The sequence below is a fragment of the Calonectris borealis genome, chromosome 2, assembly GCF_964195595.1.
Source record: "Calonectris borealis chromosome 2, bCalBor7.hap1.2, whole genome shotgun sequence".
NCBI classification, from domain to species: Eukaryota; Metazoa; Chordata; class Aves; order Procellariiformes; family Procellariidae; genus Calonectris; species Calonectris borealis.
The window spans coordinates 123985322-124237529 of record NC_134313.1 but is presented as its reverse complement, the minus strand read 5'-3'; the positions used below and the strand labels follow the sequence as shown (position 1 = coordinate 124237529).

General features: G+C 43.2%; 5 protein-coding genes across 24 annotated transcripts; 2 read left to right on the top strand and 3 right to left on the bottom strand.

Moving 5' to 3' along the window:
* Window positions 1–58120: 58120 nt before the first annotated feature.
* Window positions 58121–73809, bottom strand: MTURN (maturin, neural progenitor differentiation regulator homolog). Its single transcript, XM_075140747.1, has 3 exons — window positions 73595–73809; window positions 67563–67685; window positions 58121–61281 (listed from the first exon to the last, which is right to left on the bottom strand). Exons 1-3 carry the CDS (start codon window positions 73754–73756, stop codon window positions 61171–61173), a joined length of 396 nt encoding a protein of 131 aa, XP_074996848.1. The 5' UTR covers window positions 73757–73809; the 3' UTR covers window positions 58121–61170.
* An 11675-nt stretch (window positions 73810–85484) lies between these two features.
* On the bottom strand, window positions 85485–108426 carry EAF1 (ELL associated factor 1). The gene is made up of 6 exons (XM_075143323.1): window positions 108233–108426; window positions 104505–104599; window positions 101141–101277; window positions 98394–98560; window positions 91508–91738; window positions 85485–89471 (listed from the first exon to the last, which is right to left on the bottom strand). Exons 1-6 carry the CDS (start codon window positions 108333–108335, stop codon window positions 89425–89427), a joined length of 780 nt encoding a protein of 259 aa, XP_074999424.1. The 5' UTR covers window positions 108336–108426; the 3' UTR covers window positions 85485–89424.
* METTL6 (methyltransferase 6, tRNA N3-cytidine) lies at window positions 107850–149662 on the top strand. Of its 13 annotated transcripts, none has more exons than XM_075143321.1 (7): window positions 108446–108578; window positions 110076–110460; window positions 111120–111254; window positions 112481–112651; window positions 148135–148230; window positions 149044–149311; window positions 149443–149662. In XM_075143321.1, the coding sequence occupies exons 2-5, from the start codon at window positions 110179–110181 to the stop codon at window positions 148198–148200; spliced, it is 654 nt and encodes a 217-aa protein (XP_074999422.1). In that variant the 5' UTR covers window positions 108446–108578; window positions 110076–110178; the 3' UTR covers window positions 148201–148230; window positions 149044–149311; window positions 149443–149662. The 13 variants fall into 13 exon arrangements, with proteins under 13 accessions (XP_074999412.1, XP_074999414.1, XP_074999409.1 ...); XM_075143317.1 differs by having other exon boundaries at window positions 148135–148264; XM_075143315.1 differs by lacking the exons at window positions 149044–149311; window positions 149443–149662 and adding exons at window positions 128150–128325; window positions 129219–130670 and having other exon boundaries at window positions 148135–148210.
* A 193-nt stretch (window positions 149663–149855) lies between these two features.
* SH3BP5 (SH3 domain binding protein 5) lies at window positions 149856–203009 on the top strand. 4 transcript variants are annotated; one of them, XM_075143305.1, is made up of 10 exons: window positions 149875–150032; window positions 152170–152232; window positions 162490–162618; window positions 182748–182912; window positions 190979–191109; window positions 195160–195202; window positions 197101–197320; window positions 200639–200896; window positions 201105–201166; window positions 201561–203009. In XM_075143305.1, exons 1-9 carry the CDS (start codon window positions 149952–149954, stop codon window positions 201143–201145), a joined length of 1131 nt encoding a protein of 376 aa, XP_074999406.1. In that variant the 5' UTR covers window positions 149875–149951; the 3' UTR covers window positions 201146–201166; window positions 201561–203009. The 4 variants fall into 4 exon arrangements, with proteins under 4 accessions (XP_074999405.1, XP_074999406.1, XP_074999407.1 ...); XM_075143304.1 differs by lacking the exon at window positions 201105–201166 and having other exon boundaries at window positions 149856–150032; XM_075143306.1 differs by lacking the exons at window positions 149875–150032; window positions 152170–152232; window positions 162490–162618; window positions 201105–201166 and adding an exon at window positions 182321–182459.
* Window positions 203010–206363: 3354 nt separating this feature from the next.
* On the bottom strand, window positions 206364–240676 carry CAPN7 (calpain 7). 5 transcript variants are annotated; one of them, XR_012672605.1, is made up of 22 exons: window positions 240459–240673; window positions 236165–236273; window positions 234288–234445; window positions 231992–232059; window positions 230678–230878; window positions 229032–229118; window positions 227979–228105; window positions 227147–227232; window positions 226114–226207; window positions 224358–224504; window positions 222568–222674; window positions 220897–221017; window positions 220510–220654; window positions 218574–218673; window positions 216504–216639; window positions 215962–216037; window positions 213262–213407; window positions 212506–212568; window positions 209723–209853; window positions 208410–208502; window positions 207297–208328; window positions 206364–207266 (listed from the first exon to the last, which is right to left on the bottom strand). XR_012672605.1 is itself a non-coding variant. In XM_075143299.1 (21 exons), the coding sequence occupies exons 1-21, from the start codon at window positions 240558–240560 to the stop codon at window positions 208184–208186; spliced, it is 2442 nt and encodes an 813-aa protein (XP_074999400.1). In that variant the 5' UTR covers window positions 240561–240673; the 3' UTR covers window positions 206364–208183. The 5 variants fall into 5 exon arrangements, 4 of the variants coding, with proteins under 4 accessions (XP_074999400.1, XP_074999403.1, XP_074999402.1 ...); XM_075143299.1 differs by having other exon boundaries at window positions 206364–208328; XM_075143302.1 differs by having other exon boundaries at window positions 206364–208328; window positions 234247–234445; window positions 240459–240668.
* Between the last annotated feature and the right edge of the window lie 11532 nt (window positions 240677–252208).

The following is a 252208-nucleotide window of genomic DNA, read 5'->3' as shown; positions in this document are numbered from 1 at the left end:
TCCGCCGCCGCCGCCGCTGAGCCCTGTGGGGGGCAACGGCGGCAGTAGCGCCGCCGAGGCCGCTCGCTTGCCCGCGGCGCGCCGTGCCTGTGCCGAGAGAAGGCGGGAGGGGGCGGTCACCCCGGCGCAGCCGCTCCTCTACCGTGTCGCCATACTGGGGGCGGCACCAGCGGGCGGGATGGGGAGCGGTTACGGCGGCAGGGGCCGCCGTCTCTCTTTCCCCCGCCCGGCGGGGGCCAGCCCCCGGCGGCGCGACGGGCCGGGCCCGCCGCCTCGCCCCGCCTCTTGCCCCTCTCCTCACGCAAGGTGCGGGGCAGCGCCAGGTGGGCGGGCGCTGGGCGAGGCCGCCCCTGGGGCTGCCAGCCTCGCCCCTCTCGGAAGGGAGAGTGCCCGAGAGGGGGCCACTCGGAGCGCGGGGCTGAGGCGAGAACCTGCCGGGGGGGGGACGCACACGGGGCGGCCGCCCCGGCGAGGAAGGAGTTAACAGCCCAACTGCCGCCGGCAGAAGGCGAGCTGTACTGTTTGCGGGCCGGGCGCGCGCGGCGGCCGTTGAGGGCGGTCGTTGGCGGTGCCCGCGGGCCCCGGGCGGGAGGCGGCGGCCCCCGGGGCCGCGCTCAGTGTCGAGTCCCGCCAGGTGAAGGAGAGGAGCGGCCGCAGCGGGAGGCGGCTCGGTGGAGCGGGCAGGACCGGGGTGACTGAGCGCGGAGCGCTGCCCGCTGGCGGCGTGCCCGCCAAGGAACGGGTGCCCTCCTGCCGCGCCGCTTCTCGGTTTGCCGTGGCAGCTTCAGCGAGGCGCCCGGATGCCCGGCCTCCGCGCCCCGGGCTCCGCCGGGTGAGCGCGGCTCCCAGCTGCTTGGCTGGGCCGCGCACCGGCTGAGGGGCGAAAGGCCCAGCCCGCCGCTCCCCGCGCCTGGGTTTGGCGGGATGGTTGGCGTAAGGGCCGCTTACCCCCGTCGGGAGCTTTCCCGGGTAGGGGACTTCCAAGCCGGGCGGTTTGCTGTGAGTCTCGGTTCTCGTGGTATGTGCGGGGGAGAAGCTGGACAAGAAGGACGAAAATCTCTTATATCTTGGGTTCACAGACAATATAGGAAAATCCTGGAGACCTCAGTTTCCCACTCAGAGAAAACCTCCCATTATTATTGTTGAGAGCTTTACACAAGGATTGACCAGCAGCCGAAAATTTTGTCCCTGTGAATTATACCGATGTGGGTAACAGGCTCAGTTTGCTCATGACAAAACGATCAGAGACATAAAATTATCTTGTTCTTTAAAGCTATGTGATATTGAATGTCATGTACATTGAATTTATATAAACATGATTCCTCCAATCGGTCATCCAAGGTAAACTGCTTGTTTTTATGGATTATTGTCTGCTCTAAAATAAGGTATGTCACCATGAAGCAGTGCTATACACCATCTCGGGACTCTCTGTCAAACCGTCTCTGGGTTTCCAACTACATTCGTGCCTGTGTCACAATGTCATAGTACCCAAGCTATTTTACAATTAATACAATAAAGCAGATCAAAACCTTAATTAATATACAAAGTATTATGTAACATTTGTACTATACTTATTACATGTACATTATTATATGTATTACATATATGTAATGTACAAATGTAACGTATATTACACATACATCTATGGTATCTTTGATGTTCATCCTCAGGTGGGAACAAGGTGCAAAGGCCTCCCTTTCCCCCTCCTTTCGCCATCTCCATTACAACTGCATGCGGTTGCTTTCCGGCATCAGTGCAACCCACAGTTCAATTTGCAAGAAGAAGTACCATAGCTGGGGATGGCAGAGGAGGTTACCAGCCCTAACTTTTCCTTACGATGCAGCTTTTCTAGATCGCTGAGACACTCTGTGAATAATCTGAACCCCATTTAGAGGATGCTGCTGTAAACCATTGCCGGTTTCAGTAAGAGGCAGTGATTCCACAGCTGTCTCATGAACAGCTTGGTCTTTTGTGTACTGGGTGCCGGGCAGACAGCTGGGGTCGATAATCTGCCGTCCCAAGCTATGCCATCCCCACTTGTGAATTATAAGCTGCAGTCTCTGCTACCAGTGGTAGATACCCCAAGGTAGATCAAGCATGAGCACTTTCTAGTTCAGTTTGCTACAGAAAGAAAATCACTGTGAATGTGCTGTCTGCTCTACCAGCGGTTACTTTTGAAACCCTTGGCCAGCTTCAGCTAAATCTCTCAGAGACAACACAGGTTATGTGGAAGATAGAGATCCTATTAATGTTCCCACAGAAGGGAAAGCTACCTTAGGAATTCCTAGCTTGCTAGAGTCCAAGAATCCACATGGGCAAAGGATGTTGCAAACATGACTCATAATTTCTGCTGCTCACAGAATGCCTGTGGCATGTTCAGCCCTATCGGAGCAGGTTTAGAGGACAGCATGCTCAGAGTTTTATGGAGTTTTTAAAATTTCCACTATCGAGTACTAGTGGAGGTGGTCAGCTGCTAGAATAAAAAGCATTTTGAAAATAGTACATTGGTACACAGTACCACAGTACTTTCTGTAATTTCTTTACAGTGGATCTAAGAGTTGGGCAGGTATTAAATACAGGTTATATTTGGCTGTGAATAACCTTTTATTCAATTTAGGATTAAATGATAAAGTCTATGGGGGAAAAAAAGCCCTCAAGACATCCAAACAGTTACTCAGCCTTACAATCAGAAAATTACCTTTAACAGCATAGAATATTTCATAGAAAAGAAGTCACAACAACAGGACAGCCTGGGTTCCCTTCGCAGAGAACGTGGCTGTTCCCAGTGCGATGTGATTTTCTTTTTTTGTGGGGCTTCAGTTTTTGCTTTGCATCTAGGGCATATATTTGCAGCTCTCTCACTATCAAGTGTGAGTCTAAACAGGACACATACCTCAAAGAACACCTACATCTTCAGAAAAGCAATGTGACATGCTTCTGAGCCAGCTTTCTCCCCTCCATCTTTCCCGGTCCCTCTAAAAATGGTTGAATAGAAATTTTTCTACACATGGAAATTTGCTTTATATAGCCAACAGTACAGTTAGGTTTTCAAGTTAACATTTTTTCTAACAAATGGCTGTCTACTAGCCGTTAAGTCTTGTAGAGGCAAGTACCTGGCACTGTAACCTCCACCCATTTGTTCATTAATACACTCCAGAAGTAGTTTGCATAAAAATTTGAATTTCCTACCCAGCATAGAAAATAACCAGTGACAAGAGGAAACAGTGCAGAGAGAAAGTAGAACATCTTGCTGCTGACCATATTTCCACAGATCTCAAGGACTCAGTGGAAAGCAGGTAGTTACATAAAAATTGACTTCTGGAGGCCTATATGGGTGAATGCTGCTGTTATTCCTGTAGAAACATATCTAGGGAATCTTATTCATACTTAAATAAGCACGAAATAGGAGCTCACCTTCTTGTTCCTTGTCCAGGATAGTGGAAAAAAAACTGGTTTAGACAGGCAAATATACTCGCTGTTCTTTGTTATAAGCTGCATACCTCAGCTTCAGTTCTGGTTACATACCTTGTCTATCAGCAAGTGAAAATAATTAACTTGTTTCTCGACCAGTTTCCTTGAAAATACCGGGTGGCAGGTGTGCCCTAAGTATACGAAGTTAGTTGCAAATTCATAATATTGCACATTTTGGAAAATGTGTGCTGATAAATGGAACAGGGGTCTGAATTTTGCTCAACAGTGAGCATGCAGAGAGATCATCCTCCCTCTCCCCTCCTGCCTCCCTCTTTAGTGGCTTTTACAGGGACGCTGAAACAAGGTTTCAAGCAAGGTTTCTGACAAAAGCATCTGACCCTGAACTAATAAAGCCAGCCAGAGGTTTACATTCTGTTCAGAACCGATCAGGGACTCCTTCCTAAAGGAGAAAGGTTTAGAAAGTAACGGCACACGCTCGTAGCATATAGCTTAATTTTATAATAGCTAGTGTGGGCTCCTAAACAGGGTTTGGGCAACTAGATTTTCCGAGCAGATACTAAAGGTGCACGTTGTGTTTGGAAGAGATCAATGCAGTTTTTACGTTACTGTATATTTCAGCTGTTTAAAATAAATAGCGCTGCACACCACTTCTTCATAGATACTGCAAATAGAGACTTCTGAAGTGTTCAGTTGCTCATAGAGAAAGCAAACCAGAACAGTTTTATCCCTCTAAAATAAGATGTGTAAAGTACACATGCCTTACGTCTGCAGCTAGAGTAGGCCATCCAGCAGATGAGACTGTTTTATGTTCGCATCTGTAAGCTAAGGGAAATAAGTCCCATATTATCCCTGTCCATGTGACTACGAATTATACAGAAACCTATTCTAGGCGTCTTTTTAGATATATTTTGGTATCAGTGTATCTCCATCAAGAGATGTAGGAGACCCTATTATCCAGTATCTTAGATTTTTATTTGCATTGAATAACTCTTGGTACATATTGACTTTAATCCTGTGAAGATTTATGCATATGCTTACACTGATGTATGTAAAACAGTCCTGCAACACGTTGTGATCAGTCTTCATGGAATAAAAAAAATAAGCAGCTTGTAAAGCTTGAGGTTTGGGTCCTAAAATTATTCTGGAAATGTGTGGTGATGCTTACAAGGAAGTTTATCCTTGCTTTATAAAAATTCTGTGTAAAACCATCTATCTTTTGTTTGAAGCTTATGCTTTTCTGAAGTTTCTATCTCACTGTAAACAGTATGCTGTAGTTTGTACACTGGAGTCACCCATAGAGAAAACTGATGTTCACAGAACAGATAACATAGTCTTAAAAACAAACTGACATTTTGACTGGACTTATTGATTGACCATTTTGTATAGGAAGAAATGCTTGGAAATAACTTACTTGAAGAAATGGCAATTTGTGCTGTGCATTCCATTATTACCACATGCTATGAAGTAGTACTATAAGAAATATACTTTAATCTAACAATTTTAATAGGAAAGGGTATTCACCATAATAATGTCTAAGCTGTTCTACATTCACAGTTACATTATTGTACCACCTTTGTAGGTAACCAGATGCAATACCAAGTGCCATTCATATGAATTTGCCATTTTAGTGCATAATCAGGCCAGTGTTGTTACTGGTTCTCCAATAAACTGTGTTAGTTTTACTTGTTCATGGTTTTTTTTTGTTATCAGCTTTGCATGAATTATCCCATTGTGTAGCTTCCTGACCTTTCATGCAGCTACAGCTCGCCCAACGCTATCTTTCTTCAGAAGCTACTGTGCAGACCATTTTTATTATATGCTCAAGGACTAACAAGACAAATAGTTGCTGAGACTATGCCCATATCTACGCTAAAGGCATTTGCACCAATTCATAAATGAAGGGGCATCAATACGTGTTTATCTGGGCAAGGTGCGATACACAGATCTGTCGGTATGGGAGTCCGGGGTAGATGAGTTGACGTATAAAGTTCTCATCCTGCTAATCTTTCTGTTTCTGTGATTTCTAAGAAGAGGGGGTGGAGGACAAACTAACAGATGGGAAGTATGTTTTGTTTTCAGATTTCATGTATCAGCACCCAGCAATGCCAGCTGAATGTGGATTCAGGAGTTGGGGGGGGACTGTTGATCGCCTCAGCTCCCTTTACTGCTGCAGTGGGAAATAATGATAGTCTTTCAAAGTATATTCCTGAATTACAGGTTGCCTTGCAATGTAGGCTGCGAGACCACAAAACCCTTCTGCACCTAGAGAGGCAGCTGGCTTTATAGGGAGCCTTATCTGAACAATTCATGATAGTTAATAAAGAAGGCACTTCAAGTCTTGACACAGCGAATATTACGCAGGTAAATCAGTCTTCAGAAGCTGATTGCAGACAAGCTCTTTTACAGGATACATCTTTCGTTAGCAGTACTAATTGCTTGAATGCTAGACATCTATAGAAAGAGGTGAGTAAATGGAAAACAGTGTTACAGAAACAATAACAAAGTGAAATATGTAGGAATGACAGCAGGTGGTAGAGCCATGTGACGTTAGATTTGCCAAGGACAATTTGTATTCTCTCAGGTTCTGTATTATCTGCCAAATATTACCTTAACTTCTCAGAATCTAGGAGAAAAAATACCTTTGTCCTTATTTTTGCACAGTATTTGCTAATATTTTCAATTGGTAGTTTTAAGCACTATTCTTTTAATATTCTGTAGCCTCCTACTTACAGTCCGCTACTGATAAGCCTAATAATGAGAAACAAAAACACATAAGGCAGTTACTCATAGGGCTTTTAAGCACAGCTGCTTGGGCAGTCACGCATGTGTTGCCGTGACTTCGTGCGACAGAAGTCAAAGGGACAGTAACAACCTTAAAGTATAATAAAAGCAAGGCGTACTAGTGTATGTATCAGGGTAATACTTTATTAACTACTGCATAGTGAAGAATACAAAAGCACGTAACTGGATTTTTCTGAAGGCCTAGATCACAGCCGCATCTATACCGAGTCGGGAGGAATGTCAGAGCGCTCCCCTTTGCGTTCTCTGCCAGAAGCATTTTCTGCCTCGGCTTCTGTGCATCACGCCTGGTGTAAACCAAGCACGAGGGTGGTGCAAAAGGCTCCATCTGTCGTGTTGGCTCAGATCCACTCAACAGAAGCCGGAACCCATGAAAGTAAGAGATGAGAAATCAGAATCGTGAACCCGCTTCCTCCTCTCCCCACTCTGCCCTTCCCCAGTTTGTACTTCTCCAGGAGCAAGAGGAGCTGTGTCTTGTTCTAGATTGCTGCTTGCAAAATGAGGGGAGTCGGGGTGCTCGTGCATCTTCCTCAGCCCCCCCGTAACAGCACAGGGACCACTCACGATTTAGACTGAGGGACTTAAATTTCTTAAAAAAACGAAAGGTTTTTCAAAGAATGATAGAAACCGGTCACTTCACTTCTTCAGAAAGCCAGCGTACACTTCCTGGTTGGTTCCTCTGCCCCAAGCTGGTTTCAGTTCAGTATTCAGAAAATGCCAGACAAATAATAAACCAGGTTCAAGTTAGAACAGTCCTTGTAACAACCTGGTGTAGCAAAACATTTCTAGATGATGCAATGTCTTTCCAGACAATAGGAATGCAAAGACTCAGACTCGTCAGTAGGTTCTCATTGAGATGAGTACTGTTAGTTACAGGATTAACCATCCCTGTGGAGCACCTGCATGCTGCCTTAGCAGGGTCACAATTTATCAAGATAATTCAGAACCTTTTCTTTTTCTTTATTATTTTCTAAACAAAGCTTTTCCTCCAGAGTCATGGTAGCTCCTCTTTAACTCAGATGTGATATAATCACAAAATAAATAGGGCCCTTTTGCAGCTGTATTAATCCCAATCAAGGACAGAATGCGGTTCTACACCTTCCATGTGGAGTTTGAACAGTAAAGAAAAGACCTGTTTTCTAGGAACCACATCATGAGGCTGGAGAGACTTGGTTTCATTCTGGATGGCAATTCTTCTTTTTGTGTTAAAGGAAAAATACAGAGCAATCTGGTATCGCAAGTCCACACTGACATCTAGTGCTGAAAAAATTGCACTAGCCAGTGAGGAAACAAAGAAGGAAAAAGGTGTTGGACAGGAATGAAAATCTAAAAATATAGCAGAGCATCCCTCCTGCTTTATGAAAGTGACTGGTGGTTTGTGGATCTCTCCAGTGGGCAGGAGGTGCTCTGGCTCCATGAACTTGGGTGCTGTGGGGGCATCCCTTGGAGAACTGCACGGGGCACCAGGTCTGATGGCCAGATGCTCAGCGTAGCAACCCCTGGCTGCCCTGAAAACTGCTCTTCAGGACACGAGGGATCTTGAGTTGTGACTTATTTTAAGTTTGGTTTGTAGCCACTGTTACTGTAGGACTTGGTCCAGAGCAGCCTAACTAGAAGGGCACTGCTGCCAATGGTCCAGTAATCTTGATTTTGCAAACGAAGACTTCACAAGGATGAAATGTTCTCACCTTCCAATCCGAGAAGAGAATTCCCTGGTACATCGGGAAGATTCCCTCTCTAAGCTTTTCCTAGGGAAAGGGATCATTTATTTAGCAGTGGCTTTTAGTTATTAATGTTCTCTTACCTCCTGTTTTGCTACAAAACATTCTCATCATTTTTCCACACACACACAAAAATTTGCACTTTGTAATATTTTACTGTGCCTTTAAGGGCAGGCAAAGACTGTAAAACAAAATATTTGTGAATTTTCATTGTAATTTCTACCTACCATTGGGGAAGTAAAAAGTAATAATAATGTACAGAATAATGAGTGTTTTTCAGTGTCTTAGCTGCCAGCACACTTCCTTCCCTCTCACCAGGGAAATGGTGAGATTAAAACCATGTGCTCTGTGTGCTTCAGAAGTGAGATATGCATGTCAGTGTTGTATAAATCGTCAAAGCAGACGAGCAAAAGGACAGATCCAAAGCCACCGAGATCAATGGACTTTTTTTTTCCCCATTGAATCCTAGGAGCTTTGGATCAGGTCCCAGCGGATGTCAGAGCTCTGCCAGCCCCACTGAGAAACTGTAGTCCAAATGCTGGCGTGCTGTTTGGCAAGTCACAACCGTAAGGTTAAGCAGAACTTGGCAGATGTATCCTCCGCGGAGGGAATCCTGGTGTCGGCGAGCAGGATTTCACAGCGGGACCCAGCACGGGGGACTTCTCGTTTCTCTGCGTGAAGGCAAAGCAGGTCCTAATCCACCAACCATTGCTATGTGTGAGGAGATCCTCTTCCTCCAGAAACCCTACGCTGTGCATCGGGGCACATTGGCAAGCTGTATCTCCTACCATTTGGTACTACCTGGGAATAGCTCTTACCTCCTCCTCTTTCCCAGCATGGCAGGCAAGAAACAGCAGGATTTAGCCCTTACTGCCTTGCGAGTGTGAAAGCCTTAGAAGAAAATGTGGCTTTCATCCTGTCCATAGTACCCTTCCTCCCCTTGTAGTCAGAAAGCCCAAGTACTTGGATATAATTTCTTCTTTTCATTTTTGCAATTCTTTATTTTTCTGAACAATAATCATATAGAAGTAAGCAGGTTGTCACATCTAGGCTGTATTTTTTTTCCCCCATCTCTTGTAATCAACAACCATATGCAGATTTTAAAAACGTTTCAGACTCTTGTGTCTGGGCTGGACAGATTGGGACGTACAGGGAGGATTGGCAGGCCCAATTAGACAATAAGTAGCATAAGTAGCTGTCAAAAAATAAGGCTAGAACAGGAGAAAGCATGTGGCATCTCTCACTAGATAAGCTAGAATGATTGGCATACTCAGTCAGAAACACTCGTTTTCGGATTTAATGCGGGCTTAAGACAAATTGTCTCACAGCTGAGACCATGCAAATCAATCATTAAAATGTAGGGTTAGAGTCTAATATCAGTTTAAATTCCATTAATATCAGTGGAATTACTCCAAATTTATTCAGCCAAATTTATAGGGTGCAAAAATTGACCCATAATTATTATTAGGAGCAAAAGCATGCTGTATCACATGTCTAGAATTTTCTTGAAATAAAAGGTAATGGAATAGTAAAACCAAAAATGTAGAATAGACTAGAGTAGAATAGAAAAACAAGGAGAAGGAAAAGAAGGGGAAAAGAAAAGAGGAAAAGGAGAGGAAGGGGGCAAAGGAAAGAGGAAAGGAAAAGGGAAAGAAAATGAAAGACTGAAAGAAAGGCCAAGAAAAGAATGCAGGAATTTAGGAAAATTCCCTGATGAAATTTTAAAACATGGGGGAAAAAATTCCAAATGAATAGTAATAACATTGAATTAAATCACTTCAACACTGGTGTCATCATATCATGTTCCTGTCCATCCTTTCCTTTTCAGCTTTCAAGAGGACCCAAAGGACATGCTATCTGGTGGTAGCGAATTATTCAAGAAGGTGCCACTAACATTTTAAAGGTGACTAGTTTGCAGAGCATATCTGGTCCAATGATTGAACATCGAGTATGAATATATTCAGCTGACGTTAGTTCCTAAGCCTTTAGGAACATTGCAGAGTGTATTAAAATCAATGTTTTTTCAGTACGGTACTAGGCAATAACGAATATAATCCCAACTAAGAGCACTGACTTGCTTTGTGCATGATCTATTTTAATGACATTTCAAATATATTTTGGGGAGCAGTGAGTTAGGTTGAACGGTAATAATTTAGTGTTCTGCGCTTCATATTATATGTCCCACCTGATCCTTTGCCTTGTGTTTAGGAGTGAAGGGAGCGCTCCTGTTGATACAAACAGCGTGAGCCAGGGCTACTTGCCAGCACGGGTTGCGGGACCACAACCCGAGTCAGAGAGCCTCGAAGGGGCCTTTTAGTGACTCAGGACTTTGACAAATCCCCAAGCTGGGGTGAAGGAGTAACTTCGGTAAAGCAGTAGGCTGGTTTTACAGACAATTGCTGCCCGTGAGACAGGAATGACAGAGTTTTGGCAGCGTACAGAGCCGCGCAGCAGTAGGTTAAGCTGGGGTGGCTGACACAACTACCAACCTTGCCTGGTCGTGCTGCCCTTATCTTAGAGGCTGGCATCCCTGCCTGGAGCTGACAGAGGGATACGGACAGCTTGACGTGTCAGAGTAAAGCAAAAAAATATGTCAGTCGGGAACAGTGGCAGTTCAGGAGCTGCTGCGTGGCCCTTCAACTCCTTGTGAGGCTGGGAGAAGGGTGGAGCAGCCCTGCTTTAATCCATTGCCGCATCCGAGTTAATATCGGATACTTCAGAATTTGGCTAATTCAAGCTGGCTGTCCTCAGCGACAAAGAAAAATGTAAATGCACGACAACAGTTGCGGAATGCAATGTTTTAGGCAATGACAGTGGAGGAAAATAATGCTTTAGAAAATTCACAAATACATAAAACCCCTTGAACTGAAGAAACAGAAGAACCTCTTTTTTGCAGCTCCTTCCTTATATTTTGAGTAATTCTCCTTGCCTTTATCTGAAAATGGTTCTTTCCAGAACCCTTTCAGACTTCATACTTCATTTAAAATCGTATTTGATGATCTGATAGTTTGCTCTGACAAAATTACAGTGCAGTTTTCATCAGCTGTAATTCACCTGATCTGATGTGCCTCTACTAATAGCGCTCAAACCAGGTCTTTGATTCAGGTCCCTATTTGCAATGGAGACTGAAGGAGAAATCTTAATGCACTTCCATTTTTATGAAGGGCATTTTGCAAAGGGGAGAGAAAAAGTAAAACTGAATAAGGATGCTTAAAACTATTAAAAATGTGTCATTAAATCCAAAATTATTTACATGAAGAATTCTTTCCCGATGAAAGAAACTGGAAAGAGGGTGCAATGCTGGGAGAGCAGCAGTGTAGGTCAGAAGGAAAGTTCTCCTTGTTTTTCAGCTATAATCTGGCTTGATTATTTGGGCAACTTATAAGTCCCTTTGTCTCTTGTTGATTCAGTTCCTCCCTTTCTACTCTCTACCTCTTTATCATTTTGTCAGGATAAAACACATTACAAATTGCAAGAAGCTCAAACAGTAAGTAAAAGGACATTAATAAGCACAGAAGGTCAATACATTTTATACTAGATCTCTATGATAAGAAGAGCTTTGGAAATACAGAATTTTTACAGAAGTCACGGTGTCCGAGTTATGCAAATGCCAGTCACAAAAAAAAATTCCCACTAATTCTAGCCTGCTAAGCAAAGCCGTGAAGCACAGAACATGCAATAAATATTTCTGAAAAAATACCCTGTAAATTCACAAAGAGCAGGATATATTTAAAAAATGAGTCACAGGAATACTTTATCATGTAGAGATTGTGGTAGCTAGAGAAGCCACTTTTGAATTCACCTGGGGATTTATAGATATGACCTATACTGGAAGAAAATAGATAAATATTTTGTCAATCAGCAGCTGACATAAAACAAATGTATTTACTGTTAGTGCTGCAGTCACAATTAATCACAAAATCCCAGGAATCAGATGCTACAGCACCTACTGTTTTTCATTAACATCACTGTGCGGTACATACCATGGCTTTCTCAGGTAGGAAATTAATTCTTATTAAAATGTCTTGTGGGCATCAAAATTGAAGTAATGAGACAAGAACGAGCTGGGAACCCAGAGGCAAATGGGGTGGGGGGTTTATATAAAACAGCTCATTAATAATCAGTAGGGGAAACTCATGAGAAAGGAGGAGTATGCCAGATGGAAACAGCTTTGCCTGTTGCCAGAATAGAGCCTTTCCCCCCTTTTTAGAGAGGTGGGGTGAAACATTGTCAAGGCTGATCAGTCCCACAGACAGACAGTAGAGAATTTGGACTGTCTCCCTCTATTACTGTTTGCTAACTGAGCTGACTGCCAACTAAGACCATTGGTAGAAGTTTAATTATCAGCCCTGTTGTTTTCATCATAAACTGCTGTTCCTTGGGGTTTTATCATTTCCATTCCTAAGGCCTTTCTGTGCGTGGTTTGGTCACGGACGTAGCAGAACTAGATTGCTTTAGAAACAGCTTTAGCCAGACTGGTGCTGAAATTGTGCTTAAACTAGCCTGACATACCTCTTCACCTCTTTCTGTAACATCATGCTAAAAAAATCCTGCCATTATATTTACCAGAGTCCAAAATAACTGGGACCATGTCAATAGTCTTTGCAGAAAAAGCTCACTGAGATGCCTTTCTAAGAGGCGTATGATTAATCTGGAATCTCTTAATGAGGCTACAGCGTGGCACATGTCCAATGGGCAGGTCAATTGGTCAACATTTGCAAGAAATCCTGAATTATATTCCAAATTTTGCTTCTCACAGAGCTCCTAAGATCTTTTCCCTGTCCTCCTCTTCCAGATCTGGGATATGCCAATCTCCCAGTTCTACTGGTTAATAAAGGTCTGATAGTATAGTTGTTATTCGGAGGCTTACATCTCTTTTACATACCAGCAAACAGATATGTCTGAAAAGTGAGAACCTGAAAGGACAGAAAGCAGATTTCTATAGACTTTATTGCTGATTTTCAAAAAAATGTGGAGGTTTTTTTTTTCCCCACAAATCAAAGAGGATCTAGAAAGGGTGATTACTTCCTCTTCTTCTCCACAGCAGGCAGTGCTTTTGAAGTCCTTCCAGAGTAGTTGTCATCAAAGTATTTGTTACCTCCCTGTTCAGGGGTTTAGAGGGCTACAATGTATTATTTTGGAAGGTGTAATTATGTGGTTGTGAATCCAGCGCGTTGTGTAGGTAGACATTACATAATGCTTCCAGAAAACATTTCCATGGTGGCAAGAAAAGTTGGCATTGATTAACCAAGTTTTATTAGGCCAAATTGTTCAGGTTTAGCCCCTCAGGATCTGTCTCTGCTGTAGTGAGCAGCAGACCCAGCGAGAGCACGCGCAGCCGTACCGCGGGGCTGCATTCAGGTGCCATCACCCATCCCCATCCTGGTCCCCCTTCCTGTGAGAGAGGAGGGCGAACGGAGGTGGAGGAACTGTACCAGCACTTTGGTTGTCATTTGTGTTTGGAATTGGAGCTGTGTGTTCCCACAACCCCCAGCATTATACTAATGCAAGCTGCTCTGTCACTTGTTTCCAATGGACCACGGGCCATAACTAGAACTAGAGCTGTCAAAATGGTTTTCCTGCAAAATGACTGTCCCGTCCCCCCCCAGGTTGCCAGCATGACTGTCGACAGCACAAAGATTTAGGATTATAACCCAGCCTAGTGCAGTGCAAAAGAAACACTGAGATGAGCCGGTCCGTATTTGTGGACACATCAGGGATTTGGGCATAGAACCCAGTTAGGACCCCAAGTGAATCCTCAGGGACGTCTGGCCTTTGAGCCACACAGACACAGACAAATGGGGGATCATCTCGAGTTGCCTGTCCTAATCTGTCTTCTTGTCACGCTTGCTGATACGTCACTGCACAGATATGTCCACCACCCCCAGGCAATGCCCCTATCTCAGGAGACATCTATAAACCATTTGCAGATCCTAAGCGAATCCATTTTAGCTTGTATGGATATTGTTATCCAGCCTGTCCAGGATGAATTTTAACCGGTGCATAAGCGCTGTGTAATCATTGTTTTGTGTGGTATTTATGCATGCTTTATAAAGATACAGCCCTCTGCATAGCTAGGGTGTTCCTCCATTTGTATGGTAATGAATCACTATTCAGGGGGCCTTTGCTGCTCTGCTTCTTACCCGGCCCTGTTCCCTCTGATATCTGAGCAAGGCCCCCAACAGCAGAGCCGCTAATGAAGGTAGGGGAAGATGAGGACAAAGAGCCCCACCACACCTATTGAGGGAGAAATCTGCATCTGAAAGTGCCTGCTGGAAATGGGCAAGGTGCCAAACCGCAGGGAGAAGGGTGATGCTCTGGAATATAAAGGAGGGCATACCATTATCTTTTTCTGTCTTTAAGTCACTGGTTATTTGTAAAAAAAAAAAAGGAAACAAACAAGGGGAACCGTTTGATTTGGCAGCAGCACGATTTATATTCATATCCCAGCAAATGCAACCTCCCTTCTCTCCCACAGACCTGCCTGCTGCTGCGACTCTTCTCCTAACGCCACAACCATTCTCCTCTTCCACCTCCCCGTAACAGAGCCTCTACCAACAGCTGATGAATGTGCTGGATCTGCAATTGCCCCAGGACGCAGCAGTCGAGGCAGTGCTATCTGAGCACGTAGGTGACGTAAGCGCTTGTTTTCAGGGATCACTGCCTTTTTGGGGGCGTAGGTTACGCAGTTGAGCACATGATGCCTACACCTCAGGTCACAGTAGCCACCATTGCTCAGCAGCCATCGCTATTCCAGTTGAATGGGTTTTGTTTTACTGTTTCTGAGCAGACATGCTGCCATGCTGCTTTTGCTGTTCTGCTTCCACCCATTCTTACTCCTCTCTTGTGGGGAAGGCACCTAGGTCTTTCCCACTACAGTCCCTCTGCACGCCCTGCTGCCTCCAAGAAACGAAAGCTTCCTCCAGGAGACCCTGGCAGCCTTCAGGTCCCAATGTTCAGTGCTATCTCCCGCTGAACATGGGTCAAAACTCACAGCTTGCTTCAAAAGAGAAAGCGAGAAGCATCTCAGCAGCAGGCTACAACAGCGGAAGGTTCTTCAGTACTCACACAGACGGGGGACAAACTGCAGCAGGAGCCTGGATGACATGTAGAAACGGCATGCCCAGCCAGCATCAGTGGGTGCTATAATGCTGGAGAAGCAGCCTGTGGTCTCCCTCCCTTACTCCTTTTTCAGTAGCTAGGCTGGTTAATAGACAACAGCCCTTCTTCTGGGAAAAAAAAGGGGATTATATGTAGGCCCAGAGCGAAAGAGTTCAACTGGGAAAGACAATCTTCCCCCAGCAACCCATAAGTCATGCTTAGCTCTAAGCCAGATTTTCAGCACGGTGGGAGGAGAGCTTCGGGCCCCTCAGTGCAAGTTTGATAACAGTGTGTGAATCACTTGCCAGTGGACCTGGGCTGAGAATTTGCTATCTAAATCTCAGTTTCCCCAGTGCCAGAAGCATCCCAGTTGAGGCTCATCCAGGATTAATCTGCAAAGACTAAGAAAGAAAGAAGCAATGATTGACATGGTAATACAGCATCTCCCATGCAAAAACGCCCTCACCCCCTCCAGCATTTTCATAACCAAATACACACCTTGTTTTGCACTATAAAGAGCATGGGAATGAAATGTGATAATGAGACATAATGAGATGCATGTATAAGACAAGCTGTGGACAGGCAGTGAACATAAAAAGAGACGTGTACATGTGCACATAAGGAAGAAGTGGCAGATAGGCTCTTTCTTATAATCTAGCAACAATATTCATGACACTAATTAAGTTCTGTTTTCATTTTCCATCCTCCATGCACCTTTGTGTACCTGGAGAAAAGAAGCAAATAACCAGGCTCTCTATTCAGATTCTTGTAACTAGACTCCAGTGAGCACTGTCAAAAATGTCCACTAATATCCACTTACATCATTGGGCAAGTTTACTTCAATTGTCTTCCTGCTCCTTGTATTCTGTGTTTTTTTCTTTATTAACAAGGAGAATGCTGCATGGAAAGCCTATAAGAATTTTACATTTTACAGAGAATATTGGAAAATACCAGTTTGGAATTCATTTTCCACGATCCATGGCACACCCAGTGCTAAAAACTGCTTTCACCTTATCAGGAATCAGAAGCAATGCCAACCTGCCTCTGTTTCTTACACTTGCAAAATTAATACCAGTAAGCTTCAGCTCAGAAAGGACTTGGAGACATTGTCTGGCAAATATTTTCAAATGATAAATCATAGGGGGGGAAAAAAACTGTCTGGACAGTGCACCAGCAGAAAAAGAGGCAATATTTGTTCACTAAACTCTCTTCTAATTATTGACATATTGCAACTAATCACCATTAGAGGCAAAAAGAAGCTGTAATCTGTCCATGTCCTCCTCTTTTTGGACTGTTCCCAGTACTAATTGCAACAGAGGAGCGTTCCGGACTGGAATCCTCTGGCTTTTCCATTCATTGCTTAGAGGAACTCCAAGCCTGCACAAAACATTACAGGCTTTCTGATTTTTTTGCAGTAACATTTTTGTCCTTTTGCCTTTTTGCGAGGCCACGGATCCACAGCAACAACCTTTTAGCTGAAAGCCTGTGGTAAGCTGAACCAACAGTAGCAGATGCAGAAACAGATTTCCCTTGGGAAAGAACGTCAAGTCAGTCTGACAGCTGTAGTGGCAAGTACTAGCAATGTTCATTGCCCTTGTAAATTGTGGGGATAAACATCCCTAAAATGTCAATGACTGATGGTGGAGATTGAGTAGAGTGTAAGTGTTGTAGTACACAGTACACATTCCTGTGCTCTCGCTGCATAAAAATGGCAATGAATGATCATTTATATTGGGCAGGGTGTAATTGCCTGCGCTGTGGCATGGAGCTCGTGGGCAGGCAGTGCCGGCATGGGTGAAGACGCTTCTACATGAACATGTCATGATGATCAGTGTTCAATGATTCTTTTAGTCCCTTACATTTGTTAATGTCCAGGTGGATGCTTCCTCTTACTGAAGCAGAAATTGTTTATGCATAGCGCAGTGGCAAGAGCTGTGCAAACATTAAAATATGGATATGATTCATTCCTGCTGATGGAAGCAAACCCCTGGCATAACAGAAGCAAATTATTCCATCTCTCTCCTCTATGGCATGGAGGTCTCTATAACAGGCTTGGGGGATTTCTAGTCCAATTTTGCTCCCTATTCAAAAGAAACATTTACTTTGCTCCCCATGCCGCAAGAGAAGTTGTGCTGGCTGCACACCCTCTTCTGGACTGGGAAATGTGCCTGCCTTATGACACTGAAGCCACCCTCTGGGCAAATTTTTCGTCTCAGCCATCCTTCCAAATACCGTCTTTTTGCCCTTTTCACCCTAGGGGCCAAGGAAATTGCTGGTGGGACACCAACAACGAGGGGAATTTCACTGATGAAACCAGCAGCCTGCTTATCGTTGTTACTTTTTACTCATGCCTGTATCATCTTGCAGTGGTTTCTATGACAACAGAAAAATTATTTCTTAACATAAATCAAGTTTGTCAGACTTACGCTTGTGCATAGCACTTGCTGAAGGCTAGATAAGCAATTCTGAGACCGAAAGCACACAAACTGATCCGCTTTATGAAAATGGAGCTACCAAGGATCTGAAATAGAAAAGTTCCCTTGTTTTCCTAGGGAAATTTGCTTTGAGTTTTGAATTGTGGTTGTTCTTTTATATTTTGAGAAAGAAAAGCAGGAGAATAGTAAATATCATGAATTAATACACTTATCTTTTAAATGCAGAGACTTTGGGACAAATCAACTGTGTTTCTAAGAAAAGAAGTGTGAATATTCAGCACATAAACAACATAGAAGAGGAAGAAAGGAGAAGATTCATAGAAGCTCCTCTTTAGAAAATGTGAAGGGATTTCTGAAAATAGCATTTTGTGCCTGTTTGATGGGTAATGATAGTAGTTCTTGGTAACCTGGTCCCCAGAGTGCAAAATCTTAAGTTTACCTTTTGCTTGCACATTTTTTCTCATCTTGACCTCTGGCATCTTTTTATTAGACCCTAAAAATATAGTTAATATTGGCAGATTGGAAGGACTATTTTGCAGACAGTTCATCCCTGTTGCATGTGTTTCTGCTGCATAGTGTTGAGCTTTTTAAAAAAGTATAAATTTCTTTACAGCCTGAGTAATGGATGGTAGCATCCCATATCTGTTTAATCCAGAATGATCATAATTTTTAGTTATGACAAAACCCTTTCAGAAGTTTAGTGCAATTTGTAGCATTGATATAGCTATTGGTTTTAGGCAGTGGTTTTAGGCAGTTTAGATTAACTCTTGTTAATCTAAAATAGGTGGTTAATGGGCTGTTTTAGTTAAGCTGTCTCTGACCGAGGGGGTATCCTGTTCATCCCGTGGAGGAGAACAAACTTCATGCCTGGGCGTGGAGGATGGGCTACGGTACAAACATAGGTGAGCATATTGCCTTCTGTCCACAGCACAACTCCTGCTTCTCTCAAAGGGAGCTTCATAGAACGAGCAAAGGCAAAGCCTCATCTGTTGCTGCAGAAGGTAATGCACTGTTTATTATTCTTTCACTCTGTTAGGGCTTGATTCAGCGGAACTCAGTAGGAGTGATTTCTCTTCCCTTCCTTCCCATCTTCCTTTCTCTGTTTCTGCTCTACTTCCTTCTTGGCATCTCTCCTTTCTTCATCCTCCTTCTTCCAGCAATTCCAAACCCAGCCTCAACTGCATCTTGGCTTCATTTCCATCCTTCTCCATCTGCTAAAATGTATTAATGTATTATGTGTCAAATGTTGACATTTATAATGGCGTCAATAAGGTTTTGAGTCAAAGCCAGAATGGAAACAAGCAGTTTGGGCAGCGTTTACCTCTCTCGTCAGTATTGTTTCAGACTATTTTCAGACTCAAGAAAGGAAACACTGCACAGTTGGGTCCTACTAGGAAGATTCCCTGAACAAACATGATGGATAGGAGCATTTTTTGTTCTTTAATGGAAGCTTAAATGCCAAAGAGTATGGTGGTTCCATGTGGCTAACTCATGAAGCAAGTAGACCCAATGTTACAAGAATCCTATATCAAAGTAAACATATGCAACTGCAGTAAAGTGAATGTGTAGGTCTTTTGAAACATCCACACATATGCATGACTGGGAGTGGGGTTGTGTGCTTAAAGCTGCACAGTTTAGTATGATCTAAGGTGGGGCCGTCCTCTACCTTTCCTTAAATGCACTCTTCATTCTTCTCTTCACTGGTATTTGTCTGATCGTACAGTGAGCCAGTTAAGGGAGAGAAACTACCAACTCATTTCATGGGGGGGAAAAAAAAGAAGCAGCATTTTCTTCCAATTTAGCTCTCCTAACCAACTCACTGCAGGATTAGGTATGTTTTTGCCAGTGTGAGGGAGAGCCAGAAAATCCAGCCAGCAGTGTTGTGGGGCAGAGGGGCAGGTAGTCAAGAAGTAGCAGCAACCTAGGTCAGCTTAGACTCTGACAGAATCTGCAACTTCAGCGGGGATTTTGAAAATCTCAGGCATGACTTTGCTGTATCCATAAAAGCACCAGAAGTCTGTCAAACTTGCTTCAGAAGTATTGTGGCATTAGGGATGCTTAAATTTACAGCCCTATTTTCCATTTCTTGCCTTCGATGTATTGATTGCTACCCTTTCTCCAAGCTGTTTCTATGCATCAATACTTCCATTTTAGTAGAGGTCTCAGACATATTTTGTCAGCTCTGGATATCTGGGTAAGACAAATTTCTCCTGCTGTACAGATTTATTTGATTTATGTTTATGGGATGCTCATATCTGGCTATTTGGATCTGAACTGCATATATACTAGAATAATTTGATTGCTGGTTCCATACGTCTTCCAATTACAAGACACTATATTCAGATGGAGGCAAAATATGAAATAGGATCAGGCACAGGACCAGTCAATCCTTATTTTTCCCAAAAGGAGATTTTTTTTCTATTTCACCCAATACAAGGTTCAGCACTTGGAAGGAAGGGAACAAAAAATAATAGAAATCCTTAGGCTTGATTTGACAAACAATTGAAATAAGCTGAAATTCTGTTCCTTGATTAATATGATGAAGGAAGTAAGAACTAGACAAGATAGACTAACAAGTACATGGCTGAGCCTAGAAGGAAACAGAGATGAAAAGAAGTTAGAGATGAGAAGAGGAAAAACAGTGGTTTTCTGAAGGCTTCAGGTAGTCAAAGCCCTACATGACTGCGCAGCTAGGTGAACTATGTCCTCTTTACTCTATGATCTTGGTCTGTAAATAATTCATGGCATTTAGTGATCCGCTACGCCAGCTTGTCAGTCAGTTATTAGGCAGTCATAGAAATCAGTCACAGCTCCTCTTTTTGCATCCCACCCCTGTTTTTACTTCATTCAATTAATCTCCCAGCAGTGTATTTACAAGTGGGAAAGAAGCACCAGCAAAATGAAGAGCTCTCCCTCTGTATGGCCCCTCTGCCACCCCTCCCTTTGTGTTTAAATGTTTTCTCTTGTGTTTGGTTCTTGCTGCTCCTGATCTTTTGCAATATATCTCATTTTCTCTGATCATTTTACAAACACAGACTGAATCAAAGGACACCCTCCAGTGGAGAAACAACTTGTCTTAAGATCAAAAGTTCTGCTTTGTTTGCTGTTAGAGGTCACCTACCCTGCACATTGCATTCACAATTTATTTTTGTGTTGCTGTTTACTCACTCTAAGTGGTTCAACCTATAACATCTTAAAAAAAGCCCTGGTCTTGAAACACGCTGAGGACCACCCAAGAGCTGCTGAACATTTCCCACTCCCATGAGAACTGAAGGTTCAAAGTAACTCCCTGTGCTGTGCCTTAACTCTTCTGGTCAGAGCAGCACTGAAAAGCTTCACCTGAGGCATCTGCTTCCCACCTTTCCTGTTTGCTAACCATCAGCTGATAGGTACCAACCAGAGCGATGCATTTCTTCAGGTATGTCTCAAAGAGAGAAGAGCTCAGCAACGCTTTTTGATACGTAGAACTCTAGTATATTTTCTATCCACTTAGCGGTATCTATAGGGAAAAGTAAATCTGTTACTGCAGTTGTAAGGGATGTGGGAGCCATTAAGAATTGCCTATTCATTCACTGCTCCATACCATGACCCTCTGGAGAGGGAGCTGTGGTTGTTGCCCGTCTCTTCCCAGGGGTCAAGAGTTAGCCAAAAAGCAGACAAGATCACACAGGGAGCAACAAGCAGCACTGACTGAAATTACCAGAAAATGACCTCTTTCTGAAGAGCTGCCATACCTGAGGTGGACATGGTGTAGCCACGCCAAAAAAATTGTCTTCTTTCAGATGGGATAATTACCTTGTTCATAAGTCCTTCATGATGGCAGGAAATAATGTCTGATCCAGGAACGATAAATGGTCTTTGACAGAAGAGATCAGTTTTCAGAGATCTGTCTTGGATCACCTTTCTCTCACTCTTGAAATCATTAGCTGACAAGTTCTTCCTAGGCAAATATTTTATCTCTGATGAAAGCAAAGCTTCCTCTAACCTCAGTGCTTGAAGGCTTCAGGACCAGGTCCTGGCTGCGTCTTTCCTTCCGTCCTAACTGTCCTTCCAGACTTGTGTGCAGGATCCTGGGAGCCATGAGAACAAAGCCATGAAGGCCGACTGGTGCAGTCCTGTGAAAAGTCCTGTTGTAGTTTCAGTGGGATGAGTACTCTACACTTCAGTGCTTGAGATGGTGTTTATATGTAGTTAAAAAAGCTTTTTCTTTTTCCTTAGTCCACACAGCCCTAATGAGAAGGAGGGAGCTAGTTATTATGTTTCAAAATGGAAAAAGTTAAATCTGATGTAATTTTTCATCAGAATCTGGTGCCCTTGATCACTGCAAAGGGGCTGTTAGTTCTTAGGTACTCCCGCTGACATCAGTGGGGCCTCTTCTGGAGCAGGTTACCATTCACTCCAAGGGAGGAAGCCTATAATGTAGCATATTTATCAGCCTGAAAGCCCAAAGCTTGAAAGTCCAAAGTCCAAAGCCACTGACTCTTGAGAGGGGTGGACAACCATAAGTGTCCCTGTAGTCAGAGAGAACTGAGGGTGGAGAGCAAGCCCAGGAGGTTTCCTGGAGTTCTGCATCTAGATCTTCAGGAACAACCTCCTGTAGCTATCCAGTCAAAGGAAATTAAATGTGGGAATCTTTGCAGGAGAATTCCTAATCCCTCGCCTCGGTAGATGAGCACAGGCCTTTGTGGGAGACTGTGCTTTGTATCAATCATCACAAGAGTTTTCAGTTTAAACGTCTCATTCCAGTACGTGTGATATCCATGACTTTTCATCAGCTAGAGTCTGACCCTGCGGTGCCATCACAGGATGATATGTGTCTGTCTTATAATGGAGGCAAAGCTTCTTCTCTCAGGAGGTGAATTCAGAAATGTAGCCAACCTACATGTGACTCACAGGAAGGACTGTATTACTTTTAGTTTCCCTTTATTATTTATAGTCACCGGGATCCATTAAAGCTGTGAAGCTGCACAAATGTTTGCAAAACTGGAGCTGTACTCTTTTAACCCATACTGCACCTGGAAACAGAGTACAACATTGCATAATAGACACCTGAGGGTGTTGTCAGGGGGGAAAAAGTAACGTGATTTCAAAAGGAATCAGAAGAAGTGTTCAGTCATTAAGCTAATATTTGGCAAGGGAAAAGTGACATGTCTGTAGACAGCACAAAAGATGTTTTCAGAGGGTAGTGAACGGAGAAGGATATAAGAAGGCTGTGCCAGATGGCAGAACCAACAAATGAGAAAATAAACCATACCGCTCACAAGGATTTTACACGGCAATGCATAGTCTAGTGGGCTGGTGTAGGCTGGAATAACTCCATTAAAGTTGATTAAGCCAGCAAGTCCAGCTGAGGACATGGAGAAAGATATATCTTTATTAAGCCTTTTTGCGTAAGCCGCACTTTGGTGCTTTCCATGCTGTTTGTTTTCCCCTTGTAACATACTAAGGACCAAATTTGGCTTACAAGGTTGTCAAGCAACTTCAGCGTCATTGCTGCCACTTTCAGAACCAACACATGGAGAAGTGCTGCAACGCGCAGCAAACAACACTCTGTGGACCGAAGCAAGATGCCCGTGCTGGGCAAGAGTAACAAATGGTACACAGACAGGAATAGACTACAGCCTCGAAAACAGCCATGTGAGCTTGCCTGCTCTCACCAGCCTGCAGCCCAGGATTGGCAGGACCAGAAGTGCTTGGGCAGTCGGCACTCCTAGAGAGATGTTATGCTTCATCTCCTCTGCATACCAGCTGCTTCTGCTCCTCCATTGGTTCTAGAGGAGGCAGGAATGAGCAATTGCAAATCTGCGCACATACTAGCCAATCTGTTGTCCCATTATATCCCTAGATCTGCCCTCACTATGTCTAAGGCAGTAGTGAAGTCAGACACAGGGCATTCTGTGCATTCAAAGCCTGTGAGCAATTTTAAAGGAAAAGCAAAGCCTTTGACAAGAGGCAATTTTGTATTCTATAGCATGTAGAATACATGCTTGTGATAAAATGACCAAGTCATCTACAAAAGATGACTTGCACACCACCACCAGTGCTAAGCACAAAGCTATTTGTAGGAAACCAGAGGGCTGCTGTGAGGTTTTGCATGTTTCGCTCCTATTTCCCTTTGGCAGCATGAATGCAAGAAAAGAATACACCACCTGACTTGGTTTTCCCCCCAACTAATTTCCCTGGACCTCTGCAAGTCAGAATGCTCCATAGGTAAAGTTTTGTAGCAATGATCAGCTACATCAGACCTCCAGGTAAATGGATAGAGTCTTGTAGTGGCTCGGAAAGCCCACTGTTCTCAAAGTGAGTCACTCTGTTATTTCCTCCCTCAGATTGCAAATAGCGTTTATTGAGTTTTTCTCTCTATTTTTTATCCATCATCAAATGCCCTTTAGCCTTGTGGACAGCACCAAATAAATATGACCCTGGCATATGATGGGTTTAGAGGAAGAGCCTAGAAGAAAAGTAGTGGTTGACATAAGTACAGCACCAACCAGCTCATGTATTCATCAACTAATCTCAGGCAAGCCTCCTGAGATGTTTATCGAGTTAAATGATCAGGACTTTTCTTTTTTTTTCCCCATTTTTTCCTGTTGTCTTTGGATTTGTTACCTATTCAGAATAGTCATTAATTCTTGCCTCGGTAAATAGGAGTACTTTGGAACCACGTACTGGCTTTTCTGGGTGACTTTTCCTGAAGAGTTGCATTCCTGAGCACTGCAGTTCAGTAGCCAAGCATTATGAATTGAAGCTTCATGAGTCCATTATGCAACTCCTCTCTAGATACAAGATGTCCTAATTTCTGAAAAATGTGGACAGTTGCTGAGTTTTTTGGCATGGTGAGGATCTCTCTCAGGTCCTCCTCACTACGGTTATAACCATAAGAGCACAAATATAAGGACCTGTTTCCCAATGTTTTCCTGCAACCCCATCAGAGCTCACCAGAGCACCTATTTTCCAATCAAAAGTCACTTGCTGCTGTCAGTGAATTATTTTTCTGACTTGGCAGTGAAAAGAGACACAGAGATAACATATAAAGCGAATTTAGGTATTTTTTCAGTGCTCTTTAGTGCAGCATAGATGTATATCCTGTATGTCCTCTCCAGGTTGGCTATACCAGTTTGTGTTCATGCTGGAATGGCTAAAGCAGTACAGCTTATGCATGCAAGCCATTATTTAACTGTTGAGAGAATACAGAAGAGCCTCTGCTGGCAAATTGTAGCCTGAGCCTCCAGCCACCTGCCTGTGACTGCTCCACCAGCAGTAACCTCAGGAGCAGGATGGAAGGCAAGTGGGTTTCAAGAAACCACTTTCCTGTCAGTGTGGAAGTCCATTTTCAGAGCCTGTAGAGAAGAATAGGGTTGAGCAGGCTGCTCGGCTCTCCTTCCTCGCTCCAGAGGTACCTCATCTCATCAAAGTTTGAGCAGAAACTGAAGTGGGTCAGGTAATTTTGAAAGGCTCTGGGCAAGGAGGCTTCTTTTGCAATGTACTTTCTCTTCTCAACATGTGCAGTCATCCATATGGTACGTGGCTGGAATTATAAAACTTAGTCAGAAGAGTAGTCTTGTGAATGAGGATCAGTCCTGGGACTAAGGAGGAAAAGGTTGGCATCCTCCACTTAACCTTATCTGATGTAGTTAGTTAGACTCTGTTTATAGACAGTGGTCAATGATAGGTATCTTCCAAAAGCCGTTCAGCCCACCAAGCTTACACTGCTTTTTTAGGATGTGATAATTGCCCCCAGCGGTGGCCAATCTCCACTGACTATAGAGATAGGCTCTGTACCAAGGTTAGCTTAGATGCTTGATATCTAGAAGTCTAAATTTGGGTAAAATGAATCCCTCCTACATGACGAGATTTTGTTAGTACTTTAGGCATGATCACCGCAGACTACACTCAGCTTGACCGCTGTAACCCCTCATTTGGTATTGCAACCTCCGTTGAGCGCTGCCTTTCCCTGCTGACACTATAAGAAGCCAAAGGTTGGCCGTTCTGGATCACAGCAGTCAAAACCTGTCTTTCCTTTCTTCCCTTCAAATACCAGGGCTGTCAAACCTTATGCCTGAGATAGCATTTAAACTGCAAAGTAGCTTTCATTTCTTATTTATACATACATTTCTTTGCCTGTGCTCAAGCTGCCTGAATGTCACGTTTTGGCAACCAAGGCGCAAAAGAACTGGGTGGGACTGGGACTGGAAGAGGCTGCTGTCTCACAGGAGAAGTCAGGAGTGTCTTGGGGACAAGTCAAGCTCCTTGGAAGTAATGAGGAGATTTATGAACCAGGGTCGCTAATTCTGCATGGTAAGGCAGGGACGGGTATTACCAGCACTCGGAGCCAGCTTTGCAACGTATATTTAGTTGCAAGACACCCAGGCTTCATTTGCCATTGAAAGGGACCCTGCATAGTGGGGAGGACTCTCAACAGGTGATTTTTGTCCATCTTAAAGACCATATCAGCCTGTATTATTTGTGGGTTTGATCTTCATGGCCTAATTTTCAGAGACAGCTCTCACCTTCAGCCCCAGTGACTCTAACTATACTTTGGGGGATTAACTTCCTGTGAATATTTAACTAACATAAATTGCCCTATTGGTTCCACAGGGGGGAAATATCACTGCTGTATATAAGAGCTGCGGGATTGGACTCTTGAGGGTTAAGATTCTCCTGGCTATGATCAGCTTCCCCATTTGGTCAGCCTCCAACAAATCGAAGACAAGCAGAGCATCAGCGTACAAGATACAATTACATTTCTGACACATCGCATCTTGTTGTGCCATCTCTTCTTAAATCAGAACCTGTTTTCACTCTTATAATTTAATAGAGCATGACATGAAGCCTTGAATAGAAAACATTTCTTTTAAATTTGACTAAAAATAGCTTTCCTTCCACAGTGAGCTCATGGCTTTTTACTTTATCTTATGGTCAGTTGGCTTCCCCTTCACACATACACGTATTTTATGAAGTGGATTCATACAAATGATCTCTAAATTATTCATTTACTTTGTGTTTTATTTTAATAGTTTCCTGTTATAAGAGTTCTCAGAAAAGGAGTTGGCTGTTACGCAAATGCACATTTTGCAGACATAGCACCTATTCTTGTACATACTCAAACATAGTCAAGTATATACTCTTATGCTTTTCATTTGAAAAGCAGTAGCTTTAATGGCTGCTGAGGAAGAGTTTAATTTGCATACTTTTGTCACCTCTGGGTTTTGTTAATCTCTGTGACTGTAAATTTGCAAAATAAGTTGTATAAATTTGTTGATCAGACATAACATAAGGCTCCATTCTAAGTAAAAACGGGGCCCTGTTCTTACCGAGTCAGGTACATGGAGCGAGGTTGTGGGAAAAGCTCAGGTTTTGGTTGTTCCAGCCCTCTAAGGCGAGACAGAGTAGCTTCAAGGCTGTGCTGTGTTGTCTTCTGCTTTCCAAGGTTTTCTGTTAACTCTGGGAAATGGACATCTGCTGGGAACGCTCTGTACAACTCTTGGCTTGCCACTTCAGGCTCCGCTTATGTCTTAAGTCCCTTTACCCCCATTGCTGGTGTGATTGTCGGGTATGATAACAGTGTTTTCAGCCACTCACTGCAGGAGAACTTTGCGTTGATGAAAAAAGGGAAGAAAAACTGGAGGCTGCGTTTTGGTGCTGTAGAGTTGTAGTTAATTAGCCCTGTGGAAGTTTTAGGAAGTTGAGTGAAATTGTCTTCTTTGATCCACCATTAACAAAAAACTTCTGCACAATACAGTCCTAATTATTCAGCCTAGAGGCATCTTTCATACAGGTGCAGTTTACAACTTCTCTTCATTTTCTTTTGAGCATTTCTAGCAACAGCAACATTAGGCATAAGTAATCCATCAATCACATCTCATGGTAGCTCGGTAACTTTTCTTTATACTGTATAGGTTGGGTCCGAATGAGGTAGCCAGAAGTATTTATTATTTGTGGTAACTTTTGTTCATTTTCCAAAGGGTGCAGGAAATAAAATTGCCCTTTATAAAATACATGTTAACAGGAAGAGCACACTAAGCTGCAGATGGTTTACGTCTATTCCGATCTGGAACATGAGTTAGGATGGTCTTACCTCTTGGCAACTTCACCCATACTTAAAAGTGTGCTTGAGTGCCTTTCTGTGTACAGTACAGTCGGGTTTCTTGTCCCAGCACGGATTGTCCATTTTCAGTTGGACACCTGCTTACACCTTACAGTAGAAAACCTGGGCGTTCTTGTAGGCAAATGTTCATGATAAAGTACAGGTAATATTTTAAAGAGAGCTGTATCTCTGGACCAGAGGTTCTCTGCTATATCTGTCAAAAACCAAATTGCTTAAGGATGGCGAGAAGGGAATTCACATTCCCAAAGTTCAATCAAATAAGAAAGCCCTGCTTATAATGCCTCATTAGCCTGGCATCGGTTTGTGGGACCATGTGCCACCACGGCCCGTGTTTGTTCAGGAGAGCTGTGACTGATTACCAACAATGATGTGACTGATTACTCTGAGGGCCTGAAAAGACTTGCAAGGGGATTAACACTGGAGAACAGAAAATGCTCTTGGCACATATGACCTCATTAGAATAGATTTATTTATGGAAAGAAGACAAATTTGAAAGTGTCATTTATATTCCAAGGAAAACCTCTTTGTGATAGGTTGCTTCAAGAGCACAACACATTTAACATATTTATTCTGTTAAGATATTCAGGACCAATGCATTAAATGTGGTGATGAAAATGAATAAGGAGATTTGGAAAAAAAAAAAAGACAAGAGCCAAGGTTAGACTGCATGTATGTTAGAAGCTGTGTCTGTTGACTCAAAAAGCTGTAACATTGGTTAAAGGGATTCTCAGCTTGTTTGCAGGAGGATAAAATTTCAACAGACTTGCAGAAGTCTGAAATATTAGGGTGACATTAAGACAACTTGATTACACCTCACCAGGTCAATGTGACTTTTCACAAAGCATTTGTTACGATGTTCAGAAACCTGCTGAAAAACCAGATTCAAGTATTTCCTCCCACTACTAGCCCACTATGACTGGAAAAAAGGCAGAAAATCTAAGTGCAGTGTCCTGTGCAATTTAGCAGGGTAGCCAAAAAAACATCTGGTAAGTGGCAGAAATTCAGCCATGGATTCCTTTGTCTCTTAGTCAAAGGGAGAATAATGGGAGGAGATGTCCTGTTGCACTTCTGCACAGTAGCTTGTTTTTGTACTTTGCACTTAAAACAAGAGACCTGATCTTGATCTTCAGGGTAAACCTGATCTCCAAAGAGACCAACACAGAGGGGATAAGCACTGAGCACTTCAAAAATCTAAACCCTGCAAGACAATTAAGATCATGTCTAATTTCATAACATTGTGATAGAGCTAGTCTGTCAGCACCACAATTAGCAATATGTAAGTGCAAAAACAAGAGTGTCTTTCAACTCTGCTAAGCAATCCCTCACCATAGCCATAGTCAGAAATATCTCAGGAGCGTTACAGCTGACTCAACAGCTTGAAGCTCCCTTAATATCAGCAGGGACTTCAGAAGGTATTGAAGTACTGGGTCCATTGAACTGCTGTTAAGATTAAAAGCATGGGTCTCCTTTCGAGGAAGACCCTATTGAAACTTTACAGAACAGCTGTGTTTCATAGAAACATCCCACCTAACATTAAGAAAACGGTACAGGGTATCGTGACTGAGAACCATAAATGTCAGCGTTATAACCTTAACTCTGCCCCTTGGTCCATCACAGTACCAGTCTGGCAGGGCACATTTTAGGATAAGCGGCTGGCTGAAAGGAAACCCTGGAAAGCCTATAGCTTCCATCAACATGTATCTTCAGATATTTCTCTCTGCATCTCTCAAGTCCCTCCCAAGCCAGTGGCCCCCCGGCCTACAGCAGCGGTCTTTCTCTTCTGATACCTCTTTCCGTGGAGTTCGAGGGAGGGGAAATTCTGCTACTGCTCTGTGAATCCCCTGGGTATTCTGAGAAAGACTTTTATCAAATTTACTGTCAGCCAAGCATTACCTGGTTCAGGTAATTCCTGGAGACTATGGGAGGTGACAGTTTAGAGAACAGCCATGCCTCTACTACCATAAGACTATATCTTTTTCCTGCTCCAACAGGCAGCAGGAATGTGGCACAAATGTTCTCCTTTCGCTGCTGTTAAACTGTGACCAAGAATGCTACAGCTGTAAATTCATCAGTTTAATCAATATTAACCGTAATTGCAAGAATAATTTCCGCAGGTTAAATAAGAAATGTTTTCACTTCAGATGAAGGCCAGCTCTTCAACCATAAAGTTGATGTCTGTTGGTTGTTCATCATTTTGTCATATTTTAATTCTCTGTTATAACCAGGTTATATTTTTTGAAAAGAAAAAACCAAACTAGAAAGTTGCCCTGTTCTTCGCGGTGAGTATTTTGCTGTATGGCTCATGACATTTGAATGTACGTATAGCCTACCTGAACAATAAGAGCCTTAACAGAAGAACTATGCCCAGTTCCTCATCAACCATTAATAATGTTATGGTTAACCAATACCTGAGCACTGTATCATAAAACATGTGCTGATTTTGACCCTTTGTAGATTGTAGATCCCCATTATTTGGAAAAAAAAGGTTTTGTGTAGGTGACTAGCTCTATTAATTAAGCTATTCAAATCCAGTTAGCTTTTTCCAGAGGGTACTTTATCTCATTACAGTTCTCTCAACTTAAACAATAAAACAAACAAGCAAGAACTACAAACCCAATCTCACTGTTCCCAGTGTCACGATAAGTTAATGTCCTGCTCACCAGAAAGTGAGCAGTGATGCTAACGCTTCTAGTCAGGCTTGCTCTTTGCCTTCATCTAATGGGGGGCGCAACTCTGACGTTCATTAGAGACGCTCATCACTGTCACAAGAGAATGGCAAGTCTTCACACCTCTCTGCCTACACCACAACAGCAATAGCCCACCATGGTCCTTTTTCGAGCAGCAAGAAGCTGTTGAATGTAACTTGCCTTTGTAGGCAATCACAAGCCTGCCTACTGCATTTGAAGGAGGGGCCAAAGTTGTGCACTTGACTCAAAGAGCACTGCCCATCTGCTTATAGTATAGCACATGTGTGAGCATTTCCAGGACTCAGGCCCAACGTAGTTGTTTCTCACACAGGATTTCACCCAGTCATGTGGAAGTGAGATGCTACCACACACCAACTTGTTTTGCCATCTGGACACTGCTGGAAGCATTTTGCTTCTCGTAAACAGGCTGAGATCATCTTTCCTCATTAGCTAGGTCATTGAATGGCTAGCCAAGTTATCGTGCCATGTTATGACATGCACACTTCAATGCTTAATCACTTCTGACCAATAGCCTTCAAATTACAAAAATAAGGACAGATCCCTAATTTTTAGGTTTCTTTGCTGAAACAGGCCCCAAACTCATGTTCAATGCTACTTGGCAGTGTGAACGAGCACCAGGTCATTTACTCAACACTGATACTGATTGGCAGCTCTAAGAGAAACGCCCAGATGTTCGTATTCATTTCTTGCCACCTTGCAGGACTCATTTCTTGCCACTCTTGCGGACGACTGTAATCCAAGAGAGGTCTCGGAAAACTAGAAAGAGGGAGAAATAAAGGCCAGATATGCTGGGGAGCCCATGAGACCAGAGAACAAGCTGTTCTGCCAGTGACTCAGAAGCAACCTCCTCCCTTAGGAGGCATTATATGTTTTTTTTGTTAGAGGGCAGGATTTGGATTAATGAGAGACTTGAGGGATATAAATAATAATATTGCTATTTGGGAACTTGCGTAGGACTTGGCGAGTTAGATCTCTAATCTTTTGTCTGTAGCAGGTGTGGGTGCTGGCACGCAGGTACTCAGTAGTTGCCAGGGATGGAGCAAACTGAGAATAGGGTTCAACACTGAACATCACCAACAAGCCTGAGAGAGAGAAAACAAATATGCCAAAGTGGTTTTAAATGAGAGGATTTCAAAACACTTGTTAGTGATATAAAAAAAATAATTTGACACACAACTCCTCCTCTGGTCTCTGAGGCAAAGCCTTTGTGTCTGCAGTGTTATATTTTACCATATCGGCTTCGGCAGTAGTGCCAAATAGCATGCCATGACCCTTCCCTTTGTCCTGCCCTTCTTCCACAACTGGTGAAATTTCAACCTATATGGATAATCAGTGATTTAGAGATCAGATCTGCGTACTCCTAGTTTCCCTCAGTGCATGAACTCAGAAGGAACAGCATCATAGATGTTGTTACTTTATCAGATGACCTAGGTGGAAGCTGGGAGTGCTGTGGAGGGCATAGCTGGAGGCAGATGAGGGGAAATAGGATACAAATCTGTAGGAATTCAATAGCCATTTGTTCTGCTGCTCATAGAGCAATGTGCTTACCTGAGACAACACTTGCAGCGAGCTTCAGCACCAGGTTCTGCTTTGTAATGATGGTGAGACCTAACAGCAGAATGTCCCTGTGACACGTGAATGGTTAAACAGGTTTTGTTTCCGAAACTAATAATACTATTACAAGTATTATTACGATTAATGGGTGTTGTTATACTGCCCGTTTCCTAGATGTGTTGTAGCTAATTTTAGCCGATGCTCCAACTCTTTGTGCAGTCACATGAAAACACACCAGTCTATGAGGAACGTGCACAGCTACAAGCTGGGCTCGTGAATTTTAGAAGTCTGCAAAAGTGGCTAACTGATTCTCTTTAAGCACCCTCTCCTCTCTTCTCCCCTCCAGGGTGGCCTCAAAAGCTGTGGTCGCAGATTTGTCTCTAGACGCCTGGTCCAAAGTTTTGCCCTTCCAGTTACTAATTTTGACTGGCTGTGCGGGAAGAAGTCAGGGTATCCTGAAAGCGCTATCTTGGCCACTAGCTGTCCTTTGCCCCAAGCTAACTAGCTGTGCAAGTACTGCGCAGGAAGGCAGAGCCACCCGTCCTCAGCATGTCCCAGTGCTGTTGAGATCTTAATAATCCGGCTGTAACATTGAGGAAGCTGTCGCAAGGCAGAGTCTCAGTGTTAATGACATCTCCATGCAGCACATACCCAGAATCCAGTACGGGCAGCATTTGCAGAAGCTGGGTTAGGCAACTCTACAGAGCCCAAGATTACCATCCAGGGAGGAAAGCAGAAATAACAAGCGTCAGAGACGCAGTCATTTTGGCTGAGCCCTGAATCCTTCATTCATTCCAAAGACAAACTTTGTAGATGACTGAATGACAGGTTTGCTTTTGAAATGCAGCAATTACTGCTGATTTGAAGGAATGGTACCAAGATTGATAAGCTTGCCAACCGCTATTTAGTTGGCCTCTCAGGGAAGTTGTAACACAGCCCTGGGGGAAAACCTGCTTTTTTGATACTACTGATTAGACTGAGCTCCTGGGTGATGCTACAAAGGTTGCCTCCTAAGCATGCGATGGTGCTACAGTCACCGACAAATAGGAGTTACCGGATGATCTCTTCAATGACCCTTGCAGTTGGATCTCACCAGCTGTGGATGAACCAGTGGCCAGTGTCACCATTTGACACAGTCTGAGAAGGACAAGGCAAGATGACTGAAAACAAGGGGTTTGAAAAAGGGGGTGACTGCCTGGTTCTGTCTTAACACTGAAAACCTGCTGCTTTGCTGACATTCGTCTTCTTACACCATGTATTGCTGTGTCTGTTGGCATGGTTCTCACAGGTGCTCAGACTAAAATTGACCACTACAGCCACCCAGAATGAACAACCGCATAACCTGGACCACAGGGTTTAACCCACAACCTTGCCTCTGCTAAGCTGATCCGGGCTGTCATTCCTTTGGGGTGTTGTCCGAAAAGCGGATTCGTGCCCGGCACGCAAGTAACCAATTCCACACGCTCAGGAGAGATATTGTTTTATTCAGGCCTGGGTGCTCGGTGCTTGCAAATCAAGCACACCTGGTCTAGTCACCTTTCTGTTTCTGTATCCATGCTTCTCATACACATTTTAAATTTCTCTTTTACATATTCATTACATTTCCGAGAACTAATTATAATATTACATCATCTTAAACACATGCGCACTAAAGCCTTTAGGGTCTCCTTGGGCGTCTCGGGTGGTCTCTGGTGGTCGTCAGGGTAGTGAACTCTTCATGAACTTATTTCCTCTTTACCTTATAGGGTCGCAATTTGTCCCTGAGCCATGCTTGGACCACGTTTGTTTATAGTTTCCAAGATTATTCTTCACTAGAGTCTAACAATGCTTCCAGGATACACAATTCAGACTAGTTACAATTCTACACGCCTGCAAACATAACACCTGCTGGTTACCTAACTTCTAAGCAACAAGTCTTCATTGTTTAGAATTACAGAAGCGAACAGCAGAATTACAGAAGCAAGCAGTATGGCATAGTAGATACGGTACCTACTACATCAGGGGTGGGAGCATACCAGGACAGTCCTGAATGAATGGTGACTTTCTTCTCTAGCTGGTGTATATCGATGTGAGAAAGCAATCAGACACAAGATTTCTCATCAAGTCACCGATTAGGGTAACATATCATACAGGTGCTAAGCAGTTTGCATGTGTTGTTCTTTGCCGAACTTCATATTTTGCATCTTACAGTAGTCTGGCCGGTCAAGGTGGGAGTCATCTCACCTGACATCAGATGTCTCCATCTGAGCTGGCCATCAGCGAAGAGAAGTAGGTGCTTGTAAGGCATGAGTCATCTGCCCTTTTTTAGATGTCTGTGAGATGACTCACACTCTTCCCAATGACTACAAAGGAAGTTCAAACCGCAAGCTCAGATAAAGACGTTTATATTAGTTAGATGAGTCGAGCACTATTCTTAATATCTTGAGGTGTGTCAGTGGCCCAGTCTCACTCCTGATCTGTCATTTCTAAATAAAACAATACACTTGCCCTGAGAATGATGTGTCTAATTCCCACCTACTTAAGTGGGCACTCTCAAACTAGAAATAGCCCAGTTTCAAATAAAGTGTGTAAAATATCTTATGGAAATGCCTCCTGTCCCTGGCTTCTATCTAGCCAGCTTCTATCTTTTGCTTCTGTTTTACAGTCATGTCTTCCTATTATTTTTTAAATTATACTTCTCCAGCCACCTTCTACTCCCGATGAACCACTGGGACACCAAACAAAGCATGCAAGAAGTGGACACAGCAAAGAGAGAAGCTAAGATATACCACTAATTCTGCCAGATGTATGAAATAAAGTGATGACCCAAAGGATTTTTTTTGTCTAGTCTCTTTTATTTTTCAAAAAAATTAGTACTTACTTATGACAGCAATACAGACTTCTCCAACAGAGTGATCTTAGTGGGCAGTGTCCCTTTAAATTAGATTTTTCTAATCGAATAACTAACTTCATTAAGCAGCCAAAATCAATGCTTTGTATTGGACATGGACCCAAACCCATTAAGGCCTTATTATTCAAGCATGCACCTTCCTTCAGCTTTTATCTCCCCTCAAGGGTTTTCATAGTAAAGCAGGCTTTTTTTTTTTTTTTTTTTTTAATTAGCCTTTCTGCCCTGGAGCCTTCTATTTGATTTTCCAGTATCCAGGGAAGTATTTTTTTTTTAACTACTCAATCCTTGAAAAGAAAATTTTGCCTCTTAGTTCTTCATTACCAGTGTCATAAAGCTTTGTGGAAGACATTCTGATAATGCAGAGATAGAAGTGCACAAAGGCAAAGTGACACTTCAAAAGGGCATTAGCTGTGATATTGGAATCTCATTCGTCTGACTTGTTCCTAAAGGACAAGTTAGCAATTCACGGGAGCGCAGTTCACACGTATACATGAAGTGGCATGAAAGGCCCTTCGGTTCAGCAGAGCTGCCTGATCCCAGTGCCCTTGCGTGTGTGGAGCTTTATGAGCGGTGGTGGTGTATTTTTATTTTTCCTTGACTTCATTCGGTTTCATATGGAGAACCGACCACTTGCTTAGCTGTCTCTGTATGTGTCATGGGGGACTCAGAAATGATTGTACGAGGAGTACAGTTATTGTACGAGGAGCAATTTGCATGTTTGCTGCCTTCCCATGTATGCTGAGCAACCTGTGACCACACACCAGCCAGCAACGTGCAGTACCGTGACTACCCAGGTGGACGCCTCCGTGTCACGGATGCTGTGCCTTTGCTACTTAATCATGGTGTATCTCATCAATAGTATAACCAATGTACACATAATCAATGTGTAGTTAATCAATGTACATGTATTCAATGGCCATAGGTATATGTATCGTGCATTATCTTATCCACTGGAAATATTACATGCACCTATTAATTTTATGAATGAGATAAGGGCATTGGAGCGTATTGTCCAAGGGACTCCTCAAGGCTAAGTCCACATGATGGACCCAATTGCTATCAGTGACTGGTGAATCTGGATCGTGAGCACCACCCTGTAAGAGCACTAGTGAACCCAGAGCTGCTCAGCGGGGCTCATCCCAGCATGCCGGCATCGAGGCGGAGGAGCTCATCCCGTGCTGCAGCAGCCGGGGCTCCCAGCAGCAGAAGGGGTGCAAGATTGCTATCGCCTTTTCTATTATTTCCATCCTTTACACAATAAACCTGTCAACCAGCCTGGAGTGCCGGTGCAGACGTTGCACCTCTGTGGTGCAAACCAGCGTGGTGCTGAGCTGGGTCAAACAGACACACCCTCAGTAATTTTCCGTTCTGGCAGGTAACTAACGCATGTCTCCTTTCCTTTATTACACTCACCTTGTTTCTGCACTTGGCTGGCAATTGCCAAAGTCTCTGTACCTTGCTGAAAAACTGCGATGTGGAAACTGAGACCGAGAAGCTAAAGCTTTCAGCAAAAGAGAAGCTCAGGAGCCAGTGTAAGTGAGTGGGAACAAAGCATTTGGTGAAGTTTTACCTCTGTTTTTTTCAAACTAGACATCATCGCGTGAAGAAAACTCAATGGGAATTGCCAGCAAGTTGTTTTTCAGAGCGCGAGGCAGTTTCAAGCAGTAACTTCAAAAGGAAACTGTTCTCCTCCTTTTAGTGAAAGAACTCCGCAACCTAAAAGTAGCCATTTAAATGTCTACGCAAATTATTTCATTTAGTGATTATTTTGCTCCTGCTAATGAGTTCATCCATATCCTCCCGAAATCCCCAAAGCCTGGGAACTTCAAGCTTGTGCACTGTTTTGGGGAAAACCACAATAATAGCAGATGAAAAATGGAATATATTGAAATAGTGTAAAAGAACTGAAATTGCCCGAAATGGCTGTCAGACAGAAAATCTTGCCTTGCTTTCTTGGTCCAATAGGGTCATTTTCAAAGTTACTTTTTTCTTAATGTAAGCTTGTCAGAAGCCCCAGACCAGTACGGAGGGCTCTGAATTGTGTATTAATTTTCATACTTACTTTGTACGTTTTCATATTTACATTGGGTTGCCACAGAATCCCTGATCCATCCCACCAGGGCACTTCCAACAAAAGGAGACTCCGGGCAGAGCTTAGCACCATCCTACTCACCATGGGTGAGTTTGGAGATACGGTTTTCTTCATTCTGTGTCACCAGCGTGGGAGATAATTTCCCCTACAGTTGTGTGTGCTTCTCTGCCTCGCGTTCCTGCAGGGTCCACACGCGTGGGGGGAGCGGGCTGGCCCCGCAAGCAGATGGCTGGCTTTGCGATGCCCCGCATGTACTTACTTCTCTTGCAGCTCTCTGATGGGACTTCAGGAGCTGGGAAGAGGAGGATCATAGACCAGCTGTGTTATGCTTCAGCCTGCTAGAGGGATGTCCGTGACTGATGCTCAGGAGAAGGCCTGGCCATCGCTTCCTTGAATCTCAGTAGCCTGTCTGGCTTAGGTACACTGAGCCTACAGGTCCACCCTTGAAATCCTTTCACAAGAAGTAGTAATCTGCAGCAAACCACCTGCTTTTTGGCCTTCTCCTGCACTTTTCGGCCTTCTCCTGTGCTTTTCTTCACAAGAGTGACTTGAATAAGCACCTTAGCCTTCAGCTGGCAGCAGGCAGAGCAGGCAGAGTAGCATACAAGGAATATGTCCTGAAGCACTGGTCTTTGTGGCCAGGTCCACCTTGCCTCACGGCCACCCTCCAGACCTGGCTCCCCTGTAAGGGCGGGACTTAGCTGTCCACAGCTGGTGGAAGACCCTGGCGTACCTGATGCGCTGAGGCACGTGGACAGCACGGGCTGTTCACAAGCGGTCAGGAGCTAGGCAGGACTGTGCTTAGAGCTGGTTTTTAGCAAAGCAGACAAAACGATGGTCAAAATGGGAGTTTTACCCGTGCCCCATGTAGAGCCTGCTGGCTCTGCCCCTTGGCCTGCGCTGTGACCCTGGGCGGCGTTGCCCCAGCTTCCTACCTTCCTCTCCACGTCTTGGAGATGATGCTGGAGTTGAAACAGTCTGGGGAAGCAATGTGAAGTTGGCATTATTAAGATCTGTGAAGGATGTGTGTTACAGGAGAGGGTGGGGAAGAATCTATGTAGTGACAAGGTTTTCGTAGCGGGTTTTCCTCTGCAGAGACCCCAAGTCCAGCACCACAGGGGTTAATGGAAATCTGTTTTTTTTGCAGATTGCATCAAGAATTAGTTGACAGCTGCTGCAAAACCCCTCTGTATGGAGGCTCTCCTGTCACCCACAGCATCGGGGCACACCGTCTCAGCTTGTGGTATGCTCCATCCTCAGAAAGCAGGTATCTCTTTGTTCTCCATTTTTCCACGTCAGGTTAGCGGTGAATTTAGCATGTTGCCTCATCTGGACCTGTGTGTTTCTGGTGAGTACAGTAGGCCAAGCCAGGCTAGCTCACGCTGTACTGGAAAGTAACTGGAAATCCCCAGAGCGAAGTGTCCCTGGTGCTTGTTCCAGCCTGTGCTGGGGGTTCCCAGCCCCTCTGACCTGACACCTTACCTGCTGATGTGAGCGCTCCCAACCCTGGTCAAGTCCAATCAAGGCTGTTTATTGTCATAAATCACAGATCTTTGCTAACTTAAGGAGGACATGGGGACACAGGTTTCATAAATGTGTGAGCCAGGGATTTCGTGTGCTCCGTGTCCTGAAGCTGGCTGGTTGGCAACCTGATGAATATATTGCTCTTAAAAATATGTGCCACAAATGGCATTTTTAATACAGATGATTTTCTTGGGACATTGCTAACTGGCTGAAAGAGACGTTTCCCTTTGTAGCCAGACCACGGTTAAGAGCATGCCAAACATGCCAGGTATGCTAGGTATTAAAAACAAATACCTAGCTCTTATGAACTGTTTAGATCATTAGCACATCTAAAAGCACCTCAGGAAATAGGACTGCCTCTGGCCTTTGGTAGCCATCTAGTCTATCCTTTTGCTCCAAGGCAGAATCAATTAAATGTAAACCATTTTTGACAGATGTTTTCCTAGTCTGCTCTTAGAGACCTTCAGCAACAGAGATTCAATAAGCACCCCAGGCAATCTCCTCCAGTGTCTCACAATGCCTAGAGTTAGGAAACTTAACTTTCTGGTCTAAGTCTCCCTTGCTGCAGTTTAAGTTCACTTCTCCTTGTCCTGCCTGTGGTGGAACGACTATTCCCTGCACATCAGCCGCAGCATGTTTGAGGGCTGCGGTCCTCGTTCTTCTCAATCTTCTGTTTGCCTTTCTCATCTCACTGAGCGCTGTCCATTTGTACAGTCTGTTCTCACCGGTGGTGGTATCTAGACACCCCTCCCCTCTGGGTCATTGCTTTCCCCTGAACTACTGAAATACATCAACTGGGTTTTTTTGGTGTGCTGTTAGATGCCAAATACAGGACTCCAGCAGCTCTGTGGTGCTCACAGTGTCTAATGTATGACACTCACTTATCTGTGTGAATCAAGTGTTTCCCTTTTTTCACCACAGCACAGTATTGTCCATGCAGGTTAAATCGGGAACCGTCACCCTTAGGTCTTTCTTCTGGTGGGTGGGAAGACCAAGAGCTACAGAAGTAAAATGGCTTGTGCAGTCCTCTGCCGGATCAGAGGCAGGGGTGGGAACAGGCAAGAGGAGGTTGCTTGTAGAGAACTGTGTGAAAAGCAGGGAAAGGACATGGGAATGCAAGTGGCAGGGGTTCAGAGGAAAGCCCACAGGAGTTCTCGTTGTCAGAATTGCAGCCAGTTCCCAAACCACCCTCCTGTATCCAGCCCAACCTGGAGGTTTCCCTGTTTGCTCCAGACAAAACCAAAGCAGCTATTTCAGCATTTGCCGCCTTAAGAAGTCCACGAGGTGATGAAGGCCGTACAATGTCACACTAAATCGGGACCTTGGCCCACTCAGATACACACCTGGAGTCCTCCATGGGTGGTTTTCTGCTGTGCTGGAGGGGGGTTCAGAAGTGAAACCAGCCGGCAAAAGCAAACGCTGCCATGCCATAGGGGCATGTCAGCCCTGACTCGCATGTCCCCGCTGCGCTGTCGCAAGATGCATGGCTGAGCGCAGCCCCCTCCACCTCTCACTGACAGAGCGCTAGGCCGGGAGGCTGAACTCGGAGAGGTCACGGCAACGTGGTGTCAGCGCCAGCGCAGGGTCAGCGCGCAGGAAGGATGCTGACGCAGGCAGGGGTGGCAGGATGGGGATGAGAAAGCAGGACCTGGAAAGCTCTGAGTTTATTGCTCCCTTGTTACCAATTCCCATTTGCATTGAGAAGGCAGCTTTTTTTTCTGATCGTTGCCAACACAGGGTATATTTCCTGACTATTTACTTGCTCCTTACGCAGCAAGGAGTGGTCCAGTCAGGTAAGCTGCTCTCATTGAAAGCCAGATCCCTTGGAAATGAGAAAGTCTGGGTTTGAAGAAAGCCACCTTTTATTTTCCCTTAATGCCCCATTGTTTGGCAGGCTCTGACAATGCTCGATGCCATGTGCACAGCATCCACGTCTGGAAGGAAGGCGTAGCCCAGTGAAAAGACGCGCAGGGTTGTCATCTTGGCTACAGAGAAACAAAAGCTCCAGGAGGCACTGCTGTCGGCAGCAGAGGGGACGTGGAGCCTCACAGCTGTCACGCTCCGAGTGAAGCTCCCTATTCATTCACCTCCTGCCATCCACGCTCATCAGGGCTCCAAATATTTCCCCCTCCCTCTGCTTGTCACTGATGAGCCCCCCTGGGATGCTAATGCCATACCCTCTCCTCTGCAGCATGAACAAGAAGCTCTGTTTGGAGCTCAGTTTAGTAGGAAGCTTCACACCGCTAATTAGAAAAGATTCGGGGTTTGGTTGGGGTTTTGTTGTCTGTTTTGTTGCGGGTCGAGCTGGCTCCCACACCCCCAGCAGGGTTAATTATTTATGAATGTCCCACAGAGACCTGTCGAAAAATGATTAAGCCAAATGCTCACCGGCTGCACCGCTCGGCTGTTGTGGCAATCGTTCTCGCTGATCGCTGGCAGGGCAGGATACAGCCCTTATTAAAATAGGTAGACTACCTAATTGCCTCCTCTGGGAAAAAAAGGCCCTTTCCAAATCCTCATCTCCTTGGAAAACAGCAGACCCAAAATAGCTATTTGTATCTATATAAAAATACATATATAGGTATTTACATGACTGTAGTTAATGCATACGCACTAGCGTGTGCACACAGGCATTAGAGAAAGGTGATAATGATACCTTGAGTATCTTCTGCATGGTGCGAGACAGTGGGCAGGCCGGTGCTATGGTGGTAGGTGGATCTCACCAGGCATCATGGAGAAGACAGCTCAGGGCAGATGTGCGAGGGGAGAGAGCCAAGTAGCTGGTTCCCTTCGCACTGGGCCCTGATGGATAGTCCCTGCCTTGCTGCCCCTTTGCTACACCACAGTGCCATAGACTTTCTCCCAGTCTGTGGTCCCACAGGCCAGCACCTTACCTTCAGGCTGGGGTAAGAGAGAGGCTGGTCACTCTGTATTTGCAATATTTTGCAGTATTTGCACTCTAAAAAAGCAGGAACCCAGTTTACCATGTGTCTTGGAGTACTGTTACCAGTACTTTGCTCACTGATCCATATTTCTGGGGAGGGCTGAGGCTGGTGAGTGGTGTGTCCAACTCAAACCTTTATCTCCTATCAAACACTCATATATCCTCGACACCTGATGTGGTGCGATCTGGAGATATGGGACAGGGTGAGGACGGATGAGGAGGGGACATTGACCCAGTAACTATCTTCTGTTGTGCAGTAAGTGCTGACAACAGAGGCTTCAATAGGTGATGGAGATGTATGTTGTGAGTCCATCACTGTTCTGTTATATGAACAGTGAATTTTGCTTCCCTGGATGACAGGTCTCTCCAGTTCAGGACTTGTTGCAGCTCCTGTTCTGACAGCTAAATGCAGCTTCTCCTCTGCCACTAAAAAGAGAATGGGCTAAAAAGAGAATGGGGGGGCACTACAGCCATTTCTGGTCCCCCCCATAAGTCTCTTCTTCTACAAATTTGCCTAGTTGAACTAAACTTTGGGCACCCACATCCTCCTGTGTTAAGTAACATATTCCACCACTTGAGTACGTTTTGGGTGAAGAAACACCCTTCACTTATTTTAACCTGCCTCCTGCTAGTTTTCTTTAACAGCCCTTACCTCCTGTATCAGAGGAGAAAGTGAAAACCTTTTTCCCATTCTCCACCTCCACACCACTCTTGATTTTACAGACCTTTCATATCCCCCTCTGCACTTTCGTTTTTGCAGGAAAGAGAGTCCCAGAAATGTTTATTAATGTTAAGTTTTATCTGCCATTTTATTGCCCGTTCCCATTGCAACTCTTTGCATTCGGCTTTCATTTTACTACACCTATTAACTTCAACTTTCAGAGCCGAAGAATCGGTATATCCTGGCTCCCTAGCTCATGTACACCACAAGTGAGGGTCCTTCTGCCGTGTTGGAAAGCTGCTTCAAAGCAGGCAGCCTTGGACCTGATTTACGATGTCCCCAAGGAGAGCTTAATTTATAACTCTCCTGAACAGAAATTCCTAAAGATTTCGGAAGCAGCTAGCCCCAGTCTGCTGGCTGAGCCTTGTGCCTTAAAAGAGAGATGGTAGCTGATGCCTTTGGGAGAGGTGCAGGGCACTGATCGATGTAACTGGATGCATGTTCTGCTCTGCTGAGGTGTGGGGATGGAGCTACCAGAGAAAAGAGTCCGCTTTCTGCACTGCTACCAGTCCGCGGTATTTAAAAGCCTTAAAACACTAGTAGCAAAGGGCAGCTGCCCATGGGTTAGGTACAAAAATAATTTGTTTTGACCTGGAATGCAGTTCCTCTGTTCCTAGGTTTACAGCATCATGTGCCACCAGAGCAAAAGAAAGATGCATTTGTGAAAGTCTATAAATAAAATGTTTCCAAAAAAATGGGGCAGCTACACTTATGTGAGCCTTTGCTTCTCTCTGCCGTAGACCTATCCCTTACATGCCCAAAAGATGGGTGAGGTGAACGAGGTAAATGCTGAGCTGTGAATTCCTGAGCCACCCAGCCTGTTACTAATTATCGTGATTAAATATTGACACAGTGACTGCACACAGGGCTCCCAGGCAGAGATCAGTACCCCACCATGGCAGCAGCAGAGAAATCCAGACAAAGAAATAGTTCCCTGCGCACTTACACTGCAAGACCTCAATCCAGCCTACAATTAACATCCCCAGGGGACTGCCAGCATGTCTGAGAGCTTGCAGAGCTCTAGCAAGAGGCTGGTGGGGGTCAGGAGGTTTCTGATCCAAAATCGTTGCCTTTGGGATTCCCCTTGCTGCAGTCTCCAGCAGCTGGTAGGGCGAGCGGGATGAGGCAACACGGTGGGATCCGCTCCCCCGTGGCAAAGAAAGGTTGTTACTCAGAAGGAGAGTAGATTCCTGCTGCTCTGGCTGCCAAACCCAGGGCATCCTCAGGGAAGCTCCCAGACTGACCTCCCAGCCCCACTTGGCTACCTCCCTGCACGCCTGCCCAGGCTGGCAAGCCTGTAACTGCATCCCTCCACATGCTCCCTCGAGCATCTTACACCCGGCTCTTTTGCAGGTCCCAAGGAAGAGATCAGGACAAAAGCCTATAAATACATGCTTGAGATTGCCCCTATTCAGGAAACTATTTAATCGTACGTCTTGAGTTAAGAGTGTGCTGCACAGGGATGCACACACTCACCCAACATGGGAAGATTTTGCCCAAGAAAGACTCGCCGCCAGAACGGGGAAGCCTCTGGAGGCTGTAGCTCTTTCTCCCCTCCCCTCCTCTTCCCCAACACTGCTGGTTAACGCACTGGGCTGTGTGTCAGGGGAGCAGATGTACTGCTGCATGGTTTTTCCTCCCCATGTCGTGGCTGTGTCCAGCACTGATTTTGCCCGTGGTCATTTTTTAATACAGCAGCTGGCTTGGCCACAAGCAAAAAATAAAATATGATCCCTTGCAATTGCAAACTGCCCAAAGCCACCCGCAGCCCTGAGCTCCTTCTCCTCTGGGAACAAGAAGCAGTATCTGTAAAGCTCTCCTGTATCCAGTGCATCCACCAGCCAAAACCCCATTCCTTCTTCATTGGATCTTCCCTCTTTATCCCTTCAAATCGTATTGGGCAGAAGCCAGGATGAGTCTGCGCCAGGCTAGTATTCTTTAAGAAGCAGAATATTAACGTTCTCAGCTCGACCCTGCTCCCATGCTAAGGTTTTTTATGAATTCTGCCTGTACCTTGTGTTAAGAACAGCCACTACTCATAATTTGAAGCTCTCAAGAGCCTCTGCTTTGTGGGTGAGCTTTCTTGTCCTGATGTCGGGCAGAACAGTGCTTTCCAGGAGAAATATTTGATTTCAAAAGTGATGATAGAAGCAGTAGCGTTTGGGATTGCTTTTTCTGGAAAACACCAAAGAAACCAGCTTGTATATTAATACAAATTGTTGCAAGACACCAATTTCTCCGTTCCCCTGGCTTCGCACTGCAGTGTCCAGCAGCTTTGCCCCTGCATGGTTAAGGGCTGCGGCTGCGGCAGCCGAGGGGGGGCCAGATGGGACCACCCTGGCTCCGGCTTCCCTCCTTGCTCCCACAGGAGCGGCCAGGATGGGGGGAAAGAGGGAAGAAGTTATGCTGCAGCTCCTTTCCCCATGGGAGGTCAGAAGCTGCAAAGACAGATGGAGGCAAGGGGCCAGAGAGAGGACTCAGGTACTCGCTCATCGTGGGTTTTTTATCCCCTTTCGGTGTAACCTGTGCTGGGGATAGCCCATGTTAGGAGCTAGTGGCAGCCCTGAAAGGCACTCACAGTACCTCCTTATTTGGGATGGGGAGAGGAGAAGACAGCACACAATGTATTTATTATCCACCCCAGGCTTAATCAACAAGCTGTTAATTATCGGGCTGTAGCATAGACAGCTGTAGCATACATGGCTTATATGGGAAACCGTTGTTTAAACAAAATATCAAAGGATGATATTCCTTTGGCTTGTGGTTTGCCTGCACTTTAGTGTGAGCCTGGTACATTTCCAGTTAACCAGAGCGGAGCTGCTCCTCTTGGGGAGAAGCCTGAGCCCCCCCCAGGTTTGCGGTGGGTTAGGAGGGGGGTCAGGGAACCTGGGTCTTGTTCCCCTCCACCTCAGACTTGTCCCCTGGCTCCAGGGGAGCTGCTGGGGCTGAGGGGGTTATTCTAACGCAGACGTAGGTCCCATACATCTGGCCTGATTTATTGTTTTTTAGCAGCTGAGAGCTGCTTGGTGGCCAGCAGTGGGAGGAGAGCTTATCCAGTGGGAATGATGGGGATGGCGATGTTGGAATTAGTAGGGAGGGAAACACACTTTGTCTTGATTTCTCCAGGTCCTTCTGTGACCTTGAGACAACCGAAAGGAGCTTCAATTCAGTTCTTGCACTTTCAATGATACCTTAATATTCGTTAATTAACACAGTTGTGAATTCAAGTACTTAAACATTCGTTGTTGTTCATGTGTAACCTTCACCTGCAGTTCAGGGTTAGCCACAACTCAGGACGAACATCCCTGTCCATAAACAAAGAGCAGTGAAGCACATACAGGAGGACTGACAGACCATCATCTTAGGCAGTCATTTGACTCCCACTTCTTTCAGCAGTGGCTTCTTCCCTTGCTATTCATTGCCCCTTAGAAATATCCCCTTGTTCCATCAGCTCCTAATTTGGGGCCAAAAGGTGAACCAGCCTGGGTTAGAAGTAACCTCGTCTGTATCGGAGGTTGTTTTCAACACAAATCAAGTCTCCAGACCTGTTCGTTGTGGGTCCTGACAAACAGTCTCACTGGCACCACTGAGAGTGCCGGGCTGGAGAGAAATGAATGGCCAAATGCAGAATGAAGTCCTGCTTGAGCTTGACTGCCTTCAAAAATGTGCATGCCATTCAGGTGCTATCATCTGCTAATGCTGCTGCCGCTGTGCACGCAGGGACTGCCTATTGCACACACTCTTCAAAATCTGTTTTGGCAGTGCAGTGGTATACGCCGTTTAAATACTGAAAAACAGCAACTGCTGTACATCTACTGAAGAGCTGAATGTGTAACGGAGAAGGCAGCAGTACAAATGATAGGCCCAAGCCCCGCTGCTGTTGGATCCCCAGTGGTTCTTTTCCCTAGTTCTCATTTTCTCTAGCTGTATTTCCATTTCATTTATTAAAATGTGTAACAAAGAACTTCCACCCTTATTTATGCAAATTTGTAGCCAGAACTTTTATTATTGAAAGAATAGCATGGGCTTAAGTACAACTGATCTGAATTTTCTGATGACATGCACCCAGATTTTACTCTCTTCTTAAGAATAGCTAAACACTTGGTGGTAACTTATACCTCTACAAATCAAGTACCTATCATCCACCGGCATTTTTTCACTCTTCTTTCAAATCACCTTGCTCTCCTGCTTTCCAGCAGAGAAACTTTGAACGCTTAGGTTCAGCCTGTAGAAGCTGTTCATGGGTTGGCACAGGGTGTGAGCTGAGACAAATGTTGTCCCAGGCTATCTGTCACTTCAGAAGCCATCAGTCCAACAAAGCCAGAAGCTGGTGTTACATTAAGGCATCTATGGCACGTCCACTCCTAGAAATACATCACTTATAGCGGAGACCTCTATGCGTTGTCAAGGGGCAGGTTTGTATTTATGGCACTCATTGAATAAAAAGAGGGAAAATTAATTCCCTGTTTTGAAATGAGTCTCAATTTTATCAAAGGGAAAACTACATCACGAAGCTGACTAGCTGCCTGCAATTTAACGCACACAGCTTTCCTATTTAGCCATTAAGCAGATTATTCTCTGCTGGATGGATGTGTCATTCCTGTTAATGTTAATGATAGTCCCACATATGCCGTGACAGAATAAATGCCAAACTATGTGAACCATTTACTCCCTAAAGGGAAATGCAACTCCTTTGAGCAATGTAGGAAGCTGCCAGCAAAGTGCTGGGAGCCCAGGAAGAGTAGAGAAAGCTTCTAGCGAGGCTGAGATGTAGGGATGTTGCTTTGCCAGCTTTGGCAGCAAAGCCAACCGAAGACGTTCCCACCCATCCTGTCTCCATCGCTGTCCCCTCGTGCTGTCATCCCCTGCTCCCCAGAGTTGAAGCAACTGTAAATGAGCTGCTAACATGACTGAGGTTTAAAACAGCCCTTCAGAAGAAACCGGAAACCTGGTTGCCCTTGTTAGTTTTTAACCCAGCTCATTTCACAGTGCAGTTCTGCAGATGCTTGTACCAGAGGCTCCGGGAGCAGCAAACCGTGGCCGGAGGCCAGGAATGAGCGATCAGGGCAGGGCTGGGCAGAAAACTTCCTATGCTGGTGTAGGAGGGAGCAGGCGAGCCGGAGGACGTGGAGTCAAGCCGGGGTACCTGCCTTGGCACACAGTGCATGTCTGTGCCACCTCCGCACAGCGACAGCGGCTCACAGAGCTGTGGGTCAGCTCTGCCTCCGCAGCAGCTTGCCCAGCTGCTGGCTCCAGCAGGGTTTGGTCAGCACGTGGCTTCTCACCCGAGCCTTTGCCCAGGCTCTGAGGCAGGCTGTCCAGTCCTTCTGGAAGCCAGGTCATTCAAGGTGCATCCCTGTCGTCTGCCCTCCGAGGCACTTCTGGCAGTCACGGACACATGGCAGGGCAGCATGACAGGGGACTCCATGACCCAGCAAATCCTGAAGACAGAAGGAAAAGGCTTCGCCAGAACACCTTTAGGAGTTCTCTATGCAGCCGTAAAGCAGTTGGTTAGATGGACAAAAAGAGCAGGAGCTGGATGAAAAACAGCTCTCGGATTCGCTGATTAAGCTGGAGATTGGGATTTTGCTCTTTTACGAGACTCTTGCAACCGCTGAGCTGTGTCAGTAAAATCAGCTTTAACCATGTGCTGTCTTTTCACACAGATTTCACACCTTAGCAAGTTTATCAGTAAACAAACCCAGTGGCACTACTTAATACCCTGAGTCCTAACTTGCCGGGGGTCAGAGCCCCTGCAGAGGAACTAAGCTTGTCCTGCCCCGCGTATTCCCAGGGGATGCAAATCCAGTGGGTGCCCCCAGTAACAGCCCACCTGCAGACCTGGGATACGTCCACTCCCTGCACTTTGCCATCAAATGTATTTCTTTACTTTAAGAAATAAAGAAGGTACTTGCATTTCTGAGGTAACCCTCATGGCATGAATGCAAGAATACGGCACGTGGCGTTGAAGGAATGCAAGCAGTCACAGCAGAGGAGGGAAATTAAACCAGGCTTTTGCTGCTTCCACATAGAAGAACCAGTCACTGGATCAAATTATTTCCTCCCCACATAGGGTTTTCTTCCATGGGTGAGTCAGGCCTAATTCACGTCTCTCATATGGTGCCAATAGGATATGAAAGAAAACAGCCAGGAAGGTCCACACTGCACATCTGGCAGGTCAAACTCTGCAAGCCCTGTTTGGCTTCCCATGTTCTCCTGCTTCTCAGGTACTGCAGGGGACTTTGCAAAGTCCTGCTGTGTTGCTGTGGCCAAGACAGCTCTACGTGCAACTGCTGCTTGCTGGTTGCAGGCAGTGGCTCCTGCCGATGTGTTTGACCCGCTCTTCTGGCTGGCTGTGGCTTGGTGAGCCACATGCCTGCTCTGCCAGCCTGTGCTGGCTACAGCTTGCTGTAGCAGTAGCAGCAACTGCAGCTGAGAGAGGGGAAGAGGACATAGGACCTTTCAAAGGAGAATTCTTGGAGAAATGCCCACCTTAGCTAGGAGGGGCTGTCGCGTTCATCAGGGAGGCTGTGAACTGTGACCAGTTCTTGGGGTCGACAGTGTAGGTGACAGCAGAGCACATAACTCTGAGAGCGTGGTTGTCCATTCAGAAGCATGTGGCCACCACTGCCATGAAACCCACAGGTCCAGCTACAAACGGCCAGTGGTGGCCAACGTCATCTGTGCAGGCTGGCTGCTGGACAGGTGAGTAACGGTTGTGTACTCTGCTGCTACCACGTGTTGTAAGACTCACCGGTCATCAGCAGTAGCGGTTACTGGTGGTTAGGATGGCATGGGAACACCACAGGGCATCCCCGTTCCTCTTAGCTGCACTCCACGCTGTCCCTCAGTGGTTCACCTAGAGAAACAGCGATTTTTCCATTGTGCTCTAGTGTAAGTTTAACAAGGCAAAATGAGCTCAATCTGGAGACATTCAGGCTGCTTGAAATTTTTCAGGAATTCTCATCTGTTTTCTTTAATGTAAAAAGCTCGTTTGCCAGGATGGCTAATACAGACATTGGTGATGTCAGCAGTCTTCCCCTTCTCCTTGGAAGCTCTTCTCCTCTGTTATCATGGCTAACAAATCATTTTATGAGATATTGGGATTGCAGATTGACACTATTTAAGTTCCGCTGCCGGATAAGAGTGGTGCATGCATTTTGAGAAATGACGGGTAGGTGACGGGCACTGACTGGAAGCTTTACTCTGCCGAGCAGCAGCTGCAAAGGCGAAGGAGAGCAGAGGTTCAGGGACCTGCAAGACCATGTGAGCTGCCCATCGGACATGCTGGCTTCAGTGGTACTAGTCAGAAACATGTTATTCACGCCTTCTGTGTAATTTGTTTGCGTGTCTAAATGTCCGATACAACAGCACGTGTCAGGCCACTGCAGGAGACTGAATGGCAGCATTTGGTCACTTTGCTTTGGTTGTATCAACTCTCAGCATCATTGTCCCATTAATTCTCAGGCCTCGGCCTGGGTGAGCACAAGGACCTGCAGGCCTGGGCAGGTCCCTTGTTTATGAGCAAGGCTCGCCATACATCGTACAGACAACCCTGCCGCGGGGCAGGTGGGAGGAAAAAACTTTATTAGGAAGGAAACACGATTTTTATTGTTCTGAAAGAACAGTTGGTGGTAAAAGCACCAACAGTGTGATAACACGTACAAGTTTGTGAACCGTGCAAACAGAGTGGTGACAAGCTGTGCCACGGGTACGGGGGACGTTAGCCGCAGAGCTGCAGAAGTGCCTCACGCAGCAGCAAAGAGCCCTTGCTCAGTGTGCTGGCCGGCTGGGCGTGGAGCACCGCGGCAGCAGGCTGGTGCTTAGTCACAAGGATTCTGGGTCCTGCCAATGCGCTTTTTGCAAAGGCAGAAGCAGCTGAGTGACAGGGCAGGGGGCCAGGGGTGGGCTGCAGCTGCCGGAGCCCACGATGGCTGGTGCAGGACCAGGCGCAGAGCACCTCGCTGGGGGGTGGTGAGGAGGAAGAAGAAGTGCAGTGACTGCTGGCCACAGGCACTTGCTATAGCCATGTTTCCCTGCGTGTTTTTCCATCAGATGCTGCTACGTCTCCACGTCCGTTTCTGTTGCCTGCTCTGGCCAAGCTGCACTCAGCTGTCACAAGGCCTTCTCCAGTCCCATCGCAGGTCAAACCGATCCTCTTCTCCACCAGTCCCTTGCTATGATGCCCTCTTCCTGGTCTCAGTCCTCTCGTATCTCCTCTTTGCCATTCCCTTTCCGTGTCTCGAGTATGCCGCCAGCTCCTGAACCACAGTCCACTTTGAGGTGGGGTCTGTGACCTCCCAGATGCCTCCTCCTGGGCTCTTTCCCTTTGCCTCGAGCTGCAGCCTGCTGCCCCGAGGTCGATGCCGCTGTTCCTCTGGGGCTGACTGTGTCAGCATCCCCCCTGTGAAGCAAGAGAAGTAACAAGCTGCTGTTCATTGCTTGGTTTCCACAGTAACAAAGATGGCTTTTTTTTTCCCCAAAAAAACATCCCCCCTGCCCCAGTTTTGAGCTATCTCCACCACCTCTTACGTGTTTCTGAAGACCCCAGAGATGGTAAGTCTATCCCTAATTTTCCTCTTGACCTCTTCCATGCACTGATGCATGAAAGCATGTTCCTGGGGCTGGTGGTGCACGCCTTTGCCGATCTGCTGCTGCGCTGCAATCTATCTTTTACAAGGGACGCTGCATGGGACCAGTTGTCGAATTAACTGCTCATGTGTGCTTGGGAGGGTTCTGGGAGCGCTGATGCAGCCCGGCTAGCGATCGCATTACCGGTTCTGCAGGTAGTGCCCTCCCTCCCTTTTTTGGACGACACGACAAAGAAGCTGCACATTGACAAAGCCTAAAGGAATTTAGCAAGAGCCTTGCTGTGGTGGTTCCCAGCAAGGTGCCTCCTGCTATCCCACAGAGCTGGAAAAACTCGCACCCATGCGATGGGACTAGGGGGAAGGAAGTCCTGCCGCACAGTTTGAGGGGCTTCAGCAAGCACTTCATCATCCCACTTTAGGTCGCCATCCATAAAGCTGTTGCATCCATAAAGCTGTCTTGCCCTCAAGCTCAGACATTTCACGGAGGTGAGAATGGGTCCACGGGTCTGTGCTTCATAATTTAGGCTTTGCATAAATAATTTTGTTGTGGTCTGCTACACTGACTTCAGAAGGCTCAAGAAGGCTCAAAACCAGAGCCGGACCCATCAAGATTAAGGCATCCACTTTCTGTAGCCAGCCATGGAGGAGAGACGTGACCGGCATCGTGGCTGGCCACCCTAGGCACTGCAGCCTGGAAGTCCATCGATAGCTGCGTGACCCACCAGCAGCCTTTCTCATGAGACGTAAGCAGGCACAAACTCGCATGCTCGGCTCCCACAGCTCTGCGCTGCCACTCCCCATTGCTGCTACGTGACTCACAGGCAGTTCAAAACCTTCCCTGATAAAGGTTTTGCAGAAACAAAAAGAAATACAGCAAACGAGAAGCAAGAGAATAACAAAAAAAAAACCCTTCAAGGAAAGCCAATATAAAAATTTCCTAACTTTTAATAACCGAAAGGGTGATGGGATAAAAACTGGCACTGTTTTTCTGTGTGAATTGCTGTGTTTCCAGTACAACGTGTCCTCCTGAACGAAGCCTGCAAGTCTCAGTTCTCATCAAATGCCTTTGCTGGAGCTGAGCGTATGGTCCTTAAGAGCACAGAGAAAAATGGAGAGCCGTGCTTGGAGGGTGGCCAGCTAAACAACGGGCGAAAAGGCAGCCACAGTCCTGGGCACACTGATACGAGAAAAACTGGGGAGAAAGAGGTCTATTTTGCCAACTGCACTCCCAGTTATTTAGCCTGCAGCTGCAGCTGGGGAGAGGGCGAGCGGTACGTAGGGCGAATGCAAGCTCACATCCACTCAAGGTAACTCATTTTCTCATTACTGAGAAATGTAATGCATGAGCTGACAGTGCCCCGCCGGCAAATGCAGCACTGGTTTCAGGTCTCCTGCTTGCTGCAAGGCCGAGTGTTTCCAGGGGCTGGCAGCAGGAATTAGGGTCTTGGTTTGGGGTCTGGCCCAACTCCTGGATTGCTGGCACATGCAGGGTAGAACTCACTACTCGTCATCTCCTCAGCACCCGTTAGCTTACGTCTGTGCTGGTGCCTTGTGCCAAAACCCTTGTCCCTCTCCTGATACTGTGGAAAGCTGACTGGACATGGAGTGGCTGTCTGCGACCGGCTTGTCAGCCTCAAGTCATCTGAATGTGGCACAGCTTGGCTCCCTTACACGGCTACTCCAACCCTAGAAGCTGAGAAGGTCCAGGGAAAACCAGCTCCACCTCCAGTCCTGGGCAGGGGTGACAGGTAAAACGAGTGCCTGTGCAAGGTCGGTTGGGATTGCAAGGACCTGGGCATGCAGAGAGGTGACATCTGGTCAGCGGCTGCAGCGTGGCTGAGGCCAGCGCGGCATCGAGGAGGCAGCTCCGGGCTGGGAGCAGACCAGTGTGACTAGCAGCTCCGCCACTGCAACACTGGAGCATGGATGCACGCACGCAGAGCATGGCTGCAGCGGAGCTTACTCTGACGTGGCATTGCTCCTGATGCAGTGCAGCCCACCCGCGGTTCCAGGAGGGATGGCTACCACCAGGGCCAAGAGGTGTAGACACCAGCACCCACTGCCCTACGCAGCTTTGACAATGCTGGCACCCATCGTCAGGCTGCTTCTGCCCCCTCCTCCCCATGGTCCTTCTCCATGGCAAGCTCTCAGCCCATCCGTCTCCAAAGCAGGACTTTTTGTCCCATGCGCTGATTCCTTTTTTCCCAGCCTGACCCCTTCTCCAGCAACAGCTGAAGTTGCAAGAGAGCAAAAGCAGGGTCTTGCAGGCCAGCAACAAACTCGCTTTTATCATCCCTGCAACGCTACCATCGGCTCGAGTTGCTTCAAAATTTAGGCTGTGCTGACCTCTAGGGGACTGCTGCAAACCCAAAAGCACAAAGGCTTCAAAGCTCGTGGCATGCTGCAGCCCTTCAGACACTCCCAAGGAGCCCTGTGGTGGGTGTAACACAGCTGACACCCACTTCTGGGCCCTTTAGCACTACTAGAGGCTGTAAATAAAAACCTGGCTCCAACACTGCCTCTTCCATCGCACCATTAGAGCAGCAATACCTTAAGAAAAGTGTACAAGCAAGGTAAGGTTGTTGTGGAGAGATATTACCTGCCATCAGACTGCTCCATAAAATCGCTGCTTTTGTTTCAGCGTGGAAAAGCACTTGGGAGCTTGAGAGCTTGTGGCTTTCACTCCCTTCTCTATCAGTTTGTCTAATAAAAGGTATAAAAAGCTTGCCTTGGTGTCACAACTACAGCACTACTGGGTGAAAAGCATGGATGCATACACCTAGGCCTTGGAAATAAAGTTAAATGTGCTTTTTTATGACATTTTATCACTCACTAAACAAGAACCTTGTCACCGAGAAGAAGGAACACGAAGACTTGTAGAAAGAAAGCGTAAAATCTGATGTGCTCCTTAAAGAAGCACCTGGAGCTGCTGGGGGGGTGACTCTGCATTTCCCAGCTGACTCTGCTTGAGGACAGCTGTGGTGGGAGACAAAGCATTAGGCAGGAGCCTAGAGAGGCAACACAAACTGCACACCTCTAATGGATCTGTTCTCCTCGATACAAAGCCAAAAGCTATCATAGCCCTGGAATACCCTGATTTCTTCACTTGGGGAAGGCGTGACGTAAATTTGGAGAGCTGGATTGTGGACAGACCCAGACTGGGGCAAAAGCTATACGGCAAAGTGCCCCCAGCTGCAGCCACCATCTTGTGTGGGAGCTCCCCACCACAGCAGGGCAGCTGCTTGTCCCTGGGCTGAGGTCTATATTAGCAGAGAGCTGCTATCTAAACTGTTTTAAATTCACTCGACCTTCTGACGCAGGAAGAAGTCCATCCGGCAGACCTGAGCAGGCAGCGGGCTCCAAGTAGCTAAACACACGCTGGGACCGTCACCTTTTCACAAGAGCGGCTCTATCTGTAGCCAGAGCCTAATTGTCGCCGTGGCTTCCACCATATGCAAAGGTCTCTCAAGAGGTTTTGGGGCTTGTGTTGCCGGGACCGTGCGCCAACACGAGGGAGTCAGTCCTGGCAGGCACTCCACCAGCTGCAGGAACAGCTTTATAGACAATGCTGAGGGCTCTGGACACACCACAGGGCACGAAATTGGCACACTCCCTCTCAGCGCTCGTGCCCTGGGAAGTGCTAAAAATACAAGGCAAGTACTAAGTTAAAACACTCGGTCTTCCACGGGTTGGAAGATGTTCTTCAACCCACAGACAGAGGCTTATGACAAAAGGTAACGACTGACAGTGTTCCTTCAACTAAATCAGGGTGAGAAGATGTAAAAGTGGCAATTAAAAGTGCAGTGTTTAAAAAAAAGAGACAAATGAGTTGAACAGAACCATCAATTTTCATTTCAGCATCATTACATGTCTCTTAATTAGAACAGATGTCTCCCTAATCTGTGCAAAACAGAAGAGGACCTGGGAGGTCTGAAATACTGGCTCATCCACAAATACTACCACCAATTCCCACCTTGTGACAGGAAATCCACCGCCTCAGACTGCGCCGAACCAAACCACCCGATGGTTCTGGGTCCCGTCCTGCAAAGCAGGGCTTACTCTGCAGTACCCAAAGCTCAGATGAAATCATTTTCTCCTCCTTACTCCTGCAAACACCGTGTTTATCCCACCACGCACCAACAGTGCCCAGGCAATGCAAGCCTCTCATTCCCTTTGCCGCACGCATTGGAGCTACGCTTTAGCCCCTCAAAATCCCCGTTTAGTTGATTTTGCTCACAGAGAAAAGACTCCATCAGTCATCAGAGTTTGGTAAGCTCTTTAATGGCAAACTCATGGTGTAACGACACTGCTGGATTTGATGCTTCCGTGGTGGGAGAGGAAGGAGGATCAGAAGAAAGGCAGGGCTCCACTGAAGGCTTACACCTTTTAACCCATTCCACAGCTTTGTAGTCCCAAAGACAGAGATATCTTCCAGCCAGAAAAATGGTGGGAAGCACACCAAAGACAGCCTTTGCATGGCATGGCGCAACAGGATTTCTGCTTGACGTGTTGAGGTCTGACTGGTCCCTGCATTAGTAAAGGAAAGCTTGACAACAAAAAAAACCCTGTATTGACTGAAATCCAGAGCTGACGTTTCCACCACCACCCCCGAAGATGAAAGCAAACATCCTTTACATGCAGTGTTACTGCAGATCTTTGCCTACATGAGCAACAGCATGTCAGTACAGAAAGGGAATTTCAAAGTTCAATGTATTTTACATGAAACCAGTGAGCTTTACTGTAGTCAGCAGTAACTAGTTCAAAGAAGTTTTTTTCTGCAGACAAATGAACACCCTTTTTGTTAATCTGTATATTTGTTTATGACCAAACTCACACTGAGAGTGCAGTGCCACGTGGCTCTGTAGAAACTGGGGTTTGCAATAATGCAGATGCGCCCCTAGGGCCGGTCTTTCTTTAAAAAAAAAAAACAGTAATGAGAAATGTAATGAGAAAAAAGTCAAACATAGAGCACGTAAGTGATAATTTGGCTCACTGAATGGGTGATTGTGGGTAAGTGAAGAGGTTTCCTTCGTACACCTGCCACAGACACCAGATACCAATTATGCAACTAAGCCTCAGAAGTCCGATAAAAACCCGAGGTGATAGGGTCTGCCCTCAGAGTCTTTTCTATCAGAGGTAAGGACCAAATTTAAGGAATCTCTTTATTTTAGTATCTGCCTTGGAAGCGACGTCCCTGAGCCTTCAGCTCCGTGGTGGCTCTGCAGGGGCCACCTCAAGCCCAGCCTGTTACGGGGTCTGCGAGCCGCTGCCCTGAGTCACTCCTGCCTGGCTCTCACGCGAAGGCTTCCCAGCTGCAGCTGGCTGCAGGGACAGGCTGCCGGGGAGGAGAGGAGGTCCTGCCAGAATTAAACAGATAAAACAAAGCATTTTTGCTCAGCGATTTACAGGAAGGGGCATCCAGCTAGAGCCCCTGAAGGGATCCTTCCCAATTTCCCATGTCCTGTGGCCAAACTGAAACCAGCCAGCGCTAAGAAAGAGACCTGCAGGCTGGGCCAGGCTCTCCAGCAACCGGTAGCCAGAGAGGTCTCATTTTCTGGATGCCCAGCCTGGAAAGCCTCAATGGGTCGTGATTTTCAGAGACGATTATTTAGCTAGGCATCGCTCCCTGTGAAAAGATCTTGGGTTTGGCACCTAAAATGACTGCTCTCTTCTATATAACCCCTGTCCCGGCATGGACCACTCATGGGTCCTCAATGGATAACACATCTCCCATGCCACCTCATCCCCCTGTGAGAAGGTGCTGCCTGTGCAGAAAACACCGTGTGGGTCAGTAACACACACTGCGCTGAACTGCGGCTCTCACTGATGCACCCGGCTGCAAGCTGTGGGAGGTAAGAAGTGTTTCTCTCCCCCTTCCTCTGCTTCTGGGAGTGGGAATTTCTGAGAAGAACTCAGTGGTAAGGATGGACATGAGGGAAGGATGGACACGGGATAAGGATGGACATGGGGTAAGGATGGACACAAGGTAAGGATGGATGAAGTGGTAACCTTTTACTGTCACAGTCTCATGTCCCACCTTGCAGAGGGGGAAAGAGCAGTTACCTGCTAAGCAATGTTGCAGCAGAAACTCCTCCCTGCTGCCCCCAGCCACCACCTCACACAGCTCACCTTACATGGGACACAGCACCAAGATGCAGCAGCTAGCGTGCAGGTCACTGATGCAGGAAAACTAACTCTGGCTATTCCCATCAAAAGTGGCATCCCTACAAGCACGTGAGTTTCAAAGGCACAGCACTATGCACAGAAGGAAACTGCCTGGAAAACAGCCCAGAGCAGCGCAGGAGGTGGAGCTAAAGTCTGGTAGCGTTCAGGTCATCATGTTCAGGGGTGTGCTATTCCCCACATTTCTGCAGTCCTTTTAAGAGATGTTACTGTGCAGCCAATAAAGCAGCTTCCTGCTCCCTGACTGCTGCTCCTACCTACTCACACAACATCATAAATAATAATGTTGGGGAAGAGAGGAGGCGAAGGCTTTTTAGTTTGCCTTTTCTCCATCCCTTCCTCTCTCAACCATCACAAGGCATTCATCAGGCAGGACACTAACACAACCGAGCTCAAGGCCCCAGTAACGTCCAGAGCAGTTTTTTTATAAACTGCATAGCTTCAATAAGCAGATACTTGGCAGGATGGTTTGGGCTGTCTCAGAAATCCCAGCACCTCTCTGAAAGGGGCCTTTCTCACTCTTGCCCCTGCTACCCAAAACAGTTGTTACGCTTCTGAAATCTGTTCTTCCCTTTGGCATCCCATGTATTTCTCATCCCCCAAATCTGCTCTTCCCTTTGGCATCCCATGTATTTCTCATCCCCCAAGCAGCGCTCTGCTCATTGCATTCATGCAACTCATATTCAGAAGCGCCAGTTCTGCAAGAGGCTCTGCTCTGGCATATTTATATTTAGCTAGAGCATGAAACGCCTAGGAAAGAAGGGCGAGGGAAAAGGGAGACTCCTCTGTGTCCTTTCACTAATGGTTTGCTTTGAGGATAGGCAATGATAATGCATACCTCTTTTCACCTACAGATCTAAAAGCACTTTATACACTGGTGGGCAAATAATACTAATGGCCCCTTTTACAAAAGGCTTAAGGTGGGACTTTCAAACGAGTTACCCTGCTCCCACTGAATTTCATGGAGGCCTGGATGCATAACTGGAGGCCTGCCTTGAATTCCCAGCTGCTGAGATCCACCCGAGGCTCAGGGCAAGGCAATGGCAGAGCTCTGAACCGACATCTCACCGAGTCCCCAGGCTTGCAAGCATTTATGCATGCGTTTGCAAATCTTATGTCTTAGTCTGACAGCCTAGCCACTGGGTCATGCTACCCCTGGTTAATTATTCAATGGCTACTAACCTTAATACTTGGTGGGAGTGAGGGAAAAATAAAATACAAATAAAATATAAAAATACTTTGTAATACAACTAAACCAGTTCCGCATCTCTTGCATCGTTTGGTAAGTATGGAACAAATAACACAGTAATACAGAAATGTATTTTGGTCAAAGTAAGCAATCAATATTTTTCGATAAAATACATTCTATACACATGTAAATTAAATTTTCTATGTATAAAATTCCAGTTTATTCTCAGTGCTGCCTGGTCATGCTTCAGTTCAGCAGCAGGGCTCAACACATTTGGCTCCCAGCAAAGTGAGAGTGGAGAAGAGCGCTCAGCTCTCTGCAGGACCAAGCCTCACGCATCCCCTGGAGCACCCGGTCCTGCAGGTCCCATTTGAACAAAATCTCGCTGGCTTCAGTGGGAATTTTGCAGGGGTGAGCGCTGCAGAAGGGCCCCCCGGCTGTCCAGCACTTGCAGTCTGGTGTGGCAGTCACCCAAATGGCGTATGGCATTCCAAAAAAAAAGTGAGTTAGTGAATACAGAAAATAATGTATCTACATAATTTACAGCGTGATGTTTGCTTGCAACCGTATTAATGCTCAACCGCTCATTAACAATTCAATCAATATGCAGGAAAAGGTAGCAGATTGCAGTACATATTACAACCTCTTGTATGCAATTACAAGCACTGGATCGTACAGAATTCCTGCCTATCCTGCTGCCACCCAGAGCCCAGTTCTCCATTGAGCCTTGTGGAGTCAATCCTTCACAGCACCCAGGCCAGTTCAGACTGCATCCACACCTCCGCCACCGGCCCCTAACGCCGTGCAAGGGGTGCAAGGCGCCTTCGGCTGCGGGTCCTCAGCTACCACCCATGTCCACCCCTGCACCCTCCCCTCTGTTGTGCCGGCACTCGTCTGTGCAGCCACACGCTGAACCAGATGGTGGGAATGATCCAGCTGGAAAACTGCCTGTCTGTAAAAAGGCAGAGGGTTATTTCCCAGCCAGACCGACCCCGCAGCCCAGCTCGCGATGCAGCCGCGCCCGGGGCTTGCGCAGGTGTGCGTGTGGGTGCGTGCACGTGCGTGTCGGTGCCAGCCACCTGCACCTAAGCCAAACGGGTGCGAGTGGCTAGCAAACCTGAACGGCAGGACTTTGCCTCCAGCTTGCGCTACTGTAAATTATGTACTGCATTACGTTACAGCAGAGGAAAGTCAGCCCCGAAAGATCTACTTGTATGAGCCGCAACCAAAGGATTGGAAGCTACGAAGAAAAAGGTTCTCCCGAAGCAAGGCTCTGTTTAAGGTTATGGCATCTGTTTTACCTGGAGAGGAAAGAAAAACTTAGGGACTTAAAGCAGGGATGGAAACCACTGTTCTTACACTTTATTTTAGTAAGCAAAAAGCCTATTGCTGCTGTACAGTGTTATACAATGAACTGCCACGGTTTTCACGTCACTAGTCCATAGAAAATGTGCTGCGACTACCATGTTTATGCCTGCATGCTGAAAGAATGTACAAAGTTGCATTAAGCTCTTTCTCTTTCACTTTTTTTTGATATTCTTGAACTCTGACTTTTACAGTGTTGCAGACACTTCTGTGCATACTCAGGTACCACACACCGTCCCAGTTATGGAAGGTCTTTGCCCCAGACTGGAAAAATCAAGTGCTATGCATCTCTCAAGCCATCATCAGAAATGTAAACCACCAAGAAAACTTGCTCTCTTAAGTAACCTTGAAAAAAAGGTCTTTAAAAAATCTATTGAAAAGGAGACATCACTAACAACAGGGTTTTCAAAATGGTACGAGTTGTTTCTAGGAGTTGTCCAAGCATTTTCTCTTCACTCACTTTTTGTTTTTATAAAGCTAATTCTGTATAAAAGGGCTTTTGAAGCGTGTGACCTTCATTTCACGATTTTTAAAAAATTGGAAAAAAGGAGTAAATTTAGAAACATTTTGCTCGATTGTGGAAAACAGCTATATTAAAACAGAATCCCCTGTGCTTCTTTTATTTTCAGTACAAAAGGCAAGTAAATAAAGAGACCCTGCATCTTCACAGTCTGGCACTCATCCGAGTCACTTAAATCTATGCAAAATAGGTATAAAATATGAGGGATCGTCTTCTCCTCTACACCAAGACCCCTCCAAACCCCTCTGGGGAGCAAGTCCCCAGCTAAGTAAAACCTCACTAGTTTTTCTATCAGCCAAAGTAGTAGTATTTTAGCTCCCCTCCAACGAGGTGTAAATGCCCAGACTAGCTCAAAGGCTCAGGGAGAGAAACAGGTCCAGCATAATTTTAAGAGCCAGGTGCTGGTTTATACCCTTATGGCTTCAAAGTTAAGTTGCACTTCAATTCAATGATGCCGTGAGGTTTGAGCAGTAATTTAGCAGTGTATTAAAAACAGCAAAGCTTAAAGTTGGTTGTCATGCAGAAGTGGGATAGGTGATGGCTATTTTTTAATTGAATTGTACGAAAGCAACATTTGGCTTTGGATCAAATGGTGTCAAAGTACCAGGGTTGGTTATAACGTGTACTGCTGATACTAATTACTCCCAGTTATTAATGCAGCACTTGTAAACTCAACTGTCACTAAAACAACATTAATATGTCTGACACCAGTACTCCCCTGGATTTCCCGCTTCCCATTATTTTTGTTAAGCCTTCATGTGCACTTCTGCAGTACTGACCACTATTAAACTAGTGTTTTTCAGGAGAAATCTCTCCAAGTTTGGTACTTTGTCAAAAACCAAAAACTACAGCTTGGGGAGCTGTAGAACTAAAAAGAAAAGCGCAGGTCGCGTTTGCTCTCTGCGCTGGTTTCCTCGGAAAGGTCCAGTGAGGACTCGGCACTCTCACCACACGCTTCCTACAGTCACGGTACTCTACATTTATGTCAGCGAACGCTACTCTCGAACACAAATCAAAGAGACAAGTCAGCAACAAAACTACTGCTAGACTGGTAACGGCAGAATGCTACCAAGACAACTCCTTAGAAAACCCATTGAAGCAGGAGCAAAATTCAGGTCACTTCTTAGCAAAGCTCATCACAGAATTTTTTTTTTTTTTTTAAACTGTTTTGTAGAACTTTCATCCTGGGAGCCAGATATCCCCATGTGATGCACTAATTCGAACAGGCTAACGTGGGACCACCTGACCCCACCTGGTACCAAAGGCTTCCGAATTTTTTAGCTTCTCAGAAAATCACTGCTGACTGACACCCATCTGTTGGTGATCGGCTTCTGGTTCCTCTTCTTCCACATCTGCGTTATATTCTTCAAATGCATCATCATCAACATCTGGAAGCCCAAGTAACTACAAAGAAGAGAAAATACCGTGTAATAGCGAATTACCCGCTTGTGCAGCCTCACTGCAAATCTTCACACGACACCTCGGTGCCGCTTCTTGAAAACCTCAAACCCTGGAATAACAGTATTGCATAACGATCTCGACTCTCTTTCTCTCCCTCCTGTGATAGAGAAAGATTTGAAAATGCATCCTCACACCAAATTAAGTGCTCAGAGACCAGAAGACAAATAAAACCAAAGCAAAGCACTTGCAAAAACCTTCGTGTTCTTCCCTGAGGTCATATCACGAATTGTTGAGTGTTTAGACTTGGCAGTGGTTTAACTTCAGAAAGAAATGTGATAATACTGTAGCAGTAGTTATCTCGGTTTAAGATTGTGTTCGGCAACCCTACAAAAGCCAAAGAAGAAAGCATCCTCGTGCAGAACTGGCTAGTACGGAGTAGGCAAGGAGTCCCTAAAAACCTAAAGATCCCACCATGTTAAGTGCTTCTCTTTTACCCTTCACTCCATCACACCAGACGAAGCCTTGCATGCTGGGTGAAGCCCTCGCAGGGAGAAATACTGTGTATTCAACTCAAAATTGCCCAAGTCCCTTTAAATTTCTGCAAATTAGATTTGGGCTTGTGAAGAACGGCCAGCCCGTCTTCCTTGTACGACGTCTGGATGCCTCCACCTGATGGCTCCAATCACTGCAACGGCACTTGTTCGCTACAGGAAACGGAGCAAACAGCGACATTTGAACTTTTCCCCTCTCCTCCAAAAGGTTGCCAAGCCAACAGAAGTCAGGAAGACAGATAAACCAAGTAATAGGCAAAATAACGCATCTGTTGTGGAAATCTCATATTAGAATCCTACACTAGCAGCTATTAATATCCACAAAGCAAAATCACACGCCAGGCATTATTGGGAATACCACGTATTTAGCTTGCCAGGGCTGGAAGCGCAGTACAGATGCATGCAACACTCTGTTTGGAGAGTGACGCAGCTGTTAGCTCTCACAAGAGGCAAAACCCAGAAAAATCAGCAGGAGAGTGACACTTGCTAGGTGGTAGCATGCAAATGAGAAGGCTGTGACGAGGCAGATTTTTAGGGACCTAAACTAATTTAGTCTGTGATCAATGTTCAAAATTATTCAGTGGGTACAAAGACAATGCACAGAATTAGCCTCTGGGTCCAATAAAGCTTGTATTCCTCACTGCCACTGGGAGAAAAAACAGCTTTTTAGTTACAGGGTTTCTTCGGCAGGGAAATGGAAGGAGAATTTGCTGACTAAACCCCCTCCTTCGCATTTTAAAAATACTTACAGAGAGACCCCAAGCTGAAAATGTTCTTGTTTCCTGAGCGGAACAAAGAGTAAATATTCCTATGCATACATATTTTTCAAATCAAATGCTTAACTGAACGTGAAACTACTTGGTTCATTTTCAGGATGCGGGGGTTTTGTTTCATGTTGAAGCTAAAATTAAAATACTCAGTTTTTAAAATGCAAAAGCAAGGCCTCTAGACTTCCTTATTCACCAGTATTATTTTCGCTAAACTGATTTGGTGTATTCAAATTAAATGTGAGTGTTGTACTGCTCCGTTTATATCACCCAGCAGAAGAGCTTTGATCACATTCTTTTTGCCCAGCTCTGGTTATAATTCCTCCGTGACTTGCAGGGAAATGAGCCACGTGAGTCTTCATTTCATGGGATACTGTAAGCCTTTCCCGTGCAAAATCAGCATGGAAAACACAACAGACACCACGAGAACCGCAAAGCCGTGCACGATCCCAAAGGATGGGGAGCACATCCTGCTTTTCACACATCCCCTCTCCCTTCGCCCTCGGGAAACCCATCTCTCCTCTCCCTGGCGCAGCGTAAATCAAAGAGTGATGCCACTGATGTTAGCAGTTTTACAGAGCATAGCAAGGATGGGGATGGGATGGGATGGGATGGGATGGGATGGGATGGGATGGGATGGGATGGGATGGGATGTTCCTCTAAGAGAGGACACTTTAGGATCTTCCAAGGCACCGAGGACCTCAACCATGCAGGTCCTGCTTTTAGGGGTTGCATCTTGTCGCTTCCCACAGGACTACGGTCCCTCACCGCTGTTAACCCTTACTGCTCTCTGGACTGCAGTGACAGATCAGCCCACACCTTGACCCCAAGGAAGGAGGATCAGGGTCCAAAGTGCAGGGAGCTCCACAAACATTGGGTCAAAGCAGAAGGAAGGTGTATAAAAGATGAGGACAAAATAAGATGATGAAGGTGGGCTGAGTTGACCCTAGATCGACTCCCACCTTCTCTTCTTTCAAACACACTAATTTCTGCTTCTAGTCTGTATCTACCTCATATATTAAAGTACCAGCTACGTGGCAGACCTGAAAGGACTTTAATGGACAGCGAAAACAAGGAGGAAAGAGGTAAGACAGGAAAGGGGTTTAGAAAGAGAGAGCTGATCCATCAGCCAAACAGCCAAGGGGAACAAAACTGCCAGATGGGGACGCGTGGGGGACGGGAGGGTGGTGAGGAGGGAGGGAGGGCAACAACCAGCGGCAGCACCGCCTGAGATGCATCTATTTATTCCTGCTGGCCAAACTACCCATCTGGAGGTAAAGGAGCGGTCACTGGGATGTGTATGAATTCAATGAATATGGGATAAATGGCTTTTACACTGCAGACTGCCCAGTTCAGATGTAGGCTTTTCAGGCTGAAGGTGAGCTCAATGCAGGAGCCCTGGAATTTGCTGCCGAATTGTACGACTTGTGTGTTGGTTCTCTACAAACTGCCAGTTGGTGTGATGTCCCTCAGGCATTTTTATTTTTTATTTGCCTTTCTTTCCTAACTCTTTCAAAGTGCCCTGATTTTACACAAATAACCTAGTAGGTTTTAAGTCACAAAAGCAGAATGACATTGCCTCCTACCAAAAGCTGACATACAAGCATACTGAAAAATAAACCAAGTACAAGACCGAGCTTTAGTGGTCCACACGATGCTACACTAGAGATAACGTGGATCCGTCGAATCCCGGTGTGAAGGGCTTCGTCTCCAGGCAGATGTGCTTTCAAGCACCAGCATGGACACTTTTGGCACCAGAGAGACAAGGGTGTCAGAGGAGCTGGGATGCTTTGAAGCAAATAGTGGTATCTGAGCCCAGTGCTATTGATACCACTTCATGTACCTGCGTGGTGTCTGGCATTTTTGGATGCTCCCTGAACAAGTGGATAAGGTGAATCACACAGTTTTGTGGAAACCAACCCAGGAAGGCAGTAACGGGCAGAGACAACATGCCCCCCACCACCTTCAGCGAAGAAACAGCTTGACCTTGTCCACAGCAGGATTTAGAGGTGTGGTTTAGCTGTCGCAGGTTAACCAACACTTTTTAAAAGTCTCGTCTAAATAAATATCCTGCCCTGGTGCTGTGTTTATGCCCATAAAACATAAGGGAGAGATGCCTGAGAGCAGCAAGAGCTGATGAGCAGACCCCAGACCGCCCTCGTTGCCTCCTGCGCCCAGGGAAGAGCAGCGAGCAGAAGGAAATCTCTGTCTCTCACTGAGAGGGATGCTAACCGCTGGGCATCCCCGCTCTCACCGCCTCCGAAACACGGGGCCCGTAGCGTGAGCAGCCAGTCCCTTCCCACGCCGCAGCCCCAGGGTAAGCCTGCGGAGACACAGCTGGGCTGTTATCACGAATGTGTGGAGCAGGGCTGAGGTGAGTTACTGGGCGAAAATCGGTCTGGAAGCCTTCAGTTAAAGGAGGGCAGGTGCTTGTACTGTGCACGAGGGCATGGAGAGCTGCTGATGCACCACCAATGTCTCCTCCTAAACATTTCCCTCCAAAGGACCCCGACAAAGACTTTCAAAACTGTCTAATAATCTTGGATGTCTGGCTGGAAATACCAAAATGGAAAAGACTTTCAGAAGGTGCTTACCAAGCACATGCTAAAAACCTGGCCCCTCCTCAGTGTCTCAGACTGAGTAGCCAGGACCATCAGATGCTTCAGAAGAGCCTGATCTGACCTTCAGCACCAGTTTTTCTAAACTGCCATTTTTCAATCTGAAATTTGCCAGACCGGTCTCCGACAGCAGACTTGGTTGGGATAGTGGAGAAACGCCCCGCAAATGCACTGCTACCTCCACGCTCACAGCAAGGTGGTTTCATTAGCAAAACAGGTCCAGCAGAGAAAGGACGGGGAACAGCGAAAAATAATGCCAAGGAAATAACTTCCCCATATTGATGAAAAGTGGTTTTGTTCTGGCAAAGGCCTGAGGGTGTAAAATAACTGTTTCCATACACCTATTGTAACACCCTTCACTTTTTAAAACCTATCCTACCACGCATGTGCTATTTTTAGTAATTACAACAAGGGGAAAATGTCAATACATTCCTTATTAGACTTGTCTACACACAACCATACCTTGAATGATAAAACCGGTTTTGTTACGCTGATGCAAATCACTGAATACTAGGTCAAAGGAGAATCTGAGAAACTTAATCTTTGTGATACATCCAAGAGAAAATGAAGAGGTACTTGACTACAGTCTGCAAGAGGTCTCTGACAACTCAGGACACTGTTCTTGAGCAGACAAAAGCATAATGAAATTCAACAGGAAACAAAACTAGAAAAATGCAGATTGTAAAGAAAAGCTTTTCACAGGATCGTAACTAATGATGAGAAGAAAAAGTGCCCAGTAGCGTTGTATCCTCTAAGTCACCTGAAGACCTTACATCACGACTGGGTGTCTTTGGAAAAGGTACGCTACAGCTCAACCACAATTTATGTGCTTGGTGGTAGGAATCATGGGGTGAAATGTGATGCATTAACGAAGAGCCCAGGCTAAATGAGCATAATGGTTCCCCTTGCTTTGAACCTTTTTATTCTGAAGAGTAGCTTAACTTGGTTTGACTGAAGCCAATTTCTCAGCAACTTAAGCTATGCTGAAATAAATGTGGTTTAAATGAAGTAAGTGATCTGTACCAATTTAATTAAGTCTTTTTGAAGTCCTCTTTAGTTAAACCAATGGAAGTTTCTCCTCAAAGACACAGCTTTTCTGAGCCGGAGAAAACAGCTATGAAGATCCAAGAGCCAAATACTGTTCTGGGAAACATATTTATATTTTTGTATGTTTTCACAATTACAAGCAGCTGTACTGATGGATCAGATTTCCAGTCCTTTCTAAGAAAAGTGTGCATCTGTTCTGTTTATTTCCAGTCTCTCAAAGGATTCTTTAGAACGATGCTCTCGTATGTCGACCAGCTGCGGTGGTCCGTGGCAAGGCAATGCAAGGGTGTAACACAGGGAGGGCCGGTGTTTTCATATTGGCGCTCCAGGCCCTCCCTTTTGCTCTAAATACTTGGGATACATTTTCAGTCTTCTTGATTAGTCAGCCAGAAAAAGAGAGGAGGGAAAAAGGTCCACATTTTCAGTTGAGTTTAAAAACGTCCATCGGTCAGCTTTCCCATGGACATCATGGGAGCACGGCTCTGGCAACGAACCTCTGCTCTGCTGTGCACCAGCCCCTTACCCAGCCCAAGGCTCTCAAAAGGAGAGGCTGTGCCACAGGAGGATTTGGCAAAAATGAAGGACAACAGCCAGCCTAAGCCACCTCACCCTAATGCAACCCAGGCTTTGACGAAAATCTTAGTGTTAAACAAGGACAGAGAAAGCTGAGTAGCAGCGAAACAGAAAAATACACGCCCCCTCCCCACAAAACCCAGCTTCTGCTCCAACTTCTTCTCAAGCAGTGACCAAACTGGCGTTTGCAAATACCAAGTGGCAACCATCCTAACAGCAAAATCTGGACCGCTTGGGAGAAACAAAAGCCAACCCTAAACTAAAACACTCTGAGGAGAAACCATATTTCCAGCTTCCCAGAGATTCACTCTCGCTACTCAGATCCTTGCAAAACTCCCCAATTCCAGTGCCAGGAAATAACTCTGCCACAAAGTCCGGCGGCGCTGCCTCTCATCCCGTTCCTCGGAGTCAGGACTGCATCAGCAGGACGGGAGCCCCTGCGCAGCTGGGGAGCCGGTGCCACCGGCTGCCGCACCAGTTGGCCTCCCACCCCGCATGGGAATCTCTCCTCTCAAACGCAGAGATGGAAATAATAAAAAGGCAGCTGGCTTCCAAGAAACAACTTCCAATTGCCTGATAGTAGCTTACGCGCTAACACCCCTGCGCCCAGGCAGCTGACTGGAGATGTAAGTCCCTGCGGAAGAAAAGCCACCGTGCTCCATCCAGTGCTATCCTATTAAAAGTCACAGGTAATTGTCAATGTTTAGAAGTAGAAAAGAGGCACTTACGGGTCTGAAGGATTTGAAGACTTTTTCCAATATTTCATGGAGTGTCTTTTTCCCACAGGAGGAGATGTAATCCTGCGCGAGCTGCAGAAAAGGTAAGCAGTCCTCACTTTCGCTCCACACGTGCTGAAAGCCAACAGCAACACATGAAAGAAAAGGCATTAACAGGAATTCACGCCAGCCTTTCCACGTGATTTTATACAGTGACATGTTGTAAACATCTGCCAAAGTACACTGCAGGTCTCCTGCAGTTCAGACCCGCACTGGGGACGGGCACCGCAAGCTGTTTCAGAAGCCATGCTTCTGAGGAGGAACCCTGATTTTATTAACATGATGCATCAGAAAGCAGGGAAATCAATCCAGAAGAGAGAACACCTTATGACGGCACCAGCAATGAAGGGCATGCCTTGCGCACGCGCATTTTACAAGTAAAGGTGTTTTCATTTGACATCAGCCCTGCTCAGACCTGGAAGTCACGCTGGGTTTTCTCTTCTTCTGCATCACCCACTGCAATGAAGCCCTCAGGAAGAGCTAAAGCATCTCTTTTTGTCTTCCTGGCGCTAGTGCAAGTGTGATGCGACCCTGGAGGTGGAACTTGATGTATAATTCTCTTGACGATGCAGAAGAAAAGATGCAAAATATCCCCACAGGTTAGACACAGAGCCAAAGAGAGACATTTGGGCACTTACAGCATCCTGACACTTCATGCCTCCCTCCCTGTTTTGAGGTTTACTCAAATCTTCTCTTCTGGGCCAGCACATTTAAACCCATTTGGGATATTCCTCTCGTCTTGCTCTTGCTTTGGACATGCTGGTTCCCCAGCCTGGCTCTGTGAAGCCTCTCCCAGAACTGACGCTTATTCTGCTGCTACGAGGTTGTTTGAAAGAGCTGGTGAGCGATGGTGGAAGCACTCAGACAACAATGCTTCTTGCACACAAGGGCAGCACGCAGCACAAGCTAATGCATGCTTTTAAAGACCTTCTTTTTGAAGACTTTGTGCATGGGACTGGCGTAGGCAGTCTGCCACACAGAGAAGCGTAATACTGCAAAATTGGTTTGAGACTCTTGTACCTCTATTTTTGCATGGCAGCTCTTTTCCCCAAAGTGCCGTGCAGCTTTTTATTGTGCTATAAACAGTAGGTTACACTTAAACAAGGAAAGAGGAGGGTCTCTCTGAAGCTTAACTAACATTCAGGGAAAGTCAGAACGGCAGATGTTTCAATCCCTAACATAAGGCTTGCACGTCGCCTTCCTGTTCAGTGGAGAATACCTGCCAGGGATGCAGTTTCACACTTATTGAAAGAAAACACTACTTAACATCACCTAAGCTACAGCTTTAAGATGGAAACTGTACCTGCCTTACTATGAACCTCACTTGACCTACATTTTCTTTGCTTCTTGTTGCATTTTACAAGCATAAACATAGTGAAATGTTTTGTTATGAAAAGAGCCCTGCCTTACTGAGTGGGTTCTGCTCTTTCATATAACCAGAGTCATCTCTTAACCAGTCTGGCAATAAAAATAAGTTCTTTACCGACTTGCAAACTCTCAAAGGCACATACCACAAGTCTCATGATACTTCATGCCATCTCAGAGTCATGGGCCTTGTAGTCCTATAAATATACAACCAAATCTCAGCTTCTGTTTACAAAAAATAATAAATAAATGTCTGCACTTTGTGATTTCTATGGCCTAAAAAGGCAGAAGGTACATGAAGTGAACTCAAATGAACCCTCTTTAAAATATGAAATGAACACTTTCAAATCACAACATTTTAAGAACAGCCTCGAGATTTTGGAGGTCTGGCCCATGATTTCTTAATACTTGGGGTTAGCAATAACCGTTCGGTTACTTCTAATCTTTGCGTCAAACTTAAGAGCTGGATGTTGCAGCTTGGCAATTCATGGCTCGTGCTGAACCTGTTGTAATTGTTTATATGTATAAAACGATTATGACTGCTAACATCCTGATTCTTGTTTAAATTGTGGCTTCTTTTGACTACCAGCGCTATACACAGGAGCTTCCACATAAATGAAAATCAGGCCCTGCCCTTTTATAAATAATAGCTAGTTTATTCCCCAGGGAAAGTTAACCCCATGTTGTTCTATCATGTTTTTACAGCCCCTTTTCAAGCTGCACCACGTTTTAGACTCCAGTGTGAATTTGTCAGCAGTAGCACAGAATAAGATGATCTAGCACGAGGGGAAAACCTAAGTGAGTAACTTGATCCTTGAGCCTTTGAAGAGACTTTTTTGCATAGCATCGTCAGGCCATAAGCAAGTAAGGCTTTCAACAATTTCCACGTCTGCAGAAGATTTAAAAACTTTGGCTGTAGCAACCAACACACTATGAAAGGTCTCACGTGCCATTAGTGCACGCATCTCATTTGGAAATGGCTTGATTTCATCTCTCCCCCCGAGAAAAATCCTTAACCGTAATAAAGACCAGGGTTATAACACCTATATGCTCAGCTGCATCTGCCGTTCTCTGTAGACATTCAGCTCTGCACCGTGGCAGCTGAGGAACTGAGTCTCACTACTGACTCACGCATCTCCAGAGGAACCTGCACCAGGAATTTTGGCCTCTCAGAATAAAAACAAACGTAATTTGAGGATTGAGCTCTTGCTTAGAAAGTTAGAGCAGTCAGTGAGGCTGCACATACGGAGATGCTTTTCCTGGAAAAACCCTGATGCCTGAGAACCTCTTTGCAGTGGGAGAAGCAGGCTGCTGGCAAACCAGTGGACCACAGTGCTCGGCCGTGGCTGCGCAGTTAAAAAAATATTAACCTCATCATCTGGGTATGTGTTTTCCAAGCTTGCCCAGTTTTGCTCACGGTTGCTTTGTGTCACTACAAAAGCACACAGCCGCTAATTTCCACCTCAGCTGACCTAGGATCATGGTTGAATTATTTAGTTCAGCATCTACACACAGCACATAGCTGAGGCAATTCATAGGGTTGCATCTGGAGGGGTTCGCTTTTCCTCACGCCTTTAGATGATTCAATGTTGCTAGATGACAGAGCCACTTGCTGGACCACCGTTTTCTAACCAGCCCACCTGTTGAGCATGGCAGCAAAACTTTTTCTTTTTAGGGATAATTCAACTTGCAGAAAACATTCAGAAACCTGACTCTGTTCTAAAATATTTTAGAGGAAATCTTGCATCAAGGTGGCATCATATTTTTATTTGCTTTATTGGTTACTTTGAATACCAGCAATAACATGGTGACAAAACAAATGACAGGCTATAAGGAATAGCATCGCAACCCTCTCCCTCATTGGTTATGGCTATACAAGTCCAATTAATTTTTTGAGAACACCATGAGCCTCAGGAGCTAAATTATATGTAGTTCAGCTACCTAAAATGCTGATTCAGAGAGTTTTAGTGTCCAGGTGGTACTGAAAATGCCAACAGGCATCTAGATGGGTCTCCTGCATCCCTAGCATGTTAAAAACCTAGCCCAAAGATACCTTTACAGGAAATTAAAATTATATGATTGTTGTGATCTGGAATCTCTGATTTTATATAAAATTCAGAGTTATTCTCCCCCAGATTGCATTTTGGCAATCTTTCCACGTTTTTCTCCTCCTCCCTTTTAAGTTCATCATGCTCATCATTTTCTCCTTACAAGCGGGTTATCATGAACTTCTCTGGCACCTCCTACATAGCTTTTAAGTCACATTATTATGAAATGAAGATGTAAAGGAAGAAAACCAGGCACGAGATGCTTATTAAATGTGAGGCTCCCTTATAAGAGTCACAGGGTGCAAAAAGGCTGTAAAGTGTGCCACTGTGAATTCTGTTTATATTTACTCACTTTCACGCTCCATTGTGTTACTGGAGCCATGCAACAAGGCTCAAGTGCAAATGAGAATCAGTCCCCTGGCTTGTATTAAGTCTCCTTAAAATAAACTTTAGCCTGTAATTGCACGTAGAAAGGAAACTCATCTTCTGGAACATAAAAAAGAAAATGACTGCAAAAAACAAGATAGCCAAGCTGGGAGCAAGAATGAAGTCCCACAGTGCACTAGGAGCAGAAAACACGATGCTGGTGAATCAGCTCATTAGTGGTTCTTAATCGCATTAAAGATACACCATCAACAGAAAAAGAATTAAGAATGACACCTATCGGCCTGTCTTAAAAGTATTATCACTACAAAAAGTGCCTCAAGTAATAATGCCAAAAAAAGACAGAAGAAAACACTGCTTCTAGTTTTCCACTGTTTACATTCTGCATTTGACAGGAGTTGGCCCTTCTGCTCAGTTTTACTACTGGCGGCTCTGGGCGGAGAGTCCTTCCCACAGCAACCCTGGAATGATAATATTTGCCAAAAAAAAAAAAGGGAAAATGTGGTTGCAAACCCACAAAAATTGGCCAGTGTTGGAAGCATGGGAATAAGGTCTGAAACTGCTGAAGATTTTTTTTAAAGTTGACTAGATTTTGTTTTGAAAGATTTTGCTCAATTATTGAGCACCATATAAAGAAACATACACGTCTAAGAAAAATAATGACCTTTCTTTGCAATTTCCAGTATCATTAGCATCCAATCACAGCTTTAGCCTAGTCCTGCATTGGATTCATATGTATCCCTGCTTAAGAGCCCAGCAGGCATGGCCCTTTCTGGGCACAGGCATCTCTAGAAGGGAACGACTGCTGGGGTTTGACAGGCTCAGAGGTGCTGGGAAGTTGGGTGTGCAGGGCTAGTCGCCCCGTGGACGGGGAGAATTCACACCCAGAGATGCTCCACTGCCACGGCTGGGACTGCGGCTGAAGGTCTTGTGTATCCCTGGACAGATGCATAACTAAACTCCAGATAACTTCTTTCATAATTCAACATGACCATCTGCCTGACACAATAAATAAATGTCCTGCTCGCTGAGATTCATGGTCTGGGAGAGGTCACTTCACTGCTCTTTGTTTCCATGAACCCATCTGTCAAATGGGTTCATACTGCACTTACCTGTTGGAAAGGGAATTAATGAACATTTGTCAAGCAGGTCGAGGGATGAAAGTTGCTCCGGGAAGGGAAGGACCTACAACATTCCTACAATAATGGTCTGTGATAGGAGCTATTTTTCAAAAAATAAAATAAAATCCTTTCACTGCAGTTAACTGGAGCTTTGCAGGTTACAAACCCCGTGGCGAGGTGCCGCTTTTCGGTAACTCTTCTTGCACTTCTGCTCACCACCGGGAGGGCTGGGGGGGAGGGGTACAACCCACCCCCCCCATCCCAAAGCCACGGGTTGTTTTGCCGGTGCCATTTCTGCACAAACTTGTCGCTGAACTCCGCGAGGGGCGGGGAGGGGACGCGGCGGCGCCAGGCCGGCACCTGCCCAGGTCCCCCAGCCCCGGCGGGCCCGGGGGAGCGGCGGGGGGGGCGGGGGGGGCGCGGCCCTCCTGTCATCCTGACTCCATTTTATTCCTGCCCATTCTCCATTTGCCGTGACAGCCCTGCCAGTCCGCCCGTCCCTGCGCCGTGCCCCGGCCCCGGCACCCCGGGAGGATGGAGGGGGCCGCGGGGGCAGCAGCAGCTGCAGCCCCCGCGGGGGACAGGAGGAGCGGGGGGGGGCTCGCACCCCTCCTCCCTCCCCCGGGCCCACAGTCTCCCCGGGCCGGGGTGATGGGGAAGGCGGGGGGGGGGGTCCTTGCCCGCAGCCCTGCCCGCGGGGCCGCCCCCCACCGGCAGCGGACTCCATTTTGCAGATTGTGGTGCGCGCTGGGGAGGATCCCCCCAGTCCTCCGCCCTGTCCCCGCCACCCCTGGCCCACGCGCCGGGCGCCCCCGCAGCCCCCGGCACCACCGCCCTCCATCCCCGCATCCCTCCGCCCCTCCGGGCACGGCCCCGTCCTCCGCCCCCCCGGCGCTCCCCCTCGGGTGCTCCCCCAAGCACCGGGGACCTGCACGGACGGAGAGGGGGGGATGTCCCAAAGCGGTGCAGGGGCTGCCCGCGCGTGCATGCACACGCACGGATACCCACGCACGCCCGTGACCGCCCTCCACCCCACCCCCCGCCGGTCCCCTCGCGGGGCACTCACGAAATTGTCGCCGCAGGCGGCCTCCGGGCAGAGCACGTAGAAGGAGACGCCGGGCTCGGCGTAGAAGTCCATGCGCCGCTCCGTCTCCTCGGCGGCGATGAGCTGGAAGGGCGTGCGGGCGCACCACCGCTCCGCCGCCTCCGCCAGCGCCTCGAAAGCCATCGCCGCCGCCGCCGCCGCCGCGATCCGCGCCCGCCCGCGCACCCCGCGCGCACCGCCCCGCGCTCCGCCCCCCCTCCCTCCCTCCCCCGCCCCGCGCCGCGCGCACCGCCCCGCGCCTCGCGCCCCGCGCCGCGCTGGCGGCCGCTCCGTCCTCCGCCGCCGCCGGTGCAGCCGGGGAGGGAATGGGGCGTCGGGGCTCGGGCAGCGGCCGCCCGGGAAGGGGATTCGCTTGACTCGACGCCTTCTGGCAACTTGGGGAAGCAAGCCCACCTAGGAAGGCGCTGTCAGGGAGAGCGCACTCTGCTTGGCTTCCCTCTTCCCGGAACCGATCCAGAATTTTGTCTTTTACTAAAAAGAAAGTCCGCCTGGCAGTGCCCTTTTACGCTAAATAAATTGCTAGCCCTTGCGCTGAGTTTCTCAGAAGCCACCCAAATGCGAGACATTGGGCTGTCTAGACGCAGATTCACCCCGTGAGGTTGGAAAGCTCTACGGTTTGTATCAATGACAGTGGGGACCGATGGATTTGCAATTAGGTTCATATTACTCTTCCTAGCGTATCCCAAGTGATTATCTATATGTCTAGCAAGGCATATGAGATAGGAGAGCTGATCTGTATTTATAAAGGGCCTTAGATTTGCATTGGTGTCTACTGTGCCACAAAGGAAAACAAATCCCCACAGACCTGGAAGGGTTTTTGGCTGGAAGCTCGGGATCTCATAGAGGTTGCCAGGTAGCACAGAGCCCATATGTGGCAGCGGGTAGAAGAGTTTGCATTGACGAAGGCAACACTGGCCTCTAAATAATGTCCAGCGGCTGCTGCTTGTCTCCAGAGCAGTGTTGAACTGCATTTCCACCGCAGGTACCAAATGCCCAGCTGATGGGGTCTGTCTCACACATCGTACACTCCCATCGTACGTTATTAGTTGGTGCATAAATCATTTGACCGTTGCCAAAGTAACTGGTGAGGTCGCAAGCTGCGGCGGGAATCAGGCCGAGCGGGGCAGCGCCAGCAAGACTGCGGCAAGGAGGCACCCACCCTGCCTCTGGCTGGCCCGGGGCACGCTCCGAGCACCCACGCTGCTGTGCTCAGCCCCACGGTCATCGTCTCCTGCCCCCTGGCTTCGCCCAGCTGCAGGCACGGGTGCTGTGGCGCTCGGTACTAACGATACCACAGAGAAAAACCTCCACCAGTGTTGCAGCCGAGCACTGAGATATCAAGAAATATCAGTGACATGAGTGCTCCCACAATCGTAACTCAGCCCCTTTGTGCACGTGGGATGCAATTCCCTGCTGGTTTTTCCACCAAAGGACGTTTCATTTATTCCATGCAGATATTCTGGATATTGCCCTCGTTCCTGGGGTGCTATTAGAGTGGCAACTGCTGAGCACTTGGAGTTGTGCTCTGACTGTGCAAAGCGTGGTAAAAATGACAAATGTTCCAAAACTCTTGGCCTAGGAGCCTCAAATCCCAGAACCTGGGAGTGCTCTTGTAGGTACTTACCCTGGTCCCACCGCAACTCCTTTTGCCAGGGGAAGATGAGACTGGTAACATCAATCTCCTACCTACCGCACAGGTCACGGGGAGGTGGGTGCAGTACTACCTGCAAAGCAATCAGTGATTGTAGGGGAGCTCCACGGGGGCACCCGTGGAAGATCTGTGGTTTTGCAGGCAGCATGGGGCAGGAATGGTGAGTCCTGAACAGCTAGAAAGGAAATCCTAAACCGCTTGCCATTTCCCGAAGGAGACAGGGGTCCTGCAGAAACCCAGACGTGACCCCAGGCTGTTGGGGCTGCGGGGGCTGGCAAGGCTGTGAGTCCTGTGCAAGGCTCTGCAACTTCAACACTCTTTCAGTGTTGGGTGTTTGGTGTTTGTTTTTTTCCAAATGTGTTTACATAATTAGCATGACAATAGGACGTGGAAAAATACAGCCCTTTCTCCTAAAACATGACATTGTCGGCTTGCCTGCAACCGGTGGGCTGGGTGCCACCACCCAGGCAGACACTTCCCCCGCCACAGTGCTCAGCCGCCAAGGTCAACCCCAATCCCGCCATCTCTTTGTGCTTTCCCGTGATCCGGCCTTGTTTTCCATCCTCCCCAAAGACGATGTTGGCGTTGGGTAAGGACGCGGTGGTGGGAGCAAAGCCTTGGCCTTCCCTCTCGCTGGCAGGGCCGTGCACAGGATTTGGCACCCGGGTTAGGGGCCGCCCGAGGTGGGCAGCCAGGCAGCCGTGTCCTCCCGGCTGGCAGCGCCCTGGCCCGTAGCAGCAAGGGGAGGTCAAGGCTGCATTGCAAGCAGCCACAATTTCAAATACACAAGGTCTCGGTGTTAACGCCTATGATTTATGTGCATTTTCAAAGCCCCACGTGAACGTCTTTTTAGTCCTTAAAATGTCGCTTTGAAGTATGTCCTGTTCGTTATCTCCCTTCTGTGTGGTAGGGAAGCTGACAGGTTTTGAATGAGATTTTAAATATCTTATTGCAGCACGCGCTGCAAAATCCTTTGTCACGTCTGACAGCGGAGCCATTCAAACCAGACAGCCGTGCTTATTTGTTTATTTACATACGATGAGCCTCTTTGCCCTACATCTGTACCCCAAAAGCAGATTATAAAAACAACCTGGTAAAGGATGGTGATTTTGGCAATGCTAGAAAGCAACCTGCAGAAGTGCTGCTTGCAGAGCAAGCTGGGCTCGGCGGCCCTGGCCATCACACCGATGCCAGGGGCCGAGGGATGGCAAGACGGACGTGAGGCGGATGCAGTGCCTGTGACACCCTTCTGCCTCTCTGCAAGTCAAAAGCAGAAGCACTCACTGCTCATTTGAGTAGATGGGTAGATGGCCAGCAGTGCCGTACTATGCCTCAGCTTTTCCAAAATACTGTATAAATCACGTGCAAGGTTTTGCTTCCGACTTGCTCCAAATACCCATGAGCATCCATGCCCCGAAGGATGGCCACATAGGGGGAGCAGCTGTCTTCTTGGGAGGGGAGAAGAGGGGAGGTCAAGAAGCTGTCTGCTGTGGCAAGGACGGCTTGCAGAAGTGTCCTGGTTTCGGCTGGGGTAGAGTTAATGTTCTTCCTATTAGTTGGTGTAGTGCTGTGTTTTGGATTTAGTACCAGAATAATGTTGGTAACACACTGATGTTTTAGTTGTTGCTAAGTAATGTTTACCCTAGTCAAGGACTTTTCAGCTTCCCATGCTCTGCCAGGTGCACAAGAAGCTGGGAGGGAGCACAGCCGGGACAGTTGACCCAACTGACCAATGGGATATTCCACACCATATGACGTCATGCTCAGCATATAAAGCTGGGAGAAGAAGAAGGAAGAGGGGGATGTTCAGCGCGATGGTGTTTTCTCTTCCCAAGTAACCGTTACGCGTGATGGAGCCCTGCTTTCCTGGTGATGGGTGAACACCTGCCTGCCCATGGGAAGTAGTGAATGAATTCCTTGTTTTGCTTTGCTTGCGTGCACGGCTTTTGCTTTACCTATTGAACTGTCTTTATCTCAACCCAGGAGTTTTCTCACTTTTACCCTTCCAATTCTCTCCCCCATCCCACCAAGGGGGAGTGAGCGAGCGGCTGTGTGGTGCTTAGTTGCCGGCTGGGGTTAAACCATGACAAGAAGGGAAACTGCACCAGAGGGAAGGTATTTCCCTCTACCCTGCAGGGATGCACTTCCATTTCCATCTCCCTCCGGGACACAGGAGCTCCGGTGCTTTCCATTGCCTCAATCCGGGCCATCGCGAGGCCAGGGAAATGTTGCTAGATCATTTCAGAGGAATGCCACTAGCCAGTAACTATCGCCTACTGGAAACGGCATTTCACTTTGAAGAGCGTATGGAGAGTATTAGCACGTGCACTGCCATAGCCCTGCTAATTGAATCAGAAATATAAATATTGGCATTTTACGGGTGACTTCTGGTTTTATGCAGGTTCTCCACCTTCCCAGAAATGAAATTGTCAGGTCAAAGGTAAATTACAGCATGAGTGTTGAGTGGATAAACCAATTTTCTGCCATTTGCATGGGTTGGAGGAGGTATAGAAGGGAAAGTTTTTAAAGTATCAGGTATCTGGCTCCCAGAAGTTACCTTTACAAAAGCCCTTGCCTCCAAGACGCCTGATGATGAGCGTGGTCTAGAAGGCTGGAAACTCAACAGCCCTGTGCTCAAGGGGGGAAGGGAAGAGCACTAGTGTTTACTAGGGGGTAGTGTTTACTATTCCCCTTCTCCCCCAGGACACAGTGACATTAAATGATGTGGGGAAAAGGGACGCAGGGGAGGGGGAACGAGAAGCTGCGGAAGGTGGAGGAGCAGGAGGGTTTCTGAAATGTGTCAGACAAAGACAACTTGCCCGCGGCTGTGGTGTCTCTCTGAAATGCTGAACCACCGTTCTCCTCTGCAGCAGGTTTGAAATCTGACAAATCCAGCCCCTGGACTGGCCACCTTCAAGATTTTTTTTTCCCTTTTTTTCTTATGAAGAGCCCTCATTGGTCTGCTTTTGGTGAGCTGCCAAGCAATTCGCATTAATTCGCCTGACCAGCTGTAAGAACCCGATTGCCCTCCTGCGGTCCTCATTACGCACCCTTCCTGCTGATCTAAATACAGAAAGGTCAGGAGAGTGAGCTCCAGTAAATTATTAGAGATACACCCTTAATTGCTGTGCTGCGTCAGCTTGTTCTCTTGCATCTCTACGCTGTCTCTGCAGTTTGGTCTCCTAAGGAAAGACTGGTTCGCTTGCTCCAGAAAAGGATCAAGAAATCCTAGGGGGAAAAAATGGGCGAGGGGGGCTGCTCCCCTCATGGCCAACCCCTCATAGACCTTCTTTACATGATGGACCTTGAAAAAGAAAATATTTTTTACTGCTATCAGTACCGGCTGATTCGCAACATGCATTTCACATGTCCAGAGCCTTGACTATTGCACTTGCCTAAGAGAGGTGCTGAAACAGCTGTCGCGGCAAAAGCCTGGTCTGTGCAGTGCTTTCAACGGTGCTTGCACCATCACAGCTCTACACACGTTTTCACCTGTAACAGCATTAAACGTCCTACTGCAGCACAGCAGTGGTGGGTTCTTCCAGGGACTCAAGCTGAGTGACTGTTGCCCAGCAGATCAGTTTTTAACTGCTGAGCATCTACATTGAGGTTACTAAAAAGTGAAAAATTCCTGGCTGCTACGATATTTCCAACGCACCCATCGGGTGCTGCATCCTCCCTGAGCACACAACCCCAACCACATCATTCCCCAAGGCTGGAGTCCAGGAGCCAGCACGCTGGTATCTTGCAAATTGTTCCCCACCTGACTTCCCCACTCCTGAGGATACTCAGCTTTCCAGAGTGTCTAGACAGCAATTTGTGTTTTTCTTGTCTTTAATGAGGAATGCAGCTGTGGCTGTGGTCTTTGCTTTGGGTTGTTTTTTTTTAACCCATTGCCATGGTAAATGGAGTTGAGGAAAGCGCAAGAAAACTGTGAAGAATGATCCAAGCCAAGAAGATGTTGTAGAGGGAAGGTAAATTAGAAATGCGCGGTTTCTCAATTAAGTTTTAAAGTACCAGAAAATGTTGGTTAAAAAATCTATACAGAATGAAGATCCCACTGCTCCCACAAATCCTGACATCCTCCTTTTGAAGTCAATAGTTGAATAACTTGTTCCTTTGGCAGTAAGAAATCAAGCACATAGTGATGAAGATCTGGGCTATGCAAAATGCACTTGCTAATTAGCAGCTTTCCCTGGTGGCATTGCCTGCTCCAAAATATGAACTTAAGTTTTAAAAAGTCATCAGACAACCCCCAAATCTGTCCTCCTCCAAGTCCCAACTTTTTAGGAATAGGAAGAACATGTGCGGGAGGGAGAATATACTGATGATCTTAGAGGTCTTTTCCAACCTTAATGATTCTATGATTCTATGGTTGGACTCGATGATCTTAGAGGTCTTTTCCAACCTTAATGATTCTATGATTCTATGATCTTCCTGGTCCTGCAGGCAGGCAGTTTTGAAGTCTCTATGGCTCTTGACACCCAGACCAGCAGTATCACACCATGTTGCTGGGTGCTGTGCAGTAACAGCAGAGCATCTCTGGGCTCGATAGTGCTATGCATTTATTAAAGCAATGGCAGGTTACATTTGTGAGCAGTGTACTGAAATACAGTGGAAATATTTGATGACTCAGCAAACTGAGGGTGATACAAGAAGCTGGATTCACCGTGGATTGCTTCACCTGAAGCTCTGTGGATATTTTCATCCATTCTTCTTTTATTCTGACCCTCAAAGCCCAGCACGAAGTCTTCATCCTACTGCATGCAGGTAAAAACAGCACCAGCTGATTTTGAAAGAAGTTGATTTTCCTTGAAACTTTCAGCAGCACAGGCTGCGTACACATTTAATATTCAGTGCCCTTTTGAAAACGGTATGACTCATCTCAAATATAGACACGATGGTAGGAATGAAGAGTTGTGAACTTTGTTTTGGGCCGGCCAGCTGAGGGTCAGCAAGCAGCCAGCCAGATGTGGCCAGAGATGAGGCTTAGCAAGCCCAGGCTGGATACGTGGATGGGAGAAATTGGGAAGAGAGCACTGGACAGCTTCTGCCCTTGCAACTTTTTTGGACAGAGAGGTTGGTACACCACAGTTCCTGCCTTTTTCACCAGGAAGTATCTGCCAACACTCTTGTATATCATTGGATCTGTGTAGCCATGAGCAGACCGTGTGGCCAGGCAAGCCGAGTAGGGGGTATATTATGAACTGGCTTATTAAGAGCTGAAAGGTGATTTCGCAAAGACCTGAATATCATAAGGCACCGTAATCTCTTCAGGCAAACAAACAGGATTTTTTTGTCAATTTGTGATCCTTTATGATATTGAAAGGGCACAGAGCTGCAGACTGTCCCTGATTTTCAGATGAATTGCTCCACTAGTATAAAAGATATTCTCATAATAGTCCCGAATTAGTTGATTGCTTGAAGTGCCAGAATCCTTAATGCTTTGCTATTTTAAACATATGGAAATTGATTCAACACTTACCATCTATTTAGAGATGTAAATTTATTGAAAAAGATGCCACTTCTTCCTAAGCTTCAGGCAAGCTCTGATACTTAGCTTTCTGGGCACAAGCAGGTTTTTACAAGGACTTGTGATTTTAACTACAGTGATTTATTTTCCTTCGAAAGGCTGGGAGAAGCAGAGGAAAATTGACTGTATTGTCTGCAGAGAAAAAAAAAGATACTGGTACAAGCACTGGTGTGAACTGACACAGATACGGCAGTATCTGGCACATCGTACCCTGAGGGTCTTCTCCCAAGCACGGACACTGGCCCAGACCTTGCCCTAACTTCTGTTGCAATTGCTCTGTCAGTAGGTCCACAGTGATGTTAGAAGCATCACTTATTTCTGTTACAGTCACTTGCTTTAGGGGAAGAGCGATGAAAAACCGAGCGCAGGCAGTGAGGGCAATGACGGCAATGACATTGGTCGGGTCAACACCCTATAGCAAAGAATGCTCCCCCCCTTCCCCAATTCAGCCTAGGCTTCTAAAAGCAAAAAGCATTGATCGTTCATCTGCAATTAAAAGCTCTTCTCTGAAAGTCAGACTGGTTCCCAACTTCAGTCTGTTGGGACATCTTCCTGCATGGGCAAGCCCTGCATTGATGCTGAGGGCATGAGGCTGCTCTTAAGATTAGATGAGAAAATCTGCAGCCTGGTCCTAGCTCTGCTGCTGACAGATTTGGCATAGTCACTTAGCACCTTATAAATGGGAGATTTGTATGTATTACATAGGAATGCTGTGCTGTTTGTGCCTTAAAGCTTGCGAAAATATGAGTTTCTCCTGTGGAAAAAGATTTTAAAAAAATGATTAAGTCTCAGCTATTTGATCATGCGTTATTATTCAGCATGATTCATATATTAGTACCATACTGAGAATGTCTCTATAAAGCCTAATATTATGCTTCTGGGATTAAGCAATATTTCTTAATGTGTTTCTTATCCCAGTATTTTTGCAGAGAAGCTGGAACGGGGCCAGTTCACGCAAGGTGCCTACACGTTAGTGGTTAGCTCAGGTCAGGAGAGCACTTACAAAGTGAATGCCCCAATCATCCCCACTTACCCTGCTTTGGTTTGCATCACGGAGAGGGCACACGGGGTGGATTCCTCTCAGATGAAAGGTGGATGGTGCGCACATTGCAATCTCAGCACTCTTCTGCATCATGGATCTGCTCCCAGGCTGTACTACTTGCTAGCGTAGGCACAGCTACAGCATATTTACTGCACCTTAAAATCTGTTGATGGCATTTGGGAAGCAAGTTCACTGGCTGGATTAACTAACCACCAAACCTGGTATCTTGACTGGCTAATGTTTAATCAGGGGCTTTATGCTCTCGTTTACACCAGTTTGTTTATGATGCTGAGTCCAGTCTCAACAGCATGGAAGAAAAATGTGGCTCGTTCCTGAGGCAAATCACCTTAAGTCTTTTGCATAAGCCTGAAAGAATTAATTTGGAGTAAGACAGGGTTACCACAGAGCTGGTTTTTGGAAGTGCCCATTCACTTCTGAGGGTCAGGTTCAATCAGTATCTTTCCTCTCACTGGGAACTGGTGATCTCCCTTGTCCTAAGACCCACTAGCTCCCCTTTGAAAAGAGCAGGGAACCACCAGAGCCTGCTGCTGCTGAGTGGTCCCCATCCCCACCCTTCCCTTCCGCCTTCGCTCTCCACCATCCAGAGCCAAGTGACCAGCTCTCTTCCCTAATTACGCAATGACTGTGTACCTAAATGTACTTCTTACGTCATGAGGGAGAGGGTGACAACCACCAGCATCTCTCAGGGCATTCAAAGCCTCTCCCCCATGCCAGTGACCTCTCATGTTGGTTGTGCTGGGCTGCTACAGGGCTACGGTGTGACCCGGCTGACGGGACCCTGTGGCTGGCATCACTGGATGGACCCTCACCTCCGTGTCCCCTCCACTTCAGTCCCATCAACGGCCCTGCTGTCATCTCCTCCGTGCAAACCACTCCCAAATCTCTCCTCCCATTCAGCTTCCCAACACACACGGGGCACAGCCTGTGGCTCTGGCATAATTGAAAATTTTGGTACGCGTCCCATACGCTTATAAAATTTTGGCCACCCTTGTTACATGGGATGAGCATCCAGGTCTCGTATCGCAGGCTCTGTGTTCCTAGAAGACTACCGCAATTCTGAGACTTATTTGAAGCATTGGAGTAAAACCCATGCTGCTTACTTAAGTATTTGATCACTGTTTTCCTGAGCAGATGCTTGTTTATTTTTGTTAGCAGTTATAATGTCTGGCAGTAGGAAAATGTTAAGGAGGTATCAGAGCGACAGAGGAAAAAGCCAACTCCCAAGTTGCGAAGGGGTGATGGCAGAATTTACGGGCTGGCTGGGGTTGCGAAGTAGTAGACAATTATATCTTACTTGCAACATGCAGGGAACATTTTCCTTCAGACCAGGCCCTGTACAAGCGTGCCTCAAAGATTTTTGCACAGGGTCCTACAACAAAGCGAGCTGGTCTGGGAAGAAACGGTCAAAATTTTCATGCAAAACCTTCAACCCCAGGCAACGCTACAGGCTTGGGGAAGAGTGGCTGGAAAGCTGCCCAGAGGAAAAGGACCTGGGGGTACTGGTTGACAGCCGACTGAACATGAGCCGGCAGTGTGCCCAGGTGGCCAAGAAGGCCAACAGCATCCTGGCCTGTATCAGAAATAGTGTGGCCAGCAGGAATAGGGAGGTGATCGTGCCCCTGTACTTGGCACTGGTGAGGCCGCACCTCGAATACTGTGTTCAGTTTTGGGCCCCTCACTACAAGAAGGACATGGAGGTGCTGGAGCGCGTCCAGAGGAGGGCAACGAAGCTGGTGAAGGGCCTGGAGCACAAGTCTTATGAGGAGCGGCTGAGGGAACTGGGGTTGTTTAGTCTGGAGAAGAGGAGGCTGAGGGGAGACCTCATCACGCTCAACAACTACCTGGAAGGAGGTTGTAGCGAGGTGGATGTTGGTCTCTTCTCCCAAGTAACTAGCGATAGGACAAGAGGAAATGGCCTCAAGTTGCGCCAAGGGAGGTTTAGATTGAACATTAGGAAAAATTTCTTTACTGAAAGAGCGGTCAGGCCTTGGAACAGGCTGCCCAGGGAAGTGGTGGAGTCACCATCCCTGGAAGTATTTAAAAGACGTGTAGATGAGGCCCTTAGGGACATGGTGTAGTGGGCATGGTGGTGTTGGGTTGACGGTTGGACACGATGATCTTAGAGGTCTTTTCCAACCTGTATGATTCTATGATTCTATGATTCTTTCTGAACATGGTATTTAGTGCATTTTTGCACTCTGCCGTTCAGAAAGCCCTGTTTTTACAAAAGTTCATGAGAATTAAAATCACTGGCAGATGTACCAGAACCTACGGATTCTGTGGGATTTCAAGTCAAATTCATGCGATTCCTTCCAAGATATCCCCTCAGTTGTCTCATTTAGCTTGTCAGTGCCATTTTTAAAACACACGGTTTGACGAAACCCAACAGCACATAGAAAAGAAACACGTCAGCCTCACTCCAGCCCCTGCTTCCACCAGCATCTGCCCAAAAAGTCAAGGAGACGGGGATTCCCCCACTACGCACAGCACACAAAAACTCACTGGCAGAGCTAAATGAAACTTAGCAGGGGCCAAACATCTCACCAAAGCTCTTGCGCAAATCCCTTTAGCAAGATATTTTTAACGCATTTTTTCTCCAAACTCCACTTCTCCCCTCCCAGCCACAGGGCACTGGTAGCAATGAATTTTGTGTTTTATTTACAACGATGCTGCGAGAGCAAGTCAGGCTAGCTCAGGCCATGGCTTCGCGGGAGAGCATCCTCAATGTACGCAGCAGCAGCTGGAGGTATTTCATCCTCTCACATCTCACCACTTGTTTGTTTGCTGTCCAAAGGAACAGTGTTTAGTCCCCGTAAAGGCAAAGCCAAGGAGGGGGAGGAAGATGGGCCCATTCACGAGGTCTTTGTCATTTACAATAAATTTAGAGCAAGGGTGAATACAGCTAATCCGTTTGTAACATTTCAACACCCACCCCCTTTCCTGTAAACTCCTGCAGGACTTTGGCAGCAGAAAGCATTGGTGTGCTAGAAATAATGGAATTACAAAAGAAAGAAAGGAAGGGAGTGTAAGCAGTGGGAATAGGAAGAAATAGTTAACCAGATACCTTTCAATTTATGTACACACCCTTTTCACATAAACCAGAGGTAGTTATCAGCTAACTAACTATTAGTTCATTAATCAGCTTATCTTTTGAGAACAGGCTTTGGGTATACGATATACATAACAATCAACTACTTTAAATTCACGTCTGTCCCAAGGATTCCCCAGCATCGCAGCTTTTGTTTTTAAAGCCAGCATCAGCAATGCTTTTTTTCCTTTGATATTACATGTGTTGTGTGTGTGTATAAAAAAACCTGTAAATAACCAGGTAGATTCAACATTCATCGTTAGGAGCTGAACCTGAGACCCTGGAGTTATCAGCAGAAGCCTTCATCCCATCAAGGTGCCCACTGCTGGGCAGCTGTGTTTTCCATAGGATCTCTCTGACTCAGCGACTAGCAGGAAACGCATAGCACGCTGAACAATGAAGCACGGGCAATTACTGAAAATAAGTGTTCTCCATTACAAGTAATTCCAGGCTACATTTCTCTTAGTTTCCAAATTAAAAAAAAAAAAAAAAAGTAGTAAAAAAGACATGCATGGATTGTTGAACTTCATTTTTTTATTCAAATAAATGGACTTTGAAGGAGGAAAAAAAGCTTTGTGCAGCGAACTGTTTCTATACATATCTATGAACAGGCATATAGCTAGTCTATAATAAAGCAAATCATGCAAATCAATTTAGGCATAGATCCTTCAAAATAGATGTACCACCCACAGTTAAGCTCTGAGCTATTCCAAGCAATGCTGAAGAAAACAAACATTTTCCTATCAGTCTGCCTTCTCAACAAAATCGGTTCAGCAAGACTTAGGACAGGAGGGGGATGCTTTGGTGGAACAAGAGAGGGTCGTGCTGCGCGCTCTTGCAAATGTGTGACTCTCATCAGGGGACTGGGACACACGGAGGTGACCGTGCCTGCGGTTTAGCTGGAGTGACTCAAGCCGTGCCTGCTCGTAGGGCTGGTCAGCCCTTGCGGGTGGAACAAGGGCAGAGGTGGGTGGAAGCTTTTCTGCACATGACTGAAATTTGAAACACCAGCTTGGGCATTGCTGCAATCTTATTTTAAGGTGTCCAATATGGACAAGCAGGTGACTGAATCTGTCCTTTTTCATACAACAGCTTTTTATTTAAAAAAATTAGTAACAGTAGTCGAAATTATGACAATCTAATTGAATCAATTTCAATCGTTATTGACTATTACTCCTAGAGCAATTCTAATTATAGGAAGAGTCATAAGCAGGCCATGTTTGCTGCTGAAGTTTTAAGCAAAGTCCAACCACTGAAATGGATGAAGTCACTGAACAGAAGAAACCATCAGAAACCAAAGCTGTCTTGAACTGCTAACTTCACCACAGCGAGGCAGCTTTCCCATGAATGCAAAGAAATATTTACTTCGTTTCAATTCATTCCGATAATTGCATTCCATATGCACTGTTAATTCACATCTAAACTAATTGGCATATAAAAGATGTTCCTACTTTATGTGGAAAAAGTAGCATAAGGTGGTAAGATCCACTAGTGCTAAAATCCTGCAGGATTAGAACCTACTAGGAATAATCAGGAATACTTTGTTTCATTACCAGGATTAATCAAAACATATTTTAGTCAACTTATTTCTCCAGCATGTTAAAGATATTGCCAACTAATTAAAATAATTCTAAATAACTGCTTTTCTGCAAGTAATTTGAATTCCATCCGAATAAAATTTGCTGCAAATCATGAACAAATGAACAACCATCTAATAGGAACAGATAGACAACTTTTACTATTTAATATATGAAACATAAAATTTTAAGAGCCCCAATCAAAATGTCAGGCTGGCAATGGCTTTAAAACACACTCACGTGTATTTAGAAAAAGGAAAAAAAGTGGCAGCCACACTTTCTGATCTTATGAGTTGCCTCCTGAAGTCTCCACATGGTTCACCTTCACGAAACACGTGCCAGGTACCTGTGAGAGCTGTGGGAAAGGTGGAGATCCCAGAGAGCTGCTCTGGCAGGAGATGCCGGGAGTCGCTCGGGACACAGTGGCAGGGAGGGGACGGGCTGGTCACTCACGCGTAGGGAACTGTCCTGCTTATGCCCACGAGCAGGCTGCGGGCCACCGCGTTACTCACCAGCCCCATGGACAGACAGATGCTGTAGTCTGGATGTGGGACGTGCAGCTAAACAGCTCAGGAACAACAAGTTGGCCACCCTTGATACGACACATCTCCAGGGGGCATAAAGGATGGCCAAATGAAGTTTAAAAGCTGTATGTAATTGTGTGAAAAAAATGTTGATTTCGTTACCAGCAGAGAGGGGAAGAAATCTTTTAGGGAGGGTAGCAGGGAAACGTGACCTAGAGTACAAATACAAAACAAGGCAGAAATTGATTATCTGAATGAAGCTTTCCCACTTGCTGATCTAAACCATAATTAAATTGGCGATTCAAATCAATGTAGCCTGGTGTTGTCTTACCCTCTTAAGTTTCATATATTTTATTTACACATAATTAGTAAACTTCCTATGACATGTCCTGGACTTTAGAATGCATAAGCAGCCAGTGAATGATAAGCAATGAAAATGCTGCACTGCTGCTTTTCCATTTAAGAGCAAATAATGTCATCAGAACACAGGAATAAGCTCCAGTAATGGGGAAATGGCATCACAGAAATGTCTCCCTGCTTATTCAAATCTTAAGCTGAGGAAAAGTCAGGAGCAGTATTATCATTAATTAGACTGCCAACTACCATGGAGATCTCCTGCACCAAGGTGTAAAATCCCAAATTGGTACAAGCTTATTAGAACAGAGCACTTTCACTGTCGGAGGAGGAACGGGGGGGGGGAAAAAAAGAGGAAAAAAAAGGAGAGCAATTATGGCTTTACATCAAGTATATTTCTTAATTGTCTGTTAAAATATATACCCACATCATAAAACACTTTAAAAAAAACCAAGTATTTTTAAATGTATGTACAATAATGCAAAAATATGCCTAAATATGTATCTAATGCAAAAAAAAAAACCCATTTAATAAAATCTCCCTTCAAATGTCCCCTTGCTCTTCAACACCTTAAAAAAAAAGGAAAGAGTTCAGTAAACAAACAGGAGTTAAAACGCAAACTAACAGACAGACAAAAGCAGTGCAAAGCAGACACTTAAGAATGGAGAGGCATCCAATTCAGCTTCCCATTCCCCTGGATTACACCACAACTACAGCGCCACTTGTCCTATGCCAGTTGAATTTTGGTTTTAAAAAGTCAGCCTGGTGTTCAAGCTATAAGAGATTGCCTGTGGCACTCATTTTCCATGCAAGCAAAAAAAGTTAATGATAATCCAACTAAGTACCCTTTAAACCCCCTTAAACAGGGGTGAATTGCACCCTAGGCAAAGATTTCATGTTCTGTATAATCCTGCCAAGCACAGAGATCCCATCCAACAAACAATATGAACTAAAGTCTACCTGGACAACTGTGATGGGAGAGAGACTTCTGCTGTTTCACAATTGTTTAGTCATCTCTCCTTTCTGCATTCTCTAGGAAACTGCAAACAGGGGTCTGGTCTTAAAATTTCAGTAAATCCGTATCTTGTATTTGTGATGTTGCAGTTACACTAGTAATCGGGCTCCTAAATATTTCTGAAGATTAGGTCTGAAAGATTGAGTTAAATGAGACACTTCACTTGCACAAGAAAATGCTGATCTGGTTCTTACTTGGATGTGTTCAGGTGACTGATGTATATCCTCTATCTTGCTAGCGGAACTGTCCTCAGAGTACAGTTGGCTGTACGTGAAATAAAGCTCTTGTTTGCAAAAGCAATCTGAAGAGGTTTCAGTATTGCTCCCTATAGGAAAGGTGGCAGGAATTGAAGCTCTGTTTAAAAAACCTACTTATAAGGCACTGGTGCAACAAGGTTTGTGACAAACATGGTTTTATGATTTCTCTTTTCCAACTGTTTAAAAATAAGTCCATTAAATTGATCATAAATAGCAATAAAAAGACATTAGAAAAGTCCCAAACCAAAGAAATCAACTTAGCATTGAAACTTAATTTATGACAGTCCCACTTCAGTGCACACACTAGCTCCTGCATGTTTTTTTTAAACTCATTGTTGGCTCATACTCACCCTATATACTAATGTCCCGCCCCCCCAAAGTCATGATGGGCTGAATATCTTCTACAAACAAGAACTTTTTAGATGACATCATAAAATTACACATTAAACTTACAGATGATGGACAGGAACATAGGAACATGTATTGGCTTATCCACTGTACATATCTATTTAAAGCTTTAAAAGAATAACAATATACACAAAATATACACTTAATTCACAAAGTAAAACAGCCCTCAACATCTGCTATTTTGTAGGGCTATGGATTTCTTCTATTAAAATTCACACACGGAACTATCTCTGTGCCAGCTCCTCTTTGTAAGCAATAGGATCACTTCAAGGTAAATTAGTTCTTCATGTATATGTAACAGAAACAGCAAAAGCTCAGCCTCTAGTCATCACTGTCGCTCCCAGACTCACTCAACTGCAAGTCATTTCCTATGGAAAACAGAAAACAACAAAACACAACAAGTGGGTAGGTGTTAATTCACATTTCATGGCAATCAAACCAAAGAACAGTCACATTTACACTGGAAGACTTAAATAAGAGTAACACAAGAAATGAATGCAAACGTCATCTGTCATTTAATGGAACGGCTCCCCATGCTCAAGAACATTAAGAGCCGTGTGGGGCTAATACACAGTCGGATCCAGGCCAAACCAAGCGTCCTTAGCTCCACAGCCACCAAAGCTGCTCCCTGGTGGGAGAACAGCACTCCCCACGCTAGCAGCTGTGGAAGGCATTCCACAGCCTCCAGCCAGCCAAGCTCCCGTATATGGCTCTGGGACAAGGCATTGGGGAATTCCCTGGCTTTCTCGGCCTTTTTAAAATAGATTTTTTTTGTTTTAAGGTCTTTTGGGTAGCCAAAGCAAGGCCTCCACATGTCAATAAACCAAAAGGAATGTTAAAGCCAGTGAAACTCAAGGCTATCAGCTGAATTAAGCTGACACATGCTGTGATGGTGAAAGCCCCCTCCAAAGTGCAAAGAGAGATCAGACAAAAGAAGGCCAGGATATGGATCAAACGTACAGTCTCAGACCCTGTTTTGCAGAGCACTTGTGATTTGGAGAGGTAGAGGGGATAAAAGGGGGCAAGAACCATGCTTGTGTTCTGGTAACTGAACCTAGCTCTTCCAGCATTCTCCCATGGCCCTGCACCAAATAGCTGCAGAGCAGCTATCAACAGCTATGCCCTGGATTTCTTCATCTCCTCTCCCCTTTTATGAAACAAGAACTTGGGTTAGGGGCGATTCTCCCGATGAGATGGTCACCAGTGACTTGAATGCTCAAGGACATATTAACCCTTGGCAAAAAGATTTTAAATCCAAAGGCAAAAATCGTTGCCTACCAGTTCCCAAATTCTCCTGGAGTCAGAGGCTTCCTGACATTCAGTGGCCTATGCAGTATTGTTGTTGTGGCCCAGAAGCAGGGAAGAGGCAGCTCACAACCAGAAATAGGGAAATGGTGAGTCCTACTGACTTTGTTGAACTTTGGATTTCACTTAGACATTCATTACTGACAGCAAGACTGACAGGCCTCTCCAGTTTTCCAGCAGGCCTTTTCAGTATTTGTATATTATACTTGTCTTCTCGAAGCTGGAAACCCTACATTTATCTGTATTTAAACTCCACCAGTTCGCTATGCGTGGGTGCCAAGAGATGTACACAAACATGCCTCAGGCGGAATTAAGAACAATTTATGATAACTAAGTTCTAGTTTCTTGTAAATGCAGTATTTTAACTCCACTGAGTTAGAATATACCTCATTTAGCATAAGAGCAACACACATGTACACCATCTCCGCAGCGAGAGTCTCATGGGACAAAACTATGCTTTAAAAACATTTTTTACACTTTTTAAAGGGTGGAGTGAGTTTGTACTGATTCAATGCTTGCAAACACCATAGCTGTAATATTTTAATCAAATACACGGCACTTTAAACTTCCCTTCAAAATGTGATATTTGTGAAAATGCAGCTGAGACCAACACAGTATAGAGTAAATACTCTGACAAAGCAATACAGCTAATAACGAAGACCACAGAGACTGCATTTATGACCACAGGACAGCCTTATGCCATTCACAATTCATTACAGACCTTTAACTGACACATGTGACAACCTCACTATTTATGTCTAATCTGTGTTTTCACATTAAAATAATTCCCATCCTCTGGTGCACCAGATCCTCCCATGCTGATGCTTTTCTACCCACTCATTCCACCTGGAGGCCCGAATCGAGGCTCAGCACAGTCAATGGGGGCCATTGCACTGATGCCCACAGGCTCCAGACCAAACTGAAGCAACCTCCACGCCTTCAGACAGGTCTCGGCCCTCTGTTCAAAAAACCTGCCCACGTACAACTGCCTGCGATTACTATTTGGCAAACTGCACTTCATGGAGTTAGCCTAACAAGCTAAGAAAATGAGTGGTCTCAAGCAGCTTCCCACAGCGATAAGACACAAGCCTTTACTTACGAAGTGTGTTCATCAGCTGATTGCTTCCTTGTGGCCTGCTGGTGCCGTTAGCAACAGCATTCCTGTTGTTATACTGCTGGTGCGGTGGCTGGGAAGGGGAAACATGTGCTGGCTCTTCCCCCTCACTGCTGGAGCTTTCATCTTCACTCCCAGATGAGCTTTCTGAATCCGATGAGCTGCTTCCACTGCTGCTGCTCATCTGCTCAATAATTTCAACCTCTGCTCTCAGCTCTGAAATAAAAGGACATTCATCTGGTTGAAACCATAAACAGGGCCCCATGGAATTTTGGAAGAGAATGTGAAAATGCAATAGTTTTGTCAAGTGTAATTTATCACATCAAAATATCTCACATGAAAGAGAGAGACAGGAAGGAAAAACAAAAAATTCTGAAAACTTTTTTTACTTAGTTGTGGTAGCTAAATTTAAAGAAGCAACAGCATAGGTTAGTATCATAAAACCTTCACTTCCACTAGTATTATTTATGTACTTTATACTCCTGAAAGCACTTCCTGCTTCATTATTTTCAAGAGGTTATATGCTCTACATACAAAGTAAGTACATTTCCTGATTGAGTTTTACAGGCCAACAGCCAGCCCATTTTTTAAAAGTATTTTAACGTGAAGGAATCTAAATTGTTAGATGTCAGTGACATTTAGGCTGTTGGAAAACTCAAAAAGGGGGGGGTCGGGGGACAGGCATAGGCACATGATCACAACAGAAACTGCCTTGACTTCAGATAACGTATGAAACTGCTCCAGCGCAAAGTCACACAACTCATTTTAAACAAACGTCAGAAGCCGATGGATGACATCAGATAATTTTGCAGTGGGACAGATGAGAATAGATAAGAACATTCACATGCTGGGGAGTGGTAATAATACCTTAATCTGCTATAGAGCTTACAAGTAGCCAGGAAAATACAGAGACTACTCTGAAACTGGGAAGTTATTCAAGTCAGACACACCCCACTTCAGGGTTTCCAGTGTAAAGAAAAACTGGAATACCATGACAGCACCACGACAGCCGCATCAGCAACAGCTAGTGCTGGCTGAACCACTGGTTACTAAACAGCTATTAAGGCAAGTCACCCCAAATGACCATATTGTTAAATCTGTCATAATTATAGAGTGGCCTAAACACTATTAGAGGACAGTTCTTTTGTATCACCCACAAAGTCGAGTATCTAATGACTCAGTTCACCTAGGCAGGTTTCTGTGAGACAACAATATTCACATATATTTGTTAAGCATAGGATGTGAAACTCCCGAAATTTAGGCTTCTGTTGTGTTAGCAGTTCTATACCCACAGGGTTCGAATTCAGTGCTTGCCCTGGAGATGTCACAGGCTAAAGGGACAAGAATGAAAGAAGGGAGAAATGAGGTATTATCATCTCTACCTGACAAATGGAGAACTGATGCCAGGAGTAGTTCACCTTCAGTCAGATGCATGTCAGAGTGAGATGAACCCCAGCCTCTCAGCTGGGGACATCCTTCTCATCTATGGCATAGCCAGATCATGTAAAATGAGTCCTTCCTTTATGTAAAAATGGCACAATTTTAATGCTTCTTGTATTCAGCCCCTGCAGGAGTAAGTCTGAGCAACTGGAACTCTTCCCTTTTTTACTAAGACCCACTTTCCTTGGGCTGCTTAACACTATAGAGTAACAGCTAAGTTTTCAGCCTTCACACTATTTACTGGAGAGAGTTCCTCTAGCTCAGCATGTATTGATTTGAGAAATTAAGTTTTCTTTTTCTGGTTTTAAAACTGCTATTTTTCATTTTCAAAGTTCAGAGCTCAATTTCAAATGCTACAGTAGCATATAGCAAATAGCTATATCGAATCGGAGGCAAGGAAGGCGTATTGAAAGGGAACAACCAAATGACTAACTCCAGCTGGGCATTTAAGGATAGTGGGGTTGTTCCTCCAACTGACTTCCTAAATCTAGATCCCTGAGTAGACAGTCTGTTTTCTCTGTACTGTATTAGTATGCCAGGTAAAACTTACTCTTTCATCTTGAAGACATAGCATAAGAGACCATTGGAAGAGGGAGGAAGAATATATGATTAGGCCAACATAAGATATTACTTTTACTTGTAATGTCTTTCTCCCTTATTCCCTCCCAACACAGTCTTGCAGGCTTTAAAAATCCATTTCATGCCTGGAGTCTGATACACAGACAAATGAGCACTTGTAAGTCACTGTTCTCAGCCTACCCATATCAAGGATTTCAAATTGTAAATGTTCCCTGTGTTCAAGGCTAAGAAATTCATAGGGGAAAGCTAAAGGAAAGGTAAACAGGAATAAGAGTTCTTTCCCTTTAAAAAGCCCAGATTTAAATTTTTTTTCCCCTAGCTTAATGATGTAAAATTTCCACATACTTCTAGTTGTTAGTTGTAAGTTATAATGATGATAATAATACATGATTAGAGTATCCTGGATTGTAGCAAGCACAATCACCTATAGACCACAGTCCATATTGCAAAAAGATTCAATAAACAAGTCAGGTAAAGGACAAATGTCTGAGAATTACATACGTACGCTTACAGAGCTAGAGAGTCTATGGCTGAAATGGAGGAGTGTTGGCACACAGGCTGAGAAGAACATAGCAGCCCAGAAAGCAGCATATCAAATAGTGTGAAGAAGGTGAAGCAATCTAAGAGGCATTGGCAGTGAAAGAAATGCATTCCAGAGAACTAGGGATAAAAAAAACCTAAACAAGAAGTTTGAACTTGATACAGTAGGCGAAGAGATAACTGAAGAAAGTGATGCAGTCTGACGAATAGGAAAGGAAGATTAGCCTGACTAATTTTAAACAAAATTAGGTATCAGTGTCAGATTGAAAATTGAGGGTTTTCTGCTGGGGAAGCAGAAAACTAAGAGCCCGTAAAACAGATTTGGTTATGAGGAGGGAAAGGAAGAATGCCTCGGAAGAAGTGGTGAGGCCCACTATGCTGAATATAGGCAGGAAAAGCGAAACAGCGCCAGTATCACAAGCTTCAAGGACTGGGAAGTTAAGGGTGTTAACAATGACAGTGGTCACTGGTGGAAACTTTGGTCTGAGCCCATCTTCTAGTCATCTTTTGCCTCACAGGCTGTCAGCTCCCCCTCAGGTCTCTCTTGTCTCTTAATTCCTTGAGCCCAGAATTCTAAACATCTCATCTGTGCAGCTGAGAAAAAAGTAATTGTTTTCACTAATGTTATGGTGGCTGCTGCATCGCTAGAAGTCTGTCAGGCAGAACTCCAGCAGGACCACTAAGGAAGTCTGTTCAAAACCCTCTTGTGTCACACTGTCAAAGATGGTGGCTAAGCCAATGATGACACCAAAGCCTTGTAGGAAAAACACATTTGCTTTAAATGCATTTACCTATTTGCCCATTATGCTTAGTGCAGTTATAGGTACTGAAGCCTTGGTTAAATATTTCCTTGCGGTGCCTCCAATTAAAATAGTTGTTGTGTATATGTGTACATATATGCCAAGCTGAACAACAAAAGAGTCAGACCTTTCCTAGATCTTTTTGCGCCATAAGATCAAACGCCTCATGCTGATGCACCTTTAAGGTTTAAAAGATGACAAGAGGTAGGATGTGCAGCAGTTACTTTTAAAAAAGTTTTCTATATAGTATAGTTTTGAACACTTACCTTAATTGAGTCTACCTCATCTGAAAAGGCTGACATTGCTAGGGGAACCTTATCTTTTGCACATTTCATGTTACAACTGTGGGCTTTCTTTCAAGAAAACAAAATGGCTTACTGTTTTATACTGGCAGTCAATGCAGTTTTTAGAGTAAAAAGAATTCAAGGTCAGAAATCATTATACAAACAAAACAGCCTTTCTCAACAGGGCTGTCTTCTGAATATATTCAGCATCAAATGCTCTAATTTCTTTCCATAATAATAATGATTCTTACTTCCTCTCTCAATTCCAATAGGCTATGCAGAATTTTTAACTAAAGCCCCAACCTTGGGCTGCAAGAATACCAAGGACTTTTGGAAATAAAGTAATTCAGCTTTAGGGACAATAAGGTTGTATGTCCATAGCAGAATGCTCACTGTTAATAATGGTATGCAAGGTGGAGAGAAATCAACTTGATACTGGCACTCTGAGTATGCGGAGATTGCAGCTAGAAGAGGCAGTATTTTATACTGAAGTGCAAAAATTTGATTGAGATGTTCTTGAGAGACAAACACAGTGCTATGGCATAATCCTTACAGACTACAGCTGCATTTTAGGTAAACAAGATCTGCTCAGATTTTTAAGCACTGAATTTACAGTCTCCAAACCAGAAATAGTTTCTGTGGTTTTTTTCTCAAGTACGGCATGCTGCAATTATGTCAATGTTATAAAAACATTTCTGTTGTGGTCAAATATATCTGATAAATGCCGATTATTTCACGCATGTAAATGGCTGTATTGTGGTATATGCGTGCAAATGTTCACCACTTAATGAAATGTTACTAGACGTAGCCAAGTATTCAAAAGAACAAGCTGTTACTCTCTCTTTTGATCCCTTCAGGCAGGAGGACAATATAAAAGCTTGCAGAGGAAAAGATTCCTTCGGTGCAGAACCCTAGATAGCCTCCCAAAGGCCTCTCTGCATGAAGGAAAGGACTGGTTCAATTCCCACATGCCCTGACTCTGTCCTCAGGCACTGTTGTTTGGACAGCTGTGTAATGGGAGAGAGAACTGACCTACCTGAAAGTTCGTTTCCCAGCTCATCTGTAAGGGGAGCGATGGGAATGCACAGCTGAGGGTACCAGGGCAAAGCAGAAACCCATACTGAGGTTACCTTAAAACTATTGTTAAACATCATGAGGGCTGTGTGTCTTACTCATCCTTAAGTAGGGCATACTGGGAGCAAGAGAGTGTCATAGCACCAGAGATGCTTTCAGCCAGCACCTTTGGGGATTATAAGTTCTGTGCTGTGTCCATTAAAGAAAAACCACTGAATTTCAGCTTTATGTTTGTCTTTCTTCGTACAAAGTGGGTACTTCACCCAAAAGGAAAGCTACTGCTTGAACGGAAAGAACACAGTCTCTTCAGAACCTACAAGTCTTTGTTCATAAAAAGACACATTAAGGGAAGATAACAGGACTGAAGACTCTCTCACAGCTTTTACAGTTAAGTTTTATTAATTATTTTCATTGTATGATGGTGCCATTTTAGTTCTACCTTTCCCAAATAGGTTCTTATGATATAAGTGGTTTAGTAATGCCGATGCTGTAGATAATCAATGCTGGAAAAAAGTGATAAAGAGCATATACTGTAAGCAAAAAAATCCCTGCCCAGGTATTTGCCCTCTCTCTTTTTGGGCCCTGAATGACTCCCTCCATAAAACACCAACTTGAAGTCCTATTTTTAGTACAGGTCAGGCGTTCTTTTGCTTGATTTTGGAAACAAAACTCTACAGGTTATTTATTTCGAGGTACTTTCGAATAAAAGACGATCAGGTGGCAAAAAAATTACTAAGACAGTTCCGAACAATGTGAATTGTATTTTAGACCACTAGAAAATGGTCTTTGTAGAATAGATGTCACACTAGATAAATGTAATTATTTTACTATAACATGACCTTTACAAATTGCTGTACGTATATAAAAGAGTGCCCCAGTGGTTAAGTAACTTATTACACACCACAAGAAAAGACATTTAAGATTCACAACTGATTAAATTTTTAAATTAATGTATCACCTGTTATCTTTCTCCTTACCTAGTACACAGAAAATAAAAATGGCAATGCAGCTAAGGGAACTGTAGCTAACACACTCTCAGACGTTGATTCTGTCTGCTGACCAGCATCCGAGTATTGAAAATACTACTGCTGCGAAAGAGTGAGACCAGTCAGCACCTATGCAAACACACAGATAGCTTAGCAGTAAAAATGTCACCTAGTGATTACCATGAACTGAAAAAATACCCTGCTAAGTAATTAACATAGTCTGGGCAATTAACATAGGCTAAGTCTACAGGCAAAAATAGCTATATGGGACAGAGGAAAAAAAAGAGAAAGAAAAAGAGACCCAGAAAAAAAAAAACTAGACAGAAAGAACAATCTTAAAATAAAATTGCGTCTGGTGCCAGACAAGAAACACAAGAGAACCAAATAAAAATTTAAATTTAAAGTCCTCCTCATTCTGACTGTGTTATCCACAGCAAAACCAGATATCACACCAGTATGAAAGGAAGGACATGGGCAAAGAAAGTGCACCCCGCCCACAGCGAAACACTGAGCCAAAGCGTTGCTTGAGCAGGAGACTGAGTTGAGCCAGTCATCCCTTCAAGGTACTTTAATAGTAAGTATAGCAACTATATGGCAGATGTGATCAAAGCTGCAGAGTGCTTGTCGTAAAGGGGAAGCTGCAGGGTTGTTCACTCTCATCCCTCCCCTACTAGCACCGCTTGGCAGGGCACAAGCTCCACGTCTTGTGAAGGGGACACGGCCACCCAGCCCTTCCAAACCACTGGCAGAAGGCTCCAACCTTACTCAGTGCAAGAATAACTTTCGTCCAAGTTACTTGATTGCATAACTAGATCTTGGACCATTGGCTTTTGTTGTTGTTATTGTCGTTGCCTAAGACACCCATTCAACTCATCTAGCACTCAGCTGCAGGTTTCTGAATTCATGCTTATTTTGTCTTCTTTTCAGAACGGAGAAATAGTTTGGAAGAGAGAAAATTATCCACAAAGAGGAAATTCTCTCATGCCAGAGAAATATCTATGCTGGCAGAAGAGAATAAATAATTCACTAAGATGCCTTAAAATGAGATATAAAGATGACAAACCAGCTGTCAAGTACCATCTTTTAATCCCTGATCACTCTAACATGTTATTATAAAGAAGAAAGACAAAACCAACCAAAACTCAGGAAACTACAAACCCTTCTTTACCTCTCTTAATGTCATCCAGCTGTGGCTCAGGTGAAGGATTGTCTTTCAAAGGAGAAGTTTTAGGTCCAACTGCTGGCTTGGTTGGGGCTCTGAACTGTGAAGGAGGCTGAGATGCTCGGGCAGACTGTTGTTCTATTCGGGCTTGGATCTTACTGCTGCCCTCTGCTCTGAAAAAAAACAACCAGAGATATTCAGCAGTACTGTGCAACTGTGTTCCGCTTTTTCAATATCCTTGTACTAATGCATCATCTGTGACTTCCTTTTGTACAGATCTCTACTTTGTTTTATAAAGATAAACAGTGAATTACAGCTTTCTGAATGCAACACTTGCTTTCAATAGCAAATATGCATATACAACTACACTGCAACACCCTTACAAAATGTGTTTTCAAATCCAGATGTGGTTCAGTGGTGCCAAATTCTCTACTTGAAGAACAATGAAGGCTTTAATTTAGCAATTAGTATTTGTATTTTTAAAAAACAATAAGCAATCATAGTAATTTAAAGTAACTACATGATAAAACAAATCTACTCATAACAAAATCCTGCTTAAAACAATCACAGCAAAAGAAACAATTTTCTCACTTGCAATTAAATCATCCCAAACTGAACTCTCTTAGAGGTCAACCTGACTAGAGCAATCATTCTTACTGCCAAATACAGCATGGAAGCACTTAATTCCTGTTTTTCATTCATTTGCTATTATCCCTTAAAAATAGTTTAAGCTGTTTCCTTAGTGGGAAATAGTCTCCAGAACAATGCTATGTCTAGCTGTTCAATTCAAAACAGGTATTTCTTCCTTTTACTGAATCAATGATGTGATTCAGATTGTAGGACAGTCAATATCCTTGGCCGAAAAGAACCCCCAAACAAAATACTTACTCAGGTCCCTCTATGGTACACCATAATGAGGTTAAAATGTGTGGTGTATTTATCGCATAACACCAGAGCCCTTGGGGGTATGGCTTTATGTAGTGTAGCACAGCTTGTGTGGGTATTAGAGCTAAGTTTCGGTTCTAGGAGGGTCCCAGCTCAGCAATGTTACACTTTGTGTCTCTGGACTAATCCCACTGAGGAACAAGTTAAACTAGCCCACGTGGAACCTCCTGGGACTTCACCTAAACCTAAACTTCTGGTATCTGAGCTAGTACATTTAGCACAAACTTAGGTATCTCTGTGCCCCATTGAATTGTAGGTGCAACGTCAAAAATTAAGCACAGAACCACCTCTTCATTCATCACTGAAATGCAGCTATTAGATACCACATTAATACAGCTTACACAGTAATTCACAATAGAAGTGAGGACTTGGGAATACACTCACTTTATCACATGAAAGGTAAAAGCAAAATATTGTTTCCAGTATTAATTATGCTCTTGGAACTACAGAAGGTTTTATGTAGAATAAGTGCAATTACTCCCCCGCGAATGTCATCAGAATGTTAACACTAAAAACTCTGCTCCCACAGAGTGTCAAGGTTGTTAAAGATCAAAGTAGCCACGGGGAAAAAAAAAAAAAAAGACACTTCTGATCTAGAAAACTGAATAACTTTGCAAAGCACTATTCCTCAAAACAGGGATCCCCAATTTTTTACTACCTCTGCTTGAGAAAAGTTGAAATACTTTTCACCTCACCAGAGCCAAAACTCAGTGGATCCAAACACCTCACTGAATCCAAGCCCTCCTGCACTCCTTTGCTCTTTTCTGACTTAAGCTTCACCTGAACAAAGTCTAGCAGAACTTAAATTGGGAATTCAAATCTCATCTATGATGTGCTCATATCCACTGGACAAGATGAATGCCGCATGGATGAGTTTTCACATCACTGATTCAGAGGAGTGTTACAGTCCATTTACCTTGAACTCCAAGTGTTCTTGGCAAACTTCCAGCCAACTGCTGATAAGCTGCAACGCAGATTTCTAGTAGTTTTAGCAGCTAAAAGTTCTACACTGCAATAAAGTGGCTTTTCTTTTCTTTTTTTAAATTTAAAACTTGTAAAATTATTCAAGAGCTTCTTCATGAGACATTTGAATGACTGCTTTCTCTTTAGATCTCAATAACCTGTAGTCCAGTGATGCTGAAAGAACATGATCCAGAGACTTCAGGTACTTGTAGAGCAGCAAGACGACTAAAAATGTTCCAGCTGCACACTCTGTAGCATTTGTGCAGCGAAGTAAGAATATTGGGTGAGAGATGATTTCTGGCCTCAGCAATTCTTCTAGGCAGAGCCTCACAACCGTTATTTCTACAGTTTTCTCTCTCCCTGTCCCAGCTGGAGGCTTTGGACTTGAGTTCCACTTTACGTATCACTGACCCAATACAGGGATGTTTCTTGTTCCTTAAGAGTGTATTATTAAAGCATCATGACTCCCACAGGAAGTGGGACTAGAAAGTCCAACAATCCTTTTGACAGCCTAATATTTCCATGGTCTTTTTCAGCTAAGTAGAGATTCCTGAAACACATCTCATTCTTCAGCCAGCTTCCACAGCTTCAAATCATCAGAAGTGTTTCACTGCAAACTATAATTATGTCCTTTCAGCAGTGGAGAATTTACAAATTCCTTACTCTTGGATTCACACTCCTATTTGCATTTTTAGGCAAGACAATTGGCCATGTAAAGCCCATAAGGCTTAGTAATTAAACATCACTACAAAATAAAAGAAAACTGAGTTCTGGTTCAAAAGACAGTCTGAAGAAGAAACTTCAGCAAGAATTAATCCTATCAACAGCCCTGTCCCCAGCTTTACCTTGTTTTCTTGACTTGAATGCTGCTACTAAGTTTTTCCAGCACATATTCCCCTGTGTCATGATTGATAATAAGCACACAGTCCTTCTGATATGGCCTTTTATTTCCTTTAAACACAGTCATTGGTGGAGTTGAACCCTGGTATCAAAGAAAGAGCACACATTTTTTTGGTTATATTTCCCTACCCAAAAGTTTACAATCACTAAGAGAAATGAATACATGTATTGTTCTGACCAAGAGACTAAGCAGTCAATGTTTAGTTCCTACAGAAAATCTTCATTCATGAAAAGGAAAAAATACAGTTATATGCAGTAGATCAGACATTTCCTCATAGCAATATTATGCCTTTCATCATTTTAAGTTTCTCTGCAGTGACAAAACATCTTCTCCATGGTTGCCATTATTTACAGTTCTCATTCCCAAAATGGTAACATAACTGAATTTGCATAGCTGGCTCTGACAACTGTCAGAAATCTTCTTGACATTTCTGCTCTGGAAAACTTGGGTTTAGATAAGAAATAAAGTTCTAATTATTCATGTAGCAGAACTGTCGCCTAGAGAAATATGTGGTCAATTGAAAAATAAACTGCTTTGTATTTAATCTATCAAAAAAAAAAAAGGCAGTATTTTCATAGTGGATTACAAGCAACTGTCACAAACTATGTAAGAACAGCTGCCTCCTTCAAAGTCAGATTAACATGTAGATGCCATGCAATCATACCGAAATGACTTCTCAAAAGCAAATGGGGTATTTTGACGCCTTCCAGAAAGTCCCCAAATCCACACAATGCTGCATAGAGCTATAAAAGTCTAATGGCTTAGACTGAGAAGCAGTAAAGACAAACTCATGTGGTGGTGCATGCTGGCTAACTGATACTGCTGAGCTTATGCTCAGCTGTACTGCATCCATGCGCAGGCTGGCTCATACACCTGGGTTTGGGGTTACAGGAGGCAGAATCTATGGTCTATCTGCACATACCAGCATGGACACACACCTGGCCAAAAAAGGACATGTTACTCAAAGGGGATATACAGAAATATGTTCTCAGCTATGAAACCTTCTCAGACTTCTCTGTAATGTATAGCTACTGTACAAAAGAAATAAAAAAAAAAATGTTTATTCATGTGCACCTTTGCACATGCTGTAGAAAAGCAACCAAAACCAGGGAGAAAAGGAAAAAAAGCATCCTTCTACATTTCATTCTGAGTAGCAAAAAATGAACAATCATATTGTAACCACTCAGAATGCAATTCCTATTCTCCATATTGCTAAGAAACAGAATATGTTTTAATTTAAAATGGCTTTGGAACAGTAAGGGTGAAAAATCTGAATTCCCAACAAAGATACAGTAAGAGATATAGATAGGATTCAGAAAAGATGTCTCGAGAAAGTCTAGTCTTCAAAGGCATGTTACATTTTTATCATTCCTACACTTAAGAGAAGAAAGCAACATTTAAGAGAATAAAAAGCAAGCTGAAAGTCAAATCCTGCTCGCTGTTGACAACTAAGTTAGGAAATGTGTAAAGCACAAATTTAATGAAAATTGATCAAAGTTTGTTGGCTATCATTCCGCTACCCAGAAGCCTCCTAACTTAGAAAAGACTGCAATTTTGGCTAAAAAAAATAAGCAGAAATGGAACCCTGCTTAAGCAAATTAACAGTCCCACCCTTCTACTTAAAATTAAATGTTTAGGTTTTATGTTAGTGCCTAAATAACACTGGCTTACAGATTCTGCTGATTACAGGATAGAACAAGAAGGTAGGTGAAACAGGTGACATTTAATCAATTTGTTTTCATGCATGAGGGCTTTTTAACAAACAGAAATTCTTCACTTCCCCAACCAAGACTGTTTATCAAATATTAAAACCACTAAATCCACATGTAGAAATAGTACTTCAATTTATCCAAGCAGCAAGGGACACCAACATACCTCCTGAACAAATTACTAGAGATATCCTCAGGGACCAGGCAATTTCAAAAAACAACTTAGAAATCTGAATCCTATCCAGTTGTTGGGCAACTGAGAACCAAAGCAGGATCCAAGAAATTCAGTAAATCTTGTCAGGATGGAACAATCTCAAAACTTATCACTCTTTTCCAGTATGCTCAGTTTTCTCCAGCTCTCTGCCTGGAACACAGGCAGCACGGCCTTCGAACAACATACACCCAGTGGCTGCATTTAGTGCAGTTAGCTGCCTAAGCCCCCGAAGAATACTATAAGCTTAAAGCTGTTCATATTCGTGGGAAGACAATCAAATTAAACTCATCAGTAGAGAGATTCGGAAAGGGACATTACAAGTGATGTTGTTCACAAAAGATGAATGAACAACACTGTTCCCAGTCAATCCAAGATGAATGCCGCTGCTATTAATCATATTGCTAACTGCTCTGAAATAGCACTACTGTGTTCATCATTTTTACAGACAAAAACTAGTATGTGACCTCCTGCAGCACTAAAGGTGATCAAAGCCATATAAAAACAGGAGCGGGGGAAGCAGGCTAAAGCTTCATTCAGTGAGAATTATCACAGCACCATCACCTACCAATTCAGAATGCCAACACGCTAGAATAAACAATACCAGAAGGATCTGACACACAGCTTCCAAACTGACTGGTAGCCCCCTGCAACCACCAAACCCATCGATGTCTGTGAATTCTGGTTTATTGGCTTGACACATAGCATTAGCTTCAGCTAATAAACAAATCCAGTTCCAGCATGCAAGCACTTTCTTTTGTTTTGGTAAGGAAACTACTGAACCTTCAATTACAGAACAGCTGCACCTATAAACAGTTTGATCACTTCTTTTATTGCTGTTTGACCATCACCCTCACACAGTAGATCTTTATGGCATAATTTGAGGAGGAAGTGGATGGGAAACCACTTCATTGCCACTCACTAGAACCACCCCCCTTGCTTCCACTGATAAAGGCAGGGAACCCTCTATGCTATCTGCACGTTTCAGTAATGGGAAGAACATGCTTACAGGCCTACCTGTGGCTTCTGAACATCAAACCTTGACTAAAGCCAAATTACTCTGCCTTCCTTCATTAAGCCATAGCACTAAAAATGGATGGAAACCAGGTATAGAGCTTCAGCTAACAGTAAAAGTCTTGTCATTCAAGGAAGAGTAGGAAGGAAGGAATAAAAAATAAAGAACAGACTGGAACCTTACAAATATAACCCTTTACAACGATTCAGTTGTACAGTCCTTTCCTAAGGTAACACACTACAAGTCTGGCTGCTCAAATATTGAATCCACTTGTATTAACAAAGATGAAAGTGAAAATAACATTTACATTAGACTCTAACTACATTGCAAATTTGCTGGAGAGTAAACAAGGACACATACATAACAAACTTACTGGAATATGTGGCAAAGTAATTGTTACGTCATCTCCTTTACCAACTTGGAGGTCCCCCTCACAAGATGTATCAATTGATGCTGGCTTAAAATCATCTAAAGAGGAAAATAATTGCAATTACATTTCTTAGAGTCTTCAGAAGTGTCATCCTGCCCTGCAAAGAGTCACTGCACATTACTGTGATTACATGCTAGCGTTTACAGCAGGAGTGGAATAACGCACCAGCACAATGTGTCTATGCTCAGCGCCCCAGTCATATAATGGTAGCAGGTTCTGAACTTTCTTTCTAAATTGGAAAGAAGGTTCTAGACCTTGTGTTTGAAGACCAAAAGCAGACTTCTCCAAACCCCAGGCTTTGAGTAACACTTAATTTTGCAGGCAAGTGTAAAACAGTACCATGCATCCCCAAAGAGTATCAACTTTGGGACTCAGGGCTCTGCGTGGCTCCTGCCAATTCCAAACCTGAGGACTCCCTCTGTGACAAAGACAAATTTAGTGACACCAACTCATTCAGCCTCACTGATATTTCTGGCTATTTAACAGCCATCTTGCCTCCACAATACCTCCTCAAGGGTAGAGGAGACCTCAGATCTCACTTATGAGGAAAAAAGAGGTGCTGATCGTACTTCAGCAGGCTCCATGCCAGACCAAAGCCACTGCGGATAGAAAGCATGACTAAGGTGAGACACTGTAATGGCTTTAAACTAACCCTAGTTTTAAGCATTTTTGCTGCATTATATAGAATGCTTTGTCTCCCAAACAAGGCACTTCTCCTTAGTGTATTTATTTGAACTAAGAACATTTTAACTTAAAAGTATTTTCACCTCATTATTCTGTTGTGCTGATGAGCTATAAAAACCAGAAAAAACTATCAGAACCTGTAATATTTTGGCAGACGATTTAGACAAAGTGAAATAAGATCAGACAGATATAGGTTGTTTTGTTTTGTTTGTTTTTAAAATAAGCCTCCATTCAATTCTAGCATCTCTGGATATGAAGAGGTGCAATCATTCACAATCAAGGCTTTTAATTACTGCATTAGTTCAGAAATTAATATCTCAGAACAAATTTAAAATACAATTCCACTATGAAAAGCACATTTAGAGAAAAAAAACCAAACCCCCAGCTTGTAATAAATTCTCATTAAGAGGACGTTAATGTCTAACTGAGTTTTAGTTTGACAGCACAACACGCAGAATCAGGCACACTTGACTTAATCCTCATGCCTTAACTGCCAGACCAAATCATACCCTTCATTTTCATCTGAACAATCTATTTCTAGCTATTGTTTCCCACCTGCTTTATGTGCAAGCTTGCTAAATAAAACAAACCAGCTGTACAAGAGCTAGCGTCTTTGTCAAAAAGGGATCAAGAGTTTCAGCAGCACAGTCACTAAATTAAAAGGATATCACTATCACACTTCTTCCTTAGGTATCAGCAAAATATAGTTACTCTAAACAAACATTCAAGAAATTGTTTTCATTTGGTTAGCTTACTAGGTGTACGTGCTTGGCTAATCTTGCTGTAGATGGAGTGTACCTATGTCCCTCCAATTGTAACCACAGTCCTTTTTCCAAAAGTCGAACGTTTTTAAGATGTGTTTTCCAGGGATAATCCAGTATTTCAGTACAGTATTTCAAAAATATTATGGAAAGGAATGAAGTATTTTAAGAAGGCCGAAACAAATTTAGCCTACAAAATCCTCTTATTGTAGTTTGTGTGAAGAGGATTACAGGAACAATATAATGCTCAGATAAATCATTCCAGATCAACAGTTAGAAAAAAAAATTATAACCAGGAAATGAAGAGATCTCACTTGAAAGTCACGGATGGAAAACACAGCACACAGAAAGCTCTTTTGAAATAAAACTGCATTCTTCCAGTTGTAGTCTGAAGAGCTTTGGCTTTGCAATCCCTTAAGAAATTGATTATTGAAGCACTTTCAATTCTAGAAATCCAGTCTATTTCTATCTGGATATGTCTTGGCTTTAGTTCATACACTATCAGACAACAATCTCATTCATTTGATAGTTGGGCTATTTTAAAATTTTGATTTATAAATGGAGATTTGCTAATACATTAGTGCTGGATAAAACTGTTGAGTGTTATGTATAGACAGTTAAATGTAGCAAACATATGGTATGGTATTTTTTAGCATGGTGGAATTACGGATAACCAGAGGGGTGAAACACAGAAAATTTAAGTGTTAATCCACTAGACAGAGTTTACTATTGAGCAAAATAGCTTTGCCTCAATCATTGACCATCTGCTTGAGTAACAGCTCAATCTAGAAAGCTGTTCTTTCAAGTCGCACTCGGGTGACTAATATCATCAAAATTACTTACTTGTAATGCATGAATAAGGGCCATGAGACTGGGCCTAGGATTATGCATCATAAACCAAAAAATCCTATTGTTAACCGTATAAATTCCCCACCTTAATACAAAGCTACTGAAATATAAGTTTAGTACTACTTTCATTTACTGTTTGTGATTTACTACTCATTTTAAAGCCCAGACTTATTTAGGGGTTGAAAAAGCAATTTCTTGCCCACAGAATTCAAATACAGAGATACAGTGAGCTCCTCTTCAAAACAATCTTCTAATATGAAATTAAATGTACCCAATGCTAGAATAGAGCAGTTGGAATAATATCTGGCGTCTTTAAAAAAAACACCTATTCTTCCAATTATTCAAAAAACTTCGTAACTGCTCGAGACCCTACCTCAGGTTTTACCTTACGCTTATTAGGCAGCACTGTATGCGTTTGAGTCATTTCTGCTCGCTTTCCTGGGAAGTGACTTATTACCGCTGGCTGGAGCCGGCACAGCCAGGGAGGGGGCTGCCGGGTTACGCGTTGCCTCATGGCGAAAATAACCAGTTAAAAACCAAACTGCGGGCGCTTGGGCTACTGATCAGCCCCGCTCCTCTCCAGGCACTCCCGCCAGGCTGGGGCCTGCGGTGACCTGTCCTGCAGCTGCCATAATAAAATAAAATAAAATAAAATAAAATAAAATAAAATAAAATAAAATAAAATAAAATAAAATAAAATAGCAAGCCACCCCCCCTCACAGAGGGGATCGCTTTTTGCTCCTAAGCGATTCACGCACGTTTCATGAAAAACTTCATAAGCCGTTCGTCCGTTCGTTGAGCCGGCCTGCCTCGCTCAAACCTCCTCCCTACCAGCGCTCCCGGCCGGCATCCACCCTCCCCGTCTCCCCTCATGCTGCCCGCCGGGATGGTCATCTCTGTGGGGAAAACACTCGTGGGAGGGAAAACGGGCGCTGAGGCGGAGGCGGGACGGGGGAAGACGGGCGCTGAAGCGGGCGGGAGACGGGCGGCGAGGGGGGACGAAGCCCTGGGGTGGCGGCACGAAGGAGGCGGCGAGGGGCAGGGGCGGCCAAGGCGGCTTCGTCGTGGCGGGCCGGAGGCCCCCGCAGGCCGGCGGGAAGGGGACGGCCCTTAACGAGTAAGAAGCCGTGGCGGGACCCAGGGAGGGAACCTTGGTGAGGATGGCGGGGCGCCGGGCAGGGACTGCCCCCCGCCCCGGCCCGCCCGGCGGGAAGGGGTCCGAGGACAGGGGGCTCGCCAGCAGGAGGGGTGGGTGCGGCAGGAGAAGCACCGCCGGGGTAGGCGGCAGGGGGACGGGTCCCGGGGAGCGGGAGGAGAGGAGGGAATAAGGGACGGCCGCGGCGGAGCCCGCCGGGAGGGAGAGGGGATGGCGCTCACAGCGGATGGTGTGGAAGGAGGCCTTGGGCCGCCGCTCGAAGCTCTCGCCCAGCTGCAGCGGGTGCTCCTCCTTGTCCAGCAGCGAGTTCGCCGAGCCGTTCATGGCTCCGGTCCCGTCCCGTCCCGTTCCGTCCCCCTCCCCTCCCGTCCCGGCCGGTCCCTTCCTCTCCTCCGTGCGCTGCCACCCGGCGCCCTTCCGGGGGCCGAGTGCAGCCGGGAAACTGCTCCGGGGCTGGCGGCGGCGGGTACTGCGGGGCGAGGCGAGGCGAGGGCGCTGGGCCGAGCAGGCGCTGCTGTCCCCGCGGAGAGGGCGCAGGTTCCCGGAGGGGCGTCCCTCAGAGGAGAGGTGGGGGCCCGGCGCTCCCCGCCCTGGGGAGGGCAGGGCAGGGCAGGAGGGGCCTTCCCTGCCGGGATACTCAGCGCGGCGGTGGCGGCCCCGGCCCTTCTAAGGGAGCGGCTGTCGGCGGGAAGCCGGTTTCCCTGTGGGGGGATCGGGGGCTTGCACACAGGTATCTGTTTGCGGTCTTAGGGCTGGATTAAACACCTTTTAAAAGGCTCTTTAGCCTACACATCGGCTGATGAAACTGTGTTTATTGTCGTGCTAACTTCCCACCACAGCGTTTTCTGAGTGCAAATGGGTCAGTGAAAGGACTAGCTTGGTTTTTTTTTTTTCCTTGTGCTATGAAGAAATATAAGCGTTGATCTTTTTATAGCATGCCAGGCACGTAGTAGAAATGTTGCTGATTAAGCATTTTTGTTGAGGATATACTCTTCTTGAGGAGACTTTCTTTCAAGGGAGCCTCTTCTCTGTAACCTTTTCTGCTGTTTTTGAAGGAAGAAGGGTGTCATCTGTCTCCCATGAAGCTGGACAAAATTTTGACAGTTCTTTATTTCATTTGCACACGTTTGTATTTTACATTCGTGTTTGTATCATGTAAGATAAAATATGTAAGTGAAGTACTACTCTTTTTTTGCTTTAGAGTGGATATTGTTGGGTTTTTGTCATTTCCATTTTGGTGAAATGCCCGGTTCTGGACACAGGCGTACAGGCATGTTTTGGCTGCCTGGGCTTCCCTGGGAGTTGCTGAGCCATGCAGGGTTTAATTCATATGTGCCACCTTCCAGGATCTGGATGTTTGTTGCAAGGAAGAGGTCAGAACTAGCTTAACATCAGGGAAAAGATTTGGATCCCTTCCCAGCCTATGCAGGACTCTCCTCATTGCTCCATTTTTGTTAACTTCTGAAAGTAAAACCACCTGTGACTGTTAAAACCGGTGTGGATCCTCAGGAGGAGGCAGTGGAAAGAGTGCTGACACAGGCCGGCTATGGGTATTTTGGCCACAGTACTGGTTTTGCTCTCTTGTTCAAGTGATGTGGTGTTACAAATGCTGATGTTTTCACCAGTGTTTTCTCACAGAGGTGAGAGCAGGAAGGAGAAATGCTAACACGAATGCAGTTTGTTTCATCAACTTCAATGGGACTTTTAAATGTCACCTATTTTTCAGTTATGATTTTTCTGAGGTGTTCTAACTGGGGTTAACAAGAAACACAGCCCTTGCTTTCCTTTTAAAGTCAGTTTTAGTGAAAATAAGCTTAGAGCTGCACCATCTTTCTCTTGCTAGGTAGCCTTCTAGGATGCAGAGGGAAGACCAGCAGACTCGGTTAAGTGTCGTCTTTAACTTTGACGTCAGTGTGATGTCATATGCAGCTGTTAGTTTGGATGGAGGATTTCTGAAATTAAGAGAAATCTGGTGGCATTGCAGTCCATCAGGTAGGACAGATTACCGTAAAATGGTAATAAATGCATGCTGTAACTCTTTCTTATTTTTTCTTCTGCTTCTAGATCCTCAGTTATTTTACCTAAGTTAAGTGATGGAAACATACACTAAAGAAAAAAAAATCACCTTTGGGTGTTTGGCATTCATATTTGTGTGAAAGAATCTAGGATGTTCCAAGAAAACACATCAGCCAATTGCTTAAATATAATAACAACATCTACTGAAGATGGTGCTTTCCAAAAAAAAGGCCATAGTGCAAGAATCCTTAGCCCAGAAGAAGCTGAGAGACTGGCAAAAGATCAGGTTTTGGTGTCTGAGTTCAAACAACTAAAACTGGAGAAGGAGGCACAGAAGAACTGGGATCTATTTTACAAAAGAAACAGCACCAACTTCTTCAAAGACAGACATTGGACAACCAGAGAGTTTCAAGAGTTAAAAGCATGTCGGGAGGTGAGATCTATACACTTCCTCTGTAAAAGATGGGATTGATTTTCCAAATTATTTAGTAATACTTATAACAAAGCCATTAGGGTAAGAGCTGTCACATGTTAAGTTTGCAGTGCCCTGTGTAGTTTCTCTTAGTATCAAAGAAACCTCCTCAGAATCAGATGCATCAGTTCGGTTTCAGACCCAAACTGGACACTAAGAACGAAATATGGAATATTTGTTTTGTGTCCTAAATAGGCAACTTGTCTCTCTATGATGTGATGTTTTCAGATGCAGGTTGGTGCACTTCAGAACACTACTTTAAAGAAAAGCATCCAGAATTACAGGCTAATTGCAAAACATCGTTAAGGAGAATAGCCAGATGCATCTGTTGTTCATTATAACTGAATGAAAGACAAGACAGAAATGGTACAACAATCTGTTGATTACTTAAGGGGTAGATGACTAAAGAAATGCTTACATATTCTAAAAAGATCTGTAATTTTGCAGAAATCAAGATTTCTGTTTTGTAGCATCAGATTATCCAATGGATGCATACTTTGGTTTTTGAATCAATTAAAATTGATTATAGCTTTTAAAATGCTGTTTGAACAGTGTTTCTGCTCATATCATGAGGAAAACAAAAATAATGTGCTTTGTCGTTTGGATTTCTTCCTCCCCAGTTTGCAGATCAGAAACTGACCATTCTGGAAGCAGGCTGTGGGGTTGGGAACTGCTTGTTTCCACTCTTCGAAGAAGATCTGAATATTTTTGCATATGCCTGTGATTTCTCTCCTAGAGCTGTTGAGTATGTGAAGGTTGGTGTGATATTTGGAACTCCTTTTAGAGTGTCTTTAGAAGCTTCTGAAATTACAAATGACTGGAACGGCAGACTTCTCTTGCCTTTCTTTTTGTAAGGAGAGTAGAATAGCTTTTGCCAAAAAATGGAGACTGATCCATTTCAGTGGAGCTCCTGTGCAAGAAGCCGAATCATTGCTCAAGACCTATTTTTTTCAACATCAAATTGTAACATTATGGTAATATATGTATATTACTTGAATGATTTGTGAAGGCACTGTTTTTTGGGAGCGCTACTATGTCTCTGCTGACTGTGCAGTACAAGCAAAATTTGTTTGGAATGGAAGCTTGCCCTTGATATTTGTGGGCAGAGGGAGTCCCAAGGAGAATCTTGAAAACAGGGCTATGAAAATTATTGTTAAGGAACTTTGTAGCCTGATTAGAAATAGGTATGTTTATGCTTATTCATAGGTAGGTGGTACTGCAGTCCAAAGTTAAGTCTTCCAGCAAGGCTGGTGGGGGCTTTGGGCTTTAAAAGTCTCCCGATTTATTAAGTTTGTAATCACAGGTAAATTTCTATGTATCTCTTACTTGAGAGCATTCTCTTGTGGGACATTTGTAACTGAGAACCACAAGACACGTATTGCATGTCTCATGGGAAAGATGGGAAGACATATGTGTGGCAAACAGGAGAGGACGGCAGCTCCCTGGGATGTCACAGCTGCACTGCAAGATGAGGTTGGGCTGAGTGTGCACCCTGGGTTTTGGATGGCTTAGTGGTGTCTGCCTCCACAGCTCTTGCTGAACTTTAATGCCAAGACCAGGTTTCCTTTTACCCTGCAAAACTGTGGGCTAGAACAGCCCAGCTCCAGGTTATGTGACATGAACCCGAACTGTTTACAGTCTACTTGTAGCTCAAGAGCTGTACTTTGATCACCTTGTAATATAGAATCTCTTCTAATAATATTTCTGTATTTTTAAAGAGTAGAAGCAGCGGTAAAACAGAAATGGTGTGTTTTTTGAACTTCTCAAATTCCTGAGAACAGACTATTCCAGTAGTTGTAGTTTCACTATTGTAGTATGCAGCAAAGAATTTCTGATTGCATTAGTCACCTGTTGGAAGTTAATGTTCTTTTGCCACCATGTTTTGTGTCACTCTACTGATTAGTTTCACAAGATTTTTACTTTTTTGCAATAACAAATGCTGCTAATTTTCAGTAAAAGCATACTCTCTTCATTTCCCTAGAAAAATGCCTTATACAGTACTGAAAGATGTAAAGTGTTCCAGTGTGATCTTACCAAAGATGATCTTCTAGAAAATATACCAGCAAATTCTGTGGATGTTGTCACACTTATATTTGTGCTATCTGCCATTCATCCTGACAAAATGCATCTTGTCTTGAAGAACATTTACAAGGTAAAACCAGCTGATTTTACAGCCTTTAAAGCACTTTCCTTCTTTTTAGCTTGAAAGTACAATTTTTTTCTGAGAAAATAACCTCTGTTGTAATGATGATCTTTAATGCTATATTCCGAGGATGTATTTCGTTAGCTCACCTAATATACAGGACTAAAATATGTTTTACAATGTTTTTGGTCTCTCTTGGTATTCTGAGGTTGTTTGGATTCTGGCCTAATGCATGCCATCAACATAACAAAAAGGTATTTTGAACCTGTAACTTGGGCTTCGAGGTTGTATGCTACAAATAATGTTTATGGATTGCAGAAATGTCTGTGTTGATAAGGTGTGAATGACAGCGAACCAGAATTGACTTCCAGAAGATACAGTGACTTGCAGTTAGGATGTTATTGTTATTATGAAACACACTTGATCTGTGCTGATTTAGAAGTGCGGTGTTCAGAGATCAACATTAATCTAGAGAGACTCATCTCCCTGGGCTGCCTTTGTTAGTTGATAGACTAGGACAGGCCCATGCAGAGGGTGGTTTAAACAATCTGAATTGTGATTGTTCTGAATTTCACTGAGATGTCATATATTGACTGCAGAGGGAAATAGTCAACGTATTTTTTATTTATGCATATGTGTGTATGTGGGTTTTTATATTATCAGACATGCTGTTTGTTTTATCCTCAGTAGTTTGAAAAGGGAATGTTAGATTTTTTGGTATATCTCCAGCTGTTTTCCAAAGTCAGGATTGGTTCTTAGCTCGTGCACATGAAAAGGCTAATTATTGTTTTCTCTGTGGAGATGCCTGGCTCATTTAACTCGCTTGTAGGTTTCTGCACAAACTTGCAACTGGCAAGTACTCCTTTTCTCCTCTAACAAATAGAGCTGGTATTTGATGAGGTAGGAAAGTTGCATGCATCAGATGTCTGAAGTCAGCATGGCCAATGACCATGTATTTCTAAATTTTAAACTCTTTATGGCTTGATTTCTTTACCAAAGAGCAATTAAAAAAAACCCCAAACCCACAACCCATTTTCTTGAAATTGTTCCTTTTTTATTTCTTATTATATTGTGACATTTTTCTTTCTTACATGAAAAAAGAAATGTCATGGTATTCTAAATTTTATTGTTAATCATTAAGCAAAATCAGGTGCTAGATTCCATACTACCCAACAAAGAAAATGCCCTGTTAGGACTTAATTTTTATTGTTAAACTGTGTATTTTCTTCTTTCCTCTGTATTTGAAGAGTGTTGCAAAAAGCTTATTTAGCTGATCATCACCCAAACAGGTATCCTGAAACTATTTGTAATCTACTGTTTATGAGGAAGCATTTTTAAGAGCAGACAATCCAGTTTATAAACAACTTTTTTGTTGCACAGGGAATGAATTCAATATATATATCACTTCTGTATTGAATGTGTTAGGATACCTTGTCTTAGTTATATGTGTATGTGTCTGTATGTGTATACAAATAAATATATATATGGCTAAATCCTTATTGAAGCATATATGTATTATGTGACAGGTATTAAAACCAGGCAAGTGTGTCTTGTTCAGAGACTATGGACTGTATGATCATGCAATGCTCAGGTTTAAATCTGGCAGCAAACTTGGAGAAAACTTTTATGTTAGACAGGATGGGACAAGATCGTATTTTTTTACTGAAGGTAAGACATACTGTAGAGTGCTTTCTTTTCTGTGAATCTTCTGTTTAAATTTGCTTCAGGGAATTGCCAACATGCCCATGAAAGTTTTGTTTTACACAGATGAACCGTTAAATCGTGGTGTATTTCATTTGCCGTCCTTTTTGGGAAGAGGAAGGTATTTAGACTGGCAGGACTTTATGGAGGACTTTGTTTACAAGCTTCTTGTATGTGCTATAATGTGCCAAGAGCAGCAGTTTCTGGATTTGCTGAATTTCATTCAGATTTGTTATCTAAGCGAAAAAGACCATGTTCAGTAACAGAATTGATCATCTTCATAACAACTAAGCAGTTATCTTGGCATCGTTCCTTTTGCAAGGCTATTCCTGGTGACATCTGAAGTAGAACCATGACTACAGCACTGAGAAGCTTGTGCACAAATTCTGTGCACTGACTAGCTGTCGTCACTCTGTATTCTGTTTTTTTTGTAAAGATGATGCAAAAAACATTTCCATGTGATACAGTATTTAAACAGTTTTTTGTTCAGTGCTCATAATGCTTTAGGAAGGAAGATAATTACTGCAGTTTAACTGCAATTACTGCAGTTTATTTACAGTTTATAGCTCGTCTTCTAACTCCCAATTCCTCGTGCTAAACTTTAGTGAACCATTACTTGCCCCTATCAATTTTAGGGCATTGTGTAATAAGAGCTGTGTGTTTATTTCTGTGAGGCTCTTTGTTCTTAGTCTAAAGAAAAATACAGCCACTGAAGAGACCGATCTGAAGCCAAGTAAATGTTATTCATATTTTATGGCATAATGTATTACCTAATTGCTTCTGATACATAAAAACCATTAATCTTGTCTGAGCTCTCCCCATTCTTTATAGGATAATAATGAAATCTAAGATAATGCAGGCTGTGCTACAGCTTCATTGAAGCATTTCTAGAACTGTTATTTATTGAGTGATTTTTAGTTCTGTTTAAACAATTAGCTCTTACAAAGAGAATGGATGCTAAAGAGAACAAATAAGAGACTGACCTAGCTGTGGAATTTTAAATCCCATTTTTATTGTGTGTTAGAATTGTTTCTGAATGAGAAATTCCTTGCTAGTATGCATGTTTGCTTTGGGGGAAGAGTTGAGGTAGGGAGAAGGAAGAGGAAGGAAGGAGGGAGAAAAGACAGAATTTATCTTATATTGCTCATGTTAGCAATTGCTTTGCCTTGGGCTGGTCTGTGACTGTCTCATGGACCACCTCTGCTCCTGTTTTTAATCATTATGATCTCATTCATCTCACTAATTTTCATATAAATATTGCTTAATGCTTGAGAATTCTTTTGTTACTAGAAACGTGACTCCCATCATTTCCACAGAGTTTGCAACCTGTGCTATTTTTCATTTGTTTAGCACTACGCTGGTACACCAAGTAGTTGCTGCATTGGATGATTTGGATGATGCTTATCTGGCCTCAGATAACAACACTGAGCTTCTTCCGTGGAAAAAAAAAATTCCATTCTTCCACTGTTTGAAATAATATTAAACTTGTGGAGGAATGCATGATTGTAATTTTGTGTTATGAAATATGTGCAGCTTCCTCACAATGAGATTTCAATAGGTCCACGATTACGTGCTGTTTATTTATATTTCATTGATGCGAGTCCCCCATTTTACAAGAACACACTACATTTACAACCAGCACATGTGGCTTCACAATGGGCTTAGGTTGATGTAAGCCTGTACTACCACCAAAGTGGGTGGTCTCATCTTCCTTCCACAACACACCACCTCTTCTAGTGCTGGGGTTCCTGTACGCAGATGATCAGCCGTTTCATCAGGATGATTCCCCTTAGCAGTGAAAAAATGGCATGTCTTTGTTTTCTATTGTCGTGGTTTAACCCCAGCCAGCGAATAAACCCCACGCAGCTGCTCGCTCACCCCCCACCCCCCCCCCGGTGGGATGGGGGAGAGAATCGGGAGGGCACAAGTAGGAAAGCTCCCGGGTTGAGATAAAAACAGTTTAATAATTGAAATAAAACTAAGTAGAACAGTAATAGTGAGAACAACAACAATAACAGAATACACAAAGCAGGCGATGCACAATGCAACTGCTCACCGACCGTCGACTGCGTGTTACGAACGGGGGGCGAGCCCCCCCCCCCCCACCACCTGGTTTTTATACTGAGCATGATGTCACATGGTATAGAATACCCCATTGGCCAGCTGGGTCCACCACCCCGGCTGTGCTCCCCCTCCCCGGTGCAAGCATCACCCAGCAACAGCCAAAGCATCAATGGGCCATCAACGCTCCTTTCACACTGAACCCAAAACACAGCACACCCCCCAAGTTACTGGGAAGAAAGTTAACTATGTCCCAGCTGGAACCAGGACATCTATCAAGTAGCACAAGTTTAGAATGGCTTAAATTTATTGTGAAATTACCGCCTGAGTAAATCAAACAAGGTGCAGGAAAGGAAAAGGGATGATTTTTAATTAACGTGACAAGTCAATAGCATGAGCAGCCCTCTCTGCTGCATAGGTCACCGTGTTTGTGAGGTACTTCTGCCTTCCCTAAGGGAGATATGCTTTGAGTAAGATTCTTTATGGAAAATGCTTTCAGTTTGACTTAGTGGAGGTTTGGTACCACCATATCCACTTTGCCATTTTGTCCATTTTTCTGTTGAGCAATGGCATGTGAATGTCTGGTAACGTCGGGTGGTATTCTTCCTCAAGTAGACATGCGTCTACAAGGCTGGATTACCTTTGAAATATTTGAAATAAGCGGTGTACTCAGCTAGCGAAGGTCAGCTGCGCAAAGTGAAAATGCAGTGGCGTCAGTCACAAGGAGAATGACAAGGCTCAAAAAAAATAAGTGATGTGGCAAGTATTGGAAACTAAACTGAGTAACTAGCTTAAGCCCCAGTTTTGAAAGCTGTTTTGCTTAGGTTGATGTTTCTGAAGGAGATCTGTATTGATTTTTATTCAGCAGTCTGCCTGCATAGAACAGCTTGAAATCTGAAGTGAATCTGTGTGATTTTCATGCTGTAACACATAAAAACATATGCTTATATAAATGCTGACTAGTGTTTTAAAAATAGCTTAAACATAATATTTCATCTTATTTTTTTTAAATTCTCTTCCAGAGTTCTTGTCTCAGCTTTTCAAGGCTGAGGGATATGAGCAAGTGGTCAATGAATATGTGCAGCGAGAAACTGTGAATAGGAAAGAAGACTTGCGTGTTCCAAGAGTTTTTCTTCAAAGCAAATTTCAAAAGCCTTTCAGTAAGACATAAGTTCTTGCTGAGTAGCAACAGCATTGCTTGTTTGAAATGGAAGCTAGCACGTAGTTTTTCCTTGTGTGTGCTCGTCTTTCTGGTAAACCAGAAATGACTGCATCCAGTACCTCTTGTTGGTTTTTATCCTCGGATACGAAATATGAATGCTATTTCTAATTCAAATTTAAGATAGTTTAGTGATGCAGGCAACCTGTTGAGTATCTGTATTCCTGCTTCTAAAGTAAATCCTGTGCAGCGTTGTTGGAGGATCAGGTAAAGCATACTAAATATGGTTCATTTTAAGCAATAGTTTTCATTAGTTATTATCATAATTGTTATTTCCATTTTTATTAAAAACTATTTTTAAATAAGTATCCTGTGTTTCCTATCACTTACAGTTTTTGTGGCCTGTTGAAGTTACAGTATTTCATCTGCTTTCAGTGCTTGTAGGACTTCTGAGTATAATTTCTCAGATACAGGAATGAAGCAGACTCAGTGAGTAGTATAATGTAAGCTGCTTTGGTATTTTAATAATGGTATCTTTTTAATGTGCTCAGCATTTAGATATGTAAACAAGTTTTTATATTCTAAATAAGATCCTAATTTAATCTGATTTCGTGCTTGAAGAAAGTAGTTAGAGAATCATAGAATCATAGAATCATTAAGGTTGGAAAAGACCTCTAAGATCATTGAGTCCAACCGTCAACCCAACACCACCATGCCCACTACACCATGTCCCTAAGGGCCTCATCTACACATCTTGTAAATACTTCCAGGGATGGTGACTCAACCACTTCCCTGGGCAGCCTGTTCCAAGGCCTGACCGCTCTTTCAGTAAAGAAATTTTTCCTAATGTCCAATCTAAACCTCCCTTGGTGCAACTTGAGGCCATTTCCTCTCGTCCTGTTGCTACTTACTTGGGAGAAGAGACCAACGCCCAACCTCCTTTCAGGTAGCTGTAGAGCGCAATGAGATCTCCCCTCAGCCTCCTCCAGACTAAACAACCCCAGTTCCCTCAGCCGCTCCTCATAAGACTTGTGCTCCAGACCCTTCACCAGCTTCGTTGCCCTTCTCTGGACACGCTCCAGCACCTCAATGTCCTTCTTGTAGTGAGAATCAGGTTATCTTTATCCCTAATTAATTTCAGATGTTCTTCTTTTGATGAGCAGAAATAGTTAAGGTTTTGCAAGTCAGTTTCCCATTTGGAACTGAAATCAATGAATCAGAAGTACTTTCTTTTATATCAAGTGTAGTCAGCTGCTTCTTTCCTGAGCAGAGCTCTTAATTCTTTTCTGTCACTCTCAGGAAAGGTGTTGGTCTTTGCTGTTCTTATCACCAAAAGCCACTGTATCAATGCTCATAGCTGGCTCATAGCCAGCCACAGACTTGACTGCTTGAAGGAACTTCATCCTTTCCCTTCAACAGCTCTGGTGCTTTGCATTGCAGAACCTCTTCTTTGTTCTTGGATGATATAATCTCAAAAACACGTCTGGATTTTCAACCTGGATTTTGAACAGCTGCTCTGCAGCAGAGGAAGCTCAGAAGTATCTGGTGACTTGTGCAATGGGCTGTGCTGATCTTGTGTAATGTACACAAGTTGCAACAAGGGAAATTCCAATGAAATACTAGGATTTTTTTGTTTTTTTGTGTGTAAGGGGAGGTCAGACACTGGGACAGGGTCCAGAGAAGATGTGGAACCTCCGACCTTGGAAATACTCGGAAATGGACTGGGCAAGGCCTTGAGCAACCTGTGGCTTTATTTGAGGGTGACCCTATTCTGAGTAGGGATTTCATCTCTTGCAGTATATGTTAGTATGTGATTGATTGACTCAGGCTGTCATTCCACTGGACTTGTGTGTTGCTACATGACCCAGTCACACACATCTGATGTGGACCAGAGGTGAGTATTTGCCTCTGTTTGTGATAAGATGTGATAATGATTTTTTTTTTTCAGCACTCTTAACACTGGCTGTGTGTGCGTGGAGGGAAAGAAGTAATAACTTTTCCAGCATAAAGCCTAATGTTACAAAGTTAACCAGTCAGAATTTTTTGAGCAAATTGGAGCTGCCAGAGGTCTTATTCAGTTGATATGTTTATAAATAAATTTGCAGCAAATCATTGCTTTGCGTCAGGGCACCACAGCTTTTTTTGGTCTGATACCATGAGGCCCAAAGCTGGATTTATTGTGTCATCAAATTTTGGCCTCAGAGGAAAAAGAGATTAAACCACACAATTCTCCTAACGACTCTTTGAGGAGGGTTATTACATGACATCTCCTTTGCATGACATCCTGGGGATTTATGCATTGCTGACCCCTGCTGCGCAACCCATTAGCACTTTCTGCCATACTAGTAATAAATATCTAGTAACATTTATAGTAAATGAAAAAATATGTAAAAGGGTATAACAATGATAACATTATTATAATATGAGCAATCATCATTTTGTGGCTTCCCTCAGCAAATGTTCATCTTTAGTACAGCAGTTCTGCAATGACTGTGTGTAGTCTGTGCTCTGTTGATTTTTAGTGGGGTTTGAACCCTGTAACACCAAGTGCCTTACAAGACTGAATGTTTTATCCTTTTAGAATATACAGCACGTATATGAGACTGAAAGATTGCCTTGCATGGCTCCTCGTCACTTTGGCATATGATTGTCAGCATATGTAAAGGCAAGTGCACTGAAGTGAGCATCCTAAAGAGGAAATGAAATGTAGGCAAGTATTAAAAATATTAATTGGAAGGTTTGACTCAACCCAGTAGACTTAGCTGCAGACAGCCATTGACTTCCTTTTTACACTGAACTAACTATTGCCTGAACAATAATACACCTTTTTGTGTCTGTAGCTTCAGTGTTTCTGTGTGTTTGTGCTTGAGAAACTATTGTCACTTTTTGTGTTGCGACACATTAAATGGAGAGTAGTAGTTCTAATTTTTTTGTTTCTCATTCAGTCTCATTTCCAGTCAGACCTCGAAAATAAAGTAGCATGCGTTAGTGCCCCTGCCAAGAAAGGCCTTCAGCTGTTTCATAAAGCAGAGATTGTTTTGAGGTGAATGGTCAGAAAGCTTTATTTGGTCTCTATGCCTCTGATCCTGTGAACTCTAAATCATTGCAAGTTTTTGTAACTGTGGTAAAGTTTGAGGAAGTTGAGTCAGCTTTAAGAAATCCTTGCCTCATCATGTGAGACACAGTAACTGATGGGGTGCATGTGGCTGTTGTAGTGCTGAGTAAAGTGGATATACCCCCCCCAACCCTTCAGCCTTTCCAAGCTCATGTAAGCTCACCAGAGGTAGCACATGCCAAGGATACCTGTACCTAGTATACTTACTTGAAGAACTGTCCTTAGGGAGATGTGGTAATCGGGGTAAATAGTGTCAAAAGGACTTGGAAAAAACATACATCCATTGAATCGTGCTTAGTTTGCACAAACAAGCCACTATGCCATGATTGTAATAAATGTTTTTTGATTTAAGTTGTCTTCAGTCAGTGGGGGCTGCTGAGACTGACTCAGTTGTCTGTAGACGACCTTCCTTTTATTTCCCTTAAACTGAGCTAGCTGCTGTATCTGGCAAACATAAGTAGTAAGTTACTTCATGCCATCACCTTGCTGTGAACAATACTTAGAATAGAAGCAAATTATTATTTAAGTAGTAGGACTAAGAAAACCCAATTTATTTATTTTTTTTTATTTTTGTATGGTTTGGTGTGCTGTGATTACATTCTCAGATGTTTAATAAAGTGTGAACTCTGGTTAAAGCTTTTCCTGCGGTTAGAGAATCCTAAATGTCACTTTTCCAGTGTGGGATTCTCTGATGTCTCCTACTGGAATTAGAGAGCGTATATTAAGGGATCATGTTAATGGGGCAGGTGAGGACATTAGTAAGGTCTGTTTGTTGGTTATTTTCATGAAGTTTACAGAAATATAATGTCTTTGAGTCTTCTGACATTTTGTGTCCTTTACTGTTCTGTCAAATTTGGTTGATACTGTCCAATGTGTTTGACAACAGGCTAAGACTAGACAGAAATCCGCACGTGTATTGTGCATGTACGGTATGCATGGGTAAGCTTTCTTTCCTTAGGAATACTTTCTTTCCTTAGGAATAGGGCTACTGAGAAAAATCCATTTGAACTTTAAAGCAGCGGTATCACAGTGTGTTTTGTGTGGTTCATTTGATAACTAAAAGGCTACTTCTGTGCATCTTTCAGGTACCTGAAGGTTCCTTGAGTTCCAAAGGCATAATATTTAAGCAGTTAATAAAACACTATCCCCATGGTTGATTGTGCATCATTCCTATGAAACAAAGTGCTACAAAAGTGGGACCTGAAACTCTAGCATGTATAAGCATCAACAGCCAACTGTAAAACATGCAGCCTTGGTCTCATGGGAGGAAACTGGTATATGAAATCTGAAAGATCATTTATAGGCCTAACTGATGTTCTTTTTTTTCTTGACTTGTTGTACAGTTTGTACATCTGAATATATTGAGAGATACAAATTACCAGTTAGGAAGTATTTTACTGGAAGAGTTATTTGAAAGGTATATATATTTGGAGAGGATATCAGTGTTGAGCACCAGTATGTGAAGGAAAAAAGGTAAGATTATGTTTAAGCTTCTGGGAGAAAAAAAGTTTTCTGAGTTTCACAGGCCAGGGATGACATGCAATTAAATGAGTTGTTCATCTAAAAGGTGAAAGTCGGGCATGAAAGCCTGTAGCTTGCAAAACTAGACTAATGTTACTAGGCAGGCAGAAGGGTAACATTTAATTGTGTGCAATATTAGTAAAACACGCAAGATGATCTGGGAAGCAGAATTTTATATTGGAAAGGTAGTATGAAGATGCAGTTAATGAAAATAGGTAAGTCAATGTTTGTGGATTTTTACCTCCCATAGTGTAGCTATGATGAATTTTTCACTGGTTATGCTTGTTATTATTAGGAAAGATAGTGAGCCATTTCAAACATTTGGGAGCAAACATTTACTAGTTATACATTCTGCAAAAACATCTGGCCTTTGGGTGCAGTAGGTTCAGGATATGTGTATGTTTGCGCTCTGTATTTGTAATGTGAGTTCATTTATTAGGACAAAGGCAGATGGTGAGCTTGTGCTGTGAGGAGGCATTGCTTGCAAAGATAAAAGCTATTAGCCAGGTGAGATGTTCCATTAGAGAATGTTTTTTCACTCCCACTTCCCAGGTTGATGTGCACCATTCGTTGTGTTTGCAGTGGGGAGAAAATACTGCTGCTGTGAAATCAGGGAAGATAGAGCACGAGGAGAAGTGTGTGTGGTTTTTTTCCAAATGAGTAATGATTTTGTGTACTTTTACTTAAATGATCGTGGATTGGAAACGTTTACCCCCTTTTCCAGCAAGTCTTAGGTCTCACCCTTGGAAAACTGAGTCGCTTTTGAAGATCTTTGCCAAAGACACAGGTGTAACCAATGCATGCTTGTAGAATATGTAAAGTGAAAGATTTGGAAAGGCAGCTGTGTGACAAAGTATAAATCCAGGTTTGTTTTTCTTCCTTGACTTGTAAGAAGCTTTATACTTCACCGTCACTTCAGTGCTTTTTCAGAGTTCCCACTCTGGGGTGTCTCTGCTGTCTTATCCTTGTTTGAGCTAGATGTGAGCTATCAATTCCAGCTCAGGTTTCCAATACCTATGGTATCCAGAGAACTTAGAACAGGAATAGCTGAGGGTAATTATAGGGAAAAGTCAGAGAGTAGACAAGTCACAGCCTGCCTACTGTCTAGGCTCCACTCAGTATTTTTCTACAGTCAACTTCTCTGGACCCTTGGATTTCGGTAGTAGATTTTGAATAGTAGAGAAGCTGCTCTTCAGTGGGGTAATATCATCTTCATGCAAATGGGATTGTTGTGCATCTGAAATGTAAGGATTTTGACGTGCTTTTTTTTGTTGGCTTTTTTCCAATTTTGGCTTCAAGCTTTTGTGTGAAAGATGACATTTAATTGGAATTTTTATCATCTAATAGAAGCCTTTTTATTTTAAATATACCAGAGCTGTTGCTGTGCTGCTAAACCCAGAGTATTCAAAAGCAGGATGGAAGGGGATGGGGGGAAGGAAAGGAGAGTTGTTTTCCGCACAAATACAATAAATGTCCCGTTCTGCTCGTTTTATCAGTAAAGCAAATTTCATAGGAACATAAAAATACTTCGAAGAAGCCACCAAACCATTACCACCAATTTTTTCTGAATTATCTTCAGAAAGTTCTGAAACCCGAAATCCTGTATAACTTCTTAGACTTAGTAGTGACCAGCTGGCTAAAGTACCTAAACACACATTTCACATTCAACATTTGAGAATGCTCTGTAATGTCCTTTAGGACCTGGCCCCCAGGGAACACCACGTTTGTCACCTTGTCTGGATGAATGTGAATCACTTATTGGAAGTTTAATATGCAGATGTTTTAGACTCTCCACCTGATACAGTAGCATACCCTCTGCCCCACAGTGTATGCCACCACTGGAAGTCTTTGTTGGCTTTGGAACAGCTTCCAGTAACAGTTTCAGTCTTTGATTTTGAAAGCAGCTAATAAATTAAGGATCAGCAACCGTCTGTATATTCTTGGTCTGTACTTGGCTGGGACATGATGGCCAAGAGAAAGCCTGTTAGAAATAAGAGTAAAACTCAGAACTGAGTGAAGAACCCACTTTGAAGTAAATTGAAACAATCAAGCTGATACAGAGCCAGAATGTATTTTAGAAATACTGAAAAATCTTCCTCTTGCAAACATACTTTCCTCTATAGAAAATACTAGCCTGCCCTTTTACTCAAGGGACCCTTTCCAAGCCACTAAATAAAGGGTTTAAAAAAAAGAGCATAACTGAACCCTAAAGGAAAAGAAAATACCACAAACAGACTCTACAACATGAGCTACATTTATCTCTTGAAGTAGGGCAGTGTCGTTCTCAAAAGCTCACTGAAGACAGGGTAAGCTTGTCAACGGGTAGTGGTACTGAGAGCTTTTGCCTTGATTCTGTAGTGCACAGTTTATACTTCATTCATTAAAAACTTCTTATGGGAGCTCTTTGTCTGATCTGGTCACCAATAGTAGATCAGCGAGATGGAATGATTTTGTAGTTATAACAGATTTTAAGATGTATTAGTACTTCTGTAAAAGAAAGGCTTCTTGTGAATGACTGATGAATTGAAGGAGCAAGACTGCTTTGTCAATGCTAGCAGCAACATGGTTTGTTCACGTGCCAGGCTAGCCTGTTGTTTGGCAGGAAATGCAATGTCAGGCAGTATTTTGTAGTACTGCAATAAAAATCCAAAGATGAATATCCTTTAAAGAAAAAAAAAAAAACAAAACAAACAGCTTTCAAAAATTTAGAAAGAGGAGCTAGAATGTGACTGGCATGCTCAAAAAGCCTGCAAGTAAAACTGTAGCTGCAACAGTGGCATTATTTGTTTTTAAATACCAAACAAAAAAAGTTGAAGATGTGCAATGCAAGACTTTGCTCCCGGGATACTCAAATGGTTTTGCAGCACAGGTAGCAGTAGTATAACTGTCTATTACCGTGATGATACGGTTTTGTTTCATGTACTCTTGTAAAGAGTTGGAAATATGTTACTGTTGACTACGGTCATAAATATGAGTAAAGTATGAGTCATAAATATGAATGAAGTATGTGAAATTTGGTTTTGTGGCTTGATTTGACATTTCCCGGAGCCTTTAACATTGTATGTCCTTACTTTAGCTAAGTTTTTATTGCTGTTGATTTTTATGGTGAATGTGTTGAATATTACAGGAGGTGGAAAGAAATATAAAGTGCTGAAATGGTAGATTGTACAAGACTACAGGAGAGTGTCTGAAACCAGGGTGAATGGATGTCAAGTTTAAGATATGGCATCTTCCGAAGAGGATTCTTTTAAACAAATCCCTTTAAAAATGTTCACCACATGCTTGTTGTGGCAGTATCTGGAGACTCATGAATGGGACAGCATTGTTCTGGGTGCTGTAGGCACAGAGAGTAAGAGACAATCCCTGTCCTAAAAATTGTAACCATTCAATTATGCAAGATGGGTAGGAAGAGGAAGAAAGGACGTTATCCTGTTTGTGACAAGACATAGAGATTAGTATTTTCCCCACTTCAAATTTAAATTACTGTAAAAACCAGACTGAAGAAATTGTTTCCCGTATCTGGGTTCAGTACGTAACAAGCCATCTTACTGCAGAGCAGGTCCTCTGTTAATGAGAGATACTAGCTCTGATGAAGAAAAACATGATTCCTGAATGTCTTTTCACTGCAATTTGGAAGACAAGCGTACCATTCCCAACACTTCTGTTGGTTTCCTGGGTGATTTCAAGCCTTGCCTCTCACTTTCTGCCTGGTAGGGAGGACAGAATGAGCTTGGAGTGAAAAAAGGTACATGGGAAACCAGTAGCTGCTTTCATTGTGAGTTCTAAGTCTTCCTATTTTTTTCTCCTGCTACAACCATCAGGTTTTTCAAAGTCTAGCAGATGAATAGGTAACCACAATGCATCCTTGAAAAGGAAAGGATTGGGTGAAAGGAAAGTACTTTCCCGGATTGGAAATGGACATGGTAAAAGGCTACTGCTTCTTCTATCAAAGTCAATGGGAAAACTTCATCTGACTTCCTTGAGAGCTGTTGCAACTCCTAGATGGCAAAACGAATCACACTTTAGGATGGGAGATCCAATGCATGCCTCCCCTTCTGACCCTTGATGTTGGGAAAAGAGGATCCACTGATACAGTCAATCCTGATCATAAAAACTGATGAAGTAGGTACTCAAAATCCATGAGATGGGGTGTGGGGAGAGAAAAAGATATAAAAGTGCCTTGATGAGGGATACAAAATAAGTATTTTTGTTTTAAGCAGAAGTGTTTCAGTTACAATTGCATGGTGCCAGGAGCAGACACTATAATAAAAATGTTAGTATGTTACGGGAAGTGGCAGTGCTGCTCTTCACCTGATCTCTTCTGTCTTTTGCTGCTCTTTCCTTGCTCTCTCCTGTCTTTCCAGGAGTTTGTTCCTGGTCAGAACACAGCAAATCCAACCCTCGTGGAGTCTGTAGGGAGGTTGGAGAGTTGGTGATCCCTGTGTTTGGCAGCCTGCTGGATTTATAGCCTAAATCCCTTTACATTCGGTAATTTTAGTGCAACCTTTTCTTCCACTGCTGTTTGAAGCCCGGGTGCAGAAGAAACATAGGTTTTAAAAAAGAAACTGACCTAAAAAAGGAAGGAAAGTTTACGTCTGTCAGTGTTGGTTAGCAGTCTGTGGCTGACATGATGTGCATTTCTTGAGTAAGGGCAACATTAGGTATTGTTTGCAATGCAGTGAAAAAGGAATAGCTTCTGTTACTGTCAGCCGTACTGTAAAATAACTTTCTTCTCTCGAGACTGTCTCTACTTTGTCGAGCTCTTATTTGGCCTGGTTGGAGGCTTAATCTCATGTTTTATGCCTAAATGTGGAGCTCTTATCATGAAGTTACTTATTTGTGCAAAAGTAGGATTCCTCTACCCTGCTGCATAGGTACAATTTGACTAAAAAGGGTGAAGGAAGGGTGTTTGGGATTTTGTTCACAAGATGGCACTAGTCACTAGCAGTGCTACCTTCCTTTTAACCCTAGCACTGAATTGTCTACATCTTTAACACACTGGTAGGAGGAGCTGGTAATGATTAACTATAGACAAGACAGCTAGAATCTTTTCTTATATGCAGTTAAGTCATCTTTTTGTCTACTTAAATAGCTCTTGGATCTTAAAGAATGAAAACTATTTTTTTAAAGAAAATATGGTTGCATCTCAGAGATACTTGTTATTTAGGGAGAATGTTCTTACCACAATGTGAGAGAGAGTAAGATGAAATACTATTACTGTTAATGGCAGCAGGGATCCTAATTGCATCTACCCATGAGGCAATAATTTGTTGCATTGACAGCTTGTGGTTTGTTTCTGTTTAATCTGAGTTCCACTAAACTGTTACCTTAGAAACTACAGTGGCTTAAGATACAGATTTCAAAATGCAGTACCTTAATGCAATATTTTTTTAACTCCTCAAAAATTTTAGGCAAATTTCTGTTTGTATGAACTGGTCCTGTTTTCTTCCCACTTCTTTTATTTTATAGATGAGCTGCTCTCCAGTTGAGCAGCCGTTCAAGCAGAGCTGCATAAGATGCACATGACCAGAGAGGCTGTCTCTCTCATTAATTACTGTGTGAACTCGGCTGTAGTTTAGTTTGCCATTTTACAGTTTCTCCTACTCTAGTAATCCCCATTTTGTTTCCAGCAAGCCCTCCTCATTTCAAGGGAAAGAGGAAGAATAGAATAAAATTACATTTACGTCTTGCTGGCTTTATATCTTGCTTTAAACATTGTGTGTTTAGTATAATCCGTTACCAGGCAGCGCTAATAAGCTACATGTAAAACTGCCTCAATTGCATTTTATGCAACAGTAATTCTTTTGGATATTAAATATTTGAATTAGTGTAACTCCTAATTATCTGCCAGTGCAGAAACCGATCTGTAAAAACGCAGCTCCTCTCCTTGCCTTTCTTACACTTTCACTTCTCTTTATTTAGGACTAGCTTATCCTTGCTTTTTGCATAGGTGAGTGGGATCTGCCAACCCCAAAATAAGGAGCTCCATGGAAAGGCTTCTTGGAGTGAAACCTGTCACCAAGCAAAGCGCAGAGGCTGTATCCTAGATGTTTCCTTCCCAGCACTGGATGATAGGCAGAAATGGAACAGACTAAGAGCTGCTTTTTCCTACTTCCCAGGACAGTGGTGAGTGGGACTAACTGGTGCGTTCAGCCTGGGAGAAGTGTCTCTTCGCACAGGCAGCCTCTTCCGGCACAGTTCTTTCCTGGCCCCTCTCCAAGCAGTATACCCATTAAGTCTTCTTGTGGGCTTTCTTGCTCAGAGCCTTCTTATGTATTACCAAATACCAAGGGCCTGATCCTACAAAATGCTGACTGACTTCCATGGAGGGACCACAGCATCCCATGGGTTCAGGCCTTGAGACACTTCAAGAAAAGGTTACTTTGGGCAATGAGCGGGAACTGCAATAGGGGTTTACAAGTGACTATTAATAGTGCGGTGCTGGAGTCCTAGACATTGTATTATTCTTCCTTCCCAGTCCACTAAACTTGTCCTGATTTCCACTGTGTAGAAGTAGTATCTGGCCTACCATTTCCTCTCTAAATAGCCAGTGATCAAAAAGAAAATGTGTCATTGTCATGTCAACATTCGTGTGTCTGTACAGGCTGAGAGAGCAGCAGACCCAGAGACAAAGCCAGCTGACAGCGTACTGGTGTAGTTGGGCAGGACAAGAGGTCTTCCCTTTCTGGTTAACACAGGCTGCTGAGGTGTCACAGAGCCATGGGACTGTGAAGTTTCCCCACTTAGGTCAGGACTGTGTTCAGCCGTGGCACCTCTTTTCAGCAGACACTGAAACAGCAGTGGAGCAGGGATGTTGAGCGGTACCCTGCACTGTGGTGTTTCTGTTGGCAGGTTGGTCTGGTCACTGCCTGCGGAGCCAAGGTCACCTCGCAAGGGAGAAGGATGAGACAGGATGCTTGCGTTCTACAGCACTTGCACCAAGCCAGGTGCTCAGAGCCAACAGCCACACAGCCTGCCATGAGGGGTACTAAAACTGGCATTTGCCTTTTGTTCAACAGGGTGGATCATCCTGGCACATACTGAGGCTGCATTGAATTCGCAGCTAGAGACAACACCATAACCCCAGCCTTCCTGCTCCTCACCCCTCCAGCACTCTTTAGCAATAGGCAGGACAGCAGAATGACTTGGACAATTTGTATCCTGGATGTGCAGTGCTTTGCTCAGCTCCCAGCCTCACGGCCTCTTCCTTTCTGCCATGTTCCCAGCGTGAAACTGGGAACAAAAGGCATCCAGAGGCCTACAGAGCGGTCGCTCCCTCCTCTCGTCACAGAAGTTGAATGGAAGCGTGACTGTTCTGTGTTGGAACTAATCGGTGGTCACAGCTGCCTCTGAGACTGTGCTGGAGCGCTGTACCCCTGAGAAACTGTGGCACAAGCAGTTGGAATTGGATGCTGTGCTATGCGGTGGCTCATGTTGTGCCAGGCTAAGCAATTAGGACTCGTCCACTGAATAAAGCGGACTGTGGCCAGGCTTCTTGGCAGTGTATGACTATTGTACAGCAGATGGTACACGGAGTATAATGGACTAAGAAAATATTCTGAGTGGGGAAAATGTCACAGCTAAAAATGCCACCACAGCTGACGTTCTCTGGAAAAGCAGAGGCCAACTGAAAAAGCCTTTTATGCAGACAGTGGGTACCAGCAAAAATGAAGATAGTCATGAGATTTCTTTTTTCTCTCACATTCTGAATCAGTCGATGTCTCTCAGACTTTTGAGGCATGCTTCACCCTCCATGACATTAACCAAATAAAGATAAGAGGTGAGGGTGGGTTTTTTTGTTTTGTTTTTAACACAGGAATACAGAATGAAAATGCAAACTGAGGCACCAGCTTTTTCATTAAGGGAGTTAACATAGTCCCTGATGAATTGCCATAGGCTGACTGGGATCTGGGACAAAGCAATCAGAGAAAGATTATTACTAGAGAACACAAAACTGACCAGTTATATTGATCAATTGTAATTTGCAAAGCAGAGGAAAACACCCAGACCAGTTTATGAAATTTATGAAGGCTGAACAACTGTCCAATACTGTGGAGGTACTAGAAAATGAAAACTACAGCCTACAAGTAAGGAGATCTAACACAGAAAGGCATGCCGGAGCACAAAATTGGGTTCTCAAGAAACAAAATGTGATGATGCAGAGACTCTGGCAAACATTGTGAGCCAAGACAATGCAGCATTTGAAAGAAGGATACAAGAACACCTGGGGGTTGTATTATTTGCTAGTGGCAGCAGTAAGTATAGGTTGGACTGGAGGATAGCTTCAGGAAGGAAGGAAAAGTGGATAATGCTGCAGCTGAAGCTATATAGACTAATCTCCCCTAAAGCAAATAGGACATGTGTTAGCAATGAGTTAGCCAATGGGGCACAAACTGATATAACATCAGAAATGGGAATATCAACATTGGAACAGTGACAATGAGGCTGAAGATAAAGTCTAAGTAATGATGGTAAGAGATGTGAATTGATTATCTTGATAAGTTGTGAGTGGGCACTATTACAGTTCGCTGGGGAGCGGGGAGGGGAGGACAGTAGTTGTAATGGGAATCTGGGACTTACCTAGTTGTTGAACTCCTCATGTGGCTATACCCATTAGAGAGGTGGGAGGCAAAAAAGAATTATAGAAGAATTTGAGAGTGTGTTCATAGATCAGCAATATTTGTAATACAGCACCAAATAAAGATAGTCCAACTGTCCCATAATTCACAGCCTTTCACAGTAAAGTTCTCCTTGCCCTGAGGCTGAAATCTGGGGAGAGATGGGCAGATTGATTACACTAGGAATCACAAAATCAACAGGGGAACTAACAGAATGGATACCCATTTTCTCATTATTGTGGTAGAGGGCTGTCGTGGTTTAACCTGGCAGCAGCCAAATACCACGCAGCCGCTCGCTCACCCCCCTGCTGGGTGGGATGGGGGAGAGAATCAGAAGGGTAAAAGTGAGAAAACTCATGGGTTGAGATAAGGACAGTTTAATAGGGAAAGCAAAAGCCACGCACGCAAGCAAAGCAAAACAAGGAATTCGTTCACCACTTCCCATCGGCAGGCAGGTGTTCAGCCATCGCCAGGAAAGCAGGGCTCCATCACGCGTAACGGTTACTTGGGAAGACAAACACCATCACTCCGAACGCCCCCCCCTCCTCCTTCTTCACCCAGCCTTATATGCTGAGCATGACGTCATATGGTATGGAATAGCCTATTGGCCAGCTGGGCCAGCCGTCCTGGCCACGCTCCCTCCCAGCCCCCTGCACATCTGGCAGGGCATGGGAATATGAAAAGTCCTTGATTAGCATAAACAATACCTAGCAACAACCAAAACATCAGTGTGTCATCAACATTATTCTCCACTACATCCAAAACACAGCACTATACCAGTTAATAGGAAGAAAATCAACTCCATCCCAGCCAAAACCAGGACAAGGGCAAAAGCCCAGAATCATCCACTTCATATATGAACCCAAATAAATTTAATAAGTATTTAGAAAGGGAGCGTTTTTCTATGAGCTAGAAGAAAAATGCTTGAAGATGTCAAATATTTTTCTTAAGCTTAGTGCACCAGCAAAGTTCTAGAAGATGCTCCTAGCCTAAAAAAAGTGCATGCATGTTTTTAAACCTCCCGCATTCCTGTGACACTGCTTTCTCAGGCTGTAGCTAAACTGTAGGACTTGGGCCTGCACGCTGGCCCCCAAATGACTGAATGTTGGGATAAGCTTATTTATGCACCATTTCCCCTCCTCTCTCTTGAAGTCCTTGTTTTCATTAAAAAGGAGCGTAGCTGTGCGGGCAGGGGGAGAGCTAGAAGGGTCCCCGTGGGTACTCCCATGTGGCTGTATTATGGAGTATACTCATCCTGATAGCCTTAAGTTGCCATTTGGGATTTCTTGGCACTTCAGAGATTTCACTGGAAAATTCAAAGGACAATAAATAGTAAGAGGAGCAAAGGTTTATACAGAGATCTGCTTTGGCAGTCTGGGTCACTGCGCGGCTCTCCTTCTCTCACAGACAATTGTGAGATAGGTATTTTATTAACTGACAGAAGCTCTGAGTGATCAGGCCCATGCAGTGTGTGGATGCTGATGAGCACCAGCTGTGCACGGTTGGGAAGGGAAGCAGTGCTGCACCTTTTGGGAGAGTCCTCTGCAGAGTCCCATGCTGCACAGGAGTGCATGGTTGTAGCCCGCAAACTGTACGAGGCAGACCTCTGTGCCTGCCTGGCTCAGGGTGATTTCTGAACCAGGAAATTGAGCCCATAAGCAAGTCACCTCCTATCCAGCCCTTTTCCCCCTTTTCCATAACATCCTTCTTCTAATTCTCCTCCCCTCAGCAACTTGACTTGCCTGGCTTCATTCTCCCTTCAGTGATACAAGCTACTATGTAACTAGCATTTGCCATTTGTACGTGATAAACATTTCCTTCCTCCTCTAGTTTTACTGCCTTCAGACTGCAAATATTTGGGGGCAGGTTTGACTTCCTGTATGTTTATGTGGTACTTAGAACAGTGGAACCCAAATTTGGGCTGAAACTACCAGGATTTAGTCACCCCTGTTCTTATTTATCATTTATAGAAGAGAAGCTTTACTGGTAAATGCTCTGGCAAAAGCACTGCTGCCTCCATTGGTCCCAGTTCCTGCTGTGCCTCATTTGCAAAGAGGATGTGCTGGAGGAAATTGCTCTACAACCAACATGGGGTTAATTGCTCCTTACTATACCCTTATTCAACATCTCTTTGGTTTTTTTTCTTTCAATTTCTCCTTTTTCTATTAAGCACTAACAAAAATGTTGACAATTCAGATTATTTTTTGTTTATGAGCAGTAACGGCCTTCTCTGGCTCCTTGTTACGCTGACTAGTGAGTTCAGACAGTTTCATGTCATTCTTCACATACAGCTATGCCGAGTATGTCATCCAACCTCTTCCTTTCAGCTGTTTGTTCCCATCTCAGCAAGCTCTTAGGCTACTAAAGATCCTCAATTGCATTAATTGGTCTGTGAGCCTACGTGTAATGCAGCCTGGTTTGTGAGGCTGGACAGAAAGAGAGGAAACCTCATTCATTGTAAGCTTATGTTCTAATTTCTTTCAGCCAAGTGGTGCTTGCAGACATTTGTGCAAAGAAAGCACCTGTTCTCTGTAGAGCCAGGACCAGTGCCTATTTCCCAATTTTGGGTCATGTTCCCTTCAAAAAGTAGGGGTGAGAGGAAAAGCAGCCCAGCTGAAGAGAAGTGAGAGATTTGACAATGAGCTTCAGCTGTTTGGCAAAACAGAGGAGAAGCCTGTTTGAATTATTGGCTCCGGCATGTATGAGAAAAAGCACACAAGCTGGTGGGTCTCTGCTTTGGTTCCAGAAAACAAATGTTGTAACTGTAACTACCAGAGAAGCATGGGTAGAGCTAATTACTACCTAGAGAGTTGCTTCAGGTGAGGATCCTTACTATAACATGAACACAGACAAAAGTCAACAGCGATGCAAGGCAACATAAGTGCTACTGCTAGCGGTGCTCTAAGCAGTTTGCTTTGCTCCTAAGAGTTACCTGGCCAGTGGGATTTACACTGGCCAGGTAACGCCTGCCTAATTAACTTAAAGCTGGCTAGCAAATGGATGGTAGTGCCTTACACACACAAAATCTGTTTGGAGAAACTTAGATAGCAGCTCCTGTTTCTTGAGGCAGGGGAGGATTAAGCAGTAGAGAGTGATGGGCCAGGCTCACTAGCAGATGCGTATCACTGAGCTTGTATACTGAGACTAGCTGGGGCTAAATGGCTGCCAACTGTGCTGCCCTGCAAGGGTGTGGACAAGGGAGAAAATGCTAGGTTAAGCAGCTCTGAAGGTATTTTGGCCACTCTCACAGTCTGTTAAGGACATGAGAAAAGGACCAGAGGGAGGTTTTTCTTGAGGCTGGAGTTTCTTGGCTGTGTTTGCTTGTTTTCAGCTCTGATTCTCTGTGCTCTCGGGCAGGAGCGTAGCCTGGATGTCAGACTAGGCTGAGATCTGCAGGCAGTCAGAGGTGACTCCCCTCTTCTTGTTTTCCCAAGCATCTCTAGCTGGCTCAAGGCTCTTGGTATAACATACCATAGAGCAGTGTGAGGCTCAAACTCATAGTCAGTATAAATAGTGATGATTTTTCACTCGGCAAGACTTGGCTTTAGCTCTCAAGAAAGCTTTCATGTCTTGCCCTGAGTTCCTCAGGTCCCAACAAAAAAAAATGTTGTTCAGCTGGCCTTAAAGTAAGGAACAAACACAGTACAAGAAAGACAAAAACCCACTTTGGACACCATTAGAAGAGAAAATAAGCAAGCAGTGTGGAAATAAGGTTTCGTGTGCTACCTCAGCTCTCTACTCTATGCTGTCTTCTCAATATGCAGCCCACTTTCATCATTTTCCTTTTTCTTTTTTCTTGCAGTCCTGGTTCAGGCTGTTGTATGACAAACTCGGTTCTCGTTACCAGAAGTGTAGTCTCAGTTCCCAGTTCTCTGAGTTACAGAGCTTGAAACAGTGGCATAAATAAGATAGTAAGACCTCCAAAATGAGGCTGTACTGTAAATCTATTTTAAGCCATTTTGTGGGGAGGAGTAGAATATTTGGCTATACTATGCAGAAGCTGCAGAATTCCCTTCTCCCCTCCCCTGCAGTTCTTGTAGATGAAGAGGTGGGAAATGTACCGTGGTACCTGGAGTTGATGGGGGAAACCTATTTAGGATTTCCTGATTTAAAAACTGCTGGACTTTTTGTATTTTAACAGAAATATTTCACAAAACTCTGCTGTGTTTCATGTGTGTCCCTCTTCAGTGCTTATAGTTTTTAAAGATGTCCTAGGTATAATGCACATAAAATATATTCTGGATACTGCAGACAAGAATGCATACATGTAATGACTGTTAGTATTCACAGGATAGGAATCTAAGTCAGTAGGCGTGTTAGAAACACCTAGAAGAGAGATCTGCTCATCTGAGAAGCCACACAGAACTGCAGACTCGAAAGCAAACTGTGTGGCAGATAAAAGCAGTCAGTGTCTTTTGAACTTCTTGCTGACTTCTTATTGCTTGTCCATCTGTGTGTAAAACAGCTATGAGACCCTTTTAATACATTTTTTGGAAGGAAGAGTAGTTTTAAAACTCAAATTTTATTTCTTTCTCTGCACTTATTTTTCCCCTTCAGGGCATACAGGTGTTTCTTTGCTGTCTCTGTGCATGCTCATATAGCAATCTTCCATTTCAGTGCTTGAGGCAGGGGTGGCAGCAGCAGCCTGGCTCTCAGTCAGACTGTGGCAAGCACAGGAGGAGGTATCTGGCAGATCATACACTTGTTCTCCACCTCTGTTTTGAAACAGGCAGTGGGATGGCTTTAGCCAACAGCCCTCCAGTTCGACCGCGTGGATTTGCGAAAATATCAATTTAAAGTGCCTGGCTGAAAACGGTGATTTAGTAGAAAAGTATTTCAGTGTGCTTACTAAATTAATCCAATGTAAAGAATTCTTGCAGTTCTAAGAACAACCTTTCTTTACATAGTTTAAAAAAACCCCTACCGTTCCTTTTCTACTTTTTTCAAGCAGTTTCTCATTGTAAACTATAGCATACAGCTTTCTTAGAGAAAGTGTTTCTATTTTTCTACTGAATAGAAGAATCGATGTTCTTTGTTGTGAAATCAGACTGTAAATATGTGACTCCTGAAAGTTTAAAGTTTATCTGACACGAGAAAGCAAATTCAGGTCAGGAGTCCAAATTTCAAAGTTTTCTTTATGTACATTTATCTTAAGTTTTAAAGATTAGGATTGTGGAGAAGTAGGAGGATACGGACTAATGCCATTCCAGAGGAGAATTCTGAGCTCTGAATTTAGCGCTCATCACCGGTGTCCAAGTTCCTAAAGTTTTGCTTATTTTTAAACCATTTATTTACTTTGTCTGTACTTGAATTACCAAAAAATTAGGAAACACATTAGCCACACATCTCTTATCAGAGTGGTTGCATCAAAGCCTGATTACAGTAGTTTTAAAAATCAGATCCTGTAAATGAAGTCTGTAGTATCTGTTTTCATCAGGATAAAAAGCAGCCCTCTTTTTTGAAGAGGAATTGATCTGACTGTGCACACCTGGATACCAATTAGGAACAAATTCTCACTGTAAAAGCACAAGGAAGAGTTGGTGGAAGGTTGTACATTTCTTTAAAAAGGAACTGAAATAATACCCTTTTTATAGTCATGTTAATCTTACCTATATGAATCACAGAATATACAATATACACTTGAACACAGGCTTTTGGGTGTGGGGAAGGTGCACCTGAAAACAAGCCATAATCGATGAAAGTGCAGTGCTGCTCTGCTTCAGCAATGAGATACTGTTAAGTATTAATGCAATCCATTTCTTATAGGTGAAGGTGTGATATGCAGAATTTTTGTACCCATTTATGTATTTTTGGTAGAGAGCCTGTTTCCTCCCAAAACAGCTGTAACCCTGTGTAAATGGTATCATTAGCTTAAAAGGAGCTTAGAATGATGTTGCTGTTTCCCACATGGGTGTAAGGTCAGATCCATCTTGTACATCCTGCATGAGACTTAGGTATTTAAGTCTTAGGCGTGCTCTGCTGCGTTGCCTTCATCTCCAGCCTTGTGTGTGACTGGGATGGAGGAGAGGCCGCAGTGTTATGGTGCAGCTGGGGTAGGTTTTGGAGCCAAGGGACCTCTTGCTAGAAGGTGATTTTCTGTCAGTAGCTTCATACCGTGGCCCTTCCTCCATCCTGCGGTTGGGAGCCAACCTTGTGCCCTGCCATGTGATGCAACCGGTGAAGCCTTGCATGTTGGACTGAAAGAAGGTGGGAAAGGTCTTCACCTTTGTGCCTGTGGGCTCAGAGAGGCAAGCAAGCTATAGCGTGTGTGTGGGTCTACAGCAATTGTCCGTGGGCATACTCCTGTCCTTGAGGAAACACGGGGGAATTTGAGCTAACTTTGCCTGTCTTCTGGGTGTCTTTGTCTGTACAAAGAGGGTTGTACTACATTATATCATGATTTTTGCATGTAGGCAAGTCATGACTAAGCCCCTTGCTTCTGTATCATAACATTGTCCCCACTGCTGACAAGGCTATGGGCAATCCTTCTTCCCCATAAGTGACCCGAAGGAGGTTACTCAGTACTCTCACCCTTTGTGAGCTCTTCGGGGCTCTTCTGGCCACCGTCCCCCCGCAGCTCTGGCATGTTGGACTGGCTCTTCAGCTCCCTTGAGCTCAGTGGAGCTCTGCTAACCTGTGTGAGTGGCGAATATGATCGATTATTGTTAGCGTTCCGGGGGGTGATACGCGTCCAGATGCTGCTATTGTAGGCAGGGGATAAGAAGCCACAGTTTTGTCCTTAATCTGTATCTTTGTAACACTATGGTGGGGGGAAAAGGTGAAGAAGCATCTTGCCTCCTCTCACTTCTGCTAGTATTTACTCATGGATGTGACAAGCTGTCATTTTCTAGTTTGTGTGAAAAGTGACGCTTAATTTCCCTTCCCCCCATTGCAACCTTGCCAATGTATTTGCTGCATGCAGATACAGATTTGTGTTCATTTCCCTAGCAGATGTCTCAGTGATTCAGTGCAAAATCTGCTTGGGGACATGATTATAATTGAACTGTTCTCCAGGAAAGGGAGACGAATGCATTGGAATTTTCTGCTTCTTTACAATACTAGAGCTTTGTATTTCAGATCCTTGATTCAGAGTTATAACTTTCCATTTTGCACAAGAAGGAGGCAATGTCTGCAACTGTTTTAAACACTTCAGAAATTCTGTAGGACCAAATATAAATAACAAAAGTATCTGATCCTAAAAAATAACTTAGATTTATGCCGATTTCTACGACGAGACTCTAGGCAGTGACATATAGTGCAAGCTGCTATTTCTGAGGTGTTTTAGGCAAGGCTGGCTGAGATGTACTGACATACCAATGTGAATTCAAGATGATGTTTCCTGTGCATTACCTAAAGGTGTTTAGGAACTGACTTTATATTCAATGCCATTGTGAAGTGACAGTTATTTGATATTTAGATGCAGGAAAGTGTCTATGAGTAGAATGTGAATACTCCTGTTATTTAAAGTAAGGTTTAATTAAATGCAGGCTCTTACTACTCAGAATTTTACTGAGAATTTTACTTTCACTTCTGCATCCAATTTACATGGAAAAATCATTCTCTGCTGAGGAAGTGGCTCAAGAAGGTTTGGCATTCTTGTAACGACAATCGAGGGGCACCACTTCCCCCTTCAGAATACAAGTTAATTATATAGCTGCAGCAAAATAATACAGGAGCCTAATTTAAAAAGAATAAAAGGCAATTATTAGCTGCTCACATTGCTCACATTGCTGCTGCTATGCTATTGTTTGATAGCTGTATAATTGATGTATGTGGCTGTGATATGTGATCTCTGGTTTGTATGCACTCTTGATGCCTATATATTCTTTCAGGAGTTCCCATCTGCCTGCTATTTTCTGTCGTTACGAGTAGATGCTTACATAGCAATGCGTTTCCAGCTGGCTCTTGACCAAGCCTTCTCAGGGCTTGTGGAAATACCCCTCCTTTAATAAAGTTAATGTCAGTGGAGCTTGCCACCTTCAACCATTTTGATATCCTTGGCACAAAGGAAATGCTGTTTCCTGCCTCTGGAGGATTAGACAGCATTAAAGCTGCTCTGTCTGTGAAGATTAGCACACTGCTGGGTGGTTGTTTTTTCTCCCCTTCCCATCCTTGAAGGAATTATTGCTCCAAAGGAGTGCCCGCAAGGGGAGAGCTGTACTGCGGACCGCCTGACATCTGCTTTGTTCTTTTCGCTCTCTGTGCAAAATGCCTGCATCTGAAAATGAGTTTAATCTCCTGCTGTTTGGAGAGGGTGTTGCTGTGCTTGCGTCCCACCACGCATCCCCGGCACTGTGCAACAGCAGTGGGAGGACTGATTGCGCCACTGCAGCTATTGTTATACTGGGACTCCCTCCCAGTCCTGCTTGCTGGGACTGGGAAGCAGTATGGATGCCACACTGAGTTACAGCAACTTTTGTCCCTGTGTGTCAGGACTGCATTTGCACTGTTGACAGTTCTCCAATTTGCTTGGGAAATCTCAGAGACAAGCCTTCTGGGTCGCCAGGGTGTTGAGCACACTGAACCCTTTCTTGTGATGGTGACCAAGGAGGCAGATCCATCTCCTTTCTGGTAGGCTTGGTCTTGAGAGATCTGCTTGTCAAACATATTCTCAGAATATTTTGCAATATGTGGATCCTTCTCCAAACAAGGGCTGGATGATCCTCACACACCTGTCAAACAGAAACCCTTTCAACCACCTTCCTCCTTATCTGCGTTTTGGCTAGTGACCACGTTGATTTCCTGAGTCCATTCGCTGAAATGGTCCTGGCAACAAATTGCCTGGGCATCCTTTCCTTTCCTAGACACAGTGCCTGAACATCTCTTTTTTACAAAAAGCAATGTGAAAAGTTTAGAGAAATGAAGGTATCCTTTCAGATCAAATTTCAGACATGTAAAATCCCGCTGTCCTATCCAGAACCTGCCCCAGGTATTCATCATGCCTACCATTTCCAGGGAATTCAGATACTTTGCATCACGGGAGAGTTGCTTGTGCCTTGGCAGCATGTCAGAAGTGTGGGTGCGGGGGTGTATGTATGGCTTCTGGTGCTAACAGCTGACTTGCAAGGTGTTACCGTGTGGGAGGGTAGGAAATGAAAAGATGGGAGGAAATTGGAGGAAAGGCCAAAGGAGCTCAGGGGTCACATTTTAGATCAGAGGAACATAATCAGTGTGGACTGATTTGTGTTCATCTGCATGTTAATGAAGGACAATCTGTCAGGCTCCCCGTGGTCCTGTTGGGCAGGATTTTCTGAAGGGCTGAAGCGTGCTCCCTTGTCTCTTCCTGCTGTTGTGGAGCTTGCTCCTGGGATAGGCACTGCCTGTTATAGCTGGGAAATGGCCTGTCTGCACATTTGAGCTGGAAAAGTGCTGTTCTGATACAGTTACTGGCTGAGAATAAAGGAATTGTCACCTTACCTCCTTGTGTCAATGGAACAAGGAAAACAAAACAATGAATGGCCTTTTGGGAATAAAGGGAGCAGTTTTTTAATCCAGTTACCTGACACATAGCAATCCTATGTACCTCCCACTCTGGAGGTCGAGAGTGCATCTCAAAAAAAAAAAAAAAAGGAAAAAAGTGAGTTTCCTGACTGTTGGGGGGGGTTGCAGGAGCTCCCAAGGTGAAATGCTTCACTTCTACCCCTATGAACTCTTATTCAGTGGGATTGTAAAACTGCCCTCATATTGGAGAGATTTCAGTGGAGAAGAATTTGCAGCACCATATGTTAGTCTTTCCTAGGGTTAAGCATGATTTCTGTGGCAAAAGAGACTCATCTGGTCTGGGGAGGATCAACATACTCCAGACAGTACTGCAAAAATTCTCCAGTCTCTGCAACAGGCAAGCAAACATGACCCCAAAGTGGGAGATGAAATGATGCAGCTGCATAATTTTGACAAACACTGGTGTTGAACCATAGCTAATGGCAAGTGCTATGGAACAGTTCATATATGAACAAAAGAAATCTGTTTTTGAAAGAATTTATTACCGTAGCAAGAATTACTTTTTTTTAGTTATGTAACTCGTGCTATGGAAATCTTAGTGAGGTTTTTTTAGGGACTATGCAGTAGGACATGGCTCTTAAATAGGTAATTCTAGTTCAAAATGAGAAAAGGCCTTTTGCAGAACTAGAGGAATAGAGCAAGAATGAAGCATGCCAAAAAGGAGAGTCCAGAAGAGAGGTTGAACTAAAATTTAAAAAGTCTACTTTTGAATTTTGCCATAAGATTCTTACATGCCTTTTTGCAGTCAGTTGGCCTCTTTATAGCTTCATGGCTTTGCCTGAAAAGTAGATATAACAATAATACTAGTACGGGTCTTCTCTCAGTCTCTTACCCAAAGCTACTTCTGTTGGCATTCTCTGGTAGAGTGCTTGCTTTTACCATCCAGGAGAGACCATAGCTGGCCTAGCCTTTGGAACAGATTTTTTGCTGGTATTAATTTTGAATTAATATTTTTAAGCCTAGGTCTGGAACTTGTCTGCACCTGCTGGTGAAAGAGAAAAATCTGAAGCCGTTCAGCTGATAGTGAGACCAGAAGCATGTGGTGCAGATATCTGTAATCTGGTAGCTTTAAAGATTTGGTCATGTGCCTTCAGAGCTCTTCAGTTGATGGAGATCTGAACCACTCAGTGTCACAAAACTCTGAAGACCCTTTCCCCTCCCCCCGCTCCTGCATATCTATGCTGTGCTTTCCAGATATAATGTCAATTTGTAGAAGCTGTAAGGATATTCCCTAATCCTCAGAAGTCCCCAAAGCAGTGGGCAGTTTTGCTTTCATTTTTTTTGCAGAACCTACACTGTGTCTTCTTGCTGCTGCCTCTGTTCCTCCCTAGGTCCTTCAGGCAGCCCCAACAGCCTCTGCTTTACGCCTGCCTTGTCTGCGTGGCTGAGGGACCTGTGGGGAAGAGCTGATGAAGGGTGGGATGGGTGAGGGTCAGCCTGAGGACTGGTGTCTAGTCTGGGCTGCAATGCTGAGAGCGCGCTACTGAAACTGTGTTTTGGTGGTGGAAAGTTGGGGTGTGGGGAAATGAATGAGAGATGGAGTGAAACAGAGAAATGAGAGGAAAATTTTCAGCTGGAGAGAGTGAACAGCAAATTCCACTTCTAGGAGAGGGATTTCCGGGTTGTAAAGTTGGGGAGATCGGAAGAAGGGAAAAAGAGGAATGAAGGACAAAGTAAGGAAGGAGGGAAGCAATGCATTAAATGATACTTGAGATGGTAGGAAGAAAGGGAAGGTATTAAGACTGTGGAAAAAAAGAGGCTGAGCTTGCATAGTGAGGGAGAAGTAGAGATGACAGAGTTGAGGAGCGGGGAGCAGAGTTGGGAGGGAGAGCCTGTTATCTGCATTGCAATCCAAAAGTGTTTATTCAGCTCTTGGAGATGTGAGGCACTTGGTCAGATACTGCTGGCAGCACAGTTGTGGCAGTGAGGCTTCAAAACCTGCCCGTGTGATCAGGGCAGGTTTCACCGCCTTGGTGCTGCTCTGGGCTGCTCTTGGGCACCAAGGTGGAAATGCAGGGATGTGGCTCTGCAGCAGCGTGCCCCTGCGGGTTGTGGGATGGGGGAAGGCAGGAAGGGGAATGCAGATAATCACTACTTCTTATCCTGATATATAAAGTTGGGTGCTAAAACAGACTCTACTTCACTCCTCCACACAATGTGCTCAATCGCTTCATTTTTATGTAACGGGAAGCACTGAAGAGTATGATTCTGCCAGGCAGTGGGTGGAGGGCACAAAATCTTGCTATTAAAGGTAGGAGAGGGGGGAAAGAGGCTTTGTACATAGGAAGCATTTCACTTTTACAAAGCTGAGACAGATTTTTATTATTTGAATATTTTAAGGGCTTGTGGATTTCCATACCTATCTGGAAGGAGACACTTGAAGTGGGGACCCTTAGGATCTTTGCAGGCATCAAACTCAAATTTGTTAAACTGACATTTTTTTCTGTATCATATTTTCTGGCACAAGGTAAATTAGGCTATAACAGGCCTGGAAAGGAAACTAAAGAGGAGGGTAGAAAAGACATTTCCTATTTCTCCTGTCACTGCTTATGGATCAACAAAATGTGGTTCGGAAGCAAAGAGACCGTGCAAAGACCTTTCTTAATACCTTGCTAATGAGGCTTGGTTGTGGAAGGGCCTGTCCCCATTTCTGGGCTTCCCAGCTGTTTCCCTCTTGCCTGCCAGTCTGCCTTCACAACGCAGAGGCAGGAGTTCCCCTTTGGTTGCCAGCCCCCATCTTTTATTTCTCTAGATGTAGAGCAGGGTTCTGCCTTTTCTCTTTGCACTTGAGCTGGTCATGAAGATAATGAGGTCCCAAATCTTTCTGTAGCTACCTGGTCTACTCAGCCCCCTGTTTGAAAGCTCATTTTGAATAGGTATCTGTTTCCCTGATCCTCTGGACCATCCTTGTACTTGAAACGTCTGTGCTGTTTCCCTCTATTTAATCAATTAACACCTGTAAGAAATGGGGTTTGTGCAGGAAACCAAAGGGAAAGATTCCCTGGATAGCTGATGCTTGAAGGAATGCTCTAAGATCCTCTGATGAAAGGTGTTCTGGAGGCTCAAGGTGTTAATTTTGTTCGCTTGGCAGCTTAAAATAGGATATGGGTGAATTTCCTGCCTGATAGCAAGATTACTAAGAAGCGAAGTCTGAGGTCAGAGAGCTTTCCAGTGGTCACCAGGTTGCTTTTGCAGAGCTGTGCTCCAGCCTGCACGCACAGGGTAGTTTTGCTCCGTAGGAGATGCCTCACTGGTGTCGGGAAGGTGCCCATGGGCAGTGTTACAAAGCACCTCCCAGGAGCATTGCCCGTGACCGGGAGGCGTAAGGAGCCCCTTTCCTGGTGAGCTGGAAAATTGCTCTGTGCTGAGTGCATAGAGTAGCCATGCTGTGTGAGGGAAGGGTGGTGGAAACGGCCACCTTTGAGCAACCGTTCACGGCTCTCACTGAAGTACATCCGACACATGAATACCCTGAACCAGACCCATGGGAGCTTCACTACCTGGAGTTTCTTGTTTGTCATTACATTTTCATAGTGCTGTGTTGCAGGGACTCCTGCCTTCATCTGTCAGTGTTGCGTTTGGTATCATGAGCAGTGTGGGCTGGTGGCAAGAGACCAGTGAGGGGATTTTGTCCTTTAAATCTACCAGTGAGAATTTAATATAGTTAAATAGCCACAAATAGGGAATTAGTCTGAACATTAAGCAAAGAAAGGACTGGAAAAATGAGATGTATTCTTGCACATGGCTAACGTTATTTGGGAATTAGAGGTGATTCTTAAAATAAATGTTTTAAATGTGGTTTGCATAGTTGTCCAAGTATAAAGAATAAAAGATGAGGGTGGGTGTTCTCGTACTGAATAGCAGTGATGTACCTGCACTACTGCAGAAGCATTACTGAATTGTCAGGCTGGGTAGAAGAGAATGGCACTTGCATCTCATTTTGGCTCTCACAAGGCAACACCTCTTGTCTAGGGCCTTATTTTGAGTACAGACTGACACCTTTGCGTTTGATCCTGCTCCCGTTGAAACTGCTGGGAGACTACTTATCAAGGAAAGCAGACAGCAGGACTGGAAACCTGGTGGATATATTCAACTTAAAAGGGTGCAGTAAAGGGTTTTTCCCTGTTCAAGTATCAAGCACTGTAAAAGGGATCTTCCTTATCATTCAGCAGCAGACCTGAGGAAGAGTCTCATGTTACTCTGTTATTTTCAAAATCTGCAAAAGCTGCACACGCTGTATTTTGGCCAGATGAGCAGCAGGACTGCTCTGCTCCTCTGCAGATGTAGTGTCGTCGTACTGATGATTTCCAGTGGGAAATTCCATCCGCCACCCGCCTTGCCAAAAGACAGCTTGGAGGAGGAGAAAATAAGTCCTGTGATGATGGTGGTTCTTTCCCAATGAAACAACAAGAAGCAGGGAAATCCATCAAGCTGTAAGTCATGCATTTTATATGTGTATATATATAGCATAGTATATGTGAGTGTGTGTATATATATACAAACTATGTAGCACTCACACTATCTGTTTAGGCATCATCAATATCAGGCTTCAGAATAATAAAAGTAGCTCATGGAATATAAATGTATACCCAGTAGAAACTGGCCCAGCAGGTAATTCTGCTAATAATCCTTGTATTTTGTTTTTATGAAAGATACCAAGATTAGTGTGGCTAGAAAATAGATGTACCTCTTTAAATGAGCCTCTTTTCTTTGTAGCCCTGTGAAGTCTAGAGGGTAATCATCCTTAAATGGTGCTTGTTAAAAAGAAGTGAAATTAAAGGGTATTTGGGGATGTAGCTTTTTCTTTAAATACATTCCTTGTAGGTGGGGAAATCTACAATTGTTTGTACCATAGATGCTCAAGCTCCATTAATGTGTCTTTATGTGCATCTTTTGTATGCAAGTTCATAAGGTGATAGCATCTTACAAACCGGTGTAAGAAAGATAATTGATTTTTAGCGCTTCCTAAAATGCAGAGCACAAGCATGCTGCAACCATTGTGACTATGGAAGCGTGAAAATTTGCTTGAGAAATAAGCCAGAGGAAGTTTTGATTCTGACCACTTCGTAAGTGTTTAATACCCTGCATGTGCATCCAGGTAGTTTAAAATCTTCCATAAATGCAGGGTGTATCTTCAAAAAATATATATGCTTAGCCTCTTATCAAAGATTAAGATATGGAGGACCAGATCTTCAAATGTACTGTGACTGTGGGCGAGATCCTACTTAATGTTTAAAAACATTTCGAACATGTGCGATATACTTCTGAAAACCAGGAAAGCATATGGGGTTTGAATGTTGATAGACCAATGTCTCTGTTGCAGTTTGGAAGAGGGAGGTGGTGGCTTTTTTTTTCCGTGAGACATTCCCTAAGCTAAACTAATTTCTGGTGTAACATTGCAAAAGTCAATGTGGTAAACTGGTCTTCAGGATTAATTCAGTTAAGAAACTACATGGAGGATTTTATGCCCATAAATGTATTTTGGGGGCCATGTTTTATACACTTTTTTTTCTCCTTAGAATTGGACAGTTTATACTTCTTCTGTGTTTGTTTGATGGTAAGTTATTTAAAACCAAATTGCAACAGTGCTTCAGTATTTGAGGCCAATTGGAAGTTAGCCTCTAGCATCATAATCAATGAAAGCAGAATAATTTTTCAGAGCAGAACTATTTCTCCAGTCCCCTGAGGAGAGAGGCAGTGTTCTGTAAGCAAGGCTCTGTCTCTTAGGCTGTTTTCTTCAGAAAGGTTTCCATGAACTGCAAATGTGTCTTCAGTAATCAAATGTGCATTAATTAGTCCTGAACTCTGCTCAGTATGCTATCAGTGCTCAAAAAAAGGAGATACTTGTTTCTGAGGAAGGAAATGCAGCTTTGATTTGTATTTTAGGCCCTTGCCTCTAGTGCTTGGGCAGAAGCAAGCTTTGAGGGCAAGCATGAGCGGAAATTTGAATATAAGATGAGATTTGGAAAAAACCCCAACCCTTCCTTAAAATCCATTCAGAATCTACCATGTAAAATTACACTATCCATTCACTTTGATTTTTCCCCCCTAAATTAACTACAGTCATTAGTATGTTTCCGCAAGTGGTTCTTCACTGATGCATACTTCTTCCCAGCTGATTTTATTTAAAATGCAACTTCTAGTTCCCCAATGTCTATTCAGAGATGTAATACCTAATCTACAAACCATCCTCCAGAACAAGTGAGAGAATTCCTCTCTGTACTCCTCCCTGAAACTGCAGACGTTTCCCTCTTTCCCCTGCCAAATACTGCCTATACACTGAGGATTTCCGTGGGACCAAAAAATGAGGTTATCTAGCAACTTCCCCCAAAAGTAAGACTGTAGCAGTGCTCTTGGCCAGAGCATCACCCTTCTCCAGGAGTTTCCATGCTCCAGGATCTGGGGTTAATGATAAGGCTTGTACCCCAAATGTCTGCGGTCATGTCGCAACACAGAGGTGTTGCCTGGTGCAATTAAATCGGTTGTTGAAGTAACTTGGACCATGGCTCTTCCAGCACCATTACATCTCCTTGTGCTTTTTAGGTGAGTTGTACCATCTCCAGCATAGCCTATGTCAAGCTGCAGCCCGGCCCAGCGGGTCTGGGCTAATTCTCTGCTGCGGCCACTCTGGAATCCCATTAGTGAAAGAGCAAGCTGTTTCTTCCTGCCTTAACTTCACAGTGCTGTGTTCAAATATTGAATGCTTGGGACCAGGGTTTTGAAATATTGATACAGGAGAAAGCACAGACTGTCTCGGTCAAGCCTCATGCAGGCTTTACTGAGCCGCCTTGGCGCATGTGGGACCTGTGGGGGAAGTGAAAAGGTCAGTGTGACTGGCTTTCTGGGATTGGGGTGGGGTTGGGGAGGTGTCTGGCTTTTAACGGATCACGTAGGAGAGATTTGCTGGGATGAGATCACTCATGACTTGGCAAAAGTAATACCCAAATGCCATTGTCCGCCGTTGACTTCTTGCACCGTATTGACTTAAGCAGAGCATGAAGCCTGCCTACGTACTGTGCAGGATTGTTCCTCGGATACTCCCGGGGCTCTGCTGCCCTTTGCATGTGACAGCGGTTTCAGCCAAAGCCAAAACATTTCATGGGGAAACGAAAAAACTGAGCATGCAAATAATATTCTTGAATCTTTTATTGATCTTCATGTGTACTGAATAGTCTCCCTTTCCCTTTTCCATCAAATCTTTCCCTTAAGACCACTTTTCTCTTTATGCCTTAGTGGTGTCTGCAGTGATGACAGACGTGTGCATTCTTCAGCAATTTTTTTATATATAAATCCTTCCGATGTATTGGTTTGATATAAAATTATCTCAATGGCCTTGGGGCTCTGTGTGAGATTTCAGAGCCGTGGGGAAAGGGGCCTGTGTATCCATACCGTCTCTTGCACAGCGCTAAGCTCTGCAGGCAGCTCTCCCAACATGCTAATTCCACTGTACGACTGAGGAAAGAAACAGCTTGCTCTGCCTTGATGGTAGCAGATTGATGAATTTGGCTGGAGGTTTTTTGAGCTGTGACAATCAGGGGGACTGTCGTGGTGGCAATGGAAGAACAGGGTCCTCGTACAAACATTACAAATCCCTTGGGGAGAGCATGTCTGCGCAGGAGGATTTCTGTACCCCAAGCAGCGGGCAGTGCTTTGCGTGACATTGCCGTGGGTCAGACTGCATAGGTTTCGGAGAAACATGGCATAGCTGCAGTAGCTATTTTATGTAGCCTTGTTTTCCAGAGATGTAAGTGGTAACAGCAGGATTGCCAGCATTAACTCTTCCATATGCTGCTTTGTGTTTTCTGTGCTCTATTAGGATGATGAGAACTTCGGACTTTTGACCACCACGGTCTTGGCAGGAGCCACAGCACACCGGCGATGAGAGGTGCCAGGGCTCTAGGATTCTCTGTCTGTGTGTACACATTGAATTCCCTTAATGGACAGCAGTAAGAGTAAAACACTTGGCTTTGGCTGATTTGGGCTTTTTTTTTTCCTTTACATGACTTCTTCTACTGTGAGAAATGAAGATGTTGCAAACAACCCATCTGCGTTTTTGCAACACCTCCTCTGTTCCTTGATTATTTTAGTTTGTTGGTGTCACTTTGTATGTTTATACTATTTTCAAATGTTTGTGCCACTCTCCTCTTCCTCACATCTTTTTTTTTTTTTTTCAGTTGCTTTACAGCGTTTGGAAGAGCTTGACTGCTTTTCTTTTGCCTCCTTTTTTACCTTAGGAACATGAATTTTTATCTTCTTGTGCTTTGCTGAGATTTTTTTCATCTTCAGTCTCACAAAGGAAGCTTCTTCACCACATCTAAACTTTTGTTTTAATTTTCTTTTTTTTTAATCTTCTGAGGAGTTTTCTGACAAAAATGGGGTTAAATCAAAAGTGATACAGTTAAGGTGGAGATATATTCCTCATCTGTTTGAAATTACTTGTTATCCACCCAGAGGGAGCGAAGAAGCGGTTCAGTGTGGTTGGTGTGACTTGAGGAAGGGACTTGGCTCAGCCAGTTGCCACTTCTTGCCTTGTTTTTCCTACGTGGGTAGCCTGGCCCATGTGCTTTGGTGGGACTGTCTTCTCTGTGTCTTGAGGCAGGAAAAGACAAAAAATCATGTTTTTCCTTTTCAATGATGAGGGAATGTGCTGTTACTCTCTCTCTGGGGTTGCTGTGAGAAAGGAAGAGAAAGTAATTGTTTATAAATTTTTATTTCTTCGCTGCAGCCCACAGAAGGGGTTTCTGTGGCCAGCAAGATGAAGAGGCGCTGGAGCCCATCCCTGCTGGCACATTGCTAGTCAGAAGGATTGCCCACTCTTTTCCCATTAGTGTTTGGGTACCAGTCTGGGCACTGCCCCCATGATTAAGGAGACCCTAATCTGAAGTGCCCTGCTAGCCAGGGGCCATGCACATGTCGTATCAGTGCTGCTTGCAAGAAGTTCCTTTTTCCTGGTAACAAAAGGACATGTCTTTAGTCTTTTTCTGCTGCATCCAGTTAAGTACAATAGTTCCTTGCCTAGCTGCCACACCACAGAAATCTGGGTTTCATTTGAATTTTCAAGGTTGTTGAAAGTGCCTTTATAATTTTTGTCTCCTCCCTTTCTCTCCCTTTTTCTTCTCCATAGACACGTCAGCCTGCAGCAGAGCCTGAAAAAGAGGAAAGAAGAAAAGAAGGGAAAAAAAATAAAAAAAGAAAAAAGCCACGCAAGGCATCGTTAGCATTTCCGTGCACCTGAAACTACTCATTTTGGTTTCACGCACTGCAGTTGCGTGCGCTCGGTCTGCCCGGCGGGGAGGATGGGGCGAGCACCGAGCACGGCAAAACACGAGCATTAACACACAAAAAAGGGGCATTAGAGGGAGGGGGGAGGGCGGAAGGAGGGAAAGAGGCTTAAAAAAAAAAAGGGGAACCCCGTAATTTTGCTCTCCTTTCCTCCTTGCGGTGCGAATGCACAAAGACACGGGGGGCGCTGTGGGAAGGGAGGGGTTCCCCCGGGGGGCGGGGCCGGGCGGGGGCCGGGCCGGGGCGGCCGCGGCGCCGGAGCCGGAGCCGGAGCCGGCAGCGGCGGAGCGGGAGGCGCCGGCGGCAGCAGCAGCAGCAGCACCAGCAGCCGCCGCCGCCGCCGCCATCGCCATGGAGCCGGGGGGCAGGCGCGGCCGCGCCGCCGAGGAGGGCCCGCGCCCCGAGGAGGAGGAGGTGGACCCCCGCATCCAGGTGAGGGGCGCCGCGCCTTGCCGGCCTCTCCGGGGGGCGTGTGTGTGTTAATTTTTACATTTATGTTAAAATGTGTGTAATTTATGTAATAATTATTATAATTATTGCCTTTTATTTTTTCTTATTTTTGCTTTTCAGTGCATATGTACGTACCTATACACACACACACACACACATATATATATAAAAAATATATATTTGCCTGTGCCCGGTGCAGAGCAGCCCCGGGTGTCTCGGCGCCCGCCCGGTGCGGGGGAAGCGGCCCCGGGGCGCCCCAGCCCTTTGTTACCCCCGCGGCCCCGGGCAGCGCTCTGCGCCGGGCTCCGTTGGGCGTCCTTCCTTCTTCTCCTGCTGAAATCCCCCTCCCCTTTTATTTTTGACCGTGACAGCGTGACCTTGCTCGTGAAACAGGGCTGATGCTCAGAAATTAGTAGATGGGGGAAAAAATAGATTTTAAAATTATTTTTAGTTGTTTAAAAACGGAGCTTTAGTGGAAGATGGTGTTTCCTCTCCATGAATGCTTTCTGAAATGGTTTTTATTCTTGCATGGTTTCTAAATAAAGCTTTTCTCCCCCAAATCATGTCTCAACCAATTGCCTGGTGCAAACTTCAGCACACTGTGGTCCCTGAAATGAAATATATTTTTAGGTCTCTGCAGATTTATGGCTTTTGCCTCCAGTGTTGCTGGGACTTTTTGTCATGCGTGTATATAAGCATGTATGTACATTGCTGAGAGGATGGATCCTTGGCATAGGGCCCTCCTTGCTGTAATTGTCATTCTTTTCTCCATCATGAGCATTTTTTTTCCAGGGCCGAGCAGAGCAACTGCAAAATTCACAAAACATGGTTAGACAGAGCGAGGCGCTCAGCCAAAAGCTGGCCTGTTACTGCCCTGATTTTGAGAAGCTGAGCTTCCTTAGTGTGCCTATTGATCTAATTTTGGCCTTAGGTTCTTCAGCTTGCAACATGTTTCCACATACCTGATTTGCATATTGTTCGCGAAACTCTTTTTGTTGAGTTTTCTGTTTGGTTGAAAAAACAGGCTGCTGTATCTGCCTCCATGAGAGCCATAATGTTCTCTAGCCTTACAGTAAAAGGCAATTAGGTAATTTCTGTATGAGTGTCTGTTTCAGAAAACATGGATATGCAAATATGTATCTTCCAAATCCTAGGAACTGGAAATGAAATCTGACCTCCGAGGATGAGAACTAAACTGCTGCAATTAATTCCTTTCTGATTGTAACCAGAGTCATTCTTGTAATCTAGTGGGAAATCGCTCAAGTGACAATCAATTTACAGTTTGGTTTATACAGCTAAACATTTCAAGGCCGATTCTGTTACACTGGTTGAAAATTAAATAATGTTTGAGTTAGAGAACACTCCTGTTGAAATCGTAGGATCTCACATGGAGTAACATGTTGCTCAAATAAAGGCGGCTATTGGAGTCTGCTCCTGAGGGTTGCTTTTTGCGGTAAGAAAGTCATTAAGAATGAGCTTTGTTTTTACAGTAACTTCATTCATGCCAACACCACCTCTAGTAAATATTTATTCAAGGGATCTAACACCTTTGTTTTTGGTGTTAAGAGATCAAAATGTTGGCACGAAGGCAGACTAAGTAAACGTATTCATATGTCCCATTGACATGGTTGTGTTCTAAAATGGTTTGCCAAAATCCAGAGTAAAATGCCTCTCATGCTGCAAGACATGTTTCTTACCAATGATGTGCTTTCACTGTATGTCTCCTGTGATAGTACTAACTTTATGCTAATCCTTTGGGGGGGGGGGGGGGGGTGAAAGGGAGGGTGTATCTCACTGGAAACTAGCAGATACTGACTATATTGATTAACAAGACAGAACTTACTGTACCTTATGTTTACTTTTAATAGTGAGGAATAAACCAGAACAGGAAATGTGCTGCCTTAAAATAAAACTATAGAGCTTCTCTGATTATTTTTCTTGTAAGTAACAAAATAGAAGGCCAGTGGCATTTATTCTAAATGTCTCAAGGTTTCCTCTTTTCACTGAATTTGTAAGCCACAGCCTGTGTGAGTTTTCAGTAGGGATGCTGAATGAGCCTTCTCAGACCCTTTTCCCCCCCTGATTTCTTAATATGCATTTGACCTTTCTTTCTTTTTAGGGGGAGCTGGAAAAACTAAATCAATCTACAGATGATATCAATCGGAGAGAGACGGAGCTGGAGGTACAGAATCCATCCTTGCATTTTCCTTTTGTGCATGTTGGATTTTGTGAGCAACAGAACAGTATTTTTGAGTAGGTTCCCTCCTGAATTGTGCTATCCTGAATGGTAATTTGGCAGCAAGAGTCTGATGATGATTTTTTAAAGGTGTGAATTGAGCTAACAGCTGGAACAGAAAGGGAGAAGGTAGAGGGATGCTGACAGTGTAAAAACCCTACGTGGAGAACCCCACCCCCCCACTGCCAAACCCTATTTTTAAGTTTTGAAACTAAACTTAGACAAGTTCTGTTTTTACATGTCACTGTTTTGCATTTGTGTTCTTGTGATTATAGACAGTGAAAGTTTATTTGGTTAAGAGGTCTTTGCCATACAATTACCTGCCACAATCTCCTCCTTGATGGCTTTTTTTTTAAGCTTGTTAGTTTTGCCTTTTTTGTCATTACTTTCTGAATAAGGAAAATAATGAAGGAAAGTTGAAGGGGTTGAAGAAAAAGACTTCCTAGTTGGAAAAAGAGGTTTTCTTGGACACTTAAAAATTAGTTCTGAAGAAGTTGTCTCTAAAGCCCCAAATTTGAGCTTCAGCAACTTGGCAGTTATTCTGGAAGGTTCAGCATGATTGATCTAACAACAAATCAAAACAAACTATCCTACTTGTGTGTCTAAATTTTCTTTCGTTAACTGCAAAACGAAGATAAAGCCAGTGGAAGTGTAAGATGAATATGCTGCTAAAGGAAAACTGGTATAAAATGCTACTTTATGTCCTAAATAATTTTGGTAACATAACAATACTTTGAATACTGTATCAAAACATGCTGAGATTGCAGTGATGAACGTACTCTAAAAGTACATCTGTAGATTTCTGTTCTGCATCTTCAAATTGTCAAGGTCTGTGTTGATTTTTTTTTTTTTCCTTGTGTGTGTGTTTTCATGAGATGGGTACCTGGAGCATGGGATGGTTCTTGGTAGTATTTTAAAATGTTGAAGTATTCATTGTGTGCACCAAACAGAATATAGGCTTATGAACTTCTTTGGAAACAAAGCAGCCTTGTCATGTGGCTATTTTCTTCTCCCTACTTGTTTGCATTTTCTCTGCTTTGTGGCATGTAGATCATGAATTTATTGGCAAATAAACTCGGTGAAATGGGGGACTATTTGTTATGCAAAATTAAACTATATTTCAGCTGTGAAAACTGTTCCGTGTCACTAGCTTGATTTAAATTTTATGAGTGAACTTTAAAAATCAGTATGCTAGTCTGCAACAGTACCAATTAAATGGACTTCAGGACTCCTTGTATACATATAATTTTTTAAAAAAAATCATTATATATATCTTTTCAGTCTCCTTATTTCATGCTGAGGTACTGAAATTGAAAGATGCTGCTATGGATAGTTGCCTGGATTTCATTAATCTTGTCATAACCTTGCATTGAGGACATATTGTGAAGCAGATAGAATAGTAATAATGATGCAAATGGATACTCATGAAATAAGTCCCAATGACTTAAGATGGGATTTTGCTGCTTGATTAAAATTATTCATGTGTTCAAGTGTTTGTAGAGCCTGGGGATTTGTAGCTGCTGTGTGTGTGACACATGCTGAGCTCTAAGGGCCGAAAGGCTCCTGGATATGTCATTGTAAATAAAAGAGCAGTGTTTCCATATTAGCTTGATCTTACATTTTTGCTTACTTTACTTAGTCTAAAAAATACTAGGTGTCAGATAGTGCAGAGAATGATTATATGACGGTTTCTACCTCTATGTCATTGAATGTTTACTGCAGATCTGTCTGTAGTACTTACTGTAAGCAGTGTTTGATGGAATTAAGTTGAAATATCATCAACAGTATGCTTTCATGAATGTTTCCTCTTCGCTTTTCATCCGAAAATCCTACTGCATTGAAGCCAGTTTGTGGTATCGTGCAACTGCATAATTTTTAATCTGGGAAGATTTTCATTAGTTTTGATCTGCTTAAATTTTGAGGACAAATGCAGTTGGATGATGTAAGCAAGGCTTAATTTATATACATGTTGATAAATGCATCTTAAATGGACTTAAGAACTTTCTAGAGGAAAGATATTAAAAAAAACCCCACCACTTGTGGTTAGAGGAAAATCCCTGCATTCATATTCTGGACAAGAAAAGAAAGCTTTGCCAAGCAGCCTTATAGGATAAATCCAGAGTTTGGAAGGGGGAGTTTAGAACTGGGATCATTCTGCTTCAAAGACTTCCGAAATCCTTGAATGCTGCTAAAAATGTGGCTTCTGGGAGAGCCATGCTGAGTTTGCCTTTGAAGATTTGCTATTTTGGTTGTTACTAGCTGCTTTGGGTCCCTCTTGCTACCCCTTCCTAGTTTGTGGTGTTGCTACTATTGCAAGATATTTCATTAGAAGAAAGAGGTGGGGTTTTTTTTTGGTGGAGTTATATTTATCCTATTCTTCTGTTATTATTTTCTTCTTTTCAGTATCTGATCATAGTTGACTTTAATGGGAACGTAGACAGTATCGTTAGGCTATTTACAGCACAAGATGCTGATTGCCAGCTTCCTGTAGCATTACTTTGTGGTCCATACATTCCCACTGTTGAATTTTTTCCCGGAATAATCTGGAAAAGCAATGGGAGCGTTTGAGTCGAAAGTATATTTCTTTGAAGGAAGTTCAGAAAAAGACACCCATGTTTTTGTGACTTGATGTACTCTCTGATAAGCAGGAAGAGTAACCTTGTGGCATCCAAGTACTGTGAGTCTGTTCTGGACTTCCTGTAGCTTTGCACGAGTCGCTCTAAATGGGACTGCTGACTGTCTCCAGTTCCCATTAACTGGAAAAAAAGGCTGTAGGTTAAATGCTTCTAAACCCCGTGTTTTTGTTCTAGCTGTGCCTCAGGTCTACATCTGCAAAATGGAAGTAAAAATGCTGCTTTACCTGATGGAAATGTTACGGGGCTGAAATCAGTAGAGGCTTCTAAGATTTTGAGACTACACTCTCTTGGTGTAGCCACAGACATATCCGTGTTTGAATGATGTAGAAAATACCAGCGTTTGCTGCTCACAGAGGCGATAAAGTGAGGAATTCTGTTTTAAGTTGAACAGCCTGCCTTTTTTTTTTTTTAAGAAGTTCTGCACCCAAACTGCCATGTGATCTTTTTTAAGTTGATCAGCCTGCCTTTTTTTTAATCTTTTAAAATAAGTTCTGCACCCAAACCACCTGTGAGAGGGGTGGATTTACATGTGTGGCATGAATTGAACAGATATGTTGAAGTTGGCTACATCTGTTCTTTTACTTGATATAATTACTCATTTTTTGCTCTTTTGACCTATCCTATTAAACCCTGGAGAAATATCCTGACCTGATGATGCTCACAGCCTCTTCAGGAGTTGCGGAGCTGCTAAAGGGCACTGAGTGGCTGGTAGTTATATGTTGCGTTAATGTATTGCCTGTTAATGAATCTTTGATTAGGCTTGATTTAAAATCCATAATGCTGCTCATACGAAGTGCAACACTGAGCATTACTGACACAGCAAAAGGATGATAAGGGTCCTCCGAGGGATTTAACACTTGGCTTCGCTAATGTCCCTGTTTATGTTTGAAGTGTCTGTGAAGAGGTGGGGGAAACATCTTGCAGTGGAGATAGAAGTATGTTTTGGCCAAATGTAAGTTAGAGCGGCGTCTTGCTATTTGAGCTTTTTTCCTGTTTGTTGGAAATGCATCTCCATCTGAACTCACATCAGGAGTTGCAAATGTACTTAACAAATGTGCATGACTCGCCGGTCCAGCTAACTCATACACGTCTTTGGCTCCTGAAAGTACAATTCAGATGTAGCGAATTCACCCAGGGACCCTCTGGCAGCATTGCGGGGAGGGGAAATTCAGCACATACCATTAAAATTACCACTGGAATCCCAGCTATCCCAAATGTGGTTTTTGTTAGAGAGCGTTTTTGTGTTGCTGGAGCTATGAGCTTGCTAATGTTTATTAAGGGGAGATGACTGCACATGAAAACTAGAGCTGAACAGTGCTGCTTTCAGCCATCCTTGTTATAAGTAGGGCCTGGTTAGGATCCTTCTTGTATGCTTGCCTAGATCCTCTAGTCCTGGTCTGCAAGACTTTGTGTTACTTTTAGTCTGGATTTATCCTAAAGGTCACCCTGGGTTGGTGTTGTATAGAGAGTCAAAGGGAAGGGGTGTATCAGCTGTGGTGCTCTTTCGCTTGTGAGCTTTGTCAGCATTTGAACTCCTCTCAGAAAGGGAAGGGCTATTTTATTTAGAGTTGCTCTTCTCACTTCTTCGCTAAAATACTTGGTTTTGGGGTAAACCTCAAGCTTTTGACCCTGTCACACACAAGAATTTTAGGTAGACTTCTTAAAAAAATCCTCAGTCTTTCAAGTTTTAGAAAAATGGCCCGTCAGTGGCAGGAGTCTCATTCTGAGCACGCCTGCTTGGCCTGGGGAAATGTCTATTTGTAGAAACATCCGCCGCTTTATCAGCATCCCTGTGCAGCATTTTCCAGTGTTCATAAAAGAGTATGTAGATAAGGGAGAAGCAGCTCACTGGTTGATGTTCCTGCTGGTTTTTGGAGTGCGATATATATGTATGATGGATTTGTCCAGCACTAGCAGGACAGATCTTTCCGTGTCTCTTTATAGTTTACTTGTTTCCATAGGAAATGGCTCCTGCCTGTGGATTGCGCATTGTTTTGCCTTCTGCTTTCATCCATGGATGAGTAAGGAAAGGCTCCTTCCTTTGCTATGGCTCTGGAAAGATTTTGTTGCCCGAGTGAGTCAAAGGGCTTCACTTGACTCGTGTCCTTGAAGCAGAGATGGGTTTCTAGCCTAAGAGAGGGAGGAAGGGTTAGGCAGAGAAATCTTGTTTTGGAAGGAGCACCCAGTGCCTTCCCCTGCCTGCTTTCCTCTCCCTTCTTCTAAGAGGCCTAAAAATACTAGTGTATTTGTACTCTCAGTCTGTAACTGTCTGCAAGCAGGAGGTTAGAGCAACTTCCAAATAGAATTTTTATTGTTCTTAGATGGCAAATTAGTAGCTGTGTGGGAAAAAAGATTTTTCCCTATGCTTAAAAATTAGAAGAGATGTTACTTAAGCCCTTCCTTGCACTTTGTTTTTAAGGTTTGGTAGTCAGTCTGGTTTACTTGAACTGCTCAGGCACCAAATAGATGTTAAAAATGTTATTAACCTGTTTGATGCTCTGAGGTAGATTCCTGAGCACATGCATGTGCATCTATCTGGTGTGTATGTAATTGGGAAGCCTACCTGCCTTCACACTTGGACGTCGTTGATACTGATGCTATTTTAACTTGAAAATGAGCTCTTGCAACTGGTAGATCTCTGTAGCTGAGGAAGGCAGGTATGGATACTGCCTGCCCCTTGGAAATAGATGAAGCTTGTTTCTCCGTCAGCAATTTCATTTCCCATGCACCTCCCAGGCTGGTTCAATGGGTTGTTGGAGGTTCTGCACACCAAATTGGCAAAAAGGTCATAGGGCAACCTTTATAAATGAAATTTAGATGTGCTTAGTACTAAGATGCTTCATACCCAGTTGATGTGTTAAGTTCATTTTTAAAAGAAAATTGTTTGAAAATACACACTTCGTTTGATGGGCAGAAATAGTTATTTGCCTGTCATCTGGCATCTAACACCAGCTCATCACCATCACTCATGAGAAAGGAAAACAAGCATGCTTTATTCTCCAACAGGTGCAGGGTAAGCGTAAAATCGTGGTTTAGTTTCTTTCCACATTTGAGGGTGGATCTCCAAAATGCTGCTGTATGGATGGCCTGTCGTTAAGTGTGGTCCCTCTTTTGGTGCAGTAGCAGATAGCTGCCCAACAGCAAGTTACTGAGAAAAACGTCTGCTTTTAATAATGAACTATTGCAGCAAATGCATATATGGGGTAGAAGTCTGGCATGCTCCCTAAAACTGTGCTTGTGAAATCTATCATTCGGGAGAAAAGTGCTAAGGATTTCCAGGAAGAAAGTTGATGAGAGAGGAGCTCTTGCAGCCGTAGAACAAGATGTTGAAAAGTAAACTGCAGCTGTTCATGTGATGCACTAAGTGCTACGCCTGCTAGAGCGTGTGTATGACAAATACCTAGGTAGTGAGGGTCTAGTTAAGACTATAAATTAAGTGAGAAGTTTCGACTGCTACTTTTTTTTTTTTGCACCCTGCAACATGCATTGAGGGTAAAGTGCCTTAATTGGCTTTTGTCCAGCTTTAAAAAGGTTTATCATCATCTCATTTGAGCAAATAGGAGGGAGAAAATGTTGGAAATGTTAGCCAGTCAGCTTTCAATTTATTGCCTTTCTGTTTGCAAAATCAGTAACAAGGTGTTCTTAAAAATGATCACGGAAGATTATGAGCGAGTAGAGGGGAAAAAGTGCTTTTGAAATGTTGTCTGGGTGTTTGAGATGTCTTTTGTCAGTTACATTGCTTCTGTCACAGTTTATCTGGTCTGTGTATGTATTCAGTGCAGTGATGAGAACAACAAACCCACGTGTGTTTTTCCAAAAGAAAAAAAACAGAAATGGTGAGTGTGACTCACAGGTTTTATACCTAAGGCTGCATACTTGCTTTTGTCAATAACTAGTGTTTCTGCTGGGAAAGCATCATCTTTCAAGAAACTGAAATACAGAAACTAGGGATTGAGACTGTGCTAGAAAAGTTGCATGGCACATGCTGCGCTGTCCTGCTTTTGCTCATAGCAGCAATTGCAGGAATTGTCGTCTTCTCCTTTTTCTGTTATCCATGTGTGCTAGGTACAGATCTGAATGAAGCAAGAGTTTGGCAGTTAAATAGTAACACTTGTAAGGAGGCACATCACACCAGAGGATTTGATAAGTAAGTTGACGGTGGTGTGGTTCTCTTCCTAACACAGGTGTAAGGCTTCCCTCGTGCTGGGGACCATGGATGAACTGCACTGCTGTGCTATTCCTGAGCCTCTATGTTTTTGATGTGAGTGTTCTTACAGAAAACACCATTAAGAGGATTTATAGCTTTGAACCACTTCACATGTGGGTCAAAGTGTCTCGTTGACAGTAACACAGGAAGCTGGGCATAAAGCAGGGAATTAAATTGATTCCCAATTTATTGCCACAGGCCCATCCTTCCCTTGAACCACAGATGCGCTTTTCATGTCACGTAAATAGCAAGTGCACCAAGCCCAGTGCTCCTGGTGCAATTGCCTTGGTGCTTCTGACCTCCCCAGTTTCACATGAAGAGTAAAAATAGCTGCTGCACCTGTATTTCTTATTTAAACTTTCCCAGGGGCACTTGCCAGGGGAATTTTGCACTGTCCCAGGGGTGATGACTTTTACAGATGCTCTGTCAGCACGTGGCAGGGCTGACACACGGAGTCGACGCACTGAGTGTGGCTGCGTGTTTGCAGGAGGGAGCTGTGCCCCGGCTCGCAGGAGATGTTGCTATAACTCCCAGATAGGAGCCGCGGTCACTGAGACCATTAGAGCTGAATCGGTTTGGATTGAGGAGGCTGGGTGGTGTGAATGCACTGGGCTGCTGCCAGAGCACACATGGTGTAGATACACAATGTGGGATTGTTTGCTTTTGTAGCGTAGTTGGGGGTAGTGGAGAGTAAAAGTGCGTGTAGTGCAGGAGAGGGCGTGGGTTTGGCATTACACCTTCTCAGAGATCTCAGCATCTTGTCCCTGTGTCCGAGGGGGTGACTGGAAACCTTTGGTAGAGGGACTGATCCCAGCAGAGTACGAGCATCTGCTTATTCTCTCGTGCAGAAGGTGGCGGAGCCTGCAGGCTTGTGTTCCTGACAGTCAGGAGCCTGAGAATAAAGGCCATTTAAAATAAGTCGTGTGATGGATGACACGGGTATAAATTCCTGGTGTGTTTTGGTTTTCGTTTTTGTTCTTAACTGGAGAAAATAAGGATCATCGGACCCAAATAAAGCCTCAAAATAGGAAGCAGGCATCTTTTGAGGAAAATGATAAACTACAAGTTCACACCAATATATTCCTCAGCTGAAGCTCCCTACTCTGTGTAACTAGCTACTGTGTGAAGTGGGCTGTGCTCATGGATAAACATGTGCTTAACCATTTGCAAGATCTGTGCCTCAGGTGCTGGTTACAGGATTAGTTACAGTTTAGTAATTTGTATGTGCTTCATCTGAGTTGGCGGGAGATTAATGGGTACAGAAGTTGCTGTTAGTTTGACTGCTCTGTCCTTGGTGTTTTTTGGTTTGTTTTTTCCTGTTTTTTAAACGCCAGATGGAGACTAGTCCTCTTTTTCCTATTGGATAAGAGTGTACGTAATTATTACATGAATAAATTCGGGGTAGGTCCAAAGCACAGATTTGGTAGTGATGGTTTCTTTGTTCCAAGTGCTCATCTTACAAACATGGGAACTGAATTTTTTGATGAGTCAGTGCATAGGGCTTTTTTTACTTAATGCGTATACATTTATGTTTTTCTTTAACTATTTGCTTTCTACAGCTAGTATCCTAATATGCAGCTTTCACAAAGAAAGTGAAAAACAAACCTTCAGGCTCACTCATTTAGAAATGAGTTTTTAATTTTGTTCCTGGACTTGTAGGAAAAAAATTTTTTGTTAAATATACTTCAGTACTTAACGTTTTTCTGGCAATGTAGTCATCGTGCTTGCAGTCTTACTTCAGTTACTTTTGAAACTCATTTTGAGCAGTGAACCGTATATTATCCGGTACTTTAATTGGAAATATTCAAACTCTTCTCACTGAGAAAATCATTGACTCGATACATGTTGTTTGAATGATACATTTCAGGCTTTCACTAAGCAATGAGATTATTGACTGGATTGGAGTTAATAAAATAATAAGTTAATGTGCATTTAATTCTCCATTTTTGACCTTGTTACTCATTTGAATACTTCCTTAGAATAAATTGGAGTACCTTAAGAATCTAAAGCTATTTGCTATTGGACTAAAATATTACCAATGCTGGTTAAGGTTTCAGATGACACTAAAAAGGAAGCAAAGAAGCTTTTACTGAAGTATGTTGCTTTTTCCGTAAAAACTAACGTATTATTGCAGGTTTTTTTCCACTTCTGAGAGCACAGTGGTAGGTTCCAATGTATTTTAATTTGTCCAATGAATAAACAGTTGTGAATTCTAGAAATCCCCAACAATAATGACAAAACCCTCCTGAATTGGAGCTCTTCTTTAAGCCAGCTGCTTCCTGATAATCAACATGTCACTCCAGCAGTCTGTGTAAATCCTGCTCTCTAATTAGAATTACAAGGCTTATCAGGAGCTCACGTGGCCCTTCCTCTTCGTCTCCTTAAATCCTGGGCCAGGTCCCAGCCTGAATTTGCATCTCTCTGCAATAATTCTATTGATTTAGAGACTGTATTGGATGCTGAGATCGAAATCAGAATCACTTTGCTTAAAGGTGTGGAAATTTCAGCGGAATAGAGAAAATATTTTAATTGCTTTGGCTAATCATGTAAAGAGGGCAACTCATCCAGTTTGGAAGTAGCTGGAATTTACTTTTCTTAAATGTAGTAAATAATAACAATCAAAAGGAAAGTGGGTGTCCTTACCCATTGATACAAACCGTAGCTGCAAAGATGGGCTTTTACGGCAAGAAGTCTTGCCACAAGGAGCTGGAAGCTTTTTGCTGCTACTGGAGTAAGTAGGGTGTGTTTATAAAAGAAAAGAGGAGCTGACTTGAAAACACACCATGTGGGAAGTGTCCAGTTCTTCCTGCAGAAAGCAGATCCTGTCCATCCTCGTTCGCATTGTGAAGTGGTGTCTCTGGGGGGAACACTACTAGGGGTGTGACACGCTAAGGTTTAGGAAATGCTGATTCCAGCTGATTTGCCAGCCTGCTGTGGGGCTTTGGCCTGCCTGCTAGCCCCATTCTAGCGTTGTCTAGGTGAGATGTCTTTGCCATTGAACTCCCTCCCAGAACTTGATACGCTGCTGTTCGCCTCCTCACCGAGCAAGTAATTTCCAAGCTATTCCTCTCTGAGAAACCCTGCCAGAGGTGACATCTAGCACAGGCTATTGCAGGCTTTGTATAAAAGCTGTCTCTGAAAGACAAAGATTTGGTGCCCAGGATGCTAGCTTTCATATGCCGTTCTGGGTTCCTGTTATTACCTCTAGTGGAGGATTCTGGCTTAGTCGAAATGTCGTTAACTGTTTTGAATGTGTCAGCTCATGTGTGAATCTGAAGAGCAACCTGAAGGTAGGAACAAACAGGTAGAAATAAATTTTAAAGCTCTAATCTGTCTTTGTCCTTTCTTTCCTTTCTGAAGGATGCACGCCAGAAGTTCCGCTCCGTGCTGGTTGAAGCAACAGTAAAACTGGATGAACTGGTAAAGAAGATCGGAAAAGCTGTAGAAGACTCTAAACCTTACTGGGAAGCTCGGAGGGTGGCCAGGCAGGTGAGAACTTTCTGCCTTATAAGCTTGTGCTGGTAATTGGAGAGCACATACTGATTGCATTGCTTTCCTGCTATTAATAACATCTTAAGCATATGCACTTGGCTGACACTGGTCTATGTCTTGAGTTGTATGTCAGCCATGTGAATCATGGCAAAAATGTGTTTCTTCACAGCCACAGCTGCACATGTGTTTCAGTCCAGGAACAGCTACAGCAGACACAAGCGATCAATAGCAAAAGACTACTTCTGTCCTCCTCTCATTATCAATGGCCTTTCAGAGCCCTGCTCTTTCCTATCAGTAGTTGTAATTATTTGAAAATACAGTTTAGACTTTGTATATCTGCTTTTTCTTCTTAAAGCAAAATGCTCAGCAGCTAAATGGCTGCAACTGGAAGCTGCTGGGAAAGAGGCTGGAGTGGGGCAGACTTGGGGAAACCTGCAGGGTTTGGAACTGATTAGGTTGTGCTGAAGCAGGAACGTGCTAAATGCGGCTCTAAAATATTTTGGTTTGGGGAGAAACTGAGCTATGCTTTCTGTACTGTCATCAGGACCTTACCTCCCTTGCCCAACTACTACTTGATTATTGATAGGCCTGTGTGGCTGAGGCAGGGAAGGATGAGGCGTGGAAGTAAGGGTGTGATCTACTGGCTGCAGGGAAAGCAAGAAAGCTTGTGAGATGTCAGGCAGCTTCTCACTTTAGGGAAAAAGCAGCTGAGAGTTGAGTGTGTGGTGGCTTAGGCGGTGCTTCTGCTTGGTGTCTGTAATGGGGTTTGCTGGTGTCTGAGGCTTTTTCTTTTTTCCCCAAGGAGGGGAGGCTGTTCCTGGGTGCTACTTCTATTTTCTCTCGAGGCAGGGAGAGGCAGAAGTAGAGGAAGAGTTGCTTAGAGCTGCTGCTTCTGTGCTTGGCTGGAAGGATGTGTGGGGTGGCATCTGTGGCTGGGTAGCCAGGATGTGATTGTGTTCAAGGGGAGAGTGAGAGATGGGGTAGCATGTGTGAAATACGTGAAAATTACAGAAGGATTTTGTTTGTAAAAATAGGTAGAGGGTGAGGTTGAGAGATGAGAAAAGTAGTGTAGGTGTGTGCCAGAAGGCAGAAAGTAAACTCGCAGGGTAAGAGAAGGGGAGAGAAGAGAATACATCCTCAGAACAAGGCACAGGAAAGGGAGGCATGAACACAAGCTTCATTGATTTGAAAGCTGATGAAGCAGGAATTGGGTTGATGGGATGTGGCATGCACGATAATATGTGACCATGTTGATCCTTTGAATTGCATGGCATTGTTTTGCAGTCATTGTCTCAGGCAGTGGGGATGATGGTGTAGGGGTTATTAGGCTTAATCCTTCAGCCTAGAAGCAGCGTAGCAAATAGGTAAACTGCTTCAAAGCACAGTAAGCACGGTATCTACTACTCATCTGTAACTGCTCTGAAAGCAATCCCTGCTCATGGGGCCTATGGTGTGTGCTAGAGATAAACTACTAGTGAGCTAGAAAAATAGAGGAAGTTAGTAACAAAATAAGATCAAGGAATTGTTTATATTGTGTTAATTAGTATGTGCAATTTAAAAAAAAAAAATCCCCAAACCCCACCTCGAGTATGATCTTATACTTCTATTACTATAAATAGCTATGTAAGGCACAGTATGCATAGGACTTCAAGAGTTATACTTGGAAAAGTCAATGGTAGAAATGCCTGCAGTACAAAAAAATCAGATGACTTTGAGGTTTGTAACATCAGGCACTGAGAGCAGTGAACTTTGTCCTCTGTCCTGAAGTTGGCAGCAGATTATGTCCTGAAAATGGAATTTTTTATTGCTGTGTCTTTGCTACCCCTGAAATCAATTCAGTCATGCTGTTTCAAAGGTGCTTTGCAAGACCACTAAGAAACCCAAACCACTGAAGGTCCTTAGACTTATAGAATCGCTTCTCTGGTATTTGGCTTGTTAGAGAGAATAATATTTTTCTCCCAATCCATTCTGTCATTAGCTAGGTTGAAATGCTATTTATCCCAGATCTGTTAATTTGCTACACCCTCAATTTTCTTTTAATTGCTCGATATAATTTTTTTTTTTTTTTAAAAGCAGGGATTCCCCTTCTAACTGTTCATTTGACTTTTTTCTGTTTTGTGTTATGGAGCCAGTCATGGAGCTGCCTCTTTGTATCTGCTCAGCAGATAGAGATAGAAAATGGTCTCTGGTTTCCCTTTGGCTCTTTGTCTAATAAAATCTTGAAATAGAAAATTTGAGGACCAAGAGGAATATTGGCAGTGAAGGACAGCGAATCTATCTGGAAACCAGGAGACTGGAAAGATTAGTACCAATCGTCAGTAAAGCATCTGCCTAAAGAGTTTTTCTAGTCTTAATTTAATCTAGAAAAGTTCCGTTTAACTGGGAGCAAATTTGCTGTATTAAAGCAGGGGGAAGGGGTAGGTAGGGAAATATGAAACTGGAGGAATGTACCAGAATATTAATATGTTTAGGTGCTAGCCTGCATCTTTCTTTTATACTTTGATTTGTAAAATTGTAGAGAAATCATGGGAATAGCTTGATATTTTTCTGTTCAAATTTATAAAAACATCTAGCCTCTGAAGACTGTCTTCCACCTTCTGTCTTTACGGTTATTTTAGAGCCATTAGGCTGCCTCTGAAAACACAGGCACAAGGTTCTTGGTGGTTGAAACAGCCTTAATTAAACAATAAGGGAAAAATGCATGACTGTGCTTGTAAGAGAAAGGGAAGTGTAAAATCTTGTTTGTTGTTCTCATTAAAGGGAAATATGACCTGTAAATTGAAGTCTTCTGGGAACAAAGAACTGCATAATTAATGACATCAAGTTTGGCAGAAATGTAGGAGTCGTCCAGAGTTACTTGCATTTAAGATGTCAGTTGTAGGGTGAGTTGGCTGATGCAAACTGTATTTAGTCATACCGAGGAGCTTGTTTTCACTTGGCACCAGCATGATTCTCTTCTGGAAATACATGTTTCATTTATTAAGATAAAACCCATTAAAATGGTATGAGGGCACTGATGTGGGGTCAGCAAAAAATAGGTCCCTGAGTCAAGTACTTCCCTAGAGAAGCTTTAGGACCTTGAGCCCTTTTGTCTCCTCACCCTTATCCCCTATCTTGTGCAATCCTCTGTTGCCAGAAAATGGTGAATTCAAAACAAATTAATTCTTCCATGCAAGAGTCCTGTAGCATCTTGTTTGTGTAACATATGCCAAGAGAATTTCAGCTTGGCCTATCTCAGGGTGAAACTTTGCTTTAACAGAACAATGGTCCCTTAGCGTTAGGATTTGGGTGCTTCGACCTCTGGAGTGGTGGCAAAGGGAATCAGGATGCTGTCTGTTGGCACCAAAGCAGGAATATTCGGCTTTTCCTGAGACTGAAGTGAGAGCTGGCTAGCATTCTTGCCCCCATAGATTTCATGCAACTTCTGCCAAGACAACTTTGTTGTGATTCCTCATTTGGTATGCCAGTGGGCCTTTTGTGTTGACTGCAGGCACACCTTACTGTTTTGGAGCATTTTGATTCAAATTTGTTGTTTAATCAAATTTTAATGTATTTCTGCTGCAAGAACTTTTTTGCATTTGGCATATTTTCTTTTCATGTTGCTCTTTAACCTACGCCATAATGGACATGTTCAATGGAAGAACCTCGGCATATAGCGGAGGATTGTGTATGTACACAAGCAATGACCATGTTGCAGCAATATGAAATTCCTATAATCCAGAATGTGGTCCGGGTTCTAAGTGTTGGGAAGATCGATCTTCCCATGTCTGGTGTTTTTGGGGTGGGTTTTTTGGTGTGTGGTGTTTTTTTTTTTTTTTTTTTTTTTTTGCTATCAATCTGCTTCCCTGGTTGACTCATCAGAGAATTAGACTTTCTTGCCCAAAGGTAATGGGAAAGATGTGTGAAGTTGCCAGGAAACATTAATAATGTAAACAACGGTATAGGTCTTGAGCCTCTGAGGTAAGGAGTGTCTTAAGCCACTGTTGACTTAGCATATTGCAGGGCTGGGGCTGGAAAGCGCCTACGCAATAGTGTCCGCAATAGTGTCTGAGCAGGTGACAGAGTTTGAGAAGTGTGTTACCTCCCTAGTGACAGCATGCTCTGGGACAGGATGCTGTGCAAAAGCAAGTGTGGTCTATTGCATAAATTACTGGGCTGGTAGGAGCCGATTTTGTGCTGCTGCATGGCGTAGATAAATTACTTCGTCTCTCTCTTAGTTCCCATGTATAATGGAGCTGTCAAGCTGCTGTGAAGCCGAGTTCATTAAGGGAAGTAAAAGCACTTTGGGGTCATTGGGTGAGAGGTGCCATTAAAACACTGCTATCTGTACGTCATCACTTGTGAACCCAGGGACAAACTGAACAGAAGGACTTGCCTTTCTGCTTTGCTTCTGCTGGAAAAAAATAATCTGATAAAAACGTGTTCCCACCCACCCCCACAAATAAAACAATCCATGCATTTGTAGTGACCCTAACCTGAATAAAAGCCCTGGGAGTGTTGCTTTTAATTAAGCTTTAGCTCCTATTACTGAGCATTTTTTTTTTTTTTGCAGGGTGAGGAGTTATGTTTTAATCCCCAGTACTGGCTCAGGTTGGAAGTAGGTGCGGATGCTTTCCTCAGCTTTAGTACTGAGCTTATTTGGGAGGAACATGGTTTTGCTTTGTGATATTCCCCTCACTCCCTCCTCTTCTCCACCCCCCGCCTCATTTAGCGTTTACAAAAGAGTGTCAGGAAATTTGCTTCAGGCAAAAATAGATGAAAGATCTATGCTAGGTCATATCTATATGCATCTCTCACGAACACTTGTAGCAGGTGCTCAGAGAGCAGTATGTTGAAGCATATACATGTTCTGCTTCCTCTTGGGTCACTCTTCCTAGTTCAGCCTTACAACTAATTCTTCTTTTCGTGTTGTTGGCATACTTTCTTAAGCAGCATCCTTTTATTTCAAAAGGCTTGGAAAAACAGGAATTGGCTTGTACAATGGTTCTTCCCTGCTGAAGTTTAGGCATAGCTGAGAGGAAATGCAGTTGACGGACAAGTAGATTGTGTTCAGCAAGGACAGCTAACCTGTCCCGTTCACTGCAAGTTTTTATGTAGTAGAGCTTCTTCCTCTCACCTCACTAATAATCTTTCTCTCATGTGATATTTTATACCGGATTGCCACATCTGTTTGAATAAATCAGCTGACAGGGTAAAGAATTATTAGGGGTGAGCTTCCAGAGATTCAGACCCTGGGTCTCCATTCTGCTTGTCTTCAAAAAACTTAGGGCCTTTAATCACTGGCTGTCGTCAGTGGTGAGAGGTAGGAGCATTTGAAAAGCCTTCTGAGGTACATATGTCTTCCTTAAATGCAGAAGGAGTTAAGACATCTCATCTTGGGTTGTTTAGCCATTTGAAAGTTGTTGGGTGAATCCTGCATCAAGTGGTTCAATGAACCTTATATCCAAAGTGAATCGGGATGAAAAGTAGCTGCTGTAATCTTGCAGAACAGGAACTGAGGAGGAACTCAGCCACTTAATGGTGAAGGTGGGAGGGGTGTAAGCAGATAAAAGCACACTTACCTAGTTGGAAGACTCTTCCTCAGCAGATGAGACTGATACCATTCTTTGCAGAAATCAGGATTGCAGTGCCTATAAATGAATGAAACTTTCCAAAGTGGCCGTTGCATCTCAGTTTTTAGGTGTTCAGCTTGAGATGTCTGAAAGTAGTGTGGCAAGTGTGGAAAGTTACAGATGGTAATTTTCTTAGCTCAGGAGACAAAAGCTTTTCAAATTCACGTAACTTGGAGGTTCAAAAACTGCCAATCACCCTTAAAAATTAATTAGGAACTGGAAACTGTGGTCTTGCCAGTATTGCTTCCTGCAGCACCCAAGTTTCCCATCCAGATTCGCTCAGTGAGTGAGAGCTAATTGGTTCTGCTGTGGGTAGGAGGGCAGCATTGAGTGTGGGTTACAGCTCCTGGGTCCCGATCCAACAGTGGTGGATATCCAGGTCTTCCCCTCTGGTTCCTAGGCACTAGATGTGTTATCCATCGATGTATTGGAGGTAGCTATGTCATAAGGAATCTCCTTTTCGATCCTACTTTTATAAGCTGAAGTCCTCATGCTCATGTTTAAGACAACAAGGAGTTAAGACTGATTTGTATTGTCTGATAAGCTTATCTTGGCAAAAGAGGTGGAGGGAAGAGGGAACTTGAGAAGCAAAAATTAAATGTCAGCAGAACTGTGACAGACTTGCATTCCTGTTTGGCAGCTTGCCATGAAGCTAGTAAAAAGCAAAATTATTGGCACAGTTACAGTGGAACAACCAACTGACCTTGCTTGGCTGAAGGAGTGTTTCTGGTTAACTGTTTAGAAACCAAAAAACTATCTGGTGGATTCACATTTTCAAAGCAAGGATACAGGAACTTGAAAATTGACTTTGACAAACCTCCTACAAATCCTTCCAACTGTTTAAGAAAAAACCCAAACACCCAGAACACTTGACTGCTTTCCATGGCTGTAGTTCAGTGTTGTGTTTTCGTTGGTAAGTAATGATTGTCTGCGCAGCCGTGCTGCTAATGGACTATTAATTCCAGTCTCTTTTACAGTTTGTTCATCTTGCACATGGAGAAAGCAGTAGAAAATGATGTGTGCAAAAGTGTCCCGTTTATCAAATGAGAACAACCCCTATCAATGTGGGGTCAGTAACTGCTGTAGGCTCCTAAGAGTATTTCCACCCACGTTTGTCGTAATGGAGCCAGCAGAAGATATTTTGTATGGACATTGCTCCTCCGGCCATTTGCAATAATTGGTCTAGGCTGGCAATATAGGTTATGTTATTTGTGGTCTGCCTATGCTGAGGGTTTGCCCTTTTAATTGAAGATGCTGTATTGCAGCTGCCCTGGTGACTCTTGGGGAGCCTCACAGTAATGTGAGGATAGAGGAGGTAAGCATTTCTGGTTTAGGAAGGTGGGGTGAATGGTGTGAGAAGCAGCTTGCTCCCCAGGTGTGTAAATCAACCGTACAAAAATGGCTGTGATTTGTTTTTGGATTGCTTAGGCTGGTGGGGTGGAGAGGCCACTCAGAGGCAGGGGAGCAGCTCCCTTCCTGAATTGGGAAGGGAGCTGTTGGTGGTCGAGAAACTTGTCTGTGGTGTGGAGGCTGATGTGATGGCCTCAGTTAGCGCTGGGGCAGGCCAGGCACGGGATGGAGGGAGGCAGACAGCACAAGCCTTGCCTGGGAAGAGGTGGCTGGGGTGCTCCAAAGGGAAAGGAGACATGGAAGTTGCCACGTGGGCAATGGGGAGCCCAGCGCTGTAAAGAAATGGTAAGGAGATGAAATGTAGGTGAGCTGTGCAAGAAGTGGTGCCTGAAAGGATGAAGCATGGAGGCTGCAGCTTGTACCTGATGGCCTAAGAAGTTTTATGTGTCCTTTTTCCTTTTCTGCTCCCTGTGGACCTGCTCTAGACCTGAACCCCTTCTTCCCACCAAGTCTTTAATTTTTTTGTTACGAAACACATCATTAAATCTTGGGGAAACCGTGACGATGTGACGTCAGTCCTCTTGTGAAATGTGGAGTTCCCATTGCTGTGATCCTACAGGGTATTCTCAGTATATTCATCTCCCTTTCCACATGGTGCGTGGCTTGCTGTGGGGCCAGGCACCCGCCTGAAAAGGAAATAAGCCAAGCAACAGAATCTGACATCAGTAATTTTATTATTGAGGGTGAGGAGTCACTTCCTGGACTTCCACCAGGGAATCCACTGAGTTTCATAAACTTTATTTCTAAAGCAGGATGCACTTTGGGTTAAGTAAAGAAAATGTTTTGCCATGCTCAAAATTTGATGGAGTGCCTCTTGTGCTTTCTTGTCATGTTTGCACAGTTGTGATTGAAATCCTGGGAATAGTGTGTAGGAGTCGCTACCCTGTGTTCAGGTATGTATGGCTCAGTGTTTCATTGCTGCCAGATGGACCTTATGCTCGGTGTGTTCAGTTTGCGCCACTTGCATGCTTAAAACCTGAAAACTGTATTTCAAGTCTTGCATTATAGTTCTGTTGCGTTTTTCTTCAGGCCAAAGTTGTGACAGTACCCTAGGAAGCAGGGAGCTCAGGGAGACTTACCTGGGTCAACCAGCTGGGTTTTGCCTGGCTGATTTATTAGTGCTGTTATTTGAGGCCTTAAAGTTTAAGTTAATAATTTTACATTGTGTTCTGGCTCTGTCATCTGGTTGAGCAGTGTGATATTCAAGTGTCTCAAACTAGCTGTCCTTAAACTGCTGAGAAGGTAACAGATGTTGCCTGATCGGATTTGGAAAGTTACGCCAAAGATCTGATCTGTGAAGGAAAGCTCCTGAATGTGTTTGTCTTCCCATCAACGCTGCTGATGCAGGATAGTAGGTCAGTGTGGCTGGCAAGTTTCTACCCTCTTAATCCTGAGCAGCTGGAAATCTTCCCTGTGTTTGGGAACACTAACAGCTGCTACTTCACAGATGAACGGAAAAAGATCCTTACCTGATTCATATTTAGTGCTCTGTTACTTATATTTCCCGCAGACTAGGTGGCATCTGTAGCAAAACCATCTGCAAATGGTTCTTGGCACCTTTGGATAGTAGGAACTAATTTTTAGCCACTTGGTTGTTGAAATACCGGTAAATCTGTGCATGTATGTGTGCCCTCTAAAAGTTAGACCTTCTGTGTCTATCTGTGCTTTCTATGCCTCAGTGAACGGGTCTAGTTATTTTGGGTTGGTATTTATACATCCTACATTTTTATTTTATGTGAGCACTATTCTGTTGATGGATGATTAGTTTGTATAAGCTATTGATGCAAAAACTGTAATTGGTCTTCTCATCATTAGTAGATGTGCCTTGGAGGGCTCCATTATTTAGATTTGTTAGCTGTGCACTGTAAATTAGAGGTTCTTCCCTCTTCTGCTTTTCTTTCCAGAAGTAGAAGAAAATACCGTTTTCATCTAAGCATTTTGAAGAATTTATCTGGAAGAGATGAAAAAAATTACTGTCTTTTTTCGGTGTCTCTTTCTCCCACTTTCTCCCATCCCACAAAGCATCCATCAGTTCTTATCTATTCTGGATGGCAGCAATACAAAGCCAGCTAGCTGTTCAACCTCTTTTTTTTTTGGTGTCTTTCTCCCGCTTTCTCCCATCCCACAAAGCATCCATCAGTTCTTATCTATTCTGGATGGCAGCAATACAAAGCCAGCTAGCTGTTCAACCTCCTCTCCAGTAATTGTCAACAATGCAATGACCTAATTATTTTCTCTACCCTTCAAGAATGTTTTTTCTTGTTCTTTTTCTGTTGTGAAATACTAGAAGTGTTGAGTAAGTCAGTCTGAAATATTGGAATACTGGGGTAAGTTGGTATAGAAATGCCAACTCTGTTCTTTGGAGTAACAAGGAGAGGGCTAGGGCAGGAAAGTTTTGGGTTTTTTTGTTAAGATGTCAGCGGATTTACGCAGAAAGAAGTGATACAGGTGATCTGGCTATTATGCTTAGCCACAGATGCAATGGCAGGTGCTGGAACTGGGAGGAAGGTGTAAGCAGTTGTCAAAGGGTGCTGGGATGTGAAAATAGAGATGAATTCCTTTTTTCTCTGCTGTTGTCTGAAGATTTGATCAACATAATTTTGCATCCTCTTCAATTTGGAGAAACCCAAGAGATTTAGATTGTGGGTTCCTTTGCATAGCTGTAGTACTTTGCATAGCCATTGCCAAAAGGCAAATTTACAGCATTTGAAAAACCAATAAGTTCAAGGAAAGATTGCCTTGCTTTGTTCTCTCTTGCCGTTTCCCCTTCCAATCTTTTCTGGCCACTAGTAAAGGCTATTTCAAGAGATTGTAAGCCACAGACAGGATCATCTCTTAAAAATAGTAACTGGCATTTGAGCCTGGGTGAATTGAGGTCAGAGTGACATCCTATGTACCTGTTTTGTGTGGTAATTGCTCAGGGATGACTGCTGAAGGCAGCGCAAGTCTTGCAACGTTGGAAAAGTTGTTCAGCCACCCCAATCTTTATTGTGTACAGTGGTCTAAATAGGTGGGAGTTTATTGTGAAATGATAAATGCTCATGCTAGGGGCTGCTGCCAAAACAAATCTGATATGGATGTTGGTTACTGCCTTCTGGGTGTGTTTTGTTATGTCTTAGTGAATTTTGCTAATTATCCAAGATAATAAACGTTCAGCACATACAGATGCAACAGATACGTTCAGTACAGTACGAATTTATGAGCTCTTGTCTGTTCTTGCTGGAAAAGATTATCTGAAGAGTCTTAATTTCTCATGTGTGGGAATGGCTCTGTATTGACTCGGTTTCTGTAAGAAGAGTCTCTCTTAATCGCAGCAAACTTGCAGTTCTACTGTTAGAAAATAAATTTCACTGCCAGGATATGGAAGAAATGTCCCTCTTTTTTATCTGTGTCTGTTTCTGATACTTGTTTTTTCACTTAGTAAAGGGTGCTAATGGTTTGTTCTTAAAGGAGGATTTTATTGCTGTGCAGTGAAATTGAAATTTTGTCTGTTCCTGCTGCTACCTAGACCTTTTCCTTCAACGAATGGACTTCGATCTTCATTTGTCCAGGACACCACCCCCAACTTTTTCCTTTAAGCGAAGCAAGCCTGTTATTCACACATGCCATGGAGACATGTATAATTCCATGAGGAAGAATTTTGACGGGTCAATAGATTAATTATCTTCAGCAGGTCTCTTAGGAAAATGACTGTCTCAAAAGTAGCTGCGAGCATGCTGTCAAAGATGTACAAGGTCAGCCTGGGCCTTTCTTCCAGAGGATGTCCCTGCTATTGAGGAAGGGCGGTTGCTGATGGGTGTGAGGCTTTCTGGGGACTGGGAGAACATGTCCAGAACAGCCCATCACCCTAGGTGAAACTCCTACCCATGCACCTTTTCTTTGCCTATGTTGGTATCCATGCACGCACAAGGTGTGCTTTCAGAACCAGCCTGCCATTTCCTTGCCAACCCTCTGGAAACTTCTGCGAACAAACATTTGCTGTTTTGGTGGCAATTAGGTGACAATGATCCGGTGTTTCTCCTGAGCGTATCTGTTGCATCTGTATGTGCTGAACGTTTATTATCTTGGATAATTAGCAAAATCCACTAAGGCAGACTGTGTAAATCTTGCAGGGTGTATTTGTGGGAGTTTGTTCCTTGCTTCTATATTTGATTTCAGCAAAGGCGGCTGCTGCCAGGTGCAGATGAGCATGCAGAGCCTCTGTAAACCTAGAAACCAGCTGTAAACCCTAGACTCGCTGAGTCACTGCCCAAGCCCTGAGAATGCAGGTGCATGTTGGTGGGGAGGATTATCTTGATATTTTTCTCTCTTAATAAGATATTTTACCTTGGAGAGAAAAGACATATTCTATGATCCCCTCTTCCAGAAGGCAGGAGCTTTATAATTTTGGCCACAAACAAGTGCACAACTAACAAGCAGATGGCAGTGAGTGCCCAAGAAGGCTGTGTCTGGATGGTATTAGGATGAACAATTTTTCATATTCTGGTGCCATAGACTTGTTAATTAGTGTGAGTAACTCCAAGCAGACCAGCGTCTCCCAACAACCTCATGAAAAACAAGGGAGGGCCAAAAGGCTTGGTGTAGTATCTCCCATACAATCTCTGTGTCCAAATGAGCATCACCTTCCTATTCCTGTGAGGCAAGGACCTAGATCGATTAAAAACAGCGAGAAGTCCGGTAGGTTTCAAATGACTGAGTGCACAGTGGCGACGATCGGCTCAGAGATGATATTCTTGCCCTCGATTCAGAGATCCTAGTGTACAGCCTAGATGGGAGCCACCAGAGAACAGAGGAGGGCTGGCAGCTGATCGTTTGGTGCAGTCTGGGATTGGTCTTAACAGTGTTTAAGGAAATTGTATGTTTAGATATTTTCTCTCTCATTTCCTTCTATAGCTCCTAAAGAAGGGAGGTGGGATTCTGTCTTTGAGGAGACCAACTGTCTGTATATTGGGCTGTATGCTGGTAACAGAAGTAGCTAATGGAGTGAGATGCTAGTTGTGCCCTAAACTTTTTGTCCCTTGGAATGTAGCTTGTGATCCTGTCTTAAGGGAGTTACACATATCACCTAACTTTAGCACAGAGCTGGATGTCTCTCAGAAAATGCTTTGTAGGTCTACTCTGATTTCCTAGGCCTTTTTATAGACTACAGGTTTACCCGAAAATAAAACAGCGCCAGGAGTCAGGTCAGTTCTATAACAGTTAAGTTATTAGAAGAGGAGGAGTGGATGCATGGATGGGACCAAAAAGCTCAGCACAAGAACAAGACACCTAATCAAAAGCAGAGACTAAAGGACATCTGGTCATTGTATTCCACAGACATTTGATTAGTTATGCAGCAGGGAGGAAATGGTTTGTGCTCCAAAAAGCTCTAGCAAGGCTTATTTTCACCTTCTCTCCCCTTTGCCTTCTCCACCCAAATAAAAATCTTCAAATCTGCTTTTGAAAAAGCAAATTTTAACCTGTATACAATTTTATAGCTTTTCAATAAGCAGCTTAAAGAATACAAGGGTGTTTGACTCTTGAGAGACTGTATTTTCTGTCAGTAATGCAAACAATCATCACAGATTAATATATAGCTCTCAAAAAGCCTCATAGATCTGCCAAAATGAGATCACTCCCGAGGCTTTGGATTTTGTAAGTTGTTTATAAACATCTGTACATGGCCTATAGCAAGAAGGGGTTTCTGTTTTTTATTACCTCTCAGTTCTGGTTTGGCTTGGAGTTTTTAGTCTGTAGGGAGAGGGGAAAGGAAGGTCATGGTCCTTAAAAAAAGCAAACAAAACCCCCACCCCACAACTGCATCACTATTCTGATTATTCAAGAAAATAAATGCCTGGGTCTGAGAATCTAGGAGAACGGTCAGCATCACTGCAAATTTTTTTGCAAATGTGTTCTTTGTTTTTTGATAAACTGTAAGAAAAAATGGTGATATTTGATAGAAATGCTGGTTGTACAGGACCTCTGGAGGTCATCTAATCCAACCTCCTGCTCAAAGCAGAACTGTAACCGTTGCTGGATTGCATCAACCATGGCTTTGCCAAATCTTGAAAACCTTCAGAGATGGAGATTTATAACTTCTCTGGGTAACCTGTCTGAGGGTCACACTGCCCTCCTGGTAGGACAGATTTTTTTAATGTGCAACCTGAACTTCCAAGCTGCTGTCTGTGGCTGTTGCTCCATGTTCCACCATCCAATACTGTTGAGAAACATTCGTTCAACTCTGTCATCTTTGCAGCTCCCCTTCAAATTTTAGCTGGCAGCTAATTAGATTACTCCTTAGTTTCCTCCTTGCTAGACTGGAAGAGCCCACATCCCTCAGCACTCCTTGTAGGAGTCATTGTAGCCCTCTGGACCCTGTCTTGACATCCCTCTTGAACTGGGGGGCCTGGATGTAGTATTCAGTGCGCAACCTCGCCAGCACTGAGGTGGGAGGAACGATAGCTTCCCATGACTGGCCAGCCGTGGCCCTCTTAATGTAGCCTAGGACAAGTAAGTTTGCCTTACTTGCAACGAGAGTGCACCTTTTCAGCTTTTTCAGCTGGCACCCGTTGTAACACGCAGGTCTTTTTTGGCAGGGCTGAACTTCCCATCTGTGTTGATCATGGGATTATTCCACCCCAGGTGCAGGGCTCCACACTTCTCCTTGTTGAACCTTGTGAGGTATCTCTTGGCCCAGTTGAGTTTTACAAGATCCATCTGGGTTGAGGTTCTGCCATTTGCCTTTTCAACCATCTCCTCTAACGGTATCATCCACAGATTTGCTGGGGGTGCAGCTGTGCCGGTATCAAGATTCTCGTTAGGATGTTGAGCATTATGGGCCCTTGTGTTGATGTCTGGGCTGCTCTTCTTATTACTGGCTGCCAGCTGCATTGAAACAGGTTACGAAAAATTGGAGCCAAAATAGCAGCACTCAGCCGTTAGTTACTGTGAATGCCATAGCAAGCGCTTACTGCCTTCACCTTGTAGGCTTCTGAATTACTGAGCCCACTGCAGTGGTGGGCAAGATAGGTATGCCGTGGTCAAGCAGTGGTGATCCTGCTGTCCTCATCCCTGCCAGAAGCTTGCGCAGGATGCTGCGGTGCAGTCACCGCGATCAGAGTGATCCCTGAGGGCAGGCAGTGCTACAGCAACTCTGGTGGGCGACTGGTGGAGGAAAGTTCCTGTTTTAAAACACGTTCCCTGTTGTACTTCGCACAGCAAATTAACCGTGGGATGTTGTTAAATGAATGAGAGGGGGCCAGAATGGAAACATCTGAAACTTGCTTCCTTCTGAACAGTGTGACTGGAAGCCAGTTAATCATTATCTATTTGGTAGTGAGCAAGTAAGTGTTTGCTGGTAGCAATTAAACTATTGTTTTAAAGATTAATGAGTGGGAGAGACATTGGTTTCACATTAACAAACAAGCGCTTTTTAGAGCAAAGGCCTTGGGCCAGCACATGATGTGCTGGTGCCTTGTTCTTAGCAGCAGCTGTGTGTTCCCTTCACGCTCCAGCTTACAGCGATTTTTGTAGAGATTGTTCATGCCTTCTATTGGCAATAGCACAGAGATGCTGAAAGAAAGTGGGTGTCAAGACCTTGGCAGCGTGGTATGAGATAGGTTCACCTGGCTAAATGAGAAGCCAATTTTTTAAATACTTGAAAATAACTGATCTTTGCTGGCTGTCATTTCTAATGGGAAATTTGCTGGTTATGTTAGTGATGCCCTTCTCATGAATTTACCAGCACTTGTGGTCTGGTCCTCCGGTGAGGGAGGCTGGCCAAGGGGAGAAATTCTGTAGCAGGCTTAGCCCCACAAAATGTACCTTCTGCATCTATTTCTGTCAGCCTGGCTTGGCCGTTAGCTGCATGCACATGTGCTTATGGGTCAGAGACTGGGCAGTGTCTACCAGGGTGCATTAGATGTCAGCTAACCTCAGAGGAATGCTATAGCTGTGTTGTACTGTGTTTCGGTGTCAGTGATATCGTGCAGTCCCATATAACTAGGTAAACAAAACCAAAAACTGGAGATTAGATGAAATGAGGAAGCGGAGTATATGTCTTGGTTGCTGTTAATGCGGAAGATTCAAGCTATGTGTGGTAGGGTGGGAAAAATCCTCTATTAGGTCAGCTGGGCAAGGGCTCTGACTACAAAGGGGGGTTGGGGCAATAAAAGCTATGTGGACTAAACAGAAAATTATATTTCATAATTAAAGAGTACAGGGTTTTTTGCTTTGAAAGTGGACAAGAAGATGTGTCTGTGCTGGCCTGAAAATCTGTCTGTATGCTGCTGCCAGTTCCAGAAGAATGACTGCATTTTAAAAAGTGCCTGGTTTTGTTTTCTTCTATTAGCTTGCCATGGCCTAGCTTTTTTGTTTTCGTCACTATCTGTAGCTAACAACATAATCCAGCTGTTGTGCATGGTTCCCTTCTGTGCAAGGCCCTGTGTAGACTAAGCAGAGGATTGCCCATGAGGGTGCAGCTTTTGTCCCCCCAAAAGGGATTTGTCAGGATTGAGCTCCTTTCAGCAATACATTAATAGCTTGCAATTATGAACCCTGTCAGTACCCCTTTAATTTTACATCATTGTTTCTTTTAAAAGTTGACATTTTTTATATCGCAGTGCTCCACTTGCTTCTGCAAGTGCTGCTACTGCGTGTCACCTCTGAGTCTTTGGGAGCTGGCTGGGAAGTTTGGGGCAGTGCGTTTTGGAGCCAGGGAGATCAGCAGCAGATGAACTGGTGAGAGATCACCTGTGTGGAAGAGCACAGCGTGGATAGTGGCAAAGAGAAAGCTCTCAGCCGTGAGGAGAGGTAGAGAGGAGGGGGCTGAGTGGGCAGAGCAGGACTCTTGGGAGTGCTGCTTGTTGTAGAGAAGGGATTTACTGTTGTGGGACGCTTGTTTGCAGCAGGTTGCTTGTAGAGGACTGAGTTGCAGAGGAGGGATGAACGCAGCGACAGAAAGAGTTGGCGCTCTGTGCGGATGGTGTGTGACAGAGACTGCTGTGACAGTGGGATTCTCCTTAGCTGAGATCTCTGTGGCTGCTTAATTGCATTTTTCAAAGGGTCCCATTTTATATTTTATGCTAATAGGGGAAGGGTCTGCAGTGGTGAAGACATTCAGTTGAGTTTCCTGGCAGAAAGCACTGATGATGAGGCACAACGAGCTCCCGGTCACTGTGGCAGTGGGAGCTGGGGCACAGGTTCCCCAGTTCCTAAGGTGTGAAGGCTTTCTTGTTTTCAATAAGGGGTTTCACTGGCCTAGCTCCTTCTGACTTTTTTGAAAGAGATGCTCACTTTTATAATGGGTAGACTCCATCAAGCACCAGCTATATGGGTGACAGGCAGGAAGTTGACATCCCGCTTGCCTCCAACCTCCCTCAGAAATTTTTGTCCTCATCCCTAAAACATTTTCCTTCGTGCTACCCCAGGGCTAACCCTCTCTCAACTCAAACATCAAGTTGTTCTTGAAAGCAAAATAACATTGTTTTCAGCCATTCATTTGAATTTTGAATTCTGGTCTTTTGAGAGAAACAGCCACTATCTAAAACGGTGATACTCATACGCAATGTCAAGAGGTTGGATGGAGACATGAGTTCCCGTTGTTCTCTATGGTTTTAAAAACACATGAAGAACACAGCTACTGTCTTCCATCAAACTGAGTGACCTGCAGGGAGAGACTGAGAGCGTGAGAGCAATCTGTCAGTGATGGTGCAGAACAAGCTGGAGGGAGTTTTAAATGAAGGCTAATTATTGAGTAACTGTACTAACTAAAAAGTGTTTGAGTATCCTTTTTCACACTGGCAAAGCCACAAACCTGTTGATGTCTCTCTAATGACTAATGTATCATTCTTTACCCTAGCATTTGGCTTTTTTGTTTCCCAGGCTTTCAGTAAGTTGCTTAAAACAAAAGGCTGTAGTCTGACTTCAGATAACTGTTGAAGCTAAATTGCTATTTGGACTAGCTTAAACAAAAAAGCATTTTGTGTTCCAAAACAGTGTTTCCAAACTGCCATTGCAAAGTAGCATTCAACAAATACAGCTGGGAGAGAGTATTTAAGTACGGTTTTGTTTCAGTTTTCCATGTGCCCACGCAGTTATGGGGCATGAAGCTGAATATAGCCGGAGTTATGGGCCTGCCTGTTAACAGCTTCAGGTCTCAATGTCCTACAGGTCCAGGTGCAAGTAGAAATCTAGCTGAATTGTAAATCTAGCTTCTGGTTTTCTTATCATAAAGAACATTTTCCTGCTGTGCAGCCAATTGTGCTTTAGAGGCTTCATCAGAAGAGCTACTAGTACTGCAAGCTACCACTAAATGTTGTTTTCCGTGGGGGTTTAGTAACTAGTAACTCAGCTCCTAATGCTCTGCAGAGTTTTTGCTGGCTTAAATGTGTTGATCCCTGACCTCGGTATCTGTGCCAACAGAAACTTTCAAGTGCTGATGCAGTTACGGTGAGAAAACTGTGTACTTCTCCTGTGCTCGCATTGCCCCTGGGATCTGGTTTTACTAGAGTTTCGAAAGCAGTTACTTGCTGGTGCGGTTCTGCCTGTGCTAGGAACGGGTCGCCAGTCTGTTCTCCTGTGTTTGTAAGTTGTTTCTTGCGCGGGCAGGCCCGCCCCTGCAGCGGGGCAGCCATGGAGCGAAAGCCTTCACTGGGGCTAGGCTTTGACGGCCTTATTGCCTGGAAGTTATTGGGACCTGGATCCTTCTCGTAGGGTCTTCCATGAAAATCAGTCCTGCTCTTCCTCCCGACATCCTCAGCGCTGTTCTGTAGTACTTGGTGCAGGCTCTTACTGGAGTCTTGCATTTTATTTCACTCTTTAAAATCCCATCTCAAACTATTTTTGTGGAAAACTTTTGGCCTTTATTTGCATTTGATCCCTTTACTAGCACCGGTCAAACGTACTGGAAGGAAAAAAAAGTTGTGAATTTTTGGAGAAGTCAGCGGAGGATATTTTGGGGACTAAGATTCAGGCTTCTTCCTGTGTCCTTTGTTGGAAGCTTAGGTTGAGCCTTGTTTAAAGATCCTCAGATGGCTTTCCCGTGCTTGGCGGGTACCATGGTTTAGGTTAGTTATTGGCTAAATTAAAATATTCTTTAGTCAGGCTTATTCTGAATTTACAAAATGTGTTAATACATTTGAAACAGGCAGCTGGTGACTGGGTGGTAAGGAGATGTAATGAGTCTAAGGTATTAACGATGAATTTACACCAGGATGCTGTTCATTCACTAACATTGGCCCAAAGCTCTGTGCTGCTCTGGGATGTGCGGTCCTGCATGGAAATTAACACTTTAATGCCCTGGCTCTTCACGAAGGCTTTAGGCAGGGTGGTGTGGTGTGAGCCGCAAAGGGCATGGTTAGATGAATTTCTCTTCTGCGGAAAACACCAGCAGCCACTTCATAAGGAAGCGCATCAAGGACCTTGGTTGGAAGGAAATTACCGCACTGATTGTGATGACTTTGATTTCCCTCTCCAGCTAGTAACTGAAGGACCTCTGACACATAACTCCTATTTTTCCACGGTCACTTTGGGGTGAAGTGGATTAGGGGGGAGGAAGTAAGAAAGGCTTGCTGCTATTTCAGGACATTGTGAGGGAAACTTAGTGTGCTTTATTTCCTTTTGAGACTTGTGTTTAAATTAGGAGTCTGTCTCCCCTGCCACGGGGCAGGGAGGGAAGGGTTTTTTCCATTACCTTTACAAATAACTGTGGTGTCTCAAGTGTGAAAGTATGTGATACAGCTGGTATTGAGGAGGTGTAGCCAGCTGTTTGCTGGAGAAATGCAGCATTGTTCTACTTATTTCCCATTTTGTATCAGGAATTTTTAGCCACTTCCCAAATGACCACCGTTTCTTCACACTAGAACCTCTCCTTTTTTCATAAGACTTCATTTTCCTCAATTTAGTATTCTGTATCTCAGAGCCCTTTCCCCTGTTTCAGCCTCAGACTCCTCTGTATATCATGACATGTAAAGTTTTATTCACTATTTTGTTCTGTCAGTCATGTCTGGTCAAAGACATTTCCCATATGTATAAACTGGGTAATTCCCATTTATTTTCTAAAAAAAAAAAAATCATTGAAGTGTAAACAAAAACTGTCTTCACAGTGCTGGATGTTCAATTAATTGGAAGCTTACATTTGAAGTGTGGTGTTTTCAGTGCAAAACAGCTCAAAAATACTACTTTAAATAGAAATTTATGAAATATATAATGTACAAAAGTTCAGGTAAAGATTTTACTTTTGAGCTAAACAAGGTATTTGTGCGTCAACCTCAAAAAGGCTCTAGAGCAGTAAAGTGCTGATACAGTTAAGAGACAGCATGCTTTGCTGGGAAGGTCATATGTTGTTTCGGAGGAGTCTTTGCTTTCACAGCAAGAGCCATATAGTTCACCAGAAGACGTGTGTTCTCCCCCGCTTCTGTGCAGACACTTGAAAGTGCTTCCTTCAAGCTCAAACCTTGTGTTATTTTGCTGAAAAGAAGCAGCAGTTTCCAAAGGACATAGCAGGGCCTTTATCTGTGTTTTACATGCATTGCAAATTCCCTTGGTTACCTTAGTGTCTGTGTACTGGGGACTTGCTGTACCAGTTGTGTCCCAGCGATAGCAAAGTAGAAGAACGTCCAAAGAATTAGCAGCCACCTTCTCAGAAAACTTGTTTATGCTTTATAGCAATGTAATACTCCCAAAACGTTTCCTCAGCGTGATTAATGGTGCACCAGATAAAAATCCACCCTGACTAAATTCAGGGAGTGCCATTCTCAATGTATTCTTGACATGCTACAAGTTTGCTATTGCGTTTTCTTTTATTTTGTTTCTCAATGATTAAACCTACATCATAAGGTATTTATCTCTCAGCCAGGTACTTATTTGTAGGCCATCAGCTGTGCGGTTTTTTTACTACGAACACCATGAGAGAGTTCTTTGTGAATTACCTGTTTGGGAACTGCTGTCTTAGCAGTGCTTAGTCCAGTGAGGAAACATGTATCACTTCCAAGTAAAAGGTTGGGAAACAGTAATGCTGGTGTGGTGTTTTAAAGTCCCGGGATTAGTGTGGTAGATCTTCTAAACATTCTTCTAAAAATGACTGTGAGGGTTCCTTTGTCTCTGATCCCAACTTCTCTTTTTTAGGCACAGCTGGAAGCTCAGAGGGCGACTCAGGATTTTCAGAGGGCCACTGAAGTGCTGCGTGCTGCGAAAGAGACCATTTCCCTCGCTGAGCAGAGGCTACTGGAAGACGACAAACGTCAGTTTGACTCTGCTTGGCAAGAGATGCTCAACCATGCTACTCAGAGGGTAATGAAAACTTGCCCCAGCATCTGTCTTTTCCATATTTTGTGTTCTCTGGTGGTGTATGAGGCTTAGTTTCTGAAAGACCAAATTTTTGTATTGGTCCAGATACATGACATGTAGGAAATGAAGCTACAGAAAATCACGAAGCCTGAAGTTAAACGATTTGGGCCTTGGGCTGCTACTGGGACAACTAATAGTTCTCTATCTGGCTGTGCTAGTAGCTAGTGGAGTAGCTCTCTAAAGAAAAATAATTACCACCTATATAATAGGGATAAACAATATCTTAAGGCATATCTGCATTTGGAGTTATGCCAGAATAATTGCATAGGGATGGCTATTCCTGAATACGTATGTTATGGAAAGTCTTACTCTGGAAAAACAGAGTTCCAATTTTAGTATCCTCTGTTCTTAGTAAGGAGCATGTTGAACAAGGCACTTCGCTTCGGAAACGTGTGTTTGAATGTAGAATTACTCAACAATGTGTGGTGTTGCATTTTAAGCTTGCACACTGCTCTATCCTGAATTAACTTTCAAATTTAGACAAGGTCTTACCTCCTTTGTGAAGTCTTTTTAAATTTACAGAGGAGATGCACTGTCTAACAATGAAAGGATGTATTCATTTTAGCAAGGAGAATTTTCCTGTCATTTACCGTATCTCTTTTTTTCCTGTCTATTTTAAAAAAAAAAAGGCAGAAAGGTTTTTTTTTTACATGAAAGAACCAAAAATCAAAGTTAAAAACCTTTGTTCTGTCAGAGTTCCCTTAATATGCCAGTGAAGCTGAACTCGCTATTCCAAGTATGCTAGCGTGCCATACAATGTTTGTATTGTCTTGCAGTCCTCAGTGCAGTAGCTCTGTTCTGTTGCAGAAGCTTCTCAGTTATAAGAAAGCCTCTATTTCAGAGTGAATTGTAAAAACCAGCTGCCTGAAGAAAAAAGGATGTTGGCTGTGTGTAGGGGAGAGATGGAAAACCTGGTATATATTAAAAAAGAGAAAACAAACTCCAGGGTATTGTTTGTGTTATTGTCCCTGTTATCATTAGGTATTTGCAGATCTGGCAACCTCTGGTGTTTCTGAAGGGAGCCCCACCTTTGCAGTGCGTGTGCGCCAGGACACCAGCAGCTGTCACTTTCCCTAGTTGCTACCCCTGCTTAATATGAGCAAAGCCCAGAAATGCATACACAATTTTTGATTCTCAGAATAGATAGGCGAGAAAACTGGAAACATCCAAGGAGTTGCTTAGAGCTCCTGACGGCTAAACTGCTGAGATCTGGTAAAGAGTGATAGCAACCACATATCAGGTACCTCTCTCTAGCTGGCGTAACGGAAATTTGTGTTGGGGTGGGTGAGGAAGGAAATGCTAGCAATGTTGAGAGTTCAGATGGATTCCTTTTTTCCTTGGATATTTCAAAGGGATCCCTGTGTCCTTCTACAACCCTTAATCCTTTGCTGATAGTCTGCGAGAGGAGTACACCTGAGATGGGCAAACCTAGTGATTTAGAGCAGAAGATGGCTGCTGACAGTGTTTGGTGGAGTCATGCTGGTGGTGTTGACACGTGTCATCACTGCATGCAGAATATCTGCTTGTCGGAGGACTGATTCAAACCATAATGTCTCTGATGGTTACAGCTAAACAATAAATAGGAACCTTAGGTTTATTTACTGCAGTTATAAAATCTCCTAGGCACAGACTGGATTGTATAGAGCAGCTGATGGCTCCTTGAATGGAAAGCGTGTTACCCAACTCTTCCTGGTGCTTAAAATAGTCTGGGTAAGCTCAGTTCCCAGAAAGCACCTATCTGCACCTTTCCAGGGTACTGCAGATTTTGAAAGAGTTACATGGAAGTTTGTCTTGTGATTTTTCATTGGCCTTACTAGAGGTCTTAGGACTAGGGCCAGAGCCAAGAAGAGTGAAAATGCTGTTGGAAGTCCTGACTGAACAGACCCAGCATTAGTTTGTTTGGAGTGCTTGACTGAGTTTTATAACTTCTTTAGGAGCAGAGTGAATACTTACTTGGCTTCAGTGCATGCAATTAGTGAAGTGCTTAGCGTTCAGTGAGGTAAACAGAATAATTGGGGTCTCAAGGAGCAGAAAACGTCACCATTCCCTACCAAGCTGTGAATGAAAACAGGTTGGAGGATGAGATCTACTAGAACAAAAGTTCTCCTTGACTGCCACAGTGTTGCTGTTAACTCAGATCGTTAACTATTAATTACATTAGAAATTACTAATGGAAAAAAACTGTTTCTGAGGGTGAAGGCAGAGGGTTAAGAAATAGAATTCCTCTACTTCCACATATAAAATCACTCTTGGAGAAAATTTTTGCACTCTAGTTGTTTGGATTTGCTAGCTTTTTGGCATTTATTTATTTATTTTGGTATTTATAAATGACAGTTGTACTGGACGGAGAATAATCTTGCACTGGGCCTTGTACAGCAGTGAATCAAGTGCAGAAAAGCACCTCTGCCAAATGTTAGAAGTGGACTACTAATTCATTTGTTTCTCTATTGAAACGTCAGGCAAGAGTGAAGTGTTTTTATTTGCTATTCTTAGGCAGAGGTAGCAGACTTTATTGAATTAATCTGAAATTTGGAACAAAACCTGAGCCCTGTAGCAGCTTAGTAGCTGACAAACAGTGCAAACAGAGAGCATAAAGGAAAAGGGTAGGCAAGAGAACAAATGAGACGCTTATTTTTAATACAGGCATGTATGGAAATACTGCCAGGTTACTTTTGCACTTGACCCAATGGATGCGGACAAAGATTTGGGTTCCAGAGTACCAAACAGGAAATGTTGTTTGCAGACCCTCACTGGGAGGAAATGGAGATAAGGGTTGCATGTTGTAATTGCTTCTTGATTTCTTCGTAGACTGAAAAGCTATTAACACTATTTTTAATGTGACAGTCTAACGGGTTACTGTAAACAAGGCTTTTGTAGCCACTGATATAGAAAATCATATCATTAAACTGATGAGAAATGGGAGAGTTACTGAAATTTTGCTTATCCTGGGTGGGCTGGAAGCATAACCTGTGGAAGATGTTTTTATTCGCAAGCAGACAGGACCAGCATGAATAGGTACAGGGAGTACAGGCTGTCACTCGGCAATTTTTTCACCTTGCAGTTTGAGCTATGTTTCCAAAGGAAGCTGGGTGCCTAAATAGGAGCTGGATGCCTGCCTGGGAAGATGCAACTAATCCCTGTAAATGTCTGTGCTTGAGCTATGTGTTGACCACAGTGAAGCACAGGACTGTGATGCAATCCTGCAAGTCAGGCAGCTGCTTTACCCGCTTCTACTCTTAACTTGACGTGTATTTTGGGGTAAATTCCTGTGTTTTTTTCCTAAATGTCCGTTTCTCCACAGATCTGAGGTAAGTGTAATGACACTTAGGCTGGGATTTAGCTCATCAGTTTCAGGTGTCTATAGAACATTACTTTGTACATCCCAGTTACTTGCCTAAACTTCCATTATAGTCAAAGGAGGTCTGATCAATAAGTTGATGGTGTCTGGAGAGCTATTCATGTGACCAGAGGGGCAAGTTCATTGTAAGATGAATTCTCTGTTGATTATGATGGAAATGTAGTCACCTAGCTTGCATGTAGATAGGTTTGATGAGCTCTTGAGCTGCCTGAAGAAGAAAAGTACTGTTCACTATTAGCCATTGGCTTACCAGATTTTTGGTAGCTGCAGTTTGTCTTTAAAATTTGGAGAAAATGTTTTCGGGAAGTGGAAGTGTGCTGCCTATCTGCTAGTACCTTGAATTATAATAATTTGGGGTGCAGAGAGCAGGGCTATACAAGGGCCAAAGGATGGAGAATTTTGGAGGGAGGAAGGAGAGAGATCTTCACTTTTATACTCCTGTTGAAAATCATTCATATATGTGTACAAAAGGAAAGTGCTGACAGATGCGTGTTACCTCAAGTTTGAGACAAGCTGGAGCAGAAAGGAAGATCCTTCATGAATTTCAAGAGAAATTGCTAATTTCTAATTGCCGATGCAATCTGCAGTCTTTAAAAAGGTTCTGCTTTTACAGTCTTTCCTGAGATATGTTCAGTTCATAAATTCTGGCAGGGAGAAGAAATGTTTTGGCTCTTGATCATGAGACATTTTAAAAAGGAAGGGATGGGGAGAGAGTGAAGAGGGAGGAGACATGCTCCCGCTTGGTTTAATTTGGCTTCTGAAGCTCCCTTTGATATTACACTGTCAAGTACCATCTGTCAGTGTAAAATGCGTGGGTGCTTTCGTGATGTAGAGAGAAGAGATACTTCCTGCAGATAGAAATACTTGGAGAAGAAAGGGGGAAAAGAAAAGTCTGTGAAAAAAACAACAAAAATATCCACATCCTTCCCTGCCCTAATCTCTCTGTCACTTCACCCTGGAAATGCAGGGGTTAAATGCAATCCCTTGTATTGTTGATTCTGTCTTCCTGGTTTACTGATCTTGCATTGTCTCTTACCGCTTTTATTTCTAATTCTTCCCCTAGAAGAGTCATCAATTTAATTTTTTTGAGAAAGAAGCAGTTGTCCGGAGTAATTCTCTGGCTTAGATGGTCAGCTTTGCTTAATTTCACTGATAAATTTTCCTTTTGCATCTGTTGTTATTACTGAAATTTTGCCTGGAGTCCAGCTTTGACTTCAGATCATGCAAATCTTTTGGGGGGAACAAAGCTACTTGTACAGGCTTATTCACTAGAAATATATACTCTACTCTGACCTTCCTTTCCCAGACATCTGGGTTGGAAATAGAAGGTAGGAAAGGAGAGAAGAGGAATTGACTGATACCTGTGTTGGGGTTTTGTTTTTGTTTTCCAATAGTTGTATCTTGTAGCCTGTGCTACCTGGGAGAATGAGTTCTGCCTGGAATAGATGATCTAGTAATTAAGGACAGGTGTGGGCTACAGAAATGTCCAGTGAATGTGTGGACATCCTAGAAGTTTACCCCCTCTGGATATTTTTGTGCAAGAGTATGTCCCCTGCTCACCCCAAGGGTATGAATGGCAGGTACAATGTAAGGAGGAGAGGTGTGTCTTGAGCAGTCTTAATTTGAAGAGGTGTCATCCTCACTTTTATCTCTGCCTTTTTCTAAGGGATGCTGTTGCATCTGTGATGGCTTAGGAGCATCAACAAGGCAAGGTTGGTGGTAGAAGCACAGTGACTTTTATTAGACAAAACAGCTTATTTGGTGACTGTGACCAAAAGCTTGTTTACAAGTCCATATAAGACTGCTTTTTCCCTAACCTTATTATTAGGTCTGATAAAAAGTACTTCTTTCCCACACAAGCCTTGTCAGTGGTCTTCTAAGACCTTTTTAAAAGGTGAGGTGGTCTTACATTGAAGCTCACAGATGTAGAGTTGGCAGCACGGTTTGCAGTCTGTTTCTGTCCACCTGCCCTGATGGACGGCTTCTCTATTTAAAGGCCGTGTGGCTTTTTTGGAGGGGTGGATGATCTTTTTGTTTCTTCTTGTCTGAATGAAGTGCTTAAATGCATCTTGGCAGGTGATGGATCTCATGGACTGTGAGGTACCTCACAGTCTTCCAGGTATTGTCCTCAGCCTTGGGCGTGCACCTTGAGCCGCTCTCCCGGGGGAAGGGGACAGGCTGTCTTTGGCTTCTCCGCAGATTTGTGCGGGTAATGTGAGCACGATGACAGAATGCCCATAGGAAAACAAGGGAGTGGGGGGAAATGGTTTTCCTTACATCGCTGATTTCTCAAAAGGATGAAGTATACAACCTTTTTTTTTTTTTTTTTCTTTCTGGAAAGCATAATGAATGTGGGTATATATGGCTGGCAGCAAATTCCATATTTTGTCAGATATTTTGAGGTGTTTACAATCTGCCATCCTCAAATCCCAATTCTGCAGGGTTCAGCATTTCTGTGATGTTTGATATGAAAGATGTGCAAAATCAACATGATACTGGACACCTAACCTGCTTTATGACCCTGGTGCTGGTAGTACTTATCGTGTGGTTCATCACAGATATCAAAGTTGATGCTAATTTTGCCCCAAGAATGGATGCGATTGGTATTTAATTGAGCATTGGCAAATTCCAGCCGCTTCATTATTTTGTAGCTTCCAGCATTTTTAAATTGCAGTTTCCTTGCCACACTACAAAGAAGGCAAACCAGCTTCTGTGCAGTCTTTGGAGACTCTATTTTAATTTAAGACACTTCCATGGTAAAACCAGCCTTGTCTGACTAGGGAAAGTCATTGCCTCAACCTAGCCTTTGAACAGTTGTTCAAGATAAGAGGCTTGTTTTCAGGATGCAGGAGCGAGCCTGTTATGAAATCTGATAGATTATTTTTCTGACCTTTCTTCAAAAGTGGATGTCTTATTTATATATAAAATAGTTGAAGGGTGTTGGAGTTGAGTATATTATTTTATATCTAATCAAAAGAGCCTTTGGAAACCTTTCTTTCTCGTAGTTTAAAGTTCTGTAGCAACTTCTTTGTTTAATAATAAGTGGTGTGTGCAGATGAGCAAAACGTGGCCTCCAGTTGTGCCAGCAACAGCTTCTAGTTGATGCTGATGCAGTTCAGCTTTGGCATGTGGCAGTTTCACGCTTTCATGTAGGCATCAGAAAGGACAACACGACAGTTTTCCTGAGAGGAACAGCACTCTGAGCAAGTCAAAGTTGACCGTGCTCTTTTCTCTGTTCAGTTCAGCCTGAGAGCTAGGATGCTTTCACGAAATTAGAGCTTTGTGGGTGAGGTTATTTAAAATCAAGATACCTTGAATATTCTCTTTCTCTGGATCTGAGAGTTCAGATGCACGTTCTGGTGGTGGGGGCCAGTTGGAGCAAATTTGCTTGAAGTTGTGGAGTAATTGGTTTCACAGCGGAGACGTTTCGTAATCCACTGTACTGGAGAAAACCAAGTCCTGCCATTTTTTGTATGGATACCTTCATAGCTGCGAGAGAGGGAGCCTGAAAACTGCCTGCTTCCTCCTCATTGCCAGACCAATGGAGAGATTGTCACCACTTTTCTTACTTTAAACAAATCGGTTACCTCCCTGTCTGGATCTTGACTGTTCGTGCATTAAAGAAGAATTTTCTGACTTAACACCGCTGACATATCAAATTTGCACAGGAAAAGTACCCTGGATAGAATTACTGGCAAAGCGTAACTATGGGATACCAGGAGAGCAGCTAATGGAGGGACATTTACTTTTCCTGTTGCTTTTGTAGACTCCTAATTGCTGCAAAATGCCACCGCAGTGAGCGTTTGCTTATAAAGCTTTGAAGAAATGATTGCCTGAAGAATTTGCTAGCTTGTGAGCAGGGTTACAGCTGGGCTGGCTGGGGAAGGCTGGGGCTGGCTGTGGAGAGCGGCTGACGTGCTGGGCCTGGGACTGCTGCGTATTAAACATCTGCCTGCCTGGATAGCGGGCTGGTCATCAGCATAGCTTCCCCCATCTGCCTGGTAGGGGTGTCAGCTCAGGGCTCGAACCTCTGTGCATTTTCGATGTTGAAACCGTGATTTGAGGCTGGTCAGCTGTTTTACGAGAAAAGCCGGCTTCCTGGCCTTCTGCGAACAGGCAGTCATTCGACACGCTGTTTTCTGGTGACTGGTGATTCAGGCTGAACTGCATTTCAGTCCTCGCACTGCTGTGGTTGGTTTTCAGCCCTTTCCAGAGTGGTGGGACTGCAGCCGGGGGCTGAGCAGCCTGCCGGCTCCCCGCTGGGACAGGCGGGCTCCCGTGAGAGAAGCAGGAGGGAACAGAAACAACGCTGTTAAATGTAGCTGGGTGAATTCTGCTAGAGCTGCTCCGCTCCTGAATGTCTAACTGGGTTAAAAAATGGATGACCCCAACATCTGAGGCTCTTCTGAACTTCCCGTAAGAGAGATTATGCAAGAAGCTGCAACACCTCTGTCATAATTAACAGAGTGTTTGCAAATCTGACATATTGCTGCTGCTTTCAGGAAAGACACTTAAATAGGTTCATTGACAGTAATTTTTTCTATACCCTCACTTTCCTGACATGAGCTGATTGGAGAGATTATGAAGATGCTGTTAATTAAGGCATGGATCATTGTGTCTTGCCACTCAACCTGTTTTTTCCCTCTTGAAGGTCATGGAGGCAGAACAGACCAAAACGAGAAGTGAGTTGGTTCACAAGGAGACTGCAGCCAAATACAATGCCGCCATGGGAAGGATGAAACAACTGGAGAAGAAGCTGAAAAGAGCCATCAATAAATCAAAGTACGTTTTACGTTTGGAGATGAATTTAGTGGTGAAATCTGTTTGGGGGAGATACCAAATCTATGGGGTTTTTCAAACTTGTCAAAGTGTGTTGCCCTTTGTATGTCTCCCTTTGGGCTCCTGTCTGCATGCAACAGCCTCACAGCACACTTGGTACTGGTATTTGTCCTTGCATTTGTTGTCCTTCTAAGTGTCTTTTGAAGTACCTGACTTGATAGACTGGTGAACTAAGTGGGATAAGAAGCCTTTTCTGGGCATATTCTCGGTCTTGTTCTAGTGCATGGAACCCTTTGCTGGTGTGTGACGTGAGAAACAGGCTCATGGGATTCACGTAGATGCTGCCCACAGAGCTGCAGAGCTCTGTGCGTAAATGTTTTGCAGCTTAGGATTGTTTGCGGTTTAGTTCTTATTTTTAGTTAGAGCAACAAAGAAAGTGACAGAAACCTGAAAGGTGCGAGACTGCATCAGCATAGCATGCTGTACATCAGACTTGTTTACTTCCTAACGCTGTCGTAGCAAAGCTGTGCGAGAGCTGTTCCTGGGGAAGGAAACACACTTCAGAGAGCATAGCTAAGCAGCAACCGTCATTATTAAATCTGACTGCATTTTATGTGCAGTTTTGCTCTGTTGCTGAGAAGTGAAACAGCTTTTTGCTCAGAACCTGTTTAAAATTTTGGCCCTGTTTACAATCAATTCTTAATCCTTTTTATATTTCACAGTTGTTTTCTTTATATTTCCAGACTGTAGCTTGTCTAAACAATCTGCTTGCTGCTAGCTTTTAATCCCTCCATCTAAAAATGACTTTTTGGTGAAATCAGTCAACTGGTGTTTGCTCAATTCAAGAAGGGATTAGCACTTCTCAAGGAAGATTCAAGCATGTTTGCTGAAACAGCGTAGCAGCGTGGCTTCGTAGAATGAGCTGCATGCTGTTTGTCTAGCACTGCACAGGGACTGTGAAGAACATCATCAGATCACTAAATGACAGATTCCTCTGGATAAGAGCAATCTGAGAAGTGGTTTGGCTGCTAGGAATTCCTTCCTTACAACAAGATTTAAAATAAAGACCCTGATAAGTTATCAGTGGGGTCCTACATACCTTTTTATAACAATGATGGTGCTGAGCCTGATGCCCCAGCTGCCTGTTGTGTGGTTTGCTTTCCGAGTCTTCATTTCCTTGCTGAAACTACCCTCATGGGGGTGTTGTCTTGTATCGTTCTCCTCAAGACAAGCTGGTTTTCACTTCTGTGGAAGGATCCCAACATACTCCTTTGTCTCACAGCAGGGCTGACTGCAGCATAAACCACCTAGGTAGGGTGTTTTGGAGATCCTTTAATAAGGGGTGTACAGAAAATGCCAATTCTAACCTCGTGTTAAAGTGGAAGATGCCCGATGGCACAAACAGGCTTATCGTGGATGTATTTGAATTCGTACTACATAGGGATGTTGGAAAGGTCAGTTGTCTCTCAGCATTGCAATTTTCACGTAAAGGAAAATTGAAACTGAGCTGAAAACATCTGTCACCAACACTGCTGTCAAGTGGCTACATAAAACGGGGAAATGAGGCCACTGAATTTGCGGCTGCTTGTATTGTAGGGTGTAACTGGCTACCAGCTGCTTTTCAGGAAGGATTTAACACCAGCAAACTGCTCTTGCCCTTCTCCCTGGGTGGTGTGGGAGGGTTGGCTCTAACGCCTGGGCCTTTCAGGCCCATGTTGTCCATCCTCTCTCTCCATAAACTTGTGGGTAGACATGCTGAATGAGTTGCTTTTTTTCATGCAAAAAATGTTTTGCATTTGCTGCTCATTTAAGTCTGGATTAAGATGCTTAACGCATTACTGTTTGAAAGTAAGACTGGGACAGCCTGCAGGAAAGTCATTTAGATGATTTGCTGTGTAAAGTTGATGAGTGGATGATTATTGGATTGTTTTGTTTTGGTTTTGCTTTTAATTTTGTTTCTGGGTGCTTACTTGCTTGTAAGCTATGAATGTGCATACGGCAGCATGTTCTTAACAGTCGCCAGATCTTCTGGCTCAGTGCCTCTGAGCTGAAGGATAATGAACTCGCCTGTGTTAGCTGGTTTTTGGAAGTCCCTTTCTGCTCCGGTGACTTGGGCAAAGTGCTTTTCGCTCTTCCTGTCATCTACTTAAAAAGCACTTTGCTTGACTATGCGATGTCATGGACTTAGACAGCTGATGATGTAGGACACCGATTGCATCAGTAAACGATTCGCCAGCCCTGCTGTGTCATGGACCAGGTTTCAATAGTTACGGGGTCGTGGATGTAAGAGAACGAAGTGACCCAAGGAGATGCGAGTCCCTACCCTGCCAGTGCATTGCTTTTTGCTGGCATCAGATGCCTGGCTGTGTGTTAGCCCTGAGTGAGGAAGAGTGCTTACGTTTGAGCTCCTACACGTCAGGCTGTTGGTATTCTTTTCCTGGCTTAGGTGGCATCTTTCTTGTCTGTTACCTGTAAACATGCCTGCTCATACATGCATGTATATGTGTTTGTGTATATGCACACACATACGTGTGTGTGTGTATATATATATAAAAATTTTTTTTCACACCACACAAACGCACACGTGCTTGTTTGCTGATAGAAAGGGGGCTTTTCCCCCAGGCTGGTGGAAACTGATGGGAGGTTAGGATTCAAGCCTGGTTGTTCCCTCCCAGTTGGCATCAGGGTAAGGAAGGGAAAGAATCAGGTCGTTTGAGGTGAGTGGGTTTCACTGTTTTACCTGCACGCGTTTCACTGCAGCACCGTTTTGTCAGTGTCTCTGCCCTCCCATTGCCTTGGGGTATGACTGACTATTTAACTGTTGGATCCGGACTCCCAAGAGCGATGTTTCACCATGCCTGGCAGGTCCATCTGTGTAGACTTTGGCAGGCTTATGTCCCGGAGAGGGAAGGCAGAGGTGCAGTTTGACTGGATCAGTGTCACTGGAAACATCGCAGACTTGGCTCCTAGTGGTGGTAGGGGGGTTGATTAAAAGATAGAAGCTGCGAAATAACCTAGTCTCAGGGAAGTGCGACTTGGTTATTTTGTGTATGACTGTGTAGTGAATTCAACCCTTCAAGACATACAGGATCAGAAAGCCACAGTTTTACACTCCTGAGTTCTGGTGCACAGTCCAAAATGTAGCTGCAGTAGGATTTACAGCTCGGAAGAGGCTTGCTGTCAGGGTAGAAATATGACAAGGGTAGTTAACATTCTATTTCATATAAAACCATATCTGATTGTTTATCGCTCCCATACTTTCCAGGAGACCTTCTGAGAGGTGAGGAAGGTAGTGAGCCCTGCTAAAAAATCAGGGGTTTTTTGCTGCCCAGTGTTATATCAGATGATATTGGCTTGTGGGCTTCAAAACTTTGAAGCTGGAATGTAGTTTCTAGGCTTTGTACTGCACCTCTTGTGCCACTGTCCTCCTGCAACCTTATAAGCAAGTTCTGTTGTCTAGAGCGGGAAGCAGACCGGGTGTGACACTGTCCTCCGTGACCAAGCAAACTGTTGGAGAGCCGTGCAGTGGGAGGGAAGCGCCTGGTGGGCCACTGGCAGGAAGTGCTGTGCCCTTGCCTGTGTGCTCTGACCTCCCTTCGTCCCCTCTCCTTCACTGAAAAACCCGAGAACTGCCCTTCCACCCCCACATCTGAACATGGGGAAGTCCAAGGTTCACCTTCTGTGAGGACTTTACATGTGCTGTGGAGTCAAAAATCAGATGAATACAGAGATGATGCCTACGCCTGAAGCTGGACATTGCATTTAAATATCTTGCAGAATCTAGGCCTGAAGGAATTACGCTGTCAACTCCAAAACCTGGAATTTTGCAATTTGTATTTAGGTCAAAAGACCCATGGGAAATAGATATATTAGAGGGGAAAAAGAGAGACACTGAGGGCACATGTAGGTGTGCTGTCATCTAGATAGTAGTCTCTTGGGATTACAGTGAAACACAAAATAGCCATGTTAATGCTACGAAGAGAGCAACTCCCACTCCAGTACTCTGCATTCAGTCCCAGTGATTGTAAACAGTTGTTCTTTGTTTTTCCACAGACCTTATTTTGAACTCAAGGCAAAGTACTATGTCCAGCTAGAGGTACGTACGGAATTCAGATCTATCTGAAACTCTAAATACTGAAATTACATCTAAAGTGCTCTGACAACTGTGTTGTGTTTCTGTACAAAACCAATTCAATTCAAAACCTCTTGAGCAATTTGCTAAGCACATTTTAAAGATAAAAGACTAAGAGGGGCTTTGTTTCCTTGTGTGAAGTAAGAGTGTTTGAACCCTGCTGCTTACTGCCAGAACCGAACAAATACGGTTTGACCGACTTTACTTTTTGTAGTTTGAAGTCTCTGGGTTTTGTTTGTTTAACTGTGCTTGGGGTGCTCTTTTCTGTTCACTGGTTGGGTCAATTAACAGAACAAGTAACCTGTTTATAGTACTAAGACATCACACAGATGTGAATTTCTGATTTTGGGTTTGGCAGAAGTGTTTTGGGTTTGGCTGGATAGGCTGCCAGGGCTTTTTTTGGCATCTCTGCACGGCACTCTGGTGCAACGCTGTCTAGGCAGTGCTTGGGCACAGCGCACGCCGCGCAGGGCACAGTGGCCCTGGGGCGGGCGTGGCAGCTGTGCATGGGATCATAATCCCTGCTATTAACATCTCTTAGTCTTGGAGCTGCCAGGGGTGGGAGAGCAAGGTCGCGATAAAAATTCAAATGCAAGAATTGCTTTCTTTCTATTTGAGTGACTTTTGCTGCATGTGGCCCCCCAAAAACTGGGAGCCTGCCTCCTCTGAGTTGAAGGGTAGTGGCTGGTGCTGTAGGCATGTGGGATGTGCACGGGGTCTGAGTGGAGCACGTTGCCTTGCACTGTTGGGAAGGCAGGAAGGCTCCAGCAGGTTGCTAGGACAGCAGGAGCCTACCTAGAAGATGATTCTCATTCCTTGCCTCGGATGCAAGATATGTCCCACACCTTTTTTGTGAGCCCTTCCCTGGGCTGCCTGAGATGCAACAGCTCTTTGTAAGCCTTGGAGACTCTGGCGCGCACCTCTTCCTTGCCAGGTTCCAGGCTTGGGCTGCCCTCTGCTCCTCTGCCTTGCCTGCCTGCATAGCCGTGGTCAGCAGCTGCTGCTGCACGGAGCTGAACCCTCACCTGTCCTGGGCTGGGTGCCAGCCCAATAATCCCTTCTGGCTAGAGGCATCTTTTGAGAAATCCCCTTTTCTCCATAGGCAAAGGCCCACTGTTTGGGCGTCTGTTGCTTCTCCATGACAGCTGCTCGGTGCCCTCCTGAAGCAGGGTGATTGCGTAAAATACAATACAAAAGACAGCATAGATTGCTTTTAATGTACAATATAAAACAGAGTTGAGACAGCTACAGATACACAAGCAGTGTTTTACCTTTGGGAGACAGAGTGTACAACACTTTTGCCCTTGCTGTAGAGTGGGGTTTGTGCCTGGGGACACGGAAACTGCTATATTACGGCTGTCAGGGTTTGACGCTTGCTGCTTTCTGGTCTGCCAAGTGACCCAGAAGTGATGGGTTTGGTGCTGAGAGGAGAGTGAGTCTTAGCCCCTTTAGGGACGACCCACAGCCACGCTGTGCCCTGCAGGCAGGGGCTGCCAGCAAACTTAGGGGTGGTTGTGGGATAAGCAGCGACATACTGTTGAGAGCGGCATTCATGTTAACGAGAGATCCTGCATGTTAACGGGGGGACCCCTGCTCTATTCTTAATCAGGGGCCATTACCACACTCCAGAGGCAGTCCCAGCCCCTGGCTCCTGTGGTTTGCCTTGCTGCTGTCTCCTTCACAAGTGCCACTGCTTGCACTGGGGTGCTCTTGAATTACGAACTCTCCCATCACCTAGATACCAACCCTGGTTTATGCTAGCTTGCCTGCGCAGAGCCCGGTCACGTGGACACATAATGGAGAACTGCCTACTGTGCGTCATTCGTAGTGAAAGCACATCTAATACCTGTCTTCCTTGTTAGCAACTGAAGAAAACAGTGGATGACCTGCAGGCAAAGCTGGCCCTGGCAAAGGGAGAGTATAAGACTGCCTTGAAAAACCTGGAGATGATCTCGGATGAGATACATGAGAGGAGACGGTCCACTGCCATGGGGCCCCGAGGATGTGGCGTGGGTGCCGAAGGGAGCAATACCTCTGTGGAAGACCTGTCAGCAAGTAAACTGGAGTCGGACACCATCTCCAGTGAGTACACAGCGCTCCCATGCCTGGGAATATCCCATGGGCATCGTAAGAAATGCTGAGATGAAGGTTGCTCTGTGTATTCTGCAGTTTGAAATTTGCTGGCTGTTGTGGGACTGTGGCTAACGTGTTACGCTTCTCGTTATTACAGGAGTTGATTGTATCCTTTAAGAGCCAGTTGGAAGGGGAAGGGATATGAGCTGAAGTGCATCAGCTGTTCCCTTAGCATCACTGTTGTTTTTTTGCACAGTGCTATATGAAAGGAACAAAACTAATGCACTGCAAAGCATGCTTCTAATCTTTAAGCCAGTGATGCTGCTGTCGGTGACTTGCCTGGGGCGGTCGCAGGCTGTTGCAGGTCTTTCAGCCAGGTTGCTGAGGCGGCGGTGCTGTTTGGAAACAGACCTTTTGGATCAAGCGCTTGTCTTGCAGCGCTGGGCCTGTGGCAGAGGGACTAAAGTCACGGCTACGGTAGTACAGAAAGGCGTGACGCTCGCGCAGAAGGCGTGTAAGGATAAGCTCCTTTGCACTGCAGGATCTTTTGCCAATATGTGATTTCAGCAGAGCATGTGTGCTGTGAACAAGGGAAGCGAAGAAGCAGCGATATGCTAATGCAGTGTACTGAGAGGCTCTGTATGAGAGACGTTTCTCTTGGGTGACAGCGGCAACCACCGAGCAAGCTTCAAGCCTAGGTAACCTCTGCTTTCTGGTGGCACGCGGGGACTTTGGGTTCAAAAGACTGGAACGGTCTGTTGTGAGTTTGCTTTTGTCCTGGCTCTGGGTGAAAGTGGAAAGATGGACGTTGCATGTGGCCTACTTTTTCCTCTCTCCTGGACACTTTCTCCCCTTCTTGATGCATAAAGTCTTTTTTTTTTGCTGCCTAGTCCCACAAATCCCAGTTTAATTTGCATTTCAGCTCCATTTCTGCAGGGAGATCTAGGTCAGGATTGCAGTTCATAATTACACGACCCCGGTGCCCAAAGGCCGAACGTGCAGTTCCCTCGTAGAGGCTGGTGCATACTGGAGCTGAGGCCTTGTAGGTCCGTGGTACAGCCCGGCTGTGCCGTGGGAGCTGGGAGGCAGCCCTGGGCTGGCCTCCGTCCGCTGCAGTGGCAGGAGTTTGCGCATGATGTGCTGGAGCTCTCTCACTCAGTACTGCGCAGCTGGGACCCCAGTTGCCACAGCAAGCGAGTGCGGTCTCTGGGCCAGCTGATGCAGTGGGGTTTTGGTATGGCTGCGTACTTTCTGCCACCCTGAAAGTCCCGAGGTTGAGCCTTTCTGAGTTAGGCAGGGATTGCCTCTTTGGATGCCCACAAGTCCCCCCTCCTTGCCCAGAAGGCCTCCCATAACCAAGTTGAGGGTTTTCTTGTCCTGAAGGACTTCAGGGGCCTGGTATGTAGGGGCAGGAAGAGGCAGGAAAGTTAATTCAGAGCAACCAGGTGCTGGCCCTCCTGGCCGCTGCTGAGGCTGCAGGCAAGGACTGGCAGCACGGGCTCGTCCCTCTCTTTGAATTGCACAGTCTGACACAGGTGGAAGGACTCCAGATTGCATCTAGTGCCAACGCAGAACTGGGTTATGACAGGGCAGGACTAGCAGCCTGCCAGACCTAATAAGCAAAATAGTCGCGACAGGTTAAGCTCTCATGCGTTGTAACGTGTGGAGGCTTTCCACCGAGGCCCTTTTATATCTTGATTTCTGTCTGCTGGAGTTGAATAAAACACCTCATCATCAGGAAGAGTTTCTTGGCCCTAGCAGATGCTCCTGTATGTTATGGTAAGTTTAGATGGTGATAAGTAAGCTACAGTTTAAGTTGTGCTTGTTGTAGACTGGCTGGTGTCAGTGCTTCTTGCCAAGTACAGGGCTTCTGTAATTGGAAACATCTTTTTTTGCCCAACCTTTTCTTGCTTTCACCCCCTGCAAAGTTATCTGTATTGCTCACGATATATTGATAAAACACAGCAAGTGAGAAGAAAGGCTGCTCTGCAGTCTTGGATTTGACATCATTAAAAACAAAACAACAAAACCCAAACCACAACAAACTCTCTCTGGGCACAAAGTGCCCTGGAGGGGGCTCAGGAATGCTGTTACCCATTTTATGTTTGAAGCCTTTTAGGTCAATTCTGCAATGTGTAAGTACAGCTCTGCCATCTCAAATACAGCAGGAAGAGGCTGAACATCTCTGCAATAACCACGACGGTAGCTGCCTCTGTTGGCATCTTTCGTGTCCGAGTGGTGCACGTGAGCCCCAGGCTGCCGGGGTAACAGAAGAACTGCTTTGAAACTTCTCCTTTGAGCCATTTCGTTAACGCTGCTGCTTTGCTCCTGCCGCTCTTTCAAGGCGGTTCTGAACCTCTCTAACAATGGCAGGAATCGCAAGGAGGCGTAATGGAAGATAACCTCAGGTCACTGTAAATGTCTTGCTATTCGTGGGACTTCTTCAGACCAGTGTGACTCCAGCACACACTTTTGTTGTGTAGAGGCTGATGCACGTAAAAAACCTTCTGATCCCAGTGGGACTACTTGTGTGCAGAAGTCTTTGGTTCATAGGTCCCCATCCCGCAATGAGCCAAGATGGAAAAATGATGAATTTTAGCAAAATCTACAGCCCTGTGTTGCACAAAATGGAACCTTTAATGGATTCCTCCTCCTGTTGCTGACAAAGAGCCTGTAGCTTAATCTAGCCAGACAGTTTGGAGTTGGTTTGCTTTAATTAGAATTCACATCTGAGCAAACATGAGCAGGGAAAAAGATATGTGTGGGTGGGGCTTTTTTTAATTTGGTGTTGCTTGGTGATCCTCATCCAAGAAGAGATCTTGGGAGTTCATGCTGGATTTTAACTGCAAAAGTGGGAAGATAAGGTGGAAGCAATCAGCCCTTGGAGTTCTGTCTTTCTAATTAGTGCCTTAAATAACCAGGAGTCTGTGCTGGGATCAAGATGGCGCTGGCTGGGGCGGTCGCTGACTAGGCCCTGGCCTAGGTTATGTACTGAAGACCACAAGTGAACGAGGCCAGCTGGGCAGGGGGGCAGCAGGGACAGTAAAAATCCAAGAGCATCTTGGCACGAGGAGCAGTAGCTAGTGTAGAGCTGGTCTTGCAGGGCATGGCTGGCAGGTGTGCTTTTCCTCAAAGGAGAGTCAGGCCTTCATGATCCATGTATGAAACGCCGGGTTAAGGCTTTGCAAAGGGGGCAGAGCGGGAGAAGAGGCAGCCCGGGGGTTAGCAGTGCATGTACAGAAGATGCAAACCTGGGAAGCTGCCTTCGCCTGGGAAGGTGCGGGAGGCGGTAGGTTTGCTAACTGGAATATTCTTTGAACGTTGCAGTGGCTTCAGAAGTGTTTGAGGATGACAACGGCAGCAGCTTCGTATCGGAAGATTCGGAAACTCAGTCGGTGTCCAGCTTCAGCTCTGGTCCTACGAGTCCCTGTGAGATGCCCACTCAGTTTCCTCCCGCGACGCGACCTGGAAGCCTGGATCTGCCCAGCCCTGTATCCCTCTCTGAGTTCGGGATGATCTTTCCTGTCCTCGGCCCCCGAAGCGAATGCAGCGGGGCATCCTCCCCCGAGTGCGAAGCTGAAAGAGGTACGCACAGCTGGATACGCCCTGGGCCAATGTTTTTCAGCTTTATAAAGGGAGCAGGAAAACCTTCTCAGCTCCCCTAGGCATATCGCCAGCTCACTGAGCTCTGACCCGCTGGCCGCTTCCTTGGGGAAGGCAGTTCTTGAAGGCCCTGCGTCCCACAGTTAACGATGACATCTAAAATGCTTTAATTATTCTTCTCCTTCCCCAGTTCTGTCTCAGTGGAGGGGTTCGAGGTTTCTCATGAAATAAGTGATCAGTGGGATAATGATGGTACGTTTATTTTAAGGAAAATCTGAGTTTAATTTTTTTTAAATTACTGTCCTGCTTGCTGAAAATCCTGCTTTCCAGGAAAAAAAAAAAAGAAATAACGTGCCAAAAGGAACCTCTTGCAAGCTCTGCCAGCCCTTGCTGACAAATTCAGACTAGAGGATTACCACCGCTCTTGTGTACTCCAACCTAAGGCTGTTTACACTGTAATTTGCTGATGCAGTGCACAAGACTAGCGCGGCTTGGAAGGCCAACTTCGGTTTCGTTAAAGCATCTTGCTCCTGCTCCTATATTTTTTTGCGCGCTTTGGCAAAGGAAGCTGCAGAGGCACCCGCTTGAAGCCTAAGTTGCAGAATGAAATCCGGGTTTAACATCCAGTTTAATCCTTTCTTTGCAGGGGATAGGGCAGAAGGGGCTGAGAACAAGACAAGCGACAGAGTGAACAAGAATAGGAGCAGCAACAGGAGCAGCTCCACTGAGGGGCTGGCTTTGGATAACCGAATGAAGCAGCTCTCCCTTCAGTGCATGAAAATCAAAGAGGGAATATGCGCAGGCAGAAAAGCTGCCCAGATTGGCTGAGACCTCCTTGTGCCCAGTCCTGATTAATGGGAGTATAAATATTTATACATGAACTTCTAAGTGTTTGAAGAACATTGTGCCAATAATATATGCCAAATCTTAAGCGTCTACTCTAAGAATTTAAAACTGCACTAAGAAGTCTAATTGATGTGGAGGGCTGAAGTTTTTATTCAGTAAATCCTTTGTAGGCTGGACAAGTTATCAAATGTTTAAGCTGTGCTCCTATTTCACAGACTTTGTAAACTGTTTTGTAGCAGCCTGGCTGAAGCAATAACTAGTAATGTTCCTGTGTAAATTCATGCCAGCAGGGGGTCTGAAATTCAAGCCAGACATTTGCAGAGAGCGGTTTGGCTTCAGTTTTGTAGAATGAAATGCTCTTTAGATACAGTGGATCTCTTGAGTATAAGTGGCATATTCTTTAAACATCTGTATTTGTCTGTATTATGCTGAAACTGTAGAAATATTTTGTATACAGGAAAGCTGTTGCATGTGTGGGGTCTAAAAGCCTTCACTCTTCCCTTGGTGCTCACAGAAAGGATAACGATGAGTCACGCCTATAAAAACTGGTGTTAAGAGACAGACAGACAGAAAGGGGATGGTAACACTCAGCGGTGGCAGGCCCTTTCTAGCCACCTTCCCGAGTCTGGCTTGGACTCTGAGGGTGATTCCAGTGACCAAAAAGAGTTGATTGGCCCCTTGCCCTTCCCCTCCCTGAGAAGTGAAGTATTATTTTTCAGCACTTTAAGTGTTTTTTTGCTCAAAAATGGGAGTCGTAGATGTTTTCAGGACAGTTATGATAAGGGATTCGCCCTTGAAATATGCATGAAGAAAAGGAATTGCCAGTGTAGATTGACAATGTGTTCTTAAGCTTCTCCGTAGGTTGTACTGTGTGGGGTTTTATAACTGTTAAAGGGACTTGGGATTTTAGTATGCCCTAGAGAAAGTGTTCAATAAAACTAGAAAGGGCACGGGCATGTTTTGCCAGCAGCTGTTAGGCAGTAGTAGTGTCTGGTAATTATGCTAATAAGTGGTAGTAAAAATCCTAGGACTCTTCAGTTTTGGTGGCTAAGCATTTCTGAAAGCACCATTTTATCTAAGATGTCAGTTTATATTGTTAATTTGATGGGAATTTTAGTACTGCCCAAAGTATTTTCTATTCTATGTTTTTGCAGTCCTGTTGTATTTCGTCCCTGCCACAGCTTGTGTATCTATTCTCAAAATTAATGTAAAATTCTTCACACTACAGTAAACACTTTTGTTTTCCACATTTCGAGTCTGTGCAAGCTAAGTCTGTCTCATGCGTTAAGAACCAAATCTTCTCCCGCAGCAAGTTTAGTCTTCAAATATCCACTTCCAGCCAAAGATTGCAGCCCAGTGTCACCCTGGTATTGGAATCCTTTGCAGTACGTGGACAACTGTCACCTCCTTCCAGCTTCCTGAACCCCTGTGTATGTGATTCACTTTCTATTCTGGACTGCGTGAGACCAGAGCTTCAGTCAAGTTTTCCAAAATCCCTTAGTACGCAGAAAAGAGGAAGGTCTTCTGATACCTAACACCTCTGTACTTAATGCTGCTGAGATTTGCTGTAAGGTCATGCAGAATAGGAGGTAAAGAAACCTGTTTTCATAAAAATTAGATTCAACACACCATAGCTGTTAAGCTGCAATACCTTTAATATTCATACGCTTATATTTTCCAAAGACCTGAAGGCTGAACTCTGCCATTGGTAGCATTTCCCAGCCCAATAAATGCTTAGGAAAGCAGTCAGTGGTTCCAGCTTCTGATGTGACCAATACTTGGGGAAAAGCTGGAACTGACAGTATGAAATACGAAATGAAAAGCAGTACAGAAGTGCCCCACTGTATTAAATGCCTTTACTTAAACTTTTGTAGTTAAGCTATTGTCTGTGCTTCATACAGTTAGAAAAATTAGCAGAGGTATTTGTGGTTGAATATGTTACTTCTGCAGACTTGCCAGTCAACCCCCACTATACTTTCCTGGGTTGTTTGGGTATTTTTTCGGTTTTGTTTGTTTCCTTGTTTGATTTTTTTTGTTGTTGTTTTTTTTTAACCTCTCTTGCTATCAAATTTCCTCTCATCTTGCCAGTTCTGGCTGGAAACCCAAACTCCCTGCACTTGGGCAATGAATTAATTTTATGTTCAGCAGGATATAAAAATAGTTGTGTGCGCTGCCTTGCAGATGTCCTGACTGGGTTGAGCCCCCAGCAGGGTAAAACCATTGATCAGGAAGTACGAAAGGGTGCGGAACCCACCAAACCCTTACTTTTACACCATGCTTCTGCAAGATTTGTTTAAAGATCTTGCTGCAGCCTTCTTCCTTTGGCGACCCCCCGGACTTGGCAGGTAAATCACACTTCAAACGTGCAAGCAAACAGGCAGAACTGCATGTCTAATAAATTCACGGAAAACTCATTTTATTTTAAATGTCATAAAAGCCATAATTAAAAATACGACAAACTTAAATGAACATCCATCACTATGGCGTACAGTGCATTCTGAAGTGTAACATGATGGTAGCTGCCTTCATGGGTATAAAAATAAGCCTCTGGTGTATCAAAGTATATGTCATCACTTCAGCTGCCCTGAAGTGAGAATGTATAAAGCAAATGTTAACCTAGGAATTCTACTTCTCTTTGGTATTATCAAACAATTTAAATGTCCTTTTTGACTAAGCAATGAAAATCTCTATTATATGTACACACACTTAACTCTAAATAGCTGGCTGTTCAAACACCACATAGTGTGTGGTCAAGTGCATAATTACTGTACAAAATAGTTACATAAAAATCCCATCAGGAAACTGGGACTGAGTCTCCAACTCACGGGACAGATGGGATTGAAGCTGTTGATACCACTCTTCCGTGTACTACTGCTCACTGGGTCTTTGAGAACTGATGGATCGGGTTAACCGTGGACTAACCTGTGTCTTCCTAACAAAACCAACCAGGGGATGTGTGTGTCTGGGGGGGTGAATCACCCTGAGCTATAAACAGCAGAATTATGGGGTCTTGTATGGAGCTTTAAGGTAGGATTTAAAAAAAAAAAATACACAGAAAAGGCTTTGCAGTGCTTAAGTAAGGAGAACGTCTAAACTTCTGAAAAGGCTATCTCCAGTTATCCCTCTGCACCACTGATAGAGAATTAAAAATCATTTCTTTGTAGTAGTCTTCCCTTAGTGAATCAAAGAAAGTGTAAATCCTGTTAAAGCCCCTTACAGCAACTGGCTTTCATTTTGTCAGTTATCCTTCTTATGCTCAAGTTCAAAACTGTACGGTGTGTGAGAAGCAAGCGTGCAGGATGCTTGGTGGTATATTTTATGAGGCTTTGTATTTTAATGTTTAAAAGCTTGAATTGCATGTTTACAGGCAGAGAAGACTTAAGGGTCAAGAGGTGCATGACTGTCTCAGTGGAAGTAAAGTAATATGACCGCTGTACCTTCGTTACAGTCTGAGCTGTTGTGCAGCTATTTAAATTTTTGCACAGACAGGCCTTCTAAAAGTCTTGCTGCATAACATGTCCATGCTTACATCAGTCATACGGATCAAAAATGCTAAATGGTATAGGGGAAACAAAAAGCTTAACCTACATATTGGTCTGAGGCTGTGTTATAATCTAAGGATGATTTCACTCTCCAATAATTTTTCCAGATTTATTTTGGAAAAAAATATAGAAGCATGTATTTGACAGAAAATATCAAAGCAAATCTTAAGTGCTTACGTGAACAATTTTTTTTCTAAGAAAAAAGGGCAAGAAGATTTTGTTGTAAAATTACTTGGCCACAACCAGAATCTGCAGACTTATTTTTAAGAATATTTTGTATTTCCTTTTAAATACTCCACCTGAGTGTTCTGTCCTATATGTGAAGGGAAATGTACAATGATGGTATTCTAGTAGCCCGCGTAGGTGCAATGTTTGAATAAGACTTGCCCTATGAAGGACACTGATACTAAGCTTAAATCCTGTCCAGTTATGGGGATGACCCCAATCCACTGACAATATTGTATGTGTAAGAAGTGTTAGTGTATCCTGGTGGAGATGGGATCCTTTGTCCTTAATGCCTTTGTCTGACATTAAGTGAGCACAGGCCTTGCTTTTAGTTCAGTACAGTATGGAAGTGGAGCTTTATGCTTGTTTCATCCAGCATAAGCTTTTGGCACTAGCTTGTGCTTGGGCTGGGGGGGACTGGTAGGGAGAAAGAAAAATCCCTTCCTGCAGAGTAGAAATCAATTACAGAAGAACAACAACAGATTTTACTGTAGGCAAGTCTACCAGCTTGATCTCAAACAGCTGAGGATGTGCAAGAACTTAGTACTGAAAGCTGGAAGTTCTAGCATCTGCCTTTTGTACTGTCAAAAATATACTCAGTTGAGACTTCCTAACTACCTCTAACTTCATAGGTGGTAAAATATATGCAAGACTCCACTGCCACTCTGGTTTAGCCTGAGCTAAAAACATAACACAAATTTGTAGGCAAAATGTGAGCTGAATGACATTTTGATTTTGTAGGGATGAAGCAGTCCTTGGCGCATATTCCTAAAAGCCAAGGATAACCACAAAGAACCTCGTTTGGTTTTTTGCTCAGCTTATGCCCATGCTGTTCCTTGTGTTGATTTGTTGCAATAATCATCAGAAACTTCCCTGCAAAAGAAGGTAAGTCGCACTGTGACAAACTTGTCACAAATTTCCTAGCCCAGATGGTCTTTGAGAGAACTGCAGTCAGAAAGGCATGTGTTTTCAATGCCCTTTTAAAGCTAGACATTTGTTAAGCAGCTGTCTGGTGAAGGAAATGAAACAAAAGGGATCTTGTACTTTCTGGAGAGGGCTAATAGCAGACTTCTACGGGAACAATTTTAGCCCACAGATAATATTTTCTGGTACTCCTGTAGCATGTGTGCTCAGTTTCCCAATGAGCAGATGGCACCTGTGCTCTAAAATAAGATCTAAATGCTACCTTTTTGCTTGGAAAACTGCCAAACCAACCTGAACGGCAAAGAACTTCCTATGGCTGTTTTAAAAACACGCTTTCTCCCCCAACTGTCAAATATAGTGGAATTTTAAGTCTGCCATTTGTAAAAAGACAAAACCCAATGCATTTTAGGATCAGTGAGGCAGTTACTATTTATGTGAAAAACAAAAACTTGATTATCTTTAATCCTCTTCAGATACAATGTATATAGATCTTCTGGAGGAAGAGCACAGTTAGTAGGCTTCTAAAAAAATCCTATTCTGGACTGATCCCACTTCCACTATTTTCTTAAGAACTTTGACTGTCCTCCTATTGATGGCACTGGCCAAGCGCTCAATTCATTCACTGGTTTCAACTTAAAAGAAAAGAAAAAGGTACCTTTTAAAAGATGTTTTCGTATAACGTACATTTCTTGCTGCTGTGGTTTATTAGGGGGAGTGGTTTAAACGGTCCTTCCCCTACAAGCTGAATACTTACAAAAACATGTCAAGGATAAAACATTCCTTTGCTGGGATGCTGATGCTGGGTAGTTCCCTACCTCCTCGCACCAGCAAATGAGACAGACTACCTCGGTAGATACAGAGAATCTTGCAGTGCAACTTTACATGAAAACCTTTCACGCCTGCTAAATGAAGGGTGTGCTGCACTGTCAGTACGCTACTGCTGGCTAACCTCCTGATTTTACTGCTGATCTGGATCAAGCTAGGTCTTGCAGCTAGCAGGAAGAAAGCCATAGAGTACCTTGTGCTGTAATATTATGTATTCAAGTACTACAGATGATACAAAATAACAGCTCTCAAAGTACATGTAACATGAGTGAAGCCATTGCTTTTCTTTTAGAAATACCCAAAGCAGGAATCTTCCTTTACTCCTATATACATATTCTAGATAAGCTGAGCACGTTAGTCTGGAATACTACATGCTCAGCAGCAGTAAATTTACATTTCGATGTGAGAACTAGTTCAATGCTGAAAACATTCAAGGTAGCAGCACAAATACGTAGTAAAAGCTATTTGGTCCTGAGACTGAATAAGCAGAATACACAAGAATATTTTTTCTTACATGTTTACTTTTAAGAATAAAATCTTAAACTCAGATACCCTGTATTTTGGGAGAAGAGAATTTCAATGTTAGATTTTCTCTTAACTCACTAGACTTTGATTTGAAATGTGGAAAAATTGCAGTAAATTGAGTTCTGCCAGTTCATTTGCATATAAGCATTTTAGCCCATTCATAAGCCTGTTGAACAGTGCTCACTCCAATACCATAGCAGCAAAAAACACAGCTAACTGTCTACCACAATTAACTGGCCAATTGGTGATTCCATGCTTTTGGCTATAATTTAGAATGTAATTTTCTTTTATGCATATGTGTAGTAAGAGTTATTCACCTGTTCTCAGACTGTAGGACAGATCAAAACCACCTCCTTAAACAGTAATGCGCAGACCTGTCTCCTCACTGCAGCTGTGATACCTTAAGAGGAGTAGCACTGTTAAAATCTAAGAAAAAAGGACCCTCTTGTTGAGGCAGGAATGTGGTGGGGATAATGTTGTAAACTCCAGCAAATATGTTCTCCACTTCCAAGTAGCAAAATCCACACCTATGATAGAAGAAACTACCTGTTACAACTAAGATCTGAAGAATGTTTCAAACCTGTAAGACTTCATTAAGTGAGGATTACCTGTAGTCGCCACTGCTCTTTTTCTGAAAGCCATAGGAACCAGGATCTCCTACTGTTGACACCATGACAAGTTCAAAACCAACGCTGTATTGCCTGCAAGTGACGTGACAGACTGTTACTTTAGTTATTTCATCAGGACTACCATGAAGAGGGCTATTTATTAAAAACTACACACTATAACTGGAAGACATCTAAAAGTTTTGTCACATTTGTGATAGAAACGTTAAGTCAAACTTACCATGACGTGAATGTAGAATTTGGAGGAAGATGGGACACATTCAACTAGACTATAGGGAAAATGCCTGCTAGACGTCTGCCTCTGCATTTAAGCAGACTTCAAGTAGTTAAACTTGTGGTGACATACTCCAGTGCCACATGGCACAGATCCTGGGGTGTGAGCTGATCGCTGTCAGAGGGATCAATGTCAGTGATCTCAGCAGAATTTCTCATGTTGCACTAAAACTTGGGACAGTTTGTCTACTACCTGTTAACGCATGTGACAGGCACCACTGCCCCTGTCATTCAAACTACCCAAATATGTTCTGCAAGTGCAGAAAAAATGCATACAAAAACCAGCTCAATTAGTGGAACAGTAGAGCCACACCTTTGCAATCATCTTCATTTCATGAGAGAAGGAGTTTCCTCAAAGAGTGGAGGATGAATAAAGAAGTGCTGCCATTTTGTGGGGCCCACTGTACAGCTTTGCAAAAGATAAACACTTGACTGCATGTCAGGAGATGTTGCTATTTAGAAGTGCTGTATACTGCTATTTTGACGTAGATCATGAATTTTGCCAAAGGAATTTGACCTGCATAGGTCTACTCTATAGGGCACTGACATCCAATACTTCTCCTGGCCTGCTAGTCGCAGAGTAGATGCAATTTCAGAGCTAAAGCTACTGCACAGGCCATTATTTGAGAGCCTGTAAGGGTTTCGTATCCTGCATATTAGCTCTACGACAAAAAAAAAGGAATTATGATTGTAATTAGTTTTAAGAGGAAGAAAAAAGTCCTTTGTACCTTCTTCCCTTCTGTACAAGGCCTAGCTCTGCTCAGACCCCAAAACTAAAGAGAAAGAAGACTCCTGCTTTCCTTGTAGGTCAAGGATTTCCTCAGTAGCAAACGTGCAGGTTTAAATCACTATTGATGGTGAAGTTGTTAGAAACATAAATAATTCTAAATGAGTCACCTTCCATACCTTGCCTTCTGCATTTTCAGGGAGCTTCCCACCCTCCCCATGGAGGATACTGACAAAGCCTTCCCTTTAGCATGTGATACTCTCGCTGTGTTGATGCATGCTTATTCTCTACAAACCTTGGTCCCCGTAGTTCAATTAGTAATGGCCCATTCTTGTCCAGCTGGAATTGATAAATGGGGTTATTTTTGTAGGTGTCTCTGAAATTTCCACATCCTCCAGCACTGTGACCTTTCCACTGTCCATTAACCTGAAAGAAGTCAAAAGTACAAAAAATACCTTATATCCTGAGGATTTGTATTGCTTATTTATACACACAAACAAGACTACAGGCTCCTCTCACTTTAGAGGTCACTGACTTTAGTAATCTCTCCTAATTTTTAAAGTGCAAGTGAAATACTATGTTAAGTATTCAGAAAGTTTCACTGCAGTCCTCCACCCGCCTCGATCAAAGCCTTAGATCATTTATAAGTGTACTGTATTTTTCAGCTTACATTAAATAAGTACCGAGTGGCTGTTTCTGACTATGACAAATCGCATCTAACGAAGGATCTATATTCCCATCCATCCCATGACTACTGGACTATGCAGGTTATTTTTTTTGCTCAGACACTCCTCTGTTGTGCTAAATGAGAAACAACAGTGGTACAGGAAGTACAACACTACTTGTGTTGGAACCTTTCCTTTTGAAATTGCTGCTTCCAGCACTTTCCATTCACCTCTATGCACTCTGAGAACCAGCAAGATATCCATATGGACAGATTCCACAAGGACAAAGACATACAAGAGGAAAAATGCTGCTCAGACTTTGAGAAACAGGCCATCTGTTTGCAAGTTCCTCCTGCTAGTCATTAAACTGAAAGGTTAGACTTGTAAGACATGCCAGGCATTCACACAAATTTGTAGCTGAGATCCATTTCTCCTGTTACTTCCCTCCCCTTTCTGTCAAATCAGCAAGGAGCAACATTTTTTCTCATGATTTAATTTCTTTACTCAGTGTCCAAAAACCTCAAACATGGCAAGTTTGGAGGCAAGGGGTATTTCTCCCTCCACCGTACTACTACCCAAGAACCTAAAACTGCTGTGCGCTGTTAGCTTTCCAGGCCTTTTCCACCTCCGCTGCACTTAGTTCCAGGAATCCCCCTAGGGCTTGGCAAGCTCCAGAGGTGACCGCTCAACTTCAGTATAAGACATCTAATAGAAATTGCTTTTACTGGTAAACTGTGATTTAGTTATCTGCTTGTTTTTAAATGTGATGACTGCTAAGGAAGAACCAAATAAGTACGAAGCACAGGCAACTAACTTTTTGTATTTAATCATAAAGACAGAGCTGGCCTTGGATAGATAGAACATGCCTTTTATTTGAATACTAGACAGACATCTTCAAATAATTAACAGGAGGCTTCCACATACTTAATTTTCTTTTGAAACATAATACAACATAAGACAGATGTCCTGCCTCAAACAGGCTGGTCACCTTCAACAAGTTTTTGACCTTTTAAAGCATTCCCCCAGACTAAGCCCAGTTTTTAAGAGCTAAAAAGGACAACGGTTTCTGGAAGAACCAAGCAAATCATCTCGCTGTTCCCAGGAATCTCTCTAGCCACTTACCGTTCTCCAGAACGGGCCAGCTTCAAGGGGCTGTTGCAGAAATAACAGCTGGTACAAAACACTGTCTGAACTCAGGAGCCTAGCTGCAAGCCAACGTGTCCCCCTGACCACACAAAGTAATGTAATCCTTGGCTTCAGGCACGAGTGTCCTAGAAAATGGACTGTTCCACTGTGGCTCAAACTAGCCTTGCTTCTCTCTTCCTGAAGAGGTTACTGTTTTGGACAGAAGACTTCTGCCTATAGTAGGATTCCCTGGGGTATGCATGGTAGGTACAGAGATTAAAGTTAACAACTGCTGGCTTATTCTTTCTTGAGGATAAAATTGCTAATACATGAAAATACATGCAAGTTACATTATCCTGTGAGCTCTTGGCTATATTTATACTTCAGCTGAAGGTATAACTGCAGCTCATGTTGACAGCTGAAATATGAACAGCAGCTGGCCCCAAAACTGCCCAGGCTTCTGACTTAATTTCAGTCAAGTTTTTTGCTCTTGCCCCTGCTGCCATACTCTCAGCAAGCATTTCTATGTGAAATGTACCATGGGTATACTGCCTAGGTCCTGTTCGGCAGTGTGAGTGCTTATCCCAATGGTTACAGAGCTTTGAGATGTCTTAGCAAAATTTAGGAACAGTAATGTATTGTGATATTGCTATCCTAAGTCCATTTGTCACAGTCTTGCTACTGGTGCCTTTGGTTGCCATTGCTGATTTTGTCCCAACATGCCGAGAGTTTTTCCAAGAAAATCATGCAATTCTCTCATGGGAAAATGAGCAACGCTCTTGCAGGGTTTTTACTCTGCAGTAGTACTAGCACAATCTGATCTCTGCAGAGTAATTACATATTAGGTAGGGTACAGGTTGTTATTCTAAAGGCCAGTCTATTCTACAAAGGCTTTACAGTATATCTGCAATGGTACAGCTGTAACAACACGCTCTGCAACAAAGGTGGAGCTTATATACCAAATGCCAGTGAAAGTTAAGCCACCGTCCATACAGAGTGGTGTGAACAGAGTGAGCCAGCCCAAGGACTTCTATGTTGGTATGAATTATGCTAACAGTGCAGCTAATTGTTTGGCAAATTATATGTAACTTGAGTACAGGATTGGTCTTGTCCTAATGACGCTTAGATTAAGCTTTAGTTAAGAAGTTTAATTTGTTAGAAGATGGCCTAAGCTGGCATTTTTGGGCAGTAGTATAAAAATATATTTAAAAACCTTGTACATCTCAAATATGGAAAAGCCAAACCAGAATTATTATCCAGTGACCCATAAAAGAAAATATTTATTTACCCGTTTGGAAATGGTGTAAGGTGTTGGAATCTTGGAAAAGGTGAACTTGCACAAGGAATACACCTGTATTGTGAAAGAAGAAACTGGTCACACATTCATCTTGCATTTTTCATATGAAATCATGACATGTTAAAAAAAGCAGAATTGCCTACACATCATTTTTAGATACTTGTTCACTACATGCCTATATTATTCATCAGATGACCCCATCTGAAACTCAAAATCCAGAATAGTGCTGGGACTAACAAGACTTAGCTCTACTTAATTTTTATTAAAAAAAATCAAAATGGCAACAATCTGCATTTTACTTTTTGCAGTGACAAAAAGAGACATCTAGCATTGATCATCACATGACTCAGCAGTTAAAGAAAAACCCAAATACTGAGTCCAAGGACTCAGAGAAGTCAAAAAACTTTAAACCTTAACTGGGATCTAAAATAGGCTTATTTTGGATACAGAGAGCCAATGATCTGCCTGTACATAGATGTTAATTTCTTATTCTAGGAAATAAAAGTATTTTTCAGCTGATTTCATTACTAAAATGTCATTACTAAAAACACACACTATATTGTCTTAACTACAATGGAGAACATTATCAAGCACTTCACCCAGTGGTTCTGCTCCATCATTCATAGCCTCCCTCCCCAAAAATAACAATATCGATCCAGAAGTACACTTTTTTTTAATCAAACTTACAAATAAAGGACACTTTATAGTTTAATTGTTTACATTCATTATGAAGTCAACACTACATACCCTGATGGTGTAATGGATAGTGTTTTGTTTCTCATACTGAGACACCACTAAGGTAAACGTATGGGGCCCTGGAGAGGTCAGCTTTATCTTGGTCAGATAATGAGGACTGTTGATCCGAATACCATCAATATACGGAGGAGGATCAGCTGAAAAAGAAAAGGATGAACACTTTTCCCCAATTAAAAAATCCCCCCGCTTGGTAAACTACTTAGCCATTTTATATCAGTGAATTTTGCCAGGAAAGTCAGATTGTTGCTACTAAGGTTAGGCTGTAAGCAGACTTGAGTGCTCTCAAAAGAATAGAGCCTCAAGATTTGCTCATAAAAGCGACAGATAATCTTAAGAGCAACTATCATTTGCAGCAGAGGTACATCCCACATGACAGGACACAAATTCTGCACTTGCAAGTCATGGGATTTAAGCTGTACTTTCAAGAACTGCTTATCCATCTCCCTCCAATGTCACTACTCAAAGGAGACCTACTATGATGATGTTGAAATTTAAAGAGAAATAAGGAATGTCTGAGCACTCTTTAAAAATCTCTGAGGAGGCTGTTCCTTCTCCATTGGCTGGACAGTTCCAGAATGCAAGCTGCCAAAACCTTTGGTCACTGGGTAAACAAGACTTTAAAACATGTTAGTTTCTTTAACTAACGGACACACACTTTCTCTCTCTCTCTTTCCAAATCCTTGTGATCATTACACAGATGAAGTTGCATCCCAGTACCAATGCACATGCAGTACTTGTTATAAGCATCTCAAATATTTACTTTTAAATTAGACAATGTAATTTGTTATTTGGCCTCTAATTGTTTCTTTCCAGGCTTCTTTTAATTTCAATGAAGCAGGAACAAGTCTAGCCAATTACTTCAATAGGCCCAGGATCAGGTTCTTTTATTTTCTTCCATAAAGCAACATGGGAGAGGGGAAAGGATTAATATAAAACAATGACAAGCTTAAGAACGGGAAATCTCAGCCTCACTGCCAAAGGATTAACCTGCTTTGTTCTGATCTCATTTTAACAGATGGTAAAAATAATACTGCAGCTTGACCAATCTATTTCCATGGAAAAAGGTTTTAAATGAGTTTGAGCTGTGAGAATAAAAGTTTATAAAAGAGTTTGGGTAGCGAGACAAAACATATGAATCATCCAGTTCTTGCTAGTGGTCTTGCTGGAAGACTGTTGATTTCAAGCACAACTGAACAATTCCCTCCACTATACAAATGTGTTTGGTCTGCCCACTTAAGGATGTTTTCAGTAAGACAGCATGTAAAATAAGCACTGCTACAAGTACTAGCAACATCAGAAGCATGTCTTGGGCTGTAAGGAGAAGCAGATGCTATAACAAGATCAGCTCTTGCAAAAACAGGTGATGATTTGGATAGGTCTCAACAGATGCTTTCTGCAGACAGAGAGCTTGGATTCTAGGGGAACTGGTCAGCAGAGTTCACTGAACAAAACCAGAGATGAACAATGCAACCCTTACCAGCCATTCCAATAGGATAAAACCCACAAATTCCACTCTTTGGTGAAAAGAGCTTTAAAAGCTACTCTCTAATTAACTGTTCCTATTACCTGTTGCATGAGCAGCTACCTGAATGCAACCGTGGTTCTAAAGACGTTCCCTATCTGTAAAAGCAACAGGCCAAATCATACCTGCCTTAGGATGCACTTTCACTGAATTATTCCAAGGAATATTTTTACAGAGATCTCTAACTTGATGTAAAGAATAAATAAAAATATGATATTATTAGCTCTACCATAAAGTTGCAGTCTACCCTATCCATTCAACCTGGGCATTACCTGTACTTTGTGTCTCAACCCCATGCAACGCTACAGGCTTGGGCAAGAGTGGCTGGAAAGCTGCCCAGAGGAAAAGGACCTGGGGGTGCTGGTTGACAGCCGGCTGAACATGAGCCAGCAGTGTGCCCAGGTGGCCAAGAAGGCCAACGGCAACCTGGCCTGTACCAGAAATAGTGTGGCCAGCAGGAGCAGGGAGGTGATCATGCCCCTGTACTCGGCACTGATGAGGCTGCACCTCGAATACTGTGTTCAGTTTTGGGCCTCTCACTACAAGAAGGACATGGAGGTGCTTGAGCGTGTCCAGAGAAGGGCAACGAAGCTGGTGAAGGGCCTGGAGCACAAGCCTTATGAGGAGCGGCTGAGGGAACTGGGGTTGTTTAGTCTGGAGAAGACTGATATCCATACCTGATACCTGATACTTTGAAATATGTTGAAATGTTCAGCTGTATCTCATGAGCTTGCTTAGGTACTTTGCTTAAGCCAAGTTCATAGAACAATTAACCTTAATTATTTTCAATTAGTGGAAGCCTTAAACCTTTAAATAATTTTACAAATCTAGGAAATAATTATGCTATCAGATAAACAGAAGCACATCTGTCCCCTCTAAGCATTAACTACTGCCACTGCAAAATCAACAGAACAATAAAGAAAACGCTGTGCCAAATTAAGTGTCAACAAGACCTCTTAGCATGCTTCCAACGTGTACAGCTTGGTTTATTCCTTCAGTGTAGACTGTTGAAGGTGGTCAAACACGGCTAAACAACTGTTTTAGAAAATTGACCTCTTAGAGTGAGGCATCTAGTTTTAAAGCAAAAAGTGCCTTTCCTCTCCACAAAATCCTTTGCAATTCTTCATTTATTTCTAACATCATCTTTTTGACAATTAAGGTACACTAACCTGGATAGTAAACTTTTTTGCCATCAGTCTTGTATACAACCATTGTAATGAATTCCCGATTGTGTGCAAAGTCATCCTATAAAAAACACAAATCAAGTACAGTTGTACACTTCTGTGGAATGTAACTAATGCTTAAGCAGAATCAAGTAAGCATTCTATCATCCCCTTCGATCACCACATCACTGATACTTGTATTTACTAAGATACCTGATCCAATTATTTAAAAAAAAAAAACACCTGAAATAAACAAACTGCCACTGATTTCACTTATAACAGTTCAGAGTTATTTCATTACCTTTATGGTGGAGAATATGATCACCTCACTCAAATTTTTACTCTGGGTCTATTTCAACAATCTTGTATACAATTATGTGTACCTGCTGAATTTAAAATTTATACATAGGTGTACACATAGGTGTACATGCTTGAACATAAAAATATAAGCAGTAGTATACTAATAACATAGAAAGCTATATAAAAAGATTTACAGAAGATATTATAGAACTTATATTATAGAAAACGTAAGAAAAAGAACCCGGCACCTTATCTGTGATGTGCCTGCTGAGCAGAACCCAGACAGCAGCTCCACCTTGTGGACACTGGACCTCCAGCTTGTACTGAGGATTGTTAGCCAGGCTGTAGGCATCCTTCACCGGACCTTGCTTGGCATCCCAAGTACTAAAAGTAATACAGAGACGTTTTTAGATGAGCAAGATACCAATTTGTGCTTTGAAAGCTACTCCAAATCCTACATGTATACAGAGCTATCCATTATCAGTAACAAAGTTACTGAAGGCTAATTTTCTGCAGGAATCTATGACAGTGGTTACATAATGCATCAGTGTCAAAAGCATTATCTTACAATTTTGTTTTATAAACGACTTTGCTACAAGTGTGATAACAAAAAAATGCTAAATACAAACAGATTGGCTGTTTGGTATGGTGACTGCAACCACACAAAACACAGAAAAAGCTGAGGCATTCAGGGAGCCCAGGCTAGCCAATTATTCTAATGATTGCACACACCACATTTATTATTAAGGGAAAAAAAACCTATGATTTTGTAGCTGCAAGATTCCATATGTAAGCTATAACGAGTTCCAAAAGCTTGCAAATTTTTTTCCTCCAGTCTTTTATTCAGATAATGTTTCTTTTAAAATTTGATCTGTTTTATGTTTGGAAGAGTGCCTACATGAAGTGTTAAAGAAAAACTTGGAGGTACCCTATTGCAAAATCTGCCTGCTGCCTCATGAATTGTCTAGGCAAGGAAAACCAGGTATGAAAAAACAAAAAGTGCTGATGACTGAATGCAAAACGTGGCATGCTGGGAACAGAAGGGATAAAACTACTCATAAGTCCCATTGACCTTCCCACACTTAAAACTGAACAGCATGTGTGGAAGGCTGCGTTATCAACTAAGCTTCACATTATCACCATCATTACTCCATTTTTATGGCAATTGCCTCTGTGCTAGGCATTTCCCTACACAGAGGTATGACAATCACTACTAATATAAGGAAAGACAGACTAGTAGATGAGCTTTGAAATTAGCATACACATTACCTCATCTTGCTACATCACCACAGCATATTTTGGAATTAATTTGAACACAAAGATGGAAGGAGCCTTTACAGATAAGCTCAGCAGTTGCACTATGGATGAAGGAGCTTGTGTAGAGCTAACATATGCAGCAACAGTGTGGAAGCAGTGGCGAAGTGCAGTATAGGCGAGTGGAAAAATAGAGAAACCCTTGCTTTCCAAAACTGAGACACAAACTTATCCTCAAACTGGGTGACAAAAAGACTGAAAGTGATGGATACTAGGTAGGAGACGTATCATGTTCAGAAAAAATCACAGAATCATAGAATCATTAAGGTTGGAAAAGACCTCTAAGATCATCGAGTCCAACCATCAACCCAACACCACCACGCCCACTAAACCATGTCCTTAAGTGCCACATCTACACGTCTTGTAAATACTTCCAGGGATGGTGACTCAACCACTTCCCTGGGCAGCCTGTTCCAAGGCCTGACCACTCTTCTCTTTCAGTAAAGAAATTTTTCCTAATGTCCAACCTAAACCTCCCTTGGCGCAACTTGAAGCCATTTCCTCTCGTCCTAATCAGCAGGCAAGGAAGATTACTTGTAACAACTACAACTGGTGAAAAACGAAATTGGTTAAACTACTCTGACATCAGTGAACACACCCTGTAAAGACAACACACACTGCACAAATGACTTGGAACTGGCCAGGAAAATGAATTCCAAATAAAAACTAGGACACTCAAGCACTGTCTGGTCACTGCTTAAAGACGGACTGCACAAAAATCTGATTTCTATTCCGATAGAGAGATGCGGGACTGAGGTCAGAATCTGGTTACACAACCTTAGGTCCACAGCAACACCACAAAGATCACTGGAGTTTCAATCATGTTACAGAAGTAGTCAAAAACAAAGCCTGGGCTGAAAATTTAAAAATGTAAAGTCAGGATCAAGAGAACATGGTTGGAGTTCAACCTCTTCGGCTGTAACTAGGAAGAATGGAAGGAAGCAAACACCACATCAGAACATTTAGTGAGATATCGACACAAAAGTTTTATCTCTTGGACCAACCTGTGAATACACGTAGATTCTTTAAAAAGACTTGGATTCCAACTCAAATAAATAACATCATAGTACTGGCACAGGTCCTCCCAGGCAATCCAGAAAATGCCTAAAAAGGAAATGCTGTTACTGTTTCCTTACCAGACACCTTGATTTCACTTGTTTTTCAAAAGTCTCTTTCTAGGCAAATGATATAGCTTATATAAACCAACATTTCTGTAAAACTTAGTAGTAACATCTGCATTGCCCAAATTTCTAAATTTAAACTTAACCCCCATAACAAAGAAGTTAAACCAAGAAAAACAAGTTAGTCTCTGCTTATCATCAAGGACTTCCTGAAGCTGTCAGAATGCTTTTCATTCTTAAGCACTAAGCAGAAGGCATGAGAGAATCTCTTGTATTGAAAGAGACATCACTAGGTGATTCTGACCTGCCTTCCCCTTTCCTACATTTCTGGAAGGGAAAAAAAAAAAAAAAAAAATTTACATAGTCAAACAGGTTCCCCCAATTCAACCTACTTCAATAGTCACCCAGCACAATCAAGTATTCAATCAACATGTGAGTACATTTGAATGTATTTCTAAGATATTTCATCCAACACCTACGTGACTTCCTTTGGCACCCTGAATCTGCTTCATCTTTACAACATTCTCATGCATTTATTCTAATTCTCCATAGCTCCCTTAATTGCAACTCCAGCCAACAACAATGCCTGCAAGCTGACAGATTCCTGATGAAATGAACTCTCAAAAAGCTAACAGCCTTATAATTCAAGTCTCTGACATAAACAGTTGCAGATCTTGCAGCACTAAAAAAAAAAAAAAATGCAATCATAATAGCTACACTTAGACAAGACCAGAGTGTAAATCCAGTCAGAAGAAACAACTCCCTTAAAATTACTAATGTAATTTTATATAAATTTTAACTACTAGATGGTACAGCTATAAATTCCTTACTAAATGAATCGGTAAATAAATAATGAGCTAATCTCTCATAACTGCCACAAAGCCAGGGCTGCTATTCTTACATTTAAATCAAAAGTTTTCCTTATGCATTTGCACAAGGCTTATCAATAAATACTGTAATTTAATAGGTTTGGATGCATACTGTTGTCAAAATAGAGTGGCACTGAACAAAAGGGCTCCCCCTCACAGCAATACACAGACAGCAACTAGGACACTATAAAATGAGCAGACATCTCTGAATGTAAAACACAGCTTTTGCAGAATTTCTGAACTGTCAGCAACCTGCCCTTCCAGCAGCAAACCCACACTGACTTTCCAGGTGCTCCACTCTGCTGCTCCCTAGGAAAGATGGGACAGGACAACACTGGGCATCATTCCAGATGGTTTCTCTGGACAGTGACATAGTAGTACCACTGTCTCAAACACGGATCTCAATCTACTCTTACAGCTGGAAATAGAGTGTATGTAAAGATTTATTTTTACAGATATATTAATGTAATGCAAGGGGAAAAAACCCCACTTACCTCCAGTGCACGACCTCAAATATAGGCAAGACTAATTTAAATACTGATTACAGTAAGCATGTTGATACATATTTGCAAATGTTGGAGGAAAAAACCACAAAAAGTCTATTCATGTATTAAAAAGCAGCATTACACAGCTTGTTGTCAAGAGTATTATCTTTGCACTGAGCTCCTCCATGCCCAGATACTGAGATAGCAACACTTAAGCAAGGAGGTAATTTCTTGTCAATGAATTTGAGATATATTAAACAGTCCAGATTACTTAAACCCCAGACAAACCTGAAATGACAGATTTAAATACACAAATACTTGCTAAACTTTTGGGCTATTTAGTTTCTAGTATTTGTTTTACTTCCCCTCTCCTTGTGCCTAAGCATTTCTTTCCACCTTCCTGCAGGGATACACCACAAAGATCTATATTATCTGAAAAGATAGTGACTTTTTAAACCTTATTACCATTGTCTATTTTCTGAGCTGTTCTTGGATCAAAGTTCAAGTGTTTTTGTAAATCTGGGGTCCAATTTCTTGTGTCATTTTCACTGTATCGTCCCTTCCAACGTAAGTGGCTCCAGGGATTTTTCAACTGAAGAAATCGAAGTCCCTAAAGAAATACAAAATAAAATTGCTGGATTCATCTTGTCAAGGTAATTTTTATATTTACATTAACATGGAATATGGACCAATAGCTCAAGAAAATACAGCATCATTAAGCTTTCTGGAATTTCCCAATGGAGCTCAAGACAAAATAAACTATATTAGCCATTAGAGCAAAAAATCACTAGCTACCCATTGCAGACAGGTTTCAAACAGGCACCTGAAAACATCTTCAGTTTTACTTGATACCTTATATTCTCTTATGTCCAAGACTGCATATGCATGGGTCGGAACTAAACCCCATTTTTCTCCTTCCTCTTCAGACATCACCCCTGTTGCTGTTGTGATAAGGACATCTCCCTTGTGAAATCTGTTCAAAGAGAGGTTAAAAATAGCTTAATTAAAATCTTGCAAGTTGCAAACTAACCTTTGCCAGACACTGTAATACCCTCTTTTTACACTGTCCATTAGCATGACCTGCTTTATAAAAACTGGAATACAGGTTTTTTGTCAGCAGAAATCACTCCTGAAAAAGCTTGAGAAAGTGGAATTATTTTCTTTCAGTATAGGCTTTAAGTGAAAAATCATGATTTTATATAATTTCATAATTTCCTATTTTTCATAAATAAAAATCAGCATTTATCAACCTGCAGTTCAATCTGTGTCACTTTTTAAAGATACTCTTCACAGATCTTTGGCTGAACACAAATGTGGTTTCATCAACACTTAGCCAATCACTGCATATAGCAAATTAACAACTCTGTCACACCCCCAGTATTCTGAAGGAGCTTCCCAAAACCTTAAGAATGAGAAGTTCATGCTTCTATACTTTTGCAGGTGTTTACACTAAAGTTTTGTGTCCCCCAGCATAGGCCTTACAGGGTCCAAATTGTCAACTCACAACAACTGAGTTCTGCAATTGTTCTGAATTGCAATTGTTAATTTCACAACAATTATTGTTGTGAAAACACACTATTAATTTTCCCAGCCCATGCTAAAATCCAAGTACATACTCAGCGTCCCTAGACAGTTTACAGGGTCACTGGACTACGCATTTTCAGTCTAGCACAGGTGAACAATAGCGACGCTGTAATGGCTAGATCCCATCCTAACTGCAGTCACACCTCCAAATTGCAGCACTGGAATATCTGAAAAGTTGTTGACAATCAACTGGGAGCTCCTAACTAACTGAAAAAGCACTGTAGAGAGTCACGCTCTCTTATCATGAATGCAGATGTTTCAGTCAGAATATCTCCCTTCTACTGCATTGAAATGCATAAGAAACTGGTTGCACAAAACTGTTTTGAAAGAAATTCAAGTACTTGCTAGCTGACATTTATAAATTACAGCTATATCTTTCACCATTAGTAGAATTGTTATGGTAAGTCTGAAGATCAGTATTGCACTTTTGATAGACTTTTGCTGCTCCTCCAGGAGATTTACTAATGGGGTATAACCACCCAGATCTTGTGATATGATTAGAAATACTGTATTATATCTGCTTGCTAAGGACAGCAGATCAATGCCAAAGTTCTGTGGAACTGTGTGGGAACACAGAACACATTTCCTGCCACTTTTTAAACACTTTTAACTTGTATATTGGTTCCAAGCTGCTCTTCTCTGACTACGTATTCTATTTTTTTTCATCAAGAAATGGGCTACTATTTTTTTTCTTCATATGTAAAGGCGAAAAATCAACTCAATTAAAATTCCACAATATTTTACTCTTCTGTTCTATCAAAGCCATCAATACCTCAATTTTTCTTCTACCAGAAAGCACATGGAGGTTTTGTAAAGCACAATTTGTAGCAGTACTAAAATGCTATCGAAGGATCTGTGGTGACTGTACTGCTTTTACAGTGGTAACGCAGCTACTACACAGCAAGCATTTTAATTACTTAGGAAAGAACAAACTTCTACCTCTGATAAAGCATTCTGAAAGTATTATCTTTATTGAAAGCTTGATTGTCAGAGTGCATAGCAATTCTTTCAGGTATCCAACCAGTCAGTGCATGGAGATCAATGTTCTGAAATGCAAGCATTCGAAAGAAATCAGAATAGATATCCATCTATAAGCATATGATGTCTGTACACAAATTATAAAAGCGCCTTGAAAGAAATCAAGTATACGCAAGTTACAATATAGCTCTACACATAAAAGGCTCAAGATTAAGACTATATTATAAAAACCAACCAAACAAAAACTTTAAAATGATTAGTTTAGGACAACACTTCCAAAGAGCCTCTTAAAAAAAAAAAGCTGGAAAGTGAACTGATGAAACAAACTGGAATTTCAGAGCAATGGAAGCATAAGAGAATGATCAATCATGCTCAATTCTATGATGTGTTCTATTTATTTTGTTGATTCACAGACTTTTAGAGCACAGTCTCAGAAGCACTATTTGGAACCTTGCTATTATGTATGCATTTTAAATAATTTAAGTTTTACTTCTAAAGCTCAGGGTTTGGGCGTTTTATTCTTTTTGGTAAGGCTGACACTGACATGTATTTCCATAAAAAGACGCTTTAATCTCCCCACATCATCTCCTTGAAATATTGCTTATTCCCTTTTCTTTTGCTTTGTACTCCTCAAAGCAAAAGCAGAGACTGTAAATGCTTGAAGTGTCAATAGCCAGCACTGGTGGGTGGGAACTTGAGGAATTACAAGTACAACACAGCCAGTAAGTAACCCTGATTATACAGGGAAGCTATAATACAGTCGAAAGCAGAGGCGGGAGGGAAGGATGGAGATTAAATGTCACAAGTCAAAGTGTTTTTCCAGATAGCAAGTTAGATGACAACAATAGGAATAAAACACAGCTATTCTCACAGCTTCTATCCTCCAAAACAAAGCAGCTCAACACTGACATAAACATACATAAAAACGTAGGCCACTTTTACCCCTTATACAAAGCCACATGTCTCCATAATAATTTTTCAAAAGGTGATGATTACCTAGTATACCCTCCAAGAACGCGATTATCAAGACACCAACTAGAATGTGAACAGCACCATGAAATCAAAAATATACTGTTAAAATCTTAAAGAATTTTAAATTAAAATCAGAAATGCTTCCTAAGTAATGAATGAAGATTATGCCGGCTACTCATTTCAGTAAACCATCCCTCTTTAAGAGAATAATTTGCATGTCAGCCTAGCTGCATACGATGACTGTTTCTTTAGTAACCGCATTATAGGAACCCATTACATATTTATGTAAGTGAGTGGAACAATCTGATAAACAAACTTTCACAGATCGAAGTACTCGCTCCCTCTATAGACATGTACTAAATGACTAGCCTGTTCCTCTCCTAGCTGACTCCCCTACTTAATGAGGGAGAACTGTCCTATTTATTGAATGACAGCAGTATTGATGTGGGCAAAAAATTTATTACTTTACCCAACACTTTCATCTAGACTCTATATAAACACATATACTTCCCAACCATAAGTGCCAATCCTGCAGTCAGAGAACTAAGATTAACTATACCCATCAAGATGTCTTGCTCATTCTATTTTGATGGAATAAATCTCACCAAGTACAGCTAAGCATATTTGTGAAACAAAGAAATAAAAAAAAAAATTTAAAAAAACGTCAAACCCAATACTTGCCTCCCCAAGCAATTAATTTATTTCGCTAGAAGGAAAGTTATTTGATCCAAGATTATTTAAGTGGAATTTTTGCCTCTTAGAAATAATCTAGTACTTACAGAATTTGATCCAGGAAAATCATATCCTCCCATGACCTTCATGTAAGCCTTTTCTATTAGCGATACCCATAATTCATTCTTATTGTTAGAATAAGAGCAGAGAAGCTCCCCACTATGATCAACAGGTAACTGGTCATCTATGATTACCTGTGTGAAATAAACAAATGAAAAATCATGATAAAGCTAATAAAGTATTTTGGAAGTATTTAAAAAATAAAACGAAACTCTCATTGATGTACAGCTTCTCAGACAGCCAGATCTGACCATCGCTCTCAGATGTGGACACCTCTATCAGTCCTGCAGTGGTTTGCCCAAGTGAACAGCTCTTACTTGCACTGGTCCACTGGGTGACCTGTGATCGCCTGCCTTGCTTTCCGCTATGTAAAATGGGATGATGACAGTACGCTCTTGTAAAGTGTCTAATATCTATTGAAAAAGCTAGCCACAGAAAAGTTCAGTGTAATTACCAGCATTAGAAAAAGAAGAGAAAAGCCTAATGATATCCCTCACCTAATTATGAAACAGGGCATGGACTGTGCTTGGTAGCCAGCAGAAAGATGAACAGCTATGTATCTATAAGGAAATAAACTATGTGTCACATCATTTTCATAGTCCCTACTTCAGATTTAAATTTCCTCTCCCTGGAAAGGAAAAAAAAAAAAAACCAAAGCAGCAGTTGTGAAAGTATTAACAGTTCTTCTTCAAATTAGGTAGAGTATATTCAGCATTATTACAGATTGTTACTGCAGTATTTGCAGTGGTCTGAAACAGTTTCCCAGAACAGATGTTTCAGTTTCACGTTGACATTAGTCCATTACCAAATACAGGCTACCAACACAGCACATTTTCTGGTCAAATCCTGTCTGTGCAAGAATGAATAATCCTTTTCACAGAAGAGCAAATGGCCATTCATCCTAACAAAAGGCAGCCATTAGGAGATATTTTGGAAAGAGTATTAAGAGCAAGGCAAGCACATAAATGATGCTTCCCTGAAACACTCATTCAGATTCCGGAATTCTGCAACTCAAGGACTTCCTGACCCAGAGGTTATGTCTTAGCAATTAACAGCCTTTGAGGACCTTCCCCTTACTCCCCCGCCCCGTGAATATGACCACTCAACTTTTGAACTCCCATAAACATTCATCAGTCACTATGAACTGCAATAATCAGTGCTACAGTTAAGTATTATACAAAGAAATACATTATTTTATGCCTTTATTTATTGCACTGAAAAGAAAACGAAGCTGTTTGTGAGTTTACGAAGTTCTATCATATGTCTTCAGGCATCTCCTCCCCTTACTAAAAATCTGCGGTCATTTGAGTTATTCCTCTATGGTCATTCCATGACTATACTCTCTTCCTGGACGTCCCTCTCTGTATTTTTTAGTTCTGAAACTTCCTTCCTAGGGTGGAGTAGAAAAGTGGATTACTTGCACCCCCTATTCATAAATATGGGATGTATAATTTTGTTCCTGTATGGTTTTCATAACTCTTTTAAGCAATATAAAGATTTTTTTAATGCATTTAATGTGAGTAGGACTATTCTCATGAATGTCTGTAGAAGAAATACCTACAGTCTTTTACATACTTCATAACCAAAATGAATCTCAAATGGTTTAATAATTAAAAACAACTTTCCAACAAAACATATCTAAAGTTTTTGCTCCGCAAGCATAGCTTCACAGTGAAGCAGACCAAGCCTTTAAAATATATGACTCAAACCATAACAGTATCAAGTCTCCCCAAAACCATTTACCTTTCTAGGTACACCATTGATATGAAGCTTCACCATGTATTTGCCACATGGATTATATTCTGGTTCTCCTTTCTTATTCTGCGGGTAAATTATACTGTCAAAAAAAAAAACAAAAACAAAAAACAAAAAACGGAGGAAATTGTGACATAAATGACTTGGCTGTACATACACTGATAACAAGAAAAGTGAGATTAACAGAGTCTGTTTCTGGAATTTACACTGAACATAAATATGGAATTTTTGATGAAAAAGCAACTCAAATTTAGTAAAAATGACAGTGATGTTTAAATAGGTTTTATTTTTCAGGTCTGGTTCTTGCTACAGTTCTCTGCTTAATAAAGTAACAAAAAGAACATAAGTCACCTAATTGTTTCTTCAACAGAAGCAAGGCAAACAAATTTATCTTACTACTAAACAAATGGTATTTACCTATCTGCAATATAAATACAGTATTTGCCTGAATAACAAGTCAAACATTTGAAGAAGGAGAAGACAGTGCAGAAGTCGCTGCTCTTGAAAAGAATACAAGTTGAGTTCTAACGAGCATAGGTTAAAAGAAAAAAAATCCAAGAACAACGTTCACACACTGGTCTGGCAACAGGTTCCCTGCAGAATCTGCCAAACCCACGCCAAATTTATCACAGGGCGCCAGCTGAGTGGAACTGAGATAGTGTTGTTAACATTAATTCTGCAATGAGATGCAAGATGGACCACCTGTTGCACAGCAGTTGGCATAGCAAAGTAGGAAAATAAACCTATAAAGCATTATAAGTAAAATTTCTATTAAAAACAAAACAAAACCTTCCAAACTATTTATTCGTCCTCAAAGCACATCTCAAGGTAGACTCCAGTGTCTGTATACACACATATATAAAACTGGCTTCGCTCTCAGAAGTGCTAAAGCCACATGAGCCCCAGGGAGATGAAAGTGAAACAAATGCTAGTTATTACCGTGTCCAACTATCACAGAATGTATTGCAAAAGCTTGGCAGTATTAAGTCTGAAAAGATCTTATAAAGCAACAGCTACTCACCTTGTGATCAATTTTTTGTTATATCTTCTTTCATATGCTGCACTGATAGCTAGTGATGCCACGAAAGAACAATCTGACACTATTGTCTATAAAGAAGAGAAAAACAATGGGGACATTTACTAATAACTTAGATACTGAAAGACAAACAGGGTGTGTGGAGGGAAGGAAAGTCATCAGTTAGTAATTCCCTTCAAAAGGGAAAGGATTTGAACCAAGAGAAGCAAAGTTACTACTAAAAAGGCAGGAAACGTATGCTTGCTCAATATGAGGCCCCTACAGAGCAAACCAGAGTTAGAATTATTAATGACAGAGGCAAGAGCAGATACCTCAGCATTCACTCACGCTTACTCCCTCCTCCCCAAAACACGCTGTGTAATATAAACCATATCCAATGGCATAATCTATTGCTGATTTCAGAATAGGTTGGGCCATCTGCAACTTAAAACTAAACAAGACATTTCCACTATTCTCAATGGGCCACTCTGCTTCCTTCAAATAAAAATTTAAAAATTTTGCCCATTATTTTTTCCACGCAGTAAATTAAGTGAACAAGTTGCTGCAAAGTAACCTGGCCTTTTTTCATACTAACCTTACTACCATTTCTGGAAAACAGGATTTTCAGCTGGAATTCAAATTCTGATTTTCACTTCCACTGCTAACACACCTGTTTATTTTGCGCAGAATCTGAAGTGACACTATTTATTTATTTATTTAATCTCATGAGAGCCAAGGAAAGCACTCTAACATTTGGGGATTCCTTTTTGAACAAGAAAGTCTTATATCCCCTGCCATAAACTGCTAGCAGCACACATTTCTCTTTAGGAACGTTTACCTGCTTTATGCTGAAACTTGACACAGTATAAATCATCGTAGGGTTATTTGTTATGTCATCTGGTCGCACCCACTTGGCAAACATTGCTTTCTGCTTGGGGGATAATGGTAACTTCCCACATTTATCACTAGATTTTAGAGAGAAAAAAGTAGAAATAAATCAATAGCAGTTTAGAAAAGCTTCTCACGGTATGCCCAGTCTTATATATGTCTGATAGATGGTGCAAAATATGCACAGAACAATTACACAGCTTTGTATACAGAGCTGTAAAACAATTTCAAAGATTACTATTGCTATGTTTGTGATTTTTAGGGAAAAAAAGCAGAAATATTGAAACCATGAAATAAAACCCTCCTTCATACAGGACTGAACAGAAGAAGGGAATTCCAAAAAGCCATCTACACCAGCAGAAACTCAAATGCTTCACTTTATTTCAATATGATGAACTAATGATAAAAAGTTTCTTTAGTTCTGAAAATATTGAGGCTTGTCTGATTGACAAGCCTTTACCGGAAAATTGAAAAAAAAAAAAAACAACAAAACAAACCAAAACAACTCAACCCTAGGTGTCTCTGTCTATAATATGTTATCTGAACATATTATTATTGTTCATGAATGAAAGTCTAGCAGTTACATATCACTCTTCCTCAGAATAGCCCTTTACAGACAAAACGGCTATCACCTTGATTTTACAGGTAACTGAGGCAGAGGGAGCGAAACTCATTAGCATGCAGCAGAATCAGGAAACGGACCCAAGTTGCCAGCTCAGCTCTATACTCCAAAAAGCCAAATATAGTGTTGTCCTTATAGGCCTGAAGACATAAATGCAAAAGCACTGCAGAGCAGGATCAGCTTATGTTAAACGGTTTTAAGATCGGACTGGAAAAGGAAGTGGTAGTATTTAAATATCTCTGCCTGAATTATGCTTAAAAGCCTACTTAAATAATTTTAAACTCTGAAAAAGAAAACATAGAAATATGGGATTTCCCCCAAATGTGGGAAAGCTTTGGAAATAAAAACAAAAGTAAAGTTCAGTAATTGAATCACACTTACGAAAATGGCATAGGGAAGGCAAAACGTTCCCTCAGATCAACACTCATGAAAGGTACATATTCAATGCCATTAATTTTTGAAGTCTTCCTGCAAGTCATAAGAAAAAAAAATAATAGTTACAAACCTATCATCTTTCAAAGACTAAATTCCAGAAGGTAAGAACAAAAATAGTTTTTAAAAACTAACAAGACACAGTGCTTCTGAAAACAAGACAACTACTTCTTGAAAATGAAACAACCACTGTATTTATTTTGGTTTGAAATGTGCAGTACTTGATGGCTCAGTCACTAACCCTGCAAGTACATACCTGCGGACAAGTCACCATGCCAGGATAGAAATGATTATCCGCCACAAACCTCTTCATAGTTCTAAAAGTCACATTTAAAACTACATCTGTCTAAACAGAATTTCTCAAGTCCCTTAAGCCTCTCATTAAAGAGTGTCTTAGGATATGTTGACAGCAATTAACAATTAGCAACACTTAGATTTCATCTAATCGGGGCAGTATTTTGGAACACTTTGTCAAACAACAATAACAAAAATACTGCACATGTTTATCAATACATTTTTGACTAAAGCACACAGAACACTTCCTAAAAAATGAGAATCATATTTAAATGTGAATGTAATTTAAGTTTCAAACAAGGAATTAACTGAAAAAGGTATGTGAAATATTTTTAAATCAAACGATGATTAAAGATGTGAAACAACTTGAAGCTCTCTTGCAAGACTTGCAAACAAAAAATAAAAAACCCAAAACCCAACACGAAAGGGGGTGGGGGGGGGAGGGAAGAAAGAAAACCAACACCCAAATCATCCACAAAACCAGAAACATTCACTGCACAGGCACTACAAGAGGGAAAAAAAGTGAGATTTTAATAAGGCAATTCTTAATGCTCTGCAACTTTTCAAACAGGCATGCATTTCTATCTTCATGACCATATCCCCAGTCCGTTTAAGTACATTTAGCAGACTAAATGATTTATGATTTGATTTATGATCAAATCCTGGACAGTGTTGAGCATCACCTCTGTCACAATCTTTTTTTATTGCATGGGGAGGAGGAGGAAGGTCGAAATGTCAGACAAAGCATTTTTTTTTTTTAAGATATATTTGATAGTTTTCAAAATTCATGATTTAGGCTAAAGGTTTTATGGATTATTTGTAGCTTATTCCACCTATAATAAAAATAAAAGCAAAAGGAACTGGATATAACACAAGTCACAGTCCTACAAAATATTATGCTTCGTCAATTTCCAGTGAAGTAGTCCTTGTATAATCTATAAAAACATCTTTGTATCTTGGCATCTCAGAGATAGATGTTTCATGAACTCAGTCAGGTAAGTCATGTGTAACATACAAAAATAAGGCTATGAAAAATAATCCTGGCAGTCAGTTACAAGTAATTGTCTTCTAAACACACTCTAGAAGGTATGCTCTGTGAATAAAAGCCACTAATTACATTACCTTAGAGAATACAAGAATTTATTAATGCGTAGGTAATACCAGCAGCGGGGTTTGTAAGAGGTGGTTTTCCAACCTCTGTTTATAGACCTCATGCTTCAGTTGTTTCAATCTACTGTGTAAGATGCAAAAGGATGTGAGCACAAATAGTAACATTTTGGAAAAACTTGTCTTCAACTTACCTGAGTACTTCAATCTCCTCTAGAGTGTATCTCTGACCTTGAGATTCACTAGCTTGTACTGCTCTGATTGTCTGTGGTTTATCATTTAAAGAAAAATCAGGTCCCAATGGAAAGAATGTTCTGACTGGCTGATTTGGTTTAGCTGCAGTTGACTTCTCCTTCTGAGATGACTTTGACACGGATTCCTTCAGTGCTTCTGCTCTAAAGCAAATAAAAATGCATTTTGTTTACAACAATGATAAAAATATAGTTATGGTTCAATAATTTATTTGCTTGGTTCATGTTCCCACATATGTTAAATAGAATGAACAAATGCCCAAGTTGTCCAATACCACTTTTCCTAAGAAAAATCAATTTCTGATGCCAGTACTTCTTTATTTTCCTGTTCTAGAATCAATTAAAATATAGCATTTCCAATTCATATATAAGCTACTTTTGGCAGAACTCATTAGACTTTTGTTGCCTTTAAATTATGCTAATAGGAGAATTTGTGTAACTGTTCATTTTCTGGAACCTCAGGACAAGACCACTGAAACACAGAGAGAGAAAACTGATTTGCAACCTCTCATATCTTCAGGATTTAATTTGTCTAGCAGCTACAATAGCAGTAAAAACCCACTAGCATTCAGACAACCCAGCATTTCAACTGCTTGAAGACTACATATTCAGGAGCCATATTTTGTTGTTGCATTAAGCTGCTGGATAGTCACACATCTGCAAAACATGGGATTTATTTTGAACACAGGCTGAGAAGTGCTGAAAACCAGCTTATACTGAAACTTAGCCCAACATAGTCTGTTATTTACCATCATACAGCTGATTTAAAGAGTTACATTGAATTTACACTCATGTAACTTGTTTCAGATATAGACTGCACTCCACCAGATCTACCCATACAATTGCTACTGTCAAGATAAGTATTTCCCAGTTTCCAAGCTCTCTTCCTTATGAAGGGATGCTGACACCCTGGCTTCATGCTGGCCCGAATTCAGGATTTTTACAGAAGCCAAAAACTGTAGTAGAGTACTCCGATTTATATCTCTGAAGACTGTAGTAGTGCATTGGTACTAACAAATACACAATCCTTTCCTAATTCTGCATGTTCCAAGATTCCCAGAGGGTTGGCACAACAGCTGCTATATTCAGTGGTATAGCAGCTGGCAGCTATCTCCAAGGGGAACCCTACAGGAGCTAGGTCTACCCAGAATCCATATTCTTTGCAGTACAGAACACACACACTAGACTGAGAATCCAACTTAGAGAGTGCACTTAGACCTGACAGCAAGTATGTTTCCTAGCATTAGCAATACTCACCTATCCAGCGCTTGTCGAGCCAGCTGTTTCAGTTTTGCCTGGAGGCCTGCTTCTGAAGTTTCAGTAGCCTTAAGTGCAAAATATAGAAAAAAGCTACACATCCAAAAAAACTGCAGGTTTTGTAAGCTCAGTTTGTCAAATTCCACACACATAGATTACAGCAAACAGTAACTGGCTTTTTTTTCCAATTGTCTTTTGAAATGAGCAAATACATTTGTGGTTTTTTTTTTGAATCTCAGCATAAAAAGCATACTAAGTAAGCAAATATCATTTTGCTGTTCTAGTGAATGTTCATAGAACGGAAGTGATATTTTAAATTCTTCAGCATGGGAAACACTGTGTACACAAAAAATGTGCCAGAAGAATTAACCATATTAAAACACTACAGGCAGAAAGAAGACAAAAACAAATGTTACGTATGCTACTGAGCTTAGATGTGTTCCAATTCTTTTCCCCAAATGAGTCAAAGATAATCATGGTAACTTAGGAAAAAAAATTTCGAATGTTTGCTTTCATACAAACAAACAAGATTTTTTGCAAGTTAAAAATCTTGTCTTGCATGTAAGGCATAAAATAATCTATGATGGGGCACCAAAACAGGTATCAAGAGTGCTAGATTTTGTTCCTAGTTGGGAGGTCAGCTATGACAGTTCACGCTTTTGTTTTCCTTACAGATGAAGCATGACTACTGCAGCTAAACAATCTGCAGGAGGCACAACATGAGGTGTGGCTTCTCCTGTGACACCCACAAGCAGGTTTCAGGTTCTAGCTTTTTACCTTGACCAATTCTCCCAGGTCAGCTAGGTCAACTGAGGAAACAAAAGGCAAGCTACTTTCACCCCAAGAAACAAAACTGGAAACACCCTCTATAAGCAACTATTTTCATTTGCAAATAAATTACACTCCAGAGTTCCTGGTTGGAAAAAACTTTGAAAGATGTATGAAGGTAAGCAGTGGAGATGGAATACCAGCACACTCATCTAGGAGTCGGCCACAGAAGAGGAGGAATGTGGCTCTCCGGGTACTTCAAGGGTAAGGAAGAAACAAATCTCTCCACCTGAATATACTATGGAGAAAGACAGAAGTAAAGCTTCAAGATAGCAGAGTTCCTTCAGTCTTCTTTCATCCTGGGAAGAAAGTGGTACTTTTTGATCACCCCGAGGGACAGAGCCTATAGTCATCTCAACAAAATAATATGCTAGTCAAGATTAAACGAAACTTCAGCAGTATCTGTACCTAATGAAATACCCGATAAAAGCAGTTGTTTACATGAGATAATTTCAGACTATTTCAATATGTGTAAGTATTATTTGTATGCACTGACACAACAGGAGGAGGAACACAGCAGAGGAAAAACAGTATGCTGCCGCAGTAAGTTTTATGTAATAGACTGAAGACGTTCTGCTCCAGCAGCTCAAGTGGAAAAACTAGAGCAGATCTACTAACTCTTCATCTGGTTACACTGTATCACCAGGGTTTTTTAGCCTACATAAAACCAGTTTACAGAATTCAGAGAAAAGAAGATTTTACTCTAGCATGTAGCAAAAGTAACATTCCCCTCCCAACAACCCACATATATTTACATTATAAAAAGGGAAGAGAAGGGAAAAAGAAAAACAGACTTGGTGGAGTTACATTATGATGGTGAGCTCTTCCTGTAATGAGTTAGTTAACACAACTGGACTTAAGGGAAAAAAGCAGTACCTGTAATTATATTCTCCATCATTCACGTAGTGGCCAATTCATTCTTACCGTTAATTTCAGTGTGAATTGAGTTCACTCGTAATAGCTTTAAAGTTGAGCACTTGAGTAATCAAGTACTATTTTTACTAGTTTTGGCATCAGTAGGCCATGGTGTTTTCAGAAAGTGCTACACACAAAAATTTCCCTTAAATTACTTTCTTTAATGTAGTCAGAAAGTAATATAGCTGACACATTAGCAAGTCATCTTCAGAATTAACTGTTTTTAATTTCTGTTTTAGTGTTGCATTCGCTGCAGGACAAAAATTAACATGAAAAAAGTTCCAGAATATTTCTAGTTTTTAGTATAATCCAGTTCAGGAAAAACACATAAATCACTAGTCCCCATAAATTTACAGTGTTGAATAGCAACATAACGTAAAGACTGGAAGAAATACTTAAGGAAAAAAAAATGTGGAAAAAAGATTAAAAAAAAGTTTTTAGAAATACAGGTACTCCATTTTTAAGCCAACCTTTAAGGGTCAGTCACTTGTGTAAGTGGAAGAATTTCTTACCATCACATAATTCCACCAAGTTAACCTGTAGCTTAACATACTGTTTTCAAACAGAGTTCCACCGCTTCTGTGTACAACTCTATAGCTTCTTCTGCATTGCCTTTATCATCTTCATCAAAAGCCTGTGTAACTAGGAAGTGAGCACGCTCCAAGTCCAACTGTTGTTTTGACTTCAGAGGATCTGTGTTCTGTGACTGAACTAAATGAAAAAGAAAGTATTTAGCTTTCTACAGCGGCAGACATGTAAAAACATCCTTAACATGGTACTGAAACACTAGCAGTTCTAATCAGATGGGTAATATCCATTTTTTGGCTGGAAACCAAAACTTTCTAAACTTTGCTAAAAACATCTTTGCAAGGACAAGAAAACACCACCACCACCTCCCCTCCTGAAGCAGAGATTCACTCAAGGATATTTCACATGTCAAATAATGTAAATAAAATCTCTTTCATACTACACTAAGGACAAGGATGTTTAATTATGTAAAATACTGCATCATTCATGAAAACATATCACCTATGGCAATATAGAAGTTCCTTAGGTGTCTATCTCGTTTAATACATTTATTAATGACCTGAAGGAGAAGATGGAGTACACCTTCACCAAGGCTGCAGACCCCACCAAACCAATTCACTCAAGAACACAGTTTCTATTCAAAGGGACACAAACAAGCTAAAGTAAAGGGCTGACAGGAACCCCGGTAAATTGAACCAGGCTAAATGCTGTGCCCTGTGTCTGAGAGAGACTAACATCCCTGCAGGGTACAGCTCTGCACAGAGGGGCCTGGGATCCTGGGGGACAGCTGGGTAAGCCCGAGCCAGCAGGCCCCTGGCAGCGATGAAGGCTAACAGCACCCTGGGCTGTGTCAGCAGGAGCACAGGCAGGAGTTCGGGAAAGCAATTACCACCCTCTACTCGGCACTCAGTAGACTGTATCTGGAATACCATGTGTAATCTCAGGTCCCTAATGATGGTTGGGGCTGGAGGACTAGGCCTTTTGAGAAGAAGCTGAGGGAGCAGGGCTTCTCCAGCCAGGAGGAGAGATGGTTATGGGGGGCCAAAGCCATCTCTAACAGCAACCTGCCAGTGACTGTGAGGTTATCAAGAAAATGGATTCAGGCTCTTCACTGTGGTGCAAAGGAAGGGAATGAGAGCCAGTGGCTAGGAACTGAAACAGGGGAGAACTCAACTAGATATATTTGAAAAAAAAAAAAAAAAAATCACTAGAAAGACAATTGCACCCTGGAACAGCGGCCCAGAGGCACTGGGGAATTTCTGTCCTTAGGCGTTTTCAGGATCTAACTGCACCTGAGCAACCTAGTTCAAAAATCAATGTCTACACTGCTTTGAGCAGGAGATTGGTTTATAGACCTCCCAAGGTCCTTTTTTGGCCAAGGGATTCTATGATTCTAACTGAGAATTGCAGGTGTGCAAAAGTTTGAGATTTTGGTCTAAGCACAAACACCGAAACTGGATCAAACAAGGAAACCCTTATGAGAGCAGAAAGCTCTTTTGCCCTTTCAAAGTTAGTAATTCTACATAAATACCAGAACCTACTTGTTTCAAATCCATCATGCAGCTGAGGCTTAGATGCGAGTTTTGATTTGTTCCTGATCAATTTTTATTGCTATATTTAATTACTTTCTCAGGTTTTCTCTGCAGATGTGGTTTCTAAGAATATTTAAAAGGAATGAATACCAACACCCAAGTCCTCACGAAGCAAGTCTCTGTTTCATTTCTGATGTATTTCAGAATTCAAACACTGATGTGCTCATTGTATTTGTAGTCCTTCACAAAGGACAAGAAAATTAGAATAATGAAGAACATAGCAAACATTATCGATACATATTTCACAACACGTAAAGGCTTTCCACCTCTTTCTTTAAGCAGAGGTTTAATTAGAAAGCTCCTTACCCACCTGCTGAATGGAGAGCTTGAACTCTCTCCAAGTACTCATTTATTTTTTCTTGAATATTTTCCAAGTTGGACCCTGCCATCCCAGCATAAATCAAGGCTTGTGCAGCTTCCTGCAGGGAGAAGAATTTGAGACAAAGTTAATGTTTGCTGCCTAGAAAATTACTTTCCATAAACAGCGGGCCTACAGCAGCCATGAGTTGCATGAAAACAAGCCCCTAAGTCTGCAAAAAGAGTCAGTGGCTGCAGGGAAATTCTGCTGCAAAGAGCAAGCTTCAAGTTATAAATGAGATCACGTTCAATTTCTCATACCTGGAACAACCTAAAGGACTATAAAAAACCTTTTGAGGTTCTGTAACGCCAGATCTTACATCTCTCTGTAGAGTAATGCATGGAATTAGGAGACCAAGTAAGATTTTTCAAGCATGCACTGAAATCAATTAAGTAAAGCTCACAAGCCACAAACGGCCTTTTATTTTTAAAGCTGCGGTTTTAAGGTTAGGGGGAAAAAAAAAAGCTACACACTAGTTATTTGCATTTAATCTGATAATAATGAAAGTAAACCAATACAAAAACTTTTCAAAATCAAATGCATAGAATTTTGATTTAGAAAGTCTTTTCTTTTAGTATTATTCACATAAAGCTATCAAATCTGGAAAGTCTACAAATGCAAAGTTTCCTAGCTCCTCAAAATTTCTTTTTTAATTGTTTGTATGTACACAAAACACCGGATATTGATGAAAGTCTGTTTCCAGGAGGGAGCGTAGTCCTCCGGCTCAGAAGCACAGTATGTTATTAAGGCTTTTTCTATACTGCACAAATCTATTAAGAAAAAACGCCTTCAGTTGCATAAGCTGTCTATCCATTCACTAAATTTATGAAAAACATGTAATGTTTGGCAGGGTTGTAATAGACAGTCAGAGCTCACACAGTTTCAGAAGCATACAGAGAATTGAAATTCGGCACTCACAAAAATGAGGATAAAAACCTTATTTTGTCCTCATTATTGGCATAGAAAAAACCCCACACTTCTGTGGAAATGCTCGTCTTCCCAGCAGCAGTAGAAGACAGAAGGAGGCGGTCATGTAGCAGACTGAATATGTAGGAAGCAGAAGAATAACTAGAGAGCTGGTCCACAAAGATGGTGCTCAGAGAGGCTCCTGTGCATAGGGCAAGCACAGAGCCATGGCCAGAGGGTCTCTTGTGTGCTTTATGGCCATGATTTTTGTCAAGCTTAGCAGTTTGCTCCCATACACATCTTGCTCAAGCTTAAAACTCATCCTGATACAGCCTGTACTTGTTATCAGGATAAATTTTGATTGACAAGCTCACAGAGCCAAATACCATATATTCCCTGTCAACATCCGTCACCGTATTACATCACATAAAATGTCCACAGCAACAGAAAGGTAAATAGAACTACTGTGCCATTTATATATAGCAATTAACTACCGCTAAGGTCTAGCATACAACTATTTTTGGGGAAAAAAAATGCACTACTGATATCTGCTCAAAGGATGTATATATTTGTCTGTGACATATCACAAGTACAGATTGACAGAACAGGTGCTGTATCATAACGGTAAGTTGTTCACATAAGACGCAAAGAACAAATGTGGATTTTCAAACTAGTGCTGCAAAAACTGCATAATTGATGTTGCTTCTGTGATTTCAAGCACAACTGTTCTGCCTGGTTTTAAGATGTAAACATAGTGAAAACAGTCTTTTATATATTAAGGCTCTAAAGGACTGAAGCAGTTCACCAACTGCCTGCAGAGCCAGCACGCCAACTGTTTCCAGTGACAAGATGGTCACGCAATTCAGAGTTGGTATTTATGATCTCTTCAATGCCACTACTGTTCTTTGGCATGAGTAGTGTGCCACAGTCGCACTAAGCTAACTACTGATCATCAGTTTGCAAGTTGCTAACTGCTGCTAACCAAGTCAAACTTAGCAACATTAGTAAGTTACCCCAAGCTGGTTCACATGGAGCCCTCTTCTAGGGATCTATCGAAGTTACATGACAGCAGGAAGCGAACAGCACTTGCTAGCCATAGGAACTCCATTCAGACAGGTCCGTTTGTTGTCTATTAGTAACAAATCGTAGCATTTCCCATGCTTCATCCTTAAGGTCAAGTTCTTGCAGAATACAGTTCAGCACCCAACTTTTCTACATGCTTAGTAATTGCACCAGTGGGCTCTGAACTGCTTGGAGAAGTTGATAAGAAAGTTGGTGGTAGGCCAGAGCTTATTTGCACTGTGCAAAAAATGCATAAAGTACCCCTAAAATACTAGATGATATTTTGTGACTACTCTTGTTTAATCTAACACCGACAGTGATTCTTCAGGCAACATCCGGAAAGCCAAACCTATCTAGGCTAAATCATACATAAAGAATTATGCTCTAACAATACCTGCCGAGTTTGCTCTCACTCCTTCTGATCGCCATAGGTTTGAACACCAACATCTTCACATATAATGTGACACAAGAGTCAATGTCTAATCTTGGACTGCCAAGAATCACCTGTCTGAATACCAAAAATCTTAGTTGCAGAGTTTTGATTCAAAGCTTTCTTCACACAAAGCAGTGTCCATAATCATGCTGCTCTGTGGCCTAGCTTTTGCAAACCACAAAACATTTTCTAGATTACGCTCTTTGTCATGTGTAGCTTGAAGTGCACCAAGACTACTAGGGATGCATTTTTGCACTTAGCAAGAATATCACCCATATGCAGCAAGTGAAAAATGTTTTCCATACACTGTACAAAAGTGTACAAGGGTGATTATTTGCACAAAAAGATGGTTTTCTTCTGAAGAGCATTTGATAATTTCTTCCAGATTTACTGAGAAATGTACTATAATAAAGTAGTACTGCTCACAGCTATCAGACCATGTGCACACATTGTTGCTGATAAGCACAGAGCTTATCAGCATTATTATGGGTAACTGTAACTTTTGCATATATATACTTCACATGTACAAACTTAGTTCACCCTACATTAACAAAAAAAAAAAAGATGCTCCTCTTCCTATCCTTTCACACTTACATGCATAGGCCACTATGATAATAACACTATGCTTTTTATACATTTCAAAGACACATAGTACTCATGATGTAAAAGGCCAACTACAGAGCTGTTGGCAAGTTATGGAAGAGAATTACTTTGGCAGGATAACAGGATATGTGGAATGATTACTGCAACAAGGATAAAAACAGGTTCCAAAGAAATCCCTTCTCACAGGTGAGAAGTAAAGCCAACAGGATATGGAACTTTAATGCAACTTCGCAAAACGTAAATCCAACAAAATGAGACAACTTACATAGGTAGAAGAATGCATAATGGTTGCACAGAAGCTACTAAATACCAGTAGTAAGTCTAGAGATATTGAGCAAAACACTGAATCAACCTCATCACACCCTTGGTTACACCAACCTGAAGCTGTACTGAAATAATAAAATTGGATCCCTAATAGAAAGAATATTCGCATGTGGTTAAAAACATGTCACTGGTAGCTTGTGATCTGAAGCTAGCTTACTGCTGAGCATCTTGTATTTCACCATGTACTTCTCTACTGATTATACAATAAAGTTGTTTCCAATTGCACACTCAAGAGCTGCAATATGCCCACTTGCAGTGCTCCAAAATGCTCCAACATCTCCAACGTAAAACTGAACAGTCTTTCAGGCCTGGCGAGGGTAAGGGAGACCCCAGGAATGAAAGCGGAGAACCAGCGGGGCAAAGAGGTTTTTAGCTAGGTTCCGAGGAAGCTTCCCGAGAAGCACCGAAGGGGCTGTGTCTCCAGCAGCTGGAAGAAGCGCCCGTACCCACTTTTCAGGTACCGTAGCTGCAGCACTGCCCCTAAGCCCACCAGTAAACAGCAGCGCACGGGCAGTACTTGTTCCCACCTAAAAACAAAACGCAGGGAAAATGCATTTCGCAACCTGCCCTGAAGGACGTTGCTCCTCCGCAGACAGACAAACTTTCGACGCGCACGCTCGGCCTTCCACTTTCTTCTCGTCTGGAACCGCCACGTCTCCCCCGAGGCCAAGCAGCGCTCCCGCCTCCAGGGCATACCCGCCGAGGGAGGGGAGCGGAGGAGGCAGCGCTAACCCAGCGCACCTCTCCCCGCCAGCAGGGCCGGGCCGGGCCGCAGGGGCGCGGCGGGCCACCGCTCCCTCCCCCGGCTCTCTAGGGGCTGAGGGGAGGAGCACAGACCTACCGGTAGCTCAATGGCCTCAGGGCGGCTCGCAGCGAGGGGGAAGGGGGCACCGGCGCCCTGAGGGAACCCCCCCGTACCTTGTAGTAGAAGACCGCTTCCTGGTAGCGCCCGCTCTGGTCCCGCTGGACTGCCAGCTGCGCGAACTTCACCGCGTCCAGCTCCAGCGTGGTGGCATCCATAGCCAGTTCCCTCCCACCGCTGCCGCCACCGGCAGCAGCGCCCCTCCAAGCCCGCTCCGCGCCCGCCGGCCCTGCCGCTTCCTCCGCCTTCCTGACCCCGCCACGGACGCCGGCCCCGCCCCCATCCCAACCGCCTTCTCCCCTGGCCACGCCCACCTGCCCTGACACCCGCTGCCCCGGCACCCGAGGCCGGCCGCGCCCCGCCCGGGGCCGCGGGGGCGGAGTGCGCATGCGCCCAGAGGGTTGTTTTGGTTTTTTTTTTTTTTTAAAAAAGGTGTGGGAGGGTGGCCTCATGCCGGGCGGGCGAGAGGGTTGTGTTGCGCATGCTCGGGCACGCGTGGGAGGGCGGGGTTCTCGGGTTGCGCGGCCGCGGCCGCGTGGTGGGGAGGGGCGCGCGCGCCTGCTTGCGGCGGTTGAGGGGAACGCGCGGCCAGGGTTGCGAGCCCCCAGCCCGCCTCTCCTGCGCTTGTAAATCCGGTGGAGAGGTATTACGGCGCGGTTGGGCGGATAGGAGAGGCCCAGGGGTGTTGCTGCTGTGTTTTAAAAGAGTTTTTTTTTTTTTTCCTCACGTTGTAATGGAGGTGCTTGAAATACTTAGTGGCTTCTTCAAAGCCCTAAGCTGTAGAGGTGGGTGTTTAGTCCTTGTTCATGGTTAATGGTTTGCTCTTGAGGATAGATTTTCTAGCCTTAAAGAGGGCATTTTTCAGTGTGTATCTGTATGTCATACAAGTATAAAGTAGAAAGCAAATAAGAAAAGGTGTATTGTACTGCCCCTTCTTAAAAAAGAAAAATCTTAACACTTCTGGTGTGCTTCAGGTTGGCAGTTTTGTAACCTAGATCTCTTGTGTAGGGATTTTTTTTCCTTATTCCTTAGGAGCATTTTAGGGGAAAAGTGCCCCCACTGGGAGGCAGCTGCCAGTGCTTTATTTCTTGTTTGCATTGTAGCGCCTGCTTTCCCCTCTCCCCAGCTTGTGTTGCAGGATGAATTCCTGAGGCTGAGCTGCTCTGAGAGCCCTGGGCTGCGAAGCCTTGTCTGTATCCCTTCTGAAAGCAGTGTCTTCAGGGCTCTGCCCTAGAAGGATTGTTTTCTGTGAGTTCATGAATTGCACTTTAGTGTGAAAACCAGTTCAGCTATATGTTCATGCTTTCAGAGTTTCTACTTAACATGAGGTACAGTCCTGCGGGGGGACAGGCGGAGTCCCTCCACAAAGAGCCGCATGGCGAAGACAAGGGACAATGGGTACAAGTTGCACCAGGAGAGGTTTCATCTTGACATAAGAAATAAATTTTTTATAATAAGAACAGCCGTTCATTGGGACAATCTCCCCAGGGAAGTCGTAGAGTCCCCGTTACTGGAGGATTTCAAGGTAGTATTGGACAGAGCACTAGATAATCTCATCTATGCTCTTTTTCCCATGGAAAGTTGGACCAGGTGATCTTTTGAGGTCCCTTCTAACCTGGGCAATTCTGTGATTCTACAGGCTTTTATTTTTACCTGAAAACACACCTTATTGCAAGTCATTGTTTTCATGAGAGGTAAAAATACTGCCTGGCGACTTATTCTGAAGCTCTCTTTTATGAGTGTGTGACTTTTCAACCTATTTTCTGATGATAGATTTAGTAAGAGGTGCAGCTAAAGGCAGGAATATGAGGTACTGAAATACTGAAATCTATTATTTTTCCTTTCTGATTTTCTTATGTACAGAGTTATGTTCCCATTCTATCTTCTTCTCTTCCTTATCCCTTTTGTGCTTTACAGACTGCACTGATACAAATTCAGTAATATTCTGTGTAAAAGATGACTTGGGTTTTGTGATCTGCTATGTACAGGGCAGTTCTTGTAATCTTCATAGCTTTGCTTTTGGTTGTGCTCCTGATAAGGTTGGTTGGGTTTTTTTTTTCCTTTCAAAGTATGTTTTATGCTACTTATCTGAGCACAGGGAAGATCCAGATTACACTAAAGGATTTTTCTGAATAAAGACGTATTGGTTCAATATTTACTTAATGATACCATGAAAATGAACAAGCAATTTCAGTCAAGGTCTGCTTCAATTTGATGTTCAGACATAGTGGTGTAACTCGTACAGCCTAAAATTAATTTGTGTATCATGGCTTCAGACTAAACCATTTACAGATCAAATGCAACTCTGAAGTATCCAGAGTGATGTGCATGATGAAAAGGAGACTGAACTGGGCAGAACAACAGATAATGTTATTCCTTACTTAAATCTGCATGTCAAAAACATTTATTCTGCACCATAAACTAAGATCTCTTCTAGCTAATTGGGATTCAGAAATGTCACTTGGGAGAATTAATTTTTCACTAATTAACGGTCACTGGTGATTGGCCCTCTTCAAATAATAAATGGGTTGTGTTTTTCTGTTTCTCATTAATCTGCTGTAAAATTCTACAAGAAGCTTTTAAATGTACAAAAAGTAGAGTAAGTTAGTGAGGTCTTGACTGTAGCTAAGACTCATACGTATCAATTTTTGCCTTTTGCTTGTAGTAGCATTTTAGTTTTGGAGCCAGATATTAAAACTGGTTCCTTTTGTTTGTAGCTGAAGAAGTATCAGTTCTTTCCATTGATGTTGATGTATCCCAGACATTTAAATTTTTGTATCTATGGTTAACTCTTGTCTTCCAAGATACTGTGCAGAAAATCACTTCCAGTTACTAAGGATGTTAAATATCACATGATGCTATTATTTGTGCAGAAGGCAGTAATAGGAAGTAGACAAACATTATCAGGGCTGATGATGATCGGCAGAAGTCTCATTGCATCAGTTACTTAAAAGTTGGCTGGAAAGAGTGTTAAGTAGATGCACCTGTGGTAAGAACTCAGTCATAAGTAAGAGCATCCTCTGGAGAAGCAAATTCTGGTATTTGCCAGTGATACTGATTGCTGTCCTCCATTTCTCACTGCAAGTGTTGGATTCCACCTACCTGACAAGGGCTTGCTCTACAGGTACTGGGGAACCCTATTTTTCTTTGAGCTTGTATGCATTTAAATTTAAACTTGCCAATTCTTCTCCACCAATGCAACACTTTTGCATTATAGTGTTACCCTCCCCCACCCCCCCACCAGTTTGTTCCATTTCCCTATTGTTATAATTTCAATTCTAACATCCCTACAAGTCTCCTGGCATTCTTTCCTGTTATATCCCTTTTTCCACTGGCACAAATTCAGATCCCACATCCAGGTCCTCCTCTGCCTCAGTTTTTTCTTACCTTTGGTGATATTTGCCCTGAGTATCCCTTGCTTCCCACCACCTATTTTCCTTATGTGCCTTCCTTCCTAACCTCATCTAGTGCTTGCTTTCTTATCTCTCCTTCCTGCTTGCCTTTTGCAGTCAATATGCTCTGAGAAGATCATAGCTGTATATGTTGTCTTTATCTTATTCCCTCGAGCTTTTGCCTTTTTGCAGAGGCAATATCAGATGAAGAAATTCAGGGCTCTGTTTCTCTTTCATACGCCTTTGCTGCTAATCAGACAGAATCAGTTCATTCAATCATCATTTGTCCTTCCTCTTTGAGAAGTTTTCATCCCTTTTTTCCTTTTGTCTCCTGTAATGCTATAAAAAAGCTTAAAAAAGCTCCTCTTCCTGCCTCCTGATTTTGATTCTTGCTTCTCTGCCTCTTTGTCTCCTCGTTTTTCCAAACATATACTCTAGGGGGGTAGACATTTGCCTGTTGCTGATGGTTCTTACCTAAGTTTTGCATATTGCCTTACCTGTTTTCATTTGACTACAGCCATAGCTTTTAATGCTCCCAGGCACTAAAAAACAAAGCCCCAAAACTTTGATATAATTTGGTCTTCCACGTGTATTGCTATCAGGTGTCTGTGTTTGAATTCCTCCATGGTTACTTTCACTCTATCGTGGTAACACAGAGTCAGAACACGGGCCACTCTAGTCCTGTATTCCTCTGACTGGAGTGTAGTTGATGCCTGTGGAAAGAGTACAAGAATAGGGCAGGCTCAGAGTGGTATTTTGTCTCAGCTTCCTGCAGCCTGTGGGTTGAACTCACATCATTGTTTCTGAGAGCTCTTGCTTGGCTTGTTTTCAATGAATTAGTCTAATTGTTGCTATAGTGCATTTTGATTTTGGCATTCAAAACATTTTGTGGGAATGTGCTCTATAGTTTAAATGTGTTGTATGAGATAACATTCACTTTTTAAAAAAGAAAAACAAACCAAAAAAACCCTGTCACTCAGTTTAACTTTTTGCCCCCTCTCCTCTGCTTGTAAGAAATTATGATCATATCTGATGGTTGCATCTTGTAGTTTGCCTGTAAGTCTGTGGTGTTCTTTGCTATCTCTTCAGTTATTTCTTCATACATCAAATCTCTGAATAGAATCCTCTCAATTGTCCTTGTGGCTTTTTTCAGTCTTCCCTATGTTTTCTTTGGGATGGGATGACCAGAATGGTGTGCAATATTAGAGTTGTATCATTAATTTTGTATCCTGGTTTCTGTTTTATTGTTTTATTCATAATCACTCCTATCGCTGTATTTGCCTTTTTAATCACTGCTGAGCATTGAAGTTCTGAGAATTCTCCAGAATGACTCATCTTTCCTGAGAAAGGATAGATAGTTTAGTATCTGCCATTATGTACCTAATGTGGTGTTTTCTCCCCTGTGATTTAACGGTATTTAATTTCACGGGCTGGTTATTACATACACAGTGATATGAGATCCTTGCACAACTTTCCGTAGTAGGCTTTCATAGACCAGAGTATTTGTATCACTGGCATACCTCTTCACCTTATTTCCTGCCAATTCCAGATAACTTCTGAGTTTTTACAGTACTTGACTACTTTGTTCAGAAACAGAAGCTGGGTATGCTGTGTGCAGGTTCCATAGAGACCTCTCCCATTGCCATTTTAAGAACTGACATTCCATATATTTTACCGATGATTAAATTTTCTTCCATCTTCTTGTTAAACAAAGGCACTGTGTGGGAACCTTTAAATGCCCCTGTATTGAACTGCCTTCCAAATTCTTGCTTGCTTATGATTGACATAAGAGACTATCCTTTCCCTAGCTCTCTCCTTTCACAAGGTGCTTTCAAAACCTACACGAGGTGCTGTTCATATGCTGAGCCTATCGGTTAGCTAGGGCAGTGTAATCTCATTGCTTCCATGGACTGTACTGTTTTATGTCTAGTCAGACTATAGGTAACTCCTTCTATTTTTACAATTCCACTACTGTGAAATAAATAATAAAATTAATCACTGTATTGGACCCACTCCTTTCATGTCATTTGTATTGTTTTAGTCATGTAAGTATGTTGAATAATCTCTTTATTCTGCATTAAAAGATCGTAAGCTTGTGTTATCCAATTTGATTCAGTACAGTAAGCACCAGGTAAAATTATTTTAGACATGTGATGGTTAATATTTTAAAGACCTGGGCAGGCCTAAAGGCATGCACCAAAGTGACAAGAAGTTAAGGAAGATAAAATAGCTCACTAAATAATGGCTGCTGTTTGTTCAGAACATCGTTGAAAATGAATACCTGTTTCATCAATAAGTTGTATATGCATGTATATAATCTGTATATGCAATTGTTAAATGGATTCTGCAATAATTTAGAGAAATGTTGCCTATATTTTTATCGGCTATGTAGGAGCAACTCCTTATATCTATATTTGTTAGGCTGTTCCTGAGCAAATCTGTTTTAATAGATGATTGGAGTTTGTGTATATCTTTAATGCATAAAATGTTTTCTTAAACAGACTATCTGATCTTGACCTATTTTTACACTAAGTACCACCAATTTATTGTTACATAGAGTACCTAAGTATTGTGTTTTCAGGGCTGAACCCTTACCTATTGATTATATTAAACCCTTTTCACTTCAAAATGAAATTTTCCTTGATTGAAGGCCTCTGAATCTGAACCCAGACCCCTGATTTCTACTGATGGAAATTTTATGAAATTAAGAAGGCAGGTAAAGCACAGCTGAAAATAAAGCCTTTAAGTGTGTATATGGTATTTTAATTATTAATATGCTAGAAAGCATTTCTATTCATAGGGCTTTGAATATATGAAGCTACTTGAAAAAGGAGTCAATTACATTACACCACTAGATGTCCATCTACTGTTAGATTGAAGCTAGAAGTTTTTGCATGGTTGAAAGAACAGAAACTGAACAAATACATTTTTAGTTTGGCTCTGGTTTAGTTACAACTGTAGCTGAAATTGCTCTGGTTCATTTTTGTTTTGAAGTTTTCTTGACTCAGTCACAGAGATTTAGATTTGGTTTTTGCAGTCAAACATCCAGTATCCAGACTGGCCAGAAGTTTTGGGTCCCCCTGCCCCCCGAAGACTAGAGAAATAGCAGTAGGAAATATAAAATCATGTTACTGTAATTCTGTAGATAATTCATTTTTTTTTTAATTAAATAGTACTGTTTCAGCAGAGATCATTGCAGTCCTCTAAAATTTCTTAAATCAGTTTCTTACAAAAAGTACTATGATTCTTTAAAAGTAGAGTTCCTCCTTACACAGTTAAAACACTGGCTCTCAACTTTATAGGCTGTAATTTGTGGCATCTATTTGGAAGCAAATGGTCATGGTGATAAGGACTGTGATCCTAACTATGGAAAGAGGGAATAAAAGTGAGAAATGTACGTTGATAGAAACAATATTCCTCACCTTCATAGTTAATAAGCACGCTTCTTTTGGGAATTGCATCTGCAGATTCTTTCTTCTGACTGTTGACTGGGAAAAGAAGCTTAATAATGAAATAAAACTTTATATGAAATAAGTTTGAGTGGAAGGCACCAATGACACTATGAATTATTACATTAACTAAGAGATCTCCACATGCTATTTATGCATATATATAATTAATCACATGCGTCACAGTCTGATGTAATCTTTTATTAAAAAGTAAGAAAAATTTCTGCAGTGAGTTATGGCAAGGTGGCGTTTCTCAATTTACTCAAAATATTCTTGGGTTGATGACTCTTTGATTTTAGTCATCAGAGAATTGTAGAAAATGTTAAATCCTGAACTATTGCAGTCCTTTCCCCTCTACTTAGATTTCAAAGATAAATTCTGTGGTTTTAGGAGGAGTCTACAAAACTTGGTTTTGGTTTGTATGAAATTTGGTAACATTTTAAGAAGAAATGCAGACTATTGACCAAACAGAGCCAGAATCTTTGTTGTGCTTTCTAAAAGAAGCTAATATAAAAATATTATGGATTGCAGTAGAGAGAGGAATACAGGGTTTGTTCAAATCTCATACATGTGAGCTCTGATGTGTCAAGACTTCATGAGTGTATTGAATTGAGGTGAAATTTTGAGTCTGTTGAATGACTGCCAGGGACAAGATTTCCCTTTTTAGGGACTGGTGGGAGAGACTAATGTAACTGTCTTTGATAATCAAAGGCCTAGCTAGAATCATTAGTGCCAAAAAAAAATTGCTAAATGCTATTTTCTCTGTTAAGTGTGACATGACAGGTGTGATAACAATAGTCAGTACAATATAAAGGTGAAATGTAATTCCTATGTGGTCTTTCACCTATTTCTGTTGACATGGGACCAGAAGAATTACTGTGTTGTGCACCAAAAGGTATCTAGCATGCTGGTCAGTACGCTCTTTGTAATTTAGTTCAGTTTCTTGCCGTGAGCTATCTCCTCTGACTTTTCTTCTTTTGTTGCACTCACTGTCTACTTTTCAATGCTAATTTTCTCCATTCAATAAACGAGTTATAATAGATACATATATACAACAGTGTCTTAATAAAAGCTAGGTTGCCACTTAACAGCAATTCTTTTCTTCCTGTGTGCTGCCTTATACACCCAGGAAGTGCTCTGGAGCACGTAGCCTTAGTTAATTTTCTCAATTTCAAGGACAGAAGGGTTCTAAAATAGATGCTCAAATGCATCTCTCTCATCTGTTGAAAATCATTGTTTTAGAGTGGGTTTCAAGGATTCCTTTAGAAGGTGAGCACACATAGACTATAAGGAAGGGGAAAAGCAAGCACTTTATTAACTACAATCATGCATTACACCAAGGGTATTTTGCAAAGCGATTGTCTTACCAACCCGAGGCCCATGAGAAAGGTGAACCATCCGTACATTCTTGTATCGTCTTGTGCCGCGAACTCAGCCCAGCAGTCGGTAGGTGCCAGCTTTATGTGGGCGTCCCCATGGAGGCAATGGTGACCTTGTTGTACACCGGCCCACTGTTGCCTGAGTTGGCAACTCTCAACATAGGGAGCCTATGGCGCATGCGCTTGCCGATCAGGCGCGCTGCACGAGCCACAGCCACCCCGTCTATTGGTTCGTAGGCCTTGTTCACGCGACATACTACCATAATCCAGCATTTATGTATTAACCTATACTCAAGCCAACAGCAAAATGTAACAAAGCAAGCAAAATTATACATTGTACTTTATATTTCTTCATTATTGCACCTCTTCCACGTCCTTCACGTCCTCCCCTAACATTTTCTCAACTTTCCTTATCCTTCTGTTTTCAGCATTTTTACACAATAGACAATAAACCGTCTGTTTTCTATGCTGACTACGGTTTTCTTGGCGATATATTTCTCACCCAGTGTCCATCCATGGACCAAAATCCCATCTTTTAACCCTTCTGTATACAATCATTTCTATAAAGAAAACAGTATTATTTACAGGATAGCAAATTTTTACCAGAAGCAACTCTGAAAGGGTTTATATTGGCTGATTTTTTTTTTCTTTTTGAAGAAAAATAATAAATAATTCAGACTCTATGCATTGAGGGGGAGGGGGCTTTTTTTAAGGTGCTATTTATTTTCTCATTTCCGATGAAGGGTTTTTAATTGGCATGAATAATGTTATTTGCAAGAGACTTGAATTTAAGCAAGTCCTTTACTGAACAGCTTGGTATACTGTAAGATTTGTACTCCCAAGGAAGTATAAATTTAAATCTTTATACACATTCCTCATTGTGATGGGTTGGCTTCAGCTAGCAGCCAAGCTCGCACACTTCCACCCCCAAGCAGGACAGGGTTGGAGGAGGAGCAGAGAAAACAGGAAGAGCAGGAGTGAGAAAACTTATGGGTCAAAAGAATGACAAGGAAATCATTCAGCAGTTACTGTTGTTGGCAAAACAGACTCTAGTTGGGGAATTTAAATTAGTTTATTGCCTATTAACATAAACATTTAATTACTGATTTGGGCATTGGAAAACAAAGATGACAAACATTTAAACACTTCGGGAAAACACTTTTCTTCTGCCTTTTCCAGGCTTAACTTCACTCCAGACACCTCTCCTCTCCCCTTGTTATTGATGCAAGTTACACTTAGTACGTTCAGTGAGGTGATGGGTGATGCAGCACTTAGGGGTCGGTATGTAACAGTTTCTCTTTGCTGCTCCTTGTTTCTCCTGTCTTCCACTGCTCCTTTGTGCTTACTTGTTTGTTATGCTCTGGTGTGGGTCCTCCACTGGCTGCAGTCCCCTTGGGCGTGTACCGGCTCCAGCATGGGCTGCAGTCCCTTTGGGGTTGTACCTGCCCCAGCATGGAGCACCTCCTTCTCTGACCTTGTTGCTCCTTTGGTACCCTGTGCTGGGGTTCTCAGTCTTAGCTTTTTCTGCCCTTTCTTAAAGCTGTTTTCATAGAGGTGCGACGAACTTTGACTGGCTCAGCTTTGGCTTGCAGTGGGTCCATTGCCAAGCCAGCTGTGTCTGAAACAGGGCAACCCCATACCTCTTCTCACAAAGGCCACCCCTGCAGCCCCACCGCCACTACCAAAACCTTGTTCTTTATACCCGGTACACTCATAAAGGGATTAGTTTGAAGGCAAGTAAGAGTTAGATTATTACAAATAAGGATATTTTTTTTCCTCAGATTTGTTAGCAGGTAACTCAGTAAAGCTAAGGCAATCAGTTGGACTGGATTAGTTGCTATTTGATTTTACACATGTAAGGCATGACTGAAGACCTGTTGGAGGGTAATAAGGCTCATAGAGTGGTTACTTGGAGTTCAGGTTCCCATTCCAGGGTTACCCTGTGCTATTTGCAGTGGGTGTACCCTGAAGTGAAGGTTGTAGGTTAAACCAAATCCACAGTTGCAGAAGGAAGCAGTCCCTGCTGCCTAAGCTGATGTTGCTGAATCTCATAGGGAGGACCCTTGTTGAAGATCCGGTTGCAACGTGTTGGTGATCAAGGGGACTATTGTGGTTTGACCCCAGCCAGCAAATAAACTCCACGCAGCCACTCGCTCACCGCCCCCCTCCAGTGGGACGGGGGAGAGAATCGGGAGGGCACAAGTAGGAAAGCTCCCAGGTTGAGATAAAAACAGTTTAATAATTGAAATAAAACGAAGTAGAACAGTAATAACAACAATTGGAACAACAACAATAACAGAATATACAAAGCAGGTGATGCACAATGCAACTGCTCACCGACCGCTGACCGTGTGTCACAAACGGGGGCGCGAGCCCCGCCCCCCCTGGTTTTTATACTGAGCATGATGTCGCATGGTATAGAATACCCCATTGGCCAGCTGGGTCCACCACCCCGGCCGCCGCCGCCTCCCCCCCCCCCCCCCCCCCCCCCCCCGGTGCAAGCACCACCCAGCAACAGCCAAAGCATCAATGGGCCATCAATGCTCCTTTCACACTAAACCCAAAACACAGCACACCCCCAAAGCTACTGGGAAGAAAGTTAACTCTGTCCCAGCCGGAAGCAGGACAGGGACATAAGTTAGAACCACTGATACCTCCCGTGCTTTGTTCTTCATGTACAGATGGTATGCCTGTGGCTGCCAGTCTTGTGAAGGTTTGGGTGTTAAGAGTGTTGGCTTCTGCTGATGGAAGGATGTTCATGTAGAATGTGTTTTTACCAGCAAAGCTATGGTGCGAACTTGATGAGTGTCTGCTGCACTGTGCCAAGTACCATGTAAATGCTTTCACCCTGTAATACTAAATAGTAAGTGTGAAATCAGTGAGAAGGAAAAACTACTTTGTCCATACTGGCTTTGAGAGTGTAATGTGCTTGGGGCAACTGCTGATCGATTTACAGTTGACCTTCCCAAACAGTAATTTTGTTCGCATATCATACTCTTAATTAAGAGTGTCTCCTTCACATGCATGATTGGTCTCTCTTGACTCTCTTTTTCTTTTTCTTTCCTCCTTCCCCTGAAGCTTATACCTTATATTACATGCTAGGTTCATCTGAGTTGAACTCACTTTCAATTTCAAGCTATTTGGAGAAGCTTGGCAGAGGTGATCTTTCCTGTAGAATATGACATCCAAGACGTCATTTTATCTAGGTAGGAGTTCAGGGTGCAGTATGATGTACTATAATGTCTGGAGTAGATGGGTTTTTTAGTGCCTGCTTCCTGTAAACTCTGCGGCCCAAAGAAATTCTATCAAACATCCATTTCTGAACTGCATCTATAACTGTCTGTAGATACATGAGTACGTACAAGGTAAGTATTGATGGCTGTTTCAGAGAGACTGCATACACATTGTAAAAGAGACTCCAGAACCTGAAAAAGGTGCTTCCTAATCTTGCAGCTGAATCTGGGCAGATGGAATTAATTGATCAGTTTTATATACACCCTTTGCAAGACTGGTATCATATCCCTCGAGGAAGAGACCAATCTTACATTGCATTCAAGCCTTGATCACTCTCTCTGATTAGATAGCA

What these genes read in the sequence shown, in the direction of transcription:
- MTURN (XM_075140747.1), bottom strand. Translation starts at nt 73,756, where the DNA reads ATGGCTTTCGAGGCGCTGGCGGAGGCGGCGGAGCGGTGGTGCGCCCGC. An exon ending in CCGCCTGCGGCGACAATTTC is followed by an intron (nt 67,686 to 73,594) that starts GTGAGTGCCCCG and finishes GTTGGCTTTCAG; the next exon opens with CACGTGTGGAGCGAAAGTGA. An exon ending in TCTTCAAATCCTTCAGACCC is followed by an intron (nt 61,282 to 67,562) that starts GTAAGTGCCTCT and finishes TCTTCTTTGTAG; the next exon opens with TTACTTGGGCTTCCAGATGT.
- EAF1 (XM_075143323.1), bottom strand. Translation starts at nt 108,335, where the DNA reads ATGAACGGCTCGGCGAACTCGCTGCTGGACAAGGAGGAGCACCCGCTG. An exon ending in TTACTTTGCCACATATTCCA is followed by an intron (nt 101,278 to 104,504) that starts GTAAGTTTGTTA and finishes CTTTGATACCAG; the next exon opens with GGTTCAACTCCACCAATGAC. An exon ending in GCTGGATGACATTAAGAGAG is followed by an intron (nt 91,739 to 98,393) that starts GTAAAGAAGGGT and finishes CTTTTATTTCAG; the next exon opens with AGCTGAGAGCAGAGGTTGAA.
- METTL6 (XM_075143312.1), top strand. Translation starts at nt 110,179, where the DNA reads ATGTTCCAAGAAAACACATCAGCCAATTGCTTAAATATAATAACAACA. An exon ending in AGTTAAAAGCATGTCGGGAG is followed by an intron (nt 110,461 to 111,119) that starts GTGAGATCTATA and finishes CTTCCTCCCCAG; the next exon opens with TTTGCAGATCAGAAACTGAC. An exon ending in ATCGTATTTTTTTACTGAAG is followed by an intron (nt 114,311 to 117,426) that starts GTAAGACATACT and finishes ATTCTCTTCCAG; the next exon opens with AGTTCTTGTCTCAGCTTTTC.
- SH3BP5 (XM_075143304.1), top strand. Translation starts at nt 149,952, where the DNA reads ATGGAGCCGGGGGGCAGGCGCGGCCGCGCCGCCGAGGAGGGCCCGCGC. An exon ending in AGGTGGACCCCCGCATCCAG is followed by an intron (nt 150,033 to 152,169) that starts GTGAGGGGCGCC and finishes CTTTCTTTTTAG; the next exon opens with GGGGAGCTGGAAAAACTAAA. An exon ending in AGTACTATGTCCAGCTAGAG is followed by an intron (nt 195,203 to 197,100) that starts GTACGTACGGAA and finishes CTTCCTTGTTAG; the next exon opens with CAACTGAAGAAAACAGTGGA.
- CAPN7 (XM_075143299.1), bottom strand. Translation starts at nt 240,560, where the DNA reads ATGGATGCCACCACGCTGGAGCTGGACGCGGTGAAGTTCGCGCAGCTG. An exon ending in GCCTTCCCTATGCCATTTTC is followed by an intron (nt 228,106 to 229,031) that starts GTAAGTGTGATT and finishes TCTAAAATCTAG; the next exon opens with TGATAAATGTGGGAAGTTAC. An exon ending in ATTGAACTACGGGGACCAAG is followed by an intron (nt 208,503 to 209,722) that starts GTTTGTAGAGAA and finishes CGTCACTTGCAG; the next exon opens with GCAATACAGCGTTGGTTTTG.